This window comes from Onychostruthus taczanowskii, unplaced genomic scaffold (assembly GCF_017590055.1).
Source record: "Onychostruthus taczanowskii isolate IOZ18803 unplaced genomic scaffold, ASM1759005v1 scaffold1, whole genome shotgun sequence".
In the NCBI taxonomy this organism is placed as follows: domain Eukaryota; kingdom Metazoa; phylum Chordata; class Aves; order Passeriformes; family Passeridae; genus Onychostruthus; species Onychostruthus taczanowskii.
In genome coordinates, this window is record NW_024496525.1 from 35,068,239 (window position 1) to 35,321,300 (window position 253,062).

At 45.1% G+C, this 253,062-nt stretch overlaps 3 protein-coding genes across 5 annotated transcripts in view; all 3 read right to left on the reverse strand.

Moving 5' to 3' along the window:
* Window positions 1-386, reverse strand: part of SNAPC1 (small nuclear RNA activating complex polypeptide 1) — a 9,698-nt gene extending 9,312 nt beyond the window's left edge. The window contains exon 1 of one of the 2 annotated variants that reach the window (XM_041402134.1): window positions 217-386. In XM_041402134.1, coding sequence (XP_041258068.1) covers window positions 217-344 — 128 coding nt within the window. In that variant the 5' untranslated portion in view covers window positions 345-386. The remainder of the gene's footprint in view (window positions 1-216) is intronic. The other variant, XM_041402145.1, reaches the window with a different exon arrangement.
* A 3,521-nt stretch (window positions 387-3,907) lies between these two features.
* HIF1A (hypoxia inducible factor 1 subunit alpha) lies at window positions 3,908-38,371 on the reverse strand. Of its 2 annotated transcripts, XM_041423894.1 has the most exons (15): window positions 38,156-38,371; window positions 23,633-23,823; window positions 22,551-22,696; window positions 22,372-22,456; window positions 18,994-19,106; window positions 17,737-17,939; window positions 16,048-16,154; window positions 15,717-15,864; window positions 14,589-14,809; window positions 14,124-14,404; window positions 13,504-13,626; window positions 12,891-13,282; window positions 11,943-12,051; window positions 9,139-9,265; window positions 3,908-8,975 (listed from the first exon to the last, which is right to left on the reverse strand). In XM_041423894.1, the coding sequence occupies exons 1-15, from the start codon at window positions 38,188-38,190 to the stop codon at window positions 8,824-8,826; spliced, it is 2,433 nt and encodes an 810-aa protein (XP_041279828.1). In that variant the 5' UTR covers window positions 38,191-38,371; the 3' UTR covers window positions 3,908-8,823. The 2 variants fall into 2 exon arrangements, with proteins under 2 accessions (XP_041279828.1, XP_041279918.1); XM_041423984.1 differs by lacking the exons at window positions 3,908-8,975; window positions 9,139-9,265; window positions 11,943-12,051 and adding an exon at window positions 12,089-12,276.
* A 43,264-nt stretch (window positions 38,372-81,635) lies between these two features.
* PRKCH (protein kinase C eta) lies at window positions 81,636-195,053 on the reverse strand. Its single transcript, XM_041427644.1, has 14 exons — window positions 194,637-195,053; window positions 168,185-168,248; window positions 148,634-148,784; window positions 147,785-147,819; window positions 146,751-146,839; window positions 145,027-145,156; window positions 144,044-144,171; window positions 141,815-141,958; window positions 140,893-141,066; window positions 126,562-126,716; window positions 101,230-101,368; window positions 100,134-100,322; window positions 84,020-84,163; window positions 81,636-82,638 (listed from the first exon to the last, which is right to left on the reverse strand). The coding sequence occupies exons 1-14, from the start codon at window positions 194,994-194,996 to the stop codon at window positions 82,492-82,494; spliced, it is 2,049 nt and encodes a 682-aa protein (XP_041283578.1). The 5' UTR covers window positions 194,997-195,053; the 3' UTR covers window positions 81,636-82,491.
* Window positions 195,054-253,062: the final 58,009 nt, after the last annotated feature.

Below are 253,062 nucleotides of genomic sequence, written 5' to 3' on the forward strand. Positions count from 1 at the left end.
GGGGCAGGAGATGGAGAAGGCGAGGGGCAGGAGATGGAGAAGGCGAGGGGCAGGAGATGGAGAAGGCATGGGGCAGGAGATGGAGAAGGCGAGGGGCAGGAGATGGGCAAGACGAGGGGAAGAAGATGGGCAAGACGAGGGGCAGGCGCGGCTTGGCCTGAGGGGCGGCCGGAAGCCATCCCCGCCATCCCCTCCGTCCCTCCCTCCCTCCCTCACTAGAAGATGGTGTGGAAGCGGCGCTCCCGCCACAGCTCGGCGAAGCGCTCGAAGCGGACGGTGTCTGCCTGCTGGAAGGCGCCGAGCAGCTCCTCGCAGTCCTCCTTCAGCCCCGGCACGCCGCTCATCCCTCGGCCCCTGGCGCACCCCGCGCCGCTCCGCGCATGCGCTCCCGCACCACAACAGCCGCGCGACGCCTGCGCGGCTCCCCCGCGCCTGCGCAGGGCGCGTGCCGGGAGGAGCTGGAGGGGCTGCCCGTGAGGGAGCGGCGCTGCCCCGTCCCTTGCGCTCCCGCCGCGGGCCAGCCCCGCTGCCGCTGTGTGTGGCGAGACCCCGTCAGTGACGGGCGCTCACTCTGCCCGCCCTGGCCGCTGTCCCGCTCCCCCCACCGTGGAGGGCGAGCCCGGTCCACGGATAAAATGCCCTCGAGCAGCGCATCCCTGGGTGGTCCCGGGGAGGAGCCCGCGGGGATGAGCGGGGTCTGGGGGGGGATGAGCAGCGGCGGGGCCGCTCGGGCAGGCACCGCTCTACAACAGCCCTGAGATCCCGGGGACTCTCTCGAGGCGCGGGGCTTCACACTTCCCGCTCCATTCCCCGCAGGCGCCCCCGGCAGCGAGCTCGGGGGCCGTGACCCGGCGGGCTCGGGAACAGCGGTTCCCCCGCGGGAAGGGCGCCCGGAGCGCCCGCGCCGCGCGGCCGTGGGGACGTGACACACCGCCACGCTCCGGTGAAGAGCCGCTGCCGGCCCCCTGCGCCGGTCCCCGCTGCTCCCCCGGCTGTCCCAAAACCCCGACGGCTGCGGGCGCCCCGTTTCCGCCTGGGCGAGCGCGGCAGGCAGGGATGAGCCGTCGGCCGCCCCCTCCCCCGGAGCGGCGGGATGCCGTGCCCTGCCCTTCCCTGCCCTGCCGTGTCATGCCGTGCCGTGCCGCCCGCTCCCCGCATGCACGGCCACACGTAGGCGGCCGGGGCAGCGGGCGGGCGGGGAGGGGGCCGCGGCTGCCGAGCCGCACGTAGGGTGGGTGGGTGCGGCCTCGCCGGCGGCGCGGAGCGGGCGGCGGGGGCTCCCCTGCCCGCGCTCCGCCGCGCACGTACAGACCGGGGCGAGCGGCACCGAGGCGGCTGCCGGGACCAGCGCCGGCGTCGGAGAGCCCCGCGCCGCGGTGAGTACGGACCCGGGGCACCGGGAATCCGCTCGGGGCGGGGGCGGGCAGTGTCCCGGGGAAGCCGGTTCTGGTGCCCGGGAGGTTCCGCAGCTCCTCGGGCGGGTCCCCAGAGGGTTTGAGGACGGGGCTCAGGTTTCAAGGCGGTGTTGCGGCGATGTCGGCTGCGGGATGTGGGAGCGCGGCTGGACAGCGGCACCGGGAGCGCTCCGAGGAGAGCGGCCGGGTGCCTGTGCACCCACGGGATGCGGGCTCGGCAGGTGCGAGGTCCCCCCTGTGCGGGGGAAGCCACGCTTCCCCTACAGCGTGTAGAGAAATATGGGCTTGGGATGGAGCCTTGCGTGGTGCCTTTGGGATGTTTAAATCTGCAGGAGTTTTCCCAGCGACCGGGTAAAAAAATTCACGTTTTGCTCTCTCAAATAATCATGCACTGTGAATGACTGTTGAATTCCGCTGGCTGCGGTACCGTGATGTTCTCCAGTTCACCAATAGCTTCAACTAATTGATCCAAAGGTCGCTCCTTACAGCGAGGCGCATCAAGCTGTCAGCTCCTACAATGTCAGGAGCTCCCACAGTGCTCCAGGCATGCAAGCATCTTTCCCTATTTATTGCATTTCCCAAAAGGTTGCTGGACTGCAACCTTTAGCAGCCTTTATTAGGAGGTAATTTGCCATCGGCTGAACAGCACTTGCCTTTGAGCACCACTGCTTGCCAATGTCATTGGCTATGGGAACAGAGGTATTTGCAGAGCTGTTGCATATGAACTGTACAGGGTTCAGCAGGAGAGCTGCACCTGCCAGGGTTTGGTTTGCATTTTTTTCCTTTTTCTGAAAAGACACTTTCGTCTATAATTTGGATTCAAGTTTAGAGATGTAGGGCAGTGACCCCATTCATCCAGTACATGACCCTGACTTCAACAGATTGTACTGATTTTGGAACAGAATGCCAACGCTGTTAGGAAAACAAATATAAAGTACTCCTCCCCACAATGGATTTAAGGATTCAAAGCACAAGTAAGTCAAAAGTGACACATCATGGAGCGAGTTCACCGTTACACACAGCTCAGACCAAGCCCTGTTTACTTATAGGAGTCATCCCTTTATTTAATAGGAGCAGAGGAGCCTGGCTCTGGAGTGATGCTGAATTTGTAAAGCTCAGACTGTGTTTTCTGATTTTTGTATTTTAAGCGTGCAATGAGTGGGGTGATTTCTCAGAGATGATGTTTCAAGGAACACTATATGGACTTTTTTTTTTCCTAAGGCAGATGGGGCTGCATGATGCAAGACGTAGTGAGGATGAGGCTGTTGTGCCCATGAGAACGTGCCCTAAGTCTTCCCTTGCAGGAAGTTTGGGTACAATGTAAAGAATGAAAATGCAGAAGAATAAAACCAAGTAACAGGGTCTCTTCGTACAATTTCCCTGGTGTGGTATATAAAATTAAATACAGTATGAATTTTTAGACTAATTAATACTCTACTCTTCTTCATCAACTGTGCTTTCAGTGCTCCTTCAGATTATTCATTAGTACATTTTAATATAATTAATGCCTTCAAATTTAAAAAAAATATTTAAATAATTAAATAATGTAAGGAAGAATGTACTGGTTACTGTATTTTCTTCATACTCAACTGCTAAACAAAAGGATGAAATCCTATTTGCTGTATTAATTCCTAGTTTACAAGTTGCAATTTAAAAGCCATTTATCCTGCACTGATATAAATAATGGGGTTTTCCAGGTGCATATGGCACAAGTCTTTTTTTAAAATACCTTATATGATTGCATTAGAACACACTTTCAAGTTGAAAATATGAAAATAAATAATGAATATATTTTATTAAATGGCTTATTCCACCTCCAGGATGTACAAACCTATTGCTAGTAACAGGATCATACTCTACTGGCGCATGCCTCCTGCTTTCACACTTCCCAACAAGCACAAACATTGCAAGAGCTTTTTAATCTGTGCAGAATGAGTGCCATTGATTTAACGGGACAGCAGGAGTCACCAGTTCTTGTCGAGCCATTTGCGTGTACCGACAGCAACTGAAATCACCTGGAGACACGGCCGTGGATTCAAATGAGCTTGTGTTTTGTTACTAAGGGCATTCCTGGTGTGATTAATCAATGAGGCTTCATAAAGGTCCTCTGTCCCTTTAGCTCTGCAGCTCTTGCTCTCTCTTTGGCTTCCTCCAGGAAAAGCTACACCGTCCCCATATCCGACTCATTAAATTGTATGCTTGACCTCCTTTGTTAACACGTGATCTGCTTAACTCGGGTGGGATAACCACATGTGAATAGGATTCAGCTTATATATAAGTATTATCTATTTATATTATATTTAATATAAAACATATGTTTTTGGGGACTGTGACCATGACTGCTTGATGCCCAAGTTTTTGACAGCAGGCAGTAAAGTCTCAAACCTGCAAGGAGTTTGTTACTTTGCACAGTGGTTTAGTTCACTTTAAAGTCACCTCCACCTTTTACAATAGGGAAAAGGGACAGACAGAAAGATCACACATGTCACAAATTAGAAACAAACCCTCTCTTTTATTGAATTTTATACTGGTACACAATCAAAAAGAAATACAGTCACAAGTACGTCAAAATGTTTCAAGAGAAATATCAATTGCAATACGTTGTACTTGGTTCCAAAAAAGAATTCCATTAAAATATACCACTTCTTCATGAGAGAATACTGCTATTATTCACAAAATCTACTGTACTGTATAAATCCAGCAGCAAACTCTAACTTTTTGGTAACTTGCTCAAGGTAAACAGGGAAGCAGAAGAAAAATGATAATTCTAGAATTTGGATCAAAAATCAGAGTCCTCCAGAACGGAGCTTTTCAGGGAGTTAAGTCATAATGGTATTTTTAATGAAAGCTGGATACCCAACTCGTGTGGAATTCCTATGAAAATGGACTTCCTACAAAGTCCTGGTGGCCTGTGAGGTGTTTTATTTTCATGCTGGGCAGTTACAGTTTGAGTAATGTGCCTAAGTGCAGTGACATTTGAGTGAGATGCGTGCTCAGGGCAGGAGCAGGGCAGCAGTGGGGAGGGGACAGATGGCTGACCTGGGGCCTGGCCAGCCCAGCTGACAGGGGCAGGATGCTCCCAGATCCCACCACACTGTCAGGAAAGGTTCACTCAGCAGTGTAACAGGGGAGAACACTTGCCAACAGATACTGCCTTTAGCTGCCAGTGCTCAGCTGTTTAATTAAGCTCTTTAAGTAATGAAACATGACTATTAAATATGCAGTAGTTTAACCTGTAATCATCAGAATTACCTGACCCAACAGCTGTATTTCATTGGAATCAGAGCTGATCATTTCATCCAAACTAAGCTTTGAAGTCCTTAAAACCCTCATCAGTGTTATGTGTAAATGGTTCTTTTGGGCCCTAATCTGTGATTCTTTAATGCAGTAATTACTTTGGGACAGTTTAATTTGTCTACACAGATACTATTAAGTTTTGTTTCTCAGGTAAGTTGTTTCCATTTCACCCAAAGGTTTTCAAAGGTCACCAAAGTCCAAGCCAGTCTCACCAGGTGGGAGGAAGGTGTGTTAGCAAGAGGTACTTTGTACTTCAGGCTACCTTCGTTTACTCATATCATACACCCAAGATACGTTACTGCACACCCTATTTAAGTGATTTCTGGGGAGTTACAGCTGTAGTTAACTTTAACTACTTTCAGGTAAAGGAAGGAATTATGTCATCATAAATACTAGTTTAAAAATTCCTTTACCCTTTAACAAATCATCACCGTTGATGATAAAAATACCAATAAAATCTCAGTACAATCAGTAATTGTACTGAGCCCTGAAGAAGGCATAGCTTGACTACCGGTGTAGTCAGGAAAACCTGGAAGATAACCATTATTCTCCTCAGTTTACCATTTTCACATAATTAGCATGTTCTAGACACAGGAGAAAATACTGTATTTATCCACAATTTCTTTGTTGCAACAAAGAATAAATCACAGAATTATTTGGGTGGGAAGGGACCTTAAAACCCACCTAGTTCCAACCCCCTGCCATGGGCAGGGACACCTTTCACTATCCCAGGTTGCTCCAAGCCCCATCCAACCTGGCCTTGAACACTGCCAGGGCTGGGTTCTCCACAGCTGCTCTGGGAAACCTGTGCCAGTGTCTCACCACTCTCACAGTCATTAATTTCCTCATAATTTCTAATATGGTGTCTCAACATTTTAAAAAGTAAGGAAGTTGGTAAAGAAAGCATGCAAAATCACTAAGAAAACACTTATAAAGCTATTTATTCTGAAGCTTGTACTCCAAATTAGCTCTAGAATCAGACTGTGTTTCTGGAGTCTAAAGAGACCAAAACCAAAAAGTTTACCAGGGGGTAAAAAAGTAGAACAGAAATTAAGAAAAAAGGCAACTGAAAGATGAACTAGGTTTTGCAAACTGACATCTGCATTTAGCAAAGGTCTTACAAGGCCAGAGCAATTACTGCTCCTTTTCTGTGCCTTGTTCAGTGTCTTTAGGAGGCTTGGGGGGATTCTGTTAGGTTATTTTTCCCCTACAGTAAATCAATACAGCTAACAGCAGTTCATGACAGTAATCAAAATATTATTATTATGCATAGTAAATGTTATTATGCACAGTAAAAAAAAAGTTAGAATTTAGATTTTTAGATGAAACATGCATGGCTCAGTTAAACCCACAGCTGCTGTTACTAAGATCAGGGATGATCAAGGCCAGGGTGGATGGGGCAACCTGGTCTCATGGAATGCCCATGACAGGGTGTGGGAACAAGATGATCTTTAAAATCCCTTCCAACCCAAGCCATTCTCTGACTCCAGCGAGCTCATGACCATAAATCATACGGGGCACTTCAGTCTTCCTTCTCTTTTCAACATAGATTTTAGTCTGAAAACTTTCTGCCCTCTTAGTGCACTGAAGAGGACCTGACAGATCCAAACATGTCAGGCTCCTCCCAAATACGGCCAAGAGAGCAGCAGAACACCTCTGGCCTGTCTCTTGGAAGTGCAAAAGGAAAACCCCCCCAAGGCCAGCTTAAAGTTTGGTGAGGCAGTTCCAAAGTAGAATCAAGCTGCACTTTTCACCTGCCTGCAGGACTCTCCCAGAAGCACCACACCAATCCATGCAGAGCTAAAGCAGGAGGGATGCCCTGAACAGCAGGGGCTTAACCCAACTTCACTATTTAAACCTCCTAACTGCTGACAGAGAAAGAAATGCCATAGAAAGAATGCCAGCCCAGACACAGCAGGCAGAGAGGAGCTCTGCTGTTTTTAGCCATTAAAAATGCATTAAAAATGTTCACTAGTGAAAATGTTCTCTGCATGAAACTTCACCTGACTGCCCCACTGTCTCCTGTCTGTGCAGCTTCTACTCAAAACTTTAACAAGTGTGCAACTATCTTCTGCCTGCCAGTGCCTTACCATTTTTTGTTAATAGTGTCCTTTTAGTTTCATAGAGTTGTGGCAGTTTGGAAAGTGCTTCTTGCAGTAAAACAGTAATTTCAGAGAACAGGTTACGCTTACGTACTGTGACATTGATTTCAAAACAGTGCAATGAAACCAAAAAGTTTACAACATAAAACCAAAGTAACTCCTGTGACACTCCACAATTGATTACTTATATTGAGATAAGTTTTGTAAAAATAGTTTGGAGAACGCACAGAATATCTTGACCATATTTACACAACACAGGGTTACCAGTAGCACTGTTTTATGACAGCAAAATGAGGAAAGTCACTGGGTGAACAGCACAAAAATGTGGAACAAGTTTCATCAAGTACCAGCTTAATTTTTTAATCATGGAATTTTGTGATAGAAATCCATCTCAGATCAATCACTCCTGTGAATTTTACTTTTTCCTGCTTTCCTGTGTTACCTTGATAAAGCTTCCAGAGACAAGCCTTTAAGCTGTTCATAAAGGTGAATTCTTTCTGCTCTAAAGTAAAACAAAGATGCTGCCTCCTCGCTGCCAGGTTTGCTCACTGCTGTGATTACAGGTTGAGAAGTGTAACGTCTTTGGCGAGTGGTAGTACAACACTGTCTGGGAGACTTCAGTACTGAACAGGCTCAAAGAATGAATGCACAGATGTTACAATCAAAATAAGGAAGCAGTAGTTTCCAATCAACTCTAAGTTAAAAAGGGAACACGGATGAACAATAACCACTAACAAAAATATAAATTATCTCATTTCTCTCAGATAACACACTCCCCAAGGGGGCCTGGTCCACATATAGTTTATTGATGTAAGAAAACAATACAGTTAGTGTTAGATCCAACCACAAGGAGCAAAAAGAATGAGTGAATGAAGGTTTTGTACAGTACATATAGGAAAATAAGATGTTTGTGACAACTATATATTTCTAAATAAAAAGGCTCCTAAATATATTCAAGTTATTGAAATCTACATGAAAACATACGGATGTTAATAGCAACAAGGTGCATAAAACCAAAACATCAAAATATTGAGCAACTCAATGATGTACTAGATAAAAGTTTGCTAACAATGCAAGATGTTTTACAATCTGCTTGAAATATCACCTATACCACACAGGGTAAGCTGAACATTTAGATTTAAGATCATACACAATATTAGCATTAACTTCAACAACTACAGGCAGGGATTTTTTTTTTTTAAGCTGGCAAAGTGACTACTTTAAGAACATCAAACTTCCTCTAATTGAGAACGTATCCAAAGAAAATGCTGCTAGCCCTTTCCAGATAAAGCCTTTCCTTTGACTAACCACACCCACTGAAGTCAAAAGCATAAGACAGCATTTGAGAACAATTTATATTACAACGTGACTAAAGTAATGACATAATCCAGGTTTAAACATGTTTTCATAGGCAAACAAAAGATTCTTCTTAAAAACTAGTTTTTATAAATGCAGAATATATTGCATGAGGAACTGCTGGTATTTTTTAAGAAAATATATTGTGCGATTGTGGCTACAATGCACCGCTGCAAAGCGTTGTTGTTTCTTATAAAAACTATTAACATAAAAAACTTACTTGAACATAAAGAGTAAGAGAGCACAAGTCTTCCAACTACCTATGAAAAGCAGGATGGAAGTATTGCCAGTTTTTCCTGTGTTGACATTTTACTAATGATAAGTTTTGGTGACCAACTCCCCAGCCAAAAAATAAATATTTTTTTAATCAGGTGCATATTTCAAAGCTGCTATTGCAAGTGTGTTTTAAATGTAATGGACTTAAAAGTGTATGTACCAAAGAATTATAAAAATGCACTAGAGTTTGAGTTATTGTTACGTAAAGAACATATTAAAAAGACTGTCAAAATAAGTAGAAAGGGGATCAAAACTGAACTAACTGAATTAGTGCAGTACTGTAGCCAGGCTTCTAAAATCAGATATAGAAAATATAAATAGACTGCTTTAGGTGATGATTCACCAGTGTCCAAAAAAGGAGCAAGTTTTGTGAAAGCTCAGTTAACTTGATCCAGAGCTCTGAGCAGTTCTTCCCCCTGTAGCAGGTTTCTGTTGCCCTGTATGGGAGCGTTTACTTCGCAGTCGTAACTCGTGAGTTGGGGGAGTCCACTCTCATCCATCGACTGCCCTAGAAGTTTACTTGCTATGTCTAAAGAGGGAGGGGAAGGAGAAAAAGTGCACTTTATTCACCATGCTTAACCTCTCCTAGAGCTGTTCACAAGGAGCTATGTCTGGATAGTTTTTTTTGGAGGCTCTGTTCTCTTTCACACAGCCCCCTCCACCCCCTCTGCCTAGGAAAGGAAGATACCAACCAGTTGATAGTAGAATGATTGTCTTTTGCTCCACTCCACTGTGACCATTTGTTTTGCATCCCTTTACACGTTTCCAAGCAAGTGATGCATTTCCTCCACGGTCACCTGTCTGCTGGAATAAAGACCCCTAGAAAGAAATAAAATGATTCTTCTTTAGTGAATATTGTATCTTTGTAACCCTCCATGTCCCTCTTCCAAATTAACAGTTCATGTCACTAAGTACTAATATGGCATTGTTACAATTTAAAGTGGATTTTGTTCAGAATTTGGGGAGAAATATATTTCCAAGTACACTAACTTGAATTTAACAGAAAACTGAATCAGGTTTCAAGACCTGACTTCCCTTAGAGAAAACAATTACAAAATCCTGGTTATCATCAGTTACCAGGCTCAAGATCAGCGTGTACATGTACACAAACACACCCACTTAATTACCACTGCTCTGGGGTGAGTAAGCATCAGGTTTTCACTGGAGTCTCTAATGGCTTTCTGCACTGGAATTGACAGTGTAGGCAGGAGAGTCAGGAACCTCAGTAGGTCAATTCTATCTACACAATTAGGATGTAAATTCTGCTTGCACTCCAGTTATTGCCACCAAGCCACCTGACCCAAGCCTTGTGGAAAATGCAGTCCTACACCAGTCTAGTGCAGATATGGCTCCTTAGCATATTGTTTTGACAGCAGAACAGAAGATATGGAGATTAGGAAGCAGTAAGGGCTTCATATGATTGGGATAAGGAAGAAGAAGCTGCCAGGGAAACAGATGGGATGGAAAGAAAAAGCACTATCTTAGTATCAAGTCTGCTGGCAAAAGTACTTGAATCTGCAAAGTTTGGTCTTGTTAGTGATACTGACTGCTGCAAAAAGAGGAGAAGGTATTTCACAACACTGCCATTATCCTCAAAATAGTGAAGAACATATGTTTTCAGGTTATAAAACATCTGTGTAAGTCAAGGGAGCAGCTGTATACTAGAAGTTACAGTTAACTCCGAGCTGCAGAGTTCATAGTGACATTAGTCACCTACGTTGCTGCTGCTGCTGCTTATTATGCATTCCATCCCTACATGTTAACAAAGATATGGCTTCTAACTGTTCCAGTGTAATGAGTTGTATCATTATTTTATAACCTCACTATAAAACAATATTTTATAATCTTACTATATCTTGTCCTTGTCTAATTCTCCTGTTTTCTAGGAAGTTAAAGTAGTATTTCACTTTAGTTTATTTAGCTTATCTTCACTCTCTGCAAAATAGATCCCACTTCCCTAGAGCTAAAATGTTCTGGCAAGTGTTTGTACAACTCTAGAACAGCATGTATTCTAAGCCTGGATTTGACATCATTTTTCTGCTGCTTGTGTGAAAGGCCTGTATATCCTCCCAGAAATCCATTGTGGAGAGAGTAGCAAAACAACAAAAGCACTTCTTAAAATAACTCCACTAAGACCCAGCTTCATGGAAATTCAGCTTCTGACTCTGAGAAACCATCAAAATATTTGTAACACTTTTGTCAGATAAAAAGAAAAAGTTTAGCAAAAGATGAAGTCTGAACCTGTAAGCATTAAACTGGCACTAAGCACAGAAGCCTGAACACTATTCCAGCAGTTAACACTGAACTGCTTGTGTTCTGGGCATCTAATAACATTCCATGCTGTTTTGAATATTTTATCAGCAACACTAGGAGCTGTAGCACCTCTGCATGAGAAAAGGACAGTGGAAGGCAATAACATTTCTTGCAGAGCTGTAAATTCTTACAGGGCTTCTGGAAGCAGCAGACCAACATGCATGGAAGTGCAAAGCATTTAGCAAATGAAAACCACATAGAAATGGCATAGAAAAACAGATTGGTCTTATGCCCAGACTAGAATGCTAGTACAGGAGTAAGGAGAGTTCAGAGGAAAAATAATCCTGCACTGTAAGATATGGTACATGACTACAAATAGGAGGTGGCCCAGCAGAGAAACAAAGAAGCTCAAAGGCTACATTGCAGTAGAGGAACTAAGACTAAGACTTCTTAAAACTTGATGAGTGGGAATTTGCAGTGAACATGAGAGAAAGAGAGAGAGAGCAGTGTACAATGGCAAAGCTCAAGGTTTCGAAATACTGAGAAGTGACAGTGAGAGACAAAGATTATGGAGAGAAGGTATCCTTGCAGAAAATAACAAGCTGGACAACCCCCAATCAAGTGACACAAATCTAGGACAATCTACAACAGTTTCTTTTGAATAGCTAGGACAGATGAGGATGAGCTACTCCCCAGTGCCCACACTAATACTAGAGAGAGCATGCATGAAAGGGAGTGGCAGTAATTGACATTATTATAGAGCTCTCTTCCCTCACAGGTTCCGATGGTCTTGTTATCTGATTAAGTAAAGGAATCTCAGACCCAATGGAAAAATAAAAGAATAGGAAGAAGCATAAGAACACTAATTTCAGTGTTGACAAATATGAAAACTGAGTTTGAATTCAAAAGTTAAATAAATACAGCAATTACACATTTAAATATGGTGTCTTACATCTATGCACACTCTACTAAAGAAACCCATATGTTCACAGAAGAGTACCTTCTACCTAATCAAGAAATGCACATGGGTGTAGAGGGCACTTTTGAAAAGTTGACAGTAAAAGAGTGGAGCATCTGCATATATATATATATATATATTTATATTAAAATTTCACTATCAATTATCTCTCATCCCAAGATTCCACTGTTTACCACAGCCTAACTCAGGAGTCTGCACTGATGCCTCATTTCAGAAATTGCAAGGTTAAAAGTGAATATTTTAAAATGGTAAAACAAAACTCACAATTCCAACTGCCTGAAAAAGTGAACCATCATGTTCCATTTTTCGTTTTCTCTGAGCATTATGCAAAGCTAGCATCTTTGGATTTACTTCTTCATCCAGTGCAGTAGATCTAAGAAAAATTGATTCAGGCTGTTAAGACGTTTCTACTTTCCTCGAGCCATTCTTCTTTCGTGGACACTTTTATATACAACATCACAGAAGTGAATTTATGAACTCCACTACTTTTCGTTCATAAATTGACTTATTTCAACAATCATTTTCTATGAGCATAGCAAATGTTAGCCTTTAATCTTGCTGTGAAGCTCAGAATGAGTTTTAACAAAATTTTTTAAATCTGCAGAAAAAAAAGCATAAAAGTTCAGCAGTTCACTATCAACAGAAAAAAGGGAAGGAAGGGTGAGGGAAAGTCTATTCTGAATATTTCTATGTACAGATAAGTATTTTACGTATCACAAATCTCATGTTTCATTTAATACAGTTTTCTGTCGTGATAAATATATATTACAGGCACCACAGAACATTATAAAACACATTTAGTTTGAAAAGCAATAGCTATTGCTTGTAGATATCTGTATATCTGGTATCTGCAGCACAGACTGTAGTTGCCTCTTACCTCTAACACAGTGGACAAGGAAAGCACCAGAAACATTGTGTGGGTGTAGCTACCTAAATTGCCTACTGCATTTTTATAAAGGCTGCACATCAGGTACAAGAGCAGAACAGAATTTTTACAGCAGCCGGTTTTTACATGAGATGCTTAGGTAAAAGCTACCATGAAATTACTTTTAGGGGAGTTTATTATTAAAAAAGGACTCATTTGACATGTCCAAATTTAAATGTCTCAATTTCTACTCTGAAGAACGCTGAGGATGAACACACAACAGCTCACAGAATTTATACCTAATTCCTTGAACAGACACCAGAGCTTAAGCTGCACTTTTAAAATACCTTTCATTCAGAGTGACTGCTAGCAAGCTGGGTGCTCCTGGAGAAGGTTTTTCCACCTGATCCACCGTTCCTTTCCCTGCCCTGATGGGAGAGGCAGTTCGACTCCTGCTGGCGTAGGGCGAGGCGGGGGCGCTGCCGGCCTCGGGGCCCCCGCGCGCGGGCGAGGAAGGGACCAGGATCCCCGTCTTCGCCTCGTCCGCGTGCTCCGCCGGCTCGGCCTCCTGCGAGCTGCCCGCTGCTGCCCGGCCCTGGGGGAACGGGGGCATGCTGCCTGCGCTCTGGGAGCTGGGGGAGCTGCTCTCCAGCGGGGACAGCTGATCGAAGGAGCGCAGCTGGAAGTCGTCGTCCATCGGGATGTAAGGAGCCAACATCTCTAAATCTAAATCGGTTTCCTGGAATGGACAAGAGGGGAAATTTATCAGTGTGGAAGAAACCTCAGCTATGACTTCATCAAGGCTTTTCCTTTTACCAAATCCTTACACATTTTATAAAATTTTACGTTTTAATCAAAATATTACATGAAAAGGGAAGGAGGTGCCTGAAAATATTCTAAAAAGGAAAAGAAATACACTCAGAATAAGATGATAAAGAATTTAAAGTTACTGTACATTACCTGAGTAGAGAATGGATTTTTTGCTTCTGTATCTATGGCAAAGAGTTTCTCCACTAATTCCAGTTTGAATTCACTGGCCATATCATTATCCACATCAAAGCAGTAGTCGTTGGGACTACTGGGCTGTGAAAACATTTTGAACACAGTTTTAGGTTTCTGTCACTGATCACTTGGCATTGTTACCTACAGATTCTCTACAGAATGTTCTAATGTAGAAACTAATCCCAAGCTGTAGCTGCACAAAATTAAAATGGGAAAGGAAAACATTTACATTTACCTGTATACACTCAAATTTGCCCCACAAGGGAAGCACTTGTTTAACTGAAACCTGGAAGTAGCCTCTACAGTAATTCACTGCAAATACTCTGCTGTTTAGGGAAGTTGTATCTGAACCAAAAAGATCAATCCCAAGCTCTCCTTATTTCTGTGAGATAGTATTACATACATTTGCAAAAAGATATGACAATTTATCAGTTTTCTCAGATCATGGTATGAGCTTAAGTCATAAGGTAGAAATAACTTCCAATTCCTGTCCTGGCTGCATCCTTAACCAGATCTGCCCCGCAAGCCCCAACAGCACATCCATTTTAATGACAGCATATCCAAATTACAAAACTCACCTCAGGTGAACTTTGGCTGGTACTTGCATCAGAAGGGCTGGTTGGTTGTTCTTGCACCTGAGGCATGGTAAAAGAAAGTTCGAGTGGCTCTGTGTTTGGCTCCAGCTTTGATACAACTTCTCTATTGAGTGCAGGATCAGCATTGCTACGAAGTGGCTTTGTAGTTTCAGAGGCAGGTAGTGGGGACATTGCCATATTTATATTCTGCAATTTCTCACTGGATGAGGGGAGCATTACATCGTTATACAAAGGAACTTCATCACATTGTTGTTCATCAGACTCTATAAAAATTAAAAGAAACCATCAACCTAAGTAACAGTACTGTGTGTGTCTATGGACCTCATTAAATTGAAACAGCAGCTGAAATACCACTGGGCAAGTGGTACTGGGAGGTTATTTTATGAAATCTACTATAAAAAGTAACTTTGCTAATTAACATGCTCTCCAATTTTAACACACACCCACCATTACTGCTGAAATCTAGAGAGATAATTGTGTCTCCAGCAGCTGGGGCTAGCACAGTTAAAGCATCTGGTTCCTGTTTAAGTTTCTCAAATAGGCTGTTGGTATCATCCAGGTCATCTTTACTGAATATTTTGGTCATTTTCATGTCAGGAGACTCCACTGGTTTCAGCATACACTCAGTTTGTCCAAGGGAAAAAATTAAATCCTTCTGAACAATTCCACTGTCAGACAGAGAAGAAGATGACTGTTAAAGAACAGCTAAAAAGAATAAGTTCTGGCCTAATAGTTTTGTAGGTTGAAACCCACCCACTCTCCCCACCCAAAAACCCCAAACTAAACCAAACAAACACCCCACCACACATATCCCACAGAATTACCAGGATAAGAGCTTTAAGAATTTTTTTTGTTACGTATTCTTTCCTCAAAAGTAACAGACAAAGCAAGCACTAATTGTGGTGCAATCATAAAAAAAAAGTTAACGAACATAAACATGCTTTTCTGAAAGCATTGAAAAAGGAAAAGATTTTTTAAAAAGGGAAAAAAGTTAGATATTTCCTAAACTACTTTTCTTTGTTTTAAATGAATGTGCAATATCTTGATAGACTTATACTGGGACATTCACTGAAGTTTTGAAAAACTAATTTAGGACTATTAGACATTTGCAGAAGCACAGCCAACCAGTCTGGCCTCAGCTGAAGCTTTCAACTAAAAGAGGAGTTCTAACGAATAAAAAGATAGATGGGATTGAGAATGGCACCACTGCTGCTGCTCTGACTCCATGACAAAGTTATTGGTGGAATTAACTGCTCCAGACTTGGGACAAAGATTAGAGAGCTGTCTAGAATGCACACAAATGCTTAAGTGTTAATCATACAGAAGAGGCTGGCTCTACACTCATTTTCCTGCAGAGATCATCTACTGACAGCACTAGACCAAAAAAGCATTTTGTTCTCAAATACAATTTCTAATCCTAGGACTGGCAGTATTCTTAGAAAAATTTCACTGGCAGGGAACAGTAGCATCATAACTCAACAGTAGCATCATACTCAGCAAGGGACCAGTGCCATCAGAATCTGTCTTGGTCTTCACTAAAAATGATGACAAAACACTGCAGTCCACTCAACTTACCTCAACACATAGTTCACACACACTATGCACTGTGGCTGAGAATTCTTAGTGTTGTATATAACAGTTGCTTGAGTTTCAACCCAGACATAGCCACCTTGTTTGGCCAGCATTCTGTACTGTCCTGTTGTCACCTGCCCCTTTGTGAACACTAAAAGCAGAAAGAACACCAGCTTCAATTACAGGCAGAAAACCCCCAGAACTGTTTGAGGTCAGTATTCATTGCAGATCCCTATCTGCAACTATAAGAAAGCCCTTGTTGTTCTGCTGCTTTCCCCCAGGGCTGTCTCTCATCTCCTGTAGTTTGAGGGCTTTAAATTCAGTTTTCACTTACTGTCATGGTGTGTTTTGGTCAGATGATCAGAATCCAGTGCGTGATAGTACTCATAGATTGAGCGACCCAGGAGCTCCTCTGGCTCATACCCCATCAACTCTGTAATTCTTTAAAACAAAGGAAAAAAAGGCTATGTGAAAGCAGACACGGGCCAGCACAAATATCAAAGCATGTGCATGCTTGCACATCTAGAAAAATCTTAAGAATCATTTCCACACGTATCAGCAGTAAATGTGGTTTACTGGGACTTCTCATTTTGAAATAAATTGCTATTTTGATGCTTTAAAAGAGAAATTTCAGCAGGCATAGGATTTTACTTCTTATTGAGTATTTATAAATCATGTAGTGGGATAGGATTAAACAAATCCCCAGACATTTTTGTCTTTTTGCTTCAAGGCAGACCAGCTACTTACAGACCAGCTTAGGCAAACATGAGAATTTAACAAAATAATACAGATACACTTCAACAATTTTAATCCTGCTACTAAAGAGAAGTTGGGAATCAGATTTACTCTTCCCACTCAAGTACTGCCTACTTTTAAGGCAAATGGGATTTCTTTAGTCTCTAGAGGGCAGTGCTAACCAGGGAAGTGCTTGTATTTTGCATCATTCTAGGTACAGATTGCATGTACCATCAGTCCTAGAAAAGTTGTTACTGCAGAGGTCAGAAATTACCATGCATCAACATCTTTCTGCATCTAACTGCAACAACTAACTAGAAATTCACTTTTTATATAAAGGAAATGGGTAGTAACAAATGACACCGAATTAAAAACAAACAAAAAGTGTGAAACAAACCAACCCCAAAGAAAAAAACTTGAGCTATTTCCTTCATTTGCATTTATCAAGCTAAGTTCCCAGAGGATAGGAAAATCAGTCTGATGTCTGACTACACCCCTGATTTGCACCAGAACACAAAATCTCATTTTTCAACAGCAGATGTATTGCATTAAAAGTACAGCTGAACATCTGGGGTTTTTTTGACAGAAGAAAGCAGACACTGATCCCCTGAGGAAGGGACAGAGAAGGAAGCAGTAGCAATAAAATACATCTGACAAGTATTACACACACAACCTTTTCAGTCACCAAAATGCCCCATCTTTGACAAACCTAAAATCCTTTTCAGTGTCTGGAAGAATCTTCTCATTTCAATTTAAATCAGTGCCACTATAGTAAAGACCATTTTGAAGAGGCAGTTAACTGAAGGCAAAGGATTTATTAACAGAATCCTAGAATGGCTTGGGTTGGAAGGCACCTTCAAGACCATCCTGTTCAAACCCCTGCTGTGGGGTGCCAACCCAGCTTTCACTAGAGCAGGCTGCTCAGAGTTCCATCCAGACTGGCCTGGAACACCTTCAGGGATGGGGTAGCCTCATCTTCTCATCGAGAATTTCCTCCTAATATCTAATCTAAACATGCCCTCTGTCAGTTTACAACCATGGGCCTGTCACCATCTGCCTGTATAAAAAGCCCCTCTCCCTTTTGTTATTCCAAAGTGATAACCCTGCATCCTCCTTAGATCTAAAAATCTGGCTTTAAAGACAACCTGATCAGTTAGTAAAAGCCCAAGTATGCCATCAATGATTGCATTGTCAAGATGAATTAAGTTACAGAGAAGGTAATTATTAGCCAACATGCACCAGCCCTTTGAAATGAATTATTTTTTACAGTATAAATCATATACATTACCTTTCATCACAATAGGAAAATTTCATATCAAGACTGTGACGACTGAGGAACGTTTTACTGTCCAGGGGGACCTCAATGTTTGATGGGTGAGGAATAGGTTCACAGATCAACACCAGGCAGGTCATGGGAGGCTTTTTGTACCCACAGTGAGTCTGGTTCCCACACGTGTCGTACACACGGATGTGGCCAGTGCAGTGCAGCACCTGCAGGGCAGTTGGGTTTTAGAAAGAAACCAGGTTTGCTCTGTCAGACAACACAATCCTACCTCCACCAGCACACCCAGAGCCAAGATCTTCCTCACCCCAGCCCTCAAGGGATGGCTGGAGGACAGCAGTGTCCTCCTCCTCCTCACCACCCCCCCCATGCTGGGATGGGTTCACAGCCCAACTCCTTCCTCAGCACTGGCTGAAGCAACACCAGAAATTGCTGCATTTCTGTCAACTCTTTTCTCTAGTCACTGTAATGGCAACTCTGACGAGCAGTGCCTCAGCAAAAAGCCATCCACAATTTAAATCTGAAAGTTATGGTAATAGTAGAAACCCCCATTTCAGATATTCTGCAGAGCTGATGACAGATCAAATGCATTCTTCAACAGAAGAACAGGAACTTTTGCATTTTGTGAGGTTTTCTTTTAACCATTCTGAAGCAGAAATAGTCCACAGACAGCAGCAAAGAAGTTGTTTGATCCAGAATAATCAAATTCAAATCATAAAAGAGAACTGTGAGCCATAATCCACTGGATACAGTAAAAGGTTACTTTGTCTAGAGGAGAAAATGCATTCACTGCAGAAAGTTATCGGGCTGGCCTCTTTTTGTTCCAACTGTTACAAAAGGGAGAGCCAGCAGCTTCAAAAGAATGGCACTGAAGTAATTCAGAGAGACCTCAACTACCACATTTTCAGTGACAAGTCAAAAGAAATCAGGGATCAGCATAAGTGATGTCAAGTACTTTTTTTCCCAGAGAAGGCTTTATGCAAAAAAATTTGGTAATTATAATTGTTTGTAAGTAAATGACCTCTAATTTAAAATGGAAAATTCATTAAAAGAGTTTTGAAAAACTAATTTTAAAACATTGTTTCAGTTACCTCTGTGATGTAGTCAGCATTAAAATTCAGCATACTGAAGCACAATCATTAAATTATAAAGTACTTAGTGAAATTCAAGCTCGTTACATGAAGCAAAAATGTTGAAATACAGTGTTATGACATCTGAAGAGGAAGCTGCCAAACTATGCAAACATTTCTTTGCATTAGTTACCTTCCATGTAGCAGACTTTATATTCACTGTTCTTCCCCTGCTAGTCAGTGTACACTTCATTCTGAGAAAAAAGCTGCGCTCCGTGTTTTGCTCTTTGCCCTTTTTCACAGGACCTAGCAGAAGCAAACAGCAAACCCATTCTTAAAACACTTGGATCATCTTCCAAAGGCATTAAAAAACCTCCACAAATATGTTATACAACTCTAAGACTAAGGGAAAACCCAAAAAATAAACTAAAAAAGATTCATACTCCTAACAGCACTTCTAATAATGGTATTTTTCAGAGCAAGTTTTACTATCAAGTAGATAAAAAAAACCCTGAAGTTTCATAGAGTTCATAGAGAATGGTTTGTGTTGGAAGTGACTTTAAAGAGACCATTTCATTCCAGCCCTCCTGCCATGGGCAGGGACATCTTCCACTATCCCAGGCTGCTCCAAGCCCCATCCAGCCTGGCCTGGAGCACTGCCAGGGATGGGGCATCCACAGCTCCTCTGGGCACCCTGTGCCAGGGCCTCAGCACCCTCAGCAGGAAGAATTCCTTCCCAAAAACCACCTAACCCTGCCCTCTATCAGTGGGAAGCCATTCCACTTGTCCTGTCACTCCAGGCCCTGGTCCAAAGTCTCTCTCCAAAGCCTCTTGGAGCCTTTTTAGGTATAGGAAGGGACTTAAAGATCTCGCCAGAGCCATTTCTTTTCCAGGGTGAACAAACCCAGCCCTCTCTCAGTCTGTCCTCACAGGAGAGGCTTTTGATGCAGCCCAGTTTCAATAATTTAAGATCAGGATTGTATTTGTAGCCAACTCCACACTCCCAGATTTCAGGAAAAAGGAGCAGGAAGAAAGAGAGACCAATTGGAAATTTAATATATTTTAAAATTGTGAGAGAGGACAAGAAAAACATATGTAGAATAAGAAGCCTTGTTGAGGTGATTTCCACTGAAATGCATCAGTAATTCACTATGAGGAGGTTCAAAACAAGCACCTTTTGGACTCATTGCTCTTCAGGACTGCAAGTTTTTCAATTCAAAACTAACAACTCAGCTGTTTATAAGCATCCAAGTATTTCCACGGTGATTTACACTCTTGGAGTAAACAGGGACCAAGTTTTTAAACATATTATTAACATTCTTGGGAGGAAAAAAGTAGAGAAACCCTAATACAAATCAACATTGGCAGAACTTATTTTTTCCTTGCTACCAGCAGGTTTTAAGTTAAGTTTTTCCCTATACAGAGGAGAACCTTGCAGAGTCAATTACTAGTTATGCTATTGTGGGCAAAGAAAATGCAACTGATGCTATCAGGAGAGCTGCAAGCAGCTCACAATGTGTGCAAGGAGGAAATGCAGCACCCAGGAGAAGGAGCAGTGGAAGAGCCAGTTTGCTGAGGCTTGCTAAAGAGCAAGGACCAAACCATGGCAGAGGGGGAAGTTTAGAACACATGAGCTTACTTCTGATACAAGTTTATAAAATAATTTGCTCTCATCCTCCACAGACAATAGTAGCTATGAAATTCTTCATGGTGGCTTGCACTGCAGTCACTGGCTTGACAAAATTAATTAGAAAAATGTTAAAGCTCCTACGCTAACTTGTTTATTGCTTCTAGCAGAGGCAAAGACCAAAAGGCTCAAGCATATTTTATGCTACTTTAAAACAACCTTGATAATGGAGGAAGTGGGGAAGAAACTAAAGCAGAATTCACAGAAGCAGCAAAAACGTATTTAATTCAGTAAGTTTTAAGAGTTAAACCAATCTAGAAATTGACAGCTGAAGATCACACAACATTACTGTTACCAAGCCCTGATGCATGAGGCTCTGCTTCCAGAAGCAGCTGTAAAAGATGGAGTAACTTTCAAGTCTGATTCAGCACCAGACATTATTTTTTAAAATGGCCAGCTTTGAAAGTTTAAAAAGCAGCTTCATAAAATGAGAATGCAGTTCTGTTTCTGCCAATTGCATTTATATTCACTTGCACTTGTACAGTCCCAAAGGGGAATATTTAATACTCAATTCAAAACCAAAATAATTCCACTGATGTAAGAGCTGCAGTAGAAGGCAACCTGGGAATACTAATAAATATAAAAATGTCCTATTACTACTGTAATTTAGACTCCTGTCTGCCAACGTCATTTGCAAAACAGCTTTTGTAATAATGGTTTCCAGACATCTGATTCCAGTCTGGCCAATTTAGACATGCTTGAGATGGTTTGCATGAAACTCAGAGATACAACATTTTTAAGAATAAGCTTTTGCAACAAAAGCAGGTTTTTTACACTGCTTTAGGGAAATTGCTCCCCCACCCCAAGATGTATTACTGTATTCCAAAGGGGAGGCAGGGGAGAAGTCTAATCTAGCCTTAGAAACATACTAAAATTCTAAGGGCACACAAATTTACAAAATGCTCACAAAATCAAAGTCGGGCCCTTAATACTAAGGCATCTTATCAGGTTCTTTCCACTGAAATAAACAGGATGACAACAAAAGATTTACATAAGATTTACAGTGCTACAAGAAATCAGAGGTCAGGTTTATTAATTTATCACTATCTGAATTCAGAGTCCATATAAACCTCATTTGATGAAAGAGAAAGTAGAGGTCAGATTTTAGGCTTCTAACTACTGAGTAAAGCAGATTTGTTTGGAAGCATGCAGGCTGCCAAGTCTTTATAGCCTTTATCAAATCTTTAGAAGACATAAAAGCTGTAATTCATGGGCAATTGTTAAATTTCAAAGCACACAGCACATGTAAACATGGTGTTCTGCTCTCTCAGATGGAGAAAAGAAGAGACAGAAATCTGTGACAAGATACCAACTTCATGCACCAACTGAAAGGTGCAGAGCAGCATCAACCCCAAAGTCCTTTTTGGGGCTGTTCAAGTATTTCCAGATCAGTGTCTTGGTGTCCTAAAATTTAAATACAGTATCTTTTTTTTTGTCTTGGGTATACCACCACAGATTTCCGGAAGAAAGCATTTGTTCTCAGCTGTCTTGTAAAGGCAAGGCCAGACCAAGACAAATGCACCAACTGAGCTTCTCCATGTCTCTCTCCAGCAATTGCTTAAAATCATTCTCATTCAACCTACCTCTGATTTTATTCCTGTAGGCACTTATTCTTTCAACCCTCAAAAACTCCATTTTTGTAATTAATTTTGTTAGATTAAAGAATCCTACTGAAATCTCATTTCTTCTATAATTAAGATATGGCCAAAACATTTTGGTTATTCCTGTTGTTAGAGTCTCTCAACAAGGTTTAATTTGAGATTTAAGAAATAGAAACATATTAGCTTTTGAACTCAACACCATTTTCTGACAGATATCCAACTGTATTAATGCCAACAAACTATCCATAAGTAAATTAAATTGATATTTTTTCTTTCTTCTCACCATTTCTGTGTGTAAGCATTTCTCTCAGCTCCTCGTGGTCACATGGATGTGTGAAATCAAATACACTGTGCCCCGTCAACTCAAACTGCAAAAATGAACAGGTACATGGGTGTTTAACTTCACATACACAAAAATGGAATAGCTTTTTGAAACAGTCTTAGGAAATGTCAGCATTTCACCTGAGTGAGTCCCATACACTTGTTCACGTTTTCAGACATGTAAATCATGTCCCCGTCTTCAGACAGAACCATGACAAAGCCATCAAGAGCTTTCAAGTAGAAACAGTTCAGTTCCTTCTCCATTTTGGCTTCTGTCTCCAGCTCACCTGCAAGCAGACACACATTTTTCTTTAGGCAAACGCCAGCCATTCTTCACTTACCAGCAGGAATGACTTCTGGCACCAGTCTGCAAGGAGTCAATCTTGCAGGATCATTCAAAACCAGTATAATTCATTTAGATAAATGATCAGTTGAATTCTTCAAGCTTTAGTAAAGGTATCAGAAATCACAGAAAATCAGAGTGAGGTTAACCCTCTGTGCTGTTATGTAGTAACCAATAAACTTGCCATCTTAAGGAAAAGGCAAAAAAAATGTGGCAAAAAAATTATCACCCATCTCAAAAAGGCATTCTGAACTTCTCTCAGGGGCTTTCTGGGAGAGTTTTCCAAGTCTGGCTACTGAAGTTACTCCTCCACACAGTAGAGGCAGACATGCATGAGCACAAACAACCAGAATACTGATAGCCATGGCAGGCTATCAGCTACAACCTGACTCAGATATTCCTGCACAGACAACACATCCTCGGCTGACTTCACCTCCAGAGGAGCACATCACAGAAAGACAATTTACAAAACTATTCCTTGCAGTTTATTTTAAGGGGACACAACTATAGTTAGCTCAGTCAACCTTGAACCAATTACCTACAGTCAAGAAAGCACAGCTGGAACAAACAAGTTTAGAGGGAAAAGAGGTTTAAATGAAGGAATCTCACTTTGGAAGAAGGGTCAGATGAGACTGAAAAGGGCATGACAGCTGTGATGAGACAACCAGGATCACCAGAATAGAAAGGGAAAAAATGAAATCCATTGAACAGTGGATTTTTCCTGTATCATTGCTAACAGCTGATTTCTACTGTAAGGTCTCCCACCTTCCCAGAGCAAGAACCCAGCTAATAACACATCCATTAATTTTACTGCTGACAGGCCTTACAAACAGATTCTTCCTCGATATCCCTCCCAGACGGTGCCACACTGCTCCCTTACCAGCATCCAGCAGCTTCCTCATGCGCAGGTAGCTGATGGTGAGCCTCATGATGGATGCCTTGTCCAGGTGGGCGCTGACGGTGTGGGGCAGGGGCAGCTGGTGGGCCAGCTCATAGAACACCTCCGACTCCTTGCTCCTCCTGCACCGGGCTGCATCCCTCGACTTCTCTTTCCTGCGTTCAGAGCTAATCCTAGAGAAACAAAGTTTCGGGTTCATACAGGGAAGAGGGCTCTCTGCGATGTGTGTCTTTGAAACTAAGTTGCCCAGCTGTCAAGTGAACCAGTTGAGGAAGTTGAATAATGTAAAGACGCAGTCTAAAAGAGCAAGTGTAATTCTTTGTATCAACTTCTGCCCCGGCTGGGCTCTGCCAGAACTAAATTCAAACCCACAGTCTTCCAATCACTTCAGAGATCACTTCAAAGAGACACTTTCATACTCAGAACCCTTCCTGCTTATCTCATACCTTGAGTGCTGCCTCTTCAGCCTCCAAATCCTGACCCTTCAAGCCCATTCAACAAATTACAGAATAGGTAATTTCCAGCTCAATGCTCCAGCATCATGGATCATGTACATTCTCCAAGTTCTTCCTTTTTACCATCCTTACAAAGCCCACCTAACAGGTCAGATAAGCAAGGGTACTCATTTAACATGAGATATGCTGCTTTTCAAGCAATCCAAAAAGTCCCTTCCCCAAATACATCTGTGACGATTCACTCTTTCTCCAGAAAAGCCCCTTCCAAAGTCTCCCCTGTACTGGAAAGTACCTCATTCTCTTTCCACTGCCTCTGTAGACCTGCCTCCTCCAGAACACGAGGTAAAGAGCAGCTCACGGAGGGAAAGCACTGAAACAGTTAAGACTGTGAGTAACAGGGAGAATTCCCCCCTTTCCCAACACCCACACCAGGTCACTTCTGCCTCATGCATCTGATCAGATGAGTTTTGAACTGAACATTTTCACATAGGAGCTCCAAATTTTTCACACACACAAACAAGAACTCAGTGCTGCTGTGGTCCCTGAGGAAATAAATGAGCGTTTATTTTTAAATGAGCAGCACAAAACCACACACTATTATTGTATTAAAGTTTTCTTGTTATGCATTTAAATCTTCTGAAGGCATCCTGTCTTCATTTTGCATTCACCTGAGATATAAAAGGCAGTTGCAGTTTGGGAATTACTTTTTTTAAGATTTCACAAGACTTAAAAGCCATCTACTACCACTGCCAAATTCACGTTGCTAAGTCTGTGGATCTGTTGAAAAGTCCTTTTTAGTTAGCACACATCTTGTGAGAGGCACCACAAATTACAGAGCAAAGCAATTCACAAGCTAATGATCGCTGGGACATAATGAACCAGATTCAAAGAATCAGAGAATGGTTAGGGTGGGAAGTGACCATAAAAATCAACCAGTTTCTACCCCCTGCCATGAGCAGGGACAGCTTCCACTATCCCAGGTTGCTGAGAGCCCCATCCAGCCTGGTCTGGAACAGGAATGGGGCAGCCACAGCTGCTCTGGGCAAGCTGTGCCAGGGCCTCACCGGCCCCAGAGTAAAGAGCTTCTTCCCAATATCCAAGCTGTATCTCCCCTCTTCAGTGTTAGCAAATACATACCCAAAAAACATTTTCAGGCCTTTACCTGCTGCGCTACCCACAGTGGCCAAAACCTTTTGTAGTTTGTGCAGAAACACAGGGGTGACAATACCATGTTGGAAGCACAAATGCCTTGACACATGGAAGAAGTTTAATAATCCATGAAAAAGACAGAATAAGCTACCAGAATCTCTTTTACAATTAACTTTTTTTTTACCAATTTGATAAAACTGTATGCCATCCCCACCATCCTCTCCTCCTACTCCTGCCAGCAGAGAAAAACTATTTCTGTGGAATGAGAAACATTAATGGACTGACATAATAGCAATAAAGACCTTTGGGAAACTAACTTATGGGAATTATAGTGGTAAAAAACTCTGGACGTACAATAGTCCCATTGATTCCTGTGACTATAAGCTTGTGTCCCTCAGAAGGGCAGCCTAAAATATCTGACAATATTTCCCCATATTGCAGATTTCTTCACATTGAATTTCCCTGTGACAACAATGTTCCTGTTGTAGTGATGGGTATCTTGGTCTGAGAAGCTTGAGGCTCCTGACATACAGGTATATCTGGAAATAGCCATTACGAAAAGTCTGACCTTTAACAATACTGCAAAAATATTTTAGCTATTTAACCTGCCTGATTAAATATTTATTACTGAAGACAGGCCTCAAGTACCTTTTCTCTTGGTGGAAAACTAAGGGTGGAGGGGAAAAACCATCTGGATTTTCTTTGTCCTCTTTCTTGGACCACAGATTTCACTGTAACTTTATTTTGTCAAAGGTATTTCAAGGTAGCTGTCATGGTTTAACCCCAGCCCACAACTAAGCACCACAAAGCTGTTTGCTCACTACCTGTCCCACCCTCATGGGATGGGGATGAAAACTGCAATGAAGGTAAAACCCATGGGTCAACTTAAAAACAGTTTAAAAATTGAAACAAAATAATAATTGCAATGATAGGGGAGACAATAAAGAAAGAAACAAGACTCAAGACAGGTGATGCTCGATGCAACTGCTCACCCACCCTCTGACTGATGTCCAGCCTGTCCCAGAGCAGGGACCTGCACCTCCCAGCCAACTCCCCCAGTTTACACACTGGCCATGACACTCTGTGCTTTGGAATATCTCTTTGGTCAGTCCAGGTCAGCTGTCCTGGCTGTGTCCCCTCCTGCCTTGCTGTGCATCTCCTCACTGGCACAGCATGGGAAACTGAGGAGTCCTTAACTCAGGGGAAGCACTGTGCAACAACAAGGAAAACCTCAGTATGCTGTCAGCATTATTCTCCAAAACACAGCCCTGCACCAACCACTAGGAAGAAAATTAACCCTGTCCCAGTTGAAACTGTAACAGCAGCTCAAGAAATCCTGTTGCCTTAGACAGATTCACCCTTATACCTCTGATTTTTGTCAGCTACTCATCTTCACCGGCAAAATGTTCATCCTACAACAAAAACTCAAGAGAGAATTACTGGAAGTAAATGGTTGCCCATCCACCCAGATTCCTGCAGTTTTGTCACTGCTTCCTTTTCAATTACAAACACTTTAAAGTTAAAACTCCCCTGCTTTGGCAATCAGGCTGAGCATTTCATGTCCACAGGTTTGTCAGGCTTTTGTGAATCACATAGGGCACTCAAGAGATGAAAACAGACAATAACCTCACAAGTTGGGATTTCAGCCCTTGTATTTTCTTTCTGACAGCCTTGTGTTCTTGAAAATATTTTGGGTAGTTTCCAGATTTTTGCCAGGTTTTAGCACCCTTGGCAGCAGCCTTCAGCAGGCTTTGCCCAGCTATTGAATTATTAATTACCAATTGAAACGCTGCTCAAATCCAGCCCATAATGCTTTCTGTTAAAAAATAATCCCAGAGTAAGATCATCAAGTGCTGCCAGCTGGAGCTGATGGGCAAAACCCAAGGAAAAGGGGATGTTGGAACCAACCAGTGATGCCTGAGTGGCAGCATCTCCTCTCCCTTTTACTACATGTTTCCTTTCTAGAAAGGCTACTACTATAGATAGATGTTTAAACTGTACAGCACAACAGTTGGCTATTTTTAGCTGCTATTTAAACCTAAGCTGTAACCAATCTGAGTAAAACCCAGCCATTTAAATAGGAAGATTAACTACCAGCTTCAAAGAGCGTTTCTTTAATGGATCAAATTAATAGGGAAAAGGTCTTTCACAAATGAGGTTTAATTACCAAGTGAAGTAATTGTTGCCTCAACACTGAAATGCCACCAAACTAAAAAAAAAAAAAAAATTCCTTCCTATTGCAACTACTCTTAAGCTTTGTTACAATTGCATAAAGTAAATTAAAAACCACACATCAGCATGTGTAGCTGCTCACAATTTTCTATGTAGTCAATTAAATGACACTGAATTCCTGTAAAGAAAACATATTTCCAAAGTGAGCATTCTCCTCACCAGAGGGGAAGGAAAGGGAGCTCAGGGAAGGGGATTTTAAACAGTGAGATGAAGTGCCACAAAATCAGTTTAAACAAATCATATCACTTCTCCTATCCGTTCTTTTGGAGCTGCCCCTGTGTAAAGCTCATGATCTTCTCAATAGAAAGAGCATTCTGCAGCAAAGGAGCCAAGCTCCATTTAAAACAAGCCCCAAACTTCAGAGCTGTATTGCAGCCTTCTGCTCTCAGTCTGGCACAAAACAAAAACACCTCAAGAGCCTGAAGAAAACCTCAGCTGCTGAGTGGATTATACATGCAATGAAAATATCAGAAATGCCGGTGCTGGGCAGGAAATTGCATGCATTTGCAGGTCTGATTTTTCCTGTACAATTTCAGTGCCAGACATTCATTTCCATTTTGTATTTCTATCACCAGAATACAGAAGCAGAGAATCATAAGCACGTTATCCATGACAGCTCACTGAAAGCAGTTTCACTGACCCCTTTAAACCCAACAGCACTTCTTAAATATAAGAGATGTTTACATGCAATAGCTGAATATAATCTGAGCTCCAGAAGGTATTTGAGTTAGAGACCCAGAGCAAAAGGGTATTTCACAACCAGGACTCACTGCAGCTGAACCAAGAGCTCAGCTGAAGGATATAACCTGGACTCCCACTCCCTGTCTCAAATCATGGTAAGAGAAACAAAGTTGTACAGCAACAATTTGCCCAACAGCCTAGAGGGCAAAGCACACCAGCAGCAACTCGGTGCCCACCCGTTACAGATGTTAACACTGGCCTCTCAACCTGAGTGTGCAGCTCCTGTCCTCATGGTCACACAAACCATCGGGGCCACAGCATCTCCCAAATAACACATCGCTCCCCATACCATCCCAAAGACCCCTCCACAGCAGATTCCTACAAGTGAGCCCCCAATTCTCTAAATGCAGCCCAAATTTTTCATTTTCTTGAGTGAAAAGCTAATCAATCACCACATATAATTGGCTTGTTCCTCCTTATTTACCAATGGCAAATAGACCAAAAAAAAAAAAAAAAAAAAAAAATTGGCTTGTTCCTCCATATTTACCAATGGCAAATAGAAAAAAAAAAAAAAAAAAAAAAAAAAAAAAAAGCCATGGAAAATACCACCAGTAACTGGTAAATTTTGGTTGAAAATAATTAGACTAAAAATGGTCAATGGATAGAACTTAAAATGTGTAGCAGTCAACTTTGTCTCCTTCTAGCTTTTAAAATCACCACCCAGCATTAAGAAAATTTTTATACTGTGCATATATTATTCGATTAAAAAAAACAAATCAAGAGGTTTCCTTTATGTCACCTTGCTACAGTTACAGACTTTCTCCCATTCAAACTTACTACTTCTCCAATCAGGTACATTTTATTCTATAGGTGTTTTCAGTCCCCATGTAAAACAACTTGTGCATGATTAATTAACCCAGGCTCATCTTTCTCGATACAGGTTTTAAGAACATTCTAAAATATAAACATCTTCTGATAGCAATTCACATTTTTCTCTTTAGATTTGCTTTCATCAACCAAGTGGCTTTGTATTTATCACATTATTTGTTCCTAAAGTTTCACAGAAATATACATTAGGAAACAAGAAATCCTAATTAGTAATGTGCCTCAAATCTGGTAACATCTTCTTGAGCTTTAACTGGTTTTCAGTTCTGCCATTAATTGCCACCATTTGCCAGTAAAAGATTCAGATAATATTTCCACGTTAGTAACAGTCTCTCCTCTCAGACTGTAAAATTACTCTAGGAAACACCTGGCTTAGAAATGGAGTCACAAAAACTATATCCACTATAACATAGCTTGATTTTTCTCCTAATTACACCAAAAAAAGATGCAAATGTTACAACACAGTAATATACTAAAAGTATATGGCATGAAGATGGTATTGGAATTTTAGAAAGTAGACCTGCAAGTGGTCTCACGTTTAACTTTTAAGGCTGAATGCATTCCTGTGGTTGGTATAAAACTTGGTCACTTTTCAGGCCCAGCCTAAGCAAGGTATTTCTGGCAGCACAGCTGAACAGGACAGAGGGGCAGCTCCTGGTTTGCAGCCATAGCCTGCAGAACACCCAGAATAACCAGTTGTGTCCATGTGGAGTGCACATGGCTCAGCCCCTGGCTTGTCCCACCAACCACTCTCACCTACAACCAATGAGTGTTAGGACAAAGTTTACTCTCCTGACTCTGCTGAATGCACAATCACTGGGTTTTTTTCACTTTTGGAAAAAAAGTTTGTAAGATCTGTGTTTTGTCCAGAGCTGCTAGCCATGATACTTGCTAAATTATTCCTCCATGGTAAGGAGATCCAGGCAAGCCCAGCACTTCATTTGACAACTTCATTTGAAAAACTTCTCTATAATGAAAGAGAACACCACTCAAATCCAGTTATTTATGTATAGGGGAGTTAAGGAGGTGATTAACTTCAGTGAGGGGGGCCAGAGATGCAGCGTTAGCACCAAGTCTTGAGACAGACCCACACAAACATGGCCCCGAGAGCCCCATTCCCTCTCCCTCCCAGCCCTGCAGTGACACACTTGTCTGTCCTGACCAGCAGCCCAGACTGTTCACTCCTCAGCAGGCAAACTTCTTCCAAATTGGCTGGGAGGGGTGCTCCTTCCTCCTATTGCAGCTCTACAGAATTACTGCAGTCTCTCAGTTGCCAGTTCTCCATGAGTTTGGGGTTACAGCTCTGACCCACCTTGCTGTGACGTGATTTCCTTTTAAAGTATTATTGCTTTATGGCCAATTTTATTTACTAGTTCTTCTTATAGTCTAGTCTGTGTAGAGAGTTCTTGTGAGGAAAAAAAAAACTCCACACCCAAACCTTATGTGTAATCAGAAGCATGTGATTATACAGAAGAAAGTCTTGCTCTTCATGAATTAATGAACATCACAGCCCACTAATCCAGCTCAGGAAAGAACTCAGAAATTCCTTACATACAGTATGAATGATTCAAAAGAGATTTAACTGCAGAAACTAACATAACATCCAAGGAGAAACAACATCACTGTACATAAACTATTAAAATTAATTCCTTTGTATATTTCTTTCTAACACGGCAATGCAAACCATTTTCCTTACATGAGGATAGTTACAGGAATTTCCCAGGAATTTCCCATAGCCTGACTACCACCAAAACAAACCCCTAATTGATAAAAGTCTAACAAATCATGAGAGCAAGCAGGCAGGTCAGCCTGGATTAGCCACAGCAGCACAAATGCTCTGAAAGCCACTGGCGTTTGCAAAATGAGAGTGGGGAGAGGCAGCGAGAGGAGACTCACTCAGCTCACCTAGAGAAGTCTTACACCACAAAGTCCAGATAAACACCATCCTACAGACACATCACAGCACACAGGAGCCAGCAGCAGAGCCTTAATGGCCTGAGCCCACCACTGCACCACACCGACAGCATTATCCATCAAATGGATTTGGCCTGGAATTGACCTGAAACCCCAGCTACCTCCCCACACAGAAAGAGTGAGTAAGAAGGGAAAAGCTTAAATATTGTCATTTCTAACTGAGATTACTGTGAAGTGATTCTATCATGTCTTACTATACAATGTAACCCACCCACAGTTTACCTTTGCTTTGTAATATAGTGTTTTAAAATAACCACATGGCATGCAGTGGTGGCATGTAAGAAATTTTTTTTTTCAGCTATGTTACTTGGCTTTTTCTTGAATATATATTTTTTCCTTAATTAGTTGTGCTTTACCCTTCAGGATTAAAGGCACATGGTAGTAAAACTGTGTTTATTATTACAGAAAAATCAGAGCTATTCAAAAGAGATATCTGAACACAGGCTTGACAGAACAAGACACTAAGTGCTCTCCTCCCTTCAGCCCTTCTGCTTTTGCTTCTACCAAGCTCACAAAAAATGATGCAAAACATATCCCCAAGATATCTGTCAGGCTCTCAGTTAACAATGTTTTAGCTAAGAACTGGTCTACCTTCAGACAGATGCAGACTCTTGATAAAGTAACTAATTTTAGTCTAAATCATGGCATTAAAATGTATCTTCTGTTTTGTTCACTGCATTTGGTTTTCAAGACTGGAGGCTGGACATTTTCCCTTATTGCTTCCATCCAAGTTTCAACCCTTCACCTCAAGTTCCTCAACTGCTTTCAGTTAACAGGGTATTTTGTAATCAAAGGTTTTTAAGAAAAGGGAAAAAAAAAAAGAACAGAAGTAACAGATATCAAGTTTTATTTTTCCGTATGAATAAAGAACAGACCCACTAAGCAGTCAAGAGAAACATTTACAACAATAGCTAGGACAAAAAGCCTGCAGCAATGTCAGCTCAGCATCCAATAGACTCAATAGGGTGCAAGGAAAAAGTCCTTTCTGAAGGACTGAGCACCAAAATTCCCATCCCCAGCTAAACCATTCCTTTCTTTAGTTTAGCTAGTGGAGGCTGCAGCCTTTATATTTGATGTGGATTACTTTATGTCTTCCATGGGAGGAGAGCAGGGAGCAAACATAAGGAGGTAAGCCTCTAGTAACTCCCTTTCTATCATAACAGTCCATTTACTACTCTCATTTGTGAGCAAAAGCAAGAGGCTTGGCCTCAAATCCTTTTGCTTCTTAAAATGCACAAATTTTCATAAAGTGACATCAGCCTAGTTTTGGTTTAGGATTGACAATGAAAGAACTCATTCTGGTAAACAAAACAGGTCATCTTTTCCAGGTAACATTTCCAGGATTATTACAAATCAAGTCAAAATGTTTATCAAACAAGTTGCTTGGTAAAACCTTCCACTGTTGTAAATATAATCAGTGCTGCTGATTCAGTATCCTCAATTCTTCACTTGAAGTCCAGGCTCTATTTTAATGCAGTGAGTTAAAAGTTTTGTTGTTAACATTTCTCAAAATGATTAAGGAGCATTCATTCCTTCACACCAAATTAAACAGAAGCTGCACAGTATCTCTGCCTTAAGGAGCATTCATTCACACCAAATTAAACAGAAGCTGCACAGTATCTCTGCTAACACACACACAGAATTATGCTTTGGTGTCTTCAAGGAACAACCAGTGGACCATCTTAAAACACCAGTTCTTCTCCAGTGCCAGCAAAGCCATTTTGAATTTCTTGGTACTAAAATATCTCAAGCTTTTAGAGGGCTACATTTCTCTACAAGTCCCAATGTTATCAGACTTCAACAGGAAGAAAGGACAGATTGTGCACATGATGAAACTGCTCTTTATCAATGCACTTTCTCTGAGTTCTCAAACCCAACCCCCAGGCTGGTATGAACAGGCGTAGCTTCAACCGAGGCTGTGGCTCCACATCAAAGAACCCCGAAGTGTTCATCACCTACGTAAACTGCGTTCAAAAAATACATATGCTGGCATGCATTCACTTGATTAATTTCATTAATTTAATGAAAATAATTTGTTCTGAAATTCTAATGACTTCAGAATGTAATTTTTTTAGAGATTTTTATTCCAAGCTAAATAGCAGAGATCTCAGTAGAGAAAAACCTCAACAGGCTTCATGTCCAATAGTAATTTGGAAACCTGTATCTTCCTTGAATTTTCAGTCATTAAAGTGCAAAGGCTCACCTCCTCTCCTGTAGTCCCCAACATCACAAAACCTCCCTGTAGCTCCCATTTCAGAGCAGCCCTCAGAGGAAAACTCAGATTCTCCTGCACTCTCTTCCATCCTCTCTAATACAAAGGAAATTTCTCAGGAGAGGCTCAAAATGCTCAGACTTTCTCGAATTCAAAAGGGAAAGGGCTGTTATAACATGAAAAGATGATCAAGGTCCAAGTTCTTTCTATGCATTACCTAGGTGGTTTTTCTGAGGCATGTAAACACCTGCCCATATAACTGTGTATGTGAAGATAAAAGGTGCAGTAATCTGGAACATTCCTTCCTTTTGGACACCAGCTTGCTAGGAACAGCTGTGGGTTACTGTGCCTTCTTGTAAGGTTCTTGCAAGATTTGTTTTTGTTTTGAATCTGCTTGATTTTTAAAGAACACATCTTGTAAGTGAATTGGTATTTGCATCTCCTTGGAAGTATCATCAGGAAAAGCTTGATGCTCTTGTACACCACCACTAAACCATTGGAACTTCCCTCCTGGGTTAACTTAGCCACACACACTCTACAACCAGATAAAAATTATTTTGTTGGCATGTCCTAACACCAAAGCTCTTTAGGAATAAATTAATACTGCCAAATTCTCTTTGGTAGTACAAAGGAAAAAAAAAAAAGGATTTTCAAAAATCAGCAGCTTCTGTCATTCAATGCCCCCTTTAATATAAAAAAAAACTCATGCAAACCTACTTGAAATCCAGCATTCTAACACAAATTGATGCAATATTACTACTGAGGAACATGAACACATCCAAGAATTCAATCCACTGTGTTACACAGGCTCAGCAAGAGTCCTCCAGGCTTCCAGGCTGGAAGCACACCAACGGGAACATGTACAACCCTAGGAGTTTTGGGCTTACACTGCAACGCCACTGACATTTGACAGTGTTATTAATATTTATTGACTAATTTTTTTTTATTCCACTTCACCATCAGCAATAAGAGTCTTTGAAGCAGACACAAACTCCAGGCATTATGGTTCAAGGACAGGGAGGAATAAAGGTCCATGGCTGCTTGCACAACGTGCAGGGGAGGAAGCGAGCACCTGCAGGTGAATTCACGCATCACACACATGACAGCAGCGTGGTCTCCTCTGGCCTCTCCTCTGGTGGCAGCAGGAAGACAGCATGGCACTGCTTCTCAGCTCCTCAAGGCTTACAAAGGGCATGCCACCTTAGCCTAAACTAAGTAAGCCCTTGATGGGCACTTCTGATAAGAGAGAAACCAACCAGAAGATGGGGATGGCAATTAAATGAGAGAATAAAATCGATTATCCACTTCACACCTCCACTTTTAAACCAACAGCTGACTTAAGTGCCACACTTAGGATGCTGATAAGAGTATGCAGGTACATTTGTTCCCCCTCACACCTTCCAAAAATGATCCAGCATGTGCCCACAGGAAAGGAAAAGCATTTCAACAGAAGGTTGAATTGCTAGAAAAGCTTGTAAGGGCTTCAAAGAAAAACCTCTTACTATCACATCACCCTGTTACAGACCCCCTGGCAACCTGGACCATCTGATCACAGCTGCAGCAGCCTCCTTAGCCAAGTGTGGACTGGTTGTTGGTATTTCAGGCACCCCAACCAAGAGACCCAGACTGCAGACTGGAGACACTGTGTTTTAAAGGGCAAAGCAAGCATGACTGTAAACAAAAACCAGAAAACCCTCCTGCTGCTTCCATCAGCTCACTGGCAAATTATCAGACGTTCACTGATAAATGGAACCAAAGCACCAGCAGAGTGAAAATTATGGAAAAATTCTGCAGCAGGCAAATCCTCCATAGCTATTCTTCCCTGATTTTCAGTGCCTTGATGCTGATGAGGACAGGCAGTCGCACTATGCTGTCCCCTTCATCTTTAGTGGGCACTGCAAACCATTTCTGGACATTTTTATTAAAGGAATTCACAAAACTTTTCATGTTTGAGGCAGTGCAAAGAACAGACAACATAGGTAAGCCTTATGGCAAGACAAACAATCCAGAAAAATCCAGAAAGCAGTAAAACCACTGTTCTATGAGCCAGAAACCACTCAGCCTTCCCCATACCTGTGGGGAGACTCTACAGGAGATTTACTGAAAGATTCCTCCTCTTCTTACAGCCCAGATTATACAAAAGGGTTTTGTATTCACTTTCGACTCTAGCAACGGTGGCTCAGTTCCCCGGCGCTGAGAGAAGTTAACAGACAAAAGCAGTGGCACACACAACCCTAAAGACCTCACACAGGTTTAAGAAAATACAGCCATTGCCCCTCAGAGTCACCAGCACAGGGTACAGCCTTCTCAAACAGATTCTGGAGCTGGACTTTGGTGGCAAAAAATCCAGCAGAAAACCCCTGATCTTCCAAATCACCCCCTTTAGACACTAAAAAATAAGTTTCAAGACCCAACTCTGAGAAACTGAAAAGCTGAAGTTCTGCTGCAAGGCACTCATGTCAGAAAATATTAAATTTCACTGGGCTATACCATCTTAAAACCCAGAATGAATACACCAGAAATCACTTATTTTTATTTAGCACCTATGGCATTAAAAATATGTACTTTATGCTATAAAGACAGCATACTAGAAAAATAAATCTGGGTTACCTACCAGTTTCAAGCTACCACAAAAGTAAGGACTAACCCATAACCCTAAATGGCTCATTTACTTAAAAAGACACCAGAATTCCTCTGCTAATAGTGAAGTGCCACAGCACAGACCCGAGGAAAAGCTTTTCATTGCATCAGCCATCTGCACACTGGAGTTTGTTAAAAGAATATTGAAAAAAATCTCACACTTCTCACCAAAAGCCTTAAATTTGGCTCAAATGAGAGTCGATGAGCAAACAAAGCTCCCCAACAACTCTGTTTCACCCACTCCATGCACTGAAATGCTGTCCTTGCAGCACCTGGGGAAAAACCCAGGAGCACATCAAAGTGATACAACTACTGAAGAATGGCTAAAACCCAAATAATTCAGTATCTAATCATGGTGCTGATACTTGATTTCTTAGGGAATCTTGACCCCTCTATATAAATGAGAAGCTTGGGCCACATCAAAAAATGGCCTCAACAGGCTAGTATAAAAACCCACACGTCCAGATACTGCTGTGACCAAATTTCATTTTAAAGACTGAGACATAAACTTGGGCAAATTCCATGTTTTCTGAATCTCACAGCATATAATTAAGTAAACAAGAAGCTTTACATTAACTATCAAGAGATAAACACTATCCACATACAAGCAGAGGGAGAGGCAAGGAATAAAAGAATCCTAACCCATGCCAAAATTGAGGTGTACTGTATATACAATTAGCCAAAGTTTTATCATCAAAGGTGATAAAGAACAGGACGTAAAGGACTTCTCCCTTCAAGGTGTTCTGAATACGGACACTATCAAACCTAAACTCTTCAAAAACAACCCAGGTTTTTGAGAAATGGTTGATATTTCCATGAAGTTCTTTGCTGAGCTCACATCCTTCCTTTTTTTGCTTAGCCATCTTCACTCAACTGTACATCCACAGCCCCCAGGATGAATGTACCACAGACACAGCTTTATGTTTTCCATTAAAACCCTACAACAGGAGTAATCGGAATATTCCTTTATAAGAAACATTCCCGACTTTGAACTTTTTCTGCAGGAAAGAGAAAACAACAAATTCTCTTTCTTAAGCCCTGCCTTTAGGAAGGAAGGATAAGCTTTGCATACTCATTCTTGCATTCTGAAGAAAGCAGATTACATCCAGGATAAGGGAATTCCAAAAAGAAAAAGAAAAAAAAAAAAAAGAAAAAGTCCTCCAGTGGGGCAGAACGGTAAGTTAAAAATAATGAATGCTCAAGGGCAAAAGAAAAAATAAAAAGAGAAACAAAAACAAATGAAACAAGAAAAAAAAAAAAAAAACCAAAACAAAAAAGTATCAGAAAACAACTCAACTCTCAAACCCCCTTCCTAGACCTGCCACTAAATTAGGGCATCAGAGCAAAGCGCAGATTAATCATTTTGGTTGCAACATTTTCCCACAGGCTTCTCAGGAGCCATCCGCCTGGATAGAGAAACCAGGGGCTGAGTTCCACCCAGGTGCCCCCCGTTGGATTCCACTGGACCCGGAGGCGCTTCTCCCCCATCCCATCCCATCCCATCCCAGCCGGCTCCCAAGGCGCTCCACGGCAGCCGGTGCTGTCCGGGCGCTGCCGGTGCCTCCTCCCAGCTCGGCACAAAGCTCACCATCCATTTTACAAGCCGGCCAGGCTCCTTCCCCACACAACTTACACGCCGTAACACTTACTGCGCTTAACCTGCTCGGATGACCCTTGGATGCAAGGGCAGGCAAAACCCATCTCGAACAATTAAAAGCCGAGAAAAGGTATCGATATCCATACAAACAAACCTTCTGCAGATGGCGAATACAATTAATCCCCCCACAAAGCCCCACCGCCGGGACCTGCTCACCCGAGCCCCCGGCTCCTTAAACTTCACCGCCTAACAAAGGCTTTTAAGGCTTTTATTCTCCCCCTTTCCTCTAATTTGCGCTTACAATCCTCGGTGAATTATTCATACTCCTCAACTCACATTGTCCATCCGCCCCCCCCTCACACCTCCCCAACGCGACTTTTGGGTTTTTTTTAAAAAAAAGCTTAATATCTCCAGATTGCCAACGGACCCTTTTCCGCACAAAGCCGGGGCACGGCGGGCTCGGAGCGCGCCGGGCACGGGGCACGATCAATCCCTGCCCGCTCATTTCCAGGAGCGGAGCAGCCCCCGGGTCGCTCCCCGGCACCGCGGCCGACACCGGCCGCTTCCCCCCCGGCCCCGCCGCCAGCCCCGAGCCCCGGCCCGCTCCCCCCGCCGACAAAATGGCGACGTGGACGAGAAGGAGAAGGAGGAATGGAAGAGCGGAGCGCTCCGCGGGGTACCTCTTCTTGTCGGTGACGCCGCCGGGGCTGTCCATGGCGGCGGGATGGCTTCTCCTCCCGCCGGCTCCCTGGATGCGAGGCGGCCGCGGCTCCGATGGCCGCCACGGGGCGCGGGGAGATGGCGGCGCTGGCCGGGTCTGGGGCCGCGCGGGCTCAGAGCATCGGGGCACAGGCTGCGGGGAGGTGCGGGCGCGGCGGCGGCGGGCGCGGCGCGGGGCCCGCGCGGGCCCGGGCCCGGCCGGCCCCACAGCGGCCCCACAGCGCCCGCCGGTGGGGGTTCGGCCCGGCCCGGCCCAACCCAACCCGGACCAGTCCGCCCCAACCCAGTCCAGCCCAGCCCAGTCCAGCCCAGCCCGGCCCGGCCCGCTCCGAGCAGCGCCCGCGCGGATCGTGCCACACAGATCGCACCCCCGTGGGCACAGCGCGAGGAGTTAGTGCCTTCTTTATCTCCTTTTTTTCCTTTCTCACGTAACTTTGTTCAGTGCTTGACTCCGCTGCCTCTCGCAAAACTGTTGTAGTTCAATAAAAACCCAGGACGTTTAGAGTCATTGAATCATCGAGGTTGGAGGAGACCTGTAAGATCGTCCAGTCCAAGCATCCGCCTGGCAGTGCCCCTGTAGCCCCTAAACCGCATCCCACAGCGCCTTGGAACACCTCCAGGATGGTGATTCCACCGCCAGCCTATTCCCATGCCTGACCATCCAAACAGAGACATTTTTATTTTCTACTATCTAATTTGAATCTCCCCTGTCTTGCTTTAAGAGCGTGTCCTCCTGTCCTCTCACTGGCAGCAGAGACCTCCCTACAGCCTCCTCTGTGTGAGTTTTACACAGCGATGAAGCCCCCCCTGAGCCTCCTCTTCTCCAGACGAAGCAAACCCAGCTCCCACAGCCATTCCTCACAAGACGTTTTCTAGTCCATTTCCAGTTAAAGGGTTCAGAACATCACATTAATTAAAGGGAACAGTCAGCTCCGCAGCCGGGCAGCCCAGCAGGGGAACCGACAGGTAATTAAGCACATTTCGAGCAAGTTTTACAACTTCCCAAACCCAAAGCAAACCCAACAGCAGAGCCAGGAGGTTGGACCAGGGCTGTGCCGAGGCACTGTGACCCCTCTGCCTTCCCACCCAGGCTGGCCCAGATCCAATGCCATCATCCCAGTGCCTGTGTCCAGTTTTCCTCTCCCTGCTCTCCCCATGGCAAGCCTGGCCTCAGGCACTGCTCACCTGAGAGCCCCAGGATCTCCTGCTAGCCTTGGCTGGCCCTGGAGGCTCAGCAGGAGGGGCTGGGCAGTGTTCACCTGGCACTGACATGGCCACACAGGTGAGTGGCCTCCTGGATCAGGAGCCAGGATACAGCCATGGGAGAGCAAAGAGAGGAAAAGTGGGGCAGAGCCCACACTTTTAAAGTTAAAAGCCTTAGCTCTGGGTCGTGTATGGGTGAGCACTCTGGGGAGGCAGGAAAGGCACAGTTCCAGGTGACGTGACCCCACAGAGCTCAGGGGTTCCTTTACATCTTGTGGGCTCCCACTAGCAAGGACTTCAAGTGACCATCTGGAGCTGAACCTTACAAGACTACTCAGTTTGCAGCCCAGCAGTAATGATACCTTTAAAAAAAGCAGCTTTGACAGGCATAAGTGACATTCTTTAGCTGCTGTGTGCACGTGTGGTGACATAAGAAACACCTGCAGGGCAAAGTAGATGGTGCTTCAGTACTGCACCTTCCTAGCACTTCTGCTGTGGATTCCTCCCAACTCCCAGGTAACAAGCAGTTGGTTTAGGCATACAGTCATGAGTGTTCTGTTTTGGGGGAGTAATTAATTTTTTTTTTTATTTAGAAGAAGAAAAAGCAGTGACTGTGACATTTGTTAGCAATCACAAGGAGTTCCTGTATGAAAAGGATTGCTTCTGCAATCCACAGCAGTCAGATTCATGGAAGAGGCACAGGTGCTTCTGACTACTTTTATTCCTTCAAGGTTTTTCCATCCAAACATGGACAAAGCCCAGCTCTGCTTTGCTTATGAGCTGTGACAACACAATAGCCCGTGGCAGTGTGGCTGTGAACTACTGATATTTCTGTTGTTCTGTGCTCACTGGAGCCTCGAGAAGAAAAACAATCTAAGCAAGACTCAACCTCAAATGTCTTGCATAAGTACCAAGAAGCCCTCCCCAAGGGCTCACAGACAACTTCATCTTTTAAAATGAGGTTTAGGCAGCTCAAACATAGGAAGAAATTCAGTTGTGCACAGCAGCTGAGCAGGGGTTTTTAGTCAGTTCACAGTCTCACCATTACAGCCCCTAGAGAATTTTCTGCTTAAATGGGGAGGGATCTCCTGGTGGTTGCAGAAATGACAGAGCCAGCTTCCCCATCAGAGCCCCTGGAACACATCTGGGGAGTTTTGGTAGTGAAGTGATGATAACAGAGGTACTTCCCATGCCTTAGAGGAGGCTGGTGCAACTCAGAGCAGCCGGTGCAGCTTCTCTAATCTCTCAGATTGAGGTTGAAGTGGTTCCTGGTGAGCCTGGCACACTTGAAAGTGAAAGCCTCTTCTTTACTTTGCAATCTCAGTGCCCTTCAAAGACCAAGAGGCACTTGATGCGGTCTGGACCAGGGACTGCTGAGTTGTAACCTACAGAACCCGCCTTACCATACCCAATAAGATTTTATTTTCACTCTTGTCACTCTTTGAATGACAATTTTAGTGCCTATAAGCATGGATGTCTTAGGATTCACTTGTGCACCTTTATTACTACTATCCAAATTCACATGATGTGCAATACATCAAAAGGGTTTCTCGCTGCGTATTCTTAAATAAGGTTCTGCTCACTTTAAATCACTTAGACACAACAGCTCGAGATGTGTTGGTGACCCCTGAGTAAAAATCACTGGAGAAAAATCCCAGTCTACACTTTGCTAATGCTGCTCAAACGATTGTTCAAAGATATCAGACTTCCCAGCATGAACTGTCTGGGGAGCTGTGAGTAAGTGTTGTGGTCTCCTTACGAGACACATTTCTCTCATGCCAAACATGCTTACCCCGAGCTCATAATAAAGAATAATGCTTCAAAACCCAGCTGTGTTTCAGAAGGGTGTCAGTGGAAACTTGTTCTGCAATTAAGCATTTCATACTATAGCAGCTCTTGAGAGATGTTAGGCAAATGCTCTCCCTCACAGACATCCTTCCTTTTATTAAACTTTTGCGTCACTCCCCTAATAGTCTGCATATACACTTTCTTTCCCGCTTTCCCAGTGGCTGATAACAGAAACTTATTCCAGTATATGATGCCTTAGTCACTTTTCTTGACCTTTATTGCTGCTCTAAGTTCACACTCACGCTTACGTTAGAGAACTTCCTGAGCACAATGGTGTTTGCATATGACTAATTAGGGCAAATGCACAAGCTGATGAGTCAGCAAACGGCTCGGCAGGACAGCGGCAGCGGCTCGGCAGCAGAGCGAGCCCGGGTGAAGGTGTGAGGAGTGCTCTGCCTCTGCCTTCGGATCTCCTGCCGATGGAGACAGGTCTGTCACCGTGATGGGCTCTGTAGGCATTTGCTCTCAGGATCCGAATGCATCCCCATCAACAACGGCTGGCAGAGCTTCTGACTTCGGTGGGAAGAAGTCAGGGATTTAATGAAGGCATTTTACCTCCCAAGAGCACTCACCATTTCTGAGCAGGGACTCACCGGGGCGGGCAGAGGGTGTTAGAGAGAAGCTCCGTTTATCTCTCTGGAGCTGGCAGCTCACATCAGGAGATACTACAAACAACCTGCCCTCAGCACTGGCTTTCCTGGGCTTTTGCTTCATTGTACAGCCCTCTGTGATGCCTTGAGAGGCTACCTAGAACCTAGAGGCTAGACAGTGTTAAAGGAATCAAATATTTATAAATATTTATTAAATCTTTATTAAATATTTATAAGTATTTATTAAAAAGGTCTTCAAAGGATACACCTTGGGCAGTACAAGAACCCAGCCCAGACTACACCCAAGATGGACAACAGGTCATGAGTTTTTGCACTTTTATAACTTTTGGTCCATTTACATATTGGGGTTAATTGTCCAATTACAGCTCCAGGTTGTGCAGTCCCATCCTCCCAGATTGCTCTCCTCAAATCAAAGTTGTTTACACTTTTTGGGGCTGAAGCTGCAACAGTGTCCTTGGTTCTTGGGCTGGAAAAGGATTGGTTTTTCCAACTAAACTGTGAAGAGAACTTGCTAACAATTTTTATGAAGTTCAGAGCTATATACTAATGCAGTACAGAATCTGAAAAAATGAAAGCTAAAACTTAAGGCATCGCCTCCATGTAGGAAATAAACACTCACTGGTTCGGTAATTGAGCTATAATGAAAGGTACATTCTAGTCTATCAATATCTGACCAAAAATCCTGTCTTGCACACAGCACCACTGTGCTGACAGAAGAATACCACAAGGTCTCAAATGATGTGCAGACCCAGGGCTCTGTAACACAGGCTAATAGTTGTTACTACAACTTACTGTGTTTAACAGTGGTGAACTCTGGTGGTCAACTCATTTCACAATAGAAAAATGAACTGAAATTTGAATCAAATTCAAACCAAACCATTGGCATTGGAAGCCTAATGCTGATGTTTCTCAAATATAAAATATTTTCTGAAATGAGAGTACGTGATGGGAGACACAATCTCCCTTTGGCAACTGCTGTTTCCTCTTTTCTAACCTCGGTGCTTCTTCTTTCCTTCTTGTGCCAAGATCTTGTTTATTTTTCCTTTTGCATCTGCACAAACCCCATCTTTTAAACTATGACCACCTCTTAAAGCCTGCTTGGGTCAGTGTACACTTATGCATTTGGAAATACTCTCTGGACTGTTGTTTCTACACAGGTGCAAATGGTAACAAATTGTGCAGTGTAATAAAAGCACTGTGTCCTGTTCAGTGCAATTAGATTTGGGGAAGGATTTTCTACCCATGAAAGGAGTTTAACAGATGAAAGTGAAAGGCAAGCAGACATTCAGCAGGCTACACTGTACAGTTTCACCAGCTGGCTGCATCCTGCCTATCCCAGGTCCCTCCTGAGCAGGTACTGCCAATTGTACAGTGGTTTTCCTGATGTGGACAAAAAACAGCATGGAATTTTAAAACTGCCCTTACAGAAAAGATGGGTTTGTGGTCAAAGCCCTGAACAAAGGCTCTGGGGGCTGAAGTTTGGTTCCAGGCTTCCTGTAGGACTTTACACAACTCATTTGGAGAAAGGCTTTCTATTTTCAGTGCTGCAATCTTTTGCCACAGTGCTGAGGGGAGGAATCCACTGCGTGCCTTGCATGAAGTCCATTTTCCCATGCAGCAAACTGGCAGTTCTGGAGCTCTCAGGAACCAGCTGAGGAGGGAGCAAGTGACAACCACAATGTAAATATGGAAAAAAAGGACCTTGTCAAAGCCAGGTCCAGGTTTTGGCTTTCAAGGTGTGTCTGTGCTCAGGATCCCCAGCTGGTAACTCCACCCTGCAGCAAAGCACAGCAATGGGACTTGGAAAGAGCAGCCAAAGTCTGGGGCATAAAGTGCTCTCTTGGAGGTCAGAGATGCCTCTTCAGCCTCTGTCCTGTCCAGCTCAGAGGAAGGTTTGGCAACAACTTGGTCAAAGCTTCCCTTTGTGTCTCCTGTGGGAGCTGTTTCAATTTAGCCCCTTAACTGCAGTTTCCAAAGGAGCATTGGGGACATGAAGGAACTGGGTTTAAATTCTCTCACCACACCAGGCAAAAGAGATTTGGGCAGAGTTTTCCCCCCTCAGAGTGCCTGAACAGTGGGTTTGGTGTTCCTTGGCGTGATCCTGAGTACTCCTGAGCTCACCAAGCACTGTTTTCATGGCCACCAGTCTCACTGTGCGAGCTGGAGACACAAACTCCTCCTTTTCCTCCTCTGCTCTGCTCACACACTCCAAGCACAGCTTTCTTGGGAGGCTGAGGTTACCAGGGCACACAGGCTGTCATCACACTGGGAAGCAGGACACAGGCTGGCTCTCCTTGTGACCAACAACGTGGTTTTAACCCACATCTCTGCAGCCAGCAGGACACTCCCCATCTGCCAGTCAGCTCGTAACACCTCAGACCTACCCGGCTAGTTTTACTTTCTTCGCTGCATTTCTTCCCTTTTGAAGGCACTATAAACACAAGTGAAGCTCTTTGAGGACAGGGAAGGGAAGGCAGATGAGCAGCCAGCAGCAGCAGTGTGAATGGGGCAACAGACTTTGCATAAGTTGTAACCCAGAGCAGAAGGAATATGCCTTTCTCAGAAGGAGTGGTTTTAATTTCATGCAGATTTCTGACTCCTATAGCTAGCTATGATCCACAGAAACGTTCAGAAAGAGGCTTCTTTTTCCTTCTTTTGATTCTTTTCATCCCTCCTACGAAGCCCTTTGTTATTTTGCAGCCTGGACTACAAGTTTCTCACACAGAGCAAGAAAGAGTCCAAAATAAATTGAAAGATGAAATTAAATGGGCTGCACTTGTAATGAAAATGTAAAGGAGACCAAACCCTTTTACCTGATACAACATAAAGCAGTTTCAAATTCTGATTGGGGATTTTTCCCGTTCTGACATTAAAACACACTTTCTTTCCAATTATACAGTTTCTTAAGTGTTTTTGCCTAACATTTCCCCAACTTGGATCTAGCTAAAAGACAAAGGGCTTGAGGTTTTATTTGTTTGTTTGTTTGTTTTCCCAGCAACACATTAGAAAATGCAGTGCAAGCTTTAATGACTATGTCTGTTTTAACATGCCTTTTGGAGGACTGTAGGCATTTATGGGGGAATGAGGCAATTAACATATTACTTGGGCATGCAAAGGCAAGTTCGAAGCAGCTGCCTTTATTCTCTTGATATGGCAACACAATTGTTAAAACAATGCCTTCTTAAATCTTTCTTTTTTGACTCTCTGTGTTCACAGACCACTCAAGTTGCTTGTTTAAGCCAAAGCTTTAAGAGCTTGCCAGATTTTCAGGACCAGTAATTTTTCTCTCAAACACACTGTTCCCTCTTACTTATTTGAAGCAGCAAATAAAAATCAATATCTCAATCCCTTTAAGGAAATGTTGAACTCAAGAGCTCCCATGTTCTCATTTCAGCCTCTAAATAAATGACTTCTATAGTACATCCATTTTTCTTCCAGACTTTTCAGGTTTTCCACCTATTAATCTTGAACCTTCATGGTTCTTCACATAAATGTCACCTTCACAGAGGTGGTGAGAGGTGGGTTTAGCTGATCCAGCCCACTGTGAGAGGTGTCAAGTACCCCCGAAGAATCTGGGAAGCACAAGAAGATGGAGGAAGGATCCAGCTGCTTCCTGCCTTGCAGAAATCCAGGTGGGTAGGTGAGGGGGGATGCCTAAACAGGTGTTTCTAAATCACAAGGTCAAGGAGCCAATCATTGCTCTAGGCAGAAAGAAGCACTTTGCCAGCTTGATAACAACAGAGCTGAGACACAGATTACAGTTCCTTTAATTTTCTTCCAGTTAATTAAATGATCAATTGCAGTGCTGGCTTTCAGCCACAGCAGTGCCAGCTGAAATGAGCTCTCCAGCTTCTGAGAGGATAATCAATAGGCATCATTCGCTGCAGTGATATGAGGTTTTAGTTTAAAGACAAATATTAGAATGCAGAGGCAACATACTGCTTTTATTCACAGCAGACTGAGATCTTCTCCAGCTCCCAAAAAATTCCCAGAGAAGGGAAGAGTGGCACAAGCAGTCACAGCTTTAGCTTGCATTGGGTTTTCACTTCTCTGCTTACCATAGACTTCCTGCATGACCACAGACAAAACACTCAGGCCTAGATATGCAGAGGTATCCAGGCAGCTGAGATAAAAATCAGTGGGACCTAGATACATAAATAGTCTGTGGATGTGGTCCTTTGGAAGAGAGACTGAGTTCTCCACTTAGGGAAGGTGTAATAGGTACTTTCCAGCAGAACAACTCCTGTCACCAAAGCCAAGGCCAGGTAAGAGCTGAGTTTGGGCAGTAACTGAGCAGCTTCAGGTATTTGGCCACAAAGCAGCATCTGAGCATTCTGCCTGGTGTCCTCTCCTTAGTGCTGCCCACCTCAGCCAGCAGCAAGAGACCAGCATCGCCTCTGATGGCTTTCCAGCCATTTCTTTGTTCAAACTCATAATTCCTTTAGCTGGACATGCTGTGGAGTGCAGGAAGGGTGAAACGTAGGGCATTGAAACAAGGAACACCAGTGTTGGGTTCTCAGAGCACTTTGGCAGGTGGGAAAATCAGGAAAAGCAATATAATGGAGGCAAAGAATTGGCTGGGGACATTTCTATATTGTTAATGAAGACTTTGGCATGGTTCTGGTAGAGCTGACAAGCCCAGCACTTCAGAGCCCAAGAAACCCCTGGGTTTATAAGATGTCAGCACAGGATAGAAGGAGTTTGCCAAGTAACTGAGTAAGCAAAATTCAGAACCATAATGACAAAGTTGGTGCATCAAACCTCGCTTTGCTATCTGAGATCATGTGCTAAATAATGAAATGTTCATCAATAAGAGGCAACTCATGAGCGTGGGAAATAAAGATCTTGTGGGATAAGATAAGAATGGCCACAGATCTCACCATTTTCAGAACCAAATGAAAGTTTGTTTACGCTGACTGCTTTTTCTCAGGGCAAACCTTTAGTACATATAGGTATTCATGCATACAACAGAGAGAGGCACACAAGCTAATAAATTTTTAGTTTTCCTGTCATCTTGGAAAAGAAAAAAAAGTTTGTTCATAGATGTAATTTTCATTTTTAGTTGGGAAGCCCTTGATTCATCACGAACAAAGCACGTCATCAAAAAACTGGATGGCAAGGTCAAAATCCAGTGAAATTTCGTCACCATTTCATGACTTTCTTTTTAAAAATGCAAGAGGATTGTAGCAATAGCATCTCTGCTACTCATTTATTTTACTGGAACTGTTACGCAAAAGTCAGAGAAGGCAGCACTGCTGCAATCTCCCCCAGGTAAAAGCAAGCACAGGCCTGAGCACAGCAGCTCGTGGATTATTGATAGGACCAGCAGCTGAACAACTTTTCCCAAAGCAGCAGAAAAGAAATCTAATTGCAGGAGTAGAGCGTGGGTTTCCGAGAGGGAAGAATCTATTCTGGTGTAACAGGAACACTTCTGAAAGGTTTTTAATTGATATAAGCTTGAAAATGAACAAACAAAAATCAGTCCCTTAGGGAATAACCTCAGAGAGATCTGAGGCTCCTCTCCAGCCAGCCTGGCTGGCTGAGCAGTGCCCCTTAGGTGGCATCTTGGTGTGACCTTTCTTCCCCACAGGTATGTGCAGAGGAGGGGGCAGAGCCCATGCGAGGTGTCCCCAGTGCACTGGGCTGCAGGAAATGCAGGGACAGGCAGCCTGCTCTGACTCTGTGGCTTCTCAGTGGAAAATCAGAGATGTGAGAAAACAGCCACAAGCATAAAACCCAACAAAACCCACTCCTTTTCCCCTCAAAGTAAGCTTGGCTCAACCCAAAGGTTATTGTCAGCCCACTGACTTCTTCTAGATCACGTAGACAGCCAGTCAGTTTCTCAGGGATTCACAGTTTCCAAATTCACTCAGAGGTAACCACAGTCATCCTAACACAGATTTTTTACAAATAAAAAGTCTCTCATATTTTTTTTTACCCCATCAAGAAAAAACCAATAGCTTGCATCATACAACTTTTATTATTTTTCCCTGCTAAGCAAACTCATGGTAAAAAATGGCTGAAAGTGACCTAAATGAGCAAAAACTACCCAGGAGCAGTGTTTATTTTGCAGAACAGAATTCTGTTCAGGAGCCCTCATTAATGTGAAAAGTTTCCGCATGACCTCAGAGTTTCTGTAGCCTGTGAGTGTCCTGCAGCCTCTGCTGAATGTGATGGTAAAGAAATTGCTGCTGCAGCCCCGTGGAGAGAGTCACGAAGTCCTGTCAATCGTGTCTGAGACAGCACGACTGGATTATTTTTTAAAATAAATTATAAACCCGCACATCTCAGTGCAAGAACGTTAATGGTGCAGATGGATAATCACCTGAAAAGTGCTGCTAAGCAGAGGCAGCTGCTGCTCCCAGGGCTGTGGCCAGTGTCAGACACATCCTCAGGTTGGATGTGGCCACCTTCAAAGTGCTGAATATCAGTCAAATCGGGCCAAGCTCTTGCCGGCTTATAGGAAGGGTATGAGGAAAAAAAATAATTTCCTGGAGTTAGCCAACATATCAGACCAGAGAAAGTCCATCATCTCATTGATTTGCATCTCTTCTTCTGTTGGCCCTCTCTAATCTCTCCTGTCTGGGCAACTCCTCCCAAACACCTCATTGCTAAACAGCAATTAAAGCATAAGTACATTAGCAAGTCCATATTGTAAACTGGCTTGCAAGCCACACAGTGCTGCCAGCCCTCTCCATGGCAGTGGGGCTCTGCCTCATCTCTGGCCACTTTCCCATGTCAGGAGTATTGATCCATCCCTCTGAAACAACATCAGGGTTCATGTCCTGCTCTAACACCGCTTTGACCTTTAGGAAATGACTGCAGCTTCTGCAGGGCAGCAGGAGTTAAATGGGGCTGGGTTCAGGTCATTGGCTCTGTTCCCTGCTCCCAGGCAGCTCCTGCTCCAGCAACTGCTCTGTTCTTCTCTTGGCCAGGCAGAAGTTGTCCTTTCTCTTTTCAGATGATGGGAAATGTTCATAGTCTGTCGTACATGCAATGGCATCTTGTAACTCTTCAGTCACTTCTCTCTGTAGCACTGACAGTGTGCCCACAGAGCCACAGGACAGGGAAACCCAGGGCTTTTCCCTTCAATACTCAGCTTATCTCCAGGAATATGGGCACCAGCCCTGGAAACCCATGTCTCCATTTACCCTGCTGGAAGTGAAGGGGAGCTGGGATGGGGTTTTGTGAAGCTGAGGCAAAGGGGTTTTGATGGGAAACCATTGTCTGGGGAGGGAAGCAGGTGTGATAGCCCCTGGAGAAGGGGACTGTCTCACTGCCAGTTTGAGGGGATGTGCATGGAAGAGGGGAGGACAGGCAGCAGGAAGGCACTGACTCTGTATTTCCCCCATACACAAAATAATCTCTGTTTTCCTGAGTCATCACTGTGATGTTTTGCTGTGGTAGGTCATAAGCAGCAGTTTCCCATGAATTAAATGGGACAGTGCTCCAAAGCTCTTTGAGTTTGACTCAGTTTGCTGATGCTGCTGAGCACAGGAGCTTCCAGGCAAGCCATACCCCCTTTGCTGCTCTGCTCCTTCTGCATATCAGTATGGGCAAGTTCACTTCCCCTGTGGTGAAACAAGGAGATAAAGAGTTATTTTAGAGTCCTGGGGACTTGTGTGAGAGCAGCATGAGGGCCACCCCATGTTTTTCATGCCATTTGATGGAGAGGCAAATAGCCAGGCCTAAGAAGAGGGAGGATTTCCCAGGACATCCTTGGAAGTCCCTGAGCTCCTGAAGCACACAGGGGATGAGTAAAAGAATGGAAGTGGCCCTAGAGCACAGGGATGGTGAACACACGACTCAGGCATGAAGTGGTTTCAGTGGAAGGATGGTAATGCATGAGCAGCAAGATGGGAGCCACCAGCACAACGTTTCCTGTTAACCACACACCAAACTCACTTGGCTTTCCAAGGAAAAGACACCAGGAAGGGGAAAGGGGATCTGCTGAGTAGCCGTGGCTTGGTCCATGCTAAAACCTTAGACATAAAAGATAAGAGGGGCCTTGGTGCACATAAGAACTGCAGCAGGAAATGAAAAATAAACAGGGGCAGAAATAGGGTGAGCGCTGGAGAGAGCCCACGGCCTGGCAGAGGTCTGGGCAACACTGGGGAGCAACCCACCAGCCCTGAGCTGGGGCTCAGCACACAGCTCCAGCCTGAGCTGGGGTTTTCCCAAGTGGGCTCTGCTTTTTTTCCCCTCCAGCAAAGGGAATTTTGGCTGGGGCAGTGTTCCTGTGCAGTGCTGGCTGTGGGGCAGCGCTGCCATCGCTGTGAGTTTCTTTAATAAACACTCTCTGCCAGCAGCTTTTTAATGGGACCTTTGCCTCGGGAGGATGTGACGTGTGGTAACAGTCTGTCTGCAGAAACACTTGCCTGTCTGTGTGCAGAAAGAGGCCAAACCAGGAGTTTTCTCCTTATTCACACACACAAAAATGGTGTGCTTTTAACCTAAAACTCACGTGCTTTCATGGAGCACGAACACAACACTATCAGATGCTGGGGGAGAGCTTTTTTCTCCATCACACACAGCAGGATGCCCCAGAGTAGCTTCTCTGAGTGCCTCTCTTTATCCTGGTGGAATATATTTTATGCTTCCCAGTGTTTGGATTTACTGAAGTCCAGCATTTGCAGAAAGCCACCAGATATTTAAAAAAAAAAATCACTTGGATTAAAACTGTAAAAACGTACAATGTTAATAGCAGCACTGATTTTTTTAAGAGTTAGCATGTGGAAAATAGAGCTGACTGCCTTTCATAAATTTTTAAAGGATGAATGGTGTTTTGTGGCAAAATGCTTTTTTCTGACAGGTGGGGAGGGAGCATCTGAGGCAGAGGGAGTAAATGACATAAATTTATCTTCCTGTGTATTTTGGAACATAGTTTATTTGTGTCCATTGACATGACAGCTTTTTTGGTAATTTCTTCCTTTCCCAGCAAAGAAGCCTTAATCTCCTTACTGGAAATTGTACTATTTATGCAGAAAATCCTGCCCCTGAGATTGCTTGAGATCATGAGTTATGTAACCTAAACAGATGGAGCTGGAACTTTTTTTTTGAATGTCAATTCATGTTATAATCCCAAAAGGCTGCAATCATTTATCAGCTCATTTGTAGCATAGAAACAAAAAATAGATGGAGGATTTTAAATGGGCATTTAATATATGATTGCATGGGAACACCTATGCCAGTGACAAGACTGTCACTAAATACCAATAGCAATAATGCCTATTAAGGATTTTCCTCATTCTTATGAACACAAGGACTCAGTGTGACTCACAGAATTGTATGGACAAGACATTATGACCCTCACCCTGCCACAGCATGTCTGTGGGTGTATTTACCCCTTGGATAGATGAGCTTATCTGCAGTGATGCTCTGAAGCCAGATCTGGGAGATCAAACTGGTGAATAAGTGGGAAGGGAGAGGCAGAGGAGAGCTGGGTTGGAGCAGTGCAGGGCAGGGCAGTCGTGTGGAGAACCTGATTAATGCTGCCTTGTCCAGCTCTTGAGCACCACTGAGCCTTGTAATGATGAATCACCCAGCCATGATCACATGGGTGCACTGCAGAAGCCAATATATCATACACAATACCTAGTTTTAAATTTCACATTTGCTTAATAGTCCTTTTGCTAACATGGTCAGGCAGATAAAATCCTAAAAGGCTCAATTACCCTTGCAGAAACCTTATCCTTTTATTGTTACTAATGTGGTTGTTCTCATTTCATGGGACTTTAAGCCAAAGTGAATCAAGACCACAGGAAAAAGAGGATAAAAAGGGATGGGAGGGAAAGGTAATAAGACAAGATTATTCCAAAGGGTAATTGATATAAATGGATTAGCTAGGTGTTCTTAAAACTGATAAGGGCTTGATCAGATTAATTTTGGAGGAAGAAGAGGAAAAAACAAAATATTAATTTGAACCCAAATATAATTTTATACCGAGGTGAAGTTTACAAGGGCTTAGAAGAAAAAAAAATAAAAGCTACTTAATTTAAATATGAACTTAGTCCAACTACATTACTTCTACTATATTCTGTGGGAATTCCCAATGTGAATTCCCTTGCATATTTGGGCCTAAACTGTAATCTAAGGCTCAAACCATGACAAGGAGCTTTGCTGGAGGAGAGATTTCAGTGCAACCACAGAAAGCTGAAGAAGAATGTTCAATCTTATAGAAGAATTCCTGGCATAGTGCAGAACTTTCTGCTAAAGCAAAACCAACATGGAGGGAGGGATGATCCTGCTGCCCAGGCTGGCTTCAGGGGTCTGTGCACTGAGCTTGACCCCTGTGATGTGTTCGGGCATCACTGCACAACCACTTCCATCCAGCAAGGGGTGAAAGGCAGCTGGAACAGGCTCTGGGCCAGGGAATGTAACAGAGACCCCAAAATCTGGCCTGTCTCCAACACCCTCTGCTACCTTTCCACACATCTGGGGGGGCATTTAACTCTTCTAGAGGCTCTCGTGGTGCTTGCCCTCTGGGCTGTAATTCCCAAGGATGTGGCCCAGGGTGATGGCAAAGCCCAGGCTCCATCACAGGACCAACCCTTCCTTAGCTTTTTATCCCATCCTTCATTTTGCTGAAGCTCAAGCACTTCCTCTGGGGAAAGCTGAGCCAGAAAGCTGCTGGCAGCCAGGCACGTCACCATCAGCCCTTTTCAAACCTCACCACTGACAACAGATCTTACACTGAAAATATTTCTGAACAGGACAGTAAAAAAAAAGTCAGCAGGGGTTAAATATTTAAACCCAGATATGCTCACAGTCTCTAAATTCCCCTGTCCACCCTAATTTCATTTTCTTCCCCTTCTCATATTGCATTTAAGACTGCAGAGAGAACAAAATATTTTAGTGAAGCATCAAGTGATGGAGATTGTTAAAATATGGTCTGACAGTAGAAGGAATTACAGCATTTCAAAGATAGACCCAATAGAGCCGGGGAAGTGCCATTGCTTATACACAATGCTAAGCAACACCTTGATCTCCTTTCTTCTGGATTGGGGACTTCACCTACTTAGTACTACTAATGTGAGAAAAAATGTAATGGGTTTTTTATTCATTCTGGATCTTGGCCAGTTAATTAATTTAGTTAGGTGTTTTTCTATTAGCCAAAAAAACTTCAAAGATCCCATTTTTCTTTCTTTTTTTTTTTTTTTTTTCCCCACAAGGAAAGCAATGAGCTTCTGCTTGTAAATATATGTAAATGTTTACCTGAGCAGGATTTTGCTCAGGCTTATAAAGCGTGAGCTTTCTTTAGAATAGCTTTTCCCTGGATGATGTAATTTACTTGACTGGATATTTTCTACCCTTGCACAACTGTGTTAGTCGACCTAAGCAGATTAACCTAAGCACCAACCTGGCACTCACTTCGCCAAACACTTATTCAGTACCCTGCAGAGAAGGATTGTTATTTTGGGGAGGCAAAAGGATCCTTTCTTTGTGCCTGAGATGACTTTCAGATGGGTGTTAGTCTGTTTGTGTGTAAATAGGTCTGAAAGCCCAAGGAGGATGGGCAAGAGGAGCCAGATATGTATCAGCAGTTATGTAACAGGAGCTCTGAGAGGAGGAAAAAAAAGTTTTTTGCCCATTGTTACAATGACAGTCAAGAGTCAGATGATTTAAAGGGCATAGAGATGATTTTAAAGGGAGTATCCACAGCCCTGGCTAGGCCTCCTAAATTTTCAGCCCCACAGTACTCTTGGTATCAGAGTCTGGGTTTGTGGAGGACAGAGGGAAAAAGAGAGGGGAGAAAGAAGGAGGTTTATTTTTAGCAGAAGTGATTCTCATACAGGGGAAAGGTGACAGACTGATGTCTTTCAAGAAATGTTTTGTTTAAACTGAAAGCACAGAATGCAGGAAACAGATTCAAACCCTCTCCATAGCACACTCCAAAATGCTGCAGCATCACCCGGTCACTCGGCCCTTAAGGGCAAGATAATTACAGCTGTGCTGTCTGAATGAGGGAGTTTTTGGTTCACTGATCAAAAATTTTCTTTGAATCAACCTGAAATGAACATTTGATTTCCTGTTTTTGTTAGGGTTTGGGGGAGCTCAGCGTTTCCCCTCTTTTCACTTAAAATTGTTCATGTAATTCTGGCAGTGTTCAAGAAAACACAATTTTTCATTAGGACTAGGGACATTTTAAGGCAAAAATGCATCATGGACAATTTTGTTATTGGAAAAGTAGTTTCAAAATTCAGCTCAGATACTTGGTCACTCCAAAACTGCAGGCTCCTGTGGAGACATTTTTTCCTGGATTTCTAGTAAGCTCTGAACTAATACTCAATTTCTCCAGATTCCTGCCTATTAAAGACATACATTTGGCACATCCAATGACATCTCCCTCTTGTGGCTATTTCCCAGGACTAAAATGACCTGCTATTTACTAGGCATTATGTAGGATTATATAGGTTATACTTCATTTTCCAGCCCTGAGCCCTGCTGATCACAGTATGGGGGTGTTCGAGGGGCTGCACCACCATTTCCAACCTCGTGCTTCCCAAACAAATTGTCTCCAATTTCTCCCTCTTCTGGTATTGGGGACCCTCCAATACCAGACTGGAGGGTCCCACCAGCCCTGTGACAACCAGCTCATCTTTTAGACAAGCCAAGAGAGATGTTAGGAAAGAAAATGCTTCTGTATCTGAGTGATGGGCAGCTGAACAATTCTCTGTTTCATCACAGAATCCTAATGAAACTTGGGCTTTATAAGGAGTTTTGCCCTCCAGAGCCCTTGTGGAGATTTTCTCCTAAATTACAGCATTTTGCTGCTCCCCACTTGGGTTTTACAAATAGCTGCTTTTATAACTACATTTATCCTCCTGCTAACAGTTTCACAGCAAATGATATTTCATTTTGATGAGAAAGCTTTTGAGCCAAAGCCAAATCGCTCCAGGCAAAGCAGATTTTGTTTTCCTACAGTTTAATCAGTAGGAAATTAAGAGGCCAATATTGTTCTGCCACAGACATGGAGGCAAGCAGCTGCCTTTTGCTTGGGTGAGTTTTTCCTCTCCTGCACTCCCCAGGACACAACCAGGAGTCAAAAGCTACACTGTCTAACATAAATCCAGCGGTCTCAATCCTCAGCCCATGTAAATCAGTGTTGCTCCATCGGGAGCAGGTTTACAGCCTCCATCAGTCAGCAGGTACAGAGCATCCATCACAGAATAGCCAACTTCTCTCATTTGTTTAAAATTCAGTTTTACATTTTAAGAGAAAACTGAAGCCACAACACAGATTCCTGTTTGTGTCCTTGCCTCCAGGGAAGGCAACTCCTCTAAGCAGCTGCTGGCAGCTGGTCAGACAGCATGAAAATCTACTGGAACTATATATATATAGATATTTTCATGCTGTCTGGAAGGGTCAAGGCTTGGCTGCTCCAAGAGAAGGTGTTTCAAGGAAAGAATTCTTGCGACACTCTGTTTACAAGGGGGTGACCCAGCCACAGAAATATGTGCCTTTTATCACATATTTCTAATTCTGTAAAAAAAACAAGTTTAAGGCACTTCAGCCTGCTTATTCCACAGCTCAAATTCTCAGTCTGAAAGATATTTATCTCAGAGGTTTCAGCTAATGCCAAACTGCATGGACTGAATGTTTTCCAAGCATGCAGATTTTCTGTGTGAAATACAATGCCTGTGTTGCTGCAGAACGGACCCCGCAGTGTGATTTAGGCGATGGCTTCCCAGCTCACGCATGAAAAACGACGAGGGGCGTGCAAATTGTGCAAAGATTTATCCCCACCAAGCCTCACTTCTCAGCAAAAGGCTTGCCGTCATCCAGGGCCCACGGCGGGCAGGGGAAGCTGTTCCGGAGGAGTTTTCTGCGGTCGGCTGTCCCCGGGGTCATCCCAGGCGAGAGCAGGATGGCTCAGCCTCCCGCTGCCCTCTCCGCATCAGCATCACGCCAAAACTCATCCCAGCGCCGGGCTTGGCCCTCCCCCCTGCTCCAGCCCCGGGCGGGGGATTTCCACCCGCTTTGCCGGTTTTTAAGGGGAGACATCTGCGAGCTCCGGCTCTGCGCGGCTCCCTCGGGTTCGTGTTGGAGCAGGCTGAGCCCGGGACAGCCCTGGAGCCGAGGAGCAGCCTGGAGATAGAGGGATGTGAAAAAACCTTCTCGGGAGGATGGATCGGGCTGTGGCACCAAGCGAAGCCAGCCGAGCTGCCTCCCACCCCAACCAGGTCCCCCAGCCATGCCCTGCGGGGCATCCAGAGCCCGTGCGGGGACGATCCGTGCGTTCCAAAGGGAAGGAGCATCTCCCATCCCTGCCCCGGCCCTGGAAAGGCAGCTGCCGGTAGCTCCTTGTAGGACAGGAAGGGTGGCATGGAAAACCCTGTCACCCTTCTCAAGGCTTCCTCACGAGGAGAGTCAGCACTTTATCATATCGCTGGCGGAAACGATTTAAAAGCTCCTTAATTAGCCCGTGGTATCAGGGAGTTCCTGTGCCGGCGGCTGCTTGGGTCTGCGCGACACCACAGGCTTGGTTTTGTCACATGGCAGAAGTTTTCGTGTGAACCACAGCAAAACCGGGTGTTTGCCTGGCTACCCGGCGGGATGGGGGCAGGGAGGGCACTCATGTCACACAGGATTTGTTCGTGTGACATCCTGACAGGGAGTGACAGGCTCTAGACCAGCTGGATTTCTGCAGGTCTCACCTCCGAAGCATCCTCTGCTCCCAGCTCCCTGTGCCACGGCTGGTGGGAGGAGGAGGAGGATGGGAATTCTTCTCGGAGAAAAGTTCCTCAGCATCTGAGATGACCATTCCATGTTTTGCCCACCACATTGTGCTGCACAGCTCACAGCCAGCGGAGATGCAGTTTTCCTCTTTTTTTCTCGACCTGAAGTCTCACAAAAGCCTTTTTCTGTAAGACTTTCTCCTCTGCTGTGAGCTGTGTCTCGGGTACCACGGCAGCTCCAGCTCACCCTCCTGCCTGCTCCAGGGCTCCCAGCCACGGCACTGGGGCACTGAGGGTCAGATAAGGACCTCTTATCCATTCATTTCATGCCAAAAGTAGAGGCTGAGCTAAAATTTTTAGACACTAAAATGATTGTTTAATTAGGTAGCTAACTCAGCTGTTTACTCAGCTGACAAACTTGCTTTCCGTCTGTGAAGTGAACCTGATTCCCTCGGTGCCTGGGCCAAGCCCAAGCTAAGCCAAGCTACGGCTCCCCAGTTAGGAGGGGCACCAAAACCAGAGGCTCAGGACTTCTCCTCACTGCTCCCCTCCTCAGGGCTGTGCCCCCCGTTCCTATTCAACCCCACCTGCTGCTCATCCCTCCTGGAGCTGCTGGCACAGCTTCCACCTCCTCTCTCTCAGCCCCCAGCACATCTTCCCTCCCACCCCCCAAAATCCTGCCCCTAGCATGAATATGCATTATGCAGCTTGGGGCTTTTCCTTAAATACAGGGGTGCCCCTGAGCGCACCCACATCTGCTGCTATGGATTTAAAAGCAGTTGTACAGATGTATGTGCACTCATGTGAATAGGGTCATGTATTACAGGGAATTGTTTCTCTCCAAAGTGTCAAGAAAAGGGCAGTCTGGGACTGCCTGTTGCTGATTTTTCTCATCTTTACCCCCACACATGCAGGGGAGACTTCCACAATAAAAACTGGAAATAGATTTCTGATGAAGTCTAAATTAAGAATATTTTCCTCTGCTTAGGCAGGCATTTGACAGTGTAATTCTTAAATAGACTTTATTGCTATTAAATTTAATACCCATGAAGGATTACATATCTGCTTCATTGCAAGTCTGACAGGATTAGGAGAGTGGTGTCTGCTTAGTGTTCTTAAAACATCAAACACTAACAAAGCCCTGAGCAAGAAACCTTTTCTGAGGGCTGTAAAATGCCAAGGGTCCAGGGAAATGCACCGTGCCAGGAAATCAGATGGCGTGCCCTTTGAGGAGCTCCACATTCCATCTGCCAAGGCACGTGGTGACAAAGACACAGCCACTGTGTCTGCACCCAAATATTCCAAATTCTGCTCCCTGGCACTGTAAACACACTGGCTTCAAGCCAGGCAGCTGGCTGGAGGAGCAGGAGCTCACACCCCTTCTCCACAGGCTGAGAAACTCTGGGATTTGGGGACAGGGTGAAAACACTATTTGTAATATTTACATTGCAAGCAATTAATTGTTCAGAGTTGCACTGCTAGTAATGATCTCACTCTCTCTCAGAGATATGTATGGAAAGAGGGCCAGCTCCTCTATGGATTTGTAGTGGGGATATTAAATCCTTGGTAGTGCACGAGGCACAGGCCAGGATGGGATGAGCCAGGCTGGCTCCAACCTTCCTGGAATGGTGAGGGATTGGCACAAGGCCCTTTTAGGGATCTGTCTCTTTAAAAATGATCCTCAGTTTCTCAAAAGAGGCTGAAAGTCAATATTGTTTGCTCTAATTAATGGCCTCACCAGCCCTAGGCAAATCCACCCCAAAAATCCCCTGGAATAAACACTAGCACTTTGATGATAGCTAAGAGGTGACTTGCCTTGCGTTACAGTAAATTGGCATGTGGGAAGAACAAACCAGCCTCGCCACTTCCCTGCTCCCTCTGGAAAGCTCCTGTGCAGGCTGGGATCCTCCACCCTCCATCTCCAAGGGACTGGGACAGTGTCCTGCGAGCCAGAGCCATCCCTGCCAGGCTCTGAAGCACCAGATGTAAGGTACAGGGGCAGGGAAGCCTGGTTTTGGTTCAGCTGCTGTTAGGGTGGCTCCAGCATTTACAAAGATGGATTAGCCCTGGATATTTCCAGGCACTGAGTTTGGCACTGGAAACCCTAGGGAAAAAAAGCACTTGAATTAAAGCAACTGTGGGGATTCTTATATTAATATTATTATTGTGTTTTCCTTGTTACAGCTCCAGGGAAGACAGCATGCATGGCAGGAAGGCTGGAGGCACCTCCACAGCCAGAGCTGATCTGAAGAAGTTGAATGACAGCAAAGCAGCAACTCCTGGTGGGCACAGAGAGGATTTACCCACCTCCAGCATGATGTGATAGCCAGGAATCCCTGGAAAGTTCATTTTCTGCTACAAAGGGGAAGAAAGAAGAGATTAGAAAAGAAAAATTACTCTAAGAGTTGCCTTCAAAACTCCAGCAGCAGATTGAAATGTAATCTCCAACTACTTCTTCACCTCCACAAATCCCTCCTGTTTCCTTTACATCAAAGACACAGAAACTTGAAAAAAAAAATCAAAGCAGCAAACAAATCATGAAGGAAAAAGGGCTTCTTAAAGCAGTGAGTGAGCCAGGCCTCCATTTGCCTAAGGAGAGCCCACAGACAGAGCCTTACAATTGCTTACTAAAAGATGGGGTCACATGGGAAGGCTCCTGGCTAAATCCTCTGCCCCAAAACCCACACCTAGGCTCAGGTAAGCCTGGTTTAAAGCCTCGCTTCCAAACCAGGCTGCTTGCACTGAAAACCAGCTGGGGGCACAGAGAAAATCCCTTTCCCAGCCCCTGGAGTCATTGCCAGGGGCTGGGAAAGGGGTCAGGCACCTTGCCAGGGCTTCCCAGGGGCTGAACTTCAGCCACAGTTACCCAGCCCCAATTAGCCTGATGGGAAATCAGAGTTTTCACGAGTAGACTCCAGGGTGGGAGGATGTCACTGTATCACAGGTTTGAATCATCTGCTCAATACGAGATCACAGCATCAGTCAAGAATAAATATTTCCATCCTCATCTCAGATTTGTTGTCACTGGGGGCTGATGTGAGTGCACGAGGACCCCTAACACAGGGTCACAGGGTCACAGGATCACAGAATCACAAAATGGTTTGGATTAGAAGGGACCTTAAAGATCATCTGGTTCCAGCTCCCGGCCATGGCCAGGGACACATTCCACTATCCCAGGTTGCTCCAAGCCCCATCCAGCCTGGCCTGGAACACTTCTAGAGATGAGGAATCCACAACCTGTTTGGGCACCCTGTGCCTCACCACCCTCACAGTCAAGAATTTCCTCCTAATATCTAATCTCACCCTGCCCTCCTCCAGTCTTAAAGCCATTCCCCTTTGTTCTGTCACTTCATGCCCTTGTCCAAAGTCCCTTTCCAGCTCTCCTGCCAGCCCCCTTTGTGTACTGGAAGATGCAATAAAGTGCCCCCAAAACCTTCTGTTTTCCATGCTGAAAAACCCCAACCCTCTCAGCCTATCAATACAGGGCCCAGCAGTTTTTTTGCCCAGATGGCCTAGTGGGAAGCAGCCCTCAGAATGAGAGGTAATTCATTCCCCAGCCCACAGTAATAACCACTGTATGCAGAACTGATGGATCTGGCAGGGAGCAGGGCACTCCTGGGGAGTTTCCTTTGCATTAAGTGCTTTTGACACTAATGTTGGTGCCTAAGCAAACACATTAGGATGACTAAAAACACCCGGGCTGCTAGGAATCACAGGGCTGCTAGGAATCACAGAGCACACACTGGGAATGCACTGGCTGAGAGGAAAAGCAATGTGCTTTTGTTTTTAAGGCATGGGCGTGTTGGTTCTGTGAGGTGCCTGTGGGTGACACGACGACACTTCCTCGCAACACCCCTCTGCTATTTATGAAGCAGACCTAAACAGTCTGCATTAAAAAGTCACATATGTGGATTATGCTCATGTGAAGTGTAATTGGATTTGATTGTGCTCTTTGCAGATACAGGAAGTAAACCCACAGCCTGCACTCAGTAGAATTAGTGTTGCAAGGACAGCTAAAAGGGGAAGAAATTCAGTTTCATTGCCTGTATTTCCCAGTGCTGCCACACAGCACTAAAGGTTTTGTTGCTCAGATCTGCAGCCCAGATATTCCTGTCTGGAAGAACCTGAGATTCCAGGGATTATAAAGGATGCGTGGGAGTGCTAGGCAGATCTCCATGCTGAAGATGAAAAAGACTCTCATAGAAATACTTAATGGCCTTTGAAGCAAGAATAAAGCAGGCAGGATATTTTTAGCAGCCTGCCTGCACTTGCCAACACCTGCATCTGCTGATGGCAGAGGCTCCCCAGGGTCGACATCAGCACCTCTCATTGCCACTTCCACAAGAGAAGTGGGAAATACACATGCTTGGCTGAAAGAGGGAGTGTACCCTACTAAAGAATGCCTGAAAAATCACCCCTGAAATATGTCAGGGATGATGGTTCCCCTTCTACCAGCCTGTTTATGCTTCAAAGATGCCACCCTGGAGCACCAAAGGTTGCATGGTGGGGATATCCCTTAGGACATGAGAAGGACCACGGTGGCACTTATTCATCAAGACTTCACAAGGTCCCTCTGTGGGAATCTATAAAATCGGAGAGTTTTGGGAAAGTTGCAAAAGGCAGGTTTTAGAGACAGCAGAACTGTGATTAGAGCTAAGTAGTAGCCATAAAAAAAGTTAGCAGAAAAATTATGTAAAAAGTAGAAAAGTAAGGATAAATGGAATAATGGTATGTGTATTAACGCTTGGCTAGTATAACTCTCTAAGCTACAGAAAAGTATATCTAGCAAGATATTAGGAAGTTCTAAGCTTAATAATGGAGCTCTGTGCATTGTGTTTTAAGGCTTACAAGCAGGTATTGTATTAGAAATAAGCAAGCATTGTTTTAACCAAAGGTACGTGTGCTTATCATGGTTGGATGGAACTACTGTCAGTATGCTTTTGCTCTGTGTGATTGGGCAAAAAAACTTATAAAATAAGTTGTAACATTAAGTTCTTGGTCTGCTGCCTGGGGTGTGAGCTGCTGGCATCTTCCCATTGTCAAAACCATGTAATGAGGCTGATGCTGGAAAATAAAACAGCTTAAGGCACGTTCCCAGCAGTCCCACCCCGACTGTGATTTGTACACAGCCCCTGGCAGCTGATACCCTCCTTTGTCCACCTCTTCTCTTGATTAAGCAGCAGTCCCACCCCAACTGTAATTTGTACACAGCCCCTGGCCGCTGATACCCTCCTTTGTCCACCTCTTCTCTTGATTAAGGACATGGTATCTTCAGCTAGACCCTCTGTTTTGGACTTCTTTCTGGAAAGCCAGATGGTGGCTGTTGCCCCAAGACACCAGCACTACCCATCTATGGAAATGCTGAAGTGATGCGAGTTAAAATTTCTTTGGAACTCGCACTTCAAAGCACCATAAAAATACTGAGTGGTTCAGTGGTTTGCATGTTTGCCTACCACTCCAAAGAACAGTTAGGAACAGGTTGATAAGTGGGGCTTTGTAATTATCCTGTGCATTTTTCCTCTCACCCCATCTGCCATGAGTTTCCTTAGGAACAGGCACACACGCTGGAGTAAAGCATTTTCCCACGAAAAACTACCAACACCAGATTGTGTATGCTCTTAGGAAATTACTTGTTTTCACTTGTTTGGTTTTTTTGACATTAAAGATTTGTAGTGTCTGAATTTTCCAGTAAGAGAAATTTAATCTTATTGTACAAGAATTCTCCCAAGCCAGTAATAACATTTCTGAAGGAACCAGTCATGGAAAACATGTTTCTCAGCACTCTTCTCAGGACAAAAATTTCCTACGCAAATCTAAAACTCAAAAAAAAAAAAAAAAATTGTAGCCAAGGGTTTGGAATAGAGGGATGGCTGGAACTGCTGTTTAAGAGTGATAAATGGGAATTTAATATGTTTCTGCTCCTAATAAGAGGATTTTCCTGCTTCACCAGGATGGCCAACCATTGTGGTTGAGATTACAAAGCGTCACCTCACACTGGAATAAAGCTATCAGTTCATAGGGGCTGGGCCATGCAAATCCACACACCACTATTCATCAGCTTTCCAGCTTGATGAGAAAGTCCAGATGAGTTTCCTGGTTGCCCAGAGAAGCTGTGGAGCACAGTCCTTGGAATTGTTCAAGGTCAGGCTGGGTGGGGCTTGGAGCAACCCGCTCTAGAGGAAGACGTCCCTGCCCATGGCAGGGGGCTGGAACTGGCTGATCTCTGCCTCCCTTCCAACCCAACCCACTCACATGAGAAATGCATTTTGCTGACAGAGTCATATCTCTCCATTCTCCTGTTAGAAGGAGAGACATGAGTTTTGTCTCTGCCTAAGGCTTGTGTGTGCAGCAAAAGCCTTTCTGTCAACAGGCACCAAGGAAACGAGCTGGCTACATCCCAACTAAACCATGCAAGAGCCAATCCATCTCACAGCCTGCTGGATTATTGCCTGCTTGAGCTGAGGGCATTCAGCTGGAGCAGGGTCTGTGACCAGGGCTCGAGGAAGAGAGGAGTCACATCACCCTCAAGCCCTCCTTTGGGTTTGCCTTTGCTTCTGCCACTGTGCTTTGTACTCACTTGTGCTCCTTTCCATGGAGAGGGGACATCCCTCCTCTCCATCAGGGCATCCTCACTCTGCACTCTGATGATCCAGGGAAAGTTTGGCTACACAAGGAGCAGAACAATTTAAAAAAAAAAATATTTCATACCTTCCAAGGACTGTGAAGAGCATCAACTTGATGAATACTGTTCACTAGTAACAGTAATGATTTATTGATTTTTTTCAGGAAACAGACTAATTTAGAGCCAGTCTGACGTAGATCTTTCTTTCCCCCTGTGTTTATTGCTGCTGCTCAAAGTCTTTCACTGTGATCTCTGGGCATGTTGCAGGGCTGAGCACTGCAATGAGCATGGTTGTCCTGGATTATTCACTTACCAAGGAGGACCTTTGTAACAGGAGGCCAAGGGTAACTCCAATCCCATTCTGAAAAGCTGCATTTCATTTTTTAGTCAGGCATCCTTTGAGGATCCTTGAGAGTTTCTCCATCATCTGAAGATGTTGCCTTAATCTAAATTGTTGATTCAATTGTTTTCCATGAATTCAGCACTTAAAGCGATTAGGGCAAAAAAACTCTTTAATTTTCCTTCTGACCTTTTAACATCACCAAATGAAAGTTGGGACATCAGCAAAGGGATTTTAAGTCAATAATTGTTTTGTAGTGACTGTGTTTGTGAGCCAAACACTATCCCTGCCCTAATCCTTGCTCCCTGTATGGAGCAGAGTCATCTGCTGTAGTCTTCTGGGTTTGGCTTTGCAGCAGCCTTGCCAACAGGACAGAACTTGCAAACAAGGCAAGAGAGCAGTGATCCAAATAAAAACTGCAGAGACGAGGCTGCTCTGCTGGAGCCCCAGCAAGTTCTCTAAATGGGCTGTTGCTGAAATCCTGACCTTGTTTGCTCTTGGGCTGCCTGAGCTGCTGCCTACCCTGTAGCCAAGATTAATTAATTCTCATATTGATGTGTCGAGCAACTGCCATGAGACCATAAAACAGGCAGAAAGCTGTCGGCATCCTGTAAAACTTGAGGAGGAGACAGGGAATCAACACGTAGGGATTTACGGAGCGGCATGCCAAGCTTGCACAGCTTTCATCTCAGGTTGTGTTGCCTGAAAAGAGGCAGATCAGGTGCCTCATTCTGGGCTGTTACCTTGGGCAAGAGTTAATGGATTTGCACAGGCAGAAAGCAGGCACAAGTGAAAGACAGTAGCTGAGGAAACCAGATCCTTATGCCTTGATGTCTCTTACACCAGGTAAGAAGCTGAACTGAGGAGCCTGCCTTTGGCAGGCAGGTTTAGTTACAGTGATGGGCTGTAGGTTCAGATTTCCTTTTGGCCCCCAGTCTCCTCCCTGGCCCTGTGTTGGTTTCCAGTTCTGTCACCTCAAGCAGTTGCAGTGGCGTTGCTGGAGTTAGAACAACTATTTTAGGGCAGTGTGGTCCATGCCCATGGAGGAGATGGAGGGGAAAGCAAAGCAGCTGTGCAAGGAGCAGCAGGGCTGGAAGGAGCTCCTGGAGCAGGAGCCTCCCATCTCCATCTCCTCAGAGAAGAAGTCCTTGGGGGTTGTGCAGCTCTTGTCTGTGCTGGGGTCGGGGTAGGTGGCTCGAGCCACACTGGGGCTGTGACAAGGACCCACAGGCTGCCCACGAGGCCAACTCCACTTCCTTTTTTCTGATTCTGCAGGGCTTTTCTCTGCCTCCTTGGGAGGGAACCAGCTCTTGCAACATCTCTGCACTTTCCAGCACAATGAGCCCCTGTCAGGAGCCTTCACTCACTCCACTACCAAAGCACAGACAAGAACCGTGGTGTTGCAACACCATTGTGCTGTCACAAGTCATCTCAGCTAAAAATAAACTGCTGCTAAACAACCTTCAGACTCACTTTCACCAAATGCTCTAAGGAGGACATCCATCAAGAGCACTAACTCAGGGCACAAATAACTTCAGAAACTCTGAGGAGTTTTATTTTTTTGTCTCCCTTCTGGGGCTAAATCCCCCTCAAGCCCTCTCCTGATCCTCTATCCCAATCAAGTACCCTGGAGCACCTGTGGCTTCTCCACAAGCTCTTCCATGGGAAGGCTTTTTTTCCCCTGCTCTCCTCCCTTCAGGGCTCTCATGGAGCCCCAGGAGGGCAAATCCCCACGTGGGGACAGGAACAACCCTCACCTTTGCTTTAAGCTGAGTTGAAGTGCCCTGTGAGCTCTGGTTCTTGGCTCACCCTGCCACGTTCTGTGGTGATGTGCAAGTTCTGCAGAGCTTTGCAGGAGTGGGGATCCAGCCTTGCGGAAAGCCGCCCGCCGCGGACAAAAGCTGGCAACAAAGCCCAGCGAGCTTTTTTGTCTTGTCTGAGCCAGGACTGCTCCACCTCTGGCTTCTGCTGCTACTGGCAGCAGTGCAAAGCCAGGGCCCTTTTCTCAGCTGAGCTTGCTTCAGTCTTAGCAGGTTATCTGAAGTTCAGCTCTCCCTGCTGCCCCTGTGTGAGAATGTCGTGTGGTCGCCGCCCTGAGTTGCAGCCACACGTTGTCCTGCTGCTAGAAAAGCTGTGCTAGGCAGGCTCCTCTCAGCTCCTCAACTTTTAAAACAAGCTGGAGAGAGTGAATCTGCCCCACAGAGCTCCTGAGGACACTTCTGCCAAGTGGCTCTGTGCACATCAAACCCAGTGCCACTGCAATCCCATCTGCTTCCCCTGTGACCAAGACAACAGCTCTCAGCTTCAGAGCGTGTCTCACCTACACAAGATCTTCCTTCCCTGTCCCACACACTTTCTTTCCATTATGTTCCAGCTCTGTGAGAAAGACAAAGAGCCTGGAAACAAAAAGGTGGATCTTTTTTTCCCTCCCTGCCTCCCAAATGCAGAGGTGAGCTGCAGCCCCACAAGCCCCACCAGCCTCTCCCACTGGGCTCAGTGGAAGCCCTTGGTACCTGCTCAGTCCTGCCATCCTACAGACCTGCACGAGACACCAGGATGTGGTCTGGAAAGCATTGGGATTTTGCCAATTTAAAACTGATGAGGAGGACAGCACAGCCCCTGCCCCAACCCCAGCTCCAGCACATGTCCATGAACCCCACTGATGGCAGCAGAGACCCCACTGCCTCCCACCCTGCCTGCTTTGTTTCAAAATAGCCACACACTTAACCCACGGGGTCACAGAGCCATGCCCAGGAGGAAATTCTCCACCCTTTATCCTCCTGGTTTGCTTTTTGGCCTTTTTAGAAGACTTGGACTAAGTAAGGGGATGGGACATGGAGCTGGAGGGCAGCTCAGGCTGCCTTCCCACACTGCCCAGGCACAGGCATCCTGCTCCTGGGAGAGGTGACATTCACTCCTCACCTGGACCCTGTGTGGCTGCAGGATTATGGGCTGGCTTGTGCTGACAGGGCATGGGGAGAGCTGGAAAAGAAAATGCCCCTGGCTATCCATCTGCCCTCATGGATCATACCCCTGTTACCAGCACAGAGCAGCACTGGGACATGCAGGGGTGGGAGATGCAGAGGTGGGAGATGCCCAGGGTTCAGCACAGGAACCCAGGAAGACTTACACAATGCCATGGAAAGGTTTTGATTCAGAGACACAAAACTACTTCTAAGTTAGAGCAAATCTATCTTTGATGCTCCTTCATCCAAGGGTTAAAGTTTTAGACCAGCTCAGCATGACACCTCAGTGGGACAGTGCTGATGAGGGCAGAGCGTTTTCCAGTGCACAGATCTCTGATGCAGGGCTTTGGGGCTGCCACTGGCATCATTTGCTGCTTTGCCAAAAGGGTTCATCACCAGAGCCCCTCTCAGGACAGCTTAGCAGGGAGCAGCACCGTGCTGAGGAGTGTGGGGTGCCAGAACAGCACCAGACCACCTCCAAACGCTGCACCAAGCCACATCCCAGCTGGAGCAGGCACAGGAATGACCTGAGCCCGTTAACCAAATGAAAAGAAGTCGTGACTGGGGCCTAGTGAGTGGCAAGCACAGGATGCACTCCTTGTAACAAACCACATCAGCTTCAACCCTGAAAGGGTTTGTGCTCACAGAAGCTGCTGAAAAGCCCCAGGCCCAGAAATCTCTGGGCAGATCCAGTATAAAAATCATAGAATGGGTTGTGTTGGAAGAGACTTTAAAGATCATCTTGTTGCATCCCCTACCATGAGCAGGGACACCTTCCACTATCCCACATTGCTCCATGCCCCATCCAGCCTTGTCTGGAACACTGCCAGGGATGAGAGGGATGAGACAACCACAGCTTCTCTGGGAAATCTGTGCCACCCTCACCACCCTCATAGTAAAGAATTTCTTCCTAATATCCCATCTAAACCTACTTTTCTTCAGCTAAAATCCTGGGTTTCTGTATTTTTTCCATGCCTCTTTCTGCATAAATGCTTAACACTCTTCTGAAATGGTCTTTTAAAGTTTTCCATTTTGAATAAAATCTGGAGAGTAAAAGAATAAAAAAGAATTAGGAAAAAAAAAAAGCTGCATGTAGCCAAAACAGACTAAATTGCCAGTATATAGGATTTGTGCTGAGTCATTGTTAGATTTGGCTCTTCCTTGTGTCAATACCCCCTGTGCTTTTAAGGCTGCATTAAAAATATAGAAAAGGACTCAGACAAGGACAAGGACAGTTCAGGCCAAACTTTGTTACCAGTGAATTGGTCAAATATACAAAGCAGCTGCTTTAAAGTCCAGAATCAATATTTTCACATCAGAGCGCTGCACAAAACACAAACCAGAGAAATTGGGAAGGTTTTGACAGGATTTTCTTTGGAAAGTCCTGGCTGGGCTGAGGTGGCCTGGGAGGCTGAGCTGGCAAGGAGTCAAGGCTGCAGGAAGCCTTTATAGGACCTTTGTGCAGGAAAAGATCCAAGTCTTTTATGGCTTTGCAGCTGTATGGGCCAAAGTGGAATTTGCTGGGCTACAACTATTTTCCACTGGATCTACTGGGAGCTGTGGCTGCTACTCTGCAGGATAAATTTGGTTATGTGGTGACGTGAATTTCCTCACATGAAAAAAAACCAAAAAACATTTCCCTGCCTGGTTTATGTGTCCTGAAATATACCAAGAAGGGGAAAGCCATGCCAGATGGTGCAGAGCAGATAGGAACCCCGTGGTTTGCACCCACCTCATCCTGCTGCTGAATAAATGGTGCTGCAGGGATGATAAGTTGGGATGCTGCTGCTACTTGGAGAGTAAATTACTGCTTTGTGAATGAAAGCAGCAAGGTCTGTTCATCAGATATAACTTGTTCCTATTAGGATGGAAAAGCTCAAGCCAAGGAGCTTCTCTCCACAAAAGCAAAATTTGTGAAGCAATTCATGCCAGGGAATCATTCATTTTCTGATCAAAGAGTGTTTAAGATTACTAAAGAATCTCTCCATATACAACATGTAGATGCACATGAACACCACGTCTCAACTGCTGTGTAGCTCCAGGAGATGGGAAGGTGGGGCAGCAGTAAGAAAAGCTGGATTCATCCAGACAGCACACAGACAGCTGGCTTCTGAGGGAAAAGGAAAAAGGAAAAAGGAAAAAGGAAAAAGGAAAAAGGAAAAAGGAAAAAGGAAAAAGGAAAGGAAAGGAAAGGAGAAAATGCTTAGGGTGCTGAGGCACTGGCACAGGCTCCCCACAGAAGCTGTGGATGCCTCATACCTGGAAGTGCTCAAGGATTGGGTCTGAGCACCATAAGGTGTCCCTGCCCATGGCAGGGGGGTTGAAACAAATGGTGTTTAAGGTGCCTTCCAACACAAACCATTCTATGAAAACTCTAAATAAAACCAATAGCAAAAAAATAAAGCCCTGAGATGTGGAAAGGATGCTCAGTGATGCAGTGCTGGGCCGGATTTGTCTTTTGTTTTTAGAGATTCTCTCTTAGTTGTTCAAATTACAAATTGAGAGAAGTCCTTGAAAACAAAACTGGGGTGAACTCTAAGAGCAAACTCACTTGACCATGGCTTCCCAGGGTTTGCTTCTGCCAGGACACTCTGGATGCTTCAGTCATCCCTGCCAGGGAGGGGAGACACACTGAGTCAGGGACAGAACAAACCCCTCCAGGCACCGCTGACCACCACAAACCTCTGCTGGAAATCACCATGAAGGTGATCCAGTGGTCAGGCAGTGCGGGGAAGGCAGCAATGAGCCACAAATACACCCCCAGATACTCTCCAAGAGGGCAGAGGAGCTCATTCCCCCAGCACCTCCCATTTATGCGCCCTGCATCCCATAATTGCCTCGCTCAGAGCTTTAATCAGCCACAGCACAAACACAGGGCTGCAGTGAACTGACTGCACAGGGAGGGAGCCTCACCCTGCTCAGGCTCCCTGATGGCTGTGTGGGGTAGCCAACACTTTTGTGTGGGGCAGGGGGGAAGAGTGGTGACCCCTTCTCTGATCCAGACCCCCACGGCAGTTTTTGGATGCTGCAGGGGTGAGAGCACAGCCCTGGAAACATCTGCTCCACACCCCAGCCTTGGCATCTCAGCCAGCTGGAAGCTCCCTGTGTGGTATCACCAGGTTTAGGGTCACATCCAGAATTTGGGCATGCTCCAGCTGGGATGGCCTGTAAACCTGAGGAGGGCAGCCAAGAATTGTGCTCCTGAAGATCCCATCCCTCCTGATCTGCAGAGGGGAGGAAAATGAGGCACTGGGCATGCCCAAATGCATGGTGCTAAGGCTCATTTCAGGATGGAAGCACACTGGGGAGCATCCAGGATGCTGTGGAGAACCAGAATGTCCAGGAGAGATTTAACTGGTGTGATTTAACCCAGAATTGTGCTGGTGCTGCAGCTCTACCCCCTGGGATAGTGAAATGGAGCCCTTAGTCAGCCCTGATGAATGCTTGGGAAGGCAGTGGGGATGCTGAGCCTGCCCCACTCCCAGGGCCAGGATGGAAACCCTGGATTGGAAACAGAGCTTGGAAATGCCCGGTGGGTCAGGAGATGAACCCTGCTGTGCCAGGAAGTGGAAGGGTGAAGTAGAAAAAGCTCTGATAAGAAAGGCCATGTAACCAGAACAAATATTGAGTGATTCAGCAGCAGCAGCTGACCCAGGAAGGAGTAAAGGGCACTCCTTGCCATGTTTGACTTGTCAGCTGGGATGGGGCAACAGCCCCAGACAGGAGGAGTGGCACAGGCAGCGAGCTGCTCCTCACTGCAGCACCTGCTTGGCTTCCGAAGCTGGGGCCCAAAAAAAAACATCTCTGGGCTTCTCTCAGCTGAAAAGATTCCCCTTTCTGTGGCGGGCTTGAGTCTCCATCCCACAGGGATGGCAACAGTCCTTGGTACCAGTGCCAGGCAGGCGGCCAGGACTAACAGCTGAGCTGTTTGCTGCAGGTGCCAGGGGACAAACCCTGCCACAGCCCGTGCTGCTGCACCAGGGATGCTGCAAGAAGCACAGTGCCCAGCCAATGCCCTGCCAAGAGGCACTTCAGTGTCCCCACAGCCTGTGCTAGCTGTGGCTGGAGAGCAGGTCTGCCTTTAGCCCTCATTTCACAGAGCCAGGATCCACCACCACAATGCTCACACCACCTCAGCCCTAGGCCTGGCAGCTGAGTCAGTGCCCAGCATGGCTCTTGCCTTTTTTTATCCCCTAAATCCCTGCAGCAGGTAGTCAGGAGAGGGCTCACTCACTCTCTCCCCATGGGATGCACTGGGAGGGGTCACATGATGTGCTCAGGCTTTGGAAAGCTGATGGTGTTTCAGGTCACAGACAGGATTTCCATCCCCATCACCAGGAATACAGGCCTGGCCTCCAGGCTGAGCACCCACCTTCAGAAATTCAGCAATGTAAGAAAACAAACAGGAAAAGATCAACCCAACTCCAGCACCTCCCAAAAACATGACCCAAAGTTTACTTCTGAAAATCCAGGCTCTCACCCCATATCTAAACCACAGGTGTGCTTCCTGCTGGCTCCACCCTCTCACCCTGGGCATGGCTGCTCTTCCACAACACCCAGCTGGGAGACAGATCTTCACCTTTCAAGCAGAGCCAGCTGCCAGCTGGGGGTCTCTGGCATGCAGGACCCCCATGGTTCCAGCCCTTTGGCCCTTGGCTATCACAGATGGGCCATGGCTCGGAGGAAGGCTGGCAGGACACCTCTGGTACCTGTGGAAAACTGGCAAAGTTCATGGGAAAAAGAGGCAACAGAAATGGTGGTGGGTCCTATGGGATCCCTGTGCTCAGAGCGTCTGGCTCTTTCCATGGAAAAGGAGAGAGTGTCTGGCCCCAGGATTGTGCTGAGCAAGGGGAAGCACTGCCCCTTTCCCACCAGTGACAGGGAGGTGGCCATGCCACTCCCAAAACTGACATTCAAACCAATGGCAACACTGCTCACACCACAGCAAAGACATCCCTGCCCTGCTGGGCAGAGCTGTGCTTATTTACACCACCCCCAGGTGCTGACTGAGCACTGGAGCAGCTCAGCAAGCCGGGTGAATGAACAACAAATAACCCCCCAAAACAAAACACGGGCTGAAAGAGTGATAAAATCAACTTTTCAGAGGTCACATTGATGATTTTTCCTTGGTACAGTGCTGTTCCTCCCCAAACAGGGAGCAGAAACTGCAGTGGAGGATCACAGATGGGCAAAAAGACAAAAGGAGGAGGATGAATAAGACAATGCACAGCTCCTGCAGGTACAGAGAGAGGTGTGTCTGTGGGCTGGCCTGGCTGAACACGGATTTGCAAAGACTTGTCCAGTGATTGACCAACCTGCAAGTGCCAAGGTGCAGCTGAACATGACCTGCTAACAAGGCCAGATGGAAAGTCCCTCAAAGACCTGCATTACTGGCTAAGAATTAGGGGGGAAAAAAACAAACAGATTTTACTGCTGCTGGAGAGCACAGTGCATGGGACAAAAACGCTTCCCCATCAGCATAAGGGAAATATCACTGGGGTTGGATGGGGGTTGGAGCAACCTGGTCTAGCAGAAGGTGTCCTTGCCCATGGCAGGGGGTTTGGAACAAGATGATCCTCAAGGTCCCTTCCAACCCAAACCATTCTGTGATTCCATGAAAACATGAAATGTTTGTCGCAGGCTTCTTGCCACGGGCCCATGCTGCTAATTTAACTCCACATCAAGGTACTGTGCTCCACCTGCAGTGTCCCTGGCCCTTGGGAACACAGGTAGCAAAACACCAGGGACCTGCCAAGAAAGCCAGAAGCTTTGGCTGCCCCTGCAGAGCTGGTGAGGAGCTGCTGCCACGTCACAGCACCCTGAGTGCCCAGCGCCGGCTCCGGACACCGCGGACACTTTCCCTGCCCACGCCCCAGCTCTGGCAGTGCAAGAGCTGTGCCTCATTGCATCATCCCCACTCCACCTCCTGGGCCAGCTCTCCATCAGCCCCAAACCTGCCAGCTTTCCCTGGGGGATCTTCACCAGCTGGCTCCAGCCAATGCTTGCCCCATGTCCCATAAAATACCCAATATTTCAAATGATTTCCTGGTCAGAGGACATGCCACAATTAAGACCTTTTCCAGTACCTGGTGAGCAGCACCAGTTCCTATATTCTCCTGAGATGGAATACCAGAATCCCTGCTTCAAGCCCTCTGTGCTAGCTCCTGCCAACTTGCAAAGACTTGCCCCACAGGGACGGGGTTGAAGGGTTTGGAAGTGCCTGGAAAGGGCTGCCATGGGCAGGTATTCAGCTTTACCCACCACAAGCAGCAGGATCTTACTCGGATTCCCAGGAGACCAGAAATGAAGGCAGAAATGGAGCAATTAGCCTCTGAGGAAAGGATGGAGAGGGAAAGGTTTAAGGGCAGGGTGGTTGTTTCTCAGCCCCAAGCTTGGCAGAGCTCAAGAAACATTTGGGCAAGGCTCTCAGGCACGTGGTGGGATTCTTGGGGTTGTCCTGTGCAGGGCCAGGAGATGGACTTGGATGATCCTTGTGGGTCCCTCCCACTCAGGATATTCTGTGCTTCTATGAAAATGGAGCCTGAGTGCTCCCAGGAATGTTTCAGCAACAGTGTCACAGAAAAGCTGCTCCAAAACAGTTGCTCCCCTTGGGCTGCAGAGCAACCAGAGTCATTGCACCTCATTTCCACAGCTACCCCTGCCTTCCTCCAGGGCTGGGAGGCACTGGAATGCTCCCTGTTCTCCTGCCCTCTGCAGCAGGGTGGCTCTGCCACCATCCTGACACAGCAAAGCCCTAAAAGCAGATGTAACTGCACATTAATATAAAGTCATCGAGAGCTCTTGGCCTGAGGAATCAGTGAAATCTGAAGAGGAGGGGCTGGTGCCAGAGCCAGCTGAGCACCTTGGACACCCACCCGTGTCTCAGGGCTGGGGAGGGAGGGCATCACTGGGCACCACTGCCTCACACCCACAATTTTTCAGCCCTTCCTTTGTGGCTATTTTTGACCTTCTGCCTAATCGCATAAGCTGCTTTCCAGAGCAACTCCAGCCTTTGCAGCCTTTATTGACTTCCTCTGAAAACATGACTGAGGATTGCCAGGAGGGAGATGCCAGAGCCACGCTCACTTTGATGTGGTTTATTTACCTGGATACTTCGTGGGCTTCAAATCACACCAGGCAGTGGAGGCATGGGCAAATCATGGGCAAGTGGAGGGCTGGCAGTGCCCAGCTGGCATCTTGAGACTCAGAAGTAAAATACATGATTAAAGCAAGAGCTGTGTGCTTACACAGCTCTCTCCATGCAGCAGAGACAGAACTAGAAAGCCAAATCACCCTCCACTTCACCATAAACACTGGGTATTGGGTTTTAAGGAGCATCTCACCGTGACCTCAACGTCCCATTTCATGTGTGGTGGCATGGAAGGGAGCCCAAAGGTGAAAAGGCTTAATTAGTAATACTTCAAGCTGATTACCATGACCCATATATAGGGTGACCTGCATCTACTATCACTTAGCATGGTAATGACTAAGTACAGTATGTGGTTTAAATATCTCCCTAACTCTAAAGCTAAATGCATCTATAACCCTAACCCTCTAATTGACTGATTCTAAATATGATAGATTAGCTTTCCATCTCATTATATGTATCTAATCAGGGGATGAGGGCTCCTATACCCTTGGACACTTGGTTTTTCATCTCTAATGTCTTACATCAGCAATTAAAAGAAAATCACTTCTCTTCTTGGGTTTGTTGCAGGCTTATCTTGTACCCTGTCTCAGAAGATGCTGGATTTAGTTTATAATGGTCATAAAAACAAGCTGCAGAACATTGCTTTCTATCTTGGTGGACACCAAGATTGAGAAGCTTAGATGTTGTCTGTGTGACCTTTTCCCAGTGACCCCAAATCAGCACAGGGCTCCTGCTGCCTGTGGTCATCACTCCATGAACAACTGTCTCAGGGGCAGCAGCGCCCAGGGGGGAAAGGCTGGGAGCAAGGAGCAGGGGAGGCTCTAGGCACAACCAGCAGCTTAGTCTTCAACCACCCTTTCTCAACTAAATTTCTCATTTAAATATTGCCTAAATGAGGGTGGTCCTGTGCAGGGCCAGGAGCTGGACTCAATGATCCTTGTGAGTCCCAACAGCTCAGGATATTCTGTGATACTGTGCTTAAAAGAAGCTTCCTGATCCTAGTCTCAGGTGCCTTTCCATGCACTGCCCAAGGTCCTGCACACCAGGCAGGCTCCACTCCCCCAGGAGCTGCTCACCATGGCCCCAGCCTGAGAGCACAGGTGGGTGGAGGACTAAGGCCAAGTCCCTGAGTGACCTCAAGTGCCTCTTCCAGCCCAGCTGAGCACTAATAAGCTTTCTGCATTAAGGCTTTCACTCCAGGCCTGGGTAGCTCCAGGCACCTCCTTGCTCAGGCCTTGTCTCTGCCCAGGAACCAGTCTCCAAGGGAGGACACCCTGGGCCACGTGCCTGGTGTGCAACTCCAGCTGCTCCAAACCCATTTGTTAGGGCCCTAAATCAGCTCTGGAGGATTCCTTGGGATACACTCCACCAATACTGTGAGACACTTAAGTCACCCTGAAAATTTGGCCACCACCACCAGGCTCCCTGGTACCTCCCTCTGTCCCAGGAGACACATCCCCCTCTAGCTGAGAGGAGAGGCCATCCATCCATCCATCCATCCATCCATCCATCCATCCCCTCTGCCCAGGCCTGGCTAAAGAGGAGGGAAGAGGAGGTCAATGGCTCTTTGCCCAAGATGTTCCCAGAGGAACTGAGGACCACCCACCTCCAACAATTGTTAGGCCGTGGATGTTCTGTTTGCCCTATGTTTAACCAAATACAGAGGCCATGGAACCAAAACAAAGGCTGGATACCTTTAAGTATCCTGGCTGCTCCAGACTGTGTAGGCACAGAGTAACTGACCATGGGGAGATGAACTATGTTATAATTTTGTCATTTTCCACTCAAGCATCCTGGGCACTGATTGCAGCTTGGGGATTTTCCGTGTCAGACAAATTACCAGACTCCACTAAAATAGCTGAGAGAAAGCCCCATTTTGGGTTACAGCATCTCCACCAGATGGGCACCCGCAGAAGACCCCATTGTGTGTGCAGGAGTTTTGGGGCCATGGTAAATTGGTGCACTGGAAGAAAAATTAAAGGAGTCGGGGTAACAGATGAGGGAAGACATCCCAAACTGGCAGAGGAAACTCTTGCTCATGGTAAGGAGAAACAAAAGAGCCTTTGGTTGCCAGGATCTAATTTAGACACAGGCTCTACGTGGCAATTTCCATGGTGAAACTTGGGGATGAAGGTTCCCACAAGTGTAGGGATTTTGCTGAAGTCCAGGCCTAGCTGAATGTACTTAAAGGCCCCACTTGCCTTTTTTTTCCTCCAGTTAAAATTGGGTCTTAAACTACTGAGATAAGCATTTGAGAGGGAACACTAACCTGTGACATAGGGCACACTTGACCCATTTCCTCAGGCAGCTGGAGGCAGATTTTCTCCACTCTTTCCTCTGTCCAGGGAAATGGCAAGCTGTTCAAAACCACCACCCAGCCTTCCCCTTGGAGAAAGGGCTGGTGATGAGTGAGAATAAAGGGCCCAAGAACAGTCAAGCAGAAAGGCTGCCCCAAGGAGAGCAACATGTCCAGATATGTCTGTCAGATAACAATACCTCAGCTCAAGCTCTTCACAGAGCTTAAAAATAATGATGACTCAATTCCAGGTGAAATACTCACCTGTAATGCTGCCCCCCTGCCTCAGTCAGTTTTGAGCTACTGATGGTGCTGCCATTGTTCCAAAGTGGGAAGACAGTAACACCCCAGAGGCTGGGGGAGACACTGGCCAGAGTAACCTGCAAACACAACAACCCCGTTCTTGGGATAAATGTGACACTGTGCCTCAGTTCAGAAGAAAACTGTAGTTAGCACCAACTCCTAACAAAGCTCTCGATACCCTGTTTCTTCCAGACAGCATTTGGGAAAAGAAAGCCAGACTTTTGTGCAGGAGGTATCTCTGGGCAGCAGACAGGCCTGCAATGACTGGGAGGTCTGGAACTGCTTCCCGTCTGGGTCTAGCAGCAGATAAGATGGAGATACATGAAATTGCCTCTCACTCCCAACTGAACTACAGCACGCCTTGGCCAGTCTCCAAAAAAGCCTCTTTAACAGCTCCTGCAGTGCTCTTCTCCTGGAAGATGTGGTGGTTGTAGTGGAGGTGTTGCAGTGGTTTGAAGATCTGGAGATCCTGTTCCTGGAATCAAGCGAGGATCCATTTAAGAAGAAATGGAGTTTTAGTTGTCACTGTTGTAGAAAAACTGAGGCCCTGACCCCAGTTCACATTAAATGGTTGGAAATGAGAAGCCAGATGATGAACAAACCCCTCATTTGAAGGAGGGGGAAGGAGGCACTGGAGGAACTGAGTCACCAGTTTTGAGCAATCCTGAACTCACTACTAACATCTCTCAACTCCACTTTTATAAGAACTGCTGCCAACAGCAGCTGTGGGAGCTGAGAGCTGGAGCAGAACTGACACCACAGGCAAGTTAAAACTGTTTCAGGGCTAACTTCACACTGACACGTTACCTGGGGGAGCCCACACAGGGAAGACTTTGTCTTTGTCTGATCCAAGCCCATTTCAAGCTTCCTTCTGGAGATGAAAGGGTTTGGGGACGTTCCTTTGCAGTTCTGCCCCGCAGCCTTTTGCCACTGCACCTTCTAACTCCCACATCCCTGAGAGCTGTGGTCCCCAAGTCTCTTCACTCCAAGAGGCCTCATGGAAGGTCTTCCCCAGTGTGGGTGGGGCAGCAATGATGATTCTTGCGTGCCTTCCCTGCCTGCAGTGGCCTGAGGCACCTCTAAAATATAGGGAATCTTCTCAGTCACAACCCAGAGCTGTGACCCCATTTCTTGAGGACACTGCCCTCTCTCCTCTCTTTTTCAGCTGCTGTTAAAGGCATGAGAGGGGAGACAGCCTGGTCTTCTCCCTGAGCTGCCAGCCATGTATATGGACATCACCGCGACACTGGCTGCACCAAAGTCCCCACGAGAAGACACCAAGGTTGCCAAACACCAACACTGCTCCCTTTCCTCCATGCTTTTTGACCTCCTGCTCTTCCTTCAGGCCTGGCTCCATCAGCAGGACACTTCCAGCCTGAGGGATGATGCCAAGTGCTGTGCCCAGGGGAAGGCAGGATGAGCAGTGTGGGATGCAGAGGGTGACAGCTTGTGCAAGGGCTGATGCACATGTTCAGAAATGCTGCTGGACAAGCCCTACACACAGTGACTACACAGCACATAAATGCCTTCCCCAGCCTTCCTCCCTGCTCCTTCCTCACTCCCATGCCTTTTGCATGCCCTGCTCTGTGGGTTTGGAGACAAGGATGCGAGGGAGCACACTGTGGTGACTGTACATAAACAATAGGAAGAGATGGAAAAATACAAAAACCCTATGCCTGCTCACAATTTTATCATCCACCTCTTGGTGTTTGGCATTTTTCTCTATGCTCCAATGCCTGGCTTCACATCAATTCACAGACCTCAGCTTTCATCTAAAAAAATTGTAAATGCACGACATTCCTGCTCCTATTGATGTGGAGAAGTGAAAGTCAGGAACTAAAATATTCATAATGCAGATGTTTAAAAAAAAAAAAAAGGGGGGAAGAAAAAAGAAAGAAAAGGAGACATTTATTATTTTGGAAAGCTCTTGATTTCTGAGTGAGCTGCGATTTTCAGACAACCTGACTCATCATTTCTGAATGCTTTGGTTTGGCAGCCCTGTATATATTTAGTAATACAAACCCTGACTTGCAGCTTCCAATGAGAATCCTAATGGCATGATAAGACAGATTTTCATCTCATTCACGTCATTTCCAAATATCAGGACATTTACTTAGCGGGAAGAGTTGTAAAAGCTGTGAAATGGTCTCCCTGGGGAGGAGCAGAAACCTTCTGGCTACACGCTTGAGCAGCTGAACAAACCGAGGGAGAGCAGGCAGCAGCGAACAGCTCTTCCCTCTCTGGCCAAGGGACAGAGCAGATGATCCCAGACATGTTTTCATTTCACTGCTCCTGGCTCTGGGCTTTGCTAATCAAGTCCATTGCCATACCACAGCCATGGGAGCTGCTCTCAAATCTGACTGGAGAAAGAGCAGCTTCTGTAGGAGGAGCACGCAGCTCCAAGGGAAAAACTACTGTTGCAAACCATTCAGGACTTCACAAGGAGTGAGGAACCTGTGCCAGTCCTTGGGAATGCATTCAAAGCATTCTCAGCCAGCAGTTAGAATTGAATTTTTTACCTTAAAATCCCTTGGGCACTGGAAGTCTGTGAGATTTTTTTCCATTGCCTATCAAGCAGTGGTATTTAAAATGATGGCTTTGGCAGCACAGCCAGCATGAGTAGTTGCAAGATGATTTTCATCTCTTCATCCCAGACCATCTGCTTCTTACCATCAACTTTCAAAGGCCTTGAAGGAGACGTAGGCCACTGAATTTTATAGCTAGACTTCATGAACCTCTTTGAAAATGAAAGGATTGCACCGAACACAAATTTACAGACATCAAAGTGATCTTCTTTTTTCATGCAAGCACTAAAAGCAGTGCAAAGGGAACTAATTACAATTTGCTCAATTGCCAGTTTTCACACTGGAGTGAATACAAGCATTTTATGCTTTAAACCTTATAAACTTGTGGCTGCCAGCTTAATATACTTCTAAAGCCAGGAGCAAATTAACAGACTAAAACCATCTTACATCCACTGAGGCAAGCAATGAAGCCAAAAAAGCTGGCAAGGTAGCTCCTAGAAAACTCTTGAGTTTTGTACCCTTGCTTGATTTCTTCTTTCTTTAACAAATCAATATTTATTTACATATTCAATGGCAGGGCAAACACTAATCCAGCTTTTTCAAAAGCAAAGCTATTACATTTATACTTTTTATTGAGCTGATCTCATCCATACTGCTGACAGAGTCTCAGGGAACTCAACTGAAATGGCAGCTCCTCATAAAAAGTATGGGAGAGTTCAGGGATCTTGGCCAAGTGTGGCTGACTCAGGATCTGCTGACTCCAGTGGCTGAAAGCATTACCCAGACACTTGAGTCCCAGGCAGGCAATGGAGCTGCCCTAGATTACAAATCAGGATCCAGGTGAAAACTGTGAAAATCAAGAAAATTCCTACATAGCAGAACCTTAGGCTTCCAAGTCCAATCACAGAATTGCCAATGAATTTGCACCCAGGGTGATGCAAGGGTGCAGTGACCACATTAAATCAATGAAAAGTGAAACTGAAGGAAAAACTCCCTTTGTCACGTGAACCCTGCCCCATTAAGCCACCAAGCAGGTATGGGCTGGCCACAGTGAGAGCTTTCCTGCTCCCCAAAATACCGTCTTATATCCTCCAGAGATTCACAAGCTTTCTGGTTTGCAGTTCACAACAATCCTAACAGAGCACCTCCAGAGGCGACAGTTCTCACTCCCCAAGCTTTTAGGACACAGACTGGTGAGTACTGATATGAAATATGATATGATGTAATATTGACACACCAATAAAGCTCTCCAAAGGTGACTACTGCACATTCTTCATACTGTCAGTGATGTGAACTCTCAGATCCTGGGGCCATGGAAATGGTACCACATTTTGCTGCTGAAAGCAGGAGCTTCTCCAGCAGGAACTATTCCAAAAGGTCCCCTAAGCCCCAAAGAATAACACAACCAATGAAATGTTGGGATGATGCCACTGTGCTGGCAAACACAGGTGTATCACTTACTGTTCTCCAGCACTGACCACCAGGGAAAGAGAGGCTGCTCACAGCAGTGTCAAAAGTAGGAGACTTTTTTTGAGAGTAGGAGAGTCAAAAAGCCACTAAACTCTTCAGACAGTTTTGGGGCTCCCACTCTTGGTGGCCAAGTTAGCTGCACTTACACCTTACCAAGCAAGCACTGCTGCAATTGTAACCTCACAAAACTGAGAAGGAATTGGAGTGAAGAATTGCCTTGGGTCACATCTGCACCTGAGGGGTGAACACCACGTGTCATTCACACATGAACAAGGTGCCACAGTGGCCCCCTCATGCAAATGCATCCATCCCTGTACTGCTTCTTCCTAGATCAGAAAGCAACTCAAGCCAGCCTGCATGGCTGATTCTGGGATCATTTTTCTGGAAATCTGCTCTTTTTCTCCTGATTATACAACTGCTGTCCTTCCTTCCTCTCTTCCCCCACTTTGGAGGAGCAGGGTATCTACACATCAGCAAAGGGATGGGCTGCAATGTGACCAGAAGGTGCCCATGGAAGGGAAGGAAGATCAGAGGATGAAGCTGTGCTTACTGGAACAGGAGACACAGGAAAGAAAGAGGGAGAACTGCTGGAACACACAGGCACAAAGACAAGAAGAGTCCAAGGGTAACCGAGCCTCTGCCCCACTTGTCAGACAGTTCAGAGATGATTTAGAGGTAGAAGTGACTCAGTCAAGTAGAGGGGACTGGAGTGGGAAGGAATAATTCTTGCACGTACATCTCAGCTTCTTCATCTTGGATTTCTTCTTCACAGCAGGTGAGCATGTACAGACCAGTGGGTCTGAGCTGTAATGGGGGTTGTATCTCTGTAGTTTCCATGCCCAAGGCTCCTGCTCCCCATCACAACTTCCACAGCTGCAGTGAGGCAAAGTCTGTGCAGAACTGTCCCTCTCTGCTGCACCTCACCCTTCTCTCAAGTCAAAGCATGTGAGGAGCCCAATACAGACATCATCAGTTCTGCAAGAGGCTAGAAATCCTTTTCCTTCTCCAGAAATTCATATCTGCCCAAGGAAGAGGCTATAAACCTGTTATACAGCTTTGAGCCCAGCAAGGAGTGCAAAGGTGTGCCAAGGAGCTTCAGAAAAATCATCCAGCTTCCAGGAGAACAGGAAAAGCACAGAACCATCTCCCAGAGTATCTGGGTTCCAAAATCTGCACTGAAAAATCATCTCAGTCTGCCTGGCAGAAGCTTGAGGATGCAACTGATAAGAAGTGCCCTATGAGTAATGAGCTCTTAAATCCAAACCAAACCAAGTCACTCTGTATCTTTAGATAAGGTTTATCACTCTCATGGGAGAAAAGCTGTCCTTTTGTGTTACCTGTTGGTTGGCAACTCTGCCTTCAAGCAGCTTGCCAGCTCTGCAGCTCCCATAGCAATAATGCTACAAATAATTTAAGTGCTACCACTTTGGATCAAAATTTTAATGAGGCACTAAACCCACAAAAGGGGCTCTGTGTAACATAATTAAATAGAAAGGGCCTAAATAAACAGTACAACAAGTTACATTATAGTTGAAAACAGCTGGGAGGCAAAGAAAGGAGCATTGAAGATGCATGATGTAAAAAGGCATTTCACAGAATGCAAACACTAAAACTTTTCAACACGCACAAAGAGTAAAACACTACGAGCACATGACTTCCCTTTGATTTGGAAGAATCTGTGTGGGACACAGGGCATTTGTTTTTTTTTCCTTCTGCTAGTCAGCACAATGAAATATTTCACATGGGAACCCAAACAGTGTCAAAAAGAGCCATTTGTGCTTCGGAAAGAAATAAATACTGCAGGAAACAGGTAAAGTCAGTAGGAACATCTGGTTCAGTCAGGCCTTGGGATGTTAGATGACGTCTCCAAAATGCTGGACAGTGCTGGGACTCCTAAAAAGAGTCTTGCAAACAATCAGCATTATAAAAAGTCTGTTTGGCTCAGGGCTGCAAGACACTTGTTCCATGCTCAAGCCGACTCCTCGAATCCACTGCAAGCAGTGACATTCAGGCTGAGTCAACCAGCTCAGCATCCAATGCTCTGTCTGCATCAGCTATTTACAGTATCATGTTTGTTCCACCCCTGTCAATATTTGATCCAAGAGCTGCAGAAGCCCTACAAACACAGGAAGGTTTCAATTTCACATTAAGGTAACACTGACAGTGGTGCTGCTGTATCATGCCAGTCAGTGCACTGCTACTCCTTGAGAATGAAATTACTGGTAAACTTCGTTTTCATTTAATTTCCTCCCAGACCTCTCATCAGCCTTTCTCCAGAGCCATACTATTCCAACATGTCTGGGTTGGTGAATGAAAAGTGTCTAAATTCATCCTGGTTTATCATTGCAAGGATCCCTTCTTCAATGGGGGTCAGGATGGGCTCCTCTTTTATAAAATCTGGATCAAAGTTGCTCACGTCATCTTTGGATTTCTGTCAAATGCAAAACACAAAGGAAAGACACGTCAAAGGCATGTATCATCTGCTTGATCCTTGCTCTGTATCTGAGTGCATTGAACCATCACTTCCATAACCCAGGCTGAGCTGACTGAGAGCTTTTTCTGGGCTTGCCTCTCACAGAGAAAAGCCTTTTCCAGCCTCTGAAGGTTCTGACAGGGAACCCCCTCTCAAATTTAACTGGCAGCAATCCTGGGGGCTTCCCTGGCCAGACATGGCAGGGCAGGGCACATAAATCAGTCCCTCCTCTCAAGTGGCAGCACAGTCATCATCTGTGTTCCCAGCTGGCTGACTCCACACAGACCCTCCTCATCTGCAGAGTGTCTCAGCTGGGTTTTGGGGAGGGGGTGGAGGGCACTTCTCTTAGTGCCAGCGATTAAACTAGCACAATACTGAATTATTGGGCCGTGGGAAGACAAATGGCTGGCCTCCAGGTGCTGGATTCCTCGCTGTGTGCCACAGAGGGGGGCTGTTTAGAATGCACACACACAACTGGGTTTGTGGCACATTTTCATGAGGCATGTGTTTTTCCTGCACCCTGAGCAAGATATTTTATTGACATTGAGGTCAATAAAATTTATTGACATTGAAGTCTAACATTCCCAGATCCTGGCCAGCTTGTGGCAGATTGAGCAGGCTGCCTTAGCCTTTGATTCAGGCTAAGGGGCAATTTGAGATTCTGCTTTTGAGCTGTCACACCTCCCCAGGTATCTGATCCTGCACCCAGTGTTCAGGGAGCAGGACTGGGTGGACCATTGCCACTGAGAGCTCACAGAGTGACCACAGCATGAGACAAGCCACCCCAGGCAATAATTTGAAAGACAAGGAAGCCACAGAGACAACCCTGGAAAGGCTGTCCATGAAGGGCAGTGCTCTTCTCTCACAGAGCATCCTCAGGGCTGTGTGGCACCACTGGGGACAGGGGCAGCACTGTGTCCTGTGCAGCCTCTCTGCCACGTGAAGCACTCACTGACAGTGGCCTGAGCAGGGAGCACTGTGCTGGGTGCTGAACAGACACAGAGAGGCAAGGGAGAGACAGCCCTGCTGTGGAGTGGTAGCTGGAGTGAGCAGGATGAGGATTACTTACCCCGTTCTATTTTTGGGGCAAGCCAAAGGGTACTCGAGTGCCTAACCTGCTGCAGCTGCTTTTACAAATCTGCATCTTTTCACTGAGCTGCCTCTGAAAATCCAGCATGGAAGGGAAGAGAGGTGGCTCACCAGGTGGCCAACCAGCAGTCAAGCCAGGGTCAGAGGCCTCACTTCCCTTCCTGTCTCACGGGAATAAATCTGCTTACAGAGCCAAAAAGAGGGAAAAAGCCCCGAGGGATGCCTTCCCCCAGCCCCCCTCCCCACGTACAATGCGGGGCCTGAAGGGGGGCTCCATCTGCCGCTGGTTCAGCAGGTCCCAGTCCAGCTCCTTGAAGTAGGGGTGCCGCAGGATCGCGCTCTCGCCGCCCAGCCCGGCGCTGCCCAGCCGCATCGTGGGGTTCTTTGTCATGAACTGCAAAACAGAAAAGGGCTGTTTGTTCCCTCCCATCCGGCACGGCCACGGGAGAGGGACCCATTAGCAGCCACACAAAAGCTTGTCCTCAGCTTTCCTGTTGAACTCAGCTGCTGGCTGGACTTCTCAAGTTCCTTGTAATGGAACCGCATGCAAGGAACTTGACTCGCACCCCAGAGGAAGAAGTCGGGGTTTGTTTCTCCCTAGTCCTTTGGCTTTTGATGAAATCCTTGATTACCACAGTAAGAAAAGAAAGTTGAGTTGCATCATTTGCAATATTACAAATATTGCCCAGTGTGTTTGGTCATTATTTGTTTCTGTATTAATTTCTCAGGAGTACAAGCTCACTCTCAAATGCTGCCCAGCAGCCAGCCAGGCTTTGGCCTGGACTCAGTCCTGAGCTGTGCCTTTTTCCTAAACCTCTCCCTGCTGAAGCCCTGCCAGATGCCTATGCTTTCCTTCCTGTCATCTCAGGAAACAGAGGAAAATGGGCAAGGCTCTGGCTTTTAGAGCCCTCTGACCCTGAGCTGATGGGAGCAGACAGGTGACCGTCTCCTCTCTCACTGCTGAAAAGCCAATAAAGGGTTTCATTTTGCAACATTTTTATTCTGCTGCCAGCAAAAAAGAAATCTCAAACTTCAGCCAAAGTGCCCTGACTTGCCAGGGAGCAACGAGGAAAGGCATACATCTCACAGATGGTGTGAGAGGGCCCCGGTGGATGCGCTTTAGGTCCTGATGAAAATGATGAAGTGTGAGTGCTGTGGATATTCTTAAAGGGGAGGAGGAGAATCCTTTCCCCAGGAAGGGAAAGAACTGGTTGGCTTGTTAATTTAGTATTACAGTTCTTGAAAACTCAGTAATAAACAATCTTTCCCCTTCCCTCAAGTATTTCCAATTCACTGGAGAAACCAGGTTATGTTTAAACTGGGGAAAATAGCTGCTTTTATTTGCCTATTGAAACAGCAGCATAAAGCAAGCTGCACTCCGGTGGAGGTGTCCAGACGATTTCCTGGAAGATGAAAGAGCATTATGTTTAGCAAACAGCTGAAGCAGCCAAAGCAGACAATCAGTCACTGTTTTGGGAATGGCCAAGTCTGCTGCATCTCAGCACTGGGGGAATGAAAAGAAGGGGAGGTGTGGTGAGAGACCAGCTTCATTCTGCCTGCAGGAGCCTTTCACAAGGTACAAACTCTCCTAGGACAAGTGGATAAAGGGTCTAGTCATTCCCATCGAGAGAGAAGGTGCGGAGGAGAAAGATGACTGCCTGATTTATAGAGTTCTCAACACCCCATTCTGAGGGCGTTACAGGGACGAAGCAGATGGGGCATCAAGCTGACACCTTGCAGGACCCCAGACTCTGCTGGCACCAGCACAAACCCCCCACTCTACCCTGACCCCCGAACCCTTTGAGGTCATGTGCTGCCACAGGACTCCCCACAGCAGAACCATTTTTCAGCATTCTACCCAAAACATCAGTAGGAAGAGCTGCCAGGTGCCTCCAGATTTGTAGGAGGAGCCACCAGGACAGGAACAAAGCTGAGGTGGCTGCTGCAGCTGGGCTCTCCCCATGCTCCTCTGGACTCTTCAGCCCCTCTTGATGCAGCATTTCCAGGGTCAGGCCCATGGACAGGCAGAACTTCTGTGTCTCCCCAAACCTTCCAGCCTGTTCTTCACCCTTTCTACCAGCAGAACTTCAACACAATTTCTTCTCCAAGAGAGTGCCCCAACATTTCTGTGGGATAGTGATACCCCCAGAAACAGCTTGGTTTCCAAACAAGAAATGGGTCAAGCCAAAATCTCTGAGAGACCTGGTTCAGACAAGCCTTTGCAAGCCTTGAACTAGGCTTCTTTGTTTTGCAAAACAGACCAGAAACCTCCTGGCAGCCCCGTCTTTCTCTGGAGGTTCGTTCTTTGTCCCCACAGATGGATATCTGCACCTCACTGGCTCTTATTTGCATTGCTGGAACACCTAGAAAGCTCAGACAACACCAGAACTTGCTGGTGCTGGGAGTGGTATAGACTGAAACATTCCAAAACGACAAGAAAAAAATGGAGAAAAGATCTGGGAATACATCACATGTCTCCTGGCTCCTGCCCTACCACCACCTCCATCACACCAGAAATCTTCTGTTAAATGTGGAAAGGGAAAAAATAATCATGAAAGTAAATAAACTCTGAAAAGGACTGGCAACAAACTTGCTTGGGTTCCCATTCATGCCCAACCATATAAGACCAAAACCTGAACCCAAATGCCCATTTCCAGATAATTTCAGAGCCCTGGGATATAAAAGTGTATTTATATTCCTACTTGTTTGATGTATTCCATGTGATGCCAAAGCTGTACCAAGCAAAGAAATCCAATGCAACAAGAGAAGAGCCAACATAAATTCATTCCTGGCTGCTTAAAACACCCTTTTTGTTAGGACAATGAGGATTAGGCAAAGGCCATCCCTTAAGGCAACACAACATTCAAACCAAAACTGTTCAAATTCAAGTGACCAGCTCCGACCTTTCCATTGGACCCAGAGATTGGGAAACCTCAGCTGGGTAACTCTAGGCACCATCCACCCCACAAAGGAGGCAGGAGAAGAGTGAAGGATTCAAATTCATCTCCTGATGGAGCACATTTCCCTGGCTGGCTCCTGAAACCAATGCCAGGTTTCCACAAAACCCCTCTGAATTTTCCTTGCCTCCAACAGGAATGGGCTGCCCTAAGCTCAGTGCCGCTGCCTCTCTGGCTCTGTAAGACCAGGGCTGTGAAGCACAAGAGGCTGCAGTGACCCCACAGCATCTTAAACCACCCTGGAGAGGACTCTCTAAGCCTGATTCCCAGGTGCTGGAAGCACCCAATGCAAGCTAGCAGGACCTTGAAAGTGAGTTACAGACCATGCACTCTACCAGGAGTATGAACACAACGTGAAGAGGCTCCCCTTCCATGGCAGTCAAACTCACACTGGTCTGCTTCAGCAAAAATGTGGCACGGGTAGCTCAGAGAATGCCACATCCCTGGAGGAACTCAAGGTCAGGTTGGATGGGGCTCGTGTGTCTGGGCACGTGAAACACAGCCCTGTAGTCTGGGCAGTGCAGCACCATGCCAGGTTACCCAGGCTGTGGGCACACACACCTCTGCACCCAGGGGCTGTGATGGAAAACCACAGGCTGGCCATGGCTGCTCCTCCCTTACATAAAATCTACTGGTGAATTTTGGAGGTGGCAGATCTGGTGAATGGGGTGTGTTTCTCTGGGAAGAGGCTCCAGTCTTTATCTGGGCTGAAAAGCAGAAGTGCAACTGATGATGCCAACAGAGACACCTGATGTTCTGCACTGGAACAGTTGCCTGCTTTGCTGTAAGAGGTATATAAAATGACAGAATGAAATTTTGAAGCCTGCTTGGACTAAAATGAATAACAAAGCCTCTCAAACACTATTTGAATTCACTGAGAATTACTGCACTGACACAGAAATGAATGAATTTTCAGTTTGCATTGCCCAGTAAGCAGAAAAACCCAAGACTCCAATGACCTCTCAAAGGCTCCAAAACCCATGAATCCTGCTTCCTCCCTGCCTGAGGCAGCACTGACATTTCTCTGCTGCAGCAGAGCAGCATCTGGCAGACCATCTCATGCTGACCCTGCTGTTTGATGGCACTAATAGCAAAGCAAAGAGCTCAAGACTCCCAAAAAACTTAAATTACCAGCTCAGTCTCCATCTCTGAAATGAGTATCTGCAGCCCATGCCCCTGTCCTGACCATGTGAGAGGCTCTCGTGCAGCAGGCAGGGTGAAGTGCTGAGGCTGCACAGACACTGTCCCTGCACACACAGGGCAAAGCTTTTCAGAAGTGTAGCTCCTCTTCCCCGTGATCCCCTTGGCTGCACTGAAAACCAGCTGGAAAATGTCTTACAAAGTGTTTGCTGTCTGGTATTCCTGGGAAGGCTGACACTTGCTTCACAGATTTGATAGCCCTCAATGTCCTTCCAAGAACAACCCTCCAATGCAGGTGGTGAGAGATGTTCAGCAGAAAGTTTTTTGTGGAAAGATGTCATCTCCTAATGCTTAATTATCTCTCATTTTTCCACAATAACGATGAAAGCAGCACAAACCTCAGCCTCTGGCACACAGATGAAGAAAAGAAGAAATACAAAGAAAAAAAAAAATTAACAGTAACAACAAGGCAAACCAGAGATGCTCCTGAGCAAAAAGAAACCCAAAACCAAGATGCCTCCCAGCAAAACCAATAACAACACTATCAAGCTCAAACCTGAACCAGGCTGTCAAACCCTTGCTCTGTGACCACATCCAGACATGGGAAATTACCCCATTCCCAGGGTAAGGAGCTCCTTGGGAGCATCCTCAGACTGGGATCCTTTGTGCTACACCAGTTTGCTGAGCAGCAAACTGGAGCGAGGCTCTCCCTGACCTCAGCTCACCCTCCCAGCAGCATCACAGCCAAAACCAGCAGCTGGCATGAGCCAAAACCATGACTTCACAAGATCATTTGAAAACCTTTACTGAGAGAAAATGCAGCAAGCCATGACAAGAAATTAAAAGCCGGGGATTAGTCCAAAGAGGGCCCATGAAGTTACAAGGAAAAAATGCTGCCATAGCAGTGCCAGACATTGGGGAAAATCTGCGCCAGCCTGGGAGCTCAGCCTGCAGCAGGTGAGGGGATCTGTGCTGGTCCTTCCCTTCACCCACGGCTCAGACCATGCTGGGAAGGGCTCCAGGACTCGCAGAACACTGGGCAAGGCTGTGGTGGACTCTTCCAGTGTTGCTCACATGCAGCATTGCAACTTCTGTCTCAAGAGGCTGAGTCTGCAAATCAGTCTAGTGGCCTGGGAGTCACTGCAGGGATGTTTGCACAAATCAGCCATTTCCTTGCATTTATTTCCTTGAATTACAAGTCTCCTTTCTCAATACTGGAATCCCTGACTGGTTTTACGGAACTGATGTATGTGTTGTTTGCATCAGGACCATTAATTTCATGAGTAATATCACAGATTACGTGAAATTGCATCACATTCTAGGAAAATATTAACAAGGCTCAGTCCTGTCACAGGAGTGCTGCACTTCAGGAAGAGAAATACAACTTTCTGCTCAGTCCCTTCACACTGTCAGCCACCTGGACAAGAAAGAAATCATTCTTTCTTGTACTAAAGAACCTTTTAAACACACCAGTTCCCACCAGGTCTCTGGTGCATTTACCCCGTGTCCCAGCAGTTTATCTTTCAAACACAAGCACACAGCAGAGAGGGAGGATATTCCCAATCATACAGGCAGGGAACAGAGACCAAGGAAAATTCATTTTATTTTGCCAGGAGCCCAAGGGCAGCCCGTCACAGATAGGATGGCAGTACCTCAGTCTCACCTCCTCTGCATCACACCCCGTGCCTCACAGGGCCCCCACTCAAATTGTGGCACTGTAATAGTCAAGTCAAACTCTTAAAAGGATGGAAGACTTCCCTGTTCATGGTTTCAAAATTTTTCTGGTGTTTCTCTCATGTTGGTACCAAAGTAAAGAGCAGCAGCAGCACAGGAGATTAATGCCCCACAGTCTCCCATCAGTAATGAGGGAGAGCAGGAGATCAGGAGATACCCAAGGTGCTTCTCTTCATTAAGATTCATGAGCTAAACTAACAGGGCAGAAATTAACTGGAAAGGAAATAAGATTTCTCAAAGATCCATTTGATCTGAGACAAAAGGGAATCATTATATAAATAGAGCAATTACTCTAATTAAGGCTTCCCTACATGAATCTCTCGACTGAATGCTGCAGTTGCTGAAAACAGTTTGGCTGCCTATTATGTAAGGCAAACAAACCCACGGTCTGGGGTGTCATTAGCCCTCAAACAAAGAAGAAAGATGGTTCTATGGTTTTGTCTGTTAATGCCTGTATTATTTTTAATGACTGGAAGCCAAGAATTTTTTTTCTTTTTTTTTTAATACAAAGCTGCTCATTTTGAGCCCAGAATTGTCTTTTGCTCTCCTGGGCAAAGCTCCCATCAGCCTCCATCCCAGTCCTGCCAGGTGATGCTCACAAATGTGCCTCATTTCCCCATGCGAGAGCAATCCAGGGCTTGGACACACGAGTGGGTTACAGGAGGTGAGGGAGGCACAGCCCAGTTTCAAGAGCAATCCAGGGCTTGGACACAGTGGGTTACAGGAGGTGAGGGAGGCACAGCCCAGTTTCACTAAGAGGTGTGGTCAGAGAGCTGTCCCATGGAAGTCCTTGTGCTCAGGTGCCTGCTTGTGGCTGTGAGCCAGGCACTTGGAAGCTGGAATCCTCCTGACCTTCCCTGAGCACTGTGCTGCTGAGAGCAGGCCTGGAGTCACCGTGGCTCTCCCAAATGCCACCTCTGTCTCATCTGGGGATTTGCTCTGACTGCAGACATCAGAGGCCAGGTGGTGCTTCTGCTCCCCCCTGCACACAGAGGGATCAATTGCTGGGAGCCCTGATTGCTACCAGTGCAATTCAGTGGTGGTGGGGCAGGATGTGACCCCACAGGGTGTGGGTACCCCCATGCTGCAGTCCTGCCTACCCAAAACTGGAAGCAGGTGAAATCCTTCAGTGCAAAGAAGGTCCAGCAAGCACAGTGCCAGGGTTCAGAAGTACAAGGCTGCCCTGAAAGCATTTTAAGGAGAGGAGGGAGGAAGAGACAGAGTGTGAAATACCTGTTATCTCCTTTTCCAGATAAAAAGGGGCAGGGAGGTAAAAATAAGTCTTCAGCCCAGCTCCCTAAAAGCCAGAATAATATAACAATAGGCATGACAGAAGTCACATGTCCAGTGTGCCAGCCCCAGGCAAGAAGGACAAAATGTCAGTGCAGTGGGTATTAAGCAGATAAATTTGATCTTACTTTCCCCTGGTGCAGAAATGGCTGCCCAGACAGAGCTTGAGGGAACAAGAAGGATTAACTGGATTGCAAACAGTGCTGAGCAAGAGAACAGCAAAATAAACCCAGGTGGACAGAGCAACTCCCATGTGGGACAGACACATCTGGCTCCAGACCTGCCAGTGGTGTAAACTGATGAGACTGCTGACTACCACAATGAAATGCTGTCTGAACAGCTACAAACTTCCTCACTGTGCTAAAATCTACCTGTTTCCTTGCCTCTCCCCACTCATCAACACTAATGTAGAATAAAAAGGCCACAAGTATCAAGTGCATGGCTTGAGGATAATTACTGATTTTTGACACTTCTGCTTTTGGTACTTCTGTAATCAGTAATAGTAAATAGAAATTAACTTCAGTCATTGGCTATATGGAATATTTGACAAAGGTTTTAGTCAGGATGACACCCCACAAAGCTGTGCTTTCAGAACTGAGCAGTCACCCCCACAGGGGTCACCAGCTGCAGGGGCTGCTCAGTCAGTATCAAAATCCTGCTGCTGGTTTTCAATTACCACAGTCAGGCTACAGGTACAGCATGGGGATATGCAGGTCCATTACTAAATCAATACATCAATCAGAGTAGCACAAACATGAAGGTAAAATGAGCATCACACTTATTAACAGACTGGGAGCATGATCCCACTCTCATTTTAAGCAGGAGTAAAATCTCCCTTGGGTTGCAGGGGAAAACAATTAATCCTTTTCTGATAGTCCTGTCAAGAGGAACTGGGAATCTGTTACACAACCCTGGGTGGTCTATTTACATAGGGTCAAGTACAAAGGGGACTAAAGTGCCCTGAACAAACCTGTAAAGTCCAATAAAGAAAAAAAAACCCCAAACTTCAAAGGAGCTTTTTTTTTTTTTTTTTTGTAGTCCTGGTTATATTTAAATTCTTTTAATTTTGAAGTTCCTGAGAAGACACAGCATGTCATAAAGTTCAAAGCTGGAGGGACGAGTAAGACCTAAAGCCCTGGACAGTTCAGTCAGTCAGAGTTTTGTTACCTCTATCACAGTGTGAAGACCTCCTGGTTAGATGGACTGGCCCCTTCTGCAGGGGCTGCACAGCCAGAGCTGGCCCCATCCTACAGCAATCATTCCCAAATCCAGGGTGGACCCAGGGTCTCAAAGGAATCCTTAAGATTTGCCCCAAGACCGGATTTTAATGGACTTCACCAAACCCCTTTTGTGAGCCTCTAAGATCAGTTTAGATACGGCAGAGCTGAGGAAGGAGCCCGGGCCACAAGTCTTAGGCTCAGACATGGGAACTGCTCCTTCCTGAGCACAGGGAGTAAGGAGGAAGAAAAGATGGGGAAGACAATGTTGGCACTATGAACACACACCTTCACCTTCCCCCATCCCTGGCAGGAAAGAGGAGGATGAGTCACACCAGGCTGCTTCAGGAGCTTTTTCTGAAGTAAATCTGAGCTTACAGGCTGCAGACTCAAACGAGAATCTAATTTGAGCCTGTTGGAAAGGGAACGGTAAAAGACTTAATGACTATTTCAAGATGAATTTGGCCTTGGAAAGCTCTATACAGATATCTGTAGTTTTCTTTCAGAGTGAATTATTCAGAAGCATGGGACTATCACTGTGGGGAAGAGGAGCACTTGAGAAAAAGGTGTGATCAATCAACAGAAGAGATTAAAATTACTGGGGAAAGCTGTTTGCTGTTTAAGAATTAGGAGGGAAAGAGTAAGAGACAGCAGGTTACAGATACGGATGTGCAAGGCAAAAGAGGTAAGAAGGTAACCTGTGGTGGGGCACAGCCCTGTCACCTCACCATGGTGTGTTTATGGCAGAAAAGAGGGTAATCTCTAGGTAAGAGATCATTTAAAACTGCAGAGCTCCTCCCCAGCTGGGAAACAACAGGCTCCAGAGCCCTGCTTTTGCAGCAGTGGCTGTGGAGCCAACCAGGAAATGCAAGATGAAAGCATTTCTGAAAAACAAAATAAAGGAAAAATGTGTACACAGATCCAGCACAGAGCTTCAGAGAGAGATTTAAATATCAGCCTCATGCTGAAAGCCAAAGCTTAATCAAATTGTGCAAGGGAATTTATGGAGACTGCCAACTCTGAAGAGATGCCAAGGAGAATAATTTATTGGCATTTGAAGGCACTTTTAATATCTATCTGCCTTTGTTAGCAGGCTCCTCAGCTCTGAGGATAAAGCAATGACCTCATCCAGCTCCCTCTTTGATTTCAGTGGGTCCACCATCACGCTGTCCCTTTTCCGTTTGAACTTTGCCTAAAAAATACATCTGGTTCATTCAGAAACAAGTTCATTCTGTCTATTCCAGCACTGAATGGGAAACAGATTATCTGCCTTTTTCTGCCACTTGGAAAGGAAGAACCTGGCCCAGATCTGCAGGATACAAATGCAAAGGGGAGACACAACTCGTGCAGGGTGACACAAGGGCACCATCAGCATCTGCCTGCCTCTATTCACTCCTTGGAGGTGCTCAGGAGAGGGCTGGGAAGCACAAACAATGGGGTTTGGTTGAGTTTACACAGGGGCCAAAGTGACTGCCCAGCATTTAGGGAAAAGGTGAGGCATGAAGGCAGCAGAAAGCACAGATGTTATAATGAGTGATGTGCTGAGGGAGGAGGCAGACACCCCTGTGGTATCTGAGCTGGTGACAGCCACTTCTGACCTTCCCCTGTCCAGAGGTGCTCGACCCCAAACAACTGCAGAATATGAACAGAATAAACTTCTCCAAAGTCCAGAGGACCTCACCCTCCTGCTGATGTCAGGCGTGAGCAGCTGCAGCAAGAAGGCAGCTGGGACCATCCACACCTCTCCTGAATTCAGACATCCTCGTCAGCAGTTTGCAAACAGCCCTTTCTCCTCCACTCCTCTGTCACAGCAGACTGCTTGTTTTGATTACATGAAAAAATCTGCCTATAAGTCTTTCTGTTGTAAGAGCTCCATCCCTTTCCCTCCTCTCCTCATCACGGCATTTTCAATTTGCCCACAGTGGTGGGGCCAGTCTGGTTCAGCACAGAGAATTCACTATCCACAAAGCCCTTCTGAAAATAAGGGGTCTTCACTGAGGGTTTGGGCACTCAGGGTGGCACCTTAGGGTGGGCAGTTCACTTTGCTTTCTCTCCCTTAGTAAGCCCTGGATGAAGTGTCCCAGGGAATTTTCTTTTTTATCTGTATGTGGACACTTCCAGTATTAAAAGGGAGCTTATAAAAAAGAGGGAGAGGGACTTTTTACACAGGCAGATAGGGACAAGGGGAACAGTTTTAAACTGAGAGAAGAGATATAGATGAGATATAAAGAAGAAATTCTTGGCCATGGGGTGGCGAGGCACTGGCACAGGATGCCCAGAGAAGCTGTGAATTATCCCTGGAAGTGTTCAAGGCCAGGTTGGGTGGGGCTTGGAGCAGCCTGGTCTGGTGGAAGGTGTCCCTGCCCATGACAGGGGGTTGGAACTGGATGGTGTTTCAAGTCCCTTCCAACCCAAACCATTCTGTGATCTCTCCACTCTCTTCCTCTCAGCCCATTATGGTAAGTGCCTGCACAGCCTGAATCTCCAGGGGCTCTGCTGGAGCTGTTATCCTGCATCCAGCCAAACTGGACTGCCCTGTGCACTGGCCATGTGGGACACGAGTAGCTCCTCAGTATTTCCCTGGAATGACAGCTTGTACTCCCCAGGGAGTCCTGGATTCAACTTATGCACACAAACATAGTAACAAAATTTATCTCACTTTATCATTACTTAGGATTCCTGAAAAATGATGGGAAACACTGCTCCTTTTCATGACAGGGAGGGACAGAGGAAGGTACCCTTCAAATACAGTTTTTCCTCACTGAGTATCAGCTGCAAATTTAGGGAAGAAGAAAATCATACACACAGACACACTTTCCTAACTTCCACCAAACTTATTTCTATGTATGCATATGGGTACACATAGGAAATCCCAACTTCCTCACCCTGTGGTCTGACAGCCAGAAACAAGTCCATAAAACAAAGGTCATCAAAGCAGGACTCTGCTCCCTCTGACCCACAAAGCACCATTACTGCAGCAGCTGAGTCTGAAGCACCACTCCCAGACAGGACAGCCTCTTGGAGTTCACATGACAGTGCAAAGGGGACTTTACACAATTCTGCAAGAACAAAGTCTCAGTGGTGTCTGGAGCGGGCAAAGGAACTCAGTGACACAAAACAGGAGAGAGTTCACTCACCCATACCATTTGCCTTTTGAGTCATTTCCAGGCTGCTGTTCTCTAGAAACACAGCTCAAGTTTTACTTTTGCATCCTTGGTAGTGCTGATGCAATTTTTCTCATGCTTGCCCTCAGCCAAGCTCCCTCACTTTCCCAGCCCTCTCACTCTTCACACTAATCCAGGGGCATTTGGGCTCCCCGGTGCCGTTCCACCTGTGCTGAGAGAGAGCACAGGCTGCTCAAACCACAGCCAATTTCCTCTGCACCTTCTTCTTTTCTTGTCTGGTGTTTATTTTTGACACAAAACCCACGTGGAGGTGGAGATAACCACTTCTGCCCACTCTCTTAACTGCAGTAGGGTTTTTCTCAAAATGCACGTCTTTAACCAGCTGGAGGAAGAACAGGCTTTAGTCTCATTTGTGTCCCCAAAATATAAAGCTACAGGCAAGGCTGCCTAAGCCTCAGTTTTGGAGGGAGCATTTCAGCTAGGCCAGAAGTGTTTCAGAGCTCTCATTAAGACTGGGGGTTAGCACAAAAATGTCAAGAGACATCCTTGGCTTTAGCAAACTCAGCTGTGACAGGAGTTTGGAAATCCAGGGTGCAGAAGGCAGAGCAGTGCTAACACTTCCCTAGGGAGATGCTGCTTTCCAGCCCCTGCTGTTACCAGGCTCTGAGGGTGAAAATATCTAAGCTGCAATCACTCATCCAAATTTCCAAGCCTTTGGGCCAAACATTGCTACTTGAGATCACCAGTCCATGGAGTGACTCCACAGGCTTTGCCCTTCTCTCCTCATCTGAAACCACGCTCAGAAAGGAAAATCCCTGCAGCTTTCACAGAGAATTTGCTTCCCATTACACCATCTACTTCTGAGACCTGATTTTCAGTGTGTCCCTCCATTCTCCCCTCAAATTCAGCTGCCTGTGAGCCAGGCAGGGTGGCTGAATTGCATTTGAGAAAGGCATGCACGAAGTGAGTGAAACACACTGCCAAAAACCCACCCTGCTTATGGGAAGCAAGAGGATTGTATTTCATTTTGCAGCTCACTCAGCTGAATCCCAAAGCTTCAGTCTGTCTGGAAAGCTGCCCTCTCTGCTCCAGCACTTTTTTGGTGGTGACAATTAACAAATTCAGAATATTGATATGGTGTAACAAAGTAATATCTAGCTGCATTCTCCCTGTAAGAGATTTGGTGCAGCAGTCTCTGCTCTCTGCACGCTCACACAGTTTCTTCCTCAGTTTCTCCATGATCAGACCCTAGTGACTGTCCTGTCACTGAGTATTTGAAATAATTTGTTTGACACACACACAAATCCAATAGCTCCCTGTAACTGCCATGAACTCCTTGCAACTGCATTCAGGTAGGGCAATGGAGAAATTAAGCATTAAAATCAAAGCAAAACTTATGTCTGGAATAAGCTGGTCTGAATCCATTCAGCAGCAATTCTCCTCTTCTGCACTTTTATTACTCCTACAAGCACATCCATGCCCAATTTGACTTGCTCACACAAGCAGAGGAGGGCTCAGTTTGAGTCTTCTCCTGGCTTGAGGCATCAGCACCTGAATTCCCCAGTGACACATTCAGACAGGGCAGGGTACACAGTGAGATGTTCAACTTTCCTCCTCTGGGAGTATTGACTCTATCAAACCTTGCTGATTTACCTCTGTCCTACTCCCTTCCCCAGCCCTCCAGGGGAAATTTCAAGGACAAAAAAAACCCAAACATTAGAAAGGGAAACAGATAAAAAGTTTTTTTTCTGGAGCACAAATGTTTCCGCTTTCAATTCTACACAAAGTCCCAGAGCACTGAGGTTAGTTTTGTTTTCCTTGGTACCAGTGTTCACAAACCCTCCAGGAACACCCAGTGACGTAAATGAGGTCCTAAGAACATAGTTTTGTTATTATCAAGAAAATGCAAAGATGAACAGGGTGCAATCTTCAGAAATCATGTGGTTTCTGATGGGGGGAAATTGGTGAAATGCAATTACGCAAAATGAAAGCCAAACAAGGCAACAGCATCTGTGAAATGAGTATTACAACTTACTATCCTTGTTTAAAATGAAGCTCTTCACAAAGGCAAATGAATCCAGTGCTTTCTAAACCTAGATATATCTATTTGTAGAACATCACTAAGCACCTGTACTACAGTAAACCTAAGAATTTAATTTTCATTTCAGAGCTTTGTACCATCCAAACTTGGTGAATTTCTCACTAGTGCTGTTCAAGGTTAGAGACCAGAACTTTTAGTGAGGGGATAATCCAGTTATTAAGGCTACTAAGGCCTTATACAAGAGAATCCAGGTTTAATTCCCTGATCTTCCACAGGCTTCCCATGCCATGAAATTACTTACAATCATTTATGCCACTGATTTCCAGAGCTCTCAGCATCATGGTTAGAAAGCACTGTCACAGCTCGAAAGCAGAGAGCTCAAGTGCATGCTTGGTTGGAGAAAAACACAATAGCAATTAGAAGATGCTCGTTTAGTCATAATGCTGCATCTAAGAGAAATATTAGCATCAGAAGTGCATATAAAAGGAAATCTACATATTTAGCTGCTAGAAAATTTACTGTCTTTCTCAAAAAAACCCTAGGCTTACCACTCTGTTATATTATCACCTAAAAATACTAACTAAACATTATAAAAAATATAATGAAAAATGTAGCATTTTGATGTGATAACGTTTGTTATCATTCAAAAGAAATCAAAGGGTCTGTGTGTGTGGCTTCCATTTTAATCTAGAGCCCCAGACAATCTCCTGACAGGATGCTTCCTTCCCATTAAAGCCAACATGCTCTGATGCTTCTTTAGAACTCAGTACAAGGAAAGGAAGAAAGAAGGAGCTCTTCCAGTGAACAGCTCTTGGCCCAAAAGCAGCCTCAGTGAGGCTGCAGAAATTCAGCCTGCTGCTAGCTATCACCAGTGCTGTGAAATAAGATGCAACAATCACCTCCAGGCAGCAGCCACCCAGGGAGCAGAAACTGAGGAGCTGAAGGTCCAGTGAACATCTCAGTTGTCAATTCCCACTAGTTAATCCCAAGACTCCTGGTGAATGCCCCAAAATTCAGCCTTTTTCCCCAGAGCAGATACAGTGCAGTGCTTCTCTTGGACAGAGAGGCAGCTTTGATTTCATTTTTTTATCACCAGCAACATATAACACAACAGACAAGCAGAGGGGCTGGAGAGGAAACTGTATTTCAGGCAAGGAACCAGCAGTCACTGAGCTGACTGGGTTTTGGAGATGCTCAACGCTTTCTATTTAAATTCTCAGCTCCCTGCTCAATTCTGGCCCTCTTCCTTCAGCGCCCCTCATCAAGTTCCCTGTCTATTAATCACAGAAGGGACCTTAAGCTGTTAAAATCTGGGCTCTGAACACAAACTAGAGCAGCCTGGGGTGACTGAGTCTTGCACTGGCTGTTTATGGGAGGCCTTACCAGCATGAGGAAAACACTCATTTCATCAAGAGGCTAAAACACAAATCATATTTTATTACACCCTGAGATTCCTGTTATGACAAGCATCTACACGACCACATTTTACCTCTGTCTCATAATTATGCAATATACCTGCAACAAATCCACTCCTTTAGTACTTGTCACTGCAGAAGAGGAATTGGTACTGAAGAGGTACTTAAGAGTCCCAGTTCAACCACATAAACACTGCTGCAGAAGCTGCAATGAGTCTGAAGTTCATGTTTGTATTTTAAATACGTAGGGAGTTATTTCCAAAACCCAAGAGGGCCTCCAACATGACAAACAATCAATTCTGAGCACAACTTGTGATTTCAAAGCTCCTCTTACTCCTCCAGGAGTCGATTTTATTGTCAGTTGACTTCGGTGAAATTTATCAGATGTATTTTCAGCTATAGGAAGCAGTTGCTTCACTCAGATACAACAGAAACCCTTCAGCAGAAAATTTCCACATTTTCTCAACTAAAAACTCTCCTCTTTCCCTCAAATGGTCCCATCACTGACTACCTCATTTCTCTGGGCCAGTGCTCCATGAGTTTCTATAAATTACTACCTTATCCAATTATTTCTTAGATCCTCTATTACCATAATATTTACTGGTATCCTCTCTTAAATGCATCTTTGTCCACAGTGCTTTCTCAAGAAAAGGGAATACTCTGATCCTTCTCTTTCCAAAAGGTTCTTAGAGATATTTGGTGATGTGATGAGGGCCAGGAAGGAGTCAGTAGCAGAACAGTCAAGTCAAGTCTCCCAGTTCATCGTTTAACACTCTTGTCATAAGTCACCTTTTGATTCGTTACAGAAAAGCCAGGCAGTTCCAGTGCATTAGGCTCACACAGAGCCCAAAATCTTAAAAGCTTAATTCCCATGTCAGAGGCAAAGATGTGAGGCACGTGGATAAAAGAACTCCTGGAAAAAGTTATGCATACATGGCAGGACAAGGACAGAGTGTCACCAGCAACAGCTCTCGTCTAACTTTTTGCTGTTTCTTTTACTCCCAAACACACAAAAATCAAATCCCTGTCTTTGTATGCAGATAGGCAGCAACCCTGGGGGATGTTGGCATTACCAGAGAGGATTATCAGGAAGCCTTCACTTCTTGGCCATATGGTGGCTACTGATTAAACCCTGTATTTACCTGCTGCTTCTGTTCTGGGAGATGACCACACACTGTCAATCATTAAGCAAGCAGGGGAATGCCCAGACACACAGACAGGCTCACACTCTGCTTGCCAAGTTGGCTACTAAACCATATAACTCTGCAAACACACCTAAGTGTGGCAGGATGTTCTTTCTGTTTACCCTTCAATGCGAGATAAGAAGAGGGTCAGGGTCAGGATCTCACGCAATTTCTGCATGCCAATACTCCAGCCCTGCTCTCTTTTGCTGGAATTAGGCTGGAGAAAGCTAGGACAGAGAGCAAACAGCCAAAGGAACTCACTGCTTTGAGGATTGCCACTGCATCCTGCTGCAGCCACGTTGGGTAGACGACTTCATCATTCAGAATGGCCTCGAAGAGGTCGTCCTCGTTCTCGGCCTCGAAGGGCGCGTGGCCGCACAGCATCTCGTACAGCAGCACTCCCATGGCCCACCAGTCCACATCGGGGCCATACAGCATCTCCTGCAGGATCTGCAGCACAGGGAGGAAAGAAACACCAACCCTGAAGCTTCATATGGGAGCAGGGGAGGAAAGAAGGATTTGGAAATGGTAGCACAGAAGTTCTCGCTAACAGCGCTCTCTGTTAGGATGTCCAGGAACATGAAGTGATCTCACTCAGGGAACCCCCAGATCAGCACAAAGGAACATCAGGTGCTTTAAGCAAGGGCTAAATTAGCTTGGCTGGGTCACCTGGGAAGCAAGGCCTTAGGATGATGCTGGAGCTGAGCTGGAGGAGAAGGGGAACTCCAGCAAAACTGGCTGAGCCTCAGAAGCAGCTGAGCAGCCACGTGTGTGAGCTGACACTGCCTCCCCCTTGCCCTTGGGAAGAAAACACCTACCTGGCTCCTACAGCAAGGCTTCCAGCTGGAGAGGGGAAGCAGTGTGAGTGTGGGAGAACGGTGCAAGCATCAACTACAGACAGATATTCAACTGTGTTGAAGGATGTGAAACCTTGTTGGAACATCTGGCAGCATCTGGAGGGCAGCTGCTCCTTAAAGAGGTGTTTGTTAATTTTGTAGTGAGATTGGGGAATGGCAGGGAGTGTGAGGATATAGAAAAAGGAACTGTGTAATGAAGGAGAATTCAATCTCCTTTCAAATCAAGCTGGGACAGCATCTGTACGTGTCAAGATTTTTGCAGCTCCATTTCAATTTTTCACCTCACATTTTCTAGGGAAAAATACAGGCTTATTTTGATGCATACAGCAGCCTCAAGATTTACGCATACTTTACTTCACAAGGGGCTGATAATACATCTAAGGAGGAAACCCTGAGCTCAGCAATCAAATAAGGCAAAGCCAAAGACACTGGCAGTTCCAAAGCTCACCTACACTTTTCACATGGTGGCCATTCTCCTGACCAAGGAAAGGTTTCCTTACCTCTGGAGCGATGTAGTCTGGCGTGCCACAGAAGGTGGCTGTGGTGATGCCATTGAGAATGCCCTCTTTGCACATTCCAAAGTCTGCCAGCTTGCAGTGCCCCTCGTAGTCCAGCAGCACATTGTCCAGCTTCAAGTCCCTGAAATGAGAATCAGTCAGAGTCACTGAGTGCTTGGAGCAGCCCCACACAGTTGCAGGCATCATCTCAGGCCTCAGAAGCTCAACCTGCAACCTGGACAAACCCCATCATCATAAACAAATTAACAAAAGTCATGCAGGAGAGGTTTTCTTTTGTTTCATCTCTTACAAAAGGGAGGGAGGAAGAAGCACCATTCTGCCAGTGCCATTTAATGCTGGCAGGTGCTGCAGGAGTTTGCCCACCTGGGTTTCCAAACACACCACAAACCTGGATGGCAGAGCTCCTGCTCCTTTAGCTCCGGGACTCACTGGAGCAGAGGTTGCCAGAGCTGTCAGGTTGTGTAAGGATGTTATGAGGCAGCAAAATGCTGCACACAGGCTGCACTCTGATTCAGCAAAGCTGCACTGGAGCAGACACTGGAGCTGGGCAGCACAGCAAGGCCTCTGCAGAAGGGAAGAACCTCTCCTGAGGTGCTTGGGCTTCAGTCCCAGATCTCCTTGTTATCAGCCTGACTGATAAACCCCGTCTGGAGCATCATCCAAGCTGAGAAGAGAAGAAACTCCCTACTGACATCACACCACATGGGCAGGGGGAATCTTCAGGCAGCACAGGATGATGCCTCCATCAAAAGGCAAAGTCTTAAACTCCTCCCAGCTTTATCAATCCCAGCAGTGCACTGATATAAGCAGTGAACATCCCCCATAGCCCTCACTGGAGTGAGGACCTCCTTGCCACTGTCACAAGAGACCTGCAGCCCAACAAGCTGTAGGGGGACACTCTTTCCTGTATCTCACCACTAATAGGCTGGGAGTTCCCCATGGAAAGCAGAGCTGCCAAAATCACAGAGCCCTAACAAAGCTTATCAGCTTGCCTGACCTTGAGATTGCCCACAGGAATAACCTGCAGCCAGAAGCACTGTCAGGAACACCACGGGGTCATCTGCAGATTTAGGCAATGCCTGCCTAACATACACCAGCTCGCAGCACCTCTGCTTTGCAGCTGCCAGACAAGCTCCAGGCACCACTGCAGATGCAGGAGAGGAGCTTGATGGCAGCTCTGTGCAGCACAAACAGGTCACAGCTCATTTTTTGAACTGCCTCAGGTGCTGGCCCAAGAGCTGCCCAGAGCTGTCACAGCAGCGCCGTGATGGGGTGGCTTGACAAAGCCACCTTCAAAGCCATTCTGATGCTCACATCAGGATCAAAAACTAAATACATTTTAGGGTCTCAGAACCCATTCATGTTGGCTCTTGATCCATTCTGCTCTTTGGTAACATAGGTGACATCTATGACATCAATATAAAAACCTGTGGTTGAGCTGAAATCTGAATCCAGCTTGATCCTGTTCACCCTCCATCTATGATCCTAAAGTGAGAATCAGAGGGTTGATGGCTGTGTTGTGCATTGGCATTTCCACAGCCCACAGGACTCCAGACAGCCCTCCCTCAGCCACACTGCTGCACTGGAAAGATCAAGGACACATTGTGTAAGACAATCAGAGCCACATCCTCTCCTAAAGAGATAAGGAAAAGTATTCTTAGCCTCTTTTGAATGGATGGGAAAGCAAAGGATAGAAGTTAAGAAATTTGCCCAGTGTCCCCCAGAGACAATGCTGAACATCAGCTTCCTGAATTCCAGCTCAGATCTTAATCACAAGATCACACATCCTCTCTCTTCAACTTTAAGATGGCTTGGCTACACAAGCCAGCAAAAACTGGCAACACTGCTGCCCTTCCCAGCAGGCCCACGAGCTGCCCAGTGGCCAGTGAAGTTTGGATGCCAAGGACAGTGCCCATGCCTGTTTCATGCTGCAGTGTTTGCTCTGGGTGGGATGCTCAGCAGGAGACACTTATTTTTTCCCTTCTGAGAATCACAAATGATGGCTGAGGCATGTGGGCAAAGGCTTGTCCTGGAAAGGCTTTAGGGGAGCACAGGGAGAGGTTTGTGCGTGGTTGCCCACGACAGCCCATCTTCAGCAGTAGTTTACAGCCAAAGCTCCTGTTGCTCTTCCCTGTGGTTCCTGGCAGGGCCAGGAAGCCCTCCAAGCATGAAGGCAGGCCTTGTTTTCAGGAATCTGCCACGATGTGGCTGAAATGCACAGTTTATTCTTGGCTTGGGTTTAAATGCAGCAAACACCTTCTCGGTCCTGGGCAGTGCTGACTGTTGTGGTGCCCCCACTAAAGATACAGCTGGAAGGGGAATTTTGGTGAACTCGCTTGGATATCCCCCTAGCAAACCTCCTTCTGTTCCCTGAAACATCCACCACGTCCCGGAACACTTTGGGCATACCTCAAAATACAGCATCCTTACATGTGAGCCAGCAGAAACACAGTCCCAAATGTGGAAGAGCAGAGACAAGAGGCAGCTGCGGGGCTGGGCCAGCTCTGCTGACCACGTCGCCAGGGCACGCTGCCACTTCCCAGCCTCTGCCCCACAGGACATGCTGCAGGATCTCTCAAATCCCTGTTCAGGGCACAGGGCACCATGCTCATCCCAGCTCTGAGATGGCAGGAGCCCGGCAGGTGTGAGAGCACTGTGAGCCAAGAGAGCCTCTATCTCTGTAATTGCCATTAAATTTAAACCGTCTGCCTCTTGCTGGGTAAGCATAGCTCTAACCACATGAGGCAAAGCTCCAGCCCTTGTTGGCTCCTCCACACTGCACGTTAAACCCATTAACAGTGTCTGTTGTCTCCTCCTGACTTCTGTCCAGCAGTGTGAAACCCAACACTCGCATTTTCTATTTTCACATAACCTGCAATGTGACGTTACTCTGGCTCTCACTTGCTCAGGCCCTTGGCTACGTGCAGATCATTTCAGAAGAGGACCTCCCATGACCACAGAAGGCTGCTCAATGCTCTTTGCTCAGCAAAGTGACAGGAGATCATCCTACACTTCCCTCTTGGAGGTCTTGTGGGCCAGCACAGTGGCAGCCTCAGCCACAGGCTCCTCTGGAGCCTGCTCTCTCTGGCTGCCCCATATGATAAATCCCTGGGAAAGCTGTGGTTTGAGCATTTGTCCCAAGCCATCCCAGCAGTTTTGAGCCCTGAACTCACTGCTTGATGCTGACAGGTCTCCCCACGCACCCAGCACAGCCACATGAGAGGAAAAACACTGACAGTTCTCTGAGATTTACAAGGAGCTCTTCATTTTCACAGCAAGGATTCCGGGAAGCTGATGAAACTGGAAGCCATCCAGTTCAGAAAGGCCAAATCTACCTCATTTCCTTAATACTTGCATTTTCCATCCAATATTTTTAGCAGTTCCATGAAGCAGTAACAGCAGAGAGGTTTTCTGAGGCTGCGTTTCCAAGGTCCGGCTGAGGTTCTGCCTTTCACTGGCAAAGCCTCCCTGGAAAACAGGCTTCATCCTGACTCAGAAAAGGCTGTCTTTGTCCTCACCCTCAGCTATGGCACACTGGCTTAATGGCCTTGTTTAGTCTAGACCAAGAAAAAAATGACAAAATGAGCTGCTTCAGTGTCACTCAATGGGAGAGGTGTTCTTTGCACATCTGCTGCTCCAGTTTGACGTTTGTAAAAAACCCAGAATTACAATTGCAGATGATCTGGTCCTTTTCCCAAGCATCTGTCAAATGCAATTTCCCTGCACCAGGGACTATTGCCAGGGAATGTGTGTGATACACGTATCTGCCATCTCACTCTTGATGTAGAAACTGTATTTGAAAGGATGAAGATTGCAGGGTTTTTCCCTTAGTTTGGTTTCATCACCTTGTTTTGGTAAGGGCTCTACATGTAGTAAGGATCCAGAGGTGTAAGGGTGGCAGACACTGGCTTCCTGCCTCCCCTCAAGGTTATCCCAGGCTTGCTAATCTCAAAGGTCCAGTTTAAAGCTCATTAAAGTCTGGTGCTCCCATCCCAATGCAAATCACTGTGGTGCCAGCCACAAAGGTAAGTGTGGCTAACACAAAACTCCATCCAAATGGATTTCAAAAAATACACAATGAGAAACAAAATCCCCAAAATTAAATTAGCTAAATGAGTAACTTTGGCTTTTCTGAAGGGGAAAACTTTCTCTTTAGACACTCCTTGGAAACACTTTTGGGTGAGCAAATGTGCATTCAAATTCCCTTGCAAGCAGGGATGAGATTTTAATTTTTCTCCACCTCTTCTGCTGAAGTCATTTTACTTCACAAAAATACTGCAATCTCCATCATGATGCAGAAAAATGCATTTCTATTGCCTGCTCTGGTAGCCAAAGTAATACACATTTCCAACTCCTGCTCCAAAAACATTGTAATTTTTTTTTTTTTTTAATGAAGCAACTTCAACAGAGGAGAATGAAAGATGTACAACCTGCAGAATAGCACAGTTGGTAAGATAGTTAAGGAAAAGGCAGTAGTTTTCAAGTTGGAGGCTTTGCTCCAAATACAGTGGACAACAGATTTAAACCCATACTTTGATTAAATAAGGAGGAGAACAGATGGAGGTCTCAGTTTTATGTAAAGCCCTAAATACTCCTGTGAAGCTGATAATGTTTCCCATTTTCCTTTGCATTCATAAGGAACATCCAAACTAAAATACTTCCTTTTACCTGAAACCAATGCTGTCTTAACTTGCAAAAATAATATAATTGCTTTTTAAAAGCCTTAACATTTATTCTGGGCCCACAAAACTATTTTCTTTCTTTCCATCTTGGAGACTCAGGAAACTCAAAGAAAATAATTATTTTCATGAATCTATTCCCACGAGCTTTGGACTAGGGATCTCCACATTTTGTCCCCAAGATTTTATACCACTTTGGGAATTAAGGCCATTTCTACTTTAAGTCTTGGGTTGTAGAGAACTTGCTTATAAATTCCCTCACAGAAAATAGTTCACATCACCCACATTTTTCTAATAACAACCAAACATTTTTTATTTCTACGATCAAGTAAGCTTTTATAACCAGAAGCTCACACTCTCAAAGCCCCAAGGAAGAGTTAAGCATGTCCTAGGCAGTGGTAAGTTGAGTGGCAGCAGTAAATACAGGCTGAAGCTGACACCTGCAACATATTCTACCTGAGCTAAGACACAAAAACCCAGGCTGAGCTGCTGGTATTTGCTTAGTTACATCTTTAGGGCAGCAGGAGACACTGAAATCACAAATGAAACACCAGGTTACTGGCCTTTGATAAAGGGAGCCACAAAGCTGAGATCAGAAAAGGATCAAGCTGCACCAAGCTGGAGAAAAACAGTTGAAATCCTGAGTTTTGCTGCCAAATAAAAAGAGGTAGGGCACTGTTGTTACCCAGCATATAAGCAGTGTGTAGGCATTTACACACACCACTGTGTGGGCATTGCAGGCTGAGATGGAAAGTGTTGCTTTACACACCTGCAGCTTCCCAGCACAATTCCCAAAATCCCATGGGATTCAGCCTCCATCCTCCCCAGCACTGCACAAAGTAATGTCAAAATACACAGGGACTGCAAAATGTAACTTCAACTCTTTGTTTCCTTGAAAAACATTCCTTTGGGTAAAGAAAACATTTATTTTGGTTTCCACACAATCTCTGAGGTGAAACCCACCCAGACCACTGCCAGCCACACAGACAGCCTGGCTACAGCAAACTGCAACCTGCAGTGCAGTGTCACAGGACACAAATGAGGGGAAGATCTCTCCAGATGTTTGCAATTCGTAATTACCAGAAAGTAGGAATGAAACATAGCAAGTGCCCTTCTACACCGGCCCAACAGCCAAAAGTTGTTTCCAAAATCTGACCAGACTTCAGTGTTTAGGGACTGTAAATACAGCCACCACGGCTCCAGGCTGACCTTCTCATTTCTCACAAACAAAGCAATAGCAGAAATGTGATACAATGATTCAAGGATCCAACTCAAACTCAGGGTAAGTGGTACAAATAAGTGAAACTCCACTGAAAATCCACGCTCATTGCTGGGCCATTTAACAGCAGACAGGTGCCTGTCCTTGCTGGCCACTGGAGCCAGGGGAGAGTTGTGGGAAAGGTGCATCCTACAGCCACCTCAGCACGTGAGCAGTGCTCCAGCACCATTCCTGGGGCTTTTACAGCCTCATCCCACCACAGCACATCCTGCAGACTCCACAGACAACTGGGGAGGGGAACGTGGCAGAATACAAGAGCCTCCTGCCTTGTCTCTGCTTCACCCAACCCACCCAGCTGGCACACAGAGCACAAACCTTTGGAAATGCTCTGCAGCCATGTGTTGGGATAAAGGTGTGATGGATTAGGGATACTCAGCCTCCAAAGCAGGCTCCACCTCTCTTGCAACACAAGATGTCCCAGACTGATGCAATAAGGACTCAAGTCCAGGGTAAGACACGGCACTGGAGCATGCTGAAAGCTGTCACCACAGCACATGGCCAAGGACTGCCCTGAGGGCAAGGTCAGGGGTGGATGAATTAGCCCAAGACAGATCCTCACACCTGCATCTGTGCTCTTCAGGATGCCCAAAGGCACTCAGTATCAGTATTGCACATTCATGGGGTAAGTCTGATTCTTGCTCTGTTGCTTGGGCTTCAGACTAAACAGACTGGCAAGCACTGTATCCAGAAGTGCTCTGTCATTATTATTTTAAAATCAAGCAGCCCTTCAAGCACAAGGACAAGCTCCTACAAGCATTCTGCCTGCATTAAGGCAGCACCATGGGGTTTTTGGCAGAGATGGGCTGGCACCCAGCACTGCTGGCTGTCCATCTGCCTGACCCCTTCCTGCCTGCAAGGCTCCCTGGAAGCAGCTCCCAGCCGACATCAGAGCACTGGCCCCCTCCTGCTAAACCCGGGGCTGCTGCTCTGAAGACAAAGCAGTGCCCAAGGCACTGACTTCTCTTACAACACTGGAGATGGCATTACCCAGCATCCAAGACCTCTCTGGTGGTTTGAAGCACCAGCACTCCCACCTCCCCTCCCTCTGGGCACTTCAGAAGGGCACCTGTGGAAGATTAACACAATTATTCACAGGATTTCATTGCTGCTGAGATGAGCAGGCTTGATTCATCCTCCAGTTAAAACAAGAGTGGTAGGCTCAAGTATAAAGGCAGGGACTAAAAACCCTGGGCACACCAGGAGAGATGATCACAGAGCTTCCCCCACGCTGGTGGTACAGACCCAGTGGGACCTCACTGAGTCCCTCTGGGGTCAGGCACACCCTCAAGCTTCCCTTTGCTACACCCACAGCAGCTGTAAGAGGGCTGATGACAGTGTCCAAAGGCAGCTTTACAAGGGCAAAAAGACATGGGGGACGTGTGAAATGGGGCAGCCACGAGCCAGAGACATTACTGGTGAAACACAGGCGTGCTGCAGGTTGCCACACTGGAGTAATCCCAAAGCTGGCACAACCCCTATAATTTATTTATACATCCAAATTGGTGTGGATACATTTTTAAATAGATATTTCTATATAATCTATGAATTATTTGCTGCACTTTTATGTGGGACTCTACTCAGGAAAGAGGAGCTACACTTGAAGTGTTTCACTGAATCCCAGAGCATTTGTCCTCCCATTTACTGCAGGAAGGGGAGAGGTGGATGGAAAAAGACTTGGTGTCCAGTTTTTGGTATGGATGCCACGCACTCTCTCTGGATGAGCTGCCAGCCTAGTCCTGTGATAGACTCCTCAGTCCCACTGGGCAGCAACACTGGAATTTGCTGGCCCTGAAACATTACTTGCTGAGTTGCTCCCAACAGAGCTCTTATTTTACCATTGCCAGAAAAAGAGGGAAAAAGGAGAAAAAAAGAAAAAAAAAAAAAGAAAAAAACCCCACCACCAACCACAATGCTTCTTTTTGTGCATCCCATTGCCTGAAGTCTTCAGAGGAGTCACACAACAGACTCAAGACCCAAATGCAGGAACAAGAATCAGGGGACTGATGGAGCTAGGAGAGGTTAAAAAGCACAAGCCTGTTGTGTCACTTTGACAAAAATAGATCAATGTTGATGCAAAGCCTGATATGGAAATTAAAACGAAATCAGGTTTGTGCCCGCAGCACAGCATGGTCTCAACACTACAAGATGGAGTGAGAGTTATCCAGGATTAGTCACCAGCAGCTGCCCACAGCCCACCACAGGGCTGCTGAAGGCTCCAAGCCGTCCTGGTAGCATCAGGGTTGGCCTGTGCTGCTGAAAAGGCTCCTCCTTGGCAGGTGCCCACCGTGTGCCACTAAGCCTGCCCTGGGGGAATGAGCCAGCAGCAAACACCAAAGGGACTCTCCTGCTCATCCCACAGCTGCCATGGAATCCACCCTCCTCACACTCCAGTCTTAGGAGGAGTACTTGGCTCCCAGAAACAGCAAAGAAAATAAAAATGAAGGTGTCCCTATCTGTCAGGATGATGTGTGCAGACTGCCTGTGGCACTGGCTCAGGCAGCAAACCAACCTGTGCTGGTAGTGGCAATGCCAGCAGGGCTCCGTGGGAAGGATACTCCTGCCCAGAACCCGTAAATCTGGTCAGGCAGACTTCTCCACATTCATCTGATACAGGTAAGGTTCACTGTACTCTGAGCCTGACTCTAAATCCAGGGAAATCAGTGGAAAAAACCAACTCCTGTCAAGTTCACTCAATTTTGAAATAGGCCCTGAGAGAAAAAAAAATGTACTTAACCTTATTAAGGCTCTGAATTACAGATCCAGATTTATAAAGCTAAGGCTATAGGTGCTAATCTCCTTTCTATAATGGAATAAACAAAGCTGAAGGCAGAAGTACTGTATTTTTAGACAGGATTTTTAAAAGCACCTTGCTTTGGCCTGTAGATTTCCACTGCCAAACTTACTATTAACTTTTGATGGAGTATCCATGCTGGCCCAGCATGGCTGCTTTTGAAAGTCTCACCATCTGCACTGAATTTTTATGCACAGAGCAAAAGAACAGTCTCCCTGCTAGTGACACATTGCGGGCACAAAGCACACAGCCACCCCACTGCTGCACAGGAGGGGGTTCTGCCTGGCTCCCCTTGGAAGAAATGAATTAATTTCCTAGGAAATGCTGTTTCTTAAAAAAACAATCTGACACCATCACTGATATAATTGGCTCTTTTTTCCCTAAGACTCCAAGGAACCTTTAGGCAAACAGTGCTTTTCTGACTGCTCTGATCTCTGCTTTTGACCACAACAATCACTCAAATACAAAATGCAAGAAGTTTTTCTAGGGGCCTAGAAGATGGGCCATTATCCCAAGATTTATTTTCTCATTTCATGTGAATTACTGTGTTATTCACTCATTACAGGTGATTCACCCAGAGCTGTGTGAAGCCCAAGGAGCCTGGATAAGCAGGGCAGAGCCAGGTGGAATTCCTGGCTGGGCATGATCAGCTCTCTGCAGTCCCACTCTGACTCCTCCCAGGCTGCCTGCATGCAGGAACCAGTGACACTGACCTTTGTGCCAGGCCAGCAGGGACAAACCAGATCCCATGTGTCACCCCAAATGCCACACAGCATCAAACAGACCCCAACTCCCACCAACAATGCTGGCTGGTGTTATCCCCACAGCACATCAAGCACTCGAGCCTCATTGAGCTGGGCTCCTTCTTCAGCTGGCACAGGGGAACAGATGCCTTCCCAAGCCACTTCAGACCCTCTAAATTTGACTCACCAGCTGACAAGGCTACCAAAGTTCCCAAATTAGGTGCCTTAGGTGGCTCCCTGATTGTCAGTAAAGCAGCAGTAACGCAGAGCAGGAGTCAAGTGATGCTCACCTGACACGGCTGCCAGGCACAAGGAGCTGCCTTGTTCCTGTTATGTATGAAACAAATTAATCACAAAATGAAATAAACACTGTTTCCTCTGACCCCATCAAGGAAAAAAAATAGAAATGGGACACGAGTGAGGAAAGTCTGTCTTTACACTGCTCAGCCCTAGAATTTTTAGCACATTCACACATCAAGTCTCTGCAAGTCCCTTTGGCCTCTGCAATGTGCGAACATGGAGAAGGATGCCCAGGGTGCTGTGTGTCTATCTGGAAAGATGCCTCCTGACATATTCAGATTTTACTATTTCAGCTATGGAAGATCTGAAGCTGTCAGGTCCCTCTTGCTTACACAGGCTCCAACTATGTATCGTGCTTATAAATCCCTTTGCTCAGGAAGAAGACACCACAAATCCCCACCAAAACTTATTTCTAGTCCAGGGAGACAAGAAACATCAGGCCAAAACCTTGGTGCCTCTTGCTGAGGCACCACATCAGATCAAAACTCAGAATTACAGATTTTCTACCTAGACCTCCCATGTTAACACAACAGGCCAGAACTGCACAACAATACATATTTTTTATCACAATACAAAAGTTAGTCAACTTGAAGGCAAGGTGATTCTCAAAAAACTCCTTGTCTGTGCTCACGAAAGCTACACCCAGGTGGCATCTAAAGTGCACTGTTTTTTAGCTCATGTCCTCATCAAGGTTTAGCACTCTCCACCTACAAGGCCACATTTTTATTTTGTGGCAGGAAAGTACTTCTTAATGTTATTGACAATTCCAGTGGGTTCAGCCATCAAGTACTTCAAACTCATCTCCACAGTCAAGTACTGCTGCTCTCAGACTGGACTGCTGCTCTCAGATACTCTCCCATGAATAAATAATTGATTGAGGACTAATGGAAAACCATGGAGGCTCAGGGAAAGCAGAATGACTATACTGTCCTGAGAAAAAGGAATAAAAAGGGCATTATTTTAATAGCAACATGCTGAAATGCATTACCCACAACTGACACATTAAAGCTAATGACCCTCAGGAACTTTTTTTAGATGGATTTGCAGATATAGAGCCCATGTTCTCTCCGCACTTTGGAGACATCATTTGTAAGTTTACCTGTCCTCCATCTCTGTTCTCAAACAGAATCCACAATGCTTTACTTCACAAATGCCCTGCAAACTTCTCCATGGTTTTGCATGAGGAATGATTCCACAGTACCTGAAATGGCCCCACGGCTGTGAGAGCACAGGACACTGTTTGGGGCTGGTGCTGTGGGTGCTGCAGTGTGCTTTGTCCTGGGCTGTTAACAGGAAAGCAACCACACCATGACACAGCAGATGCTTTCCCATCAAGGTTACATCCAAGAGCATTTGGAATCAGCTTTGAACACTGGGTTACTTCACTTCCCACTTCCCATTGTCCCTGTGGTGACTTGGGAAGTGCCGCAGTGACACAAGTGCAAACCCATCCTGCTTCCTCTCCAGCCAATCCCTTAATTTGGCGTTGCAGGTTTGGAATCCCTGGGTTTCCCTTGCCACATCCCCAAAGCCATCCCACCCACCTGGAACTCAACCCTCGGGCATTTGGTTTGCTGCCCCCACCCCAAGAACCTGCTGGCACTCCTGGCACCACCAGCAACCATCACCATGGCCGGAATGACTCAAACCAGAGAACACCCAATAAGATGACAATGTTTATCAACAGCCTCTCATCCCTCCACAGCAACCAGGGCAGCTCTGCCCAGGCACGGAGCGGGAGCAGCCGACACCCAGGGTGATGCTCGGATGCAGCAGGCTGTGTCCTGGTGTTGATCCAAGCTGTAGGGATCAGGCAGAAACGCTTTTTCTGCACATCCCCAGATGAGCCTGCTTGGCAGACTTCTTTGCCAAGTGTTTCTCTGTCGCTCTTGTGCCGAGAATGACACAGGAACAGGCAAGAGGCAGGATTGTAGAAAAGGTAAAGAAGGTTTTCTTCAAGAGAACCGCGCGGTTTTTATAGAGCAATACGATAGATTCTATTTGATTGGCTAACTAACAAAAATATCTTCTTCGCTCACTGTCCTTGAAGAGAACAGGAAAACAAAGTAGAAAAACACTACCTGCAAATAACAAGTTATCACCTCTTTCCAACGCCCGAAAATTCCCCACAAGCCACTGAGAGAAACGCTTGCCGTTTCTCTCTCTCTCTGCCCCATGGCGTCCACATTTCTCCACCCTGGCTTTCCATCTGGAGCAGAAGCATTGCACAGCCCGCCGGCCCCAGTGCACACACGGCACCTTCATACCAGAGGAGTCAGAGCCTGGTGCTGGTGACACATGACTCAAACACGCGGTGAACTGCTCTTAATCCCAGCAGCCCGGCGAGCAGAGCTCCCCTCTGTCCTCAGCTGCCCTTTTCTGGGCAGCTGCAGCTTTTCCTGGCACCTGACTAGAAACCCTGTGGCTTTTACCTCGTGTGCATGAGGTAAAACGTGGATTTGGGCTTAGAGTCTTCCTGCGTCCTGAAAGGGAAGTGTTTGGGTTTAGCACTGTCCAGCTGCTAAGGTGGCGTTGGGGCTGCTTTTCAGAACCTGGAGATGGCAAGATCCCTTTTTCTGGTGATTTAAGTCTCCTCCTCCAGCAGCACAGCCACAGTGCTCTCCAGCTGTACCTGCCCCCCCCATCCCATCTGTGCTTTTCAGGGCAGTGAGGGTGCTGCAGCGATGGAGGGGGAACCCAGTGCTTCCCCACAGCCTACAAAAACCTCAAAAGCAAGAGGAAGGCCCTGTGTGTGGCACAGCTGCAGGCTCTGCCCTGGACAGAGGACAGCACTTCAGGTTACTCATGTTACAAGCAGTTACAGGAATGGAGTCATTTCCCGGGTGGCTCTGGCCAAGCTCCCCCCACAGCTCTGTGTGGTGCTACACGGGACTTCAGGGAATCACAGAAGAGAATCACAGACTGGCTGTGGTTAGAAGGGACCCTAAAGATTATCTCGTTCCAGCCCAGTTGCCAGGGCAGGGGCACCTTCCACCAGACCAGGCTGCTCCAAGCCCCCTCCAGCCCGGCCTTGAACACTTCCAGGGATGGGACATCCACAGATTCTCTGGGCAGCCAGCGATTTTAGCCAGCCCCTCTCTTCCCTATCACACACGCCAAATTTTGCCAGACCCAGTTCGTATCACACCCTGCTGCTCCACAGCACTGTCCCCTAGTGTGGACTGAGCCATTCCTAGGACCAAATTAAGCCACTCCTGGGTCCAAGCTGAGCCATTCCTAGGTCCAAGTACCACTAAAATGAGCGAGACTGGAAAGTCTCTCCCCTCCTCCACACGAGTCCTACATGGCTCTGCTGTTGGTGGTATAAACCACAAGTTACTTCATGACTTTCTGGCACCCACAACTGGCACCATCAGCCAGCGAGTGGGACGGGCTGTACACCCATGAGAGCAAAACCACAGAGAATTAACCCTGCAGTGGGCTGGCAGAAAAGCCACGGTACTGAGAGCTCTCAGAGTAGCCAGAGAGCCAGAGGCTGTGACTCACTGGGAGAGGCTGCACAAAAATAGGGCTTTCAGCAAAGCCCACAGGAATTTCTGCAGGGAGATTCTTCCCCTAGAGACAGGCAGAGGGACTCATCTCACCTCTCCCATCAGGGAGCAGATCCGATGACTGCTCTGCCAGAAGAGGAATTCACTATTGTCCGGCTGGTTGTTTCCAGCCTGGCTAAAAATGGGATCACAGGAGACTAATTGCTTCACTGGAGGAAAAAAAAAGAACTAGTCTGGAGTGATGGAATTATTTTGTAGACTGTTGTTGTTTGGGTTTGTTTCCATCCTGGCTTAACGAGCATTAATGACTTCAGATGGGGGGAGGAAAGCCATTAGGGAGAACACGACACCCCTGGCCCAGCACACACTTCTGTCCCAGCCAACCTCTACAGCTCTGATGGCATCCCTCCCTCCTCCAGCCCTTCAGAACGCAGGAAGGTGGTTGAGAGCAAAGGGAAACGTTAATTTTTTCCCTTTTAATTGGCCTGACTGGAAGTGCCAGCCTCCCTGCAGCTCAAATACTTAAGCATGTTAGCTATGCTCAGCAGCATCTCCAGAAAAACTGCCGTCCCTCCTCAGTGCCAGGGAAACAAAGGGAAAACATTCCCGAAAAGTGGATGCTCCTGGCAGAAATCAGCAAAGCCCAGAGCCTGTGAAATACAGTTTGTTTGTTTTGTATGCGGAAGCCCCGCTGAATCTTCTGAGACTCATTCTGGTGTCAGCAGAGACAGAAAGAAACCCAAAGCCAAGACAGGTAATTAATGTTGAAATTCCTCCTTACATAACAGCGCTGGGACAGACCCTCACTTGGCCAGTGCTGTGCAGGGCTGTGCCAGGACAGCCCAGAGAAAGCCAGGGAGCAAGCAGTGCCTGTGCTACACCCAGAGGCTCCAGCCAGCCACCCTTGCATGCTGTGGGCTTCAGGGAAATAGGGATTGTCTGGGAATGATGTGCCTATTTCTATAACCCAGCTCTGCTGAAGGACAGGTGTCTTTTAACTGCATCCCCCAGGGAACAGGAGAACAACCTGAACTGCCCCAAACCACAGCAAGGTCCCAAGGAAGACACAGGCAGGGCAAAGACTTGGAAATATTAGAAGCTTCCCTGGGGAAGAGGTGGAGATTTTCTGCACGAGCCTGGTTGTAAGAAAGTGAGGAGAAAGTAGGGAAAGCTCTCAGGCAATCAAACAGTGACTTCAATTGCCCTGTCCTAGACATGACAGAATGTGAAATACCCAATACTCCATGCCACGTTTAACTCATGCACAGGCAACAGCCAGGCCTCCAAAGAGCATCCTCTCTCTTCCATGTGTCCCCATTCCAATGCCAGCTTACTGGCAATATTTGGCATTTGCTGCCTTGCTTCCTGGCCAGCAGGGATTCAGAGATGCCACAGGCTGATGCTGGGAAGCAGTATCCAACAGTTCTGGCAGGAACTTCTGACTGTCCCGTGGCTTGGGAAAACTGTCAGTCCTGAAGGACCCCAGGGCAGCTCTGAGTGGAGATGCTGAGGAGCAGTAAAGAGGAAAGGCTGCAAGATAGTTTCCCATTAATTTTATCACTCCAAATAGCTGTCCTTTCCCTGGGGCTATCCCTGTCAGGGCAGTCACCAGTTTGAGTGAGCAAGCAATTTCACAAGATCAAAAGAGTGTAGGGGAATCTGTGACATAGAGACTTTCCACGCATGAATCCAACTTCAGCCCACTCAAGCCACAGATGACCTGTAGCTTTAGGGGTATGAAAGCTGGCTTCTCTTTGCTCTGGCTCATTTCCAAAACCTCATGAGTTCCAAGAAGCAGCCCAGTTTAGTATTGCCTTTTCTGACAGCAGACAGGGAACTATGTTTCAAGTGGCTCAATCACTGATAAAAGATATTTATTTAACAGATATCATGCCACGAAGGCTTATCTGGGCATTTTCTCTTTGTGTAAGGATAGGGGGGAAAAAAACATTAATTCAGGTTGGAGTTACACCAGTCCTATCTCAAACCTACCACCAGCAGATCAGCCGCCATCCATTGGCCACCACAACTCCAAAATTAACTCTGCAGTGCCAGGTATGAGCTCACTGCCTGAATCTCCCCTGGCTTGCTGCATCCCAAGCAGCACAAAGGACACCAAGAGCTGTCACCCTCCTGCAGGGGGTGGCCCTGGCCCCAAAGAGACCCCAGCAGGAGCAGGACTGGCAGGCCCAGCTCTGGCACCACGCTCTGTGCTGCTGCAAGGGTGGAGTGGCTGGGCAGTGCTGCCTTCTGACCTTCCCAGGGGTGGACTATCTCTCTGGAGTCTGGCCAGCTGGCAGCAGTCACAGCTTCTCCTTGGCTTTCTCATTTATCAGGGCTGGACAGAGTAGCAAGAAGCCGGAGTCAGCTGCCAAGGTTTTTGCTCCCTCCCTGTGCTCAACAGGGTCTGAAGGTAGAAGTTCTGGCTGTAAAGCTGCTGTTTGGGCACCAAGTTTCAAGCTACTGCTCAAAATATATGAGAAATTATATGAGTAATACTGGAATGGGGAGCTCCAGCTAGGAAGAATGGTTATAAAGTAAAAGGAAAAAAAAAGAGAGAAGGTGCAGGAAATGTCAAAGGTTACAAAGTTGATAAGATTGTGTCAAAATCCCCAAAGCACAGATAAGCATACAATTCCTCAACTTGTGGCTTGGAGACACTGACAAACAGAAATACAAAGCACACTAAATTCAGCTTTTAGGCACAAGTCAACAAGGACATGGGACCCTGCTACATTTTCATGCTCAGGTAAATGTCAAAAGGAACGTAACAAGATCCAGAGAAGGGAGGAGAAAACCCAAAGCCCGCTTGCTAAATGTCACACACCAGCTCAGACTCTTAGCACAAGTGCCACAGAGTCTGGACACGGAGACACAGGGCAGCCTCACTACCAGAGCCCACGCTGGCTGACTGGAATGTCCTTGGAGAGTCTGAAGGAAGCGCTTCCTCCTGCCCCTGCTGCCACACAGGTTTGCACATGGCATAATGTCCCCCTGCTCCCTTGCACGGCTAGACCTGCTTTTCCCAATTTACCCCCTCCTCCAGCTCCCTTCCTTTTCCAGCACAACAGCCAAAGATGGCATGACCCACTCTGGGCAGGCGCCATGACAAAAATGCTTCAGATCAGAAATGCTTCAGATGTGGCTGCACACATCCTATTGGACAGACTTAGCCGTGGCAGTATGCCTGGATCAGGGATTTAGCTAGTAAATAACCTCTCCTACTTGGAAGTCATTTTCTTGATTCATGAGCACGCCTCTACTATGCTGCTGAGAGATTTGTGAAAGCAGCTCTGGATGTTAATAATAAATCGTGCTTGTGAAACTTTAATTGATTCAGAAGGAATCAGCTCAGAGCATGGAGGATCTCTGTGGCTCTGAATACATCACATTTGTACACGGTTGAGACTTGAAGGCTTGCTCCCCTTTCCATTGTTGTCAGCTGGAATACTGCCACTGCTTCTTCGGTGGAATAATAACCAGGTAATACAATTCCAAGATTAAATTGTGCCCTCAGGCACAGCCTCATAAAAGGGGAGGTTCTCTAACCTATTAACAGCAAAGGTGCCGTGACTCAGAGGCCAAATGATGAGCAATGCTTTCCCCTTGCTCCATGAGAATAGGTCCCATAAACAGCAACCTGGCCTGCACCAGCAGCTAAGGACAAGCCCCAGCAGCAGTTCAGCTGGCACACAGAGGGCAGAAACAAAGCTGTGCCCACCATCCTGCCCAGGGTACCACTGACAGGTGAGGGAAATCTCCCCCAGTCATTCTGAATTGTTAAACACTTACTACTGCAGCACTACTCTGTCATAGTTGAAATTTTCCATTGTGTTATTATTTTTAGTTTATGTCTGAATCACTACAGCTCTGAAATAGAATCTGTAGACAAGGTGTGACAGTGATTTACCACTGGTATTAAAAGTTGCTGGATGGCTTTATAATGCCATAAAAGCAGAGTAACCCACCTGGTCCCTGGCATAAAGAACAAGATCTAAACATTGGGATTATTGACCAAAGAAACATCAGGTGCTAATCTTGCTGCAGCTAAAAGAGTAAGTCAAATTCTCCCTGGCTAACTACAGCTATTGCTGCAGGCCAAATATTTCAACACAGTCTCTCATTGTGTCCCTCACAAATACAGCAACTTCACTCACTGCAACACGTTGTGATGCAAGAAATCTTCCATTTCAGCAAGTCAGAGGAGCAGATGCAACAGCGTTTTGTCAGCATAATCCTTCTTTGAAGAAGTTGTACAAAACATTTATTAAGGTTGACAGAGAGACCTTTTCCCCAGCTATATATATCAGCCTCCCTAATGCCAACCCAGGGCTCATGTTCTCAGGGAGTGACACTGAGAGCTTCCTCGTTTTGAGATGGGTACAAAGATCAATAAAATTACTGGATTAATGCTGGACAATTCTGGAGAGCTCAGAGCAAATGTTTTCAAAATTTGTGAAATCATATACCTGAATGCCCTTGGTATCGGGGAACATGTTAAAAGTCAGATGAGCAGTTCTGGCTAGAAACATAACAGCAATATTTAGGGGCAGTTTTTAAAAATAAATTTTAAGTAACATGAAATATATTTAGGTTTTTATGTTTTCACCTTCTGGTGACCTTTATGCCTTTAAAATAGAATGAAGAGAGCAGGAAAGACAGAAAACCAGTATTTTTGTAGAAAAGCTTCTTTGTTTCAAAAGTTCTAATCTAAATATTCCCTGGAGCTCTAGGACTTAAAGACTGAGCCTAATTCTGGTTTCCAAGTCTCCATTCTTTGCAAACTTGTCTGTAATTGTTACACATAGCTATTTCTTAATTGCATCTGCATGCTCTTTAATTGTGAAATGCCTGCATGAGGATGTATTAGTCACAAAAGGGATGCCAGAACACAACTCACATCCTATCCCCTCCACAGATGAGAGGATTTTTAAATTTTTATTTTTATATTTTTACTGCACTAGCATCAGAATTCTCAAACACCACCAAGCTCTCATTGCAAGCACTCCCTAAATGAGTCTGTGCCTGCAAGAGTTCACATGTTTTAATATGCAAATGTAGCAGCTACACCAAAAATAAGTGAAAGTATGAGAGACTGGCACTCAGCAAAGGTTCTCCAGCCTTGGAGCAGGTGGATGAACTACACAAACTCTTGAGGCCCCTTCGAGCTGGGTTTTTTAATGATTTATACAAACTCATTATGTGCAGGGTTTGCAGGTTTTAAAATCAGTCCCTTTAAACAGCCATAAAGGAAAAGTAGACACTAGCAGAGCCAACAGCTTCTGTGGGCTATTCAGTGGTCCTTAGTCATGTGGAAAGTTCCACCAAAGTTCACAGACGATACACAGTGGAGTCAATGGGGCACAGAGATCTGATATGTGGATCTCCAAACAGGACTGCTCTTGCTAAGCACAACTGTAAATCAGGCCTGAACTGTCCTGCACTCTGACTGATTGAACATGACACGGAAACGTGAGAGGTTGGGCTTTTTTTTCCTCTCTGCACTTTCCATTTGATCAAGTGCAGAGAAACAACCCTTTAAGCACTGCATGCCAGAGGCTGTAAAAGAGCCCATCTCACAAGCATGCAACAACCACATCAGAGTGGAAAGCTCTGTGCAAGATGCACTGTCTAGAAGCACAAATCAGTCTGCACGAGCTGTTGACTGTCAGATAAGATAGCCACAGACACTACTACACTCCTGACCCTCAGACACAGCCCTTTATGTTGTCTAAAGCTGAATGAAGCATTTCCAGAGACTCCAGCATGAAAATTCCTCTTCTACATTAAGCAGATGTTGAAGGGATGGGATTGCTGGTGGGGTATTCTGTGCCAGTTTGCAGCTTTTAGCTGATTTGCTTAACTCATTCACCACATAATCAGCTTATATTTCATCCCTTCTGCTGCTCTCAGGAAACGGCACATCCTTCATTTTGCTCTGCTTACATTTAAGTCCACTCTGGTGTTTGGGGCCCCAATCCCACACTGCACTGAGCCTCAGAGCTCCCCCAAATAGAGTTCTTGAAGTGACAGAGAGCAGATCCCACAGCTGAGGTTATGGAGACTCACACCCATTTTGGCACTGGTTGAGCTGTTCCCACCCTTTCCTCAGATGCAAACAACTCTGCCCACACAGCCAAATCCATGGGGAAAAGAGGCATAAAATACATCAAATCAGCAAAGATTACCTACAGAGGCATGGACTGCAGCACATTCAAGCAAAAACTTTCACTGAGCAATAAAACAGTTTGGGTTGGAAGGCACCTTAAAGATCATCTCATTCCAACCCCCACTGCCATGGGAAGGAACACCTTCCCTGTCCAACCTGCCCTTGCACACTTCCAGGTATGAGGCATCCACAGCTTCTCAAGGCAACCTGTGCCAGGGCCTCACACCCTCATAGTAAAGAATTTCTTTTTTATATCTAACCTCAATCTACCCTTCTTCAGCTTAAGGTCATTCCCCCTTGTCTTATCACTGCATACCTTGCAAAAAGTCTCTCTCCAGCCTTCTTGTGGACCCCTCTTAGATATTAGAAGGCTGCTATCAGGTCTTCAGGCAGCAGCCTGGAGGTCTTTCTTATAAAGGTCTTTCAGAAAAGCTTAAAAACACCTAATTGAACCAAAGGCTTATCTTTATTTACCAAGAAAACAAAGCTATGCACAGCACCTAAGCAAACCATCAGTAATCCCTGGATAGCCCCCCAGCCAGCCAGTTTGCCTTGCAGAGCACTGCTGCTATCAGCCACAGATCCAGTTCAACTGCTCATTTACCTCCCTGGGGAAAGCCCCTTGACTTCAGGGGAAACAAGATCTGGCTCCAGATGTGAAAAGGGGCATCAGAATAAACAAAATCACCAGCTGAAAAAAAACCACCAAACAAAAAATCAACAACCAAAAAACAAAGCAAAGAGTGGACATGAGGAATCCCATGTCTACACTGTCTTGACCCATGGAAAAGGCAAACAGCACACTAATAAAAGTTACTCTGTTAACAGTGGCTGTATGTAATTAGGAAAGGCATTCAGCTTCTGTTTTCAGCATGTAATTTTTAATTGATTTTGCTGAAAGAAACCTTAGTGTTGTTTCAGTTAACAGCAGTCTTTCCAGCAAAACTGGTCTCCATAAAAGGCTTATGTAAAGCTTCTTCAAGTGTCACAGGCTCATTGTTTGAATTGGCAGGGAATTAACCTGTTGCAAAAAGCCCATTCCCTATAAAAGCCAACAGTCATGAGACACCCAGCTGCAGACCTGATGGGTCTCCTCCACCAAGGAAAGGTGATGAATTCGGAGGCCTGGCCAGTATCCAGCAATCTTTCCAGATCCCACAGGAGAAAGTTTTTCCCTGTCATAAGAAGTCCCTCACACAGTAAGGAGATGCTCTCAGGTAACACACAGAGGAGTAAACACTGCTTGTTAATATGCTTATCTTATTTTCCCCAAGAGCTGGAGTTCAGCCCCAAGGCCAGACCATGCTCTCATCTGGATAATTGCATAATTATCTTTTGCCTTCCAAAAGGACCACGCATCCTATTAAAGACCATTGAGCCACAGGACCAGCACACCAGAGCACATGGATTCTTTGCACAACCTCCCACATCCAGAGGTGTGACAACAGACCAACAGACCCCCGGCCTCTCCAGAGGGGTCAGCTGCGTTAGAAACACCAACAGAGACACAAAGGCAGTGAAACGAGCTGACCGCCAGGAGCCCTCAGGACAAAAACAAGGTTCTTCAGCCAGCCAATAACCAGTCCTTCTCACCAGCCTTTTATCTCCCCTGGCTCCTGGCCAGCTGCATTACCTCCATGCTACACCACCTGTAGCCTTGAGGATGGATCTGCCCTTGTCCTGTGCCAAGCACTGGGCTGGGGCATGGAGGTGTCCAACTCTACACCTCAGGCTGGCAAAACCACCACTAAAGTACAGGGTGCACAGCTGACTGTGTCCTGCATGCTGTATCACCTCTGCAGGTAGTGGAGGTGTGTTCTGAAAAGAGACTCTCTCAGCCCAGGCATCCTGCCAGTGAGACATATTTACAGAGAGAGAGAAAGGTTTGTCATTGAAATTCAGGCTGTGCCACAAGGCTGGGCTGACTACTTTATGTTGCCTTTAGAAAAGTCTTACTGCATTTTACTGTAAACCTCAAAGCCCCCTCCTCCAAAAAAATCCAACCCCACAACATTCAAATTTAAGGAAATACTTGCATTTGTCCTCAATACTCAAGTAGGTGACCTTGGCATGGGGATCCACCCACTCCCAAAGCTGTACCTCAGCCTATGCCAAGGTCTGAATTTGAGGGCAGCAGGGCAGACCAGCCATTTTTACAGTAGTGCTACTCAGAAGGAAATGTCCTGCTTTCAAAATAAACCCTAACAGTCATCCACTATCTCTGCTTTTTAGCAGACTGTGAGTGGACCAGCTCCCTCGTACTGAGTAAGCCACTGTGCAATCCAATTCTGCTCAGATATGCTGCTTTGCTTTGTTTCTGGCAAGCACAGAAGCCAAAATATGCTTCCCCTACCCTGGGAACTGCTGAACTGGAAAGTGAAAGTCGGCAAGAGCTGCCTCAAGAAAAATAGCACATCCAGCCATTAGAAAAAAATGACAAACCAACCTACCTATCTGCAACAGAGCCCAGCACTGTAATTTCCTTTAGAAATAATCTTAGAGAAAGCAGTAGTGCACAAATATTGCCCCGTGAGCAAAGATTTTATTTACAATAAGCATGATTATTACCTAACATTTTCCTGGCAGCATCCAGCATGAGCTGATCCCAAACATGTCCTTGCCCTACTCCTCTGTGGTCAGGGGTGCACAATACACTGTGATGTGACACGTAAAAAGATTGTTTTCATGTCTGGATGCATTCCCCTGTATGATGGACTAAGGAACCCCACTGTACTTGCAGATATTTTTTTTTTCAGGAAGTAACTATAAATAGGTGCTGCTAAGTTGACAGCTAAACCTCAGCTCAGGGCAAGACAGAGACCTTTCCTTGATAAGGCCAGAAGGCTATCTCTCCTTTGTAGTGCTGCAAATGAAGAGAAAAAAATAAAGGTTTCTGAAACTGAAAGCTCTCTTTTAAAGAGCCCCAAATATATACAATGTATGTTTATGGGACTCCTACTCTGGCCACAGCTTAGTAACAAAAAAGGAGTTTCCTCAAAATGAGGAGCAAACTCATTAAAAATTTCAGTTGAATCATGAAAACCATCTCATGAGAGAACCAATCCAGCTGTAAGCCCAGTTTTAAAATTAAAAATCACATATAGCCAAAATGCATCATCTGCCTCAAAACCCCAAACTCAGGGACTTACAGGAGCAATTGCAAAAATATTGCTCTACAGCTATTCAAATTTCTTGTGTGTGGCTGAAAAAGGAATCAATGGACACCTGATTTTAGCAGACACCAGCACCGTCCTGCCAGGCCACAATGACAAATTTCAGCTACTTCTTGATGAACTTTCAGTGCTGTCTCTCAAACCTCTCTAGCATTTCAAAGAAGAGAAAACCCGGCTTTTGGCAGCACTTGTGGCAAATGGAACTTGACTTAGCAGGGGAACACTCATTGCACTGGTAAATGCAGATTCTTTCCTGAAATGCCCAGTCTTGAAGGGGGCAAAGAAAAATACAGTATTATTAAGTTAAGCCTAGAATTAAAACAAATGACACAGAGCATTCTAGGCCAGCAACCCTCTTCCTCCACTGACCCTGGAAACCCAGAGAGAAGACACCCTGAAGAGCTGGTGGTAAAACCCTTTCTGGTCAGGCTATTTCTGTTGTCTGTGCCCCGGCTTCCTAAGCAAGCACTCACATTCTTATAAAATCTGATCCAAACTCTCTCACACAAGTGCATTCTGAATATCCCCTTCTATCCTGCACACTCCCTCCCAGAGCCTGCCATTTGTGACACGACAGAAGCAACCTCAGCTCAGTACAGCACCAGCCAGCAGCTCTCTCCTTTTACATCCTCCAGAACCCAAACTAATTATAAGAAAACGAGTCACCCATCCCTCTGCAGACCTGCCCCATGAAGCTGAAGCTACCTGACTCCACAGCTTAACCAGTTTCTCAACAAGATCAAAGCCTGTGCAGTTGTTCGAGGAGCTTTCCAATTCTTTCTCCAGTTTCTATCATGAATTACAGCAGCATTTGAAGAGTGCCAAAACCCAGAGGGATCAGTTACTCCTGCCCTGTGACAGGCAGCAGGTTGGGGCAGACAGGACAAGCTGTAAGCACAAGGCATTACATTATGCACAGACCCAGTTTTGCTGCTGAATGACTGACAATAACTACTGGATGTCACTATTTTAAGGAAAATGTCATTTGCATAATTATCTGGCAGGGCCTTTCCTCAGTGGCTGGCATTACTTACAAGGGAAGAATTAGACTGAAATCCAGCTGTAGAGAAAAGAGATTTGTTATTCTATAGGACAGACAATCACTGTGCTTTAGGAGCTTGATACATAGGGTACATATCACTAGTCATCTTCAGGCTCTCAGGACATGGAGAATATTGAAATGACACTCCTTCTCTATTTCTGTGTCATATATGTCACATGAGTTCATACTTAAAAATATTTTAATATTCTCTGTCCTCACATGACCATCTGTTTCTTACTGGAGCTCAAGCTGTGAAGAGACAGAGAAGCTGCTTTCATTTGGCTGATCCTATCATCTCCCCATCAGATAGGAAAGTGCCCCTTGCACAGCCCCCAGCCCTTTGGCCACTTTAGCCCTCAGCTATTCTGAGGGCTTTTGTGAGCTCAAATCTGAGTTGATCTGTCATGGGAGGATGTCCTACTGACTGGGTTGAACTATGTGAAGTCCCAGATCAGATGCCATTTGGCCCAACCCACAGAAATGGCACTAGCAGAGCTGGTCTGGGATTGGAACTGGTCCCATCCTGCACCCAGCTCTGGATCCCAGCAGTACAACTGTAACCAAGAAGCAAAAAAAAGAGACTTGACACTATTCTTTGCAGTGCTGACGTGCCACAAGTGGGACTGAGCAAGACTACAGCAGGCCATGCTCAAAAATACGTGCTTTGCCGCTGGATTCCAGGTAAAAGCATTCCAAAGAAAACAACAGCCTGTTCCTCCTCCCCAGTGCTCTGGGCACAGGGATTCCAGAGGTGTTGTGTGATGTATGACAGAAAGAAACCTTTCTGTACAACCAGACTGTCTCAGTGCTGACACTTCCCTGCTCCAGCTGTCCTGCTCCATCCCAGAAGAGGCCTTGCTCTGCGTCTGGGGCATGAGGGAGGATGCTGGGCAAATGGTGCTGCTGGCCCAGGGAGGGCTCTGCACGCAGCCTGGCTCTGATCCATGCTGGCTGCTCTATGCCTTTATGCTTGAGCTGACAGGGGAGCACTTCAGCAGCACAGAAAGGAAAAAATACAACCAAACTGCCCCCCTGAGTACAGAAAAAGGACAAATAACAAAGGAGAGCTATGTATAGGAAACAGGTTCATGAGAAGCACCTTGAGACTCGAGTGGAGGCTGACGCATGGAGGCAACAATGCTCCAATCCTGCTGCAAACACAAAGATGCCAGACATCGACAGGAAGGAAAAGCTCCTGCTGTAGGACCATGGCAGGAATGAAAACACTTTTAGTGGCTGAGATGGGTGTCACTGAATAAGAATGTGAAATAGATAAGGTTTAAAGACAGTAGGTTCCCTCTGCAGGGAAGCAGAGGCTTTGGTGTGACCAGCACATATTAGCCTTGAAATAACATGACACACTGTGGCCAAAGCACCAGATCCTTACATTGACCTGGCAGAAAATCTGGGAAAGTTTCATTTAATGCCTGCCCAGAAATTTCCCTCCCTCCTGGAAAGTGGTGCACCTTGGCCAACATGCAGGGGCAATGTGGAGGTACTGTGACCCCAGCTGACAACTTGTTCCTGGTGGGCAGCAAGTGACACTTCTTGATTCAAGCAGAGAACTCCAGCTCTCATCTCAGCCATGGGGTTCAGACAAAGGGAAGCCATGAGTGCCGAGCTCACCGGTAAATGATGCCTCTGCTGTGGAGAAACATGAGGGCTGAAATAATTTCTGCAGCGTAGAATCGGGCCCGATCTTCGTCGAAGCGCCGCGACTTCTGGATGTGGAACATCAAGTCCCCGCCGTTGACAAACTCCATCACGAAAAACAGGCGATCCTAACACAGGCAAACACAGCAAACATGAACAGCATTAACCACAGCCTTGCTCAGGCTTGGAAAAGTCTTAGTGAAACTATTTTCTCCCAAACAAAAACAGATTAATAAGCGTGAGACAGTGAGTGGGGGAAAAGGCTGATTTTTTCAGGAGAAATCAAATCAATGCCATGAAGATCTGTTAGTACCTTCTTGCCCTGCACTCCTAAAAGTTTTGACCCCAGTGGTGAAATGAAGTCCTGTTCACGTGTGGATTTGGCATGTTAGTAAGTGTGTGCTCATCAGTAATCAGCTCCCATTGGGTTTGTCTGAATTATCCTTAGCCTCAGCCAGTAGGGAATGATAGCCCTTCATCAGTACTCTCTGAGCTGAGTGGCACAAGAGAAATCTGCAAAAAATCATTCACTCCCTAGTAAACACCTCAGATCTCAGGGGAAAGCTGCTCCATAACAAAATGTACATAACCAGACTGCAGCTTCACCACAACAGCACAACATTGTCTCGAGGATATCCCAACATTATTTCTGGAGAATGTGGGCTGTTTTCCAGGATGGGATTTCCTGCCATACACTTGCATGGCAGCGACTTTTTGGGCCCTCAGATTCCAGCTTTCCTTTGATTAACCTGCAGACACCTCTGGGGAATAGAGGAACTGATAAGCATGAAGCATAAACAAAAGTTTCTGCTGAGCAGAAAAGCAACCTGTTTGATAAAGTTGAGTTCATTAACCACAGCTGTTGGTCTCTGAGGTTTCTTTTTTGGCTCTGTTTTTGGTTTCTTTTCTGGCTTTTGCAAAAGCCTGCATATAGGGAGGCACTTAAGCTGTGTGGTCCACAGTGAGCAGGGGTTTCACATGTGCTCACTTGATTGTGAGAGGAAGGACACAGAGAGATTTGGCACAAAAATAAACCCTGGAACTGTTGCCATCCAGTTCAAAAATTCCTCCCAGCAATTGTTTCACGACTTTCAGTATTTGTTGTTTCAGTTTTTCTCTGAATATCAGGAACAAGCAGATTGGAAAACAGGCATAGAATTCAACTGAGATCAGCCAGGCTTTTTAATGGTAATATTTTCCCTTCTTTCCCACAAGCCTCTTCCCAGGTCTGATCCTAATTATCTACAAGCTACTTTTAAACCCTCTCTAAGTTTAAGAGGATAAGCATTGTCGTGCTCCACTTTCTGGCAGCGAGCCAGCTTGAAATGAGTACTGGTGTTAACATCTTGAGATGTACATGACAGAAGAAAAACAACCAGAAATTCCCTCATTTCTCAATGGACATGAGCAGGAAAGCAAATGGCTTGTAACATTTGAGGACAGCTTCCTTTGCATAGCCAACTTGGGCTCTGCCCAACAGCTCCTCCTGGGCCCCTTCCAGAAGGTAAAGATCATGAAATCATAGAATCATCTGGGTTGGAAAAGACCTTTAGAGACCATCAACCACTAACCCAACTATGCCAAGCCCACCACTAAACCATGTCCCCAAGTGCCACACATCTACACATATTTTAAACACCTTCAGTGATGGTGACCCCACCACTGCCCTAGAGAGACCTGACCACCCTTTCAGTGAGTGAATTGTTCCTAATATCCAATCTAAACTTCCCCTGGTGCAACTTCAGACCATTTCCTCTTGTCCTGTCCCTTGTTCCCTGGGAGCAGAGCCTGAGCCCCACCTGGCTCCAAACTCCTGTCAGGAGCTGTGCAGAGCCAGAAGGTCCCTCCTGAGCCTCCTTTTCTCCAGGCTGAGCCCCTCCAGCTCCTCCTCATCAGACCTGTGTCCAGACCCCTGCCCAGCTCTGCTGTCTTTCCCTGCACACACTCCAGCACCTCAAGGTCCTTCTTGCAGTGAGGGTCCCAAACTGAATGCAGAATTTGAGGTGCAGCCTCACCACTGCTCCCAGCACTCCCACAGCACTACTCCAGCACCAAGGCCATGTGCTGAATGCTATCTCCAGTGCATACAGACAACACAACCTCATTGTTTCACTCTGTTTTTATGAGAGGGCACTGAAAGACACCCGAGCTGGCTTGTCTAGGCAGCAGTCTGAGCCAGAGCAGCATGAACTGTGCAAACCCACCACCAGCCTTGGCTCTTCAGCCCACATCAGCCCTCTAATGCCACATCTTCACTGCAGATGGTTAAAGTCACTCTGGCTGTGCTGTGCCTGCCTGTTCCTCTGGCTGCAGCACAGGTATCACCTCTGCCTCTCCAGTCAGGCCAGCTTTTACATCTTGTTATTTGTTCCCACCTCCTTCCTTGCTGATCTCTCCACATGACACATGCTTATCTAGCCCAGCTTGTCCAGGCATCTCCTCAAGCCCATACTTAAAAAGAAATCCCTCTTGCCAGATCCTAAAACAGGAAGCAATTTAATTCACCAGCAGCCTGGTGAGGGATGGTGTGTGTATTTACGTAAGTGATACATATGCCTGTATAAACATGCATGCACTTAGGGGAACACACATGGATTTTCTACGCTTTCCTTAAAGGTGACCTTCAGAGAAACAAAATTAACACTTTCTATCTTAAAACATGCATGTCCAGCTTCTCCAGAGCAGGGCCACCCACCTCGGATTTCTGGCTGTACTTGTGTTTACTATGGTGCTTACAGAAAGATACTACTCCTTTCTCAGATGTTCAGGTAAGCACCAAAACAGCTGGTCTTAAAATTCACATCACTGCTGCCATGGAATTAGCAGCTTTTTTGCTAAAAACTGCTTTTGCTTCAGACTAACTGCAAACCTGAGCAAGTATAACTGCACGTGTTATAAGGTCACACCCACCCACGGGCTCATTTCACTGGTCAAGCATAGATACAGAACTTTGGGTTACTGCATCTTTTTAAAAAATTTTTTTTTCAACTTATTTTAAGGAGGTCCAGCTTATTGTCTGCCCAGTTTCCTAACACTTAGAAATCCCATAGGGCTGCTGAAGAAAAGAGCAGGATGGGTATTACAACTGGTTTATAAGGCAGCATTTGTGCACTGGTCAACTACATGCCTGGCAACAAGCACTTGGAAAATCAGCACTAATGACCATCCTTTGGGGAAAATCATCTAGAAGCCAGGAAAGGCTTTCCATGTTTACTCTTAAGGAAGACCATCAGCTTGCAAAACTGCCAAGACCAACCACTCTCCCAGGAATCATTAAGAAATAAAGTAAACAGTGGTATTATATTGAAAAAAAAAAAAAGAGGAGGGAAAGGAAAGAGGGGGGAAGGGAAGGAAAGGAAAAGAGGGGGAAGGAAGGAGGGAGCTGGGGGGAAGAGGGGAGAAGAGAGAGGAAGGGATGGGCAGGGGGAAGAAAGGAAAAGAGGGTGGGAGAGGAGGAGAGAGGGAGGCAAACACAAAAAAAGAGGAAAGAAGGAAAAAAGAAGGCAATTTGCAGCCAGAAGAGTAAGACTGAGTAAATAACTTAAGAAGGGGCCAGGAAATGTAGGTCTTAAAACAGCAGGTAGTTCAGACATTTGCAAATTTGACCTAAGAGTCAGTTATGTGTCTCCTCCTTTCTTGGGGACTATCAGTGGGAATTAGGAGGAGTTGAAAACTGGATTGTTTTTTGACAGGGCCCAACGCTGAACTCCTCACATGTCTATTTTTCTATTGTGTTTTGCCCAGAAGTCAGCCTGATGTGGTATCTCTGTTTGACGTGGTAAGAAAGGAGCATTTGAGTCAACAGGAAACAGTGACACGAAAGGCTTCGCAGCAAGTGGCAGCCACAGGAGGAAATCGCATTGCACCACTCCTGGACTGGGATCAGGATGAATAAACTCTCAGAGCAATTGTTACTGTAAATTAAAAAAACACTTGGAGGAAACAAAATCCATGGGATCAGGCAGGTTTATTTCAATCTACACGCAGAGATTAATCCTGTCAATTTTCACACAAGAGAGATGTCTTTTTTATTTTTCTTGGCTTTTCTAAAAATTTTTTTTTTTCATTTCAGTTTTCTATCCCTATTTGTTCACCTGTTAGCAGGGCAGGGGCTGTTGGAAGCATAGCAGTGGCTGACAGAAGCTACATACACCCATTATATCTGTTCATTGTCTTTGGGGCTTTTATGGGGCTTGAAGAAATTCCCTGACTGCAAGAGCCACCAAGAAGGACAATCCACACACTGGTTACTGCCTCTTGCAACACTAAAATCCATCTCCAGCATCACTTTTCACTTTAGTCCTCACCAGCTCTACAAGCTGTTTTGTATTCTCATACCTTTCCTCTTTGTCATCACATGGTAAGAAAAAAAAATCCAGATTTCTAGAGCATCCTTTTTCTCTCTGTGCCCAAAACCAACAGTGTGATGGCCAACTTTTACTCTGTTCTACTTAAAAGTCATAGCTGATGTCCATTTATTACCCACACAAGACCAAAGGTCTCCTGGGACCTTATCACCAATCACAAGGGTCCAATTTTCCCACACAAAAAAAAAATCAGCCTGGCTCAGGAATTCCACTTAGTTTGCATTTTATCTTTTTGGAACTAATTCATGCACACAACTCCTTAGAAAATCAGCTTTGGGCTCAATCCCAGTTCACTGAAGCCAAAGGGCTTCCCCAAGAAAACAGTCATTTTTCCCTGTTTTGGTAGTTTATGCTTTGCAGAGCAGAAGGGAGGTTTTCCAAATCATCCCCAAACAGAGACAGCTGTGTTGCTGCTTCCCAGAGAAAATTTATTGTTTCCAAAAAGAGTAGCAGGGCTTAGGAAGCTTGCAAGCAAATCATTACAAGATAATTACAATAGCTGGCAGGATCTCTCAATGTTCTCCCTTCGTGGTCCACAACCCCCACACAAAGCAAATCTGCCCTAGGTCTAGCTGAGAGCAAGCAAATAAGCCATGATTTCTCAGCACTGGGCTCCAGAAAGCCACATGTCCAACTCCCCAGCAGTGCAAGTGGCCATCTGTCTCTGGGTCAAGGCACTGCAAAGCACAGGATCTGAAGGAGGAATAAGAAACAGGCTTGTAACTGAATATTTATTTTTGTAGGACTACCACAGTCATGCCCTACTCTTTGATGCTGCTCTGTGAGGAAATGCCCATCCTCCATACCCAGGCCTTCACAGAACCTAGGAATTCCTGTTGGAAATGCCTCCATGCCTATCCCTCCACAGCATTCACAGATTCTATGAATTCCTGTTGGAAGTGCTTCCCCTCCCTCACTGTGGTTCTTCAATATCCTCAGAGGGAGGCAGAGGGGCAGGCACTGATCTCTGTGGTGCCCAGTGACAGAACGGCCTGAAGTTGTGTCAGCGGAGGTTTAGGTTGGATATCAGGAAAAGGTGCTTCATCCAGAGGGTGGCTGGGCACTGAACAGGCTCCCCAGGGCAGTGGTCACAGCACCAAGCCTGGCAGAGCTCAAAGAGGGTTTGGACAGTGCCCTCGGGTACAGGGTGGGACTCTTGGGGATGGTTCTGTGCACTGAGTCCAGGAGCTGGACTCAGTGCTGCTGATGGATCCCTTCCAACTCAGCCTAATCCATGAATCTATGATTCCAGGCAGCCCTTCACAGAATACAGAGATTCTATGAATTCCTGTTGGAAATGCCTCCCCTCTATATCCAGCCATGGACCAAGGCAGCCCTGCACCACCTGCTGCTCTCCCAGCTCCAAGAGTTAGGGAGAACAGGCTATCCAGGGGGGTTACACATGCTTTCAGACCCAGGGAGGATCACAGGTGTCCTGAGAACAGCCCCATGATGAAGCAGTCCCCACAACGACCCTTGCACAAACGTGTGTGAGCACAAGAGCAGACCTCATGAGCTCAGCCCCAAATTGCCAGACGAAGCCGCTCTCACCCGACTGCAACGGAGCAAGGCAGTGACACGTCAGGTGAAGATTGGGTCCTTTGGTTTCAAAACACAGCAACTACATCAAGGAACACCTCTGCCCCACGCTGCCTCAGATGGAACCCCGTGCACGTGGCCCAGGACTCCCAGGCAGAGAGGCAGCAGGTTTTACAGCCAGCTGCTCTGTTGAGCTGCTCTTCCTCCCTGCTCCAGTGGCTGCAGAAGTGCCTGCCAGCCCCAGGAACCACTTCTGCCTCAGGGAACCAAGCCACAGATGGCACACAGAGCCCTGGGGTTACCCACATGAGGGCTCACTGTGTGATGTAGCTGAAAGGCTAAGAAAGAGAAGGTTTCTTTCTTCTGCTGGTTTTGGGTGGTTTTTGTAAGCTAGGAGGTGCAGTGGAAATTAGGCCAGCTCAGAATGGGCATAAGGTGCATGTGGTATCTCCTCCAGGCTGGGCTGCTGGTGAGCACATTTCTGAGAATCTCAGGTCACTTCCCCACACCAGGCTTGTTTTTAGGTCCTTTAATAAAGAGTCACCAACCTAAATGAGGCAGTTATCACTGGTTATCACCCCACCACGCTCTGCTCTCTGACACTGCTGACAGTGGGCACCACGAGGCTCCCTGTGAGGCCACTGCAGTGAGGCACATACACATGGCCCAGAGAATCACAAATTGGCTCTTGCCACTTGCACAAATAAACTCTGCAGGGTCCCTCGGGGTGAAGGTGGCCCTCGGGTGCACAGTGCAGCATCAACACCCAGCTCATTCCAGAGGAGCTCAGTGATGACAACCACAAACCAGGATGGGCTGAGGGGAGTTGTGCGTTCCCACTGGCCCCAGGGAAAAAAAAAACCAAAACAAACAAGCCCAAATCTAACTGCATCCTCCAAATTCCTGCCCCTATTTTCTCAACCACTTGGCTGAAATGTCAAGTTCATACGCTGCAGTGTTTTTGTAAAAGGCAAATTCAAATTCAGTCATTTGTCTGGAACAATGCATCTTCTGGGGTATTCAAGTGAAGCACACACACATCCTTCCTCCTCATCCCCTCCCTGCAAGACAGCCTAGTTCACAGCAGTGTTACACTATTAGCTTATCTTTTCACTAGAAACTTTTACACACCATATGTGCAAATGATGTGCATATGATTATCCTGTTCATCTGTACCTATTCCATTTTAAACAAGACCAGACCCAAATTAGAAAAAAAACCAAAAATCAGATAAGCCAACCAATGTAAAAAAAAGTCTATTTTTTTTAATCCCAATTAAAAAACAAAAAGACACTTGGAGCATCATTAAAATGAAATATTAAAAGGATACAAAACAAATTGAAAGAAGAAGCAACACAAAATCTTCCCTCCCAGACCTTTTAAAATGGTAAAGAAAACTCCATAAATACTCCTTCCCACCTGAAAGATTAAAACACATCAAAGGACTGATTGAATTTAGAGGGAAATAAATTGAGAAATAAGGAACTAGAGTGTATGACACTATAGACGTTACCTGTTAATCAAAGATTTATAAATCATCTGCACCTCTCAGCTGGCTGCTGGCATCTTGGTGTCTCAGGAGAGAATAGCCCTGTAAATACCATGCTTTTTTTACAGTCCTCAGTTCAAAAAGACTACTGAAATTGGTCTTTTCAGTTCAGAGTGACCAACCTGCAACAGCTCTTGCCATTTTACAAAATACTGAACTCTGCAATATCTGCTGGCTCAGGCAGGGCTAGGGAAGGCTAGAGACCTCTACAAGCTCAGCCAAAGGTCTTCACAAAAATTAAAGAGTGCCAAAACACCCAAAACCCACTTGGAAACAGCTTGCTGTGAGGATTTGTGAATTACCTTCTCACCTTAAATACCACCTGGAGTAATAAGGATTCAAAGAGACTGAAACCTAAAGCACCACCGGCTCACACCTCACTTAGTTAGCTCTTCTCTGAGCTTAGACTGCCTTTGGTTTTTTCTTCCCCTTCCTCCCCAATACTGACTGGCACCTGCTTGCTCAGGGCTGCTTGAGAGCTGCTTCCATTTTGATCTCTTTTTATGCCACAACTTCCTTGATTTTAAGGACAAAAAATATTCATCTCACATACTGTGGCTAACCATAGGCAACACACTTGGCTACGACTGCAGTGAGCTTGATGATTTGTCCAAGCTACAGTCTCCTCGTAAGCCACTGCAGATGGAGACAGGCATTTATATCAGCTTCATGAAAATGCAAATATCCAAAGTCCCTCAACCATCTGGGGTCAGAAAGTTACTCTGGGGACTACGACAGGACGATGGCAGCTGACCCTTCCAACCCTGCAGCTCATGTTTTCACCTCAGCTCGCACTGCCTCAGCGTGCAGCCCAAGCGTGGACATCCAGCAAAGTTCACAGATTAGAGTCAGAAATGTCAGTCTGATCTTATTTCACCTCCTGCCTGCAAAAAAAACCCTGGCCTCAAATGTTCCTGCAATGAAGTGACCACTGCAAGGTGGCACTGCAGATGTCAGAAAAAGCAGAGACCTTCCGAGCAGGCGTGGAGGCCTCGCACGTCAGGTTTGCTGACAACTGGAACCAGCGTGCCAGCAAACACATCAGGGGTTTTTGGTGGATGTGGACACTGTCAAACCACAGGAAGATGCACTTTCGACCAGCCTGCCTTTATTCGGTGCTAGACAGGAGACAGAGGAAAGGAGAAACTGGCTGTCCCTGCTGTGGTCACAAAGCCAACACGATGGCACATGGCACACACCTGCAGGATCTGCACTGGAGAGTGAAAGGAGAGAAAGGAAATTCCCCTGTCCCTCCCTGTCCAAGAACCCCCCAAAAACCAACCTGCCACCCCAGGTAAAGAACAACTCAAGCTCCTTCCAGCCTGACTTGCAGAGCCTTCCAGCAGAGTGGCTTGGGGCTAACACGGGTGTCAAATCTCAAGAATAAGAGAAAAAGTCTCAATGCCTGCAGAAAAGCATCCAAGACATGCATTTGCCTGTGAATGCACACATGGAGTTGTGCCTCCACAACATGCCACAGAGGGAATGCTGGGGGCTCAGAGCCTGGGAGTGGATCAAAGCCATCCTCTCTGCTCCCAAAGGGCCCTCCCAGTGCCTTTCAAAAAGAACATCAAAGAGGCCTCACTGCTTCCTGAACGCCCACCAGCACACTCCAAAGTCTGTGTCAGGACACTTGTTCATCTCCCAGAGCCCTGGGAAGGCTGTCACTGCCTCTCCAGCCTCTCTCACCTCCACCACACCAGGCTCTGCCCTGTGCTCTGTCCATTTGGTGACACTGGAGTGGCTGGTGGACAACCAGGCTGATGCTGGAGATCCCCTGGGGGAATCTCACAACTGAGGACTGCCCTGGACATACCAGGGCACTTAGACCTCCCTTGTGGCACCTGGGGGCAAGGGCTGGGTGAGCTGCCACCTCTCAGTCCCAGCACTTTGGCTTGTGGGCCCTCACTTGAAAATGATGCTCCTGTTGAAGGCTGCAGGTCAGCTCTAGCACTTCTAGGAGGTGAAATACAGGCTCACCTCTCTAAACAATGGGGTTACCCATGACAAGATGACCATGCTGACCCTGGCAGAAGCGCCTGAGTGCCCCAAGAGCCAGTGGAGATGTGGAGAAGCCTTCCCCTTCCATGCTGAGAGCACGACATGAGCCCTCAGCCAGAAAAGGGGACAAAAAGCTGGGTGCCAAGCAGCAGGCTGCCCTCGGAAAACGGGAGCAGTTCCATTGTTGTACTGCCCTGCAGTCCCAGGCCAGTCCTGCCTGGCTTGAACAGCACCCCTGCTCGTCATTATCTTGAAGGACACTCGTTACAGAAAATCACAGCCCGCTGCCAAGTTCTGCTGTCTCACTATTTTTGGAACAACAGGGGCAGGCTCTGAGCCTCAGCAACTGTCAGCAGAGCCAGAGGGAAAGCAAATCCATATAATGATCAGGCTGGCTGGGACAGTGCTGGGAACAGCATCGCCTGGGGGACAGTCCCCTGGAAAGACCCTTTGGTCATGAGAAAAGGGATAAGGGCAATAAATGTAAAACCCAGAAGCTATTCACCACTATTGGCATGGGAAGCTGATCTCCCCCAGCCCTCTTCATTCTCATGCATATGAGTGGAGACAAAGGGATTTAAAAGCAAACCACCTGTGCAGGAAGGATAGCTCCTAAACCCCAAAGAAGACAGGACCTACTTACTGCAAACTGATTTTAATTAAAACATTCCAGGATTCACATTCCCCAGGATTATATTACTGACTTAGCTATTTATACATATAGCCTCTTTCACCCCTTCTAGGACAGTATTGTTGAGGTGTTGGATGACACCAGTGTCAGGTAAATGGAAGCAAACTTTTTGGTGCTTGTCACCCCTAATGCAGGATCCACGATTATCCACAGGTCCCAGCACCTGTCAGCAACTCAGATTACTGGAGCAGAAGTATAATCCTCTCTGGCACTAAAGAATTATTCTAAGGCCCTAGAAAAAGCAGAGGTAAACGGCTTAGGCAAGGTAGAAAGCTCCCAGGGCAAGGCCTTCAATTAAAAAAAAAATTAAAATTTAAAAAAACAGAGAGGTGGTGAGCAGGAAGGACCTCCCACAGATGCAGCTGAAGCAGGATTTAAACTTCCCACCTGCAATGGAGCATCTGGACTCCTTCCTTGCCTTTCATAGGAAAGGAATCCAGAGGTGCAAGTCCAAAACTGCCCAGCCCAGTGCTGTGCACACAGATGGCTACATCCAGCCTCTGCCAGCCTGCTGAGCTGCTGATATTTTCATCTTTACGCTCTGAAAACTGACCCACAGCAGGCAGAGACAGCCCTTGCAGCTCCTACCACCTAGTGGCTGCAGGATTCAGCCCTGATGGAGCGAGGAGGCTGCCTGGAGGTCAGGCAGCCTCAGCCCACCCTGGGAAAAAAGCTGCCCTTGCTGGCAGGCATCACTTAAGCTGCAGCTGAGACTAAAGCAGGCTCACACTGAGCACAGAGGCAGCACAAGAGAACAGAAAACCTTTCTGAAAACAATCAGTGGTTAATGTAAGCTCAGAAAAACTTCAGCCAGCTTTAAAATAGGCAAGAAGAAGAAGCAGCAGTATAGATGAACTCAGGTACTGCATTGCTGTTTCGGGTACTTGTGCCTGCTCAGCTAATCATGGAATCACAGAAAGGTTTGGGTTGGAAGGGATGTTAACGATTATCTAATTACAACCCTCCTCTCCTGTACAGGGACACCTTTCACTAGATCAGTTTGCTTCATCCAGCCTGGCCTTGGACACTTCCAGGGATGGGCACCCCTGGAATAATGCTGCATTCCTGGCAGCACATGAGATCACACCGTGCTGCACAGACATGTCCCAGGCTGATAAAGTCACCCCAGGCTGCTCAAGCCAGGGGAAGAGTTTGCTGGTTTGGGTGGGATATAGTACAAGAAACAGAATTCAGACTGGAAGATTCAAACAGAAAGTGGCTCTGGATCCAGCCAAATTCTCAGATCCCATGAGTGCTCTGTCCTCAAACTGCAGCAGCATCTCAGGTGCTTCCAAGAGCCTTCCTTTTGAGTTCCCATTATTTCCTCTTGAACTGGGATGAGGGAGGCTGTAACTGGACACCCCTGCGTCAGGTGCAGCCTCACCAGTGCCAGGCAGAATGGATAATGACTCTTCCAAGTTCCTGAAGCAGCCTGGTCCATAATTTAACTCACATTCCATGGAGATGCACTGCTGGCTCAGACTGAACCTGGCACCTGCCATCAGCCCTGTCTGCCTTCCAGCTGGGCTACTCCTCTGCCATTCAGTCCCAGCTTGTCCTGATCTTATGGGATCAGGGTTTGACTTGGCCTTGACAAATGGTAAGAGGCCTCAAAATGGCTAGTTCTTGAAAAATTCCCAAAGGCAAGCCCTGTAGGTCATTATGTAACCAGGATCTCCATGGCAGACTGGAGCTGTGTTTTGTTTTTTATAACATGAACCAATAATACCACATTTTAAGAGTCTGGTCTGTAACTGTGATACATGTGATGTGGTTTCCATGTAATTGCAAACTGGGTGTTTGTGCTACCATGCTCCCAAATCCATAAATTTTTAAATATGGCTGCAGGATGACATTTCAAATAAGTGGTTACTCTTTTTATATCTATAATGGTTTATACATATAGATATCTTTTTCTGCCAAGGTCTTGTTAATGGAGGGGATATCCCTATGCCATACAAACAATAAACAGAAGCCTCAAGTTTGTATCAGCATGGTTAAGCCTTCCTGGAAGGACTGTGACCAGTGAATACCCTGCTGTTGCAATAATTTCTCTGCTATAGCAAAGGGGTTTAATTGTACTTTTATAAGCAATTTAAACCTGGTTATTCTAGATTGAAGTTGGTGTCACTGAGTGCAGACCATGGGCAAAAGACGTCATGAACCACCTTAACTTGAAATTTTACAAAAGAATGCTTCCCTTTTTTGTGTTATTCAGGGGGGAAGTGGGATTCAAGTGAAAGAGGAACCCAGGAAAGATTGGAAATAGCAGGGTCCTGCTATACAAGGACCACTCCCTTGGCACCATTTCAAGGACTGACCAGGTCTGTGTTCAGGGCACCAAAGGCTGAGGGGTTCTTCCCTCTGCTCCTCTGATGACAAGCTGGTCCAGAAACTCCTGTTCCAGGCTGCTCTACTGTTTAGCAACCTCCTTTTAATTTCCAGTCTAACTGTACCACGGCCAGTCTAGACTCATTTAATCTTAACCAGCATCTTGACAGCTTTGTTTCCCTCCTCAGTGTTTGACATCTGCAGACATCAATCAGATCCTCTTTTTACTTTCAATTTGCTAGTCTAAACAGGCTGAGTTCTCCCCTTTTCTTCCTCTTTGCAAAAGACTCTGCAATTACTTCACCAGCCCAGAAGGCCTTGCCTGCACCCACAGCAGACGGTGTTCAGTTTTTCTGAACATGACAAACAGTTGCTCACACAGTGACCTTGAATCCTCCCCGAATTCACAGGAGGCACTCCACACAGCCCAGGAACACACTTGCTGTTCTCACATCCACACTGCAAATTTAGTAAGCAAAGCCATAGCAAAGGCCACAGCAATGAGTGGCAAAGTCCACATTTGACCTCAAACAGAACACATCAATACTGGACATTCCTGATATTTCAGGAAAGCCATTACAAGTTGAACTATCACGAAATAGACGTTTCTTTGGTTACTAGTGACAACAGTGAGCTTTAAGTTTCATTTCTGCTATACAGCACAGCTGCTCTGTGAACCATGTGAGCTGTGCATTAAATAAAACCCAGCACAAACCACTCATTTCTATTAGATGAGACTACCCAAAGGCTCCACCCTAAATGAGCACAGCTCTTCACCTCCATAGCTGGCTGTTGCATCACCCCAGTGAAAAGAGAAATGGGTGGGTGGCTGAATACATTTGTCTGCTCTTTTTTTGGTTTTTTTAAGGTATTTTGGGTTTATGTAGGAGGAGCAAAGCTGCAATTAAAAGGGCAAGTTTCTCCTACCTCTTGGAAGAGGAAAACAAGCTCTACTGCCTTTTAGCAAAGAACAAAATGCAACTGGAAAGGAGCCCAGGCAGTTTTGAAGAGCTACACTGCAGAAAGTGCTTTGGTCCTAATAACAACTTAGCTGAGGGATTCCCAAATTCACCATGCCATACATGGCTGTGGCCACTGCCTTCACCTCAGTCACTCCTCCCTCCACCACCCACACCAGCAAGTGGCTCCCAGCACCAGCACACACCAGATGAGGCTCCCAGCCAGGCACTCAGCCCATGTTCTGTTCTCCACTTAGGTACACAGGGCACAAGGGACAGCAATGCTGCCATCTGTCTGCCCTACACAAAAAGAAATACCAACCATACATGGATCTGACTCAGTGTCCACCCCTGTCAGGCAGACCCTTCCAGTAACCCCAAAAGGATCTTTTGTTCAGTTCTGAGCAGTCTACAAAGGCTGGCAGATACTGGAGGCTACATTCAGTTCCAAGTGCAAATCTTAAAGTTTGCAGAAAACTCAATGCAAATACAACCTTGTTAAAAATTCAGGCAGCAACAGAGCAGAGCCTCAGATCCCAGAGCAACCAGAAGACACTGCAGGTGTGTGGACATCCGCACTTGGAAATGTTCAATGGCATGGAGATGTTTCCAGGGAAGACACAAAGAAAGGCTTTGTGCCTTACCAGTTTGTTAGGGAGCTCAGAAAAGGCCAGGATTTTGTTTGCCAAATGCCCAGCAGATGTTAGACGTGCAATATAGTACAGTGCTCTGTTCATCCTCGAGCAGAGAGGTTCCTCCTGGGTTTGAGGTGGACATTGATAACAGGCCAGGGGCCAAATGCAGATTAGGTTCCTCATGGCAGCCAGTGTCAGGAGGAAGGCTGGCCACTGCCTGGGCTATACTTACAGGAGTCTGGAAGCAGCAGTAGAGCTTGGTGAGGAAGGGGTGGTTCCTGGATAAGGAGAGGATGCGTTTCTCGGTCATGGTGCACTCAACGTCGTCATCCTGGAGAATGACGTCCTTCTTCAGCACCTTCACTGCATACAGCTGCCCACTCTCCTTCATCTTAGCAAGCATCACCTAAACCAAAAGCAAAGGTGAATGGCAAGGGCTGAGCCCTCTGCCTCTGAGCAGCACAGAGCCTCTCACACCTTCCCAGGCTGGAAATGTCACCCATCTCATGACCAGGCTTGTGGACCAAAGTGAGTCAGCCTGTTAGCATGGGCATCAGTGTACAATCAATGACACACACCACTGCCTGCAGCAGGCTGCTCTGGACTGAAATGCCCACATGCTGCTCCTGTCTGGCACAGGGCTGGCTGGTTGAAGGTCACCCACTGTGCCAGCAGAAACTGCCTGCGCAGGGCCTTTCATTCCACCTCCCTCCTCAGTTATAAAACTCAAACACACTCTTTCACATCAGCTTCCTGACAAAGCAGAGAAACAAAACCACCATCTCACCACGTTTGAAACCACTGCCTTGTTGCCTTTAAAGGCAAAGTCTTTACATGCTCTAAGAAATGCTGCCCAAATGCATGTTAATACACACACTTGCAGCTCCTGGTATGGGCCCTGGCATGCAGCTGTTCCTTCAGGTGCTAACTTCTTTGTGATTTCCAATTCTTCACTACGCTGTCAGCTTTCTTTCTCTTCCCTTTTCTCCCTGTTCTCTGTAACCAACTGTTGCACAAAGCGAATATCACTTAGTACTTGCTCTGGAGTACCACTGGACAGCCTGCGTACCATGTTACGAAATCACTTCAGCTACCTTGGGGCTTCTTAAATAAGGAATGTGGTTTCTCACAAAATAGCCAGGAATAACTCTCACCTTTCCAAAGCTCCCCTTTCCCAATACACGAAGGAAGGTTAAGTCTTTGATCCCGACTTTGCTTGCTGAACTTTCAGTGATGGTGCTGCCATCCTTCAGGCTGCCTTTTCCCTGATGTTTCAATGTAGATCTGGAAACCAGTTTCTGTGGAAGAAAGCAAAGAAGTGTCAGCCTGCAGAGGAATTGTACTTCTGCTTCAGAGGTGCTCACAGGTAGTCAATCCACCAACCAGGGCACTTGGGGCCTTTCCCGGGGCACTTTATGGCTGCAGAGACAGAAAGTTGTGTTGGTAGAATCACGCAGCTGCCACATGTGACCAGCCAAACTCAGCACTGCTCAGGGCTGTGCTGACATCTCAACACCAGCTCCTGACGTGGCATTTCAGGATGTAAACCCACTGCCCAGCACATCCCAGATAACCACAGAATACGCTGAGTTTGGAAGGGACTCAAGGATCATACAGCCCAACTCCAGGCCCTGCACAGGACCATCCCCAAGAGTCAAGGTTGACTCTCTCCATCCTTACTCTCCACAAAAGAATAAAGAGAATGAGTGGAGAAATCCAGGTCTTCTATCTACCAGCAAAGTAAGGAAGACTGCATAATTTCTGCAATAGGCAAAGTGCTGGTGAGATTTAGAAAAACAGCAGATCTCATCTGAATTTCTTATGTTTCTACTTGATTTTAAGTCTTACTCAAAGCCTAGCTCAGTGGGACTCCAACTTCAAAACATGTCTCTTTTCCACATTTAGGCTGCTGGCTTGCTCCACCACTCCAAATTAGATGGAAAGCAGTTCATTCCCATGCCAGCAGTGAGATGCTGCATATTCAGGAGTTGTACCAGTATAAGCTCACATTTCTAGAGCTTGTAATTTTGAAGTACAGAAAGATCAAGCCAACCTCCAGTGCCCTCTGCTCACAGCTCTCCAGGTATGCATGTGCATACAAACGAGCCCTTCTATTCAATTTATTGGTCTGAACAAAGTCACAGGGACTTCGTGAGCTCCATCTTGTGACTACTTTGGTGTACAGCAAAGTTCCTTCTGCACAGGAGACTCAGCATCATGGGCAAAGAACCAAGAGCAGTCACAGAAACACAGAGAGGTTTGTGTTGGAAGGGACCTTCAAGATCATTTAGTTCCAAATCCCTGCCATGGGCAGAGACACCTTCCACCAGACCAGGTTGCTCAAAACCCGATCCAACTGATCTTGAACACATCCATGGATTGAGCATCCACAGCTTCTCTGGGCAACCTGTGGCAGGGCCTGAACAGGCTCAAAGTAAAGAATTTCTTCCTAATATTTCATCTAAACCCACCCTCATCCAGCTTAAAGCCATTTGGGGTTGTCGTTACAACACAGTCTGAGCACTTTGCCAGATCCTTTATGTCATGAATAACACGAGATCATTAAACACCAAGCACAGATTTGTTGTTGTTGTTGTTGTTTTCATCTCCTTTTGATGTGCAGATGATGCAAACAACAAGTGTTAACAAGTGCTGATTTTTGCAGAAGGAGAACAGAGTATGGGATTTCCCTGCATCTCCAGGATAACTGCCCCCAAATTGCTACAGGGGGAAGAGTAAGGATAAGAGTTTGCTACAAACCAACTGAAATCAAAAGGGGCAGCCTAATGAGCCTGCTAGGTTGATAGAACATGATGTGGTTGATCAATGTAGCTGGCCAATTGTATCAGAAGATTTACCACATCTGGAAATTATGGTTTGGATTTTAATATTTTCTTTTTGTTGTGTTGACAGGGACCACAGATTTTTGGCCAGGGATGTAGTGAACAGTGAAATGGTTTCCCCAAAATCACACAGAAGAAGTAACAAAGCTGGGAAGAGAACTAGGCTTCTTCTTGAGCTCTTTTGCTCTATCACAAGCCATGCATGCAGATAGCATTTGCACATGCAGTAAAATAAAAAAAAGCATGGCATGAATCATATTGATCACGAATTAGGGGGTCTTATTGTGCTCTCATTTGTGATAAGCAGATGAAAGAGTGTTGAAAAGTCACAGCACTGTGAAACATAAGCACATTGCAAAGCAACACCTACAGATTAAAACCTGGATGTCAAACATCCATTTTCCAGGTGACGCCTTTGCCACAAGCCACAGACCTACTCCTGCAGTCCATCACCCAGCATTACCTGTCCTGTGGGAAGCCTCTGCACCCATAGAGAGATGTAAATACTCTAAATAGAGAAGGAAAAAAAGAAACACTCACCGAATTTGGGGAAATGCTTCCTGGCTGCAGACCCATGCAGGCCAAGGTTTTGGCAAGCTCTGCTGAGTTCACCCCACAGTTTGGAGCAACGTTTGCTTGGCATCGGATGTGGACGTTCATTTTACAGACTGAAAGGGGCAATGAAAAGTAAAAGCAAAGGAACAATTAAAATAACTTGGAGGGATTTACTGCTGAGAAACAATTTACTAACTCTGTTTCAGAAAATACACCCATCTGGGCCTACCCTGCATCTTTAAACTAGAGGGATTTTTGCCACTGATCTAAGTGGCAAAATTAGGACTCTTGTGAGAGAATAAAATCCTGAAAACCAGGAACAGACCCCAAACTCTCCAAGCAGGATGCCATTATTGCCTAAAGCTTTTCATAAGTACATATTTTTGAGGTGCATAACTACCATTGCAGCTATATCTGTAAGTACAATTAATATTTATAATGCCACAGAATTCGCAACAAACATCCCCTGCATTTTCCTGTATCTAATTTTAAAGACAGCGTTCAGTGGGAAATAAAAATCATTCTTGTTCTAACTCATGGGCACACACACACCCTCTTGTGGGAGATGAAGGCAAGGATTTTACAGTCTGGATCACTGAAACAAAAACTTAACACCAGAACATGCTTAGTCATCAATTAATAGCAGGGTAGTCAGCCTAAAGCAATGACCTTTTTTTCCCCCTTGGATGCCTTTTCACTGCCTTATCTCATTAGCTGAGGAAAAACCTTCAGGTAAAGGGAAAATATGAATGCAGGAAGCAGAATACTTTTAATAATGCAAGTTAAACAAAGTGCAAAGGAGAGTCCTTCTGGCAGCCAGATATTAAAAAGGAGATCAGTCTTTTTTCTAACTCTTACAAAGATAAATATTCATCGCTCAGCTTTCTCCTGAAGGTTGCACAAATGAAGCCCACACAGTCTAAAAATAAATGTATTTTGTGGAGAGGCAACAGTGAGAAGCTGCTCACTTTTACACTGTAGTCCCTGTCTCATGATCCCCCAGAGCAAGGAGCCGCAGTGGTCACAGAACGTCGGGACTTTGTAGTTGTGGATGCCAAATTTATGAGGAATGTTGATCCCAAACCTCTGTTCAGTCACCTGCAGCACCAAAAGGAAAGAACAGGTTTAAAATTCAAACACATATTTATAAGCTGGTGTCCATTTGCATACAGGCATTTAAGTGCAAATCTAAGAAAATAATTTAAAGTCAGAAAATGTCCCAATCCATCATCTCACTGAGGTTTACAGCAAATGAATACTAAATTAACAGCCTCACCTGCTGTGAGCCAGCCCTGCTTTCCTTGCTGGCCAGGCCAGACTACCTGGCAAAGCAAATTTTAAATAAGGGCTCCCTAATCAATTCTACATTCTTAAAGTTAGAATTGGAATACCTCAGAAAAAATCAATCCCACTGCAGTGTGAGTTACAGTATTTTCTAATCACAGTTTCAAAATTATTGACTTGAATACTATGTGCAAAAACATGTAACTTTAGATCAAACTGTTGATTTTATTAATTTAAATACAGAACTGCTTTCACAGCTCCTCCTAAAATTCTCATTCCTCTTTTTGCCCTCCTTGTAATTAAGAGCCTTTCAGGCACACATTTCACTTCATCACTTGCACTCATCCCCTTTTTAACCCTGTTCTTTTCCAACTGAAAACCATTCAGATCTCAAGGGTCCCTTTAAAAAATGTTTCAATGGCTGAAGAAAGCAGTCCCCATTTAGCATATTCATCACTTTTGACTTTGTTTCTCAACATGCAGATCCTGGAAAGCTGAGGCAGAACCCACAACTCTATTAAAGAAAAGTCAAGGGTGTGACTGGAACAAGAAGTTCAAGGTGAGTGGTGCCTCCTCACTTCTGGCTTCTTTTAAAGTAGTTTAAATGTGTCATAAAACCTTCATAATCCCAAGAGAGGGGCGAGGACATTCACTATTTGACTTGCACTCTACCCTTAGGCTTCTTAACTCATTTTAATCTGGTTTGTCAAGGGCTCATTTTAAGGAGTTCAGCTCAGCAGTTCAGAGGCAAGAAATAACAAAGGCAATTGCATGCCACAAAACACAGAGCTGCCTTGTGAATAAACAGATTTGATTTGATTTTCCCCTCAAACAGTTATTGAACCATTTCCAGTTCCAGAAATGAGACATGCGATGCACAGGGCAGTGTTAGGTGGGGATGTTATTCCCATCAAACACAGCCAAAACCAGCAAGAAGGAAAACCTTCAGAAACACAAGTTTTGCAAGGGTTCTTTATTACAATGTATTTCACAGAGCAAAGGTGTGGAGCAACAACAAAATGAGCCCTTCAGGCAATCAGAAAAGAAAAAGAGGAAAAAACAAAGACCAGTGGTTGGCCAGAGAATTCCACATTAAGAACCAGACACCAGATTTTGATTGCACCACAGCTAATCATGCAAGAAAATTCCCAAGGAAACCACTGGATTTGCTACTTATTGATGTCTTCCAGTGAAGATATCCTGACTTCTTAAACCATGTGCTAGTCCAAACAGTTAATGGCATCGACAGAACAACTGGATGACATTGCATGGCTTTTAAGCAGGTCCCCATCACTCTTTTCCACTTTTAAACCCACAAATGAAAATAACATAAAGTAAATTCTCTTACAGGACAACCCCAGCAACCCAGATAAAGTATGAAGACCCAAAATAACCAACATGACTTTACCTTGAGATCGTTCTTGCTAGTATTGTTTTGGCACGTGCAAGCTGTGACAATGAGGTGATGGCAGCGCTTGTGTACCACACAGGTGCACACTAGGAAATAAAAGAGGCACACTGAAAAGAGCCCTTGGAAGACTGAGAACACATCAATCCACCAGCTGGGTTCCTTATGGCTCAGCTGCATCATCAGCACACAGTACAGACGTGAAAAATAATTGGTGGCTTGGAATTTAAAACAGATCTGGAGATGTATCTTCAAACTACTGCAACAAAAATTCTGCACTGGATTATTCACACAGCCTAGAAAAAACCTGCCTATATCAAATACAGGTGATGGACACAGAAACAACAGCATAGCTTCTAAAATACTCAAAAAATGCTGTTGAAATAATTATCCAGTGAAGAGTGTTTCACACAGCAATATCCATTTTGTTTACATGCAGCTTCCCTTCACAGGATACCAGTGCCCCATTATACTGCACAGGAACAGGCTGTGTTAGGCTATACTGAAAGACCATCAAGCAGGCAATTCTGGGAAAAAGGGAAAGGCAAAATAAAGGGAAAGGCAGAACAATAATTGAATGCAAACAAGCACCACATACATCTCCACACCCAGTCAACCAAACCATGCATTCAGGCAGAAGTGCTGTGCCAGCCCACGAAGTCACAAACTCCCAAATTTTACTTTGTTGAAAGGAGAGAAAAGAGGGTGGCCATTCCAGCAGGGTACTTTGTGTCACAATACCAGCTGAGCACTGTCCTGAAGGGACCCTGGGTGCCTCAAGCCCAGCTGGGTGTTGCATGTAGCAACTGAGTGGACCTGCACAGGATGGAACAGCAACCGGACATGCAGGTGTTTGCAGGAATGTCAGGGGCAAACCTGATAGGGGCGCAAAAGCACAGGTCTGGCTGCCTGGGGAAGAAGAGAAGTGGTGACTCCAGAGCAGCTGACAGCTGCAGGATGTCCCAGCAGCATGGGAAAGCACTCCCAAAGCAGCACATCCCACACATATGCCACGCAGGAGCAGAGCGCCTTACCTTGGCACTGGTATCCCTGCTTCCCAAACACGCCCCTGGCCAAGAGAAAACAGGGACACAATTCAATGGCAGAAGGATGGTTGTCTTGCAGATTGTTTACAGAAGGCAGAGCCAAAATGCAGGAGGATCCCAAATTATCAAATCCCATGGCAGAGCTGCCCAGCAGTAGTGGTGCAATCCAGCACAGGGGTGTGAGAGCACAGGAAAGCACTGCACAGGCAAGGCTCACAGGGCAGGCTGTCAACGTGCCTGTATTCCCCATATTCCCCCTCACTCTCATTTCTCAGATACCTCACTTTCATTACAACACACACCACACATATTACACTGATCCCAGCAGCCCACACCCTGTTATTATTTCTCCCACTCCACGTTCTTTTGAGACATATCTATGTTTTTCTCCTTGCTCTGCCTACTACTCCACGTGCATCACTTCACACCTCTCTGATGGCTTTCCTGTTCTCAGGAATTTTCTCTAAACTTTCAAGCAACTGGTTTTTTTCTCAGTGTAATCTCAAAGTTCCATTCCAGTGAGTCGGGTCTTTCTTCGGGTTGCTTCATTACTTTTTTTCCCTTGAAATAACATCTGTTGTTACAAGGGAGGTACACTGCCACATCCCCACACCAAGCCAGTTTGCTTCCAGCACCCAAGATACAGAGAAACCTCTGGCCTCTCTGCAGCAGACTCCAGTATGGAGCACAAATGTACCCTGAAAACCCGATGACCAAAAGGCATCACATCGGAGGCCCAGCGTAAAGTCCTAAGTGACATTCAGGATTGTGGGTACCTTGTCCCCAGACCACAAAGGACTGGGGAGCCCTGTGCCAGGGTGTTTGGGCTGCTCTTACCAGATGAACTCCCTGCAGTGAGAGCAGTAGGTGGGCTGTCGCAGGTAGGTGGCCATGAACTTGTGCCCGTTCACCTGGTGCACCCGCCTTCGCATCGCCCGCTGCCGCTTCCGAGTGAGGTTCTTAAAGATCCGGTCCCTCTGCAGAGTCCCTGTGCAGGGGGAGAAGGAGAAAAAAGGACAGCAAGACATTAAGGTCATCACACACAGTTCTTGCTTCTGGTTTTTCTACAGCATTCCGTTTGGGCCCTCAACCTAAGGAGGATGTGGAACTGCTGATACAAGCCCAGAGGTGGCCATGGAGATGATGCCAGGGCTGCAGCTCCTCTGCAGTGAAGATGGGCTGGAAGAGCTGGGACTGTTCAGTTGGAGAAGAGATGGCTCTGGAGAGACCTTAGAGCTCCTTCCCAGTGCCTGAAGTGGGCTACAAGAGAGCTGGAGAGGGACTTTTGACCAAGACATGGAGTGACAGGACAAGGGGCAATGTCTTCACACTTAAAGACAGTGGGCTTAGATTGGATGTTTTGAAGAAATTAATGACTGTGAGGGAGGTGAGGTCCTGGCAGAGGCTGCCCACAGGAGCTGTGGCTGCCCCATCCCTGGAAATGTTCCAGACCAGGATGGATGGGGCTTGGACAAACATGGTCTAGTGGAAGGTGTCCCTGCCCATGTCAGGGAGTTGGAATTAGATGGTATTTAAGGTCCCTTCCAATACAAACCATTCTATGATTCTATGATAAAATGCTTTCAAAAGCCACAATTACATCCCTGGTTCAGAAGTTAGGGGACTGTGGTCTAGAACAAGGATGGCATCTGGAGCAGGTACACAACTTAATTGCCATGTCCCTTTTAGCTCAAAATTGTAGTTTTTATCTAGAAATATCTGCCTTTTCCTAACTTCCCCTCACTCCTCTCCTATACAGAGACATGCCAGTAAGCTATTAATTCAAAAACTGTAAATAGACCAAAAGCTCAAGACTAATAAGTCGTATAATAATAATTCACAGCTTTTTGGGCAATAACTCCTGAAAACATGACTACCCATACCAACTGACCACCACCACACTTGCCGAGTGAAAGCAGTGCCTTTCTTTGAGAACAGTGTTCATCCACCTTTGGTATTCTCATGCTACATTTCTTTGTCACTATTTGCAGCATTTTTACAGACTTCCAATACCTCCTGTGCTGGTAAAAAAAACCAACCATAGCCTACTTTCTCAATTATGTTGTTTGATATGTGCCACACTCAGCTTCCTTTAGAGGGTTCATTTTCCAAAGGTTAGGTAATATTTGATAGTTCTAGAAAGTAAGGATCTAGGAACTGCTGGCATTCAAATCTGAATTGTCTCAAAATAAAATTTAATTTTAGAACTGAGTAGACTATTTCAGTTAAAAGGGACTTACAATAATCACCTAGTCCAACTCTCTGACCACGTCAGAATGGACCAAAAGTTTATGTACTTTAAGAGCATTGCTCAAACATTTCTTAAATATGACAGGCTGTGGGCACTCACCACCTGTCTATGAAGCCTTTTTCCATGTCTGAATCATCTCTCATTAAAAAAATGCTTCCTCATGTCCAGTCCAAACTCCTCTGTTACAATTTAATATCACAATTCAATTATCTGTCAATATAATCTAATCTTTTTACTGAGTTTAGTTCAGCCACATAACAATTTCCTAGCAAAGCTCAATTTACACAAAACAAGTGTCTCTCAAAGGGCATGAACTGAGCTCTAGATCAAGAGAGCCATTCCCATTTAGGCAGCAGCTGTCCAAACTGCATATCCCAGCCAGCTGGTCTCTGGGATCCTCACACAGACCTGGAAGGACTCAGCTGAGCTTCCCAGATCAAAGCCTCATCTGGGGCACACTTGCCTCAGAAGAAAGAAATAAAATTTGCAGTTTTCAAGCTAGTTAGTTTGCACAGTAAAGGCTCTGAAAACAAGGGCATTTTTGGCAGGGGGGACAACACAGAATGAGCCAGAGGTGACTGTGCAACAGTGTTCTGTATTCAGGACTCTTGTTTTGAGCATGGACTGGATGCAAGACCAAAGCCAGCTCCTGCCAAACCCTCTGCATGGATATAATTCCACAGGAAGGCACAGGTCTGTGAGCTCCCAGAGCAGTGGATTGGTAGCAGGACCCAAACACAGCTGTCACCCTCCCACTTATCTTGCCACAAAAAAGGGGGCAGAGCAATTCCCTGCTTTCAACTGGCTTTGCTGCTTAACCACCAGGGAGAAGGGGGTGGTGGAAATAGAGGAAAAGCTGTCAACCTGATCAAGGCCTGAAATGCAGAAATCCCACATCACAGGCATATTTCCTGGTCCTCTTTGTAGGAGTCGAGATAAGGGAAACCATCCTGTCAGTACTGAGCCCAGCCACTTCAAGGGGCTGTGAGCCACAGGATGTATTCCTCTTGGTGCTCATGCTACAGGTTTAGAAGCAAAGCCAGCCATAAAGCCCAAGGGCTTTCTGCTGAGTTCTCCCAGCCATTTGTGCACATGTCCCTTCCACAGGCACTGATGGAAACCTCCTACCTGATGGCATCACTGTGACACAGAGCATGGTTTGACTTTAGGACAGCTTGCATTTATTTTTTACATGGAAGCACATGCTATAAATTAGGATCTTCCCATTTCAATGCACCAAGAAAAAGGATGTGGTAAGGCTGATCCAAGCATTTAACAGAAACCTGCTTTCTTCAGTGCAGAGCTCCAAGCAGCTGGGCACAGACTGGCACAGAAGAGCCTGCCTTTGTAGGGAAGTGCTCAAACATGTGTTTAATTCCCACAGAGGTCAACAGGACTCAGGGGACCACAGGAATTACCAGACAGAATCAGAACATTGGTCCATCTAGTTCAGCATCCTCTGTCAGTGGGCAACCAGAAACACATGACAGCAAGATGGAGGAACTCTGCAGCTGGGAGATAATTTGCCTTTTTCCCACGCACGAGATGTCATTTTGATCTCCAGAAGTGAGATCTGATTTGTGGAGATTTAATATTCCTTTCAAACGTTCAACCACCATTGCACAAGTTCAACTGCCTTGTTATCTACCATAGGAAACAAGCCCAAAAAGAACCTCAAGAGGTCAACCAAAAGGTCCTCTAAAAGGAAGATGAAGAGACAGTTGCTTTGCTGAGCCTGAGCCTCCTGCAACTTCATGTGAGAATTAAAAAAAAAAAAATCCTTATATTATTACAGAATGTGCCTAACTTCAAATTCAAGAGATCATCACTTTGATCTAGGTTTAGGCAAACATGTAAGTGTTTTTCCTGGGTCAGGGCCACACCTCAACTGGCAAAGTATCCTGTACTGGTGTTCAGCATGGAGAGAACTTCTGGGCCATGGAAAGGGAAGCACAGGGCTTGAGTGGGTGGTGAGCACCTACGTAAATCACCTACAGAAGCAATCCAGTTACCAGCCTGCTCCATGCCAGCTGCTCCATTAGAAGCCCAACAGCTGATGCCCTTTAAGCCCTCATTTAGCAGGGTTTAAAAGAGTATGTTCCAAATTTAGCTCCTACAGCTTCTGGCTTTTTTATGGTTCCCATCAAGAACCAGCATGGGGTAATCACCTCCCTGGTGCTCTCCCATGCAGTGCAGACCACACATGGCAAGAGGGAACCAATCCTTGGCACCAGGAATAGGGGACAGTCAATGACAGCCTGCAAAGCCACTCATGGGACACTGCTGTGCATCCCTGTGGTTTGCCCAGCTTCAGACAGACTGCAATTCTGAAACAGTTCACAAAGCCCAAAAAATTACAGGCACTTGCTTTTTCCTGGGCTACAGAGGAGTCTCCATGCTGCCTGCACTGGTGGATCACATCCAGGGCCAGCCTGAAGCTTCCTCCCTAGAGCTGTACTTGGCTTCCATCCCTCATTCTCCAGACAACAAAATCCCACAGCACAACAGTTCCATCTTGCAGATCTGCTTGTCATTAATACCCATGCCACAAGTTGGGGTATTTTCTTTACTAAAAGCTAACTCATATTTAAAACACTCTTCAAATTTCACACTTTCTCCCACTACTTGCCTGTCAGACCCTGCTAATGTTCTGCTGATATTGCACATCTTTCCGGTAATCCTCACCCATGCTTATGTTCATCTCAATTTACAATATAACATCTGAGTGTTACTAAGCAGGCTTCAGGAAGGCTGGATTACTTTCCACATGACATCAACTCCTTTGGACACTCTTCTTCCCATTTCCTGGTGCTGGCTCAAGTGAAGAGGAGGGGGAGAGCCCAGCACAACCTCAGCCATACCCTGAGCCCAGGTGTAGCTGCAGGAGACCATCCACCACATGATTCAGTGGATCTACATATACAACCACATCCCACAGAATAAATCCCTCTGTCTCAAGGCTTGGGTGCTCATGCATCCCACACACCACACCATGGAGCTGGCCAGTTCACTCCTCCAACAAGCTGCAAGTGATTTTGAAATGGTGAAACATATGGCTACCAAAACCTCCTTCCTCCCAACCAGCAGGATGGCAGTTCCTCAGCTCACACCCAGCACATCTGTTCAGCAGGTCCCAGTGCCACTGGGACAGAGGCTGTGGGCAGAAATCATCCACCAACACAGCACTGAAGCCTGCTAATGGAAAGGCTAAGAGAATTGGGATTGCTCAGCCTGGAGAAGAGGCAGCTCTGGGGTGACCTTAGTGCAGCCTCTCAGTACCTGAAGGGAGCCTACCAGGAATCTGAAGAGAGACTGGTTGCAAGGGTATGTAGTGCTAGACAAGGGGGAACAGATCCAAACTGAGAGAGAATACATTTAGATGAGTTATTAAGAAGAAATTGTTCCCTGCGAGGGTGGTGAGACCCTGGCACAGGTTACCCAGAGAAGCTGTGGCTGCCCCATCCCTGGCAGTGTTCCAGGCCAGGCTGGATGGGGTTTGCAGCAACCTGGGATAGTGGAAGGTGTCCCTGCCCACAGAAGAGGGTTGGAATGAGGTGATCTTTAATGAGGTGGTCTCTTCCAACTCAAACCAGTTTGTGATTCTGTGACAGGGTGGCCAATGCAGCAGCCCCTCATGCCTCCCATCCTTGCTGTCAGAGGATATAAAACCATCAGAGATGTTTTCCCAGCTCATGTTTTGCATTCTGGCCAGTTTCCTATAGGATACATATTTTCCTTTGGACACAGAGAGTGTTTTACAAAACAAAGCCATTCTAGACCATTACAGAAACCCAGACTTTTAAAAGCCTCTAACCTCTAGTAAAGCAGCAACCACCATGAACGGTTCAAATGTCCAAATATTGCTATAAAAGCAGACAAGTAATTGCTCAGTGAAGGGAGTTTCCACATCCGTGGTTCAACTGGGACATCTGTAACTACGAGGTATCCACAGTGCCTGCCTATGTGCAAAACTTAACTACAAAGTTCAGCACTAAAAAGCCTCTTCCCCTTTCCTCCTCTGCACTCACACTGAACATGTGTTTATGGCAGTGGAAATTATACATGCAGCGGGAGAGGAGAATAAATAACCCACCAAGTCATCTGAGGACACGTACAAGCACCAGCACATCCTCACCCACTCAGCAGCCTCTATCACCAGCCCACCTGCCCCTGGGCAGAGAGCCCTCCTTTCCCCCTGCAAACCCACCAAGTCATCTGAGGACAAGCAAGCACCAGCACATTCTCACCCACTCAGCAGCCTCTATCACCAGCCCACCTGCCCCTGGGCAGAGAGCCCTCCTTTCCCCCTGCCCCAGTTTGTATTCCAGGGGGTTACGTCAGGCAAATCCTTACAGTCCTGGTGTGACTACAGCAGGAAAACAAGAGGAAGAGCTGCAGGATGAAGTGGTGTGTTTGGAACTGTTTGACTCGAGTCAGGTCTCATCTGCTGGAAGTAAATCTCACTGTGGTGCTATTGACCACTGCTGTAACACCAGCACAGCAAAGGTCAGCCAGATACCTCCTCACACATGACAGTTCCTAGTGTTACCCTCCCATATGGCATTTTAATATGAAAGAAGTAAAGATATTTTAAAAAGCAATATAAAAGCCTTACATCAATAATGTTAATAAGTAAAAATTTAATTAAGCCTTTTTTTATCAGTACCAGGAGCAGTATACACATTATCCTCCCCTAGGAGCACTGCAGGCAAGCTCCCCTTGGACTGGGTGACACACAAGCATGGAGCAAAGACCAACCACTGATTTTACTGGAGTATAAAAATCAAGATAGAAGATTAAGGGACCCCTCACCTCTTGCAAGCACCACAGCACTGAGCAACAGTCTCAGATCATGCTAAATGCTCATCTAGCTCATGCCCTACCAGTGAGTAGTAGTGGGTGTTTTAGGAAAAGAATACCTCAATCAGATCAAGTAAATTAATTCACCCCCCACACACCCTTCAGCCATCAGTATGTAGATGTTAGGTGTTCTTTCAATATTTACCTAACAGTGGGCTTCCTCACATCTACTGAATATAAATTGAGGCTAAACCAATATGTTTATTTCTCTGGCTGGAAAACATGTAAGTTATGACAAAAATCCCTTACTAAGGTTTTGCATCTTTTAAGCAGGAGTTTTATCACCATAATCCTGTGGATGGTCAAAACCACAAGAAGCTTTGCTAATTAAAATGCTATAAACACAAACACACCATTGAAGAAGCTGACAGCCTGACCCTGAAAAGGGAAAAGGATTTAAACATCTTATTCTGTTTCCCTGTGCTGCAGAGTGAAAGCCTATTTTTTTTTTAAATTACAAAGCTTTTCTTCAGTTCCCCTCAAAAGTTAAGGTGGATGCACAAATCAGCCAGGTGGAAAACAGCCACCTCCACAAAGACCATGTTGACCACATGGGGTTTCCCTCCCAGCAGAAGTTGATCCTTCTGTTGCTTTTGCCAGGCTGTGCACGATCCGGTCTCTGCACTCTGGTTCCAGCCTCAGGAGAGGCTCCTTGCAAAGCAAACATGTGGCACATCAAACACAGGCTGGGACCTAAGTTTGATCCAGCTGCCGTTTGGCCCTCTGAAACTGGATAAAGTTTTGTGTGAAGATCAGAGAAAGAGCCAGCTAGGACTGGCTAGGGCTATGCTGTCTTCCAGGACTTGACAAAAAAGCCATGCTAAGGGCAGATCATCTTTTAAGATGCCAACCTGTCAATATTGTCTGAAAGAGTAAGAAGGAACAATGATGCTCTGAATCCAAAAAAAGTTTTCCCCACTCAGGAATGTGAAACAGCACTATCAGCAGTCTTGGAAATGCAAACATGTAATCATCCCTGCATCAAATCACACAGAACTGTGCACTGGAGGCAAGACCTCTGTTTCTTGTCCAAGTGCTGAAGTAGGGCAGATCCATCTTCCTTGTCTTCTGCCAGATCTAGGACATAAATTCATCTCAGCTCTCAGTGATTAACAGCATTCGAGGACTGAAGGATGATGTTTCAATGTGGCAGCAGTGAGAACAGGATCAGTGAGGTTGACACAACAATATTGGTGAGCATGACAAAAAGCCCATCACAGGCTTATTTCTAGAATTACACAATGATGCCAAAGCTCTAAGACAGAAGAGCAACTTTTGGGGGGCTCAGTTTTCTTCAGCCTCTTGGACTTGGCTGTAGCAGCACCAGGGAGAGCAGGACAGCCCTGCAGAGCTGGAGTGACCAGTGTGTGGCTGCTGGGAGCATCCTCATCTTCAGGAGGGGAGATGGCTGCAAAGCGAAGGGTACAGCCCAGTGCTGGGGCTGAGGGAGGAATAGCTGCTTTTTATATTTTTTTTGTTTGCATAACTTCTGTGAGAACATGAGAGAGCAGGAAGAAGGCAGCTTGAGAACCTCTAAAACAAGTATTTTTCTGCCTCTTCAAGTCTCCCAACCAGTCATGAACACCATACAGGTTACTTTGCATAGAGTTTTAACCCCAACTGCCATGCAGGTTTTCAGATGTGCACAGCGCAGCTTTTCCACATTTGCTATTACCCGATTTTTCTTGGAAAAGTTTTTTTTTCCCCTAAGAAAAGTTGGTTTTAGACATTTGCTTGCAGATGTTGACAGCTCTGAAGCAAGGCACAACAGTATGTTGCACAAGGCTGAAAAATGTCAATGGAAAAGCCTTTAAGCTCATTTCTATAGGGAGTAACCTTAGAATTCCATCTCTGCAAATTTTTGCATTCATTTGCAAAACCTCAGGATATATTTGTTTGCCAAAGAAACCAGGCTTGGGCAAGAATGGCAAAGAACCATCTCAGTTTGCACAGAGAGGAGACTTCAGGAGAAAAGGATTTTATTTAGAAATCAGAAGAGGGATTTGAGGGAGACAAGAGAAACCTGAGCACTGAAGAGAGGCCGTCAGAGCCCCAGGCTGGCACTGTGACCAGAATGCCACCTCGTATCTGTCTCTTACCCAGCAAGACACCGTTTCAAAAGCAAAATAAATCAGTCTGGTCGTATCCCAGACAGGTGCTTCCCTCTGGCTGTAGCTGAACATGGTCTTCCAGCAGAAGTAGAACCTAAAAGTCACCCCAGCCTCACTGTTCCCTCTCACATTGGAGTCCCCTGCCATCTCTTACCTACCAGCATTCAACTGCTCAAAAACCCACTCCTGTCACATAAGAACAGGCAAAAAAACCCCAACAAAACCCAAAACACTTCTCACTGCATGGCTCATTAAAGCCTTAACAAACTGATTCCTCTCCCTCCTCCCCTCACAATTACAATCATTACTATTTCCTTGGGCTTAGACAAGCGAATTTCCATTGCAAAACCTCCTGTTGGTCCTTCCCACTTACTAAACTCAAGAGAAAAATGTTGAGATGTAATTTACTAGGGAAGGGAACCATTTTAATACATTATTCATTAAAACCAGGAAAATAAAACTAACAAAGCAACTTTGATCTTTGCCATGATTAATTCATGTGCCAGAACCCCTCTGATTTAGAAGATCTAAAACCATGCTGGCTGCAGAGCAGAAGTAGCAGCAACAGAGTGACAGCATTTATAAGTCAAAGCTCCCATCACTTGTGCAAAATCCTCCAGAAAAGCAGAAGTGGCGGCAGGGAGATCCTGAACCCCTCCTGCTCCTGCGTGTCACAGCCACCAGCAGCTCACACGCTGTGGGTGCTTCCACAGCAGGGATCACAACTCGCTCCTGGGAGGCCCTGCCCACACAGGGAAGCACGAGATCCAAGTCAAACCTATTTTTAACCAAGTGCAGCTTAAAGCTATTTTTGAAGTGGATGCTCTGGGGACATCCCCCTTTTTGGGCACGGGGGCAGCTTCAGAAGTTGGCTGCTTTGGTATTGAAACAAGGGTGTTCACACAGTGTCTGACAATCAACTAGATCTGCTGAAAACTCACACTTTTATGTCCAGGTAGAGACACAGGTTTAACATCAACCTCAAAAGAAGGAGGAGCAGGAGAACACTCTTGATGGAACACAAAGACAAGACACACAAAGCAACCAGGATGAACAAAAAGCCAGTTGAGATGGGAGTATCAAGCATCTTGTGTCCAGAGGGTTCCAAAGTTTTGCTGCATCTCCACAAATAAGTAACCATTCCTCAACACAGCAGCCATCCCTAGGATGAAATCTTGAGCCTTCCTCACACCAAGGGCACTGCACTTTTCTCCACAAGAAAGCAAACTGTATTCCAAAACACAACTGGAACCTAGTCAGGAGCAAAGTACCTGGGAAAGTTAATTCAGCAGGACAAGTTAAACATTCCCCTTTTTCTGCCACTGGGGCCTCTGACTGCTGCCATGAGAGGCCTCAGCTTTTCCCCTGGAGGTGCACTGGCCTTGGGCTCGCTGGGCAGGATGATCAACACCTGAATCACCACCCTGCTACACCTGGATTCTCCTGGTGGACTGGTCACTCCACAGCTGAGGAGCCGAAGTGATCCAGCAACAAACTCAGCTCTGACCCTGCAGCTGACCCAGGAACCTTTGAGATTTCCATGTGGCAGCTTGCCAATGAGTCCTCTAATTTCAACAGCCTTAAAAAGCAGGTTGTTTACCATGTTGCTCTCCCACGCAGGTTCCCACACACCATGGGCTGAGTAAGACACTGCCACAGCAAAGCATCTGTCAAGAAAAATAAATTCAGCTTCTTGTATTCCCAGCTTACTGGGAAGAGCTCTGTCAGGAAGCAGCACCTCTTCTCATCAACACATTCCCAATTTCCTTGGCAATGCAGCAAGGAAATACTCAGTGTTCAGGCAGGGGATCACACAATCCATCCTGAAACTTCTGCAGATGGCAGGGACCATGAGTGCTCTGCCCCTCCCAGTGCCAGGGGATTACTGGGATTTCCCAGAGGCATTTCCCAAGGCCTTCAGGAAATGCAGTTGTCCCCAGCAGCTAACACAGCCAGACCTGATTCTCTCCCCTTCCCCATCTCCTCCCAAACATGGTTTTCACTCTGCAATACATATTTCTCCCCTTCTGAAATATGTCTCTGGGATTTCAAAAGCAGATGTCCCAAACTCAAACAAATACAGCTTTAAAAATGCTGGCTGCCACATGGAGAGGGTGTTGCTTGCCTCGGCTCAGACTCATAGGATCATAAAGGTTGGAAAAGACCTCCAAGATCATCGAGTCCAACCTTTGACCAAACATCACATTGTCAACAAAACCACAGCACTGAGTGCCATGTCCAGCTGTTTCTTGAATAGTTCCAGGGATGGTGACTCACCATCAGACTGCTTGGGCAGTCTGGTGTCAGCAGTTCCATAACATGACACAATCAATTTCATTCTCCCAAACAGGTGGCCCTTTCCAGCAGGTGTAAGAGCAGCAGTAAATACATATCCTGCCTCCCCACGGGCTGTCCCATCTCACTCCTCTCAATTAACAAACAAGCAGAGGTGGGTGACCAGGAAGAAAGTCACTTTCCCCAACAGCTTGTGAGAGACACCTAAAACCTGTACCTCGCTTCATCTTTTTTCCCTGTCCTTCAATGACGAAGGAACAGTTCAGGAGGGAATTTATTTAGGCTCAAGTGACAGGAGATGAAAGCCAGCCCATGGTTTGATAGTCACAACAGCCCTCCCACAGGTTTAAGCAGTTCTCCCCCAACACAGCACCCTGCCTTCCTTCCAGCACTGCCTTCCCACACAGCCATTTTCCAGCCAGATCATGGGACACAGGGATTTCTCTGCCATGGCCTTCACGTGCAAGCTGTCATCACCCCTTCTGGATGCAACTGGACCCTTCCCTTGAAGGGCTTGTTTTCCCCACTTTGCCTCCCATTCACAAGTGAAATACAGAACCAGAGTCAATGTAAGTAAAAACAGGTGTAGGACTAGAATGAGGCTGTCACTCAGCAAGGATTCCTCACTCAACACCCAAGAACTCTGACCTGGGCAAGCTGGACAAGAAACATTTTTCTGCCTTTGTCCTTGCTGACTTGCAAGTGTGATCTGCAGGTTTGTACTGTGAACATACAGAAAGGACACATTCTAGACATAAAAATTCAGCATTGCCTGACTTTTGAGAGTTTTATTTTCTAGTGATATCCTTCAAATGAAAAGGTTTCTGGCTTTAAAGCAATTTCCTACATTTCACAAACAAAGAAAGTTATTATTGGAAGCCAGTTCCTCTGCTGGAACTGCAGCAGTCTCCTCGGTCCTGGCTCAGCAGCAAGGCTGTGGTTTTGAGCACAGCTCCAGGGAAAGAGGAGAGCAGTAACAGGGGAACACACTTCCCAGGAAAGGACTCTATTTTACTGTGTGGATCAGTGCTAGTGACAGACACACATGCTCAACAAGTCTGGCAGCTAGACGGCAGAAAAGAGCTGAGATTCTGGGATTAAAACAGTTCCAGGCTCTAGCAAGAAACTGGCTTTGATGGTCAGAGTTATGCTGCTGCTGCAGCCTTTCCTATCCCCTGCAGCTCCTCCACAATTCCTCTGTCCATATTCTCTCCTCCCACCTCCTTTAACCTTTTGGGCTTCTTTTTCTGTTTCTTTATGACTACTCCTGCCCATACCCATCCATCACCACTCCCCAGACCAGTCTCCTAATTCCTTCTATCTCTCCTTATATTCCTTATCTCTGTCCTTCTTCCAGACCCTTATTCTCTATTTCTTCTTTTCCCAGTGTTTCCACCATTCACTGCCCTTGTCCCTTGTCTCAGCAGATGGGGCAAGGAGAGCAGGACACCTGCACAGCCAGACCTCCTGCCTTCCTCCCTCCTCTGCACCACTGCAGGGGCTCCCCTTCCTGCCTCACTGCAGCACCCAGGGCAGGGCTGAGCTCAGCTAGGGAGAATTCTGGCCCAAAAACCAACCACAGCCCTGCTCCAATTTCCTAGTCCAGACAGCTGGTGCAGAACTGGCCTCACTCAAAGCAGCCCCAGGGAAGCCCAAAAGCATCCTTTTCAGACAGACAGATTTACCCTCAATTATGAAACTGTCTCACTCCCTCATCTGCAACCACCAGCAGTGATGGCAGTGCCAGGAGCAGCAGCCACCGGGGTGGCTCAGTGCAGGTGGTGTCCACAGCACCTCGAGCCATGCTGATGGCATGCAGCTTATTCCACATCACAAATGAGTAAATTTTTCCCAAAGACAGCAGACAGGGACAGCAGAAGCTTTCATCCCTCCCTCTCTTGCCTCTGCCAAGCTTGAGGTCACCCTGGCCAAACAACGTCAGGATCTCTTTGCTCAAAGCTCTGTTTTGATTCAGCATTTCATTCTGGAAAACAAACAGAATCATTGCTGCTGAAGCACTCCAGGAAACAAAAACAGCTGGCACTGAAGAGCAGGAAACTCATTATTTTCTGCTGGGCATGGTCTGGAACAACCTAAAACAGAGGTGTATAAATTGCAAGGGTGAGTATTCACCTCCTAAAGCACCACTAGAAGATGAGCTCTGCTCCTACAGCTCCATGCCAGCTCACCCAGTTCTGCCCTTGGTTATTTGGGATATGTTGTCCCCCTCCAGTGAGGTGCAGGACTGAACTGTACAACAGCCTCACCAAGCAGCAGACTGATGCTGCTGATCCTCCTGATGTCTGTGGAGCCAGAGGGACCCTTGGGTCTCCCCAGGAGCACTAACAATGCCTGAATTGTTATAATAATAATCACCTCCCAGGTAAACTGAGGTAATTAAACACTGCAGCACAACAGCATTTGTTACCTTCAGGGGACAAGGACTTCTGGGCATTGAACAGGCTGGGCTGCCAGGCACCCAGACACAAGGAAAACCCTTGACTGGGGTGGTACCACCTAAATCAGAAGTCTCCTCCAGCAGCCAGAGTTGAGAGGCTCAGATATTAAATTGGATGCAGCCTAATTTGATAGCTGGTGGAGCTGAAGTTATATGTACATATATGTATATATATGTGTGAGTATATATATATAAAGAGAGAGAGAGAGAGAGAGAGAGAGATGAAAAAAATGAACAGCATGGCTTTGTTGGTATTTTTTTCCCTGCAGTTTCTAGCACATATTTACAGACTGACCCCTGGTAAAGCACTGAGCCTTCTGGACACCCGTTTACCTATTCCATCAGTCAGGCACCTCACAAATTGTGGTCTAGAGAAATTCAGGCACAGTCTGAGGTGTGCTACTGTCAGAGCATCCCCTTCATCCCAGTCCAGGGTATCATCCAGGTGCCTTCAACCACACTGGGTAGAGAGAGGGATGGCCATGAGACAGCATCAGGGTGCAGCACCCAAGGCTGTGCCATCATCCCTAGATCCCAGCACTCACCTCCTACAGTTTCATGTTCCTCTCCTTCTATCCCACACTCCCCATCCTCCACCACTGCAGCACAAACACCAGCTCCAGCACAGCCCTGTCCTCCAAGGCCAAGGAGATTTCATCTCCCCTGGGAACTACTATCACCTCTTCTAGGAATCACATGGAAATAAAGCAAAGAAACCTCTGCTCCTCATTACAGCCAGGAACACTGAAATCCCACTGATTGCAAGCTTGCATATTTATCTCTAGATTTCAGAGCCCAGAAAAAACACAGTCCACTGAGGAAGTGAAGTTAACCCTGATATTGCATTTTGTTGCATTTTTACAGTGCCTGGGTATCTCTGCAGTTGGCAGAGCTTGGCAAGTCACAAATTACGGACAAACACCTCTTGGCCTTAGACACACTGCAATAGCTGTGGGGCTCACATGGGTCATTTTCTGAGAAATAAAAGTAGTCTTGTGGATATGTGGCAGGCTGGGGTGCTGTTCTCCTCCTGCCTCTGCATTACAGGCCCTCCATAAACACCAAGCAAATCACTTCATTTCCCAGGGTTTGGCTCTTCCTGCTACCAGGAATAAACAGCTTTGTTTGTTTACTTGCCTGTTGAAATATTTTTCCCTGTGAAAATTCAGAATTTAACAAACTTGCTTTGTTTTGTTGTTGGTGTTTTTGTTGTTGTTGTTGTTTGGGTTTGTTTGTTTGTTTTTAACAGCAGAGAGACATATGTGAGATATCAGAGTTCCAGGGTGCAAGAATGCTCAGGTTCTCTCAGCAATATTTATTACATGTGAAATGCAATGTGCACATTTTGAAAGTTTCACTTTGAAATACAAAAAAAGAAACTCCTGGAGACTTCAGGTCAAGAACAGAGCTGCTCTTGCTCCCCCTGGCTTGGCTAATAAACCTCTGCTGGGGTGTGCAGAGTGTGACCTCCAGGAGACCAATACCTGCTCAGGACTTCAAGATCAGCTTCTGGAAAATTTTACTTCTAAACTTGGCAGTTTATTTTTTAACCTGACTGAAATCTTTCAGCAAGGATGAAATCCTTCAGGGATCCACTGAAGTTCACCTGCCTGCCACACAGAGATGCACAGCATTTGTGGATTACATTCCTGGTCCCTGCAAGGGCTCAGTCTTCTCAGGGCCCACTCAGGGTGTATTTTCTGCCCTATGGGACTCAACACTGTCCTGACCTATCTCCATCTGAAAATGCAGAGCTGAACCAACATGGAGTGGATCTGGAAATCCCTTGCCTACAGCACACAGGTGTGACAACTGTAAAGCACTTTAAAAAGTGTAGACACTGGAAAAAATACAAGAGTGTAGAAATGCATGTCTCCTGCTGGTCTCTGCCACATAAGACTTTGGGCTAGACATTAAAGACTTCCATGTCCTCAGACTGTGAACCAAAGACAGCAGAACTTTCTTTATCTTATTCTGCATTGTTATGTCCTGTTTGGGCCAGCAGGTTTTTTAAGTGGTATCTACTACAAGCTTTAAAACTCTGTTAGAGCCAGTAAACCAAAAGAGAAGAGTGGCCCAAAAAACCAGGGGATGAGAACAGGGCATTTTTTTATTCCTGCTTCCTAGTTTCCAGTATTTATTCCCTTAACTATAAAAGATGGGCTGAAAACAATCATTATTGCAGTTTACAGAGGACTAGTAAAACTCTTTTTCCTCCCTACTGTGCAAGAACCTGATAACAGATCTGTCAATAGAAATTTTATGGGGCTGAGGAGCTACATTATAGTGCAGAGCAAGGATCTTGTTAGCACAATACTTATATTCCATTTCACACTTTTAAGGCTGCAGATCTTTAGTGGTACCTGTCAGAGAAAACATTATTTCTTTACAAAAACTTTGTGTTAGAAAAATGTGTTTTAAGAAAAATGACAGCAAAAGACCAAGAGTCTCTGTGTTTGAGGACATACCACGTGAATGTGCCAGCTGCAAAACAAAGAAGCATTTCCTGGTCCAGAAGCAGGTTTTGGGTTTCCTGAACCTTTTTCTTAGGTTGCCTGTAGGTAAGCAGGTTCAGCTTCCCCCTTGTGGGGATGGAACTAGATGATCCTAAAGGTCCCTTCCAATATGATTCTATGATTCCTTGCTGCTGCAAACCCTACCAACATGAAATATTTAGTAATAGGTGCTATATCCACTCTATCAACTCACTTGGCTTTTCAATATTCTTGTCATTCTATTTCTTGCCCAGAACTCAAATTTGTCATTGTCTTTACTGACAGAGAAAGAAAAGAAACAATCATAACTTATTTTAGAACGATGAAATTAAAACTGAACTTCAAGCCAGAATTATCACTTTGAGTGACAACATGAGGAAAAAAAAAATAGGCAAATTACAAGAGTTCAAAGCACTAAAATAGAAACACTCTGTTTTCCACAGGGCTTAGGGCTTGCTTCATTCATTAATTCAGTCAGATACTTCATTTGTATTAATTTAATTAGCTCTGCTCAGAATTAAATAGAGCAAACAGAAAGAGAGGTGGCAAACTGAGGGCACGCAGCACACCTTGCAGGCAAAGCTGAGAGGGGACTGGGCTGGCTCTGGGACTCCAGGGTTGCAAGGGGAGAGGTTCAACCCACCCAGGCACACACCTGGGGCCTCTCTGTGTCCAGCCAAACAGCCTGGCCCAAGCACCATCACCAGCTCCTGGGAATCTCTTCTGACTTTTCACAGGGTCCAGAGGCACAAACCACAGCAGTGGTTCACCCACACTCACTGCAAGGTTTTTTATTTCAAATCAATCATATCCTGCCCAAGAAGAGCTAATTCAGGGTTTGCTCTTTCACAGCTGAAACCAGTATTCAGTGGGAAAAACAAGCACTGGAGAGGAGGTCTGAATTCATGTCACCAGCTGAGCAACACCCTCTGGGGCACCTCAAGAGCCCTATGTGTGTAAGAGAGCAATAAAGCAGATTTCCTCCCTTTAAAGAGGGCCTGCAAGAGTTGAGATCTTGTGGACTATCTCAGAGATCCTGGCACACACATGGATCACAGGGAGGGAGAGAAGCAGGACTCTCTAGGTTCTGTTAAACCACAGCTCCTGCAGTCCCCAGGGCTGGGCAGAGCTTGGTGGGGTCCCACACACTGCACCCTGCTCCTGTTCCCAGCTCCTCAGCTGACAACATGCCTCACATCCACAGATGGGGCACATCCACAGCAAAAATACACCTCAGAGAAGGTACATTCACTATTTTTAAGACAGCAGAAGCAAGGAGACAGAGACAGAGGAAAGGAATGCTAAAGGCACCCTTGGTGGGGGGGAAATCATATTTATATCCAGAGTAAAAGGAATAAGAAAGTTTTGAAAAGGAATCATATGACTTGGAAAAAATTTGATGACTTGAAAAAAAAAATCCTAAAAGGGTGAAATAAAGAAAACCCAGAAAAGAGTAAATAAATTCATTTGAGAAGAGGCAGGAAATCAATCCCTAAGCAATGCCTGAAGTCTGGCAGGCAGAAGTCAGTCCTCCCCTTCTCTGTAAAACAGGCTGCACTGAAACAGCTCCTGGGTCAGTGAGGGAGATGGCTGGGAAAGAGTGTGCTTCCCCCACCCCAGCTGGGTGCCAGGGCCACCAGGGATGTGTCACCCTTGGGGAGTCCAGGAGTTGGACTTTGCTGACCCTTGTAGGTCCCTTCCAACTCAGAGTATTCTGTGATTTCTGTGAGAGGTAATCTCTTCCCAAGGTAAGGAGATTTTCATTTTAATTTTGCACTGGTTGCTTTACACAGGAAATGTCAGCTGAATGAGGGTAGTTAATATAATCAAATACAGCTTAGCACAGCAAGTATATCCGAGCAGAGAAAATAAAGAGAGGCAGGTATAATTTCTCTAGGCCTCCCTCACTTCCTATTGCTCTGTTCCTTTCTTTTTTTGAAAAACTACATGTATTTTTAACACATCAAACAGGCAGATCTCCCTGCCCCAAAGCAGCAGGGTAGCAGTGACGGACAGAAGAGCCATATGGGAACCTGCAAAGAACTGACCCCTTTGCAGCTGCGTGTTTGCTATACTGCCCTCACATCCTGACAGATCTCAAATGCCCCTGTCAGACTCACAGGAGTCACACCCAGCTCCCCCATCCCTGCTGTAGGTGAGCAGAACCAAATTAAGGTTTTGGTCAGAAGAACTTTTGATCAAACCAAAAAACCACCACTCCTAAAGGTAAAGTCCAAGCACCACCAGGACTGCCTGTTTACAGTAAACAAAACAGGATAAAGAAAATAGGAAAAACAAAATAAGGCAGTCTCAGGTGGGCTAAAACCCCAGTCTCAATTGTTTTGTTGGAGGTTTTTGGGTTTTGCTAATTTTTCTTCTTATCCCGCCTACCTCCTCCCTCTCTTTGCCCACTTTTTGGATTTTTACTTTACTGGAGGTAGACAGTGGTGCCTGAGACCCTGTGAATTTGGCTATTTCCATAAACAAAACAACTAGAAGTCAAAACAATAAGAAGTCAAAGGGAGCAGGGATGATGTGGCAGTGGCTGCCCTCCAGATCAGGGGAACAAGTGGGAAGCTGTTTTTTGGGCTTTCAAATCATTAATTATTCTCAGACTTTTTTCCAAAAAAACCCTTAAAATTCAAATACCATTCAGAGCCTCCACACTTCCAGCAAAAGAGACAAAAGCAGAATGATAAATATGATATTAGGAACAAGACCTCTCTGTGTATCAGAGGTAAACCCCTGATTCTTCACAAATACCTCCTTTACCCAATGACTGGGAAAAGTCAGTATCTGCAATCAGACTTGCCCTGGATTAAGATTTTTCCAATGTGACCATACATGGGAACAACCAGACAAGAAAAAACCCAAGAGCCACCTTTGATGTTCCTGTTCTGTAAGTCTACACATCCTCAAGAACAACAGAGGAAAGAGAAGTAAATTATTTCCAACATTTCCCATTTCCCTTGGAAAGCAGTAGCTGTAAAAACATCTGAGTTCTGCATTTCTCATTCTGAGACCTTGTTAGCAACATTCTCAGCTATCAGCACAGGTCTGAAACACACTCTGGATTTATGCTCATGCCCACCATTCCTGCTCAACCCTGCTTTAAATGGCCAAGCATGGCACTCCTGCATGTGGATACAAACTGGGATGTCAGTCAGTAAAGCACTCCAGTTTTCTTCTCTTTCCATCCCTGTCTCTGTCATAGGAAATGAAAGCCAATTTCTAGCATTCTTTTCATCCCTGCAAGAAATTCCTGCAGGCCTCCCCAGCACACCTTGGCACTCTCCCTGTTTTCTGGTTACAAATACAGAATTTCCTGGGTTGCTGCAGCACAGCTCACATCCACACTCATAACTGGTATCACAATAAACAACAGGCATATCAAAACCATCACACTATAAAATGCAGTTACCAAAAAAAAAGGCTGCCCAGATACTTTTTTGGGGCAGCTGTCACACTAAAATCTTGCGAGCTTCCTGTGCAAAGGGAATGCATCAAACAGAAATGGTCGTGAAGTAGATGTGAACCATTATGGAATAAAAACCATCCAGATGTTTTAAACACCTCTATTTTAAACATGCTCTGCTTTCTCCTCAGCTTGCCCTTCAAGAGGCAGCCAGGTGAAAAGCACGAGTGACAAAAACAACCTGTCTGAAGGACAGCTTCAGGGAAATAAACCAGAGAGAGCATGACCAGCGAGCTCCCCAGGTCTGAGACAGAGCAGAGGGCACACAGCTCCAGCTGCCACCAACAGCTCCTTCCAGACTTCCCCCATCACTCAGAAAACCTCAGGCACACCACAGCATGTGGCTCCTGAAGAATCCAAATGTCTGCACTGCTCTGGAGCTGATGGCAGGGAAACAGACCAGTCCAGCTCTGAATGGAAACAAGCCAGAGTAACTCCCTTACCTTCTGTGAAGTTTCCTGTAAGAGTTATGACAACAAACACTTTGCCTTCTGGCTCCAAATCCACCTGAAAAAAAAGGGAAGGAAATGTTAAAAGATTGGTTTCTTTGAGGCAGAAATTTTAGATAATATTTGAAGGTGTATATATTCTCATGCACACCTTAACTGAAAAAATAAAATAAAAGCAAACATCTGGTGCCCAAATTGTTTAGCATTCAGGGCTCCATCAAAAATAAGGAACTTGGGTCCTCCTTTTTCCTGGAAGTGCTGAATCATCTCAACCTCGCTAGAGGAAACAGAAGTTTTAAAAAAAATAAAATACAGTTAATAGTGTTCCAATTTGTGAGATAAATGAAGCAGGACTAGCACTGAATTCTCTGAAAAGATCAATGTGCAGCTGTTTTGAGAATTACATGGATATTTCGTCTCTATTATATTTTATCTCAGTGAAATTGTTTCAGTCTCTCAAAATACCATCATTGCTGAGGCAAATGCTTATTTCTTACATAAATCACCTTTTGGCCTTAAACCATAGGAATTAGAAAACAATTGGTGCTGTTACCTAAGGACTTCTTGTCGTTTAATCTAAATTAGATAGAGACAGAGATACAGAACATAATTTTAGGGATCAGAGATTCAATCCCAGTGTCAGCCTGTCCTTGAAAGAAAGCATTTATTTTTTGGTGAGTAGATTTTTCATTTTGAGATACATTTTTAATAAAGGTCTTGCTTTTCATGCTGTTGTTTTGTTGGTTTTTTTTTTTTTTATTTGCCAGCTAAGGATTCCTGACGTTTGAGTCAGGCTGTCACACAGAAATCTCAGTTAAAAAAAACAAAAAACAAAGAAAGAAGTAACAAGGCACCCCCTGAATTTCCCATGAATTTCAAGGTTGAAATTAGCAAAGAGGAGCTTCACACCTCGTGGGTATGGATCACCTGTGCAGAACAGGAATTTTGAAAATGGAGCTCTCTGGGGGAATTAATAGATTGTTCATCCAAACCCTCCCCTGTACAGCCACAGGATGATGAGCTCAGGCTGCCTCCTGTACCCTGTGAGCCCTTGGATTCCTCTCCAGTGTAGACACCCAGCACATCACTGAAATAAACCTCCAACATCAACCTGAGCTCCCCAAGCCGGGGCTATGGACCACCCCAACCCAGACATTTGCTCTTGGTTTCCAAAAAAACGCTGTTGCCACGAACCTACAGGCAATAATATTAAGATACTGAAAAAACAGAAAGGTGAACCCTAAAGAGAAGCCAAACAGCCAAGCTACAAATGGAAGCAAAGCACCTGCTCAGCTGTAGGTGGGAGGAGGTGTCTGAGCTGGGCTGACTCTGCAGGGTTAAGGTACAGAACGCTGACACAGCCCAGAAAAAAACAGCATTCTAGGGTAGGTGAAGGGGAAGCACAGACAGCCATACATTTCCCTAGCCCACAATTTGTTGCAGAAGTAGAGAAATTGTTATTTAAACTGCTTGGCATTTGTTAGGATGAGCAGAAGAAATATTTCCAGGAAAAAGAATGAGCAAACATCTCATTCACATGATGCCAGCTATGGTTCTAAGGCGCCACACACACACTTTTATCAGTGGGACACAAAACAGGGAAGCTACAACTCTACAACTGCTTGGGAAAATCCTACCAAAATGCTAATTTTAGGACATTATGTTCTCCACAAAAAAAAAAAAAAAAAAAAAAAATTAGAATCAGTCTCACAGGGAAATTTTAAAGCAAATATTTAGTCTTGACTCAATATTAATTTTTGTGCTTGTTTGCACTGCATATTACACTGATTTTAGGAAGCTGTGTTTGAGCAGCCCTCTGTCTCCATTAATATTGAAAACAATTCCCAAATAAATTCCAACTCCAGCGACATCATGCATCATTTTTGCCTAAATTTCAGTGCCCTGGAGAGATGTGCAGCTTTGTAAAGAGATGGTCCTTTCCAAAATATATAATAATATATAATAATATATAATCATGCAAATTGATTTATGGGATACCAAGAATTCAGGTTTTATGGAAAAAATCCTTACTTACGTAGGTTTCCAAAATCATTTTCCTGTGCTTATCATTTTCCTGCCAGTCTCCATACAGGACATGTCAGATTCCTGCTTTCACACTGACAAACAGGATCCTTTCTCCCTTCTTCTGACACACAGTATCTCTGGTGGGATGTGGAAAAATCCTGCACTCCTTGTTCAGTCTTAAAAGCAAAGGATTGTCAGGACTCAAGCATCTGGGATGAGGCCAGGAGATGCAACAAAAGCATCACCCACCTTTGACACAGGGCACAGACAAAAACTGGCCCAAAGTCCTAACACACCTTGTTCTCCACCTCCACAAAGAGGATTCCTCTGCCCCTAGCACAGCACAGTCCTCTGCCTAGAGCAGTCTCACAAAACAGAAAAAAACTGATTCAGAAAGCAATAGCAGGAGATTTATGAGGGTTATAAAACAATCTCTCTCGCCTCCAGATTCCAAGATTAAAGACCAGTCAAATCCCCTACACCTACTAAGCAGCTGTGCTCATGTTGTACCACAGTCCAAGAGGACTTGAGCTACACCCAGTGTCTTCTTACAGAACATCTAAGGGGGATCTAATTAAAAATTACAGCTGAAAGGCTCCAAATGAGGCTGAAGCCCCAGCCTGCCAGGAGCTGCTGAAACTTTGGCACATCAGCACTGATGGATGCAGGACCAATGGGGAATTCTTTGTCCTAGACAAGGGTTTAAACCAGACAGTCTTAAGGGTTTATCTGGTCTTAAATTGATAGCAACAGAACAACAAAAGATAACATACCATGAAACAAGAAATAATAACAGACCACGGGGAAAAGTTTGGCTTTTGGACTTGCTGTGATGTTCTTTAAGGATGAATTTGACCAGCTAAGTAGCAGCCAACTCAGTACCTGAGATAACTCTCAGACATGTGGAATGTGCCCGAAACAGAAAATAACACCTGACCTAAAAACCTCAAAGGAAAATGTCTGACCACAGAGCTGAGCTGGCCTGAGAAACATCAGCAGCTCCCGAGAGCAGCACCTGCCTGAGAGGACGTGCTTCCCACCATCACGGGGACACCCTGAGCCATGGCCACCCTCCAGAGTGGCCTCGTGCTGGCAGCAGCTGACGCCTCTGAGCTGCTCACATTTGCTGGGCCCACGGCGCTGGTCCAGCCCCATGCACTGAGCCGGGTGTGAACAGCCAGCACCCTGCTCAGGCTCTGGGGGTGACCTCAGGCAGCCCTGCAGCACAGCCACTCATGCTCCTGCCCCTGCTTCACACCATCAGCATCACCTTCACACCCTCAGCGCCGCTCTCACCCTTGCAGTGCAGCCACAGCTGCAGCACATGCTGTGGGAAACTCTCCTGACCCAGCAACTGCAGCCAGAGCTGTGCACGCAGAAATTTCCCAGACCCAGCTGAAACCAGAGACCCACAGATCAGGGGTCTGGCATCCCACTGTGTCCCCAAAAGGAGGAACTCCTGATACCAGCCCTCCTTCCACCTTTCCAGTCACTTCCAGCACCAGCACTTAATTTCACAGTAAGAGAGGGCTTCTTACCGTGTTCTGTTACTTAATAAGACCTGAGCACTTCAAAAGGGAGCAGCTGCCAAAGGACTGGCCCTCCAGCCATGGAAGGATAACCCGACCTGGGCTGGCAGCCCAAGCCCTGACTCCATGCTGGCACAGCTCCAGTGATGCCAGTACCTCCCAGCACCAGCAAACACCCTCGGGATCCAGCCTCCCAACAGCAGCGTGGGTGGAACACAAGCACCACGCAGACGCAAGCTGTGCTCCTCACTTCTTCTCGGTTTTTCATTTTCCAGCATTGACATTAAAGGCAAAACCTCTGCATTTTTACAGAGAAACAGGGTGTTGCAGTATTAATCTTGACAGAGTTAATGAAGTCCAAAGTAGACCATGAAATCAGTTTGGGTCAACAAAGCAGCTGATATTCTTTGTTAAAGAAAGCAGGAGAGGCTCAACAGCCTGAAGGCAGCACAGGTGATGCTCAGGGGGAACTCCTACACCATAGTATAAGAGAAGTGATACAGGAATGTAACCATCCATATGTATTTGACACAATCATCAAAGAGTAATATGTACAAAGTTTCCTAATGCCAAAGATCAGGCATGGGATAACTTATTTTAGGGAATCACAAGCTTATGCCTGGAAGGTTTAGTATCAAAGCCAAAGGAAAGTCCTGTTGTATTGGAAGCAAAGGAGAAGTATGAAATTCTATGCATGCCTGATACTGTGAATGCTGTGAGGTGCAGTGATCCCAAAAAAAAAAAATCAAACTAAACTGGTGGCATGCAGCATCATATCACTGGCAGGTAGACCTGTAAACAATCATCACCTTATCCCCTCTCCAGCACTTTCATCCTCAGCCTGGTCCCCCAGGGAAGAAACAGGGGGAAAAACACAGACTTTCTGGCTAGTTTAGAGGTAACTTGGCCAAGTTTTAGCTCACTGGGAGAGGAAAGTGTGCTTATCAGTGTAGTAAATCCTCTAGTCACCCTCAAGGAAATGAAGGCAGCACGTTTATCCACAGCACAAGGGGTGGAAAAGATCAACTGCTGGAGCTCAGCTATACCTGTGAGAACAGCACAGGATTTTGACCCAGAGCTAAGCACACACTTCAACTTCTGCTGAACTCCACAGCCGAACCAGGGAGAACAAGTGCTGGAGGATTTTGGCAGGAGAGCTGGAACCGGGCAGGTAAGGATGGTGAGTTCAGCCATGGCTTCATTACACTTCCAATGAGAGGCACAGGCCTTTGCCAGGACAGTGTGCTGGGAGTTAGGAACTCCACTCCTAACCCAAACCACTCACATGGTGCCCCATGCCTGAACTTGCTGGGATCCTGCTGTTCCACGTGACTTCAAAGGGAGCTGCCAGGGACTGGTTTCCCACAAGGAGGGGCCCCAGTGAACCATCTCACACACCTTCCTCAGAAAAGGGCTGTGCTGACATCCTTCCCAACAACAGGGCAGGTGTTATTTACTCCCCTTCTCTGCATTACAAAAAAATAAGTTAGTTCAGGAGCAGAGAGACCAAAACAGGGCTCCTTAATCACATGCCTTCACACATATAATAAAAACTGGCCGTGCGTGATTCATCAATGGAAGAGGTTTGGAAAACAAATTCAGAAGGAGGGTAATCTCTCAGGCAACGTATCAACACCCAGCTGAAGCATCCACTGAACTCGAAGAGCAGGTATTGTGAGTTGGCCTCCGAGAGAGCCCGGCCTGCCCCGGGAAAGGATGGGAAGAGGCAGATCCAAAGGGTGCCTGCCTGCAAGTTGCTCACTCTCCAAAATCAAGATGAGGTAGATAAGGTGGGCCTCCTGGATGAAAAGACATCTTCAACACTGAACCTGGCAAGAGCACTACACCTTGCAAACACAAGTTTATAAGATTTTTTTTTTTACCCCCCCTCCTATACCCTAACAGATAATCCAGTCTGGGAAGGCTCATCTGAAGCACATCAGAATCAGTGGGAATCTTTTTATTGTGTTTGGATCAGACACAAAAGATGACTGTGTTTACCCTGGAGCCTAGAACATCCCTTTTGCCATTGCTGCCCCTCCTTCCTTCCCCACAGGCACAATGCATAAGCATCCTAGAAGTACAGCCTTTTTCTGAGGCATGTCAATGCTGACATGGCTTCAAAAACAGAACAGGCCAGACACTTGCAGTGAGTAAAGCAAATATAAAAGCTACCTAGGGACTTCATTAGCTTAATTAAACAAGTAGCTATATCTTTTGACTTCCTACATAATTTTTAATTTTAATTAACAGAACTGCATATGTAATCAGTCGTTTGTAGAGGCAATTCCCAAGGCTCAGTCGAAAGAGCTGAAAATTTGGGTTAGGCTAAAGCAGGTTTTTCACATGCCTCTAGTTATTTCTTGTCATCTTTCTTGTTTAAGCTCTTACCAGATCATGCTTATGGAATGTCAGATCTTTCTGTATTTTAATAAGGTAGCACCTCCTTGGACAGGTCAAATGGCAATTTTCTCAGCCAAATACATAGTATCTGGATTAATCAGTCCCTCTTATACTTTTTGAGGCTGACAGACACCTGTCTATCAAGTCAGACACCTTTGAAAATCCTCAGGGCTGTCTAGTACAAAGGGGATTTTGCATTTCCAGACCAGCACATTAAAGTGCTTTTCCTATAAATGCACAGCATGCACTTTTTAAGATTCAAATTAGGATGCCTAAAAAAAAAAGAAAAGCAAACACACACAACAGGGTATCAAGTATTTTCTTATTGTTGCAAAGGCTGGCACGTGCTCAGGGCAGCAATTCCCACTACAGGTGCCGGGGCAGACCTGGACAGCACTGGGAAAAGCTGCCAATCCCACCTGCAGTCAGCAGGTCCACGTACCCTCAGTGTTAAAGCCCTCACAGCTCACCTGAACAAAGTTTAATACTCTGCAGCTAAACTCACACATGGGTGGAAAGTCAGTCTCTCAAAACTCCTATAACCAGTTACTCCAGCTATTACTGTAATATTGTCATTCTAATTTTTTGTTTCAGGACGGCTAAAATATTACTTTTGTTTTCATTCAAGCTGCCTAATTATAAGCTGTGCACCAGCCATGAACAAGTATGCATAACTAATGACTCTTAGCCAATCCTGGACTCTTTAATCAATTTTAGTCTGGTTTCATCCAAGAGATCACTCACCTCTACAGGAGATTTGCTGAAGTGGGAACAAGATTTATTTATCCCGTGAAAATTCCTGCCAAGAAAATCTGCTTGAAGAGCTACAAATACAATACAGATAAGAAAAGGAGGTTTCAAGTCTTAAAAAAACCCCCAAAAATACAAAAAACAACAAAAAAAAAGCAGGAGCTAGAGCCTGCTCCTATGGTGTTACAGCAATTTATATTGCTTTTGAGAAATACCTCTAAAGCAATGAATGATTTACAAGTAATGATTGCAGGAAGATGCTCTTTAGCATATTTGAAAAAAAATGTTATAAAGTTAAAAAGAGAGAAACACAGACACAACTGGTTCAGGGAATATTATGTTTTTGTTCTCCTTATATTTTCAAAGAAAAACAACACCAACAACCCCCCAGAGGGATTTTTTACCTTTTTCCCCAAGTTATGTGCCAGGGGGAGAGGATCCAACTGCCTGTTTATAAATCCCATGGTACTGAAGTTTCTTGAAGACAAGGCACTGATCCCATCAGTACCATCAGTGAGTAAGAACCCACTCCTGCAGAAATTTAAGTGAAATTCAAAACAAAATGGGGAGGACGTGGGAGAGTCTAATAATGTCATGTACACACTGGAGTCTGCAACAGGGGAGAGCTTTCATCCACAACCTCCTACAAATGTGGGGCTAGAAATGTCTAGGCTGGTAAATGGGCTGAGAAGAAAATGTGAAGGATGACCAGACCCTACCAGTGAGGGTCCCTTTCCTGAGGGCACAGAACAAACCAAGCGTGGGATGACTCTGAACTGCCACGAACAGCAAAGCTGCTGGAACCCCCCCAGCAACAGCACATGGTGGCCAGGGGAGATGCCAGGCAGAGAGAAAAGGCTGCTCTGAGCCTCCCTGAGCAGAGAGAAGGGGCAGGAACCCCCCAGCTCCCTCCCACAGCCCGTGTGAAACCAGAATCGTGTGGGCAGGACGGATGCTGCCTTTCCCTACCACAAGCACATACAAGCAGAGCCTTAGCTCTGCTGAGCACAATTAAACCTTAATTATTCATCATGCATCTTTGTAACACTGTGCCAAATACCACCATGTCCAGTCCATCACTCTATTTTCCTTCCAACTCCTCTTGTCTTCCTCCTACAGCTAGTTTTTTTTTTTTAAGGGATGGGAAGGAAAATCAGAGATTACTTTAATTTCCCAAAGGCAAATGCTGACATCAATGCAGGACCACTAAATTAAAGGATGGCAAATGCAGGGCTTCATTTTCAGCTCTCTGAACACTTGATTACAGCAAATACACCCATGCCCACATTCAGTAGCTGCTATCAGGCTATCAGCTTTGCATATACAAGGTATGGAAATCTGCCTGCAGACACCTGTGTGTGCAACTGCAGGTAAAAGAGGCTGACAGTGGGACAGGGTCTCTGCTCTTGAGGGGACTTCCAAGCATTGACCAATAACCAAACAACAAAAATCTTTTATTTCCATTCAATTAACAATGACAAGATATCAATAAACCTCAACAACCAGCAAAACAAAAATCTTTCAATAGCTGTAGAGCTGCAGTGGCAAAAGGATGATCCTGACAGGTCATGTTTTAGGTCTATCACTGAGCACACAACAGAGGAATTGCCCTTCTCTATCTCCAAGATCTGGACATTATCAACCAGAGTATTTTCTGTCGCCTACATGAACCCAACATAACTTGGCAGAAAACACAGGAAATTGTGCCACTTTTTCTGTTACAGTTATAAAGAAATAAATTCACTGACTGGTGCCAAGTAGGCAAGTTGGTGGCACTTCCCACACGGAAACATTCCAAGGGGCACGACAACAAGATGCTGAGCAGAGCTTCCTCAAAGTAAAGCAATGACACAGGTGTTCTTAGAACTGAGGCAATGCCCCCAGGAAGGAAAGAGCAGTGAAAAAGCAAGCCCAGTGCACACCAGAGACCTGGGTTTGGCCCAGAGAGGAACAGAACAGCCACCAGGGAGAAATACAGAAAGAGAAACAAAAAGATTGGGCAGAGAAGCAACAACAGTTCTCTCAGTCTTGAGAAGTCTCCCAAGGCACAGTATTCACCTTCAGCTTTAATTAACCTCCCTAACAAATCGAGGCAGACTTTATGAATCATTTATGACTTTACATTAAGCAGCACAGTCTGCACATGGTCTGAGGTTCTGTGTCTCGTTGGTTGCCCAGGGACCACCACTGCACAGCTACAGCAGGACAGCACTCAGGAGTAACTTAGGGGCAATCCAGTGGGTTGTACAGCATCAGGCAGAGCCCCCAATACCATGTTCATGGATCCTACCCAAGAAGCAGGGACCCCTAAACCAGCTGCATCTCTATGCAAAACCCCCTCTGCAGCTGTGTCCCCAGAACTTTGCTCACTCACCTACTTGTGTTGTTCTCCACAATTCAGTGCTGGGAAATATTTTCTTGTTATTCATAGGCTTTATTGCATAATCCTATACTTCTGAGAAATTATTCTCATTTGAGTCTCCATTAGGTGTGTCACTATTTTTAAAATATCTTCCTACTACATGTAATTCATTTGGTGTACTGCTGCTTTTCCATTTTTGTCCAATAGCTCTTTTTTCTTTCTAAAACCAGGCCACAGCAGATGAGATCATGAACCATTAAAATCCATTAGTCCTCGAGATAATCCATCAAATTTCTCAACACCTCAGGTAGAAAGGGGAAAGGTCACAACTTTCTCCTACTCCAACCATTTCAGTCAGATACTGAAGAGCCAAATACCATCCTTTTAACAGCAGTTAAAAGTTAAGTCCTGGTGCTGCAGCAAAAGGCAATCTGATAGAAAAGTTCATTTATTTATGATGCTTGATCACTAATAATGAGCACTGTAAACTACAAAAGAATTATTCTGGAGTGGGATTTGCTCAGCATCTCGATGCCAGGAAGATGGGGTTCCACAACACAGAGGTACAGACGCAAACCAACAGCTCTGCAGAGGGCTTGACTTACAGGCACCTTCCCTTCTTCTCCCCTCCCTTCCACACCAAGAGTTGAAAAGACCTTTACTGATTTTTACTGCGCTGGGGACAGCTGGAACCCTAAAAAGTGGATGTAGAAGTTTCAGGAAGGCCCACAGCGCTGGCTGTCACCCAGGCTGGTGTCACATTCCTACTACGCTGGAAGCCAACGTGACAGAGGGAAGGAGCTGCACAGGAGATGGAGCACTCCCAACTCATCATCCACATCAAACCCTTCCCACACATCTCCACCTTTCCAGCCAAAGACAGCAAAGCCCCTCTGGGTGCTGAGCACATCTTACACCATCAGTTTTATAAAAGAAAAGCAATGTATGGGGATGGCAGGAGGAGAGGTAGAAACAGGGATTATTTGGGTCTTCAAAAAACAGACCTAGCTCACTGCACAGCAGCCACACTGCTTGGAAAAGTGCAAGGGAAACTCAGCAAAACCCACAAAAGCAACGCGTGCCTGGACTCCACAGAAGTCCAGACACCAAGAAGAGTCAATTGCTGCAAAGCACCAGAACTCTCAGTGTTTTCAATGACTTTAAAGCCTTGAGCTAAGTGATTGAGGGGCACACCCGTGTCAGCATCACAAAGAATTAATTTATGTGCAGCATCAAGTTATCAGCAATACTTCTGGCGAATCCTAACATTTCAAATGGCATGTCTCAGGGGCATGACAGTCTTTGGAAGTACAGATCCCAATACAGCTCACATTCCCATTTACAGTGCTAATCCCATTACTCATCCTCAGTGAGGATACAAAAAGGAGAGATTAAATCCAGCAACTTTCAACCTTGGCATGAGCTGTAACACCATAGGGAAGCCTAAGCACCTCAGCTCTGATAATTCTTCCCAGATCTGGAAGTGGTCACAGTGACTCCCTTCTTCCTCCTCGCACTTCCTCACCTGGCAGTTTCTTAGCATTGAAATTATAAAGGACTAATATTTATATTAATCCACCACATCCCCTCTCCATGTTGCAAGATGATCTGCCCAACAATTTGAGACAGAAGGATGAAAAGCAAACTATCAAATATGAGTGGCATGTCACATGACAGAACCTGCCTGGGACGCAGAGAAAAACGAGAAGAAAGGTTCAAAAGTACTTTAGCCCATATACTCCCTCTCCCACTCCCTGCCAACAACTTATGGGATTGCTCCATATCCCTGGTACACACATCCCAGAACATCATATCAAAGCACCAGCAGTTTCTGGCTGCATAGCCAATTAGATGCTTCCAAAGGTACAAAAAAAAAAAAAAAGAAAGAAAAAAAAAAGGAGTGCCAAGGCATGCACTCCCCCAGCATTCCTGAAGGTATGATGCTTGCTCCTGGTGTCCAGATGTTACTGCTCATGTCTCTGCTCCAATCCCATGAGGTCCACTGCTGGGAGCCCAATCAAGTCTTCAGGCAGCAAAAAGAATGTAGGTTGCAGCTGACAACACCCAGAAAGGACACGCCACTGCCAACATTTGCTTTGCCAAGTTAGATCATATCCTCTTTGTACAGTGGGTTTTGTTTATGTGTTTGGTTTTCTGTTTGGCCTTTTTTTTTTTTTTGTGGGGATGATGGAAGAGTACAATCAAAATATTTCGGTGAAACAGCAGTTTAAAAAAAGGGTGAAGAGGTGAGGTTTTTCGTGGGGAAGGACAATGGGTAGGACATCAGTACCAAAAATAATATGGAAAAAAAAAATTGCCCTGAAATCCTGAGGCCAAGCATTACAATAAGAGACAGACTGTCCAAGACCAAGCAATTTTTAGTCCTATCAAGTCTGTGATTACAGTTTTCCTCATCTACCTCATGAGACAGATGATCTCACTACCCACTTGTGACCATGAAGTCAGAGCTGTGACTCCAGCAATCAGGCTGGTCCAGGAAGGAGCTGCACAGCACTGGCCTCCAGCCCTCCCAAGCCACCGGATGGTGACAGGGTGCTGTGTCACTGGGATGTGCTCTCAGCTGACCCAGCCACCTGCCTCCCTCTGAAGGACAGGAGGCTCTCCAGGGTTTTGTGAACAACTGCAAGCTGACAGGCAGCGTGCTGGCACCTACCAGCAGCACGCTGTCACGTATTTCCCCTTTTTTAGTATTTCTTTTTCCCTTTCCAAAGGGTTTCAAGATGAGGAACCAATGTGACCAAGATTTACCTTGGATTAAATAGAGGGTGGAGACACCCAGAAAGGGTACGTAGAGGAAAAGGTCAGAACATGGTTGGAGTGGTTTTGGTGACAGGTCAATTGAGAACATAGCTTGGGTGCTGACCACATTTCCCATTCAAAACTCAGCATCACCCACAAACCTGCAGATGAACCTTCTGCTCTCCAAACAAAGCTTTTGCTGAGGATTGCCACAAGCCCCAGAACACAGCAATCCTGTGTAAGCCAAGAGCAGGACAGGCTCACTTACAAAGCCAGTCATATTTAGGATAACTGTTGTCATGTTCCCTGCTTGACAAATGTTTTGTTTCTTTGTGAATGGAAGGCCTGGCATTTTATCTGTGCCAGAGTGTTGCATGTGTTTTATATACAAACACACATGCTTTTAACTCCAGCACACTAATGTGTTTAAAGTATAAATTCCCTCCTGGAGAAAAGCACATCCCCACCTGGGTGGCACTGCTAATGTGAACCTCATGCTCTTCTTCCTGCAGACAAACAGCCCTTGCTGTGTGTGGGGGCACGTTCCTGTAATTCCCAAAGCAATATTTTATTCACTCTGGGAAAAGTCACATCAGTTTTAGTTTTCTACCTTAATTCTAACCAGCTGAGGACAGAAATCCCTTGGACAGCATTTATGCCCTCTGAAAATAAAGTCAATTCACTTGCCTTTAAGATTTACCAAGCCCTGTAATATAAAGCCAAGAAGCCACTCAGTTCCTGTCCTCTCACAGCAACCACCTTGCAGGAAAGTAAATTAAGAGATCAAGTCCCTTCTAATGACTGACCCACATTCAGTGAAGGGAAACATTACAAACACAGTTCCCTAAGAAAAACAATAAACCACCTAACACTGTTCAACTCCTAATACACATTATATTGAAAGAGCCTGAGATAAGATTACAGTAGCAAGGGGTTTGATGGAACCATAAAAAAAGAAAAACATCATAAAACAGTTTTGTTTGGAAGGGACCTCAAAGATCATCCAGTTCCAACCTCTTGCCATGGGCAAGGACACCTTCCACTAGATCAGGTTGCTCCAAGCCCCATCCAGCCTGGCTTTGAACAATTGATCCTGAACTAGAGCTGCTGACTAGATCTTGGCCACACCACAAATTTCAACTCTTCATGATTCTAAAAAACTCCTCTTGCAGCCCAGCAGAGTTTGAAAGGCTTCTGGGGCACTACCACACAGAGCAGCATGAAACAGGGGGGGGTGGTTTCAGATACTGAGATAGAAAGTCTGAACAAGTACTGACCCACTGGAAAATTCACAGCGAGAGATGGAAAGATCTGGTACTCTTCAAACACCTACACGTTCTGGCTGTGGCTTTGAAGCAAGCCACAACACTGTCTATTGTAAAGAGCACTGTTCCTGTGGAAACACTTGCTTAATATTGTCAGAGATGGAGTAAGAAGAAATGCTATAGGTGTACAGAATTTTGCAACTAGCCATTTACTGGCTAAAATATACATATGTATTCAAAAGAGAAAAATTTCCTTATTGTTGATGGTTAAAAACATTATCAGGCACTGAAACAGCATATTTTTCGTGCAGCTGGAGTAATTAAAAAAATCCCCAAAAAACCCACCAAACCCAAATTCCATAGAATCATAGAATGGTTTGGTTTGGAATGGACCTTAAAGATCATCTCATTTCTACCCCACTGCCACAGGCAGGGATACTTTACCTAGACCAGGTTGCTCCAAGCCCCATCCAACCTGGCCTTGAACACTTCCAGAGAGGAGAGATCTGCAAATTTTTTTGCAAATGAAATTTCCTATGACCAGAACTATTAACATAAAAAGATAGTTTAGTCAACCTAGAAATGAACCACAAAACTTATAGTGAGAAAATGCTGATAAGCGTTTTTGAGGTCACAAATATGTTTTCAGAGCAATCTTTCAGAAGCCAAACACGGGGACATCAAGGGCTACTTAAAACCTGCAGGCTCAGTTACTCTTTTCTCACCTAATGTTCATGTTAAAAACAAGAACTGGAGCTTCAAAAATGTTACTAAAATAAGAAGTGCATTGCTTAAAAACAATGAGTACTGCATATGCATTGCTGAGGCAAGCCTCTTTGCACTAAGCTTATTTATATATAGAAATAACACCAGTGACCTCGTATTAATCACACACACAGCTTTCTCCATGACAAAGGGAAATGACAAACTTGCAAGGGCACACCAGAAACCTCCTGAGATCACATCCACATAAGCCAAAACATGTGACAACTTGAATGATCTTTTGCTCCTCTTTGAAGAAATCCACTCAGATCCTGCAATATTATTCTTGACAAAATCAGAATCATGTAATTCTAAAATGAATCAAGTGATGATTTTAGATATAGCTTCAACTCTCTGTTCTAAGCTCCTTCTCAAAATTTCTGAAGCTTTCAATTCTAAGAATTTTAACCAAGACAGTGCTAACCAGAAAGAACACAACCAGCCAAAAGGGTTTCTCCTTGCTAGACACAGCGCCAAGCAAGAACTAAAATGAATGTGTGTCGTGTCCTGTCTGTGCCACAGCACACAGAAGTTCACAGCATCAACATCCTGTCCTCCTGCAGATGTGCAGCCACATGCAGCAGCTCTCATCCAAGACAGAGAGGAGAGCAGCCACAGCTCCCAACACCCCTGCAGAGGAGCACAGGTAACCTCAGAACAGGACTTGGAACTGTGGTCATCAGAAACTGCTGGGGAAGCACAGGGCTGATGACGGTTCAAGCTGAAGGAGGGCAAATATTAGAGATTAGGAAGAAATTCTTCCCTATGAGGGTGTGAGGCAATGGCACAATTTGGTCAGAGAAGCTGTTCCAGACTAGGAAGTGTTCCAGACCAGGTTGGACGTGGCTTGGATCAGCCTGATCTGGTGGAAGGTGTCCTTGCCCATGGCAGGGGTTGGAACTTTGATGAGCTCTAAGGTCCCTTACAACCCAAACCGTTCTGTGATTCTATGAACTGATAAATCATTAACCAAGTTCTTTGACAGATATGAAATACAGGGAAAAGCCATCTTGGCATCAAGCTTTGACCAAAAGCAGATTAAGGGCCCCAGCTGCCCCAAAATTCTGCTCCCACCTCTTCTTCCGGCCGCCACCACTCCTCTGCAGAGGCAGCACAATGGACGGTTGCTTTCGCACGACTCCAAAACCACAGCGAACAGCCCCCCACACTGACTTGCCTGGCACCTGACTGATGGTTTCTTCAGCAAGCTCAGCTGTGAAATGGGGTAGGAGAGAAGCAGAGACTCAAGCAGGAAGCTCTCCGCCTCTCCTGCTGCACAGCAAACTGCCCATGGGGCAGAGGAGGGCAAAAACCTGCTGGGTGCCCTCGTGGATCTGCACTGTACAAACCGCCAGAGCCCACAAGTCACAGGCCTGCTGAAAAAGTGCTCCATCACATCTAAACACAAAACTCATTCCTACACTGGATGACTTCAAAAGTATTGTATTAGCCCAGATGGAAAGGGTCATAGTAGCACAAGAACCTGTTTTGTCTACAAGGGGCTGAAAAACATTCTGTGAGGATGTGTAGCATAGCCTGGATTTTTGATGCTTTATTCCTGATCCTCCAGAATCCAGGAGTCTACTCTTAATTTCAACACTGTCACTCCCAGAGGACGACAAGCCCTAAGGATGTAGATACAGTGAGTCTTGGCCTGCAGAGACAGTTCCTTGAGAGTAAATATGGGGGAAGATTACATTGTGCTTTAGGTACAGAAATCAGCCTCAACCTGTGTGAACGTGCCAAAGAAACTTGTATCGATTCCTGTACCATTTATTTTGCCTACATCACACCCTTTTTGTCCCTCAAAGCAAAGAATAAAGCTCCACTGGCTGGGCTCCTAAGAACAGCTCTAGACCTTGCTCCTTTCTTGGACATGAGCAAGATGAATTTGAAGATCTAGGTTTTTATGAACCTTTCAGCAAGAGGAAAGCAGAACATGTTCCTTTCTAGAATCAAGGAAACAGGGGAAAACATCATCCCTATTGGCAAGATAGGCTAGATGTTACTCGAGCTATTTGTTTGAAAGTGTGGTCAAAATGAGTTACTATCATTAGGTATTGATAGGATCATTGTAACAGGGGCTAATTTTTGAGAGGAAGATGGCTTATATTTTCCACCCAGCTCTGCTCCACTCTAAGCTGAGAACAGCTTAGTTGCTTGTAGAGTAGCTACTAAATGATCATAGTTACATCCCATTATACTCAAGAAGACAAAATAAATAATCACTTCTTCTTAGCCGCTACATCAGGAGCCCTTTGCAGATACAAGGGACAAACTTCAATAAAATAAAACTGATTGCAGGGTCATTTTCAACAATTTCCAGTAAATCACCCTCCCTTACAAACCAGTCTAGTGAGCAGTTCTTGGAAGTACCCAAAGCTGGACTTTTTACTGCTACTGAGTAAACAGGTAATGAAATGATAAGCGTGGGGCTCCATGTAGAAAACAGATTATCAGCAGCAATACTCCCACCAAGCCCTGTTAGATGGAGGCTCACCCTACACAAAGCTCTGTAGCTCTTGTATTAATTGTGTGTTCCAATGAGTAGCTTTGACAAGAAATCCCACCACGGATTTGGACTGCACAGGAATACTTTCCTCACATGGTTATATTTTCTTCCAGGCTCAGGAGCAAACTGCCTCAGGGAATAAATTTTCATGGAATATATTAACATGAGATGCCTCAGTCTGTGAATGACCTAGATAATAAACTCATTGACGGAAGCCAATTCCTTCCTCTTTCTCAGAGCACCATGGGCACTCGCTGTGCCCAATAAATAATGTACAACCCAGCCATCATTATCAACTCTTGTAGCATGCAAGAAGGGGGAAGGAAACGTGTCCAGTTCTTCTCCCAATTAGCCAGTGCAAAGCTGGCAGTGTAATTCCATCGAAGCCATGGGGAACCCACTGACGTAAACCTCACAAGCAACAGCAGAAGCAAACACCAGCCTTGTGTTCTGCTGGAATCTCACAGAAGACACAGGCAAACATTTTAAAAACAAGTGAGAAAGGAAGGAGGCAACTTTCACATTGATGTTATTAAAAATTGATGCCAGAAAGAAGCGAAGTATGGAGAGCTTTATGTATGCGACAGTTTACATTTGAGGGAAGGATAACATGTAAAGCACATAAAATTTAGAAGAATTCAAGGATATGAGAGAGAAGAAAACATGCAGTAAATCAATCCCGAATTTCACTACTTAGGACTCTGTTTTTCCTCTGCTCCTCAGTCCTGGGGAAAAGGCCAACAAGCTATATGTCCTTGTTTACCAAGAAGGCAAATGCAGGACAAAGTAGGAATTCAAACAGGACAAGCTAGTCTTTCATTAGTCACTCCTGATTTAGACAGCCTTTGTTATTCTGAAGGAGCAAAGCCCAGAATTGAATACATTAAGCATGGGTGAGCACACTGACCAGTCTAGGTGGAAAGAATCCCTCCAGGAACTAACTCACACACTGACAAGCCAGCTCCAATGCTATCAGACACAGCATTGATTTGCAACTGTTTTGTCAGATAAAAGCACTTTGGCGCACAGACATCCCATGCTGACTTTTACTGTCACAGTTAAACTGTCATCCTCTTTCCCATCCTGACTGTGGACCCAGCCAGCTCCAGAGAGCTGCCACATCCCTAAATGATCCCTCTGACAGTGCACTTCTCCCTCTGACTCACACCCACAGCACCCAGCACCACTGGTCCTGCTTGAACCTACTACAGCTGTACTATCAGGCTGTGAAGGATGACAAACATTTTTCTGTCCAAAAATGACAAAAGGATTCCTAAACTAAGATGCCACTGCTATCTCAGGAGTTTTAAGACACTACATTTAGCAAGTGGAGATGTACATGAAGAATTTAATTTCCAAGGGATGTCTTGCTTACATGACAGAGTAAAATTAAATGTACTCATGAGAAAAAATGCAAAAGACCGTGTTATGCTAAAATGCAGACTTGATGGCAAGGAATTAAAAAAAACACCAAAAAAACCAAAAAACAAGCAAAGGCAAACCAGAAACCACAGAGCAGGCCAGAGAGAGAGCTAGAAACCAGAGGTGCTATAGAGAGGTGCGAGCTGCTTTTTCACACCAAATGAGACCAGCTGGCAAGTTAAAATCCTGTCTCTGAGAATGGGTAACATAGAATATATGAGAGAAAGGCAGGAAAAACACCACAGTGTCAGATATGGAGCTACCACCTCAAACCTGTCCTCAGCCCCTGGATGCACATCAGACAATCTGTCACTGTGATTCTTACTATTAGATGTAAAGTCCTGGGACAGCAGACACACAGCCTGTTTCTCACATCCTGTCTCTTACTGCCTCATTCTGAGAGATTACTGGGTTCTACTGATCTGTCAAGTGATTTCACACTGCAAATGATTGTACCGATCTTTTTTTAAACGTACAGCAGACATGCAACACTCATAGAGCAAATCACACATTTAGAAATGTGTTTTGCATGGATGCATTTTCCTCCTCTCCCCATTTTGACAGAAATATCTGTACTGCAATAAAAAGTAAAAATATAAAAATAAGAGAGAAATTACACTAAGGCCTAAATAGCATTTTCATGTTGGTTAAAAAAAATAGATTATTTATTCTATCTCCAATTTCACAAACTGAAGTCAGCTACCAAAGCTGCCCAGCTTGTGTTTCTGCACCAATACTTCATCTCCTACCTGTTCCACAGAAAGGAGATCCCTCCTGGAAGGAGTCTGGAGAGCTGCCACTGTATCACTGACATGAATACAGCCAACTCAGTCACAAAACTCAAAACTTACGAAACTGCGCAGGTGAACACCAAGAAAAAGCCCTTATGTAATGTCATCTAACATATTCATACCTCACTCCCTCCTCCTTCCCCTGCCAACATTTTTTTGTACTGGCAAAGCTCCTGGGTAAGCACAGTAACAGCAGCTGGGTTTCAGTTCTGTGTGAGCTGTGCTGACCCAAAGGGCAGCTCCACACCACATGATGGAGCACAGAAATTCCCAGCCAGAGCCACAGAGGTCCGGACAGCAAGTGAAAATCTTATCCCAGACCTGACATCCCAAAAGACCTGTGGCTTAGCAGCCCAGGACAGCATCTTCCCCAGGATGGGCTTAATTGCTTTGCAATGTGGCACTCAGAGGAGACAGCCCGGGGTGTGACATCTATCTGTCACACAGATCACAGGCAACATGTCTCTGTCTTGAGGGCTGCATCTCTCCATGAGGACAGAGAGCACTGGTGGGCTAGAGAGCATGAGGCTTTCTGAGATGCAGTGGGTCTCACAAGGAAGACCAGCCAAAAAAAACCCTGGCAGTCACCAGAACAACTCTTTTGCCTGCAACCTGCCCCACATTGCAGGAGCCCCAGGACAGAGCAGTGCAGGGAGCAGGGCCATCAGCCGGTCAGACTGCTCCAGCAGCCTGCGGCATAGATCTGGACATTGATTAGATGCCTCTGGTCTAGCACAACAAGGGCACAAAAGGTCTGGCAGGGGCAGTGAAAAAGCAATTTTTTCCATCACCTTGGGCCCAGGACGGACACTGAATATCAAGAGCACAGGAGTTGCTGAGGGATGCTTGTTCCCACGCAGCGTTGCTCCAACGCGACAAAAGCTGGCTCACATCTGCTCCTGGTGCTGGCTTCTAAATTAAAGCAGGACAGTTTCCTCAGCAATTGACCTCCCCAAGTGATGAGAACATCTCATGATATCAAAGCATACAAAAATATCATTGGCATTGCAGAAATACAGTTGTTTGTCTGGCTTACCCTAAGTGGCTTAGCAATGTTAATGGGACGCTTCTGGTTGCTCTTTGTTCCAGATACACGTTTATCTTTCATATCATTATTATAAAGCAGGGCTTTCCCTCACAAGCAGCCAGCAGAAGTGCATGGATTGGGAGAGGAACAGCCACGTGGTGATCTCCACCAGGACATGGCGCCAGGTTAGTTATCCACAACTCCAGCCTGGGTCCAGCATGGCCCTACAAATAGCACAGGGGTGGAGCAAGCAATCAGAGCAAAGACTGCTCATTGTCTCCAGAAGAAATTAAATCTGCAGCATGGTCTGACATGTCTTAACTGCATGCCTAAATAGGATGAAATCTGGGAGGCAAGAAGGTGCGATGGCTGATCCAGAATCCTTATAAAAGCTGCCAGTAACTCATTTCATGTGGTAACTCTGCTGTTCATCTTTTTCTCCATGGTTACACAAAAGGCCCCCAGTTTCCTGGCTGTATTAGCAAAGCACAATAGCTAAAGCCTAAAACATCAAAGGAGCCTTGATAGTTTGTGAAGAAAGGGTGGGAGTCTTATTCACTTCAGTAAGGGATATGTTTTTCATATTGAATTACCCTGTAAATCAGTAGACCTTCTAATGGCATTTCAATAGCTCAAATGGCCCCCTTGACGATCCGTTCTGCAGAGTTTATTGCCTATAAGCTCAAAATGGCCAGAAACCAAATCATTACTCAGAAAATACTCCAAACAGAAAGCCTCTGACAGCCTGGGTGAAATGTGCTCTACTAAAAGACCTGTGGAAAAAGCTAAATATAAACCACCAACAGGGTGAGGTGGGGCCAGCAGGGCACGGGGCTGGGGACAGAGCTTCCTGGGGTGCTGGGCTCACTTGTGCTGCGGTCACCCTGCTGCCCCCTCCTCCTCCTCACAGCCTCTCTGCAAAAAGCACCCCCAGGGCTGCGGGTACAGGTCTGCAAACACCTTCTCAAGAGTTTCTAACATGACCAAAGGCAATGTGGGCATCAGCCCTTGGCTGCCTCCTCTCCCTCCAACCAAGGCTTTCAACTGGTTCAGCAGCAACATCATCAGCAGGAATGTAAAGGTACCCCTGGCATCAAAATCAGCCCCCACTCCAGCCAACTCCATCAGCAAGGGCTTGATAGAATCACAGAATAGAAGGGACCTTAAAGACCACCTTATTCCATACCCTGTGCCATGCACAGCGACATCTTCCACCAGACTAGGTCGCTCCAAGCCAAATCCATCCTGGTCTTGAACACTGCCCAGGATGGGGCATCCACTGCTTCTCTGGGCAACCTGTGTCATCCTCATTGTAAAAAAAATTCTTCCTTACATCCAATATAAATCTCTCCTCTATCAGTTTGAAGTCATTACTCTTTAGCTGTCTCTCCATGCCTTTGTCAAAAATCCTTCTCCAGCTCTACTTTAGCCCCTTTAGGCACTGGAAGGTGCTGTAAGACCTCCCTTTTGCCTTCTCCAAGCTGAAAAACCCCAACTCTCTCAGCCTGTCCTCAGAGCAGAGCTGCTCCAGTCCTTTGAGCATCTTCATGGCCTCCTCTGGACTCCCTCCAGAAAGTTCATGTTCCTCTTTTTTGGGGACCCCAGGGATGAATGAAATACTCCAGCACATCATTCCAGTCACCTCGAGGTGACTGCCACTGATCTTGGTGGCAAGAGTACCCAAAGGGTGCCCATTACCTGTGTGACCATTTCCCTCCAGGTCACTGCAGCACCTGATTGCCTGGACTCTGTCCTGCCTTGTCCTGCACTCCTGCAATTCTGGCTCTGCCCCAGGCACAGAACTCCCCCCTCTGCCTCAAATACATGCCCCGATGAATGCAGTGACAGCATCTTTGAAGGGGACAGGAACACTGTCACTTCACTGCCCATATGGCTGCCCCAAAATACCCTGAGAGCCAAACCCACATCTTGCTGAACTCAGTTCAAAGCTGGGACATGAACTCCAGTCCCACACCCCGCTACTGGCCCCAGCCACTGGAAACTGGCTCTTCTCATGCTTGGGCCAAATCTTCCCAGCCAAACACTCTCAAGCAAAGTCCCCATGTTCTCCAAGGATTCTCACAGCTGCCAGCCAGGCCTTTTATTGGGGAGGAGCAAGAAAGAGGACTCCAAATAGCTCCACTCCTGATGCTGAAACAGGGCAGTATGTGTGCAGCTCTTCATGACAGTCAGCTGTCTCATCTGCCTTGATCAGAACAACTGTTTTTAGCATCACACCCCTGCAGACTATTAAACACCTGACAAACAGCAACAATTTTTCCCTTAGTTATCACAGCCTTTGTCTTGGGCTGCAGGGCATTCTCAGGTAGTCATGGTGCACGGGTCTAGGTTGGCATTTTGAGGGGATCTGCTCATAGGGCCAAAGGACAACTTTATGCTAAAGGAAAGAAAGAAAGAAAAGCTGAAATTCAGTAGCTTTCAGATCCATCTTACCTTCTGAAGTGGGTGTTTCTCACCATGAGTCCTATTCAACACAGTAACTGCATATCAGTAATAACAATTACAGAAACAATTTAAGGCTTCCAAAAAGTTAGGGAAGGAGATAATTTTACTCAAGCCTAATTAATATGCAGTGTGACCTTCATGCAGATCAGAGATCTGCACTTTGTACATCACTGTCATATGCATGGAAACAGAAGTCAAATGGACTTCACCCCAGCCTGTTCCTGCCTTGTGGATGGAGACGCTACTTACTCCACCTCTGCAAGCTTAATTTATCTCTGCAGTTGGGCAGACACAAAATACTGCACCACAAAATCCTCTGTCAAGAGCTATAAAGTATTTTGGCTTCCTGAAGCAACTTTTGCCCACCTGAAGAACCCTGCAGTCAAGCAGGAGCCAAAAGAAGCAGCAACCATATGACCTGCAGCACCCTGCCTCTCTGCCATGGCCATGATACACTCTGGAGAGAAGGTGACTTATCTTTTAACTCTTGAATTTCACATTCAACAAATGCAATTGTATATAAACATGGGTAAAACAATTATTTCTGCCTTAAGTAAAAAAAAAAATCGTAGGGAAGGATACAGGCAAGGAGCTGAAGTGAAGGAACACACAAGAATTGCCTTAATCTCTTCCTGCACACTAGTAAGTGGCAACAAACTCATCAGGAAGTTGTGACTGGCTCACTAATCTTATAGCTCATCTGTTATGTGATTTCCTTCAGTGTACTCTCATGATTTGCTACTTCAAGATCATGGTTTAAATGTCTACTCCTTGTTAAAGTCTTACGAATTATGGCATCTCCACCCAGGGACTAACAATTTTTACAATCGTGATTAAATAATTCCCTTGTAACAATGCTATTCAGTATCTGTAAAGAGTGTTTCCCCAAGGTTAAAAATTACTTCAGCTACTACATAAAACTCAGGAATAATCCTAGGTATTGTAAACATCTCCCATTTCAGCTACTGAGCACTCCATTTGTTTCACTGATACATGACAGCTTTCCATACTGCACTCAGAGGCAGTCAAAGAGGAGATAATACCTTTAAAAGGTGCATATGTCAAGTTAAAAGATCCTAGCACAGGCTAGTGCAAAATTAAATGCTTTCAAGAGGCAAGTTTCAACCCCAATGTAAATCCCAGCAAGCAGCTTTAGAGAGCAGGCAGCTCAGCTCCCTCCCTGCACCTGGTCATGCACACCTGGGTAAAATGCAACCATTCAGGTTTGCACAATCTCACACCCACACAGGCAAATGCCTACCAGAGACAGAACATGGCACTGGGGAGATGGTGCTCAGCTGCGACTGCGTTACAGCACGCTGAAGGCACCACAGCATTTAATTGACAATGTAAATAAAAACTACTTTGCTGAAACCTGACGAGTCAATATAAGAAAGGGGAAACAGCAAGAAGGATCTTGGAAGTTAATAAGCTCTTGCAAATTTTATCTGTGGAAAATTAGTCATGTGTGTGTAACAACAAACACGCATATGAGAAGATATCTGGATGATGTTAATGTGTTTACTAGAAAGACTTGGGAAAACAACCCAAATGGTTAGAAGGAAAATGGTCAGTTTTGAAGTCTCTGAAACATGAATTTTAAATCAAACCATGAACAGAGAACACTGCCCCAGCACCCAGCGGGATGACTCAGGTGTATAAGCATTACAGATGAGACAGCTCATGTCCATACACTTACTCATCTGCATAAGTGTTCAGGTCATAATTGCAGTAATGTACCTGCAAGTCATCTGGGAAGCACCAACTCTTACACACCAACTGCTCCTCCTTGCCTCTCGCTGAAACTTCCTACAGTTCTCACAAAAGGTGCTGACCGATGTTACAACTAACCACTTTTTTTTCTTTCTTTTTTTTTTTTTTCCCCCCAGCAGGAGAAAATCCCTTTTCTTAAACAGAGCAGCATGAGCCTGAGAGCTGACACCAAGACTGCCATAGGTAACTTCTGACAGCTTCCTCTCAGGAGGAAAGCTCAGGGTGCAGAAGCAGCCAACTACCCTGTTTGCCTATTATTAATCACTTGGATTTTACCAAAATACTGTTTTACCTGTCTCTGAAAAGTGAACATAAAAGTTCTATTTCAAATCAAAATTAAAAATTGTGGACAGCCAAGTAAGCATAAGCCAGGTTAAACTTCACCAATTTTCCTTTCACTCAATTCACTCCTTAGTTGCCTATCTGTGCTTTTATTTTGGGGATGGAAAAAGGACAGAAATGAAGGATTTTGGAGTGGAGGTGTTTCAAATCATCCACATTTCCTTGCGGTGTTTCGCATTGTGCCAGCAGCTCACAGACCTTGGGTTAGTACAAACCAGCATTTCCTCTCCTTCTGATTACACAAACTCCCGTGACAGCCTCGCTGGATTTATCAAGACATATTAAATTATCAGGGCAAGATGCTGTTCCTTGTCATCATGTGATCCAGGCTGCACGCTATGCGAGATGCTAACAAAGCAAATCAGAAGGGAGGGGAGAGAGAAAGACAACAGAAGGCAAACATTTGCTCATTCCCCACTAAATCCACCCCAGCTGTAAGTTTCAGACATTCATTTAAAGGGAGAGCAGCAGCTCTTAGTCTCTGTCTACATGCCCAGATATAAAATCAGTTTACATCAATCTAGTTAAAAGAATTCACTGATTTCCCATCCCATTGTACCCATCAGCTCACAGGTACAGGAGTTCATAAAACACATGTCAATCCTGCAAGGATTAGAAACTTTTCCATCAACAAAGACCAGATGAATATTTCAGGCCACAGTCTGCATCTGCCCTAAAAATCAGCACTGCAGGATGGACTAAATGGAAGAAATGTGTGGATCCTCAACAGCAGCAGAATTATGGCAGGTATTTTAGTAATGTAAATAAGGCCACCACCTTTGCAGCAGAGTAATCCCACCCCACATGTCACAAGCTCCAGTGTGACCAGGACTCCAGCCTCCTTATAGGACTGGGCCTCTCCTAATAGCAAACATTCCCAGCAACTCAAACATCAAAAAAGCTCTCAAAACCACAGCCCTCTATCCCAAGCTCACTCCTCTGCCTCGCCCGTAGGAGTCTGTTCTGTATTTGAAACTAGTTTAGCACAAATCCCAGGAGCAGAGGAGACTTTCCAGGGACACAGGTACCTGGGAAGCTGGGCATGCATCCGCCAGGCAAACGCTGTGACCCCAGCTCTGGCTGGGCTGTGAGGAGCAGCACCTCAGCTAAGCCATTGGAGACTGGCTGGGACCTTTGTCTGACCCAAAAATCGCATCAGGGACTGTCTGAGAGAGAACACTTCCAGTGCATGAACTCACACCTATCCATGAGATACCTAACTAAATGGCCCCAATACACATTTATTAATCATTGCCTGTAATCACCCCAAAAGTGTAGCATCACACCTCAGCCACAGACACTGTCTGAGAGCAGGAAGTCCCAGCATACTCCCCAGTGATAGGATCAAGATGTTTATCTGTTCTCTATACTGTCAGCCTCAACATCTGGTTTTATTGTGGTGGTTATCTGACCGCATATCCTGAACTTCTTGGCCTCAAAAAGTTTATACCCATCACAGTCTTGAACATTCTCAGCTCTTCTGCACCTTCTCTACTCAGAATAAATAACTTTTTTTATGAAACTAACTCTTACCAGCAAACTGTCTGGACCAATGCAGTCACCTCATCCTCCTTTGCAAGACTGGAAGCAAAGGTACAACCTTAGAGACTGTACTGTTCCTGTCACCATCAGGACTAATCCATAAATGAGGTTCTCTGGGCTGCATACAAGTGACATTTACCTGAAAATAACCCAGAATTAGCTCAGAGTGAAACTGCACTGACCCAGAGCAGTGGTGTACATAACAGACACAAGACTAGTCCTGCCATTCTGCTAAGAAGTCAAAGAAATCCGCATGCACGCATCAAACTATTGTGCAAGCATGTGCAGAGCTGGGCAGAAACACACAGAACCCAGGCATCTGAGTCTCCAAGTGCGCCTCTGTGTGCTGAGCCAAAGGAGGGAGGAACACCTTTGTGTGAATGTGCTGGTGTAGCTTGCAAGTTACATATTACAGGTCTTGTCTCCGTTCATTTACAAACACGAACAGAGACTTCACAGCCCTCCACAAAAGCGTCCTCACCCTCAAGCTTCGACAGCCGAGGGTCCTCAGGGTCCCTAAGGAACAGCAGCCTGAGCAATTGTGAAGCCGAGGGACACAAACAGATGCGTGAAGGAGCACACCTGTGTACCTGCAGCCACACACCGGGCTGCGTGTCTGCGGCACAGGCATGCAAGGACAAGCCCCGGCTCCCCGAGTGCCCTTCATTCATTCCCAGATGAGCTCTCCCGGCTTCTCCTCCGGACGGCTACTCACCCAGCCCTCGAAGGTGTCGCTGGGGGCGGCGGAGCGCAGCAGGTCCTGGAAGTGCAAGGTGCAGTTGGCCACGAAGTCATCGTAGCCGATGGGGGTGTCGTGGAAGACGGAGAGCTCGATCTGGTGGCCGTCGGTGACCGTGGCCGAGAACTCCTCGTTGTAGGTGGGTTTGTTGGTCTTCTGCTTGGTGCTGGTCTGCCCCACGCGCACCTGGTCCACGCTGACGGTGACATAGGGATCCAGGAGCTGGTAGCCCTTGCGGAAGAGCGAGTGCCGGAGGGACCAGCGGGTGGGCTGCAGCCCCACCGCCTCCCCGATCCGCACCTTCAGGTACCCGCTGAACTTCATGGCTCCGGACATGGCCGCGCCCCCGGGGCGCCCGGGAGCCGGGAGGAGAGCCAGAGCCCGCTCCCGCCGGGAGAGGCACCCAGCCTCTCCTGCCGGGCCGGCGCAGCCCCGCCGCGCCTCCTCAGGGGGCCGCCTACCAGCCCGGGCTGCTCCTGCCGCGGGGGAGCGGCGCGATCCGGCTCGGGGACACCTGGGCGTGGGGCGGCGGCGGCAGGCGGGGAGGAGCCGCGGAGCCGCGCCGTGAGGGCGGGGAGCGCTCGGCCCTGCCCGTCCCGCTGCTGCCGAGGCGCGGCCCGCAACCCCCGGCGCGGGGCGAGGAGCGGCCGCTGCCGTGCCCTGACAGAGGACACAGCCCCGGGGGCAAGCTCTGCGACACCCCCGAGGAGCTCCGACCTCCCGGGAAGGGCTGGGGCTGCGCCCGCCGCTCGGACCGGCGGCTCCTCGGCGGCTGCACGGGGACGGGAGCGACCCAGAGTAGCGCTGCCTCCGCACCGCGCCCTTGGCCGGCGGCGCCTCCCCGCAGCGCTCCGCCGGGAGAACGTGCGCGGAGAACACAAGGATGTGCCGGCTCCGCCGTTCCGGGGTTAATTGCGGGTGATTAACGTGCCTGGCACTCGGCGTGCAGGGTTGGTTCTGGGGTGGATTGTCTTCGGGGGTTTGATCGCACTTAATAAAGTCGGGATTTAATTAGTTTTAATTGCTTTGCAGATTTCACAGCAAGGCGGTGTGAACTGGGTAGGGAACAATGAAATCCTGCCTTCGCGGTGGCATTGTTCAGCCGGCATCATCTGAATTAGGTTGCGCTCCCTAAGATGTAGTCCTTTGAGTGACCCCACAACAGCTGGATGGTGGCAAGACTGGCTGCCAGCTTGCAGCCTTTTTTTTTTTAATGTGTTTCTTTTTTTTTCTTTTTTTTTTTCTTTTCTTTTCTAGACCACTCCTCTCACCTCAGCTCTGCCATCTTTCACATTCCCTAGCAGACAGTCTCTGTTTTCTCCCATCCCCTTTCCTCGCTTGCCCCCTTCTCCACGTTGTTTTCTTCTTCTAGAAGTCCAAGTTTCGCAGCAGCACCAAGCCTCAGACAGTGCAGGTTGTCTCTGATTGCCTCCTCTGGAGAGAGCAGGTGGAACAGGTTCAGTAATGTGATCACTGCTCACATGGAAGCAACTGTTCTGCCAGAAAAACTTGTGGACTCTTAAATCAGACTTCTGACAGGTCTCCTTTCAAGGCTAAGTTCCTTGCTCTGTGACTACTAACTGGAGAAGACAAGTGTTTAAGAGTTTTTTTGAGCTTGGTTAGGACACCCCATCCTGAGGAGGATACAGGCTTAGTTTTAGAAATTGCCACCCCAGGTTCTGGGATTTTGTTTTCAGGAGTGACTGGCTCCAGATCTTTTAACAGCAGGGATGGCCGAGTAAACACAGAGTACTGTCTTCTCATAAAAGACTTGTAGATTTAGGATTTTTGTGTTTGTGTTCCTTCTGAAATGCATTTTAGCATTAGTTGTGATCATTCTAGGTAATTTTATTTTCCCTGGTTTAAATCATTGTACCTTCTTGGATTCTAGTATCCCACAGCAGTGAGCTGGTCAGAAATAAATATTTCCTTTTATCAGCTGTGTATCTGCTACTGCTTTTGTGTCTGGATTCACCATTTCTTTATAACAACATAAAATAAAAAAGTCCCCTATTTACCTTTTCAAGAGGACCAGTATCTGTCATTTTGTACTTTCACCACTTCTGTCCTTCCAAGTTATGAGCTGTCCTTGAAGCCAGGGCAGAATCCATGCTGACCATCATGGGCAACCCAGAGTTCTTAGAAGACTTCACCAGGACTCACTCAGGGCTTCAAACAAGGTTTAAAGACAGCCTAAACTTTAAAGCACCCAGCATGGGTACCCAAAGGATAAGGCTGAAGGCCTTAGAAAGGCTGGAGCACTCAGTCTGTAAATTCCACATCATCAAATATAGATTTTACCTTGCTTAGAGCCCTTTCAAAGGGCTCAGTGCAGTAGCAGTGAAGAATGTTTGGCACTAGGAGACTATAGTTAAGAGATAAACGTGAATTACAATCAGAAACTGCCGTAGTACTGTCAAAATTTCTCTTTACCTTTTCCTCAGTTTTCTGAGCAGGGCAGAGATGAAAGTTATCCCAAGCATTACTTGTTAGAAGTAATGGCTGGCTTACATATTTACTGTCAGAAACAGAAACAGGGAGAAGACAAAAATCTGATGGTTAAAGGCTCATTTCCTCTGCTTAACCACACAAGGTGAAGTGCTTTGCCATGCTGGAATTTCATCTGTAATAGCAATAGGAATGAGGACTTAAAGAACTTTTAAAGTTGAAAGTAACTTTTTACTTCTAAAGTAACTTCTAAAAACTTTAAAACTTTTTTTTTTCTATACAGTGGTTCATTGGAATCTCATGTGATAATGTGATTCCTCTACCCAGACATCAGATAAACCTAGCAAGTTGTAAAACTCATGGAAAAAAGCAGGTGAGCCACAGTTGTAAGTATTTCTGGTGAAGAGCAGCGTGAGCCTATTTTCTGCTGCAGGAAAAAATCAATCTTGTGCACTCATATGATGTGAATCTAATTAATTTTGTTTATCCACTCAAACCAGTCTGGAACAGATCATCTCAAGCAGCATCTGAACACACCCCTGTCCTGAACTCCCAGCCAAAGCCCAAATGTCCTGTTCTCAAAGAGAACTGAGCAGCGACATGAAGTCAGAACCTACCCTGCCTACTCTCCAGACATCCATGCAGTGGAAACACATCCCCAGTTAGGCATTTTCTTCCAAGAATCAAAACATCCCTGCACACCACGACCTTGCAAGGCTGAATGCAGCTGCACCATCTGGTGATGGCTGCATTGATCCTCCTTGCACAGCTCTGGGGGCCAGTCAGGTCTGCAGGAGCTTGGATTCTCTTCCTTTCAGCAGGACCTTGGAGCCCAGGCTCCAGGCATGGCAGGGTGATTCATTCTGTGCCCTCGAGTACTCAGGGAGGCTGAGCTCTTCCCAGTGCTTCCTGCCAAGCTGGATGGTTTCCTGAGCAGTCAGCCCATGGCACAGAGCTGTTTGAGGAACCCAGAGAAGATCTGATGTGCCTGAGCAGCAGAGTGGTGGGAGACATGCAGTGGCAACAAATAGAAAATAAAGCAGAAAGGCAGTGCAATCTAAATTATGTGTAAATTACAGGATAAACAAGGCAATCTTATTAACCTGGCACTCTGGGAGAAAGTTTTAGTGTAGTAGTGGAAAACCCCCCAGGGGAAAAAAAAAACAAAACAGTTTAGAGCTCACCAACAATCAAAAAAACCAAGTAGACTATTGGTAATAGTTTGAAACAACTGACAGCAATGCCAAAATTGTCACTGAGGCACTGTGTAAATGACACACACATACCATCTATTGTGTGCAAGCCTGCTGCTCCCTCCATCTCAAAAAATGCAGAATAGATCTAGGAAAGGCACAGAAAAAGATGACAAAGATGATGAAAGGCACAAAACATGGTTGTGAAGGGAAAGAGACTGCCTAGCTTGATATTTCTAAGTCTGGAAAGGAATGAATGAAAAGGAAAATATGAGTAAGATCTGTACAATCATAAACCACATGAGCTCTATGAATGGGAAAGAATTTTTCATTCTTTCCCAGCCAAGACCTAAAGGACACTTACAATTGTTTTGAGGTCAGAGGTTTAAAAACATACAGAAGCAAATGCCTTTTCACAGAATGCATAGTTATAATTTGGAGTTCATTGCAAAAAATGGAGGCCAGAAATATAAACGGCCTTACCCAGGACTAGGTGTTAATGGAGGATAGACTTAATAATGGCTACTGGCTATGAGATAAACCCTGGCCCAGGCACATCCTAAACCACAAATTGCCAGCTGAAGGGAATCAACAGGAAGGACATGGAACAGCATGGCTGAGGTATGATGGATCTGGGAGGGACACAGTTAGCATGCTATGCTCCTCTGAACTGTAATTTCCATATCTCAGTAAAAAACTGAAGAATGGCAGCTCCTTAGGCTGGCTTGGGCACCATTCCCTGCAGGTGGGTGAATGGTCAAAGATGGGAACAACTCTCCAAGTTTACTCCTGCATTCTTCCTTCAGGTCACAGTAACCTTAAGGATAAGTTTATGCAACTTTTCTCTTATGTTTTTTGGGAATCTGTCTGAAAAACTTCTAGTTCAGATCCACAAACAAAGCCAAAGAGCTTGGCCAAGTCCTGTTGTAACATTATGATTTGAGCCTGGCCTCATCTCACACTACAGATATACAGAAATTAGAGCCCCTTTCATGCACCCTGTAAAAACCTACATTTCTTTTTCCTACCAAACTATGTGTTACTCCCTTCCCCAGTAACCTATAATACTGTAATAATTTAGTATCATCCTCATTTGGCAAGTTAAGGGCAAAGTCTTAAATTGCTCCACATTAAATTTCTACCAGACACTGGTTACGTTCAGCAGTGAGTCTGTAAAGCAATGGAAGAATTTTGTCTTTCACAACTACCATTGCAAAAAGTGCCAGTGACACTTTTTGTAACTGAAACTGCAGCTAAATACACTATAAAAATACAAAAATTAAGAGAACTGTAGAGGCAATTGAAGTAGGAACTAACTCTATTTTGTTCCTCTATTAATTTTAGTCTATTTATACCACTTCCCTTTTATAGTTCTTTCTATAAGACTGCTTGTTAAACCTTTAAACAATGACAGCTGCTGAAGACTGAATATCCCATATGTGGAATCATTTGTAGTCTAGGGAAAAGAAAAGAAAAAAAGAGATCAAATTCCTCTCTAATAATAATAATTATAGGATCAATCCAAAACTCACTGAAGTCAAAAGCAAAGCTGCCACTCATTTAAGCTATACAAGAATCAGGCCTGTTTCTATGTTTGCTGTTGATCCAGTGCAAAAGAGAAAAAGAGATTGTAGCCTAATATCAGCTTTTCCTAGTTGCCATGAATACTGATTTTCTAAACTGTAGCTCACCTGATCCTTATTATTTTTTATTTTTTGGAAAACTAAATTGTTTTAAATTGTCGCTCACCTGATCCTTATTATTTTTTATTTTTTGGAAAACACCGGGTCATTTTATAAAGTGCTGGTATTATAAACTGCAGAATATAGTTTATAAGAGCTCTAACTCCTACAAGCCAACCATTAATACAGCTAATGGCCTGTTTGTTGTATTAAACGGCTCTCATTTGTCTGGGTCCATTAACAAATGCAGTGGTCATTAACTGTTAACAGCAACTCAGTTATTAGATTTTATTACTTGTACAGGAAACACTGGAGAACAAACTGATTGTTCTGGTTTACTGGGGTTTATTTCTTTCCCAGCAGTCTTGCTCTATTATTTATAATTTAGTTTCTCACTTATTCCCAAACATGACGGACATGCTCAAAAATGGGTTCAAGGCATCCAAGTGGACACTCAGTTCATATGCCAGCCCCCTACCCCTGAGCCCAACAAACCTCTCCTCTAAACCACAGAGCTTTGAGGCACCAGGCATCTGCAGTGCCCTCTGCTTTCCTGATTTTTCTGTATTTTTTTTTTCTTGGGCAGCAGCTTCCACCCATATATGTAATAATGAGATTTAAGTAAAAGATCCAGTAGCGTGTATGTAAGGAGGCTGGAAAATCTTCTGCTTCACTCATGATTTTATCTTTCTAATCTACTGAAATCCAGCATTCAAGTTTAAAAATCTCTTTTACTTCCACTTCATAGGGAGTGATGTGTCAACTAAGGGTGAATGCTTTATGCCCCTCATTAACATTTAGTCCAGATAATTGTACAGTTCTCTTCTGGCCTTATGGCTTACAAATAAGCTTAGAGCCACAATCTTGCAAGTGCCTGCACGTGAGGAATATTGCCCAGTATTACCAAGATATGAAAGCCCTTCCCTTCCACATTTTGAATGCTGAAGGCCTCTGATACACTTTTCTCTCTGCTTTCTTCCCCTTTTTGCAGTTCAAAGCAATGGAAAAACAACACCAGTGTCAAAATGCCATGAAGGCCTGGCAGCAGCTTGCCATGGAAGTGGCTTTCATGGAGCATTCTGAGCAGTGTTCTTCAACCTGCAGTGCCAGGTACCCGGATGAGGGAGGAGACACCCAGAAATTCATTGTCAGTGCTCTTGGAGGATACCATCTTCTGGACTCCAGCTGGTGAAACTGGTGTTGCAAGACAACTATCAGCACTTTAGAGGTGGAGATGTGTGAGATGACTGAGCTTTACCCCCTGTGTGGTTGGGTCTATTTAATGGTATTGAAATAACTCAATTTCTGAGCTGTTGGTCTCTTCCTACTGCACTGCAGTTATTAATGGTACTTTTAAAGTTGTTCTCTCCTATAAAAGCACACCTGGTGTAGGTGATCCCGCCTGCTCACTAAAGGCTTGGATCAATCAGATAGGGCCACAGCCAGCACAGGGTATTGGTGGCACATGTGATGCTTAACTCTCTGACGAGCAGAGGTCACACTCCTCTAAATAAATTGATTCACGATGCAGTATCTGAATGCATTGCACTGGAGGTGCCTCACCAACCCTGTTCCTGTTTGGCTTGTGAACTGGGATCTTGTCATGGTTTGACTACACACAAAGTGGTCAGAGGACAAGCACGGACTTCAAACTTGGTTAAATTACATCAGCCCAGTCCTACCTGCAAGCCCATTCAGATGCTATGGCAGCCAGTGGATCCAGTATCAAGAGGAAAAAAGGCGGGAGATTTTGCTAAGAACAGACTAAAGACACTCCTGGTTTGTACAACCAAGCATTACAAAGTGCTTCTGCCATCCCTGAGGCAGGGGTTAAAGCCTCTTGTGTATGTCCATGCCTATGTCTCACGTGGTATGAGCATGGGGATGTTGTACTGCTGGGGACTCAGAGATATGAGTCACCTTATCTGCTCCTGTCTATAAACAAGGCACTTGGGATACAGCTTCCCTCCTATCAGCTTCTGATAACAACTTCCTTCCCACTCTCTTTCCCAAGCCAGCACGTGCTAACATGTTGTGCAACAGAACCAGCTGGACAAGAAATCCAGGAGTATTTAAGAAGCCCAAGGATGTGCACTTTATGCCTTTGAGCAGCAGAGGCTTGCTGGGAATGGCCCCAGACTGTCAGGTGTGTGCATCCTCCTTACCTTTTGGAAATGGGGTAAAATAAAAGAGCATCTCTGCTTCTTTCAGCTTCTGGTCAGCTCAGAACATAATAAATCCCAGGATTTTCCGTGAGGAACAGCAGGACTGTTCAAACACTGAAGAGACCCCCAAGTCTTTGCCCACCAGGAGTGCTGCATCCAGTTCTGGGATCCCCAGCACAGGAAGGACGTGGAACTCTGGAGATGGTCCAGAGGAGGCCAAGGAGGTGCTCAGAGGGCTGGAGCTCCTCTGCTGTGAGGAAAGGCTGAGAGCTGGGGGTTTAACCTGGAGAAGAGAAGGCTCCAGAGAGACTTTTTCGTACTTAAAGGGGGCTTGGAAGACAGATGGGGGCAAACTTTTAGTAGACCCTGTTTGACAGACCCTTGTTGCAATAAGAGTAATGGTTTTAAACTAAAAGAGGGTTGATTTAGATCAGATATGAGAAAGACATTTTTTATAACAAGGGTGGTTAAACACTGACACAGAGAAGCTGTGGATGTCCCATCCCCACAAACATTCAAGGTCAGGTTGGAGGGGGCTCTGAGGTACCTGATCTAGTTAAAGATGTCCTTGCTCTCTGCACTGTTTATCTAATATTAATGTTATTCCTTAAGAAGAAGGGTGTTGCTCATTTCTTGAATAATTTAACTTTGCATTTTTTTTAAGTCCCCCAAAGACAACTATGAGCTGAGCTAAAACAATAGCAGACATTGTTTAACACTAAGCAGACTAAAGAGGAGAAAAAAAATGTAATAATGTTATGGGGCTATTATGACTACATGTTGAAGACTCATTATATTAGCTAAGAATACTTAACTGAGTTGACTGCTTTAACACTGGCAAAGGAACAACAAGCTCTTAAAGTTCTTTTTTTCAGTCAAGACTGAGCCTGATCTTTCAGTTTCCTGCTATATCTCTCATAAAATTTCTTTTTTCTGAGTAGAACAAAATCCCATCTGCCAAGAACTGCATATTATTTCTCAAGAGCTGAACTCTGTTCTACTGAAATTCAGGAATTGACCAATAATTTCTATTTATCTGTATATTTTCTAGTAAACACAATACCTATAGTACAGATGGAAGTAGAAAAGGCAGCAGGAAAGAGTTAGAAATAACAGAGTTAAAAGTACTCTAATGAGAATACACTATGGAGAATATAATGATGATGAAGGATGCTCAAAGGGAGAAGGGAGCAATTACCTGGACTGGATGCTCAGAAGAAAAAGAAACACATAGGAAGTATTGGGCATTATTAACCTTTGAATTCCATCTAAGAAATATTGATTTTTATTCTTCAGTCCATTACAAAGAGCTCTCCTCTTGGTCCAGAACCAAACCCCAACACAACCCCCAGCATAGGATTACAGTGCTGTGGCAGGGCTGCAATCTGGGATGTGCTGTGCAGGGGATGTATCTCTGTGTTTTTGCTTTAATCATCATGGAGAGGTAGGAAAAAAGCTCTCTATGCTCTTTTACTGAGATCTTAAAAATCTCAGTGCAGCCCAAGGCTCTGGGATATGAAGATGCCATCCCAAGGACCCTTTGAGTCAGACTGTTAGATTCCTAATTCCTTAAAATAACATTTCTGTTGGTGCATATCTATGAGTAAAAGTTACCTGCATGTCCCCATCCCCACTCCATGGTGGTTCCCACAGGGAAACTCTTCCCTTCTTTGGGATCAGGGTGTGCACTCAGCCAGAAAATACCAGTGCAGGCTTGAGCACAGTCCTCTCTCCCACATGTTGAAAAATGCTCAGATGTCTGTAAAGAATCAGGGAAAAACAATGCTCAGGACCTCCCTGACCATCCCATTTCTGTCCCAAACTCTGCACACAGGCAGCAGACTACACATAAGGATGCTTTTGCTGAGCTGAAGCTCACTCTGAATAAGCTGGGGAAATAAGAATACCTCAGGATTGCTCTAAAACTTCAATACCTTGCTCCAAAAATCTAGAACATATAAAGCATTTAGAAACCAGAAAGAAAAGCCATGCTGCACAGCAGAAAGCACTCCCACATACACAACGCTGTATCAACAGAAACTCCTAAGAGCAGAGCTATGAAAATCAGGATTTCTTCCCTTGTCACAGACCTCTAGATGGAGCTGCCTCTTTTGTTTTCAAACCGAGCAGGAGCCACTGAAGTACTGCCATAAGGCAAGGCAGCAGGAATATAAAGTTTGGGCATTTGCAAGGGGAGAATGGAATGGGAGCATTATTTTGCATACATGTTGTGCTGTCATTAGATACTGTCACCTTCTCCATAATTCTTTGAGAAATCAGCTGTGTTGGCAATGCCCTTGCTTACAAAATCACTCCTTCCAATTGTTTGGGGGTGAAGACACAGATTCAACTGGAGGGTGCTGAGATCTCAGTGTAAAGAATATCCCTATGAAGAGGGAAAGGCTGCAAAAATTTGGATAACAAAGAACTCTTTTTCCCCCCGTGGGGAAACGTGGGGTTTCATTTCAGGAAGACCTACCCCATCCCATGGACAGTGGAAGCTACTTTCCCAGCAGAGCTGGCCAGACTGAACAGAACTGACAGCCTGAATGTCATGCTCAGCCTGCATGATCCCATAAGCCTGGAGAACAAGCCAGGAAGGGGACCATGACAGCCACACCTCGAATCCTGGGGTCAGGTTTGGGATCCTTACAACAAGAAAGACACTGAGGGGCTGGTGCAGAGAAGGGAATGGAGCTGGGGAAGGATCTGGAGCACTGATGAACAGCTGATGGAGCTGGAGGGGCTCAGCCTGGAGAAAAGGAGGCTCAGGAGGGACCTTCTGGCTCTGCACAGCTCCTGACAGGAAGATGGAGCCAGGTGGGGATCAGGCTCCGCTCCCAGGGAACAAGGGACAAGATCAGGACAAGAGGAAATGGCCTCACCAGAGGAAGTTTAGATTGGATATTAGGAACAATTTCTTCACTGAAAGGGTGGTCAAACTGCCCTAAACAGGCTGTTTGGGGAAGCGGTGGAATAATAATAACAGTCTCTGGAAACCTTCAAAAAACTTTTAGATGTGGCACATGGGGACATGGTTTAGTGGTGGCCTTGACAGTGCTGGGAGAATCGTTGGATTTGGTGTCCTAAAAGGTCTTTTCCAACCTAAATGATTCTCTGCCAGCACTATGCACAGGAGAAACACCAAATGTTGTGCCCCTCTTTGCACTGCACTGTTCCCACCAGGCCTGGGAACCACAAACCCCAGATTTTGGGAGGATTGAAGAAGGACACATATCCTTTTAAATGTGACCCCTAAAAGCACCTGCACAGAGTGAGCAGCACAATTGGGCAGGATCCAGAGTCAGCATTTCATATTCCCTAATTTCTCATCAGTCTTAAAAAAGCCTCTGGGAAGACAGAGCATCCCTGTGTTTCACTGCTGCCAGTGCCTGTTCCTCTAGAGGGTACCCTCAGCCCACAGGGAGCTCTGCTGAGCACTGCTCCTAATGAAACCTGAAGGCCAGGCCCAGGAAAGTAAAAATAAAACTTTACAGAAAAGCATGCTGTAATTTTATGATGCACTTTAATTTGATTCTGGTTAGTTAGAGCAGCCCCCTGGGCAGGCTGGGACTGCACTGAGCAGCACGGGGCTGTGCTTTCAACTTCCAGCTCCAGCCTCTCCCAAGGACATAAATGTTAAAGCCTCCTGTGCAATCAAAGACAAAATTTACTCTGGGGTGTAAAGTTAAAAAACGCAGGAGACCCACAGGAGCTCACATTTAAAATACATATTTAATCTTATTAAATACATAAGAGAAAAAATGTACAGATCTGTCATGTTATTTGATTTTTAGTGCTGCTTTAGGGGAGTGAAATAAGCATAGGACTGCCCTGTACCACAAACTGGGTGAATACCTAGGAAGAAACACACAGCTTGTCCCACAGAGCTTCTTGCCATCAAAACAGAATGCATAAGGGAAGAAGGAAAACAGACCAAAGAGGGGGAAAAGTGGTGGCCTGAGACTACCCTGCAGGTGGGACAGAGCCAGGACCAGGACACAGGTCACCAGTTCCCCTGCCAGGGTCCCTGTGCTTGGCTCACAGTGTCTCAGGTGCCCTGTGCTCACAGTGTGCCCTGGTTTCCCCATGGTTTGAGGTTTTCCTCTTAGGATACAGATGTGGATGCACAGCTCTTCTGAAAGCCAGGCCCCCCAGTCCTGCTGCAGCTAAACTAAAGCAGGTCACAGCAAATGTTAACTCGCTGACCAAGAGTAAACATTAACCTAAACTGTGACCTAGCAAAAGGAACCAAATATTTGGATATGCCACCTCTTTTCAAAGGAAAATACACCCGGCTCTTCAAACTCTCCCTGTTCCAGTAGCTCCCATACCCCTGGAGACTGGTGGCTGAGTCTGCACCTGCCATGTTCTAAGGAAAACTCAGAAGGGTTTAGTGAGCAAGTTTGGCTCACATGCTAACAGCCAGTTTTCCACCCAGATTAGGGATATCTCCCTGGAATTCATGCAACTCCATCCAGAAGTGACAATACAGCAGCAAACTCACTCCTCCCATTCTGCATCATATTGGTGCAAGACCTGGTTTCTCCTTGCTGCTAAACTGGGAGCTTCCAGCAGCCTCAATCCAATGAAAATGGTGTTTATGTAAATATCCAGTCACTGCCAGTGTCACTCCTGCAATGGAATTGAGTCAGGAAGGAAATGTTAGAAATGTAACAGAGGTCCCTCAGTGCAAACACTTGGGAAAAGCATGAACTAGTAGGGCAGAAGAGACCTGTTGAACAAAATTGGCTGAAAAATTCCAGTGGAAGGTGCTGCTTCCCACCCAGCTCCCAGGGGAAAAGCTGGCTCAGCCCAGAGCGGGATTTTGGTCACAGCAGAGAAAGGTCAGCAGGCACTCTCATGGGATGTGCCACAGCAAAGGGCAAATCCAAAGTTTGCAGAAGAACATGAATTTCAGTCTTCACCATCTCTAGGGGTTGTCCTAACCAGGGCTGTTGGTTATTTTGGTACCAGCTCTGTTACGTGGTAGTTTTGTAGTAAGACAAGAAAAAATAGTTAATAATAAAAAAAATTTAATAAAAAAATGATAAGTTAATAACAAAATAATGAGTTATTACCAAACAAATTTTCTCTTCAATTTTTTTCCCCTTCCAAGTTTACTTTACATGCCTAAACCCCTCCCTGATGCCTAAAGAGCAAGTTGAAAGGGATCTTTGTGAGCTGAGCATTACTGGACTTGATGTAAGAGCCAGGAAAACCTGTGTGCAGGTATTTACATTTGTCCTTACTGCAGAAATTATTAAAATCCCTTTGACATTCCTGGGGAATTTCTCTGTCTGAAAAAGTAATAGAAGGGTCTGTCTATGATATTAAATGTGACTGTTATAAGACTTGTCCAGATAAAGTTAGTGGTTAATTTTTTCGTTCAAACCTTTTTTTTGTCTTTTTTTTTCTTTTATTACCATTATTTGGGGTGGGGGAGAAGGGGGAGTAAGGGGAAGGGGAAATAAACCATGACAGATTTCTCACATAAAATTATATGATGTGGTTTTGACTGATATGAACATTTCTGATCTATGTGTCTGTACAGCCCTGCCTGTAAAACATTTCAGGAGCCTTGTGCACAAGATGTGCTCTGACAGAGGTAAATTACACACCAACAGGCAGAGCAATGAATACACCCTCACGTGCTCCCCAAGCCCCTGTGGGATGGCAGATATCAAAACCAGAACCTGAAATTCCCTTCTGGAGGCATTACATGTGTGCTTGGAGCTTTCTCCTGACTGATTTACAAAAATGAGTGGTGGATGAAGGGCTGTCATTCCCTGCTGATTGGGACAGTGGCTGCACCCTGTGGCAATCAATGTTCTTTTAATGGAAAACACCATGTGTTTCCATTGGATTGCTTGGTTATGTTTTGGCATTCTGTTTATGACTGAGAATTATTTGTTATCGAATCCTTAGTGGTCAATAGCTTCAACTTCATTCTAATTACCAAGGCAGCCAAGTCATATTTTTTCTCCATTTACAGAATTTGTAGGACTATAACCAGAAAGCAAGCCACGAGTGACTTGGCCAGTAAACAGTGCAGTTTGCTGACTAGTGTTTGTTTTATAACCTTTGGCATATCTTGATATGTACATAATAACAGTTCTTAACCCATAAATAATATTTTACAGAGGTCACACTATAGTTATTTAAGTTCAGGGGTTTATTTCCCAGAACACTAAGTAGCTGTGAATGAATTATGTTTAGTCTGATCTGCCACAGAAGGGTCATAAACTTACAAGTTGTAGCAAACCATGGAATATTACTCCTGTATGTCAGGCAAACTGTAAATGTAAAAGAATGATGCTTGATAAGGGGAAAGTCTTTTTATTTTGTTAAAGTAATATACGTTCCTAGGGAGAGACTGTAAAATTTCATGTTAAGTGACAAGTTGGGCAATCTCTCCACACACAGCTTGTGAATTCTGCTTGCTCTCTGGGACTCTCTCTGCATGTCTGAGAGGCTACAAAACCTACTCTGAGCAGGGAATCTTATTCTTTCTTGGCTCCCTTAGGCTTAGAGTGTCCCAGAATCCACAGGAGGTGATGAGAGAAACTTTAGTGCCTTTTCACAGGGCTAATAAAAAAAGGGGTCACTAAATGCTGCCAAAAGTCGTCTGTTCCGCAACAGCCATGGACAAGGAGAAAGCTGCTACCTCACTTCTTAAGTATGATGAACATCTCAGGGACTGGGAGGGAAGAAGGCTCAGCTGCTGATCACCAGGTGGGGACCTGGATAACTTTGGAGGCTGCTTGAGGCCACCTGACAAGAGAGGGAATAGCAGAAAACAGTGGCAGGGAATTGCAAATGAAGAGACCAAAGGGACTGTTGGATCTGGGAAAGACACCATGTACAGGAAAGAGGAGATGCTTTTATCCTGAAGAATGTTGTTTCCAGAACCAGCTGAGATAAAGTGTGCAAGAGAGGAGCACAAAAGGCTCCCAGGTCCTGAAGACAAGATGTAGGGAGAATGAGAAAAGAGCCAGACCTGCAAGAACTCTGCCTCAATCCCAAAGAGCTCCCAAAAATGAGGAAAGCAGGGAAGTGCATCTGAGCCCGTGTGCTTTTGGTGTTGATTACTGTAATAACTTCAAAGCAATGACTGAATCTAGAACCTGCTGCAAAACCTGAATTTCTGTGTGCTCCTCCAAAACAGTGACCTGCACGGGCAGAGCCTCTGGAAAGGGTAAAGAGGAGGAAAACCACCAGTCCTGAGGCTGTTCAGCTGCTGTGCTGTAAATCCCGTGTCAGGGAAGAGGCAAGAGCCTGTGCTGAGGCTGAGAGCAGGGCAGAGACCCCACTGAGCTCCCTGAATGATGTGGGAGAGCCAGCTCAGTGCCAGGGACACACTCCTGGCTCCAGCAGCAGCTGGCACACCGAGTCCAGGTCACTCTTTCCTTCCAAGCCTTCCTGGGCACAGCACTGTGCCAGCCCACCTTTTTGTCACCAGATGAATTGGGGAAATTTGAAGGCCCTTAAAATTCCAAAAAGTTCCACAGGTGACCTCTAAGAGATGCTGTAGGGAGGCAGTGACACTTCCCAAACCAGAAATAAATATGAACCAAGAGGATCAACAATAAGATCAGATCATTCTGGTTCTCCAGAATTTTCCTACCCCACCAACTACTTTGCTCCTGCCATCTGCAGGGGGTCTTGCTGTGGAATTCTAGCTGGAGACTTCTAAGAGGAGGAGAAAAATAAAAATGAAGCAAAAAGTCACCAGCTGCATTTCTCAATTTGCACTCCTAGTGCTGGATGCCTGAATCCAGGGTAGCTGTTGTGAGAGGGCTGCAGCATGGTGAGGCAGGACCTAGTTCACCACCCAGCAGAGCCCTCTATTATTTACAAGTTGTGTTAATGTTCTGGCACTCCTTCTATACAAAATCAGTCCTGCCTAAATGAATAGTTGCATAGTGGTGGAGGAGATTTTTAAAGAAAAAATATGGCAGTGAATTGTTGAGTCCCCACTGAAAGCCAGCAGGAGATGCATGCCTAACTTGCCCATTTGCCTTGAAAAACACCAATAAATATTATTTTGAAATTCATTAACTAGAAATAAAATAAAATTTGGGTGATTTTTCTTGACTTTTAACAACTGTAACAACAAATTATTTGTTCTGTGTGTAACCTTTGAGAGAAGTCATAAAAACAAGCCTTTTAAACAAAGTAGAATTCACTCTTCAATGTCCTGACTATACTGCAAGTATTCCATTTCATAGATGCTATTTTATGATGCTGAATTTGAAAGGAATTTTAATTTTTGGGGATGGGGGTCTAAAGTAAAGGGGTTCTGTGAACACCATAACTGGTGAAACCTGTGGCTGTGTCTCATGCTTGGATCAGAACTCCAACACAGGCTTCTTCTCTTCTTGGGGTGTTCCATGTGAATGTTTCACAGGCATTTCCCATTTCTGGCAGTGCAGCAGGAGCTGTGCTGCTGCCTCTCTCTCTCAGGAGGGGCTTTTATTTACATCTTTCACAGAATCATCACAGAATGGCTTGAGTTGGAAGGGTCCTTAAAGCTCATCTCACTCCCCTGCCATGGACACCTTCCACTATCCCAGGTTGCTCCAAGCCCCATCCAACCTGGCCTTGAATATTTCCAGGGATGGAGCAGCCACAGCCTCTCTGGGAAACCTGTGGCTGGGCCTCACCTCCCTCGCAGGGAAGAGTTTCTTTCAATCTAAACCTCTCCTCTTTTAGTATAAAAAATCTCCTTCTGCTTGTGTATAAAGTAGCTGTGAATGAATTTTTTCTCTTTTTTATAACCTCCCTTGAAGTACTGAAAGGAGTTTTCATTTTACACAGACGTCACTTTCCATAAAACCTGTTTGTTTGCTTCCTTTTACAAAACCATAATGATAATTTCAGCTCTATCTTATCCCTCACTTTATTTATTGTGCAATTTCAATTCAACATAATGGGGAAATAAAATAAATTGACTGACCATGATATCTCCTTTGCCCAGACAGGTTTGAGGAACAGAGACTTGGGCTCCCTGGTGACCCAAACAAGTGATGTGTCACCAAGTCCTTATCTGTGCTCTGTGACCATTCATTTCAGAGACAGCAGTGTGAGGTCACGTCATATTTTTAATTACCTGTATTTTAATTGAAGCATTTGAGATTACAGCAAATAACATCACTGTTACAAAAAGCACAATCATTATGCAAAGAATTAAAAGTGGGTGACTTCTCCCAAGAGGTCCCCTGCCCGTGCCTGGTTCTGTTCAGCAGCTGGGCCCACAGGCACATTTTGACCATCACTTCCTTGCTGCCCACACTTACCTGTTACAAACACAGCAACTCTGTGTTCACAAGAAATTCCACTTTATGCAGCATTTTTCCATGCCTGTATTTTTTTGGGAACCAAAAACCTAAACCAGTGCCCCTGGAATTTCTAAGGGAAATTCAATCAAGTAAACAAAGTCAATTATTTGGTTGCCTAAACAGAGTTGGATGTGTCCTTTTGAAAATCCTAAGCCTGCAATCATAGGTGCACCATAAATTTTAAAAAATGAAAATTAGACTCCTTCTGTCACTATAACTAAATACAGTATATGATAATTCATTTAAGACTCTGTGTTTATCCTTCCTAGACATGAATCATTTCCTAGCACCACAAAGCATCACTCAAGCACCATTCTTTGCTCCCTATAATTTACAGTGTAGTCAGGCCTGACTAATCATCCTAATTATGTCTGGCACTAAGGACTGCAATTCCCTCTTCTTTTCCCAAACACACACATGCAAGATTAGCAGTACTTTGAACACATGATGTTTTCTTCACAGCTTGCAAAAGTGAAGTTATTATGAAACCATTATTCATTAATTACAATAGTGCCTAAAAATCCCAAATGCCATTTTTCAACCAGAACACAGAGAGATAGATGTAAAAGCCCTGTAGATGAAAGGGCCTGAGACACAATCAAGTTACAGAAGTTTAAATCACCACAGGTCAGCAAAACTATTTACTGAGCATATGCATATTCTTAACCTGTTGCAGTAGGGCATCAAATGCATTAAATGAGACCTCTCTTTTTGAGATGTGAGTGTATTTTACCTTGCTTTCATGGCATGGTCTCAGTGAAGAAGAGCTGCTGAGCATCTTGAGTTCTGCCACAGTTCATCCAGTGTTTGCACAATTCTCTCAGATGATTTTTGGGGCTGTCCTGTGCAGGGCCAGGAGCTGGACTCAAAGATCCTTGTGAATCCCTTCCAGCTCTGGCTGTTCTGTGATTATCTGTGGTGTTAAGGCAGTGTAAGTGATTGGGACACCAGAGCCCATGGCACCCATGTCGCCCAGGTGCCATCATCCCTGCTGGCCTTGGTGGGTGGGGTTCTGCAAAGCACAAGGCCAAACACATGTCCCTCCTGTTACCCTCTGCAAAAAGGGCAGATTAATAGATAATTAACATGTATTGGCTTGTCTTGTGGTGCTTATAAAATGTGGTTTGCATTATGTTTTTGTAACAGTTGGCCAGCAAGCCTTGACCTGTGAGGGTTAGGATGAATACCTGCACAGCTGGAGCCTTCAGTGGCCAATGGCAGCCCTGCTCTCATCATTTCCCCCTTTTATAAATGTAAATATTGGAGGTCTTGTTTAAACCTTCAGAACCTAAACATGTCATCACTATTAATAACATATGTTATAAGACACCACATGCTGGCAAAATAACCTGCGGTTAATGACACCAAAAATATTGAAAAGCTTAGCATAAAATTGAAACTTGTTAATGGTACACTGTGCAGCTTGGCATACAACTAGGGGCAGGAATTCCACACAATGGGACTGTGTGAGTGCTAACAGCAGGCTCCCACAAGATAAAATAAACTTGTTTTATGGACATGAGGAATTGATTTTTAATGAGATTCTGCTCGGCCGTAACATCATCCTGGGAGGGTTTGCTGGTTTTCTCCTTGCCTCTGGTGCAAAATTATAGTTTGCAGAATAAAGACACACTTAAATTGGGCCTATGGATTTGCACCTTCATCATATTAAGTGAAAAGTAGGTGTTATCCCAGGTCTGGTTGTTAAAATGCCCACAAAGATCCCAAAGATCCCCTCTTCCCCGCATTCCCTATCTGTACGCTCTGGGATCAGGGGGCCAGCAGAACACACACTTCTCGAGTTCTCTCAGGGATAAACTATCTTGCAAACTGATTTCCTGAGGACAGAAGATTAGTAATGAAAAGGGATCAATCTCTCTAGATAACCTGAGCAGAGGAATTTGAATTTATGTTTTCATGTCCAGGTCTCAGCTGCCTGTTGAGAAAACATTAAGATATAGAGAGGTTGTCACACTTGAGGTTTGGTATCAAAACACTGTCACATTCAGTCACAGCAATGAAGGACTGTCCCTTTGCTGTCTGTTCACATTTGATTATCTTTCTTATCCATCCCATCAATTAAAACCAATACTGAAGCTCCTCTTTGTACCCCTGAAAGAAAACCAGAGTCACACAGCTGGGAAGTACCTTGTAACTGGGCAGCCCTTAGGGAGAAACAGAATACAAAAGCAAGAAAAACTACCAAACCTCTTCAGCTTTAAACTCAAAACATTTTCTTTGCAACGAATTCACATTTTTGCTTCCCAAATCGATGGCACTTGGCCCTGAACAAGCTGAGCTGCACTGTGCTGTTGCTTTTCTTTCCTCTCTGCTGTTGTGGTTTGCACTGTTTGTGTGTAATCATTGGCTTTTAATTGCCTTCTATTGCCTGTTTCATTTGTCAATAAATAGAAAGTGCAGACCTATCACCAAAGGCCTTACATCTGTTTCTCATACATCTTAGCCACCCATGGTGCCTGAAGCTAAAGCTGTCCCCTACTGTTAACCAGGCTACCAGTTTATTAGGGTTTTTTTCCCTGCCCTTTTAAAAAGATGAAAGCCCCTAAAAGCTTTTTTCCGTGCAAGTGATGGTTGAAGTTAATGAAGTAAGCATCTGTTAGGTGAGAGAAGGTCACCCTGGGGTTGGGCACCTCCCCGTGGTGGGACTGGCATTCACCCAGCGATTAGTATGTGATGACAACACCTTAAAGATAATTAGTTGACAATGAGTTGAGAGCCTGTTAACCCCTTTAACACCTTATAGTTTATGATTATAATGAAACACTTCAGGACAAAACAAAATAGATGTACTTTTCCTTGAGTGATTTACCATTTTTTCGGTGTTTTCCCGTATCATTTTTGTGACCTTCTGCCAAAAGAAGAAGCAGCTGCCAGGAGCCCAGAGCATGATTCTTCATCTTCATCAGCCTGGGCTGAAATGTAGCCCCAGTTTCTGTGCACTTTCCTCCACTGGCTGTGAGTTGAAGGCTCTTTGGGCTGGGCTGGGAGCCATTGCTGAGGCAGAACCATGAGAACAGGGATGTGGATTAGTGGCATTTCTCAATGGCTGAAATGCCAAGCTGAATGGGTTTTTCCAGGTGGCTTTTCACACTAATGTGAACATATCCCTGCAATGCCAATGGAAGCCACTGGATCTGACTCACCTGAGTGCTCCAGATGGGCTTTCCCCAGAAACAAGGATTACTTGGCAGAACAAGAGAGAAGATTTTGTAAACGAAGCTGTAAGAAAGGCAGGATGAGGACACATGTGAGTGAAGCAATCAAGGATCAGCACTGATCATGGCTGTTGGGAGACAATGAGGAAGAGCAGGAGGAAGCAAATGGAGAACAACTGGCAGTCTCTTGTGATTTATGTGCACTGGCATTTCCCATCTTCATTCAGTCACTCAACGTGTTTAATCATGACATGGGAGCTCGGATGAATTACGACTGGCAGTAGCTCAAGAAATTTGGCAATAGCAAAGTAAAACAAATTTGTGCACAGCAATCAAGAAAAGCCTGTCTCGAGATTAAAAATAAAATTCCATTTCATGTAAAGAGATGCATATCTTGCTTCCCTCTTCCTTTGCACTTTCTAGTTCTGTGATGAAGGCAGTCCTGGTGGGAAAATTTTATGTCTGCACCATTTTTTTGACACAGACCCAGAGAACAAGGGCTGGTCTTGCTTTCATGAGGTTTAGCACAGGACTTCCATTGATTTCAGCAGGAACAAGCTTTGTGTTTGGTAAGTACCCAAATATGTGGCTATCTAAGCTATTCTGTAAACTTTCTGCCATGTGTCCATCATTAACAGCTGCCAGGGTCCTGGGATGCACAATAGATCCTCACAATTCTCATTTCTCCTGTGCCTCCCATTCCAGTCCTTTAAAGCTCTTTAAAAACATCAGTAAATTAAGTTCCACTGTGGCAAATGCTCCCTGGAGAGACTTTTATTCCCAGGTGACAGGCAAAGGCAAGGCTTGCAAAGGATCCCCACAGCAGTTACAGCCCAGACCTCCTGGCTCCCAGCCTCGTGCTTTACTGCTAATTAAATACATCTAGATTAATGCAGAAAATGTAGAGTTTTGTTATGCTTTTTAGATTTAAAGGCAATATATGGATTCAGCACTGTATCAAATGTCCATAAACTCAAAAATAAAATATTTCCAGCAACTTCTAAGTCCCTCATTAACTAGCTTGTACTACTGGGTAGAACCAGGCTCAAGGAAAATTTGCCATCTTAATAGAATTCTAGGACTAGAACAGTCCTCCTCCAAAATTCAAGATTATTATGCAAAACTGATTGATCTGTCTAATGTTATGACCATCAGCTCTTCTAGCAGTCAAAAAATTTATGGTATCTCCATCTTAAACACAGTTAGTGAAGGTAATTTGCTATTATAGGGAGATGGGTCATAAAATCTGAATTCCTGGAACACATAATTGATTGCTTGATTATTAAATGTGATTCAGGGTTAATTAATCAATCTGCTTTGTGATACAGAAGAAAAAAATTCTTAAAATTCCTAAAATGCCATGCAGAATCAGATCCTCTTTCCTCATGTGAATTGCTCTTTTATTGGTCTTTAGATTAACTGGTCCCTCTTCCTGCAACCCTAAATGCACATTTAGGCACAATGTTAATTACAGAATTATTTTTCTGACTATGAATTTTTGAAAATACAGCTCATAATTAATGATGGACAAAAAATGACAGCTTTATGTGCTGAAACATCAGTATAGCAAAGTATGAATAAGCTCCAGTGGTTTCAGCAGAACTACAGAAATTTAGGCCAGCTGAGAATCTGTTCCTATCTTTACAACATATTTTTGCCCAGTTATTTAATTTATCAATTTTTTAACTACTTTAGAATATTGCTCTGGGGAGCACATCTAAAATATCTGTTTGTTATGGGATTCTGCACAATCCTGTTGAATTCAGCTCTTACCTGCCTTTCCTGTTATCTCATAGAAAATGAGGGAAACTCATTTCATCAAACTCAAATCATGCTGATTTCAGCACACCTGAGTGCAGCATACACCCAGCTTGGACAGGCACGTTGGAAACTGGAGCTATGCAAAAGTCTTTAGAGCAGCTAGATGTGGAAAAAGCAGAATTATCAAATCAAGGAATGGTGCTCTGGTTTTGTACAATTCAGGATTTCTTGCAAAGATGTTTACAGCGCTGTTGCCACCACCCTGCTCTGCTGTGGGCTGCTGCCTCCTCAGGGCAGGGGTCAGTCCAGCTCACTTTCCAGCTGGGCTTGTATTACCCCAGCAAAATGGGAACAGCTGCTTTGGTTTTGTTGATCATAAAGCATTTCCTTAAGAATTTCCAAGCCGTATGGTGAGGTCTCTAGGCGTTTTCTGCTTTCAGTGAGAATAATTTGTCAATACACAAGAATTTGTATATCAGGTATTTCACCCCAAAACAATTGTCTCACAAATAGGTGAAACCAAAGCATAGAGGATCTTCAGGACGGGTTTTGATGGAGCAACAGTGTGTCCTACAAGGAGGAAGGAACAGTATGAGCTGGACATTTTGGCAGACGTTGTCATTACTGCTCAGTTGCACAGTGTGGAAACAGAGGTGTGGCCACAGCCAAAACACAAAGCCTTGCAGTGGTTAATCTCCTGGGCAGCTCCTGTGACAGCATTCTTACAACCAGCAAAGCTCTCCAGAGTGGAGAGAAGCAGGAGCAGGCTGGACATGCCCATCCTGTTGTCCACTCATGAAACCCACTCATCTGCCTGCTCAGCAAAGGGGACACCGAGAAAACATCTTCGACTGAAGACACTGCCAGCATTGAGCCATTTGAAAAAAAAAAGAAACCCAAAGATCTCTGATGAGCAGCACTGCAGATGGAGAAACTTTCCATTGGTATAGAACTAAATAAATACTCCTCTCTCAGTGTCAGCAAAATGCCTCTGCCAGCACAGCCAAGAAAAAGAAGGAAAGCAGCGTGGGAGCCAGCACACAGCCTCGTTTGGGGCTGCTTGAGACAGGGATGGAGCCTGATACGTTGCCATTTTCCATACACTGGACATCACAGCAAAATAAAAGTGACAGAAATAAACTTTGTGGGACTTCAAAAAGATGTTCAAGATTTTCCAGACCCCCTCATGGTTCTACAGTGTTAAAAGATTTGCTAGATCAACTAACAAACTTGCTGCCAAGCTGTTTTCCTGAAGCTGACAGAGATCCTACCTATAGGGTATGACCAGACCTAAATCCACTAAAATTAGGGAAATGCTGAGACCATGTGAGTGCCTTTTCAGTAACAGAGACTAGGAAAATGGCAGGATAATTGTCATAATTTGCTTTGCCACCTTTATGTTTAGAGAAGTTTATAAAAGTTTCAAATCCACACGTTGAGTTTTGCTTTCAGAAAATGCTCAAGATTTAAGCAAGAAGGGCAATCAAACAACTCCAAACACCTCCTTGTCCTTATGTTTATTTGGCAGCAGCCTCTGTTTGTCACAGCTCGTGCCACAGAGTTATCTGTAGCCTGTTTTTCAGGATGACAATGCCATTGCAGCTCCACCACATCTTGTTAGGGCTGCTGCTGGTCTGCCCATGAGCACCAGCTTTGGGAGATTTCCCTGTTCATACAGCAGCTGGCATCTGCTCTGAAGTCTCTCCCAGTACCCACAGGTACACCAGGAGCAAGTAACACCAATCCTGTCATTGTCTCTGAACCAAATTGTCTAATTTATTCTAAATTAGAAGATGAGTGACTTAACATCCACAATAAAAAGACATCAAACATTAATGCTTCTCTTTTCATATGAAGGTTTGCATGGACAAAGAGTGTGTTTCTGCCCAGGTCACACTTTTTTCAGTTTGGATTTAAGGGTAGGAAGGGACTTGGGCAATGTGTTGTTTCATGGGGGACCTTGGCCATGAGACAGCCCTGCCCAAGGGCCACCTGGCATGGAAACACTGGGAAGTACAAAATTAATCTTTACCAGCCCCTTTGGGAAGGGACAGATACTGACTTCATTTCTGGAGAAGACAATGGGATTTATCATGGAATTAGAAGCAGTGGAAAATATGTGAACGGGGTGAGGAAACTTTAAATAAAGCAAATATGCAATTTTAAATTTATCTCAGAAGATGGTGTAGATTAGTACCATTATTAATTAAAAAATTATAAAACTTTATTCATCAATTGTCTGTGTTTCAAAAATATGTGAAAGGGGTGAGGAAACTTCAAAAAAAAGCAAATATGCAATTTTATCTCAGAAGATGGTGTAGATTAGTACCATTATTAATTAAAAAATTATAAAACTTTATTCATCAATTGTCTGTGTTTCATCTGTTATGTACCTCTGAAAATGTGACCCCTAAGCCTGGAGAACATAGAAGCTTGGAGCTCTGCAGAGGATGTTTGTACTGTCTGGAGTGTCTTTGAGGTTTCATGGAGGTTCAAGAGAATGATAAAATCAATTTTTGCAAAAGAGGATGGAGAAAAGGCACCTTAGGAAGGATGCCAGGTACAAGAGGACTGAGGGGTGTCATTCCCAATCCATTCCAAAGGAAGATTAGGATAAACAGGTCTTGTGTGGTGAGACCCACACACAGGAGCCAGTTGTGTGTCCAGCTGGAGAAACTCTGCCAGGGCCACTGAACACACAGTGTTCAGGTTTTGTTAACATCTGTGTGGTCCAATTTTCTATTACTGTCAGCAAGTTATTTCTAGGAGTGCCAGGTTATTTTGTCCATAAACATTGTCCCCATCACACATTTCCAATTTTAACCCTATTTGTCTCCAGTTGATTTACATTTGGCCAGAAGCAAATTGCCTATTGGAAGCATTTATTGAAAATTAATTAGGTGGCTAAAATACCTCCAGCAGATTCTGTTAACAGTGTCTGTTCCTTGTGGCTCTCCAGAATTCAGCATTTTCCAGTTAAAACACCTAGCAATTAAAAAAAAATCATAAAATAAATGATATAATTAGTTCCAGAATGGAACTTGGTCTCTTTGAAATCAGATGCTTTCTTTTAAGGCTGCAGTGCCATACAATAGCAAGGGATTTATAGTGCCAGGGGATTTTTGATAGAGGAGGGAATAAGCACTTACAATAACTAAGTCACTGCATGAAGCAAAATGAAGGTGTTCTTGGAGCTTAAAACCAGCCAGGCACACAGGAGAACTGTGCAAACACCAAAGTGGGGACAGGAGAGAAGACAAGATGTATGAAGTGAGATTAGAAGGAAAATTACGGGATTAAATCAGAGGCAATCACAGCACCCAAGAACATGGAAAAACACCCTGCATCTCTCTAAAGAAAAGCCAGGATGTTAACATGATTTACTGCAAATAGTTCCACAACATTAAAATGAGTTTTTATTTTCTGTGTGTGCTGCTTCAAAGAACAACTCTGTAGGCTCATAAAAATGCAGAGAACAAATAGGGGCCTCTAAGACCAATTTATATGCCATGCCCACTGTGCACTGAGACACATATAATCTGTAAAATGTCAGCTTCAAAGTTCCAGAGAGATTGGTGTTAACCCTGACCCCCGACCTTGCCGACTCTAGCTGGGCCCTCATGCTCTCTTAACCAGCTGTTTTAGATAAATGTGCTCCATTTTTAAAGAGATTGTCTCAGAGTTTTACGTGAATAGTAGTAATATTATTAACTCTCGCTGAAAAAACCACCTTAACTGAGAGTCTTTACAGATGGGCCAATCAAAGTCTTACCCCATGCAGAGAGTGGTGGGTTAATAAATATGTCATTGGACTGAAAATATTTAAACAACACCAGGAGAAAAGAGCAAGGCATACGACAAAAGGAAAGCATATTAGTACTGTTTCCTGTCAAAATACACAGAGGAAGCACTTTACTTTGACCATTTTCCTCATAAAGAGACACGGTAGGCCAAAACAAACAAAGCTGAGGAATCTGGTTTATCCCACTGTTGGATATCGAGGGTTATCAACTCAAATGAAGTAAGGTTGAGTGACCAAAGCCAGGTTCTCCTTGACAGGACTGTTAATTGAACATATCAGCAAAGGTAGCACACAAGCTGTGGCCCTGTCTATCAATAGTTCCAATCCATAAGGCCCCGTTGGTGTTTTCCTTATTTCACTTTGTGCACCGCTCCAAAGGGAAGGGGGGGATTGGTCCCTCGTGGTCTGTCGGAAGTCCAAAAGTATGGGGTAGCCTGCTGGTTTGGCAAACCCTGGACAAAGCCTAAATCATCCTCTTGGAAGGAAGATGTCGAAGTTCAAGGGCACACAGTGTATTTCGGACAACAAAGAAGCGGCTGGTGTCCACTCATAATAAATAAAAATAAGTTGGGGTCAGAATTACAAGTCAACTGACTCCCCATTCACTGAACACGAGCCAAAGATAACTGGAGTCACAGGGAAAGCTCAGAATGATTTTGTGAGCTTTTGACTCAGACCCACTGGGAATCCAGCCCTACTTTGCATGTCCATGGGGTGAGAATATATCCACAGATTTCCATGGGACTTGTTCTTCAGCACTGCACTTGGAACCCTGAGCTTTTCATAGTGAAATGTTCAAAAACTTTCTGAATAGATAAAGGAAGAAAATGTAACTCCTTAGAAGACACAACAAGCATAAAAATACAGCATGTGGGTTAAAAAATTAGAAGATTCACAAATGGTCCTGTTCTTTAAAAAAGAAAGTGTTTCAATTCAGTTAAATTCAATTAAAATACTGCAGCCAAATTGTTTTCACGCTATTTACTTTCAGACCATGTACAAACCGATTTTGTCACTGCGCCTCTAAACTCTCATTAAAGCCTTTCTGGGCTGGCAGTAAACCATAACATTGAAAAATCAAATACACAACTGTCAGAACATGGAAAGTTAGATCTGAAAGCTCAACTTTGGCTCTTCCCTCCAGCACCTCTTGACTTGTAATAGAAAATCCCCTTATCATTACCAGCTGTTTGGTTGTCACTGTAATACAAACAGGAATCTCACTCCCATTCACAGAACCCTGCCTGCCAAACTGAATCAGTTTTAAGCATCAAAGTGAGACCAGCAAGCAAGGGAAGTTTGAAGAATGAATAATCCACAATCTTCCAAGATTTAGCATATTTACGTATTTCTTTCTCAGCTAGTTTGACCTTAAAGTTTGAAATTTTCCAAATTTTCCAAATTCTTTGACAATGTCAATAAATTAGGTTTGAAAGTTATTTTTCATATTATTGGATTCATGTTTTCTAAACAAAGCACAACCTCTCACTAAGACATGCACTGCTGGGAGAAGATGACAGAGACACAATAAACTGAAAGGCAGAGAAAAAAACAGAAGCTTCAGTGGATTTAATATATGAAAACAAAAATACAAATAAATACAAGAAATAACTATAACAAATAAAAATTATACTTATTTAATGTGTATTATTGAATTTATATAATACATAATTTAATATTTAATATAATACAAAAAAATCTAAAATTTTAAAAGCTATTTAAAAATCGCTTTCCAGCAGAAGAAATATTAGAAAATATGAGGGCAGGCCATACAGAAATCCTTTCTGTGGGACTGTTCTGTGACTGCTTTGCTTTTGTCAGCCTTCTCTAATACATAAGCAGGCTCCCTAGAAAATCCGTTTGGTTTTGAAATGTAATCTGCTCAAATGGCATGGGAGAGAAAATGAGTTTAAATTACAGGCAAAACAAGTTTGTGAGGGTAAACATTTTGTTTTCTAAATACCCAAAATAGGTTAGCAGTTTTGAGTTCTGTGGATTTTGGGAAGTTTGCCTTTCCCCACATGACAAATTCCCTTCCTGTTCCCATTCGTGTCCACAGAAATTCTCTTGACTAAGAAGGAAGGGAAAAAGCACATGAACAACCTAAATAAGAAACATGTTTCTCAATGCTTGTTTATGGTAAAAATCCAATTATGGATCCTCAGGATATCTGAAGGGTATGACAAAGCCCTCAGGAAGTAGCAGATTGTCTTGATTTCAATTACAGCTCTTTGGAGGAGTAAGAAGCTGTTCATTCTTTTAAGCTGATCCATTTCTTTAAACTGAGTGTCATTTCTATTAGAGCCATGTACCCATCCTTGCCTCTCATTAGGACACTCTGAACTGTGTGTGGAAATCATGGAGCAGCAGTGACCCTCTTTGTAACCCTTCCCTGATTTGTAAACCAACCTTACATTTCTTTCTTCACCACACCTCTACTTTCCCCATCCAACACTGGACTTTGTCCTCCCCCTCTCCTCCCTTGGCACAACGTCCTTGGTGGTAGCACTGCCATGGGCTGGGTCTCTTTTTGACTTCTCTGGAGGGGAAAAAGCATCTCTTGCTCACCCTTAATCTGGTCACTGCTACTCTTGTGTTAACAGAGACATCACAGCTCTGTGGCCAAGGTACTGGTGTTATATTTGCTAAACTTGAGTGTGATATTTGCTAAACTTGAGTGTTATATTTGCTAAACTTGAGTGTTATATTTGCTGAACTTGAGCTCACACCCCTTCTTTACCAAGAACCTCTGTGGCCTTGAGTGAGCCACAAAAGGCTTAATCTCAAAGCAGGTTTGGTGCTGAGCTCACAAACACAGACTTCCAGCACCATGGGTGCAGTGCCAGTGGAGCTCCCACCTGTTGGAACTCTGGTCACTGGGAATTTCAGACTTTCTGTGCTGACAGGCACTGACCCCCAAGAGAACACTGCATTGACCTGAGGCTGTGGAGAAGGCTTCCAAAATTGATTGATACAATTGGGATTATGAGTGTGGAGTTTGAATAGACGTGTGTAATACCACATGGTGGGAAACAGAGTTTAAAGTTTTAGACTATAGTAATATTTATAAAGCAATATCTCTCAGGGCAGAGGCTGCTTCTTCTTCTTCTTCACCTTCTTCTCCATGGGTTTGGGTGGTTTTGTGTAATTGGATAAAAAAGTTCACATTGTGGGGGCAGAAGTGGTTGGTTATTGGGTTAAAAATAAAAATAATTTAGGTGTAATTTCTTAATTGGATAGTTTAGCCTTAAAAGGCCTTGGGGAGAGAGAGATGGGGCTCCATTTTGTAGTTTGTAAGTGAAGTGCTGCAGAACTCAAATTCTGTGAGACTGTCACATAGATAAGAACTATCAAACATCTGAGTCCCAAAAAGGAATTCCATCTCGAGCATTTAATCCTGACCTTGGCAGAAGAAAAGAAGATAAAATGCAATGTCCACCCTCTCAGACTCTTCTTCCAGGACACCACCCCACCACTGAGCACATGTACAGCCACCCCAACTGCTCAGCCACAAGGAAACATTTACCAGAGTCCACACAGCACAAAAGAAGGGAGATGTGTGGAAAGGTGTTGCTTTTATGTACCCAGTATAGAGGAAAAGGGAACTTTCCCCACACAACACAAAAGAAGGGAGATGTGTGGAAAGGTGTTGCTTTTATGTACCCAGTATAGAGGAAAAGGGAACTTTCCCCACACATGTGCTAAGCTTTCAACATTTTTCCCTGCCAAATTCAAGCCTCTCACCTTCCCAGAGGTTTTCCTAATTTCTGCACTACAAGATATTCAGAGGTAGGAAATTTTCAGCCTCTCCTTTGGTACAAAATAATTAAATTATTATGAAAGCAACTGCTAACCACTAGGCTAGAATAATTCATCCTCCCACCCTCCACGCATCTAAGTGTTCAGAAAAATTATTCCTTGGAACATTGCAGAGCTGCAGTTTTCAACAGTTTTGAATTTACAAGCTGCTTATTTTTTTTCCCCTCCAAAAGAGGTATGTATCCTTGTATAGGGAATTTAAACCTACTGACAATAGCCTTGCTCCTGTTAGCTGTTTTTCATGGACCTCTTGGAGCACTCTACAGACTCCCAGAGGCACACAGGCCACAGGCTGAAAAATAGTGTTGCAAAGGTGGGGGGAAAAGCACAGGTTTAACAATATTGGCTCATTCTCCTGAGGCCTGAAGTCTGCTGCCTTCCTGGTGCCTGTTCTGCAGGCCTTGCCTCTGAGGAGGTGGAATATGAGACACCACCTAGATGCTCACCTGCCAAGGGAGGAAAATCCTTTCCCTCCACAATGGGACACAAATATGGGCACAGGAGGTCACTAAAACCAAGTGCTTGCTGTTGTGGTGACGTGGGTTTGAAAAAGACAGATGTGTGGGAAACAATATCCTCTGTTCCATGAGATCCCACTGTACTACAAGGAAATCATTTGGGAACACTGACACAGGTGGAGGCTGTTCAGTTCTGAATTGCAAAAGACATGGTTTGCTCCCCTTTGCCCTCCCTGCAGACAGAAAGGAAGGGAAAGAGACTTTTCCCTGCCTGGTGTTGATGGAAAGCACATTTCAGCTGATCTGGAGGCATTTCTGAGCTACAGCTTATGGTAATAATGTCACAGCTACAACACCTGACTTTTGCAATCACCCTAAGATGCTCAGAGCAAGCAGAGCTCAGCCTGAACCTGGTGAAAGAAATACAATCCTGAAATCAACAAAGTTCAGACTTTCAGACCTCTAAATTCTCTAAGGACTTGGAAAGGATTTTGCACTTAGAGGTCTGATTTGTAACCACTTAAAGCTCCCTTTAATCGCTGGAGAGAATGAAGATGAGCTACATCACTTCCAAGTCTAGCTCATCTGAATTATTTCATACGTCTTGAATGAGATAAATCACAATCTCCATATGCCTTTCCCTCCATGGACTGTAAAGAAATGCAGAATATTAGCACAGTGCAGATGACTGCACTGTAGGCACTTCCCCCTGGACACATTTCACTAGTGCTGGCTTAAACTTTCTGGTGAAATAGCAAGAATGCTGTGTCTTCAGCAAAGCAAACTTTGATTTCTGTGAACAACTTTGCAGATGACTACACTGTAGGCACTTCCCCCTGGACACATTTCACTAGTGCTGGCTTAAACTTTCTAGTGAAATAGCAAGAATGCTGTGTCCTCAGGAAAGCAAACTGATTTCTGTGAACAACTTTGCAGATGTAATTTCATTTTCCCCCATACAGTAGGACCTGCAGGCCAAATAACTCAGCCAAGGTCCAGTAGGTCAGAATGTGGAGCTGGACTGTTTCCTGTGATGAACTGTGGCAGTTTTGGCAATGAGGAGAGAAAAGTCCAGCTACTACTTATCTGGAGCTGGAAGAAACTCCTTTATTCTGGGCTTGCATAAGAAGGGGATTAAGAGGAAAATACTGAAGAGCTCGAAGCCAGATGGCTGGGGAGCAAAGACTGACCTTATTCAAAATGCAAGCCTCCTGGAAGCAAGGAGAGAACTGAAGCAGCTCAAGAGTCCAGTGATTGGGGTATAATCAAACAAAATCCTGCTCCAAATCAATTACTTAAGTACTTTGCCTTGGTCAAAAAATATAGGCAATTTTATAAATTTATCAAAGTGTGTTTCTGCAGCACAGAGACTACAGAATAGTAACTAAGACTGTAATTAAATTTTAAGTAAAAGTACAAAGCAGGAATACGAGGAATATTGTAGGTCATGGTGGACATTGCACTGCTCTGTTCCTCCATTGCATTGGTGATGGCAGGGCAGGTGTCAGAGGATCACCAACCACAACACTGTTGGCTTTCCTCATTTCTAGCTCCAGAATGATGCCTATGGAAGGGGAAATACCTGTGCTCAGAGTTTGTCATTTTTGTTCTACCTGAAGTAACACTTCTTCCCAAAATAGTATTTTGTGCACAAGTTCTTTCTTAGCTACCTCCCATGGCACAGTGCAGATTTAGGAGCACGAATGGAGTGTGGTGTGCTGATGGCCATAACATGAATTTAATGTGAAGTGGAAACAAGCAGACCTTTGGGGAGAGAGCTTGTCTTCCTCTTCCAGGTCATGCAGCTTCAATGTCAAGAACAATAATAATAACAACAAACAGCAAGAGGGATAAAGAAGAAGAAATAATAGCAAGGACTTAAGATCTTCCTGGCCATTCAAGATGCAAGTCCTGAAACTCTGCAGAATTCCAGAAGCAGGACATCAAACCAGAATCAGTTTGTCTTTGTTGCCAGGTGTGGCTCTGAAAAACAATGAAGTGGAACAGAAATTAAGATTATCACCCCATCACAAAAGAAGCAGCAGCCAAGGCTCTTCCACGTACAAAATACACCTGAGAACCTCCCAGCACTTAGAAAACAAGTCTCAAAAGCTCCATTTCAACAAAAACCTGGGGTTTTTTCAGTATCCAAAGCCCAGGCAGTGATACACTTACAGGTGTTTTTAGGCCAGAAGGAATCATTGTGATAACCAAATTAGATCTCCTGCATTACACAAGCACAGGACATTTCCCTGACATTCCCACAGCCAGAAGCATGACATGCAATCCACCCAGATCTGAGACAGAATTTCAGTTATACTATTGTGTCATTTTTAAAAAGGAAGGAGGGCCCAAAAATCTAATGACAAGCAAGTTAGACATGTAGTAAAGCTGTTGAGTGTTCATGGAAACCCTACATCCTCCATGGAACAGTATTCAATACCAACTGATGGAGGTTTAAGCATCCTTAGGCAGTGCTTTTGGTGTGATTATCTCCTCAGGCCTGTTCTATTCTTGCCATGACTTCCTCACTGCTATTTTTACAAGGTAATTTGAAATTTTTGTTTAAATTCTCATGCCTAGATCTATGTTTGAGAGTCTGGTGTAGCTGCAAAACCTCTTTGCTCTGTCTGCTCCCTTTGTTATCCTTGCAAAAAGAAATATCTTTCTGTGTAAGTCAGAGTCACTGGAAAAACAAATCTTCATGTTTTGACCATTGGTTTTATGTTTGTTCTTCCTCTGCCAGGTATCAAACCCACCAGTTTTTGTGGTTTTTTAATAGATAATTTTAGGTTTATTTTCTTAAGAAAGAAGAGTTGTGTTCTCTTGGTGTCTGTGCCTGTGGTTCAGTGTGCATTTAAACCAGGTGCTGCCAATGTAAAGACAAAATATTTGCACCCCCTCACCCCATCCCTGCCTCTGCAGGAAGGGTTTGTACAGAAAAGCAGAGGTGCTGGCTGAACAAAAGATAAGCCATGGAGTCTTAATAACCTTAAAAACTTAAGACTCAATCCTTCACACATTTTTAGGTGTGACCAGTTCACCACCCAGCTATGAAATTACCTGTGCCACCAACAGCTGGAGGAGCAATGCGGGGAGAACAGAGGGTGAGGGGTGCTGGGTTTTCCAGGGGACAGCTAAAATCCCTCCTTATGTGCTCATCAGGCTCTGCTGTCCTCTCCCTGTACAGCTCTTAAACCTGTCTGGCCACCAAATCTCCACCCAACCTCCCAGCAGGGCTGAGGACTCAAACACTGAGTTCCTGCTTCTCCCATCAGGCAGCAGGGAAGGGGAGAGACTCCTGAGAGGAGGAGAACCACCTGGCTGATGGAAAGGTGTGAGCTCACCTTTCCATCAGCCGTCAGGGACCCCACGTGCGCAGCCCCTTTCGGAGACCTTGGTGTTATTGGCCACCGAAGCACCCGCGCTGCAGGGGCACAGGAAGCCTGGAGTCACAGGTTCCACTGCTCACTGAGAAAATTGTGAGGCTTAGGAGCTTTTCTTCAGCTGTTTTGGGGTCTCCAAAGAATCTGCAGTGATGACTGTACAAGAGCAACACGCTCTGGCGCTGGCAAGTAATTGGAAGGAAAAGAACCAGAGCAGCCATTAAAAAAACAAAGGCAACTTTTTCATCCAGGACACCTAAAAAAAAAAATAAAATATTTAAATTCAATTTCAGCATGTGGCAGGAGAAACACTTCCCAGTCTGCCACACACATCACACACATCCTGTCCCCCCATCTCAGTTTGGTCCTAGGGGTCTTGGAAAAATGTTAATCCCTTTTTCAGTGTTAGGCTGAATTCCACCACTGTGTGACTTTTAAAATTCAGAGCAAAGTGTCCTAGACCCCGACAAGCACTTTGCAAGGAGTTTCTCACCCAGAACAGAACTAGTGGCAAGAGTTTATTACCCTTCACAGCCATTCTGTGCATCAATGGGAGCAGAGGAAACCTTCTTTGGGAAGGGCTGGAGCTCACACAAAAATTTAACTTGACCCTTTCTGTAAACTCACACTATGAGTTTGACTCAAAAAAAAATAGGAAAGAGGAAAGACTTTCTGAAAAAAAAATGGGAGACCACTTACTTTTTAATGGCACTTCAAGATACATTCAGCCTAGTTTTCTTCAGACCTGCCCTACTTTGTCCTGCAGAGGTCGGTGTTGCCTGCAACACACTGCAGACAGCAGGTCTGCTCCTCCTAAAACGCTTCAGGGATTAGGAGCATTAGAGCTTGGAAAGATTTCATCCCCTCCTCACAAAAAGATTTGTTGAAGTTTCCCTCTAAAACAGAGATACGGGTTATTTCACAAGAATTTATGTTCCAAAAAAATAAAAGTGATGATGATCCTCCCAAGTCATATCATCTATCCAGAGAAATGTGAAAAGCAAAGGATAAATTTTATTTCCAAAGAAAATTCTGGTAATGGGAGAATAAGCTAGTTTTGGTACAAATATGCTGAATCAAGGCTTTTTATTGCCTTTTTCAGCCCAACATTTGCACTTGTACTAACCAAAGACATTAAAAATGAAGCATAGCAAGCCACCACTGCAATCAGCTTTTCTTCCCTTGTTACACACACACATTGTCCATGTTGGGATGAGCACCAGAACACAATCTCAGAGTCTACAGCATGCTTTAAATCCCCCTGTACCTCCACAATTCTCAAATGCATGACTGCAGGCATCTTTTCCTGACATTGCACCCTTAGGTACCCTGCATAAAATGGACTGTCATCCTTCAGGAGGAGGAAAAAACCTCCCAGTCCCAAAGCAGGGCAGCACTGTGATTTTGCTTATCTACCCTAAACAAGATTTGACATATCAAGTGCTAAAAGCCCCCTGCCTCTGCACTGTGAGGGGGGTTCTTATCTCCTCCCTGCCACTGAAACACGAGCTGGGGGGCAGCTCTCTGCTGAGCTGCTTTTGGGGGCTTTCACCAACATTTCCCAAACCAGTTCAACTTTCCCACCGTCTCAGAACTAGTCCCCAGCTAGAAGTATTTAGTGTGGCAGCTGCTTCCTGAGACATTTGGCCTCCTGAATGCATTCCTCTGGGACTGGGAAGGGGATTTGGAGGAAGCTGGAGGTAGTTTGCTTTCCAGCATTGTGTGGGCAGCCTCCTTTCCTCTCCTGCAGCCCTGTCAGTGGGGATCCTCGGATTAGAAGGAAAGAGAAATCCCTGTCAGCTTAACAAACTGGGAAAGAGCAGGGGCTTATTTCAGACACAAGCCTTCAACTTGCATTTATGTGAGGGCAAATTAAGCCAGGAAACTTTTAAAGACCCAATTGCTGTCAAAGGGAGGACACCACCTTTGATTTTTAGTAGGAAGATTCAGAATTCATTAGCAGGAACGAAGGCAAAGGTTCACCTGGGGAAATAAAAATCTTGTCTGGAAGGTCACAGGGTCCTTTATTTAAAATTTATCCTGCCTTGTACACTCCTGTCTCTTGTCATGTGCTGGTTTGGGTGTGCAGCTAATAGCAGCTGGCCTGATGTACACAACATCTTGAGATTACCTTCAATCCAAGCAGCAGAAATTTGTGCTACTGCAGCTGTGGATACAGACAACCTGACTGCTACCTATGCCTAGTAACAAGCAGGATTTCCTTACAACCTCTCAATACTTTCCAGGTGAAATCACTGAATCCCTGCTGGGGATTACATACAGGATGGATCACAGAGAAGTAGATTTTTGTCCATAGTTGTTATGTCTCCTTATTCTTGTCTGGAAAATGTATACTCTCGCCTTTATTTGTCACCTTTCCTGCTCCTACACTTGTAAATGCTCCCCACAAGTTAAAAATATTTCTGAAGTGACTGGTCAAATATATAAAACAGATGCACAATTGCATCTTGGGATGAATTAATTCTGTCTGTGTGTGAGCAGGAGTATAAACGATTGGGTAGGTCAGGGAATATGTTGGACTGAGCACAGCAGCTGATTTTTAAATCTCTGGATCTCAATCACTGTTTCTTTGTGTCTGATTTTCTTCCCTCTTAGGTAAAGGTGGAATCAAGCAAGGATGTTTCAAGAGGTAATCTCATGTCAGGCAATTTAATTTAAGTCAAACTTAAAATAAGGCCAAAATGTATTCAACACTTCCAATTTTTTTTTCTGTTATTTGAAGTATAACTTAAAACCAGCCAAATTGGCAGGAATTTTCCTCTAAACTAGCAAGGCAAGGAGCCAGCTGTAGGCTTTCTGTCAGAGCAGTTCCTGGAGCCTTCCCTATCAGCAGACAGGGACTGGTAGGTGTGAATGAGATTCCATGTGGAGATCCAGGTTCCCTCCGTGTATTTTGAACAACAGTTCTTTGGGAGTTGGAAAACCTGGCCCTGCATCTCATGGGTTTTATGGCAAGGCTCAGATTTTCCCAACTGCATGTTCACCCTGCACTGAGAGACAGTGGGCATTGCTGTTTTGAAAAGGCAAGAGCTTGGATAATGAAATCTTCATTCCTGAAAACTTGCATTAGATGTTCACATCCTCCACAGACAGTGCTTCACGGTATAATATTAATATTAAGTAGTATTAATATTATTAGTAGTATTAAATATTAATAATATATTATTAAATATTAACACAGTGACCACCAAACTAAAATTAATGGCAAAGGACATCTCTTGTGAAGGAAGTTCTGCATAGCCATGGGACCATCTAGGAACTCCAGATGAGACATTTGGATCACTGAATTTAATTTGAGGTATATGCAAACCTGCCATCAGTGTTTCCAAAAGTTAAAAGCCACATGCTTAGGACAAAGAGCCACAGTTTGCTTCCACATCACCTGTTTAATTACCTTCAGAAGGATAAGTGTTGAAATAAATTATGTGATTTGGCTCTCAAGAAAACTCAGCTCATTACCTGATACCTTCCTGGGCACAGGAAACCCAGATGCACCAGACAGAGTCAGTCCATTTAAGTCAATGGAAATTTGTCACTGAGCCACCTTGAGGTGTTTCAGGTTTTCAGTTTTAGGTGACCCAGTTTTCAACCTGCAAAATTCCCCGTTTGTTTATTAGCTGTGGTCTGTTTCATGGGAAGAGTGTGAGGAAGGATGCATGTTTTGATGTATTTTAGACATGTTTTGCTCACATATTACACTGATGAGGACAAGACAGACAAACATCTAGAAAAGTAAAAATAGCCATGCCAAACAGGCAAGATTTGGTCCTCTCTGTTTATATTGTTTCTTCTGTATTCTGTGTTAAAAAGGAGGTGTGGTGAGGCCAAATCCAGTTGATTTTCTCATGTGCTTACTGTGTGGTTGGGTGTAAATGTCCAGACTCATGCAACCTAAAATAATGCATTAATGCCCTTGTAAAAATTGAGCCCTTCTACTTTTCTAAGGAGCCTGCTCAAAGAAACAGCTACAGTGTCAGTCTCAGGTATAACAGATTTTTCTTCTAGGCTTGAACAATAAAATAGTTGGTGGTCTCTAATGCTACTGCCTTTAAAACATTCCTGGGTTTTATTAGGATAACCCATAAGTCTAGAAAGTCCCACCCTATGAGCAGCAGCAGCTTTTGTTCAAAAATACAAGTTTCTTCTTGTACAATGTTGGACTCAAGGGTGTCTGAACCATGAATGGGTGGCTAAGGGCATAATAGGCAGGAGGTTTCACACTTTTAAAAGAGTGGGGGGGAAGGCAGCCCTACATTGTGGTGCTGATGTCTAACACTGCCTGGAACAGGAAAGGGAATCCTCCAGCTCCTGGGCATGTCCTGGATGGGGATTGAAGCTCCACTGCCCCCAGGGTGCTGTGCTGATTTCCTTCCCCAGACCTGGCCATGGATCTACACACCACAGGTTGCCTTTAAGAACTCAGAGAATGCACGAATTTCTTCAGCAATCTTTTTTATGGAACCACGTGGAAATACCTGTGAGGAGCTAAGAGAATTCCTGAGATACGTGGTTGTTTATTCCACTGCAAAGGACCAAGTAGTTCCCTTTCTTTCCAAAATACCTGGAAAATAAGGCCATGGATCACTGTTTCTATGAAACTGCATTTCTTCTTGGTTTATTATGGCTGACTGATCTCATGAGCTAACTTTCCAGAGGAGCACATGTGAATTTATTTGCATATGTGCCAATTATATTAATAGAAGTTGCAATGACTCATCAGCGCACATTGCTAAAAATCCTCCCTCAGCTCATCTTCACAGGGAGATTTCTGCTCCATGTGAATTTCCTCAGCTTACCTTGCTAGAAGTTCACACATCCTTACTCTCTTGGGAAGAAAATTCACTTTTCTTTCTGAGCTGGCAGGCACTCAGCCTGCCCATCCCAGTGACTGGACCTGCAGCACCTTGGCTTTGTTGCAATGAATCCCATTTGGGATTCAAATCCCAGCAATCTTCCTGGCAGAGAGCTGCTGTGTTTTGTTCAGTGATGCTTGAAGGCCCCCCACACATAAGAAATATCATACAAATTTATATTTTGCATTACATTCTTTTGCTGTTTTATAACATTTGTATAAGATCTGGTGTATCCTGTACCACTGGTGCTGGCTGGATTCTTTTATACCTCATATAGAAAATATTGTTAATTAACAAGTTTTTCTCTATGCTTGTTTTGCTCTTTCATATAGCTCCCACCTCTTTGGTTTTTTCCCAATCTTCCTGCCTTTTTCTTTCTCAATCAATATTTCTCCCTGATCTCTCTCCTCGTGGCCTCACTTTTGCAAAATACATACCCAGCCACAATCAGACCAAACCTGATTTTACAGTGTTTGCATACATGCAAGATTAGGCAAAAAGCTCAGTCACCACCTGCAAGTAGGAGGGCAGCATGGCTCAGGACTTACCCTGGACTTCACAAAACTGCTCTGCACTGGCCCAACACTGTTTCCAAAGAGGAAAAGCCCACTGCAACACCTTAAACCCCTGATCTAAGATACAGGAATTATTCCCAAAGAATGTTGTTCTTCTCAAAGTACAAGATTGATGCTGGTGGTTTCTAGGCTGGAGTCCAGAAAGGAGGTTCCACTCCATGAGGACATTGAATTCACAATTTAGACACTGAATCAGTCCAAGTGAGACAGAACTGGAGTAGCTGAGGTGTTTTGCATAGAACTGTCCTGACAGTTGTGTTTTAGATGTGCAGCCCTGTGGGCAGCTGGTTCACTGCCCCCTTTTTAATTCAGTATCTGTAGGTAGCCATAGAGTATTTCTCAAATTATTTTTGGGAAGAACTCCTTGATTAGAGCTAATAAAAGTTAACTGTGTGGTACACCATAATCAATTTTTCGATGCCACTACTTTTAACAGAATATTTGAGGCAATTTTACTTTGTTGTAGAAATGAATCAAAGGAACAAGAGTGCTCTCTGCCTTAAAGAACTGTCAATCATGTCAGACAAAAATAATGATCATTTCCACTTCTGGAGTGATGCAAAGGGGCAGGTAGGGATGTGAATTGAAGGAAATAAAGGATGTAAGTGTTTCAGTCCAGAACCATCATGGAGCAGAGCCATGGAGCCTGGGACACCCTAAGCAGCTTCCCCCAAGTTCTCAGAGGTGACATCACAGAGCTGAGCTCCCTGAGCTGAGCCCAAGTCCTTAGCCAGTGCCTTATCCATCCTTCCACTTGCCCAGGTAGGTCCAAATTCTGCCCTGGGGCACATGTTGGCCTGATGAACTTCCTCTGAATAAGAGTTGTAGGCAGAATTTAGCCCACAGCAGGCAAGATTTATGGACTGAAAATGTCACATACTTTGCTTTTTATTCAGCAAGAAAACAAGAGAAAAGCTTGAAACAAGCTGAGCAAAGCGGATGAATCAGCACTGCATATTTTTCATTCTGAAAACAAGAAAATATATATGCATGAAGATAAAAAACCACAGGTGCCCAAGTGCTGCAGTGGCCTCCTAAATCTGCTACAAAGCACCAACATCTAGGTTATACCTGTCTCCAGACAGATACATAAATTAATGTTGGAAGGTTTTTAGCAGGAAAAACCACATTAAATAAACTATTTTTTTCATCTTTTTCCCTAAGGCCCTGTGTCCCTTGTACTTGAATTAAGTGTGTATAGGTGCCATTCTCTTTGAACATAAAACTGCACAGCAGCAGGGAAAAGCAAAGCTTTGGTTATGCTGCATTCCTAATAATTTTTGCAGTTTATGGAAAACTCCCATAAACAGAGTACAACACAGTAAGCTTTCTGTGCTAATATGCTGTCTAGACTCCTTAAAATATGAGTTCTCCCTGCCTACTGTGTATCATGGCTTAAACTTTTGACCTTGTTTCTGTTCCCTTTGACCACTTCATAGGTTTTGACCCTTTTCAAGTATTTAATACCCAAATGGCAGGTCACCAGAGCTGCTGGGGCTATTAGGACTCTTAAAACCTGTCTTTTATTGTGAAGCTGAGAAAACTGGCTGCAATCTAACACAAAAAAGTCAGAAAATCTCTTCCCCCTTCACACAGCCCTCGACATACAGCACCTTCCCAGGCTGGGTGACACTGATCTGCGGTAGAAGTGACAGCAGTTTCTTCTCTAACACCATCACATACATGCTGGAAGGGGCAGAGGGCTCGTCATGGAACCACACAAACACTGGGGCATTGCTAATGCATGCCTTTGATTTCTGTTTATGGCCCCCAAGTTGAACGATCTGTCTTGTTGGCACCAACCTGACTATTTTTAAATGATGCAGCAGCTGGCTCAACACATACTTCAAAGATTTATGTTCCTGTCTCAAAGCCCTCTCACTGAAAGGGGAACTCTGGAGTAGCTTCCACTCACTCCACACACACAGACAGTTGGCATACTTTATCCCAGGACACCACAGCATGGATTTTAACCAGGAGAAAGCAGGGAGTTACATGAGGGAAGGCAAATACAGAACAACAAAGGCAATAGTGAAATATTCGATGGTTTACAGACCTTGAAGCTCTCAAATTATAACTCATAATTCTGGACTTCTCAAGCTGCAGAATCATATAAGCTCCTGATGGACATTAAGTGCAGGATATCAGCACTTCTTAGGAAGGGAAATACAGAAATAGAGTTAATTCCTACACTTGCAGAAGCACATGGATAGACACAGACCCACATGGACTTAGATGTGCTCACGTTTCAGTAACACAGTAAAAGATCACTGTGCATGTGGGTATAACCAGGTATCAGTTGAAGAGGGATATCTAGGAACCCCACTGTCAGACGCAGAACCTCAGGATATTTCAGCTAAGCCATCACATCTGGCACCAACAATTACTAGAGACACTCTTTTGAAGGGAGGCATTTGATATTTGGCCTACAATGCCTCTCCATTATCAATAGTCTGAATGAAATCCTGTGGTCAGCACTCATTCCAGAAGTGGCCAACCAGCCTTGCCTTCACAGAGGTCTAGAAACCCAAAGATCCATGCAGGAATATTTTTCACTGCTGGCTAGAAAAACGTATGTAATTCCTGGCACTGTTTTCCTGGCTAACCCAAGGTGGACACTCAAATAAACTCCAGACCTGACAAAGCATCACCAGTGTCCCTACCCAGGAAGCCACCCTGGAACAATCCACTGTGATGGACAAGCTGGAGATGTGAATCCCATGGGAAGAGACCCCTGTGCACAGGGGGAGTAGTGACGGAGGTGATGCTGTTGTGCTGCTGTTAACAGCCACAAATTGCCCTGAGTTTATTGCAGCTCTGACACTACAAGGGAGGACCTGCTTGCCCCAAAAACCTGAAGGAAGAGAAATAATGATCCCATCTGACTTCTGTGTGGGATTAGCTGCGATTCCGCTGTGCCTGTTAAAAGTAATTGCATTCCCTTATGCTAAACCTTTACCTTGAGAGCAGAAACTGTGAAATCCTGGCAAGCAGACCTCTTCTCCCCATCACCACACAGCTGAACTTGCAATCCTGACTCCAAGAGAACTGCCCAGAGCACGATGCAAATCCCTGAGCAGGACCCAAGTGAGATGTGCAGTCTCCCATCTCATCTCTCAGTCCTCCCTGCAGGACAAGGGAGGTTCTCCCCACCCATGGTGGGGCACAGCATCCTAAATTCAGAAATTCCTTCTGCTGTGGAGGTAGCACTATCAATTCCTCTAATTTACCTCCTTCAGCTGCTCTCTGAGCTGTTTCCTGTGCTGACTGGTTCACTGTCCTAAAACAAATTGCTTTTAAAAGAGATATTTTGTTAAAGTATCCAAAGACAACTGGTGTTCAAATGCATGGATTATGGAAGTACTTTAACAGCATAAAAATTGAAGCACAGTGAACATATATTTTGGGGGATTTTTCCTCCCTCTCTCAGTCTTATTGCAAGGTTGGTATTGGACTCATTTTTACCTCCTTCTCAACAGGTGAGGGACCAGAAGTACATCCAGCCCATCACCCTTCCTCTGGGCTGGCCATTTCTGGGGCTGCAGCAAACTCCTCTCTGGCTTCAGAGCAAGACAGAAATTCCATAAAACCCTTTATAAATAGGTGTGTACACATATACACACACATACACACATATTTATCATCCATAAGTCTCTCTCTCAGCTTTATTCAGGCTTAAGCTAAAATCCTTCTAATCTGCATCAGGGACAGTAAATGTTGCCCCTGTGATATCTCAGTGCTTCCCTGCCTCTAGTGTTTTTTAGGCAATAATAGGAAATACTATCCAAAAGCTTTTGAGAACAACAGGAATCTTTCTGTCATCCCCTTGGGTTTCAGATCAGGACCTGAATTCTTGGTCTAAGCCAAAATCTCTCTGTTGTCCCCTCTCTTTTTTTCTCTGATTTTCCCCTGCCTGCCACAATTCCCTGCCTTTCTTACAACATCTGGTAGAGTTTTTTAATGCATCTATATCTGAGGGCTGAATTAGACACATGACTTTTAAATAGCTTAAAATATTTTGACATCTCCCAACCTACTCCTAAATCTTACAGATGTGTCAAATTATCTGCTAAGATCTGCTCAGTGGGTCTCACCCTAGTGTTTTCTTGTTCCTAAATGTGCACAAAACAATTATGTGAAATGGAAAAAAACCTTAGATTATAATTAAATTACAATTAAAGCTTAAATTTTATGGTGCTGAGCTAAGGAGGTAAGTTCAGCTAAACATTTTGTCAGCATGTAACAAACCAAATTTGCGTAAGGAACTGATATTCTCCATACATCTTGATGTTCTTATGTGCATTTTTCCTTTTAAATCTCCAGAGCCAACACTGTAGTGATACAGATTTCAGGCATGTATTGAATAAGATCACACCATAATATTGATACATTTATAATAGTCTTCATATGGAAAAATTCTGGCAAGTTCAAATGATTCACCAAGATTTTGCTTAGGCATTCATGTCTGAACCAGAAACTCTCCAGAGGGTCATTTGGTTGTTTGATAAATCAGAAAAGAACACACTTTTATACAAGTATTTTAATACAGGAAATATGAGTCTAGTCAGTATCTTTCCAAATACATGTGTCTGAGTGGTTTTTGATTTGAAATGTTGCTTAATGTCTTTTAAAGTACTATTTAAACAGCTTCACATGAGCAACTACCAATCTATATGTCTCCCATTCTCTAACACTAGAAGACCAATGCTAAATAAATGGGTTTTTAGAATCACATATAATGAATAAACCAAAAAGGAAGTGGAAGAGGAAGAAAAGAAAACAGCAACAAGGCCTTATTTAGAATATGTATTACCCCAAAAATGTAAATGGTCACCTCTAGTTTGGCTTTCTAATGGAAAAGAAATAACACGAAATTGGGCAATTACGGATCTTTTCCTGAGGTATGACTCAGTCTGCTGCATTTTTGGAGGTCTGGTATTAATGGCACTGGGAGGACTGAGCAGTGTCCAGGCAGGCCAAAGACAACAGATTTATGACATTAAAAAGGGTGTAGCCAGAGAGTAACTTGTGACAAATGCATCCAAAAATGAGCTGTAGAGAAATGATGGATGATAGCAGAGAACAGGCCCCCAGGAAATGCTGAGGCTTGAAAGCTGCCATGGAACTCTGGTTTAATCCTGGCTTGAGTGGAGGCAGCAGAGGGAGAGGAGGCTTCTCACAGGAACCATATTTTTATATTGCAATGTGCAGAGTCATTCAGAGTCCCAGGCATCTCAACAGAGGAAAAGGAAGACAAAGCTGCTTTGCCAAACTTGCACAAGCTGAGTTTGCAGAGCTTTCATTTCAGAAGAAATAAAATCTAAGCCTTTTGGTAGCATGGAGTATCAGAAGGATTTCTGAATCCATCTGTGGGGTGGGAGGTGTGGTTGTCGTGCAGAAAGTGAATGGGCCTAGCCACTCCAGGTTTTTGGATGCTGAGATCCAATTCTCCTTGGATCTGAGAAACCAGAATTACCTTTGATCAGCATTTTGTGCACCACAATGCTGACCAAAGGCTGGAGGAAATGATGGACAGACACTTAAACTGCTCATCTGTCAGTGGTTTCTCTAGGTCCTATCTACTGATCCCCTGCCCTACCCATCTCCTCTAAATTCTCACCATTCTCTCCTGAAATCACCAAACTTCTTGCATCCACAACTTCTCCTGGCAGGGATTCCAAAGCTCTGTTCCCTTTGTGTGAAGAGAAACTTCCTGTTATTTTTTAACCTGGATTTTACAAGCCCTGTATCACAGCCGCTTGTGCTGGAAGAATCACTGGATGGTTTGGGTTGGAAGGGAATTTAAATATCATCATTCCCAGCCCCCTGTGATGAGCAGGGACACCTTCCACTATCCCAGGTTGCTCCAAGCCCCACCCAGCCTTGTCTTGAACTTCCAGGGAAAAGACAGTGAACAGTTTATCCCTGCTTAACCCCTCCTTATCATTTGTGGTATTCTAGATCTCTGCCATACCCCACTCCCAAATTTTCCCTTTTGCAGATTCAATCATATATTATATGGAAGTTATTCCAAGCCTTTGATCACCCTTTTTACCCTTTTTTAGAACTTTTCCAGTTTACTTATGTTTTTTTTTTTTTATTTTTTTTTTTTTTTATTATTTTTTTTTTTCCCAGATGAGGGAACAGAACATTATGTTATGAAGTAATTATGCATTATTTGAGGTGTGGATGATCCATGGCTGAAGAGGGTGACGAAATTAGTTTTGTTTTGCTTTCTATTCCTTGCCTAATCATTCCTAACATTCAATTTACCTTTTTTTTTTTTTTTTAGCTTCTGAGCCCTGAACTGATGTTTTCATTCAAGATTCACTTCTTAGTCGTAATAGTCAGCTCAGAGCCCATCATTTTATAATGAATCCAGGGGTTGTTTTTCCCCACATGCACCACTTTCTGTTTATATACACTGAATTTCATCTGTCACTTTATTGCCCAGTCACTCAGCCTCATAAGGACCTTCTGCAACTCTTCACCCTTCACAATCCCACTGTTAAAAGCCAACAGGAAGCCCGTGGCTCCTTTTGCTCAGGGAAGGTTAGCAGGGGCTGGGCAATGCAGGGAGACTCATCCTTGGCTGGATTAGCTGCCCTTAGACCTCCTTGAGAACAAACTGGGCACTCTTGAGGATGCTCAGAGCCTTCAGGCAAAGGAGGAGTTTTCCCAGCAATTCCTCCATGGAATTCTCTGCATCCTTCACCTCAGCGGGGCCTGCCTGAGAGCCTGGGTGTGTGAGGATGGGGAGGAGCAAGGCAGGCTTGCCCTGCACAGCTGCACATGGTGCTGGGAGTTAGGCTGGCTATGGTACAGCCACACGTCTGCTAATGTCAGCTCATAAAAGACAAAAAAAAAAAAAAAAAAAAAAAAAAAAAAAAAAAAAAAAAAAAAAAGAAATCGCCTCTGGTTTAAAGTTTGCCCCCTCTGCGCCCCCCCTTTTCCCCCTCTCTGCTTCAAAAGAAAGACAGGTTTGAGTCTGACTCTGAAGCACCCTCTGCTACAGTATGTGCCATTTACTTTAGTAAGGCTGATTAAGTCATGCATTTACAAGTAGACCTTCCATCAGAGCTAATTTAAAGCAGATGTCCTGGGTTCCACAGCCAGGGAGGCATCAATCTGAGAATTGCAAGGGTCTCTGTAAGAGCACTGTTTTTGCTGCACTTTATAGAGCACTGGGAGGAGGTTAATTGGTGTAAAAGTTTAATTTCAAATAAGGATCCCCTTTTAAAGTTGCATATATGCATATACTTTTTATGGAGCGTTATATTACAAAGTCAAAGTGGGGGAGAAAAATCATCCAAAAACATTTCAGGATCAAAGACACCCAACCTGTCAACTGCTAAGATATTTTTATGAGGAAATAGGACTCACATTTTCTCCAGAAGAAGCAAAGAGAAGTAAGAAGTGGAAAAATATTTAACTAGATTCCATGGTATATTAGAAGAAGGAGAAAAAAAAACACTCATGCCAATATGTTGGTTTCAGAACCTTCTGGCTTGGCTTCCACTGCTGAAAATATTGGCAAGAAAATGCTCTGCACTGGGAATATTTATTAGAAAAGCAATAGATTTGTACAGTTTAACAATAGAGGGAGGATTCAGAGCCGTCCATTTGCTCTGTGTTCTAACTTTCAACTACTTTTGTTTTTTATTTGCAAGCCAGAATAACTATACTTATCCCTTGAAATGATCGTCAGCACTGGCTTAGCATAATTGTATTATTTTATTAATTGTGTTGCCTATGGAGGGGTTATGGCCTGTTTCTTACACTGAAAACTGCACAGGGTACTCGCAGATGGGAGGCCAGTCTTTTTATGAAGCTTAAGTAATTTAGATTTACATTTTATGCTTATTAGAAATTATCAGATTTTTACCTTTAATAAAGACAACAAAAGAAACCAGATTTACCTTGAACTTCAGTTTAGTTTTGTAACAATACAGACTATGGCAGTGTTCAGCTCCAGAAAGGCTCTCTCTTCCTTCATCATTCCTGAGGGAGAATCTCATTAAATGTTGCTGCTCTTCCTGCCTTGTGCTACAGGAGCATCTATGGGTCTTGGCCAAATTTGCTTAACACTTTCCAAACCATGGCCTTGACAAAGCACCTTCGAGTCTGCCAGGGTAAGAGAGACAGAACCAGGCTGCAAATGCTTCCTGCAAAGGAGAAACGAGTGATTTACTCAAGGCTGTAGAATAACTATGCCCAGAGAACTCATACACACTTCTTGTGCATGCCAGCCTAGAGCCCAATCCCAGCAGGCTCTGTTTCTGATCCTGGTGAAGACTTCTCATCAAACAGTGATGAAATGTGACAGAAAGGCTTTTATTTGTTATTTCTCTTTTCTCAAGTGTTTGGAGCCATTCCAGACTTGCATGACCAAGGGAGATTTGGGGGGATTTCAGTGTAGAGGGTCATTTCAGACTTTCTGGGCTGTAACCTGCAGGGTGAGATCAGAAAAGTCATGTACCCAGAGTGTAAGGCACACAGCCCTGGCTTGTGGTCCTCTTCTCCTCCTTGTACCTCAGGGATCTGTAGTGCTGTGCTACAGAAAGAATTCCATGGTGGTGTGGTGATGTTTGAGTCTGCAACATGAGAGCCACACCACATTACCCAAAATTCCCATTGCACCAAGGTGCTCACCTCTGCCCATCTGTCTGTAAGTGGCTCTGTGCTGACATGGGGACAGCACTGCCTGTGCAGCTCAGGAACAGGGAATGTGTGGCCCTGGTTGACATGGGGACAGCACTGCCTGAGCCCTGTGCAGCTCAGGAACAGGGAATGTGTGGCCCTGGAAAGGGGAATGGGGGAGTTTGCTTTGGAGGACTCCCAGCAGGAGCTGAACTCTGGGCATGCTGGAGGTGCAGGATGTTTCCCAGACAGCAGAACAGTGCAGGTGCTGTAACTACTCTGCTTAATGGGCACTGGGCTGAAGGGCTTGGCAGGATTTTATCCCCCAAATTAAGGGTAGCTGTGTAGAAGGACTCAATCCTCAGATCTTTTATGAATGGGAAGAGCACACCAAGCCCATCACTAAATATGTTCTTTCCAAGGGCAGCTTGAAATGGTATTGATAGGATGAGTGAAGTTCCTGTGCAGGGTTTGCACCTATTCTTTATAGTCTGGTTTAGTGAAACACAGAGACCTGAGTGGGCTCTGTGCCCAAGGAAGAATATAATCCTTCAGGGGATATGGAACTAACCATCTCATAATATACTGAAGCCAAAACAGGCAGAGCACACTGGGCCAAATGCATCCTGACTGGAAATCCTGCAATTTGAGAAGGCTGCAACACAGAGGAGTTTGACCCAACGCGTTTTGAATTTAGAATAGATGCCAAGAAGTAACCATTCCCATGTGAAAAGAGCAAACATAGCTCTTTGAGACCAGTGTGTTCCAATGAAGTGCATGAACTTAAGGCTTTTTTCCTTTCCAGGTGAATAATACAAAAACAAATTAAAAGCAGGAAATCCTGATAAGAGGTACAAGGATGTCTGTGCTACAATAACATCAATCCCCATCTTCTCTGGCCCCCTTTTTCAACACCTTCTTCCTCATTACTCTCATTTTCAAAGTCCTGAAACTAGTTGCTGCCAAGCCTGATTTTTTTGCCAAAGTTTTTTTTTTTTTTACACTCCAGCCATTTGGAATATGTATTGCAGTTCTGTTAAAATATAGAAGAGAGAGACTGCTCAAAAAGCAATTACTAGTCAGTTTATACAAAACAGCACTTTTGTAGGTTCCTTACCTTTGTTCTGTCTTTCAAATTCACCTCTGAAAACATGGCTTCCAAATTCCATGTAGTAACTTTCAGGCCCCCAAATGCAAGCTGTGAGGTCTTCAGTTAGCAAATACTGAATTTTGGAGCACATTGGAGTTAGATTTTCCAAAATGTCTTCTGGAGCACATTGGAGTCCTCTTTAATAGGCTCTTTTGTTTTAGCTTTTACTGACATCAGTACATCCCTGGTAGCTTGGGATCTCTGCACATTTTAAGCCCCAGACTTGCAGTTCTCCAAATATCTATTTTTCCCTCAAAAAAAAAAAAAAAAAAAAAAAAAAAAAAAAAAAAGAGTAAAAAGAGTATTTACAGCACCTTTGAGAGATGTGGGAGCTGTATCTAAATCCAAACTTGAAATCCCCAAACTCCTGTTCATAAACTTCACACCCTGAAACTATGTAGGATCCCCAGTGCCCAGCAGCCAAGTTCTCTAAATTCACACCTCAGATTAGGTGCCTCCTCCTCCTTCCAGATGCTGCTGGACACTACCAATATCACCAATCTAAGGCATTTTATGATTCTTTCTATGACAAATGTTGATTCATCTCCTTGGTATCCAGTGACAGGACATGTGGGAATTGTTCAAAGCTGCACCAGGAGAGTTTGGACATCAGGAAGCATTTCTTTACCAAGAGGATGGTCAGACACTGGAACAGACTTCCTAGAGAGGTGGCTGACTCCTCAAATCTGTCAGTGTTTAGGAGACATTTGCCCTTAATGCCCTGGTCAGCCCTGAAGAGATAGTTGGTCCAGATGAGCATTGTAGGTACATTCCAACTGAAATATCCATTCTATTCTATTTCATTCTATTCTATTCTATTCCATTACTTTCCATTCCATTCTTAAATCACACAATTTTTATAGTGAAACATGCTAGATAACCAGAATTGCAACCATAATATTGCCTGTGTGTTTTCATCATTGTTTTTCCTACTTCCATTTCTAAGCACACAGATCAGTCTGATGTTCTTAAAATCAGGAGACAAAATGCAAGACTGTGTCCTTGGATGCATCCCCACGGATCCTGGGTTTAGTTGCTGGTGCCAAATGGGCTCTGTGCACAGCACCCCATTCAGCTCTGCCAAGACATTTCCTGCTCCCCACAAATTTATGATGTCACTTGGAGCAAAACTCATCTCAGTATCTTACTTTTATGATGGTAACACTGTTGTGAATCTGATATAAAAGCAGCAGTACCCTGGCTTCTAAGCTGGTGTAAAAAGGAGAGCTGCATCAGTTTGTGCCAGCTGAGGATGTGGTTCAAGCTGTTTGGTTTTTCTTTTCCCTGCAAGCTGCTTGCTGCAATCTCAAGGACGCTGGAAAAAATGTTAACATCAGCCAGTTGGGGGCAGGAGGGAAAAAATCCCTGAAAATTTAATATAGTTGCAGAGCAGTTTTTGTTTTTTCCATTAGCCGGTATTCTCAGGTTACCAGAAAGGAATTCATTGTCCTTCTCCACATTTGCTGCTATTGAAACAAGAGATTGAAAGAGTTGAGAATAAATGGCCAGGCTGAAAACGAGCAGTGCTTGTGCTGGGATTTGGGTTAGCCCTTACCAATAGAGGGCTGATTAGGCATCCATTTCCCAGTCCTCAGCAATGAGATTAGGAAGTGCAGGAAATTCATTGTCTTGGGTTTGCCACTGCTGGCTTGCTCCAACAGCCATCCATCAAGGGACTGACAAGCTCAAACTGTCCATGTCAATCTGCAGCTGCCTTTAATCACACACAGATTTATGGGACACCCCCCTCGCCCCCTGTGGAGATCTAGAAACTGTGCTTTGTTTTGCCTTGACATATATTTTTCCATTTAAGATGAAGAAGTATGAGTCTTATTAAGCTGCACTGCAGCTAAGAAGCAGAAGGGGCAAAGCTCTGTCTGAAATGGAGGAAATGATGATGTAATTTTGAACCGTTTAGGGCTGAAGGGATTAAAAGCTTTGGAGTAGGATTTGGAAAGTCTCTGGTGTTATGTAGAGCAGGGTTATATCTCCTGCTTCCCCATCTGGACAGAGAGGACCTTTTTCCTATTTACTGGTATGGGGATTGTTGTTGTAGCTGTGTTGCTCATAAAGCACCATGGCACTTCATACTCCATCATAATTTCCATCACAAACCCTCCTTTCCTGGGAGGGATCACAACATCACAGTCAACATTTGCAGCAGGGTAAAGCTTGCCCCAAGTGTCTGGTCTCAAGCTGAAGAGCAGCAGGGGCACGAGGCAGGATCAGGCTTGGAAGCTTTCCACTTTCTAGTAACATTACACTTACCTCATTTTCTAAAATGAGCATTTCTAGCCATTATCAACAACCCCAGACCAGGGGCTGGTGCTCCTTTTCCACGTGTTCAGACAGCTCACTGTCCAGTCCCTGCAAGGATTTCTATCCCCAGGGGTTTGGTGGTGGGATACATGTCCTGGATGATCCTGGCCAGGCACGTCTCACCGTGGAACACCTCAGCAGACTCAGCAGCTCCTTGGCTCCCCTCCCCATCCCATCTGCTGCTCTCTGCTGCTCCAGGCAGGGGCTGCACACACAGGGGAGTGCCTGGTTTTCCTCAGCCTCCCCTCAGCCATTCTGATCATCCACAAGAGGTCCAAGGGAACACGGGTGAAGTCATCCTGTGCCGCTGAAGCCCTGAATGGTCCTTGCAGTGCTGTCTTCCAGCAATTCAGTGGCTTTTGGGGGTCTCACTGGCTGTTTCCATTAAGAGAAGAAACTCACTTTAGTTATTTGTCAAAGTTAATGATCAAAACCTCTTTATGAACTCAAGTCTTCTTTATTAACTTTATTAAATCTAGTTTCTCTGAGCAGAACAGGAATCAAATGACATGTGGGGATAACACCTGGTCTTACTGCTGTAATCAGCTGCTCCCCCAGGTTCTCTGTCCCTTTCTGTGTTATTCTCTCTAGGCTGGGCTCTAAGCACATTTCTGGCTGCAGCTCAGGTCTTTGGTTCCTTCTCTGTTTGCTGCCTTTCCCCCTCTTACCATTCCTCTCATGTCCAGACACATGATCAGGCCAGAGCTGTATCCTGTCAGAAATGCTCTTGTCAGGTTTATTATGAAATTGAATTTGTCAGCTACAGATATGTCCATATCAAATACAAGACAGGGGTATCAAGCTAAGAATAAGTTGGCAAATGGCAAGAAATAAATTACTTCTTAATCTCCAAGAACAGAAGTGGTATTTTGACAGGTGTTCTGGCCATGCTTTAAGGGATAATCAAACTCCCTGCATGCTCTAAACACATGGGAAGTCAGTACACATGCAAAAAAGTGGCCATATCCCCTAGTAAAAGCCTGACTGAGGAATACCTGCATTGCAGATGTATTTTCAAAGCCTGTTCTGTAATTACTCTGCTATATGGAAACACAGCATGAAGTTGTGGTCTGCTCCCATTAGTTTTAATCACAAAGCAGACAAATAAAATCAGTTATTCAGGCATGCTGAAATAACATAAAGAGCCTGATAAATTTGCAAGTGCAATCACAGTTGCAAGTAAGAAGGTATTTACAATTCAAAGAGCATCACCCCAATTCAAGAGGCTTCCAAAGATCTGCTTTCTAATCTGTCTCCAATGTCAGAATAATTAGAGTGTTATATGCTCTGATAACAATTTTCTCGAGTTCCTTATCTGAATAGAAATAGCACAGGGACTGTCTCACTCAGGAGACTGTAAATCAAAAGTGAAATGACAGTTTTAGTGGAGGCTCTGGGATTTATTTCAGCTGAAGACCTGCCCATGCCATGATGACATACAAGCCAGCCATAAAGACAGCACTAAACGAATCTTAAAAACGTTCAGAGAGATCCAGTTGACTCTCAGAAGAGGTCAGTGATTTACAGGATTCATATTCCTGTATTGCTTTTATTGTTATTATTTTATTGCAAGGTTCATCCGGGGTCAGTTGAGACTCCAGAGCTCTCTGTAGCTGAGCTGTGCCTGTTGCAGTGGCTGATAAAGGAGTGAGAGAAGTCATTTCCATCTATCCCAAGCCTGGGAGAGCATTTCTGCTGGAGGCTGGAGTGCTGCTCCATGGGGAACAGGGCTGGGGATAACTTCTCTAGAGCACAGCAGCCTTCAAGGGTCCCAACAGGAGCATTTTGATGTTGCCCAAAAAGAAGTGTTTTCAACACCACAAACCACTCCTGGCAGGTACATCCTGCTTGGTTCCTGAGAGTCTGTGTAATGGAAAATGAGCCTATGTAAGCCAGAGGGCAGCTCGTGGACATTGTCCCACATTTCTGCTTGGATTTGCATGAATCTGGTGCTCATCTTAATTAAAACAAGGTTTGTGTGGCACTAGTACACACATGGGTATGGTATTCTCTTTGGGAAGGCCAGGAAACCATAACTGCCCAGAAGAAAAATATTGGGGCGAGTCCAAAAGTCGTCTTTGCTCAAAAAATATTCCACAAGGACAAAGAGAGTAGAGTTCTTTACAGGGATCACAAGCCGCACGCCTTAGCAAGCTGAAATAATGTGGCAAAGCCATTTCATGGGCTACCCCACTGCATGCAAGTAGGGAAAAAGTACACAAGCAAACCTACTATTGCTTGCCAATGGCCAAGAACCAGGGAAAATATAGTTTTGACTGATTTTCTCTTCTCTTTGTCTCTCTGTGCGTGGGGGCACAGAGAGACAGGTGGACATCCAGCAGAAGATTTCAGTGCTCAGGCTGAGCTCTGCAGCCTTTTCCCACATCTACTGTGCTCACTACAGGTACCAGAAAAAATGGTGGAGAAGTATCTCAAGATACTTTTGACACTTTGAGAGGTGTCTCAAGATACCTCGTAATAAATGATATTTTCACAATGATAAGCAAAATTGACTGGTAGGCTGAAAACAACAACATGGCTTCCTAAAATTTATGTTTAATCCTGCAACATTAGTTAGTCCTTATGCCTGGAAAGAGTTTGGTCCTGAGCCCTGACACACAGGTGGACTTTTGCCACCAAGCTGGGAGAAAGCTTCCCTTCAATTCCAGATGCACAAAATTAAATCTGTGAGCTCTGGTCAGTGTTGCCATTGCTGGCTTTCACAGGGTGGTTTAAAAGGGCTTTTTCCCATTGTTTTTCCAAGGACCTGCCCAAAAATGTTTCCATCCAAACCACCATCATGCAAGACTCCAGCAGAGGAGAGGAGAACAATAGCACACAAGGTTCCAAGTTCAATAGCAATTTCAAGGATTTTGGCTGTTACAGTTAATGAGTGGCAGTTTCTCTCAGCCCTCCTTTCCTTAACTCTTGACAGACAAGGCTTGGAAAACTCCTGGTTGAGAGGGCAAAGAGGTCAAAAAAACCATTTATTTAGCAGGCATTAATTATTAAGAAAGCAAAACTAAAAAAAATTATGTGTTTGAAGGAAAAATCTCAGATAAAAAGAGACTTTATTTCTATTTCCACTTTTGCTCAAGTAAGGCATGAGACTGGAGGGTGGAGTTCAGAGTCTGGATTTTGGGCAGGGCTATTTTAGAAGGCTGAAGACAGTCCAACAGTTGCTCTAGGGCAAGCACTTCCCAAATTTGGGGTATTTTAAAAAATGTATGTATCCTGATCTGAAATCTGTGGCTTGGGCATGCTTCTAAACATTTCTTTTTCTTGAAAGAAAAGAAAAATCACCATATGGTGCATTAGCAGAAAAGCTCTGGAACTACCTGAAACTACCTTGTCACCCTGCCTTCCCTTCCAAAAGGCCTGGGAGGGTTGATAGGTACAAGACTGAAAGCTAGAAACATGGGGAAACCTGATGTTCCCCAAAAACGATGCACAAACCAGTTCTAGAGGACAGAAAAAAAGCATCTCCCTACTGTGGGGACATCTGTGGGGAGGAGGCAGCAGCCCCTCAAGGCCATGTGAGAGGACACGCCGGGGACAGTGACCCCTGCCAGCAGCTGCCAGCCCACACCGTGAGCATTGCCAGCCTCTGGTGCTCAGCACCTCTGGAATTATAAGGACACAAAACCCTTGTCCCAGGCCACAGCAGCCCCCACAACCAGGGGCAATCCCTGCCTGAGTGGCCTGCCACAGGCTGAGCTTCACCCAAGGCAGCCGGGGTTTCCTGCGAGCTCCGTGTCCCCTTGGCCGGAGCAGATGGGGACACCCTGAGCTCAGCTCCATCACACGCTGCCTGTGCCAGGATCAGCACCTGTCCCCTGGCACTGCTGATGCCTTGGAGTGGCTAGAACACAGTCTAGACAAGATTAAAGAGAATAAAGTGGGTATTTATTAAAGGCCTTCGAACACCTTGGGCAGTCAGAGGCCTTCCAGAGGCCTCACCCAAGCTGGACGATGGCCACGAGTTTTTCAGACAATTATGACTTTGATCCATTCAGGGGTTAATCCTACAATTACAGCTTCAGGTAATGAAGTTATATATCCCCAGTTTGCTCCCCCCACTCCAAATTCAACTTTTGTTTATAGTTTTTGGGGCCTGAGGCAGTAGGATGTCCCTGGATTTCAGGCCTAGAGGGATTGTTTTGTCTGACCAAAATGTGAAGAGAGTTAATATTTCATACGGAGTTTGGAGTTATACACTAATGCAGTACAGAATTTGAAAAATATAAAAGCTAAAATCCTAAGGCATCACAGCCAGGGGACAATGAGAGCCCTCCAGGCCAGAGCCTGAGAGAGGGTTCAAATGGAGGAAAATGTGCCACAGGGAAGGACACAGCATTTCCACCTCCAGCATGAGAAAATCCATTATTTCATGGGAGTTTAGCACCCTGGCAGGCACTGCTGCTGTACACAGCCCTCTGAGCTGGTTATTCCTTCTGCAGCAGAGAGATGGATTCACCCTGTGAGACACAGGAGCATATTCTGCCACATTTCCCTGCACCAGGATCTGGTGGCCTCCCGTGCCCTATCTTTGCTGACCCCAAAGTACTTTCCTCCCTCTGCCTCAATTTCCAAGTCCCATGAGTGTGAACACTGTCACAGATGGGAATAGACCAAAACTGGGTCTTGTCCTGCAGGACACAACAGAAATCAATTCAAAATATGAGCACCTTGGTGTTACCTGAGATACTTCATTTGTAGTTGCTGGTGGTATTCTAAAGACTTTTGTCCATCTTGGAAACAGGGTAAATCCTCCAGTACAGCTCTGGAGAAAAGAAGAGGCTCTCCCATTCATGGTGAATGCTTGTCACAGTCCCTCTGACAGCTCAGCATTGGCTATGAATGAGGGAGGAGGCTGACAGCAAGTGGAGATCTTCAGGCTAATTACCTGGAATAATTTGCCTGCAGGTGCTGTGCAGGTGGTCTGAGCCCTGAGGCACTGACCTGGGACAAGCCATGGGAATCCTGCATCCTGCTCCCATCTCAGCTGCAGTTCTGGGATGCTGAAAAAAAACCCCCCAGATTCCACATTTTATCAGTTATCAGTTATCAGTTTAGAGTTATCAGTTTAGAGTTGCTTCAAAAGAGGAGGGAAAATCTGATGTCATTGTAAAGCTTAACTCTATTCATTTTAGCTGACTCTATGTCAGCTTTAAAAGATGTGGGGAACTTCCTCACAGATGAGAAGAGCATTCATCAGCTAAACCTTGTAGGCATTTTAAAATCAAACCAAAACACACATTCTTTCCTGAGGCTGGCCAGGCAGCCACTGGGAGTCACCCCCTCCTGAACCATGATGTTTTAAAATGTTCTGGGGTTTTAGTTAGCCAGTGACAAAGTCTTGTGAAATGTGCTTGAATTCTTCTTCTCCAGGCCACTGACTTGAGGGTTATCAGGTCTGCAGTAAGGTTTAAAGCTGTTTAACAGCTCTTTGAGTGCAACTCTCAAGATGTATGGATCTTGTGAGTCACAGTGGCTTCTAAGGAGAAGCAGTCATTCATATCTTGGATTATCAGTAAAATCTAATTTCTGGGAACAAATAAAAAAAGACATGACACCATTCTGTGCTTTGACATTCAGGAATTTGCCATGAAATAAGGTTACTGGTTTATGCTTCATGCTTTATTGGTTTCTAAAATCAGATACTGTGATCAATACATACATTTCTTAACATTGCATGTTCACTGCTTGGGGTTTATCCCAAGAAACAATTGCAATCCTTCCCACACCCAGAAAACATTGGCTAAGACTCAATAGGGTGATCCCAAATTTACCAGGAATCTAAAGTCTTCCTTCACATGGTCAGGGCCAAGCTTCTGGGTGAGGAGTTAGAAAAATACTTTCTGGGGAGTTGTCATTCAGAAAGCAGAAGATTCCCTGAGACCCAGCTTGGGCAGAGGACATGAATTACCCCTTGTGAATTTTAGGGTAAAGAAATTCAGTATATTGCAAAACTACTTCAGAATTCACTTTTTACACAGAAGTTGTCCACTGGTATCAAAAGCTGAAAGGCAACAAAGAGGTACAGAAAAGGACCAAATGAAATGACTGTTCAAAGAAGGAGAGGAATATTGAAACCTAAGGAATTTCAGGCTCTTTGGCAGATCTGAAATTCATGTTCCTGCCTTACAACCAGGAACCTGTTGTGCCATAAAAGAAACCCTTATCTTAGCACCCTTTTTAAGTTCTTTGGAGAGGAGCTTAAAGCAAATGGGTTTCACCTTTGCTGGAGTACAGGACAATTCTGTAGCATGTGATTTTTTTAACAGTAGATGTTTGGAGAGCTGTAACTGCTGTGTGCACACACACAGCAGTGGGTGTCTTGTCACCTCCCTCGGTCCGGATGGTTTGGGGTGGTTCCACGAGGAGGACACATATGCTGAGCTGTGGTCAGATGCCACTTCAGTGCCATTCTGTTTATTTTTAGGAAATGCAAACTGATCCCTGTGTGCCAGGATGTGATGGGATGAAATGACTGTTCAAAGAAGGAGAGGAATATTGAAACCTAAGGAATTTCAGGCTCTTTGGCAGATCTGAAATTCATGTTCCTGCCTTACAACCGGGAACCTGTTGTGCCACAAAAAAAACCACCTTATCTTAGCATCCTTTTTAAGTTCTTTGGAGAGGAGCTTAAAGCAAATGGGTTTCACCTTTGCTGGAGTACAGGACAATTCTGTAGCATGTGATTTTTTTAACAGTAGATGTTTGGAGAGCTGTAACTGCTGTGTGCACACACACAGCAGTGGGTGTCTTGTCACCTCCCTCGGTCCGGATGGTTTGGGGTGGTGGATTTTTTTAATAATAAATGTTTGGAGAGCTGTAACTGCTGTGTGCACACGTGGGTGTCGTCACCTCCCTCGGTCCGGATGGTTTGGGGTGTTTCCACGAGGAGGACACATATGCTGAGCTGTGGTCAGATGCCACTTCAGTGCCATTCTGTTTATTTTTAGGAAATGGAAACTGATCCCTGTGTGCCAGGATGTGATGGGATCAAACAGCAGGAGGCTGCCCCCACGCTGCCCCAAACCTTTTGTTGTTTGTTCTTCTTCAGGATGTGCCTTATATTTGCTTTATCCCTCGCTGTTCTTGCCCACTCTATCAAATAGCATCAGCCTCTTTATCATAGGAAATAGAAATGTCCTGGGGATGTCTCCATATCCTTCTAGCCTCTCAACTCAGTTTTTAATTATTTGCCCTGTGCTCTGCTCTGTTTCTTTTTTCTTTTTGGCTGCCACTAGATAAAGGAGCTGTTTCACGTAGAAGGAAAGGAGCAGTGAGACCACCCCTAACCTGAGACCAAACACACCCTTTGGGAGGCTGTTTTCCAGGGAAACAGCATCCCATCTTCTGCTTCTTGCTGGGTCCACACCAGGCAGAGAAAAGGACTGTGGGCAGGTTACAAATGGCACAACCACAATCAGGAGCCTCTACTTTGTGTCATGAAGTTTTCATACCACCAACTCAGTCTGAGCTCTCTCCTGTACAAACCTCCTGGGGGGATTTCAATCTTCCTGCTTGTTTTTGTTACATCTGCCGTTTGAGGCAGTCCCTGAGGAATATTTATCCTTTCTTTGGAATCTGTTCTTTCATAAACT

Coding starts and splice junctions, on each gene's coding strand:
- HIF1A (XM_041423894.1), bottom strand. CDS start 38,190: ATGGACAGCCCCGGCGGCGTCACCGACAAGAAGAG. Junction 13,627..14,123: donor CCAGCCAAAGTTCACCTGAG/GTGAGTTTTGTA, acceptor ATGTTTTCACAG/CCCAGTAGTCCCAACGACTA. Junction 13,283..13,503: donor AAAATCCATTCTCTACTCAG/GTAATGTACAGT, acceptor TGTCCATTCCAG/GAAACCGATTTAGATTTAGA.
- PRKCH (XM_041427644.1), bottom strand. CDS start 194,996: ATGTCCGGAGCCATGAAGTTCAGCGGGTACCTGAAGGTGCGGATCGGG. Junction 141,067..141,814: donor GAAAGGGGAGCTTTGGAAAG/GTGAGAGTTATT, acceptor CTTTTGGTTTAG/GTGATGCTTGCTAAGATGAA. Junction 100,323..101,229: donor CAGACTACATCGCTCCAGAG/GTAAGGAAACCT, acceptor CCTGTGCTGCAG/ATCCTGCAGGAGATGCTGTA.